General features: G+C 49.3%; 2 protein-coding genes across 4 annotated transcripts; one reads left to right on the top strand and one right to left on the bottom strand.

The window, feature by feature from the left end:
* The first annotated feature begins 63526 nt into the window (after positions 1–63526).
* CPXM2 (carboxypeptidase X, M14 family member 2) lies at positions 63527–198583 on the top strand. 2 transcript variants are annotated; one of them, XM_046026166.1, is made up of 14 exons: positions 63527–63958; positions 74019–74117; positions 95651–95760; positions 114885–115024; positions 158306–158390; positions 159324–159474; positions 170873–170961; positions 177081–177204; positions 178594–178790; positions 179788–179967; positions 185485–185782; positions 189750–189889; positions 191811–191910; positions 197257–198583. In XM_046026166.1, exons 1-14 carry the CDS (start codon positions 63652–63654, stop codon positions 197508–197510), a joined length of 2274 nt encoding a protein of 757 aa, XP_045882122.1. In that variant the 5' UTR covers positions 63527–63651; the 3' UTR covers positions 197511–198583. The 2 variants fall into 2 exon arrangements, with proteins under 2 accessions (XP_045882122.1, XP_045882123.1); XM_046026167.1 differs by having other exon boundaries at positions 177081–177209; positions 178599–178790.
* A 37110-nt stretch (positions 198584–235693) lies between these two features.
* On the bottom strand, positions 235694–274299 carry GPR26 (G protein-coupled receptor 26). 2 transcript variants are annotated; one of them, XM_046028065.1, is made up of 4 exons: positions 273593–274299; positions 264563–264676; positions 249439–249707; positions 235694–235760 (listed from the first exon to the last, which is right to left on the bottom strand). In XM_046028065.1, exons 1-3 carry the CDS (start codon positions 274258–274260, stop codon positions 249476–249478), a joined length of 1014 nt encoding a protein of 337 aa, XP_045884021.1. In that variant the 5' UTR covers positions 274261–274299; the 3' UTR covers positions 235694–235760; positions 249439–249475. The 2 variants fall into 2 exon arrangements, with proteins under 2 accessions (XP_045884021.1, XP_045884020.1); XM_046028064.1 differs by lacking the exon at positions 235694–235760 and having other exon boundaries at positions 242976–249707.
* Positions 274300–279554: the final 5255 nt, after the last annotated feature.

Here is a 279554-nt window from a genome sequence, read left to right as displayed (position 1 = left end):
GGCTGGTAAACACCCCCGGCCTTTCGAAGGAGGTCGGCGCGAATCTCGGAGATGCAGCGTGTGGAGGGCCCAGCAGCACCACGTGACCCCCGCATCTCAACCTGCGCTTCCTTCCGTCTGTTCAATCCCAGCCACGGTAGGTCCGAGAGTCTGATCGTGGGCGAGCAGCCTCCCTTAATAGCCATGGCGCAGGTGGTGCGTGTGCGCGCGCGTGCGCGTGCGCGCATTTTAGGTGGCGATGTTTCCCAGACTGGGTTTGGAGCTCGTGGGACTGTTCCAAGTTTAGAAAGCAAATGTGTGAAGGATGAAGGGGGCGCCGCCAGAAGGTGTGGGCTGGAGCCTTTCGGTGCCTCTTCTGGAAATTAAGGAAGAAGAGTTCGAGTGCAAGTCTAATGCCGCCAGCTGTGTGGTCTGGGAGAGGCGTTTCCCTCCTGGGGCTGCCACTTCCCATCTGCTATTGTTCATCATGGCCACGGCAAAGGCTCTCCCCGGGGTTTGCTTTGGGGTGAGGAGGGTCCCCCATCTTCTTGGGGGTTGGCTGGGGTTGGAAGACGGCAGGGGAGACTCGGAGCCCCGGGCTTATTCTTCCAGGAGCACAGAGTGAAGGCGCCTCGGGCTGCAGGCTCCTGCCTGCCTGTCGTCCACCCACGGTGCTCCAGAAAATTTTCATTTGACAGAAGGATTCAGCAACTCCATACCACTTGGATGTCTTTGCATCCAGAGCTCGAACATTCGATGATTCTGCAGCAAGCCCTCCTTCTAGGTTACCAGCCATGTCGGTTTGCCCAGAACTGAGGTTTTGATACTGAAACTGAGAATATTCTAGATAAGCTAGACCAGTTGGCCACCCTATCATGTCCTCACTGAAGCAGCTCATCTTTTGGGGAGGGAAAGACATACCGTTTAGAAGGCCTCCTTGATGCCCAGGTGCCAAGAAAAATGGGATCAGTAACCCAATCCAGTAGTAACACTGGATAGAAGGGGAGGGAAGCTCATCCCATCTGTTTCTGAAAAAGAAGCTTTTATTTTAACTTGCAAAACAGAACGAAGGCAACCGGAGCCAGGGTTGGTGTGACTGATGGGAGCGGAGGGGAAGAAGGGAGAACTTGAAAAAAAGGAGAAGAATTTCACACTGAATCTCTTAATCTGTTTTACAAAGAGACTCATAAAACCTTAATATAGCCACGGGACTGTCATATTTATAGGCACGGTCACATTCGCCAGCACAGCAACCGGTGCTTGGAGCGGCCCAGAGAACCTACAGCCATGCACCGGGGGTGGGGGGTGGGGGTGGGGGGGGGTGGGGGGTGGGGGGGGTGGGGGTGGTGCAGCCCAAAGCAGCAGAGCCCCCTCTGGGGAGGGCACGGAAGGACAGCAGACCCCACACGAGGAGGCTGAGCTATGACCTCCCCTGAGTTTCCGGGTCTCTTACTCCCGTCTAACAGCTTGATCATATCCCCAGCCCTGCCCCAGTTCTCAGGGAGGAAGTGGAGCCCAGGTCCCCGGAAAGCCTGGAGCACCTTCCTCTCCTAGGCGAAGGGAAGCCGCTGCATCTGTAGCAGAGCGTGAACTCATTAGCATGGGGGACACACCTGAGCCGCAATTGAGAACGGCTGGAGGTAGCTGAGAAGGAATGGGGGTGGCCAGGGGGACAGGGAGGCTCCTGTGTCTTCCTGGGGAGGGGCCCCGGGCTGGGGTCCACAGCATCTGGGAAGGCAGGAGGGAGGGCACTGCAGGGAGCAGAGGTGGGCAAGTGGCTGGGCGGGGCGGGGGGGGGGGGGATGCGGCGCGAGGTGCTGGGAGGGCAGGAAGGGGCTGGAGCTCAAAGTTAGGATGGGACATGAACTCTACTGTCGTCCTGGCCTTGGGGACAAGAAAAAGAAAACCAAAGCAAAGCCTGTCATTCCAAAGAGCTTGCCGTCTAGATTCCACCTGGGGGAGATGAGCTCAGAAGCAGGTGTGGGAGCAGTGCATGCTGGGACCACGGGCCAGTCCCAGCCAGGGGTGGCCAGATGCTCCCAACAGAACTGGGACGAGCCATGGCCCCGGGCGCACCTTCCAGATCCTGTTCTCCCCTCTTCCGTCTCTCCTCCTATCACTGTGCCAGGAATCTGGGAATTTCGATCTCTTTCACGCTTTAAAGCAGTAACTTCCCATCAGTGGTCTCTGCGGGGACAATGAAGAAAGAAACAGGTGTTTCCCGCTTGAAGGCAACATGTGAAAAACAGAGCAAATGTAATGAGTTTTTCATAAAGCTGAGTTTTTCCAACTTACAGGTGCGCCCTCTGCACGGTGAGTGTGCTGTTCCTACCTCAGCTACCATTCGATGGACATTTGTTAGTGGGCTTGTGGCAACGGGATGGTGCTCTGTGGATTCTTGCTCTGCTTTGTTTTATATATTTGTTTGTTTGTTTTAAGCTGGAAACCCAGCAATAGTCCCTGATTCAACTTAAAAGTGATTTCAGATTCCTGAAATCCTCAAGGCTGGGGACCCCTGATTAGACCCCCGACTCTCTCCCTGGCTAAAATATATATCTGTATAACTTGAAAATTTGATGTAGGGACATTAGGCGTCAAGAAGACAGAAGCGTCTGGACTGTCGGGGACCAAGACCTAACTGACTGTGCTCTAGAGTACGCTGTGTCCACGGAGAAGGGACCCATAGCAGGCAAACCTCACAGCTTCCCTCCTGCCTCCTTGGCTCTGTCCCTTGGAAGATGTGCGCTACTCTGGTCGTGGAGGGTGGGGAAAAATTGGGAGGGGGTTTGAGTGCTCCGATAAGATTAGAGCCTACACAATCTTTGCGAGGTTTGCGAGGATTTGAAGCAGGTGTGGGGAGGGCAGGCTGCGGGACAGCTATTGTCACAATGCACTGCCCGGGCAGAGCTCCAAGGAGAAGTCAGGCAGATGAGGAAGATGATAGAATCAATGTATACAATCCATAGAGGAGGTGGAAGAAATTGGAGATAAAAAGCAAAACGGAAAATAAGGGAGACAGGTAGAAAGTTAGAAAATCAAATTAGAAACTCTAATACCTACAGAAGAGAACCAGAAAGAGCACCCAAAGAGAATTATTAAAGAAATGATTATTAAATTCATCTGTGAAGGTGCCATCTTTAGCTGGGTGAAAGGTAAGCGTGTTAGAGCCAGAACAGAGCTCTGAGACCTCCCGCACCCCACTCCCTGCTTGTAACACACTTCCTGCCCCCAGACAGGCCTCCCATGTTGTCCTACGTCAGTGAAGCTCCTGGTCATGGGCTTGGGAGACGGAGCGTGGGGGAGGAGGCAACACCTGGCTTGCCATTAGGTCACCTGGGACCCTCTGTGCAAAGCAGCAAACCCCTGAAAACTTGAGTTTGACCCAGTCATGCAAAACAAGCCTGCATGAACAAAGATGCAAACGTGACCGTGGAGATGACCTGTGTGGAAGGCAAAGGGCAAGCGGGCACTTCTGAAGAGGAGAACAGAAGGAAAGGAACAGAAGAGATGCTCAAGGGAATTACCAGAAGCAACCTTTCCAGAAGAGGGACTTGAATCTTTAAGTCAACAAAGTACATTGCATCTCAGGGAAGAAAAAATGGGCAGAGTGATGAGTGCGGAGACATAACCACGTTTAGCTACTGAGTACCATGATGGAGGCAGAATGCTATACAGAACAAAGCCAAACAGGGATGCCTGGGTGTCTCAGTCGGTTAAGCATCTGCCCTTGGCTCAGGTCATGATCCCGGCGGCCTGGAATCAAGTCCCTCATCAGGCTCCCTGCTCGGCAAGGAGCCTGTTTCTCCCTCTGCCTGCTTCTCCTGCTGCTTGTGCTCTCTTTCTCTGCCAAATAAACAAAATCTTAAAAAAAAAAAAAAAAAAAGAACAAAGCCAAAGAAACTGAAACAAGACAAAAATTCCCACATGACATCCCAGGGTCTGTGGATGGTGGCCAAAGTCTACAGAGTGTGGACAGCAGGGGAGTGTGACCCAGCATCCCTGGGACTCAAAAGGCAGCATCGGCGGACAGTTCTGAAAAGCCATTTTATGAAGGAACCCCGAGAAATCAGACGGCAGATCTCCGAAACCAGGCACCCTCCTCCTAGAAGGGTTGATGGTAAACACAGAGTCTGTTCTGTTCTGGAATTAAGAGACTCTATAACTCTTGGAATGAAGGTACAGGACAGGACGTCGGTGTCGCAGAGTGTGAGTAAAGATTCCAGGAACCAAACTGGCAGGCGAGGAGGGCGAGAGACAGTATTTCCCTCATCTTCCGCAGCCGGAAGTCCAACTTGAACACACAGTCATCTCAAAATATAATAACCCCACGTTCTTACTATTTTTATACTCTTTCCCTCCCTTGACTTTGAAGAGATCTTTTGGTCCTTTTTATATTGCTTGCATTTTTTTTTTTTTTAATGAGCATGATTTTTAAAAAAAAGGTCATTATCCTGAAAACATTTCTTTTTGAGTTTTCTCTTTTCCATCTGGTTTGCTTCATTAAAAGAAAAAAAAAAGGAAGAAAAAGAAGAAAGAATTTCCGTGCCTTTGAAAGGCAGCTGTCCTGATTCGACATCCCCAGGGCAAGGAAGGAGCTGAGAGCTTCAGGCCAGAGCCTGGGAAGCGTGGGTGCGATCTCCCTGCTGCCTGCTGAGTGGCGTCAGGCTGAGAGGCTCTGGGAGTCCCTGGCTCTTGGAGAAACTGTCCGTGGCCAGTGGGGGGCTGAGGGGGTACCCTGTGTTGGGTATGGGACTTGCTTTGTAGGGCAGAACCCTGGGAGGCAGGCAAAGAATATGATTGCCCAAAGCCATTCTGGAAGGAGATTACTAGGGGCTCCCCCCGCCCCACCACCATCTCTGAATCTGGGATTTGGAGTCAGACTTTCCCAGAAGAGCAATCTTGCTTGCTGCTTTGTCTTTCTCCAGTTGTGAACTCTGCCCCCTCCCAAGCTGCAGCTCAAGCAGAGAGAAACTGGGTATGTACATGGTGGGGAGGCAGAGACCGGGGGCACCGTTCGTGCATCCCTGCATTTGTGCCCGGAGCGGCCTCTCCCTGCAGGCTCGTATGGTGTCTGGGGACACAGAGGTGGTCTGACACTCTCAGGCCTCTTGGCATCTCAGTCCAGTGTGAGGAGACCACGGCGGGGGGGGGGGGGAACCGACACAGAAGGCTCAGGGCCCTAAGGGCGTTGGTGGAGGCCGGACTGTGTGCCAGGCACCACCCAAAAAGTGGGCACCATGGTGGTTCCAGGCTGGAAGAGGGTTGCTTCTTGGAGGAAGGCCTTCTCTGCTGGGCCTCAGGGGGTGACAGCGCTGCGGCTGTACTCCTCCTGGCTCTTCTCTGGCAGAAACTCCCCTCTCCTTTGATGCCCGTGTCTTCTGGCCTCCAGGCCTTGCTGATTGATGCAGCCTGGGTGCCCCTGACTGCTTGGCCCAATCTGAACGAAACAGCCCCAGATCGCTTGCTTCAGATCCCGGCTCCTCGACTGCTGGGTTGGCCGAGCCAGCACCTGTTCTGTGCCTCTGCCTCTCAACAGGGAGTGGAGCCAAGCCCACCCGCCACACCGGGTTGTGGGATCGTCCAGTGAGAAGCGTGTGGCTCTGTGCCTGGTGCCTGGTGGGTGATGGCAGCGACACGCCCAGGAGATGGAGGTATCCCAGGTCTCTAAGAGCACAGCTGACTCTGGTTCTGGTCCTTCCAAAAGGCTGACTCTCCTCTTTCTTGGATTTCACAATCCAACCTGTGTTTTTATGATTGATTCATTCTCCTTTCTGCCAGCATGGTAGTGATGGCGGCGGTGTTGTTGTTTCCGGCAACGGCGTTCCAGAGAGGGGGACAGGGATGTGCAGATGGGACGGGCTCGCGGATGCCTTCTAGGGCTGATAGGCTCATGCCATTCACCTGGAGCACAGAGCCTTGGAAGGGACAACATCAGCGAAGCAGGAGGGTGACCTGGGACCAGGATATGAGGGATCCAGGCAGCAGCCAGGATGCTGAGGGGGTCTCGGCACGTCATGAGTACTCAATAGCAACTCGCTTTCACCTCCCCGCTGCCTGACACTGTCGAGCCACGCGCCCCTTGCCATCTCCACCCCCCACCCGGGGGGATGCGGCGGTTGAACTAGAGGCTCTCCAAGACCTCTTCCAGCCCGAGAAGCTGAGTTCTTTGGGCTACGTGATGCACTTTGTATGTGCCATGTGTGAAATGTAATCACACAGCTTTTGCCGATGCAGGCACTCCCCCAGACCCCCGCGCCGGCTTCCTCCCGTGCAACACCCTCACATCCTCGCTCTCCGTGGCTAGACAGGCACATCGAGGCTGGAGACGTGCTCACCTGCCAAACAGTAAGTGGCCGAGATGCTTGTTCTTGGCTTTTCTGACTCCAGATCCCTTGTGTTTAATCCGTACATTCTTCTGCGTATTGGTGACCTGTTTAAATAATGATGTCCCCCCCCTTCTAACTGGGAGTAACAAAATACCCAAAGGGTATTTTGGGAAGAACTAGTCAGTGTACACAGAAAGGACAGGGGGCAGGGAGGGAAGGAATAAAGGCCCGTCAGGGAAGAGTTCTGCCAGAGCCATTTTCCCTTAATTGAGAAAGTGTTTGGAAAATACTCACTTTCCTGCATAATGAAAGACTGTAGAAACCGGCTATTTTAAGGCACCCAAGCTAATGCAAATGTGTGTGAACACTGCGGCACAAGCCTGGGTTCTGTCTGCCTTCTCATTTGTTTTCTCCGGACGTGTCTGCATTCGATATACATAACAGAATGCCTCCATCGTGGTCTGTTTCTCCTCTAAAGAAAAAAAAAAGCCCAAGATTTAGAAACGCAGTATAGAACCAAAAGCTTTTAACTCATCAGCTTCATTAAAAAACAAAACGAAACAAAATAAAATAAAACAAGGCCCCTGGCTTCCTCAAAAAAAGATTTCGCGAGGGTCCCACAGGCTGCCTCCAACCCCACGGGTTGTTACTAATCATCCCACAGAGCCTCCCTGGCCTCAGCCTCCAAGTAGTATTTGCTCTGTGGACACAGAAGCGAAGCCTTCTCCCTTTAGAGAGAATCCAATTATCTGACCTTTTGTACCAAAGACCCATCTGGAGAATTTTAATCATTCCAGCAGAACGGAAGATTCCAGTGGCTCGTTGATCTCTGTGACTGCATTTTAATCTCTGTGATTATGCGGTGTTATTATCTCTTTAGGTAAACAAGGACACTCTCGGAGATGCTCACAGCCAGGGCACGTGGGCCAAGCGCCCTATGGTCTTAAGAGGGGATATCGTGCCTCCAGCTGAGATGGGTTCTGTGTCGTATTTTAAGGGGTTAAATTGCATACGTCCCCTTGGTTCCTTGGGTCCTGTCAGTATTGCCGAGTTTGTTGGCTCAGATCTTAGGCGGCGCCGTCTCCCACTGGCAGTGGTACAGCTTGCTTTGACCCCCTCCCCAGGCCATGTTCACTGCGCTGAATTAACAGGTGTTTTGCCAGCCCTGGGGTGCGCAGGGGATGGTGGCCGTGGTCCAGGAAAGGCCTGGACGGAAAGGAGAGGTCTGGTGGGGAAGGGACGTGGACGGTGAGTATTTCCAACAATGACCTGCTGTCTTTCCTCTGGTTCTCCGGTGCAGACCCTGGCTTTAGGTTTGCCTACCCCAGGACCCTCTATTTGGCCTCATTTTCCCTCTGGCTTCTCCCAGCATTTTCCTCTTGGCCCTTCTCCGTAGAACCATCTGTGACTCCACTACCGGTGCCCCCAGGGACAGCCTGGACCTAACCTCACATCTCTCGACACGATGCTGTCCTCAGGGAGCACACGGAAAAGTTACCACCCAGGTCACTCATGAGGGCCAGAGACACAACAGCAGCCTTGGCGCCCCATGGGGCACAGAGGACTGAGTGTGGAGGACAGAGGCAGTATTCCGGAGGACGTGTTGCTGAACTGAGCTTTGAAGGGACAATGGGAAATACCCGGTGAGGAAGGGGGTGGGAGGAGTTCTGGTCAGAAGGAACAGGGCACAGAATGGTTTGGAAGCACACAATCCTACAGTTGGGGATTCTAGTTAGACAGAAGGTGCCTGTCAAAGAGAGGCACAGGTGAGGCCAGAGAGATCTGGGGGCCCGAAGACCTTCAAGACCTCTCGATGTTAGACTCAAGGCCACAGGGTTCAGTTGTGTAGGCTGTGGACTGAACCATTCGAAGAGCACCCCTAAACCTGTGCAGGGCACAATCAGAATAACAGAACAGGGAGATGCTCTACTAAGGGAAATGAGCTTTATTCTAGTGGCAGTGGGAAGGTTTCAAAGGGTTGTGAGCAGGAGGGCTCGTGATGATAAATGTGGCTGTGGGGCGTGGGTTGGCAGAGAAGGGAGCGGAGGCAGGAGAGCAGCTGGAGGTGACGGGGCTGCCCTAAGGCTGTGCTGGGGAGAAAGGTGAGGGAGATGTGTTGTGTGTTGGGGGAGAGGAGGGTGCATTCTGCAGGCTTGGAGCCGGACAGCATCAGTGCGCTAAATACAGAAAATGCCCAAGCCATTAAAAACACCTTCAATGAGTAACAACAAGCTTGTAAAATTAGCTTCCGTTTGTCATTGCTTATGCCGGAGAAACTTTCCAGGATTTTTTCTCCTCCACAGTTTCAGGGATGCTTGAAAAATTATTTTGCTCGTTGCAGATAATATGCACACTCAAAGGCATTTCATTATTTCACTCTCTCTTCCATGCTGATGTTCAACACCTTTCTCTCTCTCTCTTTTTTGGAGGGGGGGGTGCATGTATGTGCATGTGTTGGGGGGGTGGGATGGGGAGGGGGAGAGGGAGAGAGAGATTCCCAAGCAGACTCCACTCTCGGTGTGGAGCCCCATGCAGGGCCCGATCCCATGATCCTGCGATCATGACCTGAGCCAAAGTCAAGAGTGGGGCCCTTAACTGACTGTGACACCCAGGCACCCCAATACCTTTTCCCTTTTATGACTTAAAGAATGAATTTGACTTGTCCAGCTCTCACACCACCTGAGTTCCAGATCAGTGGGAGAACCTGGAAGCTTGAGATGGAAAAGCAGCAGTGCGTCCTGCCCCAGGTCTGCATACGCTCCTTCCCCAGGGAGTGCTGGAGGCCATGTGGCAGTCCGACTGCTGGTCCGACGCCACGGCTCGGCCCCTTGCCCTCAACACTGAAAGGCTGCAATTCCCTCACCTCCTTTCTGCCTCCCCGCTACCCTGAAAACAATCCGTCCTGCTCGGTTATGTCCCTGCTGTGCTCGGCGACATGGAGAATCGGAGTTCCTCGGGGTAGAGGTGAGGCAGGGGGAGGAAGGGCGGAGGGGAAGAGAGGACCCAGGGACACGTGGGGAAGATGAGAGAGTTTCTGGGGGAAGAAAGAGCTCTGGTGGCGGCGTGGCAGGAGACCCAGAACCCGGCTCAGAGGGAACTCTGCACAAATTCGTGAGAGTTGGTTCTTGTAACAGCAAAATCCACCCAAGTCGCGTTCCGACCCGGCCGCTCACGTCTTGCTCTCAGAACCGCCTGGGGCGGGGGAGGGGAGCGGGTTCTCCTCCAGAGTCGCTCGGGGACCAGGGCTCCTCTGTCCCCCTCCGTCCCGGTCCGCATCGGCCAGCGGGGAGCGAGGGAACCAGAGTGGGCCCCGCGTGGGGCTCTGACAGATCAGGGCTGGAAACGGCGCCCTCACTGATCTTCCTGCGGGACACTCTATACACCAGGAAACGTGCCTGTTTCACGCGTACGGTTCAGTGCTTGTTAGTAGCGTCCGGACATCTTCCCCTCCCCTCCCCCCGCAAGACTCCGGGCGCCCCTTCACCGTTTCTGCTCCAGGGGAATTCCCAGTTTCCTTTGTGCCGAGTCTGAACACATCCTGTGCGTAAAATCACACAACACGTGGTCTCTCGAGCCTGGCTTCTTTCACCGAGCCACCGGGTTTGAGGTCGAGGTCCCGCCTGACATAGGTTGGGTCAGTCATTCGCTCCTTTTCAGTGCTGAGGAGTAGTCCCTGGTCTGTGTGACGGTGATGCGTTCCTTCCTGCTCCCCTTCCATTGGCCAGAACTCAAGTCACATGGCCAAACCCAGGCGCAAGGGGAGCTGGGAAATGTAGTCCGAGTGCCCGAAGGAAGGCAGCACTGAGCACTCACTCGCTGCCTCCAATGACCCCGTTAAAAACCTATAACACATGCAGATGCCACACATGAGTGGTGTGTGTGTGTGTAGTGTGTATGTGTGTGTGTATGTGCATTTAGAAACCGTGAAGTCCAGGTCTCCATGGGCTCCATGAGCAAGAACACATGGTATGCATGGGAGGAGGTGGGAGGGGACACAAACCATACCTTGAGGGTCAGAGGGGATCCTGGGGACGGGATCGTAATTCCTCCCCTGCTCTGCCAGACTGCGCACTTCCTCGGACCTCGGAGGAAGGGTCTTGCAGGTCTTAGCCAGCTCCGTCAAGGCAGGGACACACGTGCATCGCAATTAATGGAATCCTTTCAAATGCACTTGAAACAGTCTTGAAAGGGACCTTGGCAAGGCGGGGGGGGGGGGGTGCTTCTGAAGACATCTCTTTTGAGCTTTCCCATTTCCACGGGGGCAGCCTCTTGTTGACTCTTCTTAGCTGCCGCTGATTATACATCAGCCGCAGCCCAGAGTGCAGGCACATAATTTAGAAGGAATATCAACTCTTCTTACACTTGGAATAGTCATCAAGGGGGAAATGACTTTCAGAAGAAGCCTCATCTTTGTAGGGGAGGGAAAGAAATTGCACCCTTGGGCCCTTCCTGAAGTTGATGCTGCTGTTAGAAGCTGGGGGGGGATGGGGAGGGATGGCGGGGATGGGGGTGGGGGGGGGGGACGCGGGATGTGGGGAGAGAAGCTACTGGAAGTGCAGCCTGGGAGTTATTTCAGGACACGTCTCACCCTGGCTCTCTTTGATTCCCAGCAATGTTTTTCACTTCATAGTAATCATTTGGCCAGAACAGGGAGACTAATTCCTTCATGGGCCAGGAAAACTTTCCAGGCCAGAGAATTCCATCACCTTCCATAACAGGCCCAGCTGCCCATGCTGACCTGCAGGTGGCCGGCTTCTCCGGCCCCTGAGGCCCCGCACCTGCTCTGCGGAGCTCACATTCTGACAGGGCTGCCAGGCATCTCGATGACCGAAAGAGGTCCTGCCGTTTCTTCCCTTCCCAGGCGGGTTGTTGGAAATGTGGCAGAGATCCTGTCTGCTTTCCAGAGGGTGGGGGCTTGGGGCTTATAGAAAACCCTGCAAATCACTCTGAGGAGTCATCCGCAGATTTTCTGCCCATCCAGGAATTCTCGTCCTGCCACAAAGTGTCCCTCTGAGGACGGTCAAGAGGAAGAGAGAGTGCAGTGGCGTTTTGCCACAACTTTGCAGTCACTTCTTAGGAAAGTAGCTCCGTTTTCTCAAGTCCTGCAAAATGGCAATGTGGAATGTCTGCTTTTCATACCTGCTTCAGTCCCCTTGTTTTAAGACCAGGAGAACAGGAATGAGTGAGTCTGTGTCAAAGCTGGAAGGAAAACCCCACAGATCTTATTTCGTGCTTCGAGAACCTATATCAGAACTCCTGTTTCCACTGCGCATGAAGAAGCAGATGGGTGGCCAGTATTTGGATAGACTGCTACGTACTGGTGGCTGTTTTCAGCATGTTTCCTATGTTCTCTGGTAATCCCCCCAACCCACTAGGGGCACACTGTAGTTATCCTCCATATATGGACTTAGGAAACCAAATTGAGTACCTCTCTGGAGGTCACACAGCAGGCAAGAAGGAGAGTCTGGATTTGAACCCAGGTCTGCCTCATGCCCAAGCCTGGGTTCTTTGCACCATATCGTGGATGAAGGATTCCTGACATTCTAACCGTACAGGGCTCCCGTATCCTGTGACAAGCTGTGAAGTGTTGCAGGATGGTCCCGAGTGGAAAGAGCTGCAGGTGACCAAAATGAGGGGCTTTATTTTCTTTTTTTAAGATTTATTTATTTTAGAGAACATGTGCGAGTCTGTCCAAGCAGGGAGAGGGGCGGGGCAGAGGGAGAGAGAGAATCCTCAAGCCGACTCCCTGCTGAGCACAGAGACCAACATGGGGCCCCATCTAGGAACCTGAGACCACACCTGAGCGGAAATCAAGTGTCAGATATCCATTCACCGTCTGATTCACCCTGGCGCCCCATGATGGGCTTCTTTAATTAGAATTTCACAAATTAGAATTTCACAAAGGATCTGCTCCAGCCCCAGCTCTGGAGTCAGAAACACTTTCTTAGGGTCACTGAGGGCAGAGACCCTTCTCCTCCATGGGGCCACTGGAGCTCAGTCTCCTCCTGCTCCCTCCAGGACCCAGGCAGGCTGTGTTTGTCTGCGTGGGCGGAGTAACCACAGTGAGCAGCCCCACCTTGGCCTTGGCCCTGGACCGCCACTCGCTGGGGCTGTCAGCAATGTCTCGGCAACCTGGCCTCAGCCCATTGGCACATGCGTGCCCTGACATACAGCCGGTGGTGACGTTTTAATGATCCTGGTTGTTATTTTTCTCTGCTCTCTGTGGATCTGAGATTCAGCCCAGGGGAGCGTCAGGCTTTCCGTGCAGCCTGCCGGCCACCGGAAGATCTGCCTCTTGCTGATCGTTCTGGGAGGATGCTCGAGCCCACAGGGAGCCCTGGGGTGTCACATCCTTATACTACTGTTGTCGTCACCATCACTTGTGACCACACATCGCTCCACTTTCCAGGAACTCATGCATTCAAATGCTTTACTGTTAAAGAGATCATTTAGTAAATGTTAAATCACGAGTCTCAGAGAAATATGAAGTGAATACAGGCAAGTGTAAGTCACCACTTCATGAGGAAACCAACAGCATGTCACCATCAGTTCGAAGGAAACGTAAAAGAACACACAAATACAGAGGCAATCTGGAATGCTGAAGTGAATGTAGAAAGAGATGCAAAACCGACCAGCATTCCCAGGGCGGTAGCCAATTGCATTCTTACAGATGAAACTCATTTGCACTTCTGGGGATAGGCACCATTTGTTTTGTTCTACGTTTTCTATAACTTGCAGAGTGGTCACCTGGCTCAGACAAGGAGAGGTGCAGACCCCTAGAAAATCAGATTACCCTGGCGGGGTGCATTAGGCAGAGCACCGGTAATCCTTTCTATTTCACATTCTTGCAAGTTTCCCTGACACCCTTATAAGGGTCCACACACACGTCTGCTTGTGAGCGGTCACACCGCTGCTTCAAGGTTTGCATATTTGGGTTCCCTCATCCTTATCTCAGATGATGCTCAGAGAGGGTAAGGGGCCTGCCCAAGGAAAGGGCTCTTTCCCCCACGCACCCCCAAAGACAGAGGAGGGTGAAGGACATCTGGGGTCCTGCCTATTGTAGGTGCAAAAGTCTTCTTTATAGTGTACATGGATTTTGTGTTTTATTTTATTTTTTTTAAAGATTTTATTTGACAGATAGAGATCACAAGTAGGCAGAGAGGCAGGCAGAGAGAGAGGAGGAAGCAGGCCCCTGCTGAGCAGAGAGCCCGATGCGGGTCATGGGCCACAGGGCAGGGTCGGAAGCAGGTTTGACCCCAGCACTGGAGCCCTTGGACTTTGCCTCACAAAGTCTGTCCTGTAACCCAGCGGGTCCGCGCCCACTAGGGTGCCCACAGGGGAGACTTCCTGCCCCCGCCTGCCCTCCGCCTGCAGGGCCCTGCTCTGGGCTGCTGCATGGCTTTGGCTTGAAGACACGGGTCCTGTTTCCAACCTTACCGGAGGCAGGCCCAGGTAGGAAACATCGCCATGGTAACCCTTGTTTGGAGGGGCAGCAAGTTGCTTCTGGAAAACATGACACCCTGGTTCCCAGCACTCAGTGCTCTGCGGGTCTGCAGGGGGAGCTGAATTGGCATCGCCCACAGTTGGCTCAGTGGATACGCGTCTTAGCTCCCTGTCCACGATGCGGTATCCAGGAGACCAGGAGACGTGGTGTGTTTGCTCCTAGAGAAAAGGGAGCAGGGGAGTCGGGTGTGTCTGTGTTGGCTCCAGGCCGTCTGATGAGACGGGCTGGCAGGGCTGGTGCTCTGGCTGGGCTCTGGGGACACGGGCTGGGCCCCACCTGCGTCCCAGATGAGTGTGGCCTCCCATTGTCACCACCTGTTCCATGTTGAAACCTGGCATGACCTCCCCGCCCCCAATTTCCACTGGCCCTCGGTAGAGAAGAGAGGGGTGCTGTGGATCGCTTGAAAGACGGCTGCGGCAGACACTGCTCGTCTGTCAGCAAGCAGCGATTCCCCTTTCTTGCTTCTGGAAGCTTCTGTCATGATAACCACTTTCCCTGTTGCCAAATGCCTGTTCTCCCAGAACCCCTTGCAGCCCAGGTAGCCACGAGACAGAGGGCTGGCCCGTGAGATATGTGGGGACATCTCCTAGGAGCCTCTGAGGCAATTATTCTCTTCCTAGAAAAGAAACAGACCCTGGAAAAGAGTGCTGTTCTGCCTCCTGTCAGGGATCACTCATGCGAGGACATACCATTTGCAGCCATCGTGGGATCAGGAGGAGAGCGGACACAGCATGTGGACATGACTGGGCTGCAAACTGCCCTGCATCTTTCCATTTCAGGCCTCTTTCTTGGTGACGTAATGAGGTACTTTGAATTGTCTGAGCCCTTGCTGCTCAGAGTGTGATCCCAGAGCAGCTTTGGGACCACCTGGGGGTGTGTTAGAAATACAGACGCTCAGGCCTGGCCCCAGACCTACTGAATGGGAATGTACCTTTAAAAAAGATCTCCAGGTGATTTGTGTGTACGTGAACGTGTGAGAAACACGGACCTCAGAGTCGGGGGTGGGTGGTGGATCTCTTGTAAGAACTAAGATTTTTCTGGAGGTTAATTTTCTTGGTGATATTTTTATGTTTATGCCCCTTTCCTCTAGGAACAATGAAATCTTAACTTTCTTAAAAGGAAGGCCAGGCATCCCTGCCCCCTCAGCAGCCCCTCTCCATCCAGTTGCAGAAATACAAGAGGGTGGGCGGGGCTCCCGGGTCCATGATTGATGGAAGTGGGCAAAGGGCCCCCTTGAACTTGGCTCATTGCTCTCAGGGTTCCATCATCCCTCATCTTTTCTGAAGTCTGAGCTTTACATTTAGAAAGATTAAAATCGGCACATTTAAAACAGAGCCCTGAGAAGTAAAAAGTGTTGCCTGAGGCTTTTTCTTTTAAAAAGCTTGTTTTCCTTCTCAGACAAGCAGTCAGGATGCTTGCAGGAGAAAAACCTGGTGTGGACTTTAGCTTCAAGAAACAGTCAGGAGACTTTGTGGAAAAGTGGAGTTCTTCCGTAAGGAAGGGTATTTGGTTCCTGGAAGAACACACGGAGGGCTCAGGTCCCATGGAGATTCTCTCCACAACACCACAATTTTAATGTTTGATTTTGCCCTTGTAACAGGGCTCAATGCAGGAGAAGCGGGCTGACTAATGCGGGGCGGGGGGGAGGGGGGGATGGAGGGACCTGAAATTTGCAGAACATTAGAGGGGATGCTTGGTAACATCGTGAGAAGGGAGGCATCACCTTCCCCTGCTCCCCCTCCTTGCAGGGGGAGGTTGGAGGCCGTGAGGGAACCAGGACTTTCCAGAATGTAAAGTCAGGTCCAGAACCCAAGGCCATGTTAGCAACCCCCCCCCCCCCACCACTACCCCATGCCTGAGTTACCAGATGAGGAACTTGGGGGCCAGCTAGACTCTCCCGCAGTTCATTTGGGAGGCCAAGGCCCAGAGTGGGGGCATTGCTGGTACATCAAATAGGAAGAGGTTCCAACTCTGCTCTTTCTAGCTGCCTTTGATCTTTCAGAGTCTCCATTCCCTCCTCTGGTTGAGATGACAAGAGATGTGATGTTCATAACCTACCCCACCCGCCTCCCAGGGAGGAGCCTTGGCGTGTGGTACTTGCTGCCTGGTCTTCCGCTGGTGAATGAGGTGAAGGGTCCAGAAGCTGCAGAAGAAGCCAAGGGAAGGGAGCTGATGAATTCCTGCAGAGGAAGAGAAAAGATCACTCAAGATCGTCGTGACCCAAGAACCAGGGAGTGGGAGTATGGGGAGAAAGAGAAGGGAAACAGAACCCCTGCACCAGCCCAAGGCACCCACACTGTAGGAAGCTGGTGTTCAGCCAAGAAGAGCCACAGACGTTTCTGGAATCTTCTGAGTAATCATCAGTTTCTGACCCATCTGCTCCTGTAGTTAGTGATGGATCTTCAGATGGTGGTAAGGCATAATGGTTCAGACCATATGCTCTAGAGTCAGGCAAATATGGCTTTGAGTTCTGGATGATTCCTCACTGCCTGGTGAACTTTAGAAAAGTTGATTAGCTGCCTTTGAGCCTTAGTTTCCTCGTCTGTGAAATGGGGATGATAAAGCTGAACTCACAGTTTTGCTTTGGGGATTAAATGATATAATAGATATAAAGGACAGTGCCTTATCCTTGGTAAAATTTCAGTGGTAAAAAACGGTAAAAAATCCATAATCATTGATGAGGATGATGATGGTGGTGGTGATGATGATGATGATGATGATGATGATGATGATGATGTTTGTTTCTCTGACCAGATCTTTGCTCAGAGTCTCTTCCTGGCCCTCTTGCTCACCTTGACTCCTTTTCCTCCCAACCACCTTCCAGGCCTGGACTGCCCTCCCCAACACCAGCCTGAAAGTGTCTGGCACCTCACTTACCAGCAGCCACAGTGGGTAGATCAGTTAGGCCATGAGCTAAGGTGAGGGGATCCTTTATCTCCCTGCAAGAGCTGTTGAAGCTGTCCTTGGTCTCTCTCCTCGGTTTCTGGGTCTTTCTGACCAGGGCAGAGTTGTCTCAGCAGCCTTACCCCACCAGTGTGGGGCTTTGAGTGACCAATGCTCTTGAACCCTGAGCTGCCCAGGCTGAGCTGGAATGGGCAGATGCTGCCTGGTCCCTGGAGCCTTGCCTGATGGTTCCCTCCTGGTAAGGCTTTTTTGGGGCATAGCCCCTCCGTTTCCTGTTCCTGACCAGAGGGCTGCTGCCTCTGCTTGAGGCCCCCTGGCAACTGGAAATGGCACCTTTTCAAGTCTTTATTCATTTAGGATACAGCTTTCCCTGAGACAGGCCAGGCTGTAAGCCCGGCACGTTAAACCTTTGTGAATTCTGGCCACTGTGTTCGTTCTCACTCTGAAAGCTCACAATTTCCAGGACAGAGCTTGCTCTGTGCATCAGGCCCGGTGGCAGGCCGCTTGCCCCATTCTCTCCTGCTGTATGCGCCCCGACTTTAGAGAGAAAGAGACAGAGGACGAGAAGCAAAGTAGCTTGCTAATAGCTGCTGGAACCTGGGCCCAGACGGGAAAACATACAGAATGGAACAACCGAGAACTTTCTAGCTGGATTGTGCCTGCCGTACAGTTTTGCCTCAAGTTTGGCTGCTGCTTCTAATTTCAGGTGGTGAGGCGCTCACCTCACTGCAGCCTGGCAGAACGTGGAGCCTCAGCATTGGGATCAAGGGGAACAGGACGCCAGGCCCATGTGACCCTGGGCAGACAGGATGCACGGCTACCATCCTCGTGCACGGAGTTAGGTTTACGCGGTGGACAGCTCACGGCAGATCCAGACATGGGGAGAGCAGAGAATGGGCCCTGCCATCTTCTCACTGCACGTGGGTGGGAGCAGGCATGGAGGAGAGGACCCACACGCCATGTTCTTAGGACATACCTCCATGGGAGAAAGAAAAACGATGCCCACTTTTTGTTTTCTACAAGACGGTCCCGACAAGAAGCCAGGTAAGAGCGGACCCTGTAGCCAAATAGGGGAGAAGAGAAACGGTGGTTAGGCCCGCAGCCCACACAGCTGCTGCCCAGATTTGGGCGTGCCTCCTTCTCTATCTCTCGAAGTACAAACACGGTGACATCACTCTTTGGCTTCCTCCTGAATGCCTCTAACAGCGCGTCCGTGTTGAATTCCCCCCCACCCCCTTGCAGAATCAGAGCACCTGGGATTTATTTAAGCCAAAGGCAACCAGTCCGGGGAGCCGGACATGAGGTGGTCCGTGTGGGACTGTTGCCACTTGCTGCCACGTGCCGTTGCTGTTGGAGCCTGGCCCTGCTTGTCTGCCCCTGTGACGTCCTTGCTGTCCGCTTCCTGCACAAGGCCACAGCAAGGTGTCCATGAATTTACACCTCCTTGGTCAGCTGTTGTCCCTAATGTATGATTGCCGCACCAGGCTGGTCTGGTCTTGAGAACTTCTTGTCTCTGCCACAGGTCCCAGCTCCAGGGGACACAGGCCACTATATTTTGGGGATGCGCTCTAGGGGTCCTGTCCTTAGAGCTCACAGTGCTTTATGGACCTACCCCTCCCGTGCTGGCCCAGTGCCCTGTGCGTCGCCGGCCCAGCCGCCTCCCTCCTGTGCATTCCCTACAGGGACCCTTGGTGTGTTTTGTCCACACCATGCTAGGAAAGCATCTTCACTGACTCCAGCTCTTTTTTTCCCATGATTTTTAAAATGTATTTATTGGAGAGAGAGAGCACAAGCAGGTGGGGGTTGCAGAGGGAGAGGGAGAAGCAGAGTAGAGCCCGAAGTGGGGCTCCATCCCAGGACCCTGCGATTGTGATCTGAACCCCAGGCAGATGCTTAACCCACTGAGCCACACAAACACCCTTGATACCAACTCTTTTGGGTCCCCAGACCCAATTCCAGTGTGGGGTTCCCTCCAGAACACCAAGCTATTCTCAGACACCAGCTGGGGGTTCCAAGAATGCAGCTCAGTTTTGGGGCTGTCCACCCGGAGGCGGCATCGGAGTCCGTGGGCTAAGGGCTCAGTCCTACGCAACTGCCCCACCCCTCACTCCAGATACCAGGTGCAAGCCCCAGGCTGTTACCTGGAAGTTGGATTGGAAGATTGGAAGTTCCAACGATCTCCTTACGCTAGATTAATTTGCTAGAACGGATGAGGACTCAGGGAAACGCTTCCGCTTACCAGTCAATTAAAGGGTATCATAAAGGATATGGATCCACAGCCAGAAGAAGGAATACATAGCATGAAGTCCTGAACACAGTCGTGCGGCTCTGGGCCTGGCTTGGTGGCATGTGGAAGCCTTCCAGTTCCCCAAGCAAGGAAGCTCTTCAACAAAAAAGGGCCAAAAGCTATCGTCTTGGGTTTTGATGGCAGCTTCACTATGTGGTCATGATTGGCTAAATCATTGGCTATTGGCCGATTCACACTCCAGCCCCCCCTCCCCCGCTCCCGTCCCTGGAGGTGGGAGGCACTGTTCATTCCAAACCTTGAATCACATGGTTGGTCTCCTTCAACCAGCCCCACCCTTGGGTGGGGTCCCACAGCTGCCTTCATTAATAACAAATCATTGATTTCCCCTTTCTGACTGGGAAGCGTTTTCAGGAACTGTACATGACGACCAAATGTAGCTGAGAAATAAGTATTTGGTCATCTGAGTGATCGCCCATGAATCAGTCTTGTCTTGGCATCTCTTAGTTTACCTGCACATTCCCCACCCTTGGAGGTCTGGGTCCAGGCATCAGAGTGCTCAGCTCTCCTGCCCCAGAGGCTCTTGGGTACCTGGCCCATTGGTTCACTGTGTACCCAGAGCCTTGAATCAAGGAAGAGAAGCAAACTGAAGCAGTCTGTCTTAGTACCATGGGGAACGAGGTCACTAGGAGCAGAGTGGACGTCGGGGGAGCACCCAGGAGGATGGAGGCTCTGCACAAAGGTGCATGGTGACTTGGCCACTGCGAAAGGCAGCTAGTTACTTGCCCAGTCCTGCAGACTTTCTGGGTGTTCTAAGGAATGTGTTTTGGAACCGGCCCACTCAACAACGTGGGAGATACTCTGCTAGCTCCTGCCCCGTGGGATTTTAACCAGCAAGTTGAGGGCCAGGACTTTCAGGTTAACTGAGAGCCGTCTGGAGGGGTGGCCAAGAGCAGTGGGATACCCACCCCCCCCCACCACCACAAGAGAATGCTTGGCCCCTTGACCTTGCATGGAGTCTGGACAAAGCCCCAGACAAAGATGATGGGCTTCGCTGTGGCCACCATCTGTGCCTGTGTCCCGAATTCTCATTTTTCAACTTAACATTACAGAAATACAGAAGTATTTCTCAGCGGTGCCTGCTGTTCCCCGCATGGCCCACAATTTGGGAACGGCCGTGCTACTCCAACTCCCCACGTGGGGGCGTCCTTCTGCAGAACTTGTCTTCTCTCCCATTTAATGGGTGGACAATGACTATCCTACCCCCTTTTTTAAAATAAGATTTTATTCATTTATTAGAGAGAGAGAGAGTATGCACACACAGGCGGAGGGGCAGAGGGAGAGAGACTCTCCAGCAGACTCCCCGCTGAGCACAGGGAGCTTGATGGCACCACCCTGAGATCCTGACCTGAGCCACAATCAAGAGAGTTAGACACTTAACTGACTGAGCCCCCCAGGAGCCCCCTTTCCTACCTCTGATTGCTTCGGATGAGGGTAGCTGGAGGTTGATAAGTGTGATCATCCCTTTCTGGTGAAGCTCAGTTTACCAGTTTGGCAAGTGTTGCTTGCTGATGAGTTGGGGGGCTGCCTTCCCCCTCCCCTCACGATCCCAGAGACCCTTGGGTTGGACAGTTGCCCAGAAGAACCACAGAACACACCGAAAGCGATTACACTCACGGTCGTGGTTTATTACGGGGAAAGGACACAGATTAAAACCAGCCAAGGGAGGAGGACATGGGGCAGAGTCCAGGACTGTTCCAGGCACAAAGATTGTCCAGACGTTCTCTCCCAGTGAAGTCGTGGGCTTTTCCTGGCAGCAACGGGAATAAGGCACCAGAGTTTGCCGACCCGGGAAGCTCACCTGAGCCTCGGTGCCCGGTGCTTTTATAGGGTACGGGAAAACCAGACCTGAATGGTTGCCCACGGCTGAGCTCAGTCTACCGTCTCTCTGGAGGCCGAGCCGATCATGCAGGGCTTGAAGACGGTGCCCACCATGAATCACTGGGTCAGATTATCTGCTGTGGCCCAGGGCCTCCAGATAAACAGACACTTTTATCAGGCAGGACAGTCTAAGGGTTTGGAGGTCACTTCCCAGAAGCCGAGGGCAAAGGCCAGATCTCTCCTCCAGCAAGGTTAATTCCTAAATACACAGCACCTGAGTCCACGCACGACCACGAACATACACGTCTACACACAGACATCCAGAAATGCAAGTTCCATTAGTCTGGGGTTGTTCAAGGAGTCGCTTCCCAAAAAGTTCCCCTTGCCTCCCTTTCCCCTTTGTTAAGTAATAAACAGATACCTCGAGGCTCTCCCCTGTCAGCCCCTCCTTCCCACTGGTGGCCAGTCCCTACCCTGCATTTTGGGGGCCCTCCCTGCTGGTGCCTTAGTCTGTGTGGGCTACTAGAACAAAGTGCCACCCACGGGGTGGCCTATGTGCAGCTGACATTTATTTTGCACCGAGCTGGAGGCTGAGAGTCTGCGATCCGTCGGGTTCTGGCAAGCATCCTCTCTTCGCATCTGCACAAAGGGAGGCGGGGAGCATGGTGGGGAGCGGGCAGGCTGGTGACTCTTACAAGCGCGCTCATCCCATTCACGGAGGCTCCACCATGACCTCACCAGGCCCACTTGACCTCCAAGGCCCCACCTCCTCGGACCGTCACCCTGAGAGGGTTGGAGCTGGGTGGGGCGCAACCATTCGGCCCATAGCCACTGGGGGAGCCTCCGTGGTCCGCGCTCTCTGTTGAGGTTACCAAGGTCAAGTTGTCCTCACGGATGTGGCTGGAGACTCAAGCCTGGGCCATAAACCAGGACACCGTGGCAAACCCAGTGTGGGTAAGTTCCTCCCCCGCCTGCGCTCAGATCCGCTGCTTTGGGGATGCAGGATTTATGAGCTCATTGCCCGGTGCTGGCAACTTCCTGGGCCGCTCGTGTTCTGCAGCTGTGAAAGGGCTATGATCACCGAACATTAAACTATCCAATTAAAATTAACGCCAGGAAATGCCATTGCAAATTGTTTGGGGAGCTTTCTTTGAGTGACTTGTTGGATCCACTCTTTGGATGTCTTTTTTCCCGGCTTTTACCGTAACGGGGAAATTAAAAGCACATGGCAGCTCGCAGGCCTGTTTAGAATTTGCAGATCCCGGCTCCCCGGATGGAGGGCTGAGGGGCCGGTCAGCTCTCGGTCGTGCGCACATTGAGGCCCCGATGGCCGCGGAAGGCCAGGCTGCTGGGGAGGTGGGTCAGCCGGCCCTGAGACGTGAGCACCAGGCGGCCCGTGTGGGTCCCAGCAAGATGCGTGCTCTCACGCCTGCTCCGCCCCGCCGGTCCCTCCCTGGCTGAGGGAGGACCACGTTCCTGTGGAAGGCTTCAGGCCCAAGATAAACTAAAGTCGGAGCCACGGGGCTGCTGGAAGCCGCAGAACCAGTTTGTTCTTACTCTGTAGACAGCGGCTCTCCCTTCCAGCCCCGACAGCGCGGCCTCCCACTGGGACACTGACAGCAGGGCTGGGAGGCCAGCAAGAGGCTTCGGGGAGAGTCTGGGCTTCCCTTGCCCGTCCCCGTGTGATGCTGGGCGCAGATTTTCCCGAGCAAGGCAGTCAGGCCGTCAGGGTGTTTTGTGTTGAGCCGGCCTTTCCCTCTGTATCGTGTATGTGGGGGAGAGGGGGCCAGCACTCGTGTGTCCAGGCCACTTTTGTAGGGGGTCGAGGCAAACCCAGGAGGCCCTGGACCTAGGGAGCAGGACCCGGCGGGGGGGGGGGGGGGGATGTGTTTCTGATGCTTTGCCCCTTCTTGCAGATTATGGGCGGGGTATTGAAATGTGAGGGAGGCCGGCTGGGGGCAGGCTATGTCTAGGGGCGTGATGTATACTCGCCCCACAGGGAGGGCTGCCTGCCTCCCTGTTGTCAAAGCAGGAGCTCTTGGGTGGCAGGTCACGTGGAGGTCGCCATTTTAAGATAAGGCCTATAGAAGGCCGAGGAACGTTGCCCTGCAGGAGCAGAGGCGGGGCTGTGAGGAGCCACGGCCAGGGCTTTGGCTAGAGCACCCACTTCAGTGCGGGATCGAAAGGGAAGTGAAACATCTGGTGCAGGGGCAAAGGAGGCTTCCTCCAGGGTGGCCTCCTGGCTTTCTTCCTCCTAGACCTATGGTCTGCTTGGTCCTCAGTGTCGCTGATCTCGGCTCAGGTGCAGTTGCTATTCTGCAATTTTTCTTTTGTCAGGGACCCTGTAGACGATACCCCATAAAGCCACCAAGGGGCCCCAGCTCCGTAAGGCTCAGCCGGGCTCGTTCCCTCCAGGGGATGATCTGCTGATGCCCCAGCCCATTGCCTTCTCAGAGCCCTCTCTGTGCCCATCCCAATCACAGGCCAGCTTGCATTCTGAGCCATCACCTATCCTGGCACTGCTTGCCCCTCCCCCATCACCCGTGATGGCTCCCTTTCTCAGGTCCTCTGACAAGGACCTCAAGGTGTCTTCTGGCTTCAAGTCTGCTGGCTTCCTGAGGATTCTCTGGCCCAGCCTCCTGTCCAGCAGAGAGACCAGCTGCAGGCTGCCTGTGGGAGTGTCCCCTGTGCCACACAGAACCACCAGTGGCTTCCCAGGCACCCACAGGGGCAGCCACATATCCTAGTCACTACTGTTATGTAACCGACCAACCCGAGCTTAGTGGCCTATAGCATCTACCCTTTTATGCTTCCAGATTCTGTGGGTCAGGTGTCTGGAAAGAGTCCATGGGGATGCCTCATCTCTATTTCCGGATGTCTGAGAAGATTCAAAGTCTGTGATCCTTTGGGCAAGGTGCTTCACCTCTCTGTGCCTCAGTTCGCCCTGCCCCATCAAGTGAAGGTGGTATTAGTGCTCATGGGATCACAGAGAAGAATAAAGGAATTACTGCGTGTAAGGGCTTAGAATTGGGTGTGACATGTGGTAAGTGCTGTGTCAGCCTCTGCTGTTCTGACAATTTGTGGGAATCGGCTGATCCATTTCTCACAACTCTTCGGGCAGATACTTTTAACAGGCCCATTTTATGGATGAGGACACAGAGAGGGCGTTTTGCCCGTCTAGTATCAGTGGAGGGTAGGGCACAGGAGGCTGCCAGAGCATGATCCTCGAGGAGGCCTTAAGGGAGATAAGCAGAGAGGAAGCGCTTCTTGTTAAGGGAGCAGCATATGCAAAGGCCCTGGGGTGAGCCAGAGGTTGGAGCACAGAGGGCACCCTGTGTGCAGTGTGGAATGTGGCCAAAATTGGAAGTCAGGAGAGAGAAGTGATGACAATGAGCTGAGAAAGTTGGCAGAGGTTAGCGGGGCCCGCACTCCACACATGAGCATTTTCTGGGATCTTATTAGGTGCTCGACCCTATACTTCATCTGAGAGGCTCTATTGGTTAGGGTGCATTTGACTGGGACTCAGGAAACCAGACTGGCAATGACTGAAGGCAGTAAAGGAAGTTTCTTCACGTCACAATAAATCTGGAGCCATGCAGTATGGAACCGATCCAGCAGCTCAGAAGCCAATGGGGTCTCCATTCTCTTCCTATCTTTTTGCTATACCTTGTAGTTTTAGTCCATAAGGTTGTAGTCTTCATGGTTGCAGTATGGCTGCTGCACCTCCAGACATCTCATCATGCTCCAGACTCTCTCATGTTTGTGCGTGCCCCACCCCAAGGCAAAGAATAAAGGACAAAACCAAGAGGGAACCAGGCTACCTGAGTCTGTCTCCTTCCAGAAAGCTTTACAGTAAGCCAGGCCATGTTGTGGAACACACAGCCTACTTCCAAGAGAATCAACTGAGGAAGGGGAATAATTTTATCAAAACCTACTGCCATTTTGTCTACTGCCCTGTACAAAAATGGTGCTCTCTAAGTTCTGAAGGAGAAGAGAATGGATATTGGGGAGTTCAGGTTGAGGGAGAGAGAGGAACGTGTGAGCAGATGATTCCAATAAAACCTGGTCGGTGGACGATAGAGGTAAGCTGAGGTCCCTGGGGGCCCTTCAAGGGGCCTCCAGCCCAAGGAGGGCTTCTCAGAGAGGGTGGTGTCTGGGTTAAATCTTAGGGACAGAAGGAGGGAGCAGAGACTGTAGGACCAGTCCTTGGAAGACAGGGTTAACGTGCCCAGGTCCTCACTGCTTCCCAGTGACTTACTTCAGCCAGTGGAATGTTGCGGATGTGGCACAGGCACGGCTGACCTTGGCCTCTGGCCCTCCTGTGAGCCTCCGGGGAAGGGCAGATCCTGGACAGCTTCTAAAGTGGCAGCCTTGGGGTATATGACCTCTGGGGCTCTTCTGACCTGCAATCCTGCCATGCTTTCAAAGCATTATATGCACGTATTGGTTACTGGGATTTCATTTCTATTTCTACTTCATTTCATTTCTATTTCTCAGTAGAAATAGAGCATTTTTGCCTAACATGTAGATCTTGGAGGCTAATTTTGACTGTATTAAGTTATTGCAACTTGTTATAAGTACATCTTTAAACTCCATAAATTTTGTTCACCACCACATCTCTGCTTTCCAGAACCAAGCCTTGACACTTAGTAGGAGGTCAATAAGTATCTGATGAATGAATGAATGAATGGATGGATGAACAAATGAATCTTACAGTCTAGAGGAGGAGCTCATAGGTACACAAAAGACAAAAACCTCGTGGCAACAGTGGGGGATGGGGAAGCCCAGCATTGCGGGAGCCCAGAGCTCTACCTTGCAATATACAAGAGAGGGATTTTGGAGTTGCCAGTTTTTCTGGATGTGTACAACTTACAAATATTTTGGCATAGGCATAGATTTCCAAGAGGATGTTTACGAATTAGAATGTTTTTGAAATTTATGCATTTCAATTAAATTCACTCTATTATGTGAAATGGCTGTTGAAGCCACTATTTCTCTCGGTACACTAATTAGCAATCAAAATGCCAATGTGTTTCGCAGATTTAACAAAGCCTGGCAACGATGATCTTTGATTCACTGGAAAAAAAATTAATAAGCGTGTGGATGCTTTCTAATAATCTCCGCTACTTAATGAGCTCTGGAAACTCGCCGAAGAACTAGGCAAGCATTCGAGCCTGACTTCCTGGATTGTTTTAAAGTGATGTAGTTTTTATATATTAGTGATTACCCTGAATTGAGAGAAATAGCCAATGGGTAGGAAACCCTGCCCCCCCATCACTTGTTGCTGAAACCTTATGGGTGAATCAGTGGAAATAGCATCAGATCTGGGGCTAACTTGGTTCCATTGGCTTCATTTTCCTCCCCCTCTCTGTGGCTGATGGGCTTCTTAAGGTCAGCTGGAATTGCTGAATTATATAGAGCAGGTGCTCACTGTCATAGCTGAATGGACACATGAATAAATTGCTATGGGAACAGGAACCCCTAATCCTTAAGAAAATTTGTCAAATTCACAGAATGTACATTTCACCTAGATTCATTTGAACGTTTTGCCACATTTGATTGCTCTCTCTGTAGGACCGTATCTACATCTGTTTCCTGACTGTAGATACAACTGCACACACACCACACACACACACACACACACACACACACACACACACATCATTTGGAAGTAAGTTCTAGTATGACATCTCACACCTAAATTCTATTTCTTCAGTACGTATCTCTTGAGAACAAAGACCCTTTCTTGTACCAACCAATATTTTTGCTACGCTAAAAACAATTATTTTAACTATCTCATATTCAGTCTAAGTTCGTATTTCCTCAACCTGTCCTAAGAATGTGTTTCACGGGTATTTTTTTTTTTTTTAAAACCAGCCTCCAGTTCAGCCACACACGTTGTATTTGGTGATCTGGGCTCTCAGTCTTTTAAATTCAGAATGGTTTGTCCACTTTTTCTTTTTCCCACAACCTGACTTTTTTGGAGAATGCAGACCACTTGTCTTCTAGAATGCCCCATGTTTTCACTTTCTTATTGTCTCCTTGTGGCTTTTGCATGTTCTTCTGTCCGCCACATTTACTCTGAGTTGGGAGGGAGAGCTAGAAACTTCATTAGATTTCTTGGGTGAAATACTGTGTTGTGGGGGTGGAGGGGGGACACTGTAGGTGTTGGCAGGCCCCGCAGCGCCAGGCTGAGCCACTGCCCGGGATCCCATCACTTGGTTAAGGGAGCAACAGTGAGAGGTCTCCACGTTAAAGTGACTTTTCTCTTTGTAGTTCGTCTTCTGTGGGATGAAGAGCTGTCACCATGGGAATGTCTTGCTTCCCCCCTACTTTTCACCCATGTTTCCAGCCTGAGTTCCTTATTGCATTGGGTTTGCAGAATGTAGCTCTTTTTTCCTCTTTTGCTGGAGCGGGGGACATTCCATCGGGATTTCCCTCTTCCCCAGCCCTACTCACTGGGGAAAGTTCTCTCACTTCTCTGAGCCTCCTTCTCTTTGGGGAGGTTCATCTCTTTCTTTGGGGAGAATGATCTCAGCTTTCAGCAATATCGTGGGGCTTGTGAGGTCAAGTACAGTTTCTAAACAGCAAAGTTCTGTATTTATTTCTGCAAACCGGGGAGGTGGTCACAGAGGTGAGCCGACCCGGCCAGCCGCCGCCTGGCGAGGAGACTTGCACACGCAGCAGTAATGAGCGTGGTTTGAGTGGATGAATGAGCACCACAAATGCAGGAGGAATAGGAGGAATATTCCAGTGCAATACTACCGAATTAACGTGGAGAAAACTGTATTATCTCCAGACAACACTTTATCCTTTTTCAAATTAGAAAAACAAACCTTGAACTTGACATTTTTGGCCCTTATTCTTCTGGGCTCTGCGGGCCTCTGTGGCCGTTCTAGTAAAGACAAGTGGACCCACATCCCGCTCTTCCGAAATCACTACCCCTGAAGTTTCTAAAAGGCTCCAGTTGACTTTGCTCCCCAGGGGATATTTGGCAACATCTGGAGACATTTTTTTTTTAAGATTTATTTATTTATTTGACAGACAGAGATCACAAGGAGGCAGAGAGTCAGGCAGAGAGAGAGGAAGCAGGCTCCCCACTGAGCAGAGAGCCCGATGCGGGGCTCGATCCCAGGACCCTGTGATTATGACCTGAGCGGAAGGCAGAGGCTTAACCCACTGAGCCACCCAGGCGCCCCTGGAGACATTTTTGGTCATCAGCCCTGTGGAGGTGGGCGCTTCTGGCCTCCAGGGGCTACAGGCTAGGGGGGATGCAGGATATCCTACCGTGCAGAGGACTCCCCCCTCCAAACAATGGATAAAAGGATGCTCCAAAGCTGACAGTGTTTAGCTTGAGAAATCTCGAAATAGACAAGAGACATTCTTAGTTCAAGGGAAAGAATACAGAGGGCAGTGAAGGAAAAATGGGGTGGAGACCCCACCTTCTCTTGGCAGAAAAGCCCTGTACAAAAGGGAAGGCTTCCACCAGCCAGCACACGCTGCAAGCCTCAGACCTCAGATTCTCTTCTCGGCTCCTGGAAGAGGTGGAAGACAGGATTTGGTTTTCCTCCCCCAAGGCGGGAGCTGTAGGGAAATGGCCAACCTATGCTCTGCACGGCCACATCTCCAGGATTCTTCCCAGCTTCCTACATGCCTGTCTTTCTCTTCTTGACGCAGGCCCATCATGGCGCAGGAGGCTACCTCCCTGACCACCCTGTATTCCTCTGGGTGACTCTGGTTTTGCCTCTGAGTGTCTCAACATGTCCATGGTCTGGAGGCTGACCTCACTCCCCTCAGCAGGTTGTTTCCACCTAGTTGTCTCCGGAGGCTGGTGGCCTGCTCCTGGCTCTTCTCTCCTGTGCCAGCATCTCTTAAGCTCTTAAACCCCAGTTGGCCATTTGTGGCTAGCTGGTTTTTGTTCTTTTGGGTTTTTTGTTTTGTTATGTTTTGCTTTGGGTTTTGTTTGTTCCTTTCAATGGATGATTGGATGAATGGATGATTGGATGAATGGATGATTGGATGAATGGATGGTCACAATTGTAGAACAGTGATCACCATTAGCATCTGGACACTCTTTTCCATAAAGACAATGTTTCCCACATAAACACATAAACAGAATTCAGAATTTAGGGCAGGCTATAACTATAATGATCAACGATACTGAACTCTAGGTTTTTGCTGGTTTGTTTGTTTGTTTTGATCCCAGTTCTCTTAAATAACTGGAACCTCATGAGAATGGGTGAAAGTTAAGTTTGTCATATTCTTCATGGGGTGGGCATTCTACCACACCCCTTCTCTCTAATAAGAAACTGATATGATAAGCATGTTATTTTTTTTTATACCAAAACTGAGAGAGGGACTTTGCCTTTTTCCGGAACTAACCAGTGCTTTAGAAGGAATTATTTTAACAGTATAATGATAGTTGATCACCTACTGAAATTTTGGAGAGGGGGAGTCAAGATGGCAGGGAAGTAGGAGGAGGCACCATTTCAACCTGTACCCTAAAGTGAGCTGATTACCTACCAAAGAACTCCGATCACCCATGAAATCAGCCTGAGATCAGAGTTATACATGTCTGGATCTCTACAGGAGCAGAAGACGCCAAAAGCAGAGTGGGAACATTGGACTGATATCAGAAGATAAACAAAAGGGGGAGGGAGCCACCAGAGGTGACCGATTGGAAAGTAATACCCCAATACGAGAGTGCCCTGCATCTGGGGACCAGCATTAGCTTGGAGTCTGGTTGAAAGCACTCAAAAAAAAAAAAAAAAAAAAGCAAAGGATCACGGGGGGATATTGTGGGAATCGGGGCAGTTAGGGACAGGGGCTTAAGTCCCCAGACCCAGGACAGCCTGCCCTGGTGCTGAGCCAGAGAGAGTATGGCGGAGAAACCAGGTCTCGGTCCCTGAGCCACCAGCGCGCCCGAGAACTCGTGGGGTCCGGCTCCCGTGAGGGGCTGGGAGCCTGGCCAGATGGCAATCCTGAAACATGCGCGTCCCACACCCTCCCTGGGAGAGGTGCTCACAGGTGCTAGCCTAGAGCTCTGGCATCTGGAAAAACCAGGCATTCCCAGCCCGGGCCAGCGGGAAAATCTCAGTGTGTGATCGCTGCTTGGAACCTCTCTGGCAGTCTGGAGCTGCGCAGACAGCCACCGCTGCTCTGGTATTGGGTACAACGAGGAGCTCCTGCATCCCCAGGGACAGTGACTCAGAACCGACTCTGCCAGCAGCTCTGCAGAGCATCCTGAGGCTTCTCTCTGAGAGGGAGGTCTGGGTGCAGTTTGCTCTCCTCTAAACCTCCAAAAACCATCAAAAGCTGTCAAGGCAAGAGAAAACAGATGAAAGAACATAAAAACCTCCACAGAACAAAAGCCTGAAAAAAACAGTTTCCTCAGAGCCCACACCCTTGAGGGGGGCAGGAGGACCTAACTGAGGGAACATCATTGATTGAAAACCCATGTGGCAGGCCCCTCCCCCAGAAAACCAACCAGGAAGGAAGAAAAAAAAAAAAAAAGAAGACTACAAGAGAACAACCACCAGTACTTCATAAATACAACTTTTATTTTTAACTCTTTACCACTATTCTGGTTCTTTTTTTAAAATATATATACATATAGATAATTTTTTAACCTATTTACCATCACAGTGAGATGTCCAGTACATCAAATTCCTTAATAACCTTCTAACCTGAACTTTTTGATACATACACCCGTGTCTTTCTTTTGCTTTTCTATTTTTTTAAATTTTAATTTAGTTTAGTCTAGTATATTCTTTTTTAATTTTTATTTTCTAATATACATATAGAGTTAAACTTCAAGGTAATCCCCTTTCCCCAATCAATGCTACCCCTATAGGCAAACCAATTTTTAATCCCCCTTTATCTTAGGAAAGTTGAGTCCCTTAACAAAAACATCAAGATACATCCAGGAAGAATCAAAATAACCTTCCTCGCCCACACTGAGAATTTATAACCACTCTCCCATCTTTTCCTTCTGCCGGTGTTTCTGTGTATTTGTGTTTGTCCTGATAGTATATAAATCTTATACTTGGGGTTCTTTCTGATGAGGTTCTTCCTTTTTTTGCATATATATATATATATATATATATATGTATATATATATATATATATATATATATATATTTACTCTTGCCGTATACTTTTATCAGTCTTTTTGTTTGTCTGTTTTTGTTTGTATACTTCAGAAATCTTACCTTGGGGCCCATTTGGGCTGAGCCTTCTCTTTTATATTCCCCTTTTTTCCTGTCTCTCTCTCTCTCTCTTTTTTTCTTTTTTCTTTTCTTTTCTTTTTTTTTCTTTCTTCTCTATTTTTTTTTCTTTTCTTTTTTCTCTCATTTGGGTGGGGAATCCTGATTGCACAGAAGCATTCCAGTGTGCACCTTGACTGCACCACAATCGATACATCCAGCTACATCTGTTCAGTCATCTCTTACCAAAATGACTAGGAGGAGGAATGCCCAACAGAAGAAAAATACAGATGGACCTTCTGCAACAGAGCTAATGGCTATCGACATAGACAATATGTCGGAAAAGGAATTCAGGCTAACAATTATCCAGGCAATAGCTAGGTTGGAGAAAGCCATGGATGACCAAATGGAATTGATTAGGGAAGAACTGAAAGCCACCAGGGATGATGTTCACAATGTTAGGGCAGAACTGAAAGCCACCACGGATGATGTTCAAAATGCTCTCAATGAATTCCAATCTAATCTAAATTCTCTAAAAGCTAGGATAACTGAGACAGAAGATAGAATTAGTGATCTGGAGGAAAAACAGATAGAGAGAAAGGATCAGGAGGAAGCCTGGAACAAACAGCTCAGAAGCCATGAAAACAGAATCAGGGAAATAAATGATGCCACGAAATGTTCCAACATCAGAATTACTGGAATCCCTGAAGGGAAGGAAAAAGAAAGAAGTCTAGAAGATATAGTGGAAGAAGTTGTCTATGAAAATTTTCCCAATATCACGAATGGAAACAACGTTCATGTACTAGAGGCAGAGCAGTTTCCCCCCAAGGTTTTAGATTCTCAAAAGTCCTCGTGACACCTGATAGTTAGAATGAAGAATTATGATTCTAGACAGACCCTCTTAAAAGCAGCTAGGACAGCACCTGGGTGGCTCAGTGGGTTAAGCCGCTGCCTTCAGCCCAGGTCATGATCTCAGGGTCTTGGGATCGAGTCCCACATCGGGTTCTCTGCTCAGCAGGGAGCCTGCTTCCCCCTCTCTCTCTGCCTGCCTCTCTGCCTACTTGTGATCTCTCTCTGTCAAAAAAAAAAAAAAAATTAAAAAAAAAAAAGCAGCTAGGACAAAGAAGCTCCTTACATACAGAGGAAAGCCCATTAGAATAACGTCAGACCTGTCCACAGAGACCTGGCAAGCCGGGAAGGGCTGGCAAAATATATTCAGAGTACTAAATGAGAAGAACGTGCAGCCAAGAATACTTTATCCAGCAAGACTGACATTCAAAATGGATGGAGAGATAAAGAGTTTCCAAGAACAGCAAGGCTTAAAAGACTATGCAACCATCAAGACTATGCAGGAAATATTAAGGGGGGTCCTATAAAAGAGAAAAAATCCTAAGAATATCATTGAACAGAAATATAGAGACAATCTACAGACAGAAAGACTTCAAAGGTAACACGATGTCAATCAAAACCTATCTATCAATAATCACTCTCAATGTGAACGGCCTAAATGCGCCCATAAAATGACACAGGGTTGCAGATTGGATAAAACGACAGGACCCATCCATATGTTGTCTACAAGAGACCCATTTTGAACCTAAGGATACACACAGACTGAAAGTGAAGTGATGGAGAAGCATCTTTCATGCCAGTGGGCCTCAAAAGAAGGCCAGGGTAGCAATTCTCACATCAGATAAATTAGATTTTAAACTAAAGAGTGTAGTCAGAGATACAGAAGGACGCTACATAATTCTTAAAGGGACTATCCACCAAGATGATCTAACGATCATAAATATCTACGCCCCCAATATGGGAGCAGCCAATTACCTAAGAAAACTATTAATCAAGATAAAGAGTCATATTGATATGAATACATTAATAGTAGGAGATCTTAATATGCCTCTCTCAGTAATAGACAGATCATCGAAGCAGAAAATTAATAAAGAAATGAGAGCATTGAATGAAACATTGGACCAGATGGACCTCATAGACATATACAGAACATTCCACCCTAAAACAACAGAATACTCATTCTTCTCAAGTGCACATGGAACCTTATCCAGAATAGACCACATACTGGGTCACAAAGCAGGACTCAACTGATACCAAAAGACTGATATTATTCCCTGCATATTCTCAGATCACAATGCTTTGAAACTGGAGCTCAATCACAGGGAAAAGTTCGGAAGGAACTCAAACACCTGGAAGCTAAAGACCACCTTGCTTAAGAATGCTTGGATCAACCAGGAGATCAAAGATGAGCTTAAACAATTCATGGAAACCAATGAGAATGAAGACACTTCAGTCCAAAACCTATGGGATACAGCAAAGGCGATTCTAAGGGGGAAATACATAGCCATCCAAGCCTCCCTCAAAAAAATTGAAAAATCCAGAATACACCAGCTGTCTCTACACCTTAAAGAACTGGAGAATCAACAACAAATCAAACCAACTCCACACGCAAGAAGGGAAATAATCAAGATTAGAGCAGAGATCAATGAGGTAGAAATCAGAGATACAGTAGAATGTATCAATGAAACTAGAAGCTGGTTTTTTGAAAGAATCAATAAGATCAATAAACTATTGGCTACACTAATCCAAAAGAAAAGAGAGAAAGCCCAAATTAATAAAATTATGAATGAAAAGGGAGAGATCACAACTAACACCAAGGAAATAGAAACAATCATCAGAAATTATTACCAACAGTTATATGCCAATAAGCTAAGCAACCTAGATGAAATGGACGCATTCCTGGAAAACTATAAACTCCCAAAATTGAACCAGGAAGAAATTGACAACCTGAACAGACCAATATCTAGTAACGAGATTGAAGCAGTGATCAAAAACCTCCCAAAAAACAAGAGCCCAGGGCGCCTGGGTGGCTCAGTGGTTTGAGCCGCTGCCTTCAGCTCAGGTCATGATCTCAGGGTTCTGGGATCGAGTCCCACATCGGGCTCTCTGCTCGGCAGGGAGCCTGCTTCCCTCTCTCTCTCTGCCTGCCTCTCTGCCTACTTGTGATCTCTCTCTGTCAAAATAAATAAATAAAATCTTTAAAACAACAACAACAACAACAAAAAAAAAAAAAAAAAAAAAAAAAAAACAAGAGCCCAGGACCTGACAGATTCCCTGGGGAATTCCACCAAACTTTCAAAGAAGAAATAACACCAGTTCTCTTGAAGCTGTTCCAAAAAGGTGTAGCAGAAGGAAAACTTCCAGACTCTTTTTATGAAGCCAGCATTACCCTGATCCCCAAACCAGGCAAAGACCCTACCAAAAAGGAGAATTTCAGGCCAATATCACTGATGAATATGGATGCTAAGATTCTCAACAAGATCCTAGCAAACAGGATCCAGCAGCACATTAAAAAGATTATCCAGCATGACCAGGTGGGATTCATCCCTGGGTTACACGGATGGTTCAACATTTGCAAATCAATCAGTGTGATAGACCAAATCAATAAGAGAAGAGAGAAGAACCACATGGTCCTCTCAATTGATGCAGAAAAAGCATTTGACAAAATCCAGCATCTGTTCTTGATTAAAACGCTTCAAAGTATAGGGATAGAGGGAACATTCCTGAACTTCATAAAATCTATCTATGAAAGACCCACAGCAAATATCATCCTCAATAGGAAAAAGCTCGCAGCCAGATCAGGAACACGACAAGGATGTCCACTCTCACCACTCTTGTTCAACATAGTATTAGAAGTCCTAGCAACAGCAATCAGACAACAAAGAGAAATAAAAAGTATCCAAATTGGCGATGAAGAAGTCAAAATCTCTTCGCAGATGACATGATTCTTTATATGGAAAACCCCAAAGACTCCACCCCCAAACTACTAGAACTCATACAGCAATTCAGTAACGTGGAAAAATACAAAGTCAATGTACAGAAATCAGTGGCTTTCTTATACACTAATAATGAAAATACAGAAAGGGAAATTAGAGAATCGATTCCATTTACTATAGCACCAAGAACCATAAGATACCTGGGAATAAACCTAACCAAAGAGGTAAAGGACCTGTACTCGAGGAACTACAGAACACTCATGAAAGAAATTGAAGAAGACACAAAAAGATGGAAGACTGTTCCATGCTCTTGGATTGGAAGAATAAACATTGTTAAAATGTCTATACTGCCTAGAGCAATCTATACTTTTAATGCCATTCCGATCAAAATTCCACCAGTATTTTTCAAAGAGCTGGAGCAAATAATCCTACAATTTGTATGGAATCAGAAGAGACCCTGAATTGCTAAGGAAATATTGAAAAACAAAAACAAAACTGGTGGCATCACGTTACCTGATTTCAAGCTTTACTACAAAGCTGTGATCACCAAGACAGCGTGGTACTGGCATAAAAACAGACACATAGACCAATGGAACAGAGTGGAGAGCCCAGATACGGACTCTCAACTCTATGGTCAAATAATCTTCAACAAAACAGGAAAAAATATACAATGGAAAAAATGTGGGAGGCCACGATAAGGCTTGAGACGAGGACCAAACCAGGCCCTGACTTGTGTCTCCTTTAAAGTCCGAATAGCCTAACAAAAGGCTTATTACGATGGAAAAGTTGAGTTGCACTGAGAAAGGGTCTGTGCTCTGCATTGCAACGCTTGCCTATGTGACTTCCCACACGTTTACTAGTGAGATGAGAGCAATTTGGGTGGGGTCCTAAATTCTTAACTGGTCCTTGCTCTTCCAGCACAGCTCAAAGAACACTCAGGTTTGTTGTTACTTCTTTGTAATTATTATCTGAAGACAAAGATCACTGGCCTTGGAAGATCTGCATTTAGACCTTGAGAAGTAGTTAATGGGGAAGTCTGGAGGGTTTCATGCATAGGTAACAAATTCTTTTGTAATTAGCTAATGATAGACACTTCTTTGTATAATTAATGATGGACACTTCTTTGTAATTATTTCTGTTGGCTATATAATGCCTCGCTGCCCTGAATAAACTTGGCACTGTTGGACATCCTCCTCAGTGTTCCTCCTGCCCCCAATCTCGTTGTCTCTTTAACTTCTTTTCACCATCCTCTTACCCTCACGTTTCCTAGTTGATTTGTCATGCCGGCCGCGACAGAAAAAAGACAGTCTCTTCAATAAATGGTGCTGGAAAAACTGGACAGCTATATGTAGAAGAATGAAACTCGACCATTCTCTTACACCATACACAAAGATAAACTCGAAATGGATAAAAGACCTCAACGTGAGACAGGAACCCATCAGAATCCTAGAGGAGAACATAGGCAGTAACCTCTTCGATATCAGCCACAGCAACTTCTTTCAAGATATGTCTCTAAAGGCAAAGGAAACAAAAGTGAAAATGAACTTTTGGGACTTCCTCAAGATCAAAAGCTTCTGCACAGCAAAGGAAACAGTCAGCAAAATAAAGAGGCAACCCACAGAATGGGAGAAGATATTTGCAAATGACAGTACAGACAAAAGGTTGATATCCAGGATCTATAAAGAACTCCTCAAACTCAAACAGATAATCATATCAAAAAATGGGCAGGAGATAGGAACAGACACTTCTTCAATGAAGACATACAAATGGCTATCAGACACATGAAAAAATGCTCATATCACTAGCCATCAGGGAGATTCAAATTAAAACCACATTGAGATACCACCTTACACCAGTTAGAATGGCCAAAATTAGCAAGACAGGAAACAATGTGTGATGGAGAGGATGTGGAGAAAGGGGAACCCTCTTACACTGTTGTTGGGAATGCAAGTTGGTGTAGCCACTCTGGAGAACAGTGTGGAGATTCCTCAAGAAATTAAAAATAGAGCTTCCCTATGACCCTGCAATTGCACTGCTGGGTATTTATCCCAAAGGTACAGATGTAGTGAAAAGAAGAGCCATCTGTACCCCAGTTTTCATAGCAGCAATGGCCATGGTTGCCAAACTGTGGAAAGAACCAAGATGCCCTTCAACGGATGAATGGATAAGGAAGATGTGATACATATACACAATGGAGTATTATGCCTCCATCAGAAAGGATGAATACCCAACTTTTGTAGCAACATGGACGGGACTGGAAGAGATTATGCTGAGTGAAATAAGTCAAGCAGAGAGAGTCAAGTATCATATGGTTTCACTTATTTGTGGAGCATAACAAAGAACATGGAGGACATGGGGAGATGGAGAGGAGAAGGGAGTTGAGGGAAATTGGAAGGGGAGATGAACCATGAGAGATTATGGACTCTGAAAAACAACCTGAGGGTTTTGAAGGGGCGGGGCTGGGAGGTTGGGGAACCAGGTGGAGGGTAATAGAGAGGGCACGTATTGCCTGGAGCACTGGGTGTGGTGCAAAAACAATGAATACTGTCACGCTGAAAATAAATAAATAAATAAATAAACAAATAAATAAATAAATAGATAAATAAATAAATAAAAAATAAATAGAAATTTTGGAGACAAAAACAAATGAAGAACAAAATTACCAATAGTTCTTTTACTGAAAGAAGTCACTAGTAACACTATTTTCCTCACATCCAGCCCCTCTCTATGAAGAAGTACGTTGCAGTCATGGTGTTGGACATAACTGTAATCAGATTTTTTTTTCAGTCTGTATCATGAGGTTTTAAAACATAAGGTCATAGGAACTTTTAAAAGTTATTACCAACCCTTTGTAAAATAATTCTGTAGTGTTCTGACTTATACAGTTTATTTTGTAACATATATACTGCCGGCAATAAATTCTCTTGGTTTTATGTCTTTACTTCACTTTCATTCCTACGCAATATTTGTGCTACATGGAGGATTCTGGCTTGACAGTTCTTGCCTTTAAGAACTTTAAAAATAATTCAACTGTCCTCTGGGCTCCAAGGTTTCTGATAAAAAATCTACCATCGTTCAAATTGGTGTTTTGCTATGTGTAATGCATCATTTCTCAGACTGATTTCAGGAATTTTTCTTTATCTTTAGTTTTCAGCAGTTTCATGATGATGTATCTTAACTTGGGTTTAGTTAAACTTATTTTGCCTGAGTTTTGCTGAGTTTCTTGAATCTGTAAATTTATGCCTTTTACCAAATTTGAGAATTTAAAAACATTTTTTTGTTTCTTTCTCTCTTCCTTTCTTTCTTTTTTTTGTTTTAAATATCATGCTCTCTCTGGGCCTCCATTGTCATGCATACTAGACCTTGTGGTGTTGTCCCAAAAGATTCTGAGATGTTATTTGTTTCCCCAATCTTTTTCCTCTCTGTCATTTCATCATTTCTATTGATCTATTTTCAAATTAACCACTCATTCCTGTGTCATCTCCATTCCATTGTGCTCCTCTAGTGATTATAAAAAAATTTTTTTTAGCTATTGTATTTTTCTATTTTAAAATCTCCACTTGGTTCTTTTTTATTGGTTCTCTTTCTTTTCTGTGAACTTTTTTGACTTTTTATTTGTTTCAACAGTGTTCTCTCCTACTTCATAGAGCATGGTTGTCTTACTTATTTTAACTCTTTTGTCTGATTGTGCCACCAGCTGGGTCATCTTGCGTTTGGCTGATTGTCTTTTGCCTTGAGAGTTTGTTGGGATTTCCCTGGTTCTTAGTATGCTGAGTGATTTCAGATCGTATCTTGGATAGCTTGAATACTATGTCATGAGACTCTGTGTACTATAAAAAGCCTCTGATAAATGTTGTTTTTGGTTTGTTTGTTTTAGTGGACAACCAACCTGCTTAGGGTGGACAAGTCCCTACCTATGTTCTATGGGCTGCGGTTTCAACGTCAGCTTACTTTTCAAGGACTTTGCTGCACTATTCAGATGTGTCCCGCATATACCCTACATGGGGTCCAGCCTGGCATCTGGACTGTGCTCGTACTGCAGTTAAGTTCTTGAAAACTTGTTTTTCCTGTTTTGTGTCAATTCTGCACGCACATGTGGTTCAGAGATGATCCTGGGGCTTCATACACAGATCCAAGGGATCTCTTTCTCCGGCTTCCTCCACACATTCTGGCTCCCATGGCCCCCTCTCCTGGTTCCCTGACTGGAAAGCTGGGGCTTTTAGCTTCCTTATATTCTCACACATGCCCTGTGTCTGGTGTGCCTTGGGGACAAAGCAGCTTGAAAAAGAAAAGGAAGAGAAAGTCACAGGCATTCCTTGTGCCTTGCTTTGAGCCCTAGGGAATCTCTCTTCCAGGTTCCTCTAGTCAGAGAAAATAGTTTTCTCAGAATTTTCAGTGCTTGCATGACTGCCATGCCCATGGATGCTAATGGGGGAAGCTTCCTGACTGGGGCTCGCTCAGGGTGGGGCTGGGGAGGAAAAGGAAAAAGACTGGAAAATGGATTGGGGATTCTCCTCACACTCTGTATTGCTGGGGCCGCCTTTCTTTCTCTGGCCAGAAAGAAAGGAATCCTCTTGGAATTTATTTTGTCTACATCTGCTGCATGGTTTCGGGATTTGACTGCCTTTGTGTCTAAGCCAGAAAGCACAGGAGAGGACCCCAAGATGCTCACTACCATATTTGTATTTTTTCAAATTCCGATTTCTCTCCACTCTGCTTTTTCTTATTCATTTTTTAGGGTACTCTGATAGTCATTCCATAGGGTTTCAAGGTTTTTAGTTGTAGTCAGTGGGAATAATAGAGTGGGGTGTACCTCCCAGTCAGAATCAAAACCTGTAAAATTATTTTTCATGGCTGCATAATATTTCATTGACCACATGTTGTGTTCCTTGAAATTTTCCCCTATTGGATTTTAGGTCATTTTCATTTGTTTCCATTGTTATGAATAAGCCACAGAGAGTAACTTTTTCATGTGTTAAGAATTCTTATAACAGATATTCAGGAGTAAAATTATAGAGCCCAATAAGGTAAATATTTTTAGATCTTGTGCTTCCATCTGCCTGGAATGCTCTGCCCTATTTCTTTCTGCAAATGGGTCCTTCTTGTCATTCATCTCTCAATTTAAATCACCTCCCCAGGAGGCCCTTGACTCCTCTGTCACCCTCCATATACTCTTGATTATGACATACTGTTTTAATTTCTTCCTGACTCGTTTCTCTGTATATAAGTATCACAGTCATCATTGCCCTGGTGAGTGTCCCTACTATAATGTCATCCAGTACAGGGAACTGTCTCTCTCACTCCCTGCTACTTCCTGGCACCCAGCACAGTGTCTGGCACATAGTAGGTGCTCAGTGACTGTTTATCAAACAGATGTTGTAGCATAGTGTTTAAACCTATGTCTATGTGTTCTTAGACTCCCTGCATTTGAATCTTTGCTCAGAACTCCGGAACTGTTGGGGGTAAGGAGGGTAACATATGAGAAGCTCGGTGCCCAGGGTATGACGAGCATTCAGGGACTGTCTGCACTTCCTGTGTGCTGGCCTCAGGTTGTTCCTTCTGTAAAATGGGGCTACGAATCCTTCTCCCCTCTTCAGTGTACAAAATGGGAATGTTAGTGGGAGCACATTTGCCCATTAGGTAAGAACATGCCATTAAAATCCGAGGCATAATGGCTACTATGAGTACGAAATAGTAAGATTTCAAATGGGTTGTGAAGCCCATTACATCTGTCTGCTTAGGGTGGCGGTTGAACTGAAGGTTCTGTCGGTGGGCTCTCTCCAACTCCCCAGTGTCTTTGCAGTGTTTCATTTTGAAGGAAAACGTTGACAAAAGTCCATGCTGGGTGTAAGAAATGACTTGTAGTTTAATTTTTTTAATGACATTAAAAATGTTAGTCACTGTAACTTTCCTTCCTGTGACTCGGTACCTCAAAGTGGATCCTTAATTAGAAATGGAATGAAGGATCTTTTCTTTGGGCTTCTCTAGGGAGATGTTCCGGGGACACTCATGACATTCTGAATATTTTGGTGTCTGGTGATCATATAGATCTATTTCCATCGTCCACTCCCTGCCTCACTGCCTCAAGCTCGTTCTGTCTATCTGTGTTTCCACCCAACCTCACTCCACTTCAAGAAAAGCCAGGCTCAGCCTCCCCTCCCCACCCTCCCTCTAGTCGCTCCCTCCTGGTTTCTCTATTTCCAGCTGTCCTTCTTCCCACCCGCTTCCTCCCCTTCTCCCTCCCTGCCCCAGGGCAAGTGGGAGGCAGCTTGAGCTGGAGCTGGAAGGGGCCCTTGGGATAATGTAGGCAGATCAAACCAAGGAACGTGAATTTGATGTGCATTGTATGCGGAGGGCTCTGAGTCTGAGTCAGTGTGGTTGAGATCTGAGGTCCCTGCCCTGGAGGAGCTTCTGAGTTGATGAGATTAAACCCATGCATGCTTGTACACTTGTGCACACTTGGGCACACACACAGGAAAGCTGAACAGAGCTTAAGGCAGTTGGAGAAAAATGGCCAGCTGCAGCGACTAGGAGCTCCGGTGGGACTGTGGGACAGAGCCGTCAGTCATACCTAGCTGGTGTGGGGGCTGTTGCAGGGGCTGTTGAACTGGGTGGCTTGGTGGCTTGGCTGTCTCAGGCTCACAGACCTGGACTGAGAAGCCCAGAATATTTTGAAGCCTTGTACAGTTTGTGGCTTGTCAGGAGCCTGGCCCTTAACTCCTGGGTCCCTCCTCCTCTTCACCCTTCACCCACACACCGTGTCACACAAATCGTGGGGTTTTGCCCCACCCCCGGGATACAATTCCAGCTCCGTGGTGGCCAAAGCGTTGCTTCCAGGGCTGGAATGAGTGCTGGCTGAGATGGTCTCCCTCCTGCAGGAACTGGAACTTGCACCCACTTTCAAACCTGAGAGCAAAACAAGTCTTATGCCAAATGTCCTGAGATCCACAAGCTGCCAGAGCTGGAGGTTGGCTCCCCAGAGGGTATGGATAGGGGCTCTGGTGTGGGCACTAGAGAGGACTCCGGTTGCAGTAACAGAAAACTGTTCAACCCCAGAAGGGGGCTTGGTTGGAAGATTCCAGAGGTCTTCAGGGGAACTCCAGGCCTGGGGCTGCATACCGGCTTCCAGAGCAACCAGAATTAGAACAGGAACACCTAGAGGACACTTTCTCAGTTTCCTCAGTCTGCTCTGAAAAGCTCAGTCTGCTTAGCTTTCAGAGTAACCAGGACCCAACGTTGACTCTGGACCAATTCTGAACAGTGACAGTAAGTCAGACACAGTGCCTGTCCTCCAGGAGCTACAGACTAGCAAGGAAGATTACTGTCACGCAAGGCAACAAGCTAATAAAAAATGACCAGCATGCTAAGTGCCAGGAAGGAAGGAAGCGGCCGGTGGGGATGGAGAACAGTAGGCGGGGCTTGTTTTGGGGAGAGGGAGGGAGGAGGTGCCAATGGATGAGGAAGGGTGGGGCAAGGCCAGTCAGGCAGAGAGTGAGTGCGAGCAAAGTCCTGGAGGCAGGAAAGACCCCACATTTTGGAGAAAGTACAAAAAGCTGGTTGGAGGGAGGGGTGGGGAAGGAGCCAGGGAGGCTGTTGGCGGGAACAGGTCCAATCTCAAATGCCTGAGAAGGGAGTTAGCCTTTGATTCTCAATGTGATGCGGGTCATTGAAAGGATTTAAAGCAGAGGGATGACTGGATCCAATTCTGGTTTTAAACCGATCCCATGCAAACCGAACGGGCGGGGAGGGGGGGACACGAGAGTGGGCAGCAGGACTGGTTAGGAGGCCTTTGAGCAAACTCAGGCTGAAGACAGTGGTGGCCAGGATGGGAGTTGGGATTCTAGAGAATAAAGGGGGAAAGGGACTCAGTTCGTTTTGGAAGTTGAATGGACCGCGGTGGCGTGCTGGTGGCCGTTGTGCTGGGGATGTGGAAATGAAGCGGAGTGCCAGGTTTCTGGTTTAAGTCACCATCCGGGAATCGGATGGTGTCATCTACTGAGAGGAGAAAACAACTTTGGGGGAGCCAATCAAGAATTCACTTTGGATTTCCGTCAGGATGTTGATGCAATGTCTAAGTGGAGAGGTCCAGCAGGCTGCGGATAGACTGACCTGGAGTTTGGAGAGCTGCTGGGGCTTGGGGTCTACCTGGGACCCATCTGCATGTGGGGTGTTTAAACCCACAGGAAACTTGGAGAGCCCCCAGAGAGAGAAGTGGGAGAACAGAAGAGCAAGGGCCCCACGTGAGATACCGGGTGTGACTGTCTGAGGTCTGGGTAAAGGGTGAGGAGGCAGAGCCGGCCTGGTCAGGACAGTGGGAGGACAGCCAAGGAAGTCAGGCATTCAGCATCCAAGATGGGGGAGTGCTTGGGAAGCAAGCCATAGTCCACGGGGTCCAATGTTGCCAAGAGATCCAGGAAGAAGAGGACAAGTCGTGCTTGGCCACAGGGAGTCCACGCCAACCTTGGCAAGAGCTGCACTGACCTTCAGTTTGAGCCACCAGCCAACACAATTGCCCCCCCTCGGGTGGAACCCAGATCCCCAAGGGCGGGGGTGTGCTGCGGTCACTCCGGGGCCAGCAGGTGCACCCGGGGCCAAGGGCAGCTCCCAGCCTCCGGGGTGCAGGAGCTGCTGCCTTCTGGGCTGGAAGGAGGCCCACTGTGTGTGGTGAGACCGTGGGTCCCCAGCACCTTCCCAGAGCAGAGCATCAGAGCCTTGGTCTCCATGGTTACCATGGGAACAGAAGCTTTGTTTGAGGCTTCCCCTTCTCTCTCGTTCCTCCTCCCTCATTTCCCCTTCTTCCCTGTCCTGTACAGCCACTCCTCTCCCCTCTCCTTTTCCTTCCTCTATTTTCATTCCTCATTTTCTAATTCACCTGTCCTGATTTTCTCATTTATTATTCCATGATTCTATTATGTGAGGCTTTGCTAGTCCCCTTGAATTCCCTCTGTGGGCTTACGGCGGTGAATACACAGCTGTGTTCATTTAGACACGTGCGCATCCCCATCTACACGCAGGAGCACGTCGTGATTTGAGAACGCTGGCACCCTTTGGCCGTGTCTGTGTTAGCCTAACGATTATTAGAAAAAGGATCAAGGCGGGGAACGTGTGTTCTAGCCTTGCCATTCACCAAAGGCTACTTGGAGTACACGATCTTCTTTTAGAGTCTCCTGAGACCCCGCATTTAGATAAGACAGCTTCTTTGGCATATCCGTGAACAAGTTAAAACAGCGAGGGCTTGATTGCTCCTATCCGAACAAGCATAGCTATTAGTCATGCTCAGCTCAAAACACCCACAGTGCATCTTTTATTTTCTGTACACACACAACCAATCCAGGTTCTTCCAAGAATGCAGCTGCCAAAGTCTATCCACATTAATCAAACCAAGGCTGAGAGCCCGACAGCCAGCTCCAGGGAGAACTGTGCAGATCCAGAGCTCCCACCTCTCCAGAGCAGAGCCTGGGCGCCCTCTCTGTCAGGAGGGCGGTCCTCCCGCACGACAGGAGTTCCCGGTGGCCAGGGAGCCCTCCAGCAGGGTTGCAGCATCGGCTGTGTGGTGCCCCACTCGGAGGGGCAAGAGGACCTGTGCTCGTACTTTCTTCCAGGCCCGCAAAGCCAGTTGGCAAATGAAACAGCAACAAAACAGTTGACCCGTGAGCTGGCTTCAGAGAGACAAAAATGACTTGATGGTCAACTGAATCGGGAATTTCTTTTCTTTCCTTTTCTTCTTTTCTATTTTTTAATGGAAAGTCATGAGAGTCAAAATGGCAAGAGTGGATTGTTTACCAGGGTCCAGGACAAAAATGAGTTCATTGCCCGTCACCAGTGGGTTGGGTGGGGTTGGGTGTGTTGGAGGTCGAGCTCGTGAGCCCCAGGGCAAGTGCCTCAGAGGATGCTAAAAATGAAAACAGACTACCCATGGCCATCAGCTCACTCACTTCTTCCCCCTTGAGGACCGTCTCTGGCGGGCCAGTGTGCAGATGTGGGCCAGGGCCTGCGCTTGGCAGCAGAGTCCCGGAGTCCAGCCGTCGCTGCCCCTCACGTGAGCTGGGGAGATGGGCCTGTTTCCTCAACCGTGCGGTCGACATGAGAACCCCTCCCTGGCAGGGTTGCTGTGGGGCGCGGGTGCAGACACGGACCCGGCAGCTGGCTCCCAGGGGCGCTCTGCGGTGACTTGGACTTCACAGTGACCTGGCAGGTGCCTCATGTGACCTCTAGGCACCTCTCTGTTCCAGCGGTGCCGACTCTCCCAGGTCCTAAGAGCTCGAAACTTCTCTTTTCTGGGCTCTTGGAACTCCCTCTGCCCTGGACCTCATTGCTTGAGTAGCTCAGACTCAGCTGTGGTCCTCAGCTCCGTCACCGCCCCCTCCTGTCTGAGAGGTGCCCGGATGCTCGAAAACCAGGAGAGAAGACCCACCAGGGAGAGGGGCTGCTGTGCCCCTGAGGGCCCCAGCTCGGCATGATGTCGCAGTTGTCTGTCCACTTGTCCCCTGGCCAGTAAGGCTTTGAGGCCAGGGATCCCTACACTTAACGCAGGGGCCCAGAACACAATAGGCCCTCAATAAAGGTTTGCTGAACGACTTTGTGAGTGAGTGAGTCAGCACACTAGATACAGCAAGGGAAACATAATGCAGGTTCATTCGGGGCTGAATTGTGTCCCTACAGAAAAGACATGTTGAAGCCCTGTCCTCCAGTATCTGTGAACGTGACCTTATTTGGAAATAGGGTCTTGGCAGAAATAATCACATTAAGATGAGGTCATCAGGGTGGGCCTTAACCCAGTGCGTGGCTGTCCCTATAGGAAGCGGGAGATTCGGACAGACACTCCACATGGCAGCAGACAGGGACACTCAGAGAGAAGATGGCTGTGTGGCGCTGGTGGCAGAGACTGGGGCGATGTGGCCCCACATGGGGCCCCAGAAGCTGGAACAGGCAGAAGGGACCCTCCCTTAGAGCCTCTGGAGGGAGCAGCTCGGCGCACACCTTGGGTTGGGACTTCCAGCCCCTGCAGCACGGAGAGGACAGCTCTGTGCTCTTTGAAAGCACCAGCCTGTGGCGTCTGGTGGCAGGAGCTCTGGGAGCCTGATGCAGAGTCAGCGGGGGGTCAGAGATGGGGCGCGGTTGGCCGAGAAACCCTCGCCACCTCTATCTTCTGTTACAATCTGGCCGTCACGTTTGATTCCTGCTGCGATGGCATCGGAAGGCCTCTGCAGGGGGAGGGCACACGGTCTTGGGCATTCACTTGAAGAAGAACCCACAGCCAAGGCCATGGAGGTGCAGAGAGGGAAGGAGTGAAAGAGCCCAGCCAGGTGTCTCCTGCGTGGGACCGTCCCCGGGCGTCGTGGAAGTTCTGAGCACTCCCTGCCCTTGTCCGAAACATGACGGGAGAGAAGCGAGTATACAGTTATCCACTCCTCCCTCGCCTTCTTGGCTGATTTTAAATGAAAGCAGAACAACTTGTTGAAAGCTGTTCCTGAGGGAGCTTTTACTGGCTTTCCATTCGAGTCACGCTTTAGACGTCGAGCACTGACTACCAACCTCTGCACGCGGGGGTGTGTGTCGCAGAGACACACTGACATGCAGCGGAAAGAGAAACTCTCCAGGGCCGTCGACTAGCCCAGCAAGTCAGCACCACTGGGTACCGGCAGGCCTGGACAAGGGCATTTAGAACCAAGTGACCGGCCGGGGAAGGTAACTCATGGCAGGCACACAAGCTCGATTGGTTACACATGACTGTATAGAACATAAATTATAGGGCTGCTTTCTGGGCAGGCACCAGTGAATTACTTTATTCAACCCAGATTCGTACTTTGGCAAAAGACATTCTTATAAAAGAGTTAAGCCTGGTGTGTCCAGCAGTTGGAATTTATAGAGACAGAATCTGGGAGGTGGAGGGAACTTGCCAGGGGCAAGTCATCCCCACAGGTCTTCGCAGGTGGGATGTGGGTCAGTGCAAGCCCTCCTTAGATATAGAACCTCAAGGTAGATGGAAAGCAAGTGTCTGGTGATACAGCCAATGCATGGATCCTGCTTTCTAGTGAGTGTTTCTTTAAAAAAAATTATTTATCTATTTATTTGTTTGCTTACTTATTTGTTTATTTACTGGAGTCAGGGGAGAGCAAAGGAGGGGAGAGAGAGAGAGAGAGAGAAGCGGACACCCTGCTGAGTGGGGAGCCCAACTCAGAGCTCGATCCCAGGACCCTGGGATCATGACCTGAGCCAAATGCAGACACTTACCCAACTGAGCCACCCACGTGCCCTGTGCTCAGTGTTGTTTTTTTATTAATATTTTATTTGTTTATTTGATAGAGAGAGAGATCACAAGTAGGCAGAGAGGCAGGCAGAGAGAGAGGGAAGAAGCAGGCTCCCTGCGGAGCAGAGAGCCCAATGTGAGGCTCAATCCCAGGACCCTGAGATCATGACCTGAGCCGAAGGCAGAGGCTTTAACCCACTGAGCCACCCAGGCGCCCCTGTGCTCAGTGTTTTAAATCCTTTTTTTGTTCGTTTGTTTTTTGTTAAACAACATTAACGTTGTGTACCTTGTATACTATAACAAGGGAGACAAGGCATTTCTACGTTCGTCCAAACCCTTAGAATGCACAGATCCAGGGTGAACCCGAGTGCGAATGACAGAATGTGGGTGAGATTGAAGCGTCAGGGTTCGCTGGATTCATCGACTCTAACGAACGTTCTGTTCTGCCGAGGATTGTTGATAGCGGGGAAGGCTGAGTGTGTGTGGAGGGGCTGAGGGTATATGGGAATCCCTGTACCTTCCTCTAAGTGTTACTGGGAGCCTGAAAGTGCTCTTAAAAAAGCAAAGTCTTTCATTGAAAAAAATTAAGGCATCATGTAAGGATGGTGAATTGCACACGTAGTGAAATAAGTGTACAGTGAGCTGAGTTTCAACAAATGGAGAACCAGCACCCAAATCAGGATGTGGAGCATGTCCCTCACGGCGGGAAGCTCCTGGGCACCTCGCAGCAGTCAGCACTCCCACAGCTGATTACACTAGCAGCTTGGAGCGTGCGCACAGGTTCTCCAGCTCCAGACGCTCTGCAGGACTCCACTTGGTTGCCTGGTCCCTGTGCGGCTGTCCGCAGCACCTTGGGCAGACAGGCCAGGTGGCCCTCGAGACCTCCTCAGAGAGGGCTTCCCCACCCAACGTTTCCTCAAAGAGGAACCCCCTTTCACTTTGCCTCAGATCCTTGCCTCCCTCCCCCTGCTTCCCTGTCTCCCTACCTCCCGCCTCTCTGCCCTTTCCTCCTTCCCTCTTGTCTCCCTGCCTCCCTCCCATTGCTTTCTTGCCTCCCTGCTCCCTGCCTCCCTCAACCCCCTGTCTCCTCTCCTTCCCCCTCCCTTTGCCCCTTCCCCTTTCTCCCACCCCCCCTCCTCTATTCCTTGCCCCTCCCTGCCTACCTCTCTCACTTTCTCTCTTTCTTCCTTTTTCTTTTTAAAGTATTTATCCAAAGCTGTATGTTTTGCTGCTGCACTGGCTTATTTCCCTATCACCTCCCTCTCTCTAGAGTGTAAGCTCCATGGGGGCCGCGCAGAGGCCTCTCGTGCGCATGTGCGCATCCAGGCATCCCAGGCCCTCGGGGTCGAGTGCCTCTATTGGCACCCAGTAGACGCTCACTGTTTCTGGATGCATGGGTGAACCTAGGGGAGGGGCTCTGTGATTCTAGGACAGGAACAGTGGAAGAAACATTTAAAAATGACTCTGGGTGGGCCAGTGCCCTCAGGAACCCTTAGCTGGTTCCTAGGAGGACACTCCGCAGGGACTGCTTTGTGTCCCCTGCTGTGATCCTCTGTGGGTCAAGGTGGGCTGCAGAGTGGCGGCAGGGAGCCTGGGACAGCGGGACTCTCCTCCCTCTGCTGCACGGGGGGTGCCCTGCTCGGCTCAGCCCAGCCATGCTGCTTGCTTTGCGTGGGGTATGTTCCAAGTAGACACGTTTTCATGATAACATCTAATAAAGCACAGACATTTGAGAAAAAAAGCTCTGGCTTGAAGAATAGTCTCTCCTAATTACAGAAAGCTGTGTGGTTTGAGAGGGAAAGAGTTTTCCATTAGGAGGCCTCTAAAAATAGTCATGGTGATTTGAACCACCTTCTTCAGTTTCAGCCGGAATGTTAATTACGTTAGCAAATCATTTTGGCGGCTGGAACAGGTAGCCCCACCATCCACGGCAGCCTCGCGTGAACACACCATGCTGATGGGAGCCTTGGGAAACGCAGCTCTTTAGGATACACACACACACACACTCCCAGCCCCTTCTGGCGCTTCTCACAGGTGTCGCCCAGCGTGAAGTTCATTGTGCTGAGCTCTTAGGGGCAGAAACTTATAAATCCTCGAGGTGAGCTCCAGATGTGTAGGAGACATCCATCAGGCAGCTGCCGGGCAGCTGGAAATTTCAGTGGTAGAAGAAGACAGGGGCTGGTTATGGCAGGGGAGACAGCCGCCTGGAAAGCAGGGTAGGCATCCTCCCTAAGCTCTCCCCCTGGCACCACGTAGGGGTCACTTTCCATCATTCTGGCCCATGGTGGCTCGGGACCCTGCTTCTCTCTCCCCTTCTAGAAAATGCAGGGGAACGACGTGAATCCCGAGGAAATGGGAGAGGTTTCCTGCACCGATTTCTTATCTTTGGAAGGTCCCCAGGTCTTATGGAGCCAGGTTTGGGAAAATTCAGCGCCCGTGGGGGAAAATGTCGTATATATTTATTATTATTATTTTGGTTTGGCATTCCAGGGCAGGGAATTTGCAGTGTGGGTTTTATGAAGCGTTACAGCTTCTGGATTCAATTTCAACTTTATTCTGATATTGTGCACACATGGCCAGAGGTTCCGAGACAGCTGAGTGGGGCGGATGTGATCTATGGCAGGGGTAGCTGGGGAGCAGCAATCCAGCAGCCCCTCAAGCCCCCGTGGCTGTCTGAGGTTGGGCACATCTACTGGAACGGAGGCTGCCCATGGGCAGGAGGAGAAGCCCGCCTTGGCTTAGCATCAGCCTGACCTTTGTGAGGGGTTTCCTGTTTGTGAATCATCTTCGATCCCATCTCCTTTCTGAGCTTGGTCAACATTAGTTTCCCATTTTGTAGATGAGGACGCTGAGGCTCGATAAGGTGAAACGATGAGGTTAGCAGGTGGTCTGCCCGTATCTCCCTTTCTCACATGTTTCTAAGGAGACTTCAGGAAAGAAGTTCAGACACATGGGAGTCTGGAATGGGAGCAGGCGGAGGAGCCGGCGGGGGAGGCTTCCTGCAGCGGGTGTGGGCGAGCCGGAGTGCGCGGGAGCCACGTGATGCTGTGACTTCGTTTCCCGCCTGGCCAGCACTGGGAGGGTGGTGGGGAGGAGCGCATGGGGCGGGGAAGCTTGGCCAGTGCATGTAGACCAGGGTCTGCATGTCACCTTCCAGAGAGCAGGGCAGCACCAAAGGGTTTGACTTGTGCCCTGACAGAGGTGGAGAGGGCTGACTTTCAGGGTGAGGAGTCTCAGAGCAGGACACGGGATACAGCGGGGTGGGTTTTGCGGAGGGGCAGGCAGGGAAGCAGTGAAATGAGAGAAGTCGCTGGCAGAGGAGTCTATGACCCTGCTGACGGGGCGACCTGACCCCAGGGTACACAGAGCCAGAGAAGGGGGTGGCCGGGCGGGAAGAAGGAGGAGAGATGAACGTGATGGGCAAAGGCAAACATGACACAGGTTGGGTCCTGGGGCCACAAGGAGGCCCGCAGCCCCATGTGGTGAGTTGAGGAATTTCTGGGTCATCAGCATCCTCTGTCCTGGACCAAAAGCTTCAAGGGAGCAATCACGGTGCCTCAGAAGGTCAGGGACGGCCGGAGGAGGAGCCTCTGGGGCCACTTGCCAAACCCCTCAGTTTGCAGATGGGGCAACCAAGCCTCTGAAAGACGAAGGCACAGAGAGTGCCATCCCTAGAACCAAAGTGACTCGGGTCCAGTGCCCTCCCTCTAGACTGCTGTCTCTGGGACCGTGGCTTCGGCATCCAGGTCACACCATCTGGAAAGCGGGAGACATGGGGCGGCAACGCCCCGCTGCCAGGCTGCTGTGTCCCACATCATTTTGTCCTGCTCCCTCTTCGCCTTTGTTGGAAGACCGTGTCACTGCACGTGCCGTTAGAAGTAGCCTCACCGAGGGCAGCACAGGGCATCTGAATGCAAGCTCCTCAGAGGAAAGCTGCAAAGCCCTGCTCTGTCCTGGTCTCAGGGTCACTTCCCTGCACGGCTGTCACCTGCGTGGCCGTGAGCATGGGCACTGGACGGGCTCTCAGGGACTCCGGCTTCCCAGGGTCAGCAGGGCGGTGTCTCCCCAAGGAAGGAGGATTGGGGCTGTGCTTGGTGCCCCAGTGGGCGGGCGAGCTGGGGAAACGGGGGAGGGCTGACGGAACAGGAAGCAAGGACGGGGCAGGTGGTGGAGGAGGGGACAACCCTGTTGGGGGGTGCGGGGCAGCCCGATGTGTGGATGCAGAGCAGACACTCAGTTTGACCAGAGAAGGGCTTCATGAATAAAAGGTAGGGCTGAATTTGGAAACACAGCTTAAGGCCAGAGTCAGGGAGAGCCTGTGCCAGCCTTCATGGACCCCTGAACCCACACCAGAAATTGAGCTTGGTGTGGTCACGCCTCAGCAAAGAAGACGTATGAAGTTAACAGTGGGGATGGTGATCATTTAACTGAATCCTTCCCAGGCTCTGCCCTCAGCTCCTCACACACGTTAACTCCTTCACCAACCCCCACCAGTCCATGAGGTGCGGACTCTTATTGTCCCCATTTTCCAGAAGGGGACACCGAGGCACAGAGCGCTGAGGGACCTGCTCCGGGACACAGCTGGTGAGTGACTGAGCCACGATCTGAACTCAGGCATTGCCCCGGGCTCGCTCCCTCGGCTACTGAACCTGCTGGTCTCTTTGCTCCTCAAGCATCGGGGCGATGGGGAGAGAACGTCCAGGTGTGGCAGGTGCCGTGAAGAAAACACACAGGATGCGGAGCCGGGAAATGAGGGGAGAAGGGTGAGTCCTCTCTGAAATAGAACTTTCCAGAAAGGGATTTTTAGGAAGGGACATCTAAACTGAGCCCCGAAAGGGGCTCCTGGCTGCCTCCGTCGGCAGAGCATGCGACTCCTGATCTCGGGGCCATGAGTTCCAGGCCCACGTCGGGTGTGGAAGTGACTTTAGAAAACGAAGCCAACAGAAAACCGAGTCCTGAAGGATGAAAGGGACAGCACTATCTCAAAAGTATTATCCCGGGGAAGGCTTCGTTTGAAAAAGACAATACTGCATATTGATTTTAATGGTGGTTTGCTATTCTTACTTCATCTCATCGGCCTTTTATTTATTTATTTAAATTTATTTATTTATTTGACAGACAGAGATCACAAGTAGGCGGAGAGGCAGGCAGAGGGGTAGGGGGAAGCAGGCTCCCCGCTGAGCAGAAAGCCTGATGTGGGGCTCGATCCCAGGACCCTGGGATCATGACCTGAACCGAAGGCAGAGGCTTAACCCACTGAGCCACTCAGGCACCCCCAGCCTTTTATTTATATATATATTTGTCTCCAAAGCGGGAGCTAAGTAGTCTGCTAGCTGGAGCGGAATAGACTCAGGAAGCCCGATGGGGCAGCCGCAGGTCCTGACCAGGCTGACCCATGCCAGAGGCTGAGAACTTTCCAGAAAGGCTCCTAGTATTGTCAGGCTGCAGTTATGCTGTGTTTAATTTGGATCTCCGGGGTGTTTAAAAAATTAATTGGTTTGGCCCAGCGTTCCTCCTTTGAGAACAAGACCGTTGTAGAATTTAAGTGGTGGTGCCAACTGGGGAGTGTTCTCTGCACCTTGGGAAGAAGCTCCTCTCCCCAGCCGGGGGTGCGGGGGGTGGGGGCGTCGCCACTGGAGAAGGAAAGACTGGGCCCTGGGCTCGGGGGAGGAGGGGGCTCTTCCTCCTCACGTTGTGCACCCCCCTTGGGGTGGGGGGAGGGGACCCGAGGACGGGGCTGTGCTGCGGGTGGTGGGATGGGATGGATAGGAGGGTGTCCCAGATCTTCCGGCCGCCGCAGGGGCCACTTGGATGAGGTCGATGTGGACTCTGAAAGTCAATTTCAATGCAAGACCCTTTGTTGAACACCTACTGTGAGCCAGCCACTGGGATAGACCCTGGAGGACACACAGAAAAACCAGGCACTGGACCCTGCCCCCAAGTTCTTTTCGTGCAGCCATCCAGCCAGCATTTACTGAGCACCTTCTGCATGCAGGAAAGATGCCAACTGCATTCCAGTGTTTTCTCCCTTGGAGGAGATCCCTGGGTGGGGAGGAAATCAGTGCTGTGCCTACGTGCAATGTCCTGAGGGCTGTGAGGACCTTGTGCAGGATGCTATGGGAGCCCGGTGGGGCAGGGAAGGGGGTGGGTAGGAAGAGAGGACCTACTCCCCTTGCAGGGTGGAGGGCTTCCCCAGGAGTGGGACCTCAGAGGGTGAGCAGGAGTTTGTCAGAAAAGGAAGGGCCAGGAAGAAGCCAGGTAATGGAACAGCGTGCATAAGAGAGGGTGATGAAGAGAGACTCGTGGGCGTGATGTGGAGGTCTCTTTCCTCCATTAGGCAGCAACAAGCAGGAGCCTTGCTCTGAAAGGGCAGGAAAACAGCAAGTAACAGCCACATACTGTGTGCCCAGCTTTATGCTAAGTGGCCATGTGAATTATATTACTAGCATCTCACCACCGTTCTCTGCTAGGGCAGCACGATTTCTCCCACTTTACAGATGCACAGACTGAGGCAAGGCTGGTGTGGTCCATCCCTGCCCTGGGCTGACAGCTAGTGAAAGGTTGGATCTGGATGAGAGGTCCTTCCGCCCATGTCGGTCTGACTCGGGGGCGTGACCTGTCTCTGCTCCAGGTAGCGCTGGCCCAGATGGACCATTCCTGGTTCAGGAACTAGGGTTGCAGGCGGTTTATGTGTTAAAATAGACAATGTAAACACTTCAGTATCTTACACGCCTCACTCCCCTCTCCCCGAAGAAGAATGGAAACAAGAACAAGCCTACTTTCTCTTCTGTCCATTGAGCTGTGGAAGCTCGGGTTTAAAAAAAGATTTAAGAATTTGATCCAGATCCTTCCAGTGGCTGCCAACTTTGGTTGGAAACACAGAGCTCGGATTTTCGGCCTTGAAAGTTAACCTTCTTAGAAATAGAAATGGATTCTTAGTATAAACTTTATAACTGAATGTGACAACTTAGCTTCCTTAGCACATGGAGGGAGAAAGGGGGGGTGAGAGGGAAGGAGTATGTGCTATTCCCAAGAGCTCCCATCTTTTATGCCTGAGCCCCTCCGAAGCTGCATTTCATTATGTGATTTATGACTTGGAGAGAGTCGGCAGCGAAGCCCAGGTGTGAAGGAAAGATGCCAACACTTCTAAAAAAATGTGCTTCCTGATTGTGCCCCTAAGGGTAGATGTAATTAAGCTGAATTTTGAAAACCACTATGCCTCTGTTTTTGGTTTATGCTCAGTGTTATGATCTTAATCAGATAATTGTAGCTTGAGAGCAAGGATCTATCTTCCTCCCCATATGGGGGTATTTATATAACTTAGTCCCCAGATGGCAAAAGGGCATATTACAAATGACTTTCATATATGGTGTTTGCTTACCTGTGCCGACAGCCCTTACTCCCTAGATGGAATGAGAAAGGTAAGGAAGAATGAAAAGGTCACTCCCCGTCACCAAATAATTCATTAAATTTGGACTGACTCTAGAAGGTAGTGCCATAAAATTGATTGGTTTATTTCATTGAGTGGAAGGAAAAGAAGAACGAAAATCAGTTCAGTTTTCTGTTTTCCACCGGCAATGTAGAAATTGCCAGGTGTGCACCCTGGGTTAATGTACTGTCCTCTATGGGTACAAGCATTTTAGCAGGAAAAAAACTGCTTCTCAGCTAAATTTTTCTTTTCCGTTGGGTTCGTCCTTTTCTCTTAAGCAAATAATGGGCATTCAAGCCTGGTGGCCATGTGTACATTTGGAATGCATCAGGGCACATAAGTCTAGTCTGCCTGTCGGATTGGTGTCATCTGTCTCTGTGCCCCCCTCAGTGCTGGAGGGTTCCTGCGACCCACCTCGTCACCAACACTTGACATGACCCAGCTTTTTCATTTCTATCCAGCCGATGGTTGCCATCATTTAAATTTAGAATTTAAATTTAGAAGTTCCCCGATCACTAAGGACTATGCATTTCTTCATATATCATTAGCCTTTCTCTTCTGTCAGCAGCCTGTTCGTATTCTTGGGTGTTTTTCTACGAGTCCTTCTCTTTTTTCCTTCCTTATGTATCATGGATGTGACTTTTGGGTCCAATCGAGACATTGGGACATCGCCTCCCAACGTGTTAGCTTCCTGCGCCTTCTGTCCAACGTGTCCTTTGTGGAATAAAAATTGTGTTTCTTAATAGAAGCAAGTTCACCAATTATTCCTGTTCTTATTTTTTTCCTGATGGTTTGTACTTTTGAGGTTTTATTTAAGAAGCTTGTCCCATCTCTAGGTCCAAAGGCATTTCCATTATCTTTATGGTCTCACTTTTCACATTTAGTTCACTCATGAATTTGGTACTCACCTCTGTGAGTCATATTAGACCAAGAGCCACGCTTAGTTTTCTGCCACAGAGAACTGGATCTCCCAAGGCCGTATGGAGAAGATTCTACCTGGATTCATAATGTTCTCCTGTTCCGCGTTGTTCTTGATGTACTACACATAACTCTGCCCGTAAGCTCTCCCTTTTGCTACATGAGTCTGTGGCTTGTTTTGTGCTCATAGCGTGCATTCTATTCCTTTTTTCCCTTTTCCTTTTTTTTCAACTGTGGCTTTGAAGGTGTCTTAATACCTAGTTGAGTAAATGTAGGCTATTTTAGCTGTTTTAAGACTTCTTTCTTCCATATATATTTTAAAATAAGCTTATTGAATTTCTCAAAAAATCCAACTGGATTTTTCTTGCATATAACTTATTTATAATCATTTTATTTCTAGATTAATATGTGTGTGTGGTGGTGTGTGGGGGAGAATTGAATCTTTATAGATACTGAGTTGGCCATGAAAGAGTATGGAGTATCTTGCCATTTGCTCAGGACATTCTCCATGAACTTTACTAAATTTCAAGACTATTTCCTTGCAGAGCTCCTGTATTCTTGGATAGATGAATTCCAAAAGAGTTCCAGCCATAATAGCTAATATTGTGAATTTATCTTATCTTGTATTATGTTTTCTAGTTTGTTACTGTTGGTGTAGGGAAATGTTACTGATTTTTTTTAAAAAATTATCTCTTATCAACCTATCTTGTAAAACTACATTTTGTTTTGTCTGATGATTCTAATGGTCTTTCCTGGAGAAATGATCAGATAATTAATCTCTAATAATAAAGAATTTTTTTCTCTTTCCTTCTTAAATTTACATACTTTCTATCCTTTTCTTTTCCTGTAGCATTGCCTATAGCTTCTAGGAACTTAGGAAGCAATTACAATGGTAATGGACATCTGGCCTTGAATCCAGTCTTAAAGAGAATGCATTAAGTTGACTCCATTACTTATCACGCTTGCTGTAGATTTTTGATGTATAACCTTTATCAGGATAAGAAAGTTCCCTTTTATTTGTAGTTTGCTAAGGGTTTCTCCCTGAAATAGGTGTTGAATTTTAAGAAATGCTTTTCTGATCTAGATAATTCATTGGCAAGTCATTGATTCACATAATTATATAATTTTTGTCTTTTAGTTTGTTGATGTGATGAATTACATATTTTTTTTTCTGTTGAACTATCCTTGCATTCCTACAATGAGACAGTCTTCCTTATACCATATATAAAAATAAACTACTAGATTCAATTAGCTCACATCTGACTTAGGATTTTTTACATCTCTGTTCATCATGAAATGATCCCATTATAGTCTTATGTTGCCATTCTCTGGTTTTAGAGTCAAGATTACATTAGCCACATAAAACGATCTAAGCTTTCCCTTTTACGTTTTCCAGAATAAAGCTTTTGTAAGATGAGAATCTGGGCTTTTTAAAACATTTGGTAAATTCATTTGTAAACCCACTGGAACTACTTTATAAAGACTAGGTGACTCCTATTTTTACTTTGGGTTCTCTCTTGTTTGGGTTCTCTCTTGTGTCGACTTTGGCATTTTTAATTTTTTTCTAGGAATTTATTAAATTTTTTAATTTGTTAGGTTCACATTGCTTTCTTATAGTTTCAGTTTCTATGCTCTCAAGCTCAGGGATGTGGGGAGATGTGGGGATGTCCTCTTGCAGAAACTGCAGTGAGAGTCCTGGTTTTGGGTTTGTTTGCCTGAGAATGGGCTAAAGGTATGGGTTGACTTTTCTGTCCCTGGGACCTCCATGAGTCTGTAGACCAACTGCATTTGGTATTGGTGTTTTAGACAGCCCTGCACCCTGACAGGGGAGAGAGAGACGGGGCCTTACAAGCCCTTTCTTCTGATTTTGGGACAAAGTGTGGCAGCCCCATGAGCCTGGTGGTAGTTGGTTGTGGGATGGGGCAGCATCTTCCCAGGCTTAGTTTCTTGGCCTTTTGCATTGAGTTTCTCTTCATACAAATGAAAAGGTTGTGTTCCTTCTCTTCATGCATTAAGTGACCACAGGAGCAGCTCCAGAATTTCTGAATTTGAGGAACTTAGATCTTAAGCCATCCCATTGGAAGGAAGGGCAAGAGATTTCCCCAGACCCTCTCATGACCACCACTAGGGCTACACCCTTGCTCTGCACTTGGCCTGAGTGCATCTTGGACCATGAGATGGGCCAGAATTCCCTTTGCCCTGAGATTGTGAAGAGCATGCTGGAGGCCAAGGTTTTGGAGGTGGACAGTTGGAGCTTCAATTCCTGATTCAATCACGTGTTAAGTGGGTGACTATCAGCAAGTGATCGAACTATTTCCAGTTCCCTCTGCTACAGGATGGGGGAGAATACTGAGGCACCAGAGACTAGAGACATCAGGCTTAAGCCCGCAGGAAGTCATTACTGCTATGAATATTAATAAAGAGATCTCTCCTTAAAATGGAGTCAGGGTTCAGCAGAAGAAGTGCTCACACCCCACCACTTGTCCTCAACTGCAAATCCAAAAGGAAGAGACAGACTTTGCCAAGTGGTTACTATTTTGTTACCCAGCAGGAGGAAGAAAGTTTTTCCTTCTTCCCTGGCAACAGCCCAGCCAACGAGAGATGGCCACCAATCAGCCAATGAAATGCCACCATACTTCAAAGCTCCAACGGACATTTCATTTCTAACAGTTCTTCCAACATCCCCTTTCCTCTATAAAAGAGCATTCCTCTCCTTTGTTCTCTGGACTTGCCTGTGCTTTTGCCATAGCTTATTCCACGTTGCACTCTGCTACTCGTGAATAAACCGATGTTTTGCTGGTGACTAACTGGCAGTTTTATTTTTTAAGGTTAACCCTGCCCACTAGCCTGCAGAAACTGGAGCTGGGCAGGTGGGGGGTGGGGGGCTTCCGGGCAGCAGCAAAGACGGAGCCACCAGCAGCATCCCTGGGGCCAAAGGGAGTAATGGGGAAACGTTGGGAAAGGGTAAGAGGTGCCCAGATCTCTCTCTCTCTCCTTTCTCCTGCCAGCACCTTGCATTGACCATACCCAATCAGAAACCAGAGGGCAGGGATACTGAGCCTGTCAAGGTCAAGCTCCAGGATGCAGAGGGCTGAGAGGGATGGGGATTGGACGGAGTGCAAACAGACAAAAACCAGCATAAAGCTTAGATCAGTCATATCTGCGCGTTCTCTTGCACATAGTAGGTGACCAGGAAATGCTGACTTTCACGGCTGGCAAGCAACCTCTGGCTGTTGTGAGTTTGGTGTCTCCCCAGGTGTCCGTGAGCATGGTTTCTTAACAGTTTCACTACCGCATCTTATGTTTACAAATGGACTTGCAAGCCAGAGCCAGTTTCCCCAGGTCAAAATGAAAACGAAGGGATCTGGGTGGCAGGGGGACCCACGAACTAAGAATAAGGCTTTATCAGCCGATGCCAAATCTACAGAGCATAGGAGTAAGAACAAACATGTTGAAAATTAAATACGAAATGGGTAATTATGTCATAATGAGACTGAGGACATTACAAAGGGCACTGTCATTTAAACCACCACATCTCAACACAGTAATGAACGGGAAAAACCCTCCAGCTTCGTAATTATAATCATAGTTGCCATAACAACTTAGTATCTCTCTCTGTGAGCATCTATCTCAAGACTATATTTTTAGCAACAACTGTGCCTGAGCATGTATTTTTCTTTATATAGCAGCTAATTTTTCAAATTACTGATCTTGAAAAAACAAAAAAACCCCACATTTCCATCTTCATTCTCTCTGAGTGTAAAAGTCTCGGGGATAATTAGGGAAATGAGCAGGTGTGAAGAGTCCGTTATGAAAAATGCTATAAAAGTATTGATGTCTTGACAACATTTGTTTCAACAGAATGTTCTCTGGACCTGTACATTCTATTGTTCCTTGTCAAGCAGCTTAACATAAATCTTTGCCATGCGACTCATAAATATTGGAAAAATTATTAGCTCTGTAAGGTCTTTGAGGATTATTTGACAAGTACAGATTTATGTTGTGTAACAGAGATTGGCTTAAGGGAATCCTGAGTCTCAGGAACGAAGGAAGGAGTAAATAAACATGGACTTACCTTCCTTAACAGAAATGTCCATAACAGATTCTCAACTGAAGCAAACAATGGATTGACTTTAAAGAGCACCATTTTTTTTTTAAAGATTTTATTTATTTGACAGATAGAGATCATAAGTAGGGAGAGAGGCAGAGAGAGAGAGAGAGAGAGAGAGAGAGGAGGAAGCAGGCTTCCTGCCTAGCAGAGAGCCCTACGTGGGGCTTGATCCCAGGACCCTGGGATCATGACCTGAGCGAAAGGCAGAGGCTTTAACCCACTGAGCCACCCAGGCGCCCCTAAAGAGCACCATTTTAAAAACTCAGATAAAACAGGAGGGATTCTGAGCTGCCATTCTGGTTTCTAAGTTGTCTGCAGCTGCTAGACCCTGCTGGAAGGTTTGGTTTTATAGCATGGCAAATGTCCAGGAAACGTTAGCACTTAACCAAGCTCCACTTACACTCTCAGGAGATGCCAACAGCCTTTTGTTAGGGTCCCAGACTTTTGTTAGGATCCCAGACTTAAGCTAAGTAAGCAAATTATCAGGTTGAGAACAAAAAGGTCTCACTTCAAAAAGAAGCAGTCTTCGACAATGCTACAAAAAACGCTTAGCCAAGATTAGGCATTCAACAAGAATTTATTGAGAAGTTTCTGTCTTTCTTGTACTTTCTTATTTCTGTGGAGGATGTAAAATTAGCAGGTTAGGATGACTGCTGTTTTATAAAGAGCTAATAAACACCATGTAAGGGGAAATGAAGAGGATGCCTTATTGTTTGGGGCCATGGGTAAACCAGGAGGGCCAAGTGTGGGTGAGCAGGTGAACCTGAATCCTATGTGGCAGGACTGCGTGAGATTGGTAAGCTCTCTGGTCCCAGTAGGACAGCAGCCATACAAGTGAGTGTCTCAGGGAGCTTCTCCATAGCCTCTCCTTTGGGGGAGACAGCAAGTCAGAGAGGCCAGAGGCAAGGGGGCCTGCTAAGTGTGTGTTCCAACAATCTGGCTGGCAGCTCTGAACAATGGGAAAGTTGGAGGGACGGAGGAAGAGGTGAGTTCAAGAACACAGCGGCGAGAAGCACTAGGAGTTCCTGAGCTGTCAAATGCAGTAGAAGGTAAAGCATAAATGGGGCAAAGTCCTGATCTCGGGGTGCTGAAGGGTGAGCAGAGTCTCTGGGCTAGATAATGGTCGGGTTGAGAAGCAGGGCGAGGCTTGGGGATGAAGGATGGGAGTAAGCTTGGCCATCCTGTCTTTCTAAACTTCCTGAACGCTGCCTGTGCCCAGCCCATTTCCAGGTGATCAGCCCCAGAAGGAGAGAATCGGAGGGAGACAAAAGCAGCTCCAGGAACCCAGCAGGAGGCTGCTAATGTGTCGGGAGAATTGGCAGTCGATGAGATCAATTCTTGTTCTCTCTGTTCTGCTTGCTTTAATTATGTGTCTCTCTGTGGAAAACAAACAAGCCAGCCATCCCAGGGAGAGCAGTGATTAACGGGATCTGTTTCCTGATTTTAGGGATGTGTTGAGGCTCACGTTGGAGTGGGGGCTTTCTCTGAACATTACCCAGACACTGCAGAGTAGGTGTGTGTTATTTTATTTGGCTAAGAGGTGCCAGGAAAGTAAAATGTTTTTAGAACTTACGTGTTTGGGGTTACCAAGATTCATACTGCCTGACTTTAATTATTGGATAAAGGTTAGTCTTGGCTGTAGTTTGCTATGTGTTCCCGGGTGAGTCGGGGCTTCAGTTTCCTCCTCTGTAAAATGGGAGAGAGAAGTTCAGTCTCAGGTTTTAACAGTATCAGAATGATTGGAGGAGCTTCCTGGACACGCCCATGTTCAAGTCCACCTCTCATAACATTGGGGCGGGGCTTGGGTCCCTGCAAGGTTAGCCGGCTCTGGGGGTCTCCGATGGAGGTGGTGCGCGGTGCCGCCCTGTCTGGAGGGGCTCTGGGCCCCTTATGGAGGATTCGACATGATTCCCTTGGTTATGCTTCATAGAGCTAGCTGTAACTTCTGAGGGCCTCACCTGCTCCGGCTTGGGCTTTGCCACTGAAGCCCTGTTTTGTTGTTGGGAGGGCATGGCTTCAGAAAAAGAGTCCCACGTGGGTGAGCCCTGGGGATATATCATGGGCGAAGGTGGGCAAAGATCCACAGGGGGTCATGAACCGGGCCCAGACCAGGCCTACGTGGAGAGAGGGTAAAGGGGCCATTCTGCTCTGTCACTTTGGAGACCTCTGCTGGTTCTGGATTCCAGAATTTTCTGCAGGTGTGGAGGCTGTTGATACGTCCAAGGCTTCCTGGCCCTTGGAGACAGGGCAGGGCCCTGCCTCAATCTGTAGCCTCCTGTTCTCACTCTGGCCATTCTCTTTGGTCCACAGCCTGGGACCCCAGATCTGCACTAAGGATGGCCTGGTTAAGCGGACTGTGTGAAGACAATGAGAGAAGGCGAGGTGGCGAATGGAGAGGCGGGTTGTAGAGGATGGCAGCTGGCCTGGCCCAAGGCCAGCCCACTGTGTGGGCTCAAAAGTGAGACTCCAGGGAAATGGGGAGGCTGTGCCCGGATGCCCCGACTCAGCTCAGTGGTATCCTGGGATGTCAGGGCCCCAAGGACTGGGCAGGTGATAGCCCGACCTAGGGTCGAGAGTCAGTCTGTCCCTGCGGTAGGCAGAATGGCCCTCAAAAACCTCCCCAGCCAAATGCTAGCTAGGTTATATGGCCAAATGGATTGTACCGGTGTGACTGAAGTTCCCTAAACAGGGGATTATCCTGGGTGATCTGGGTGGGCCCGATTTATCACACGAGCCCTTCCTCCAACCGGAAGGAGGCAAATGTGGCAGAAGGGGAGGTCAGAGAGCTCTGAAGCCCTGGGGCGGGGTGGGGAACGACACTCAGACTGCCCGCGCTGGCTCTGAGGTGTCACGCCCACACACAAGGACCAGGGAGAAGCGGCTAGAACTCCTCATGGAAAGCATAAGAAGGAATACAGACAGGCAGGGGGAGTCGAGAGCAGGGTGCTGACCGCCGGCAAGTTCTCAGGACCGGGTGCTCCCCCCTGGTGGAAGGGAACTGGGCCAGCACCCAGCGGGAGCCCGGAAGCAGGTTCTGCCCCGGAGGCTCCCCTGGCAATCGCAGCCTGCTGATTTTAGCCCAGTGACATGGCTCACACTTGAAGATAATACACAGCGGTTGTGTTAAACCACTAAGTGTGCCGGACTTTGTTACAGCAGCAAGAGGAAACCAATGCAGGCTTCGTTTCCCCAATCCCAACCTGAAGGACCGAAACAAAGTGGTCCAGGAGAGGAGGTGCTTTCTCAAAAGTGGCTGAGCTCCCGGCCCCCCCAACTAGAAAACCCTCCCGCGGGAGTCTGTGCTTTGGATGTAACGGAACGACCTCGGTGACTCTGAGTTCAGCAGCCCTAGGGTAACTGCGGCTTCTCTCTCTTGTACAACAGACTCCCTGTCTCAGGGCCTGGGGCCCTCCAGGGTCACCAGGGCCCCGCTCTCACGGAAACTTTACTCCTTGGAGCCCTGCGGAACCCGGGGCTCAGGAATTCCTTATTCAGAGTTCCCGAAATAGGATCACAGTCGAGTTGAGCGAAAGGTTTGCATGGTCAGTGGAGAACCGTGTCCGGTGCGGAACCAGGTGCGGAGCCAGGGTCGGAGCTGCGGTGGGGAGAGCTGGAAGCTAGGCTTCCGTCCTTAATTGGCTTTAGAACAAGGGCAAATCCTTTCTCCTGGCGGGTCGCGCTTCTCCAACCTGGGAACCGGCTCGAGTTTCCTCCTAGATAGAAATTCCTTTGAGACTCTGCGGAAGCAAGCGCCTAGCCGGGCAGCTCAGCGACCGGCGTCGGGGCAGCAGGCCGGGACGAGGCTTGGAGACCTCTGATGGGATGAAGGGGCCTCCAACACCTGCCTCCAGGGCAGGCCTCCGCAGGGTCAGCGCCGGGAGGGAGGGCAGACGGAAGGGCGGGGCCGGCCCCCTGCGCCCGCCCCCGGCCCGGCCCAGCCCGGCCCGGCCCAGCCCCGCCGGCCGGTCACACGAGCCGCCGGCCGGCTGCCTCCCGCGCCCCGTGCGCCTCGCTGCCATCCCGGGACCCCTGCCCCGCGCCGCCACCCGCGCCCGCCGCCCACCCGGCGCTCCCGGCGCCCGTGACCCTGCCCGGGGCGCGGGGCGGAGCGGGCATGGCCCGCCGGGGGGCCGCCGCGCTGGCACTGGCCCTCGCGCTGCTGGCGGTGGTCCTGGCCGGGGTGGGCGCCCAGGGCGCAGCCCTCCAGGTCCCGGACTACTACGTGCAAGAGACCTGGAGCCGGGAGCCCTACTACGGGCGCCGGGAGCAGAAGCCCGAGCCCTTCTCGCCGCCGCTGCCCGCGGGGACCCGGGACGGGGAGCGGGAGCCGCGCCCGCCCGAGCCCAGGCCTCCCAAGAAGGCGACCAAGCTCAAGAAAGCTCCTAAGAGGGACAAGTTGGTCCCGGAGACGCCTCCACCGGGTAAGTAACTTTGTGCGCGGGGCGGCCCGAGGGGGCGCCCGTGACCGCGCGCCTCCCCCAGCGGCTGCCCGCTTGCGGGTGGGGACCGCTGCCTTCCAGGCCCGTGCGTGTCGGCGATGCCCGAGCCCGCGCACCCACCATCGCGTCGCCCCCACCCCCACCCCCCCGGACTGAGTCGCGCATCCCTCTGGCGGCGTGGAGCTTCCCGGCCCGTCCCCGGACGGCATCCGCCGCAGGTGGAGGTGGAGCTGGGCCGCAGGGAAGCTGCCCGGGGAGCTGGTGGCCCAGGTCTGAAGTGGGCTGGGCAGAGGCACTTTCCGCCGGGCGCCCCTTCAGGTCTTACTACAGGGCGTTTTCTTGGGAGTGAATTTAGGGGGTGGCCCAGTGAAGGGCCGGCTGGCTTTGGCACAACCGCCTTCTGGGGGAAAGCCCGGCAGTGGGCCTCTACCCAGCCAGCATCGCCTCTCAGCTCCCTCCCTCCCGCGTTCTGTGGGTCCCGGAGTCTCTGCCCAGTTGGGGCAGGATGGCAGAGCCTCTGCTGGGGACGCTACTGTGCCAGGTGGAGGGAAAGCCCAGCGGCGCCTGGCAGCCCGCGGCGCCCGCCTTCCATCGCTCCGCACACCCTTCTCCCAACCACGCCTCTCTGCCCGCTCTGTCTTGGCAAATGACTTCCATTCCGTTTCACTCCTTGTGAAGGGGGAACCTTTTCTCTTAATTGTTTCAGATGTTCTTTGCTCCAATCGCAGGAGGCCCTGGTCCTAGTATTTCAGGGTCGGGGAGTGAGCAGGATTGTAGCCAAATTCTCTGGCCTTGTAATGGCTTTCCTTGAAAGGAGATCCAGGGCTGGTGGCACCATTACAGGGCTCCTGGCCCGGAGGAGTTGCCTTTGTTTGGTTAAACTCTTCAGAAAGTCAGCAGGAGGCAGCGGGAGAGGGGAGGAGGTGGGGACACAGATCTCTTGAATGTGTGGACCCATGTGTGCAGGTGGGGGCGGTGTCCTGCCGTGCCCCAGTGTGCGAGCGACCCTGCCAACGGGCAGGCACTTCTGTGAGTTGTGTAACCCCAAACAGAACCATCCAGAATTTCCAGTATCTTCTGGGGGAATTATGGGAATCAAGATGTGTAAAACCATAGTGGTTGAATAGCAGGAGGGAAGAGACAGTCACGTTTGTGGGACATCTGTTGGGGACTCTGTTAGGAGCTTTATGTACAATTGTCTGGGCTGATTCTTTCAGTGGCGCGGAGGGCCGGGTGTTTTATTTTACAGATGAGGGACGGTAGGCACTGGCAGTTGAAGTAACTTAGTGTCCCTTGCCGGCTTGGGAGATTGGAAAGCCCTTTTGTGCCTATTTTTAACTCAAGGCCTTTCTTGCTTGGTAGTTTGAATCAGATTTGCGTGTGTTTTTGGTTTTTAGTATCTGCTGGGTGATTAGCGCGGTGCTGGCCGGGGTGCGGGGGAGACACGTGTGCGGGGTTCTGGTACTTGCTGGGGGGAGGGCAGGGGCAGTGTGGAAGGAGCCTCAGGCTGAGTCTGAAGATCACATGTCATACCCGGGTGTGGGGGCTCAGCACTCAGCTTCCTGGGACTTGGTGTCTTCGTCGGCAAAGGACGCCTGCGCCCGTCACCTCTCTTTACTTGGTCACTTGCTTTAGAAGCTTTTCCACAGAAGCTTCTAGTGTGTGTCAGCTTGTCCATCTCTGAGCCCTTCATTCGTTCGGCAGGTGGTTACCGAGAACCTGTTCAATGCCAGGTGCTGGATGAGGTCCTGGGGCTTGGACGCACAGGTCATCCCCTGCCCCTGCAGACCGCACAGAAGTTGGAGGGCTCTGGAAAAGGGATCGCCGTTGTGCTGAGGCCGCATCGCTAATCCCCAAATGGAAAAAGGTCCTTGGAAATTCCAGACACTCAGCTTTGAGGCTTCCTGGGAGAGCTGCCGCCCCAGGCCCGCCACTCTTTTTAATGACTTGCGTGGGCTTTTCAGAGCCCGCCAACGAAGACAAGCAAAGTGGGACATTTATCCCCACTCAAAACTCCTGACCTCTCCCCCCCCCCATGTTTTGGGGTGTTTGGCCAATGGAACCTTCTACCCTAGACTCTTAAGTGAAGGAGACTGGTTTAACAATGACTCGATCAGGGGACTCGGGGGTGGTTGTGTTCAGGGACACCATGCTGAGAAGCTCCATCTTGGCATCAGACTGTCTCCCAGGTGCCATCAGGTCGTGGGGCGGCATAGCGGGAGGAAGGAACCTTGTACAGCAGCCCGGGGTGTGTAGCGTGGGCTTCCGGACCTGGCTTCACGGGGTGGATGTGCGTGTGCCGTGCATCAGACTCTGCAGGACCAACCTGGGAGTGAGGGCTTGGATTTAAAGACAGATAAGAAGGTAAATGTGTCTGTGACTACTTTAAAATCCATCACGTGCTTTGTCAGCATAGGCTCTTGTGTTGCATCAGGACAGACTCTGGAGGCAGTGTTGTCTCAATCCCAGAGGAAGGTCTGCTTAAGGAAACGAGGACACTGGGGACTTGATCTTGGTGTGAATTTGGCCCTGACCTGTGGCTCTTCTGCAATGCCAACACATGAGAAATGTGCAGCGGAGACGGCCCATGTCGACAGTCTCCTGGAGGTGGCTCGGGCAGCTGGGTCCTTGGGTTAGTTGAGACCATTGCATTTTTCCATGAAGGGCCAGCAGATTCCTGGAGAAGTAGAGCTCTGAAACGCTCAGCAGAGTGGGATCTTTAAAGAAGTTGCTAATGCTTTCATTTTGAAATAATTATAAAGTCACAGGCAATTGCAGACATAGTACAGTGAGGTCCTGTGTACCCCAGTGATGATGCTTTCTGGAAACATAGGACAGGATTTCCGGACCTTGGCACTATGGGCATTTTGTGCCAATTGTGTGTGCTCTGGCGGTGGCAAGGAGGGGCTGTCCCGTGCACTGTAGGATGTTTGGCAGCTTCTCTGGTCTCAACCCCCTGGCCTCCCGTAGCACCCTCCTCTTAGCTGCGACAATTGAAAATGTCTCTAGATATTGGCAGGTGTCCCCAGTGGGCTGAGGATTGCTGCTCTACGCAGTCTCAAAACAGGAAGTTGACATTGGTATGACACTATTAACTGGATTACATACTAAACATTTCAGCAGGTTGTATGTGCACGTGTGTGTGTGTTCTCTGTGGTTTTATCACACGTACAGGTTTCTGGAACCACTCTTAGCGTCGGGATACAGACCTGACGACCTCTTATTTATTTATTTATTTATTTAAATTAGAGAGAGAGAGAGAGCACTAGAGAGAGTACAAGCACGAGTTGGGGGCAGAGGGAGGGGGAGAAGCAGGCTCCCCCCCCCGCTGAGCAGGGAGCCCGATGTGGGGCGCGATCCTAGGACCCTGGGAACGTGACCTGAACCAAAGACAGATGCTTAACCCACTGAGCCACTCAGACACCTCTGAGGACCTCTCGTTTTGAGGTTGAGTGGGACTCACTCTTGGACAGTTTCTGAGGTCCTCACTGTGCACATCAGTTAGTCCGAGAATTTCAGAACTTGGAGGAAACCATGTGGTCATTGCTTGCAAGTTCTTGTTCCCTGCGGGGTTCCAGCACTGGACTGCGCAGTCTCTGCTCACACACCTCCACCGATGGGCTCTTCCTGCCACGTTCATTGGATGAGCAGTACTGATTGCTAGAGTGTTCTTTCTTGTTTAGAGGCCTGACTACCTGCTTTTTTCTAATTCCCTTCATTCGGCTATTGCCGGCCAGATTCAGTAGTTTCTAGGTCTTTGTAGTTGGAATGCTTTGGGAGCCAGAGACTGAGTCCCAGGTCCCCGCTTTCCATTAGCCCAGCATGAGAAATAAGATGGGGAGCACGTTTTTGGCATGTGGGTGGATGAGGGGTGTACTTACCTTTGTATGTCATCCCCAAATTGACAAGCTTGGTTTGTGGCCATGTTCTTGGTAGAAAATAAAGTGGAACACAGAAGGAACTATAACGAGTGAAAGTCATTTTGTCTTTTTCCCCCAAGGGTAGTGAGAAACAAACAGTCCGGTGACTGACACTCTGGGTACGTGATCTAAAGACTTTTTTTCTTCCTCCTATTCCTTTTGGGTCTTGGGTTGCTTTTGGTTTCCTGCTTGTTTGTTTGTTTGTTGCTTTCTTCCAGGACGGGCAAGAATGCACCACTGTTTTGGGTATGGGCACGCCCGCGTCACACCCGCCGGCCTGGTCCACAGTCCCGAGCCGTGGAATTTGCAGAGTGGGCGGCGAGCCATGTTTGTTTGAATGTCTGTGCCCAGAAGCAGCGAGTTTGCGTTTTGTACTGCGTTGTGCCCCTGTCGCTGGGCGAAACAACCCAAGACTTGTATTTGGAGCTATGTGATTGGAAACAAAGCCCTTCTGTTGTGAGCTGCCGGCCAGTTGTGGGAAGGGGCCTCACTTTTGAGCTTTGGCTGGTCACTCTTCAGAGTGTCTTGCTGCGTGTGGCCTTCGGAGGGAAGTGTCTTCTCTCGGGCCGAGCTGGAGGGTGAAGATCCAGGGAACGTGCGTGTCAGGACTTCGCTGTGTATTTTACAGGCGGTCCCGGCGCCATCGGCACTCGTGAACAAACAGCAAGAACTCTTTACCTCGGGATATTATACGCGCGCTTGAAGAGTTAAATCCAAAGTGTTTGTCCAGATAAACTCCAGAGTCCTGGGGGGAAGGACATTTAATTAAAAAATGTTGTTTGAGGGGCACCTGCGGGGCTTAGTAGGTGAAGCATCTGCTTTTTGACTCAGGTCATGATCCTGGGGTCCTGGGATGGAGCTCCGGCATCGGGCTCCCTGCTCAGCTGGGAGTCTGCTTCTCCTTCTGCCTCTTTCCCGGCTCGTGCTCACACTGTCTCTTTCTCTTTCAAATAAATAAATAAAATCTTAAAAAAAAAAAAAAAAAGCTTGCTTGATGTGCATGGGCAAGCAGCTTTCTAAGACACCACCTCTCTTTCCAAGACGCTTTCCAAAGTCAACTATTCATGCTGGCAATCCCTGGTCTGTGCCCGTAGTTCCAGAAGCCAGCATCTGTGCGTGGGCCTGAAGACACTCCCTTGTTAGGGAAAGCTGGGCTGGATGCCGTGGTTCTTAAAACCAGCCATCATGTTCTCCAGTGGCCTCAGGTGTCCATGGCTGCCAGATCTCATGGCACAGGGGGCCCTCAGTGCCAGGACAAGGGCAGCTGGGAGTGTGGAGATGAGGCTCTCATTTGGGTATCCCCAGCGAGGTCAGGGAGCCTGAGCACTCAGGCTTGGCATCTCCAGCCGTAGCTCAGCCCGCTGTGGCCTTTCGAGGTCCCCCACCATAGCTACCACTCTGGGATCATGGAACCCATGAAATTAGGGTATCTTTGGATGGCCCGGAGGAAGGGCTAGCGTCCATACTGGCTGGCATCCAGTTGGCTACACATGCAGGCATCATAGAACGGTCGGAGGGGCACAGTACACCTCCAGAATGTTAATTTAAGACTCCGGTGTCCCAGATTTTTATGGGATGCTTGATCATGCAAACCACGTGTGGCTATTTGGCAGTTTGTTCAGGATTCAGAGAGAGCGGAGACTAGAGTCTGGCTCTGCCACTCATGGGCACGGGTGACTTCTCCAGGCCTCGGCTTCCTCACTGTGACATGGGAAGGAGGATAAAGCCATGCACCCAGAGATGTGACGGGCCAACTTCCAGTCTCCTGTGCTCAGAGACACGGTTCGGGGGCACCTTCCACTGTCTTTCCCAGAGACCCCAGCTGGGCCAAGTCCTCATGGGTCCTGCTCTGCATGTGGCCCGCATTACTGGACTTTCCTTCCTTTTCTTTCGCCTTCCATTTCTTTACTTGAACTTCACGAAATCCCTTCCCAGATACACACTAGCACCCAAGGCTGCATCTCGGGCTCTTTCCAGTTGGAAGCCAGACCGAGACGGGCCAGTGCCCATGGCGCCCTGCCCAGACCCCTGCGTGTCTGCACTTGCTGCTCTTACTGTGCTGGTTCTAGAAAAGCAAAGGGCTTCTCATTTGGTTGCAAGTCAGGAAGGTGTCTGCTGGTGCATTAGAGGTTGGGAGTGGAAGGGAAGAGAGGAAGGGCCTGGGCCCTTGAGGGAGACCCCAGTTGCACAAAAGGCTGGCCCAGAGGAGCAGAGGATGGCCAGCTAGTTTCCCAGGGAAGACACAGCTGAGCAGGGAGGGGAACGCTTTAGACTGATTGGTTGACTGGTTGATTTTGGTCTGATCCTGGTAAAAAAGTATTTACAGTGCTGCACTCGTGCCCCCCTCTCCATCCCAGACCTTCAAGGTCACTGATGAACGGAGGCAAACGTCTCATTCAACCATTCAACCTGCCTTTCAGGATCTGCCTGCTCCCTTGATTCCTGTTTCTGCCAGTCCCTTGACTTTCTCAGAACCAGATGAGACACAGGCTGTTCCCTCCTGGTGTCATGGCCCCTGGCCTGTGCACTGCCACACGGAGCACTCATTTCTAACCCCTGCTGCTGGGGCTTTCCCGTCCACCTGCGCCATCCCACTGGCCGTCTCTTGAAAGGGTTCTCTGCTGACGTGCCTGTGTTGTGGGGCTTTAGAAAGCCCTTTCTGGGCAGCCCCTGAGAACTTGCCATGTGTTCAGGAGAGGCCGTCCTTCTCTTGCAGGTTCCTTAGCAAGAGGCAGGAGAGGAGCCTCGGGCCCTGGACGGACTCCCGCACAGAAGCCGTGGGGCTGGAATTTCCTGGGGAAAATGCAAATATGCAGCAAAGAATTTTTTCAGTTCCCGGGGGGGGGGGTTTGCTACTGTAAGCTCCTTGTATAGAGAGGGGAAAAATAGTTTCCTATCAACCCAGAAGCATGATGTTTACCACCATAGACCAGAATAGAACATGTGGCCCGCATCGGCACTTTGCTGGCTACTTTTAAGGAATTCAGTTTTGTCACGCAGCCCAGATGGAGTTGTTGATCTCCTCCTTGGCAGGCTTCTTCCACTGGACGGTCTTCTCTCATCCCTGCCGACCGCCTGCAGCCTTTCTTGCGGTGAGAGAGGATGGGTCTGGGGAGGACCTCGCCCTGAAGTCCACTTCCGCTCTGTCCCCATCTGTAAAGTCACGTTCATTGCACGCTTCCTCCCCTCAGTGGCAAGTTGCTGAGGTCCTGTGTCGTAATCCCGACGAGGAGGCCGCCTTGCAGGCTGGGAATCAGGCCCCACGTGTGAGCCGGGATTCTGCAGCCGCTGGGATGGCGCTCTGTGATGCGCGGGGGCTCGATGGCGAATCCGCGACAGAAGGACAGGCAGTGGCTTCTGTTTGGTGGTTGCTGCACGCTGGACAAGGCCCCGAGCGCTTGATGCATATTGTTTGTTTCCCCCCCATAGAGCCCATAGGAAGGAGGTACTTGTCTTGTTGATGAGGGAACGTGGCTCCTCCAGAGGTGACGTAGGTCACCCGAGGACAGGTCCTTGTCCGTGCACTGGGGGAGTCCGGCAGCAGTGGGCTGGGACCAGATCTCACGGCCCTAGATGAGCTGGAAGTGCGCCCCCTAGAGGAGGTGGCAGGGCCTCTACCTGTGCTCTCTGCCCCTTTGCCACGCCTCCGGGTTTCTGTTCCCCACATGTCAGACCCCTGGGGAGTCAGACTCTCAGAGCTTTAACGTCTGCCCTGCATCTGGGCCTTTGGTGGCTGCCCAGAGCTGCATGGGGACGTGTGTCAAGGGCGTGGATCTGGCACACGGTTCGGGGGGGGGATGCAGTGAGGCTGAGGGTGTCACCATGCCATGGTCCCTGGTCTTTGACTCTTGCTCCGGTGTTGGGATGGAGGCTCCAGAGAGGTTTCTGTGGGAGACAGAAGGCTTGCAACCAATGGCCGACTTCTGTGGAGGGTTGGGATGGAACATTCTTTTCCAGAACTTTGGCTTTTTCCTCACATATTTCGTAAAACTTCATTCCCCCTTTAACATCTTATCTTTCTGCCAAATCAGACTTCACATTCTTAAAAGTGATGGCAGCAGTTTTTCTGAGCAATCAAGATCTTTACAGACCCGTAGTCAGGCCCCTTCAGAAGGGGCCATCTTTGGAGGTCACCGGCTATGACATTCGGACCCACAGAAACGGGACTGGTGCTGAGGTGACATCAGGCTGATGTCAGATGCCTCTGGGTCCTCCAGGTCTCCCTCTGGCCTTTCTGAGCGTTTTGGTGTTTTGACTTTCTGGACCTGAGGGGAACACGTACATGAAAAATGAATGATACTCCCAGCAGGCATCGCCCCAGAAGATGATGGAGAGAGCGGTACTCTTGGCTGGACCCAATGTGGCCTTTGGATTGTTTGAAGATTAAATGTTTTCTTGATAAGAATCTTTTTTGGGGGCGGGGAAGGAAGACCGTAGAACGGTCTGAAATGATTCATTAATTGGCACTCAGTCCACTAAATGTTTTTGGTATTTCGATTTGCTTCTTTAAAGTCCAAACTAAGTATCCTTCCCCTGTCCCTTCTCTAATTTTTGTCTGTTTGTCATTCAGTGACTCACTAGTATGTCCATTCACCCATTCATCATGGCTTATTCTTCACCAGACTCCAGAGACAGAGCAGGAAGCAAAACTAGACATAGTCCCTGCCCTTGCTAATAGACCAGCATATGTTACATGCTCGTGGTGCTGCACAGCACAGGTGTGTGGACCGACAGTAGGAGCTGCTGGTGCCCCGCCCAGGCCTTCTTCCTGCAGGCACACCCCTCTCCCAGCTGTGGGGTTCTTGACTGCGATGGCTCATAGCTGATGCCTTCTCTGGAACATTGCTCCTAGAAGCCTGGTTCTCACACCCCAGTTGGTCTATCTGTAGCCAGAGGCTAACCAGCAGTATAAAAGGTGGCTTCTTTTCCCAAGGTGGGGATAATGATGTGTGTAGTTCCCACTGCAGAGCTCCCCATGGGATCAGACGGAGCCAGCCTCTGGCTAAGAGGGAAGACAGCCTTACTTAGCTCCTTCCTCTGCCCTATCCTGCTTCTCCCTCCGCTTTCCCTTTAGAGCCCTTCCCCAATATATGATGTGCATCTGAACCCCTGCATCAAGCTCTGCTTAGAGGCAACTTGACCTAAGATGGGTGTTATCAGAGCCCACCAAAGGAGGCATTGATTTAGGTGGAGAGTTCAGGACAGCCGAAAGAGGAGATGCCAGAGCTGAGATTTGCAAGGTTAGTGGGAGTTAATGAGACAGAGATGAATGGAAGGGTGCTCCAGGAGGAGGGAACAGCACATGAGCTGAAGGCTGCAAAGAGGCTGGTGTTTCAGGAGTAGAGAGAGGGAGCTCAGTGTGAGAAGAAGCTGAAGGCGCCAGACGCATGAGCAGGTAGCCTTCCTAGGCCCTGGTAAGGATTTTTCCAGTTGGTGGGAGCACCACCCCTACTCTCACCCCAAGGTACCCAGCCAGGGCCCTCGGAGAGAATTGGAAGGAGGAGCCCGGCATGGTGGGAAATGCTAGCTCTGGGGTCAGGAGTCCAGAGTTCCCACTCTGTTTTATCACTTAGGGGTGCTGTCACTCTCTGGGCCCCAGAGGGGGTCAAAGTACTGCCATGGTATTTTTGCATTCTTAGAATAGTGTTGACTGACAAGTGTACCTTGTCTTTATTAAGAGGATTTCTTTCTTTCTATTTAATTTACTTTTATTTATTTTCAGTTAATTAACATATCAGGTATTATGGGTTTCAGAGGTAGAGTTCAGTAATTCAGTAATCAGTTGCATATGACACTCAATGCTCATTATGTCACGTGCCCTCCTTAGTACCCATCACCCAGCTACCCCGTCCCGCCACACGCCTCCCTTTCCCTGACCCTCAGTTTGAGTCCTATGGTTAAGAGTCTCTTAGGTTTGTCTCCCCATCTGAAGGAGATTTCATTTCGCCGGGTGTTCACAATAACATACTTCCTCTCCTGTAATCTCCAGCAAGCACTTCAGAGTGCCATCCCTGGGGACCGGGGATGCAGAGGGGGCAGATGCTACTTTGCAGAAGGTGGTTGAGCTCTCCCCATGTGACATTTGTGGAAATAAAGGCATTTCTCTCTCTCCTTCTTTTTAGGTAAAAATAGCAACAGAAAAGGCGTGAGAACTAAGAGCTCTGAGAAGGCTGCCAATGATGATCACAGCGTTCCCGTGGCCCATGACGATGTCAGAGAGAGTGAGTGAGGCTCTGCAGAGAAGCTCCTGCTGGTTCCATCACCCGCCCAGGGAGGGCGGTGGCCCCTGGAGCAGCTGGCAGCCACAGATCCCCCTTGGGGCTGCCTGGGGTGGCTGGCGGCCTCTCTGGCCTCTCTTTTGCCATTACCATTTGGGGGTGCAGACGTTCCCAGCCGCCCTGTCCTCTGCAGCCACAATCATCAACATCTTTTCCCCATTGGCTCAAATGAAGTCATTTCTGAATCTCCCGGAGCCCTGAGTTGCCTTCCTGGACCCTTCACTTCCCCCACTCCAACCCCAAAACAATCTCATTTCCTTTCTTGTGGGGCCTCAGAGCTGCCCATGTATATTGCATGTACATTTCTTATCTCCCAACCAGACCCCGGGGCCTCTGGAGTCAGAGAGTAAGTTTTCCATTTACAAGCCCCGTGATGCTGGTCTTGGGGTCTTACTCCCTTGTAAAAGTATTAGTCTTTTAGTTATTTACTTTAGGATGGTCGAAGTCATTACTCCTAGACTCCTGGGCCAACTCTGGCCCATTTGCAATAGCTCTTACTAAACTGACTACTAGCATTATGATTATTGTCTGTGACACTCTGGTATCCAGGATCACACTTCTTCAAATGCTGATAGTGTTTGTAAAATGCTTCCGCTCTCCGTAGCTTCAGGCCAAGCAAGGGGCCTCACCTTTACTATCTCCCCGTGCCTCTCTGTGTGCAGTGGACATTCCTGGTGTCATCATCAACATTGTGCATCCTTTATGGATAAGGAAGATGAGACTTGGTAGTCTGTGCCCTTTGCCTGTGGTTATGTAGCCTCTAAGTGGTGAAACGGGGATTTGAACCCAAGATTTTCTGGTTCTAGGCTTTCTGCTCAGGAGGACAGAGGCTTAAATAAACATGGCATTTCACAAATTTGCATTTCTGGAGGCAGGGTCCTTGGTCAGCTGCCATCTGAGCCCGTGCACTATGTCACAGCCTTGACTGTCGTAAAGGGAATGCTCTGTTCCCTTAAGCAGTGGTTGGGGTCTGTGTCTCTAACCAAAAGCTCACCGTCAGAGCCATCAAAGGTATGATTAAGAGTGCGTCCTAAAATAAACATGGAAATTCAGCAACAGTAACCTTCTGTAGTCACTTAACAACTGAGCATTATATTCCGTCTTAAAGTCTCAGGCCTGCAGGGTACCTGTGGCATCGGGAGGACCCAGCGTTTTGGGTGGGGTGGGGGGGGATGTTGAAGACACATGTGATGTGGGCTGTGTTTCTGCTTATTCACCTGGTGAACCCTGGTGACTTTTGGGGTCTCAACAAATGGGTGGTAATAAGACTGCCACCTCCAGTGGGCCTTGGGCATGACTTCTGTCCCCTTGTCCCAGCAGGCTGACTGGAAGACCAGCTTTTCCTCCAGGACCCCGGATGTCCCAGGGCAGGGCAGCTCCCAGTGCTGGCCTCTGTTCTCTGGGCTCTCACTCCCATCCTACTTGAGCCTCAGAGTCCCTTATTGTCTTGTTAATATTTATATGCTTTAAACATTGAAAAAATATTCTGTTTAGGTCTTTTTTTTTTTTTTTTTTTTAGCTTCAGCACAAGGGTTGGTTTGAATTATTTTAGTTATTACCAGAATTGGGATTATTAATATTTGGGGAAGCATTTTCAGAAAGAGTTTTCAAGGACCATTTCTTCACACACACACACACACACACACACAGACACACACACACACACACACACATGCTACCCCACGCAGAATTCCTCCTTGGGCCTTGGCCTCAGAGCTCTCTCTGAAGGGCCTGGGGTCCCTAGTCTCCGGGACAGCCACTGTGGCTCTCATTCACTGAGCACATGACGAGTGACTCTGGTCTACGAAATTTGTTTACGTTGCTTTTCTGTTAAAACAAGCTTGAAAAATTGGGATGACACAGAAGGGCAGAGATGCCATGGGGGGCTGAGAAATGCAGTCCGGAAGGGACAGAGAGGACTGTGGCTGTGGAGGCGGGCAGCAGTTAGGAACGCTGGCTGGGATGAGCAGTTAGGAACGCTGGCTGGGGTAAGGCAGGGGCACCTGGGGGTGGTGCTGGGTGGAACAGGACCTCAGATCCATAGCCGGGCGCTCTCAGGACCCTGTGCTCAGCCTCCTCTGTGTCTCTGCTCTGGTCTCCCTTGGGGGGCTTGCTGGAGAGGTGGCAGCATGAAGGGGTTGGGTGGCTGGTGGAATGGACATCCCCTATATTGTGCCCAAGATGGCAGATGGAGATGTGACCCGCTTCATTTTCAAGGTGGTGGGGGGGCACAGATATTAACACCCCCCCACACACACACACTGGTGACATGAGCAGATAACATCACGAGTTTGCCTCAGATGCAGACTCTCCCCTTAGGAACTTTTGCTTTGAGGGAGAGAACACGAAATGGGCTGAGGAGCACCGTCCGCTTGGGCAGGTTCCGAAATGCACCTTGGATGTTGTCCCAAAGTCACTGGCGCAGCTGGCTGAGTTATTGCTCGAGCTCTTCCCCTTTCTTTGGGTCCAGCCCTTTGCCATGTGACTCTTCCGTGCCTTCGCTAAAAGGTCAGAGCCCCTTGGCTCTGGGCCGCGTCTGCAGGAGTGAGGGGGCATGCCCAGGGGCCCGCTGGGAGCTGAGGACCTGGGAGAACTTGCTTGTTTCTATTCGCTTCTCATTTCTGGCCTCTGCTTCCGTCCCCCCCGGCCAGACAGGCTTGTTTCTTGCACTGTGTCCTGTGCCGAAGCCCATGGGTCACTTGTTTTCTCCAAAGGGAACTGGAGGAGTGTCCGAGCGGATGGCGGAGAGGCGGCTTCGGGTCAGGCTTTACTCTCACTGCCTGTGTGACTCCGGACAAGTTCCTCTGTTCTCTGGGACTCCCTTTCCTCCTCCACAAGAGTGGGGAGAGATGCCTCTAGAGGGCTATTTTGAAGACTCAGCATTGTCTGAAGGGTACAGCCCACAGCCCATAGCAAGCCCTCAGTGAGAGTTAGTGATGGCTTTTATTTGCCATCTGTGTGGTTCTTCTTTTTTTCGTGCCTCAGTTAGAGGACTTGGCAGACATTTTTAAAGGATCAGATCATAAATACATGGTTTATTGGTCAAGAAGCAAAATTGAGGCTATTATGTCATTACTTAACCATTTAAAATGTAATCATTAAAAAAATACAAAACAGGTACCTGGGTGGCTCAGTGGGTTAAAGCCTCTGCTTTCAGATTGGGTCATGACCCCAGGGTCCTGGGATTGAGCTCTGCATCGGGCTCTCTGCTCAGCGGGGAGCCTGTCCCGCCACCCCCCCCGCCTGCCTCTCTGCCTACTTGTGATCTCTGTCAAATATATAAATAATAAAAATCTTAAAAAAGAATACAAAACTATTCTTACCTCTTGGGCCATACGGACATAGGTGGTGACCTGGACCTGGCCATCCCAGGGTCCGAGGCTTGCCCACCCTGTCTCAGAACTTCACTTTTCTGCAAACGCTGCCTCCAGGAAGACTGCCCTGATCACCTCTCTTTCATTTCCCTACACCTCCTCCTCAGGGACCCAGTCCCTTCCTGTCTCACATGCTCATGATCCCTGCAGGCAGCTCTTCTCTGTGAGGCCTAGTACTCGAGAGCTTAGTCTCCCCTGCCTCTTCTCGGGAGACACCCGGACTTGGAGCGGCACTGGACGACACTGGCAGGCTCGTTTATTGAACACCTGCCCTGTGTTGCACTAGTGTTCTGGGCTCCAGAGCAGGTGTTCAACGTACGTTCCAGTGGCTTCTTCACAACCCAGAAGAGCAGGGCTGACCTTCACAGGAGAAGCTCTTGGATTTGTTGGAGAGGAACGTGGTTTCCCGCCATCGTAGAAGTAGAATAGTTTTCCCAAAGTGATGCACGTTGGTGAACGGGAGCTTCCTCATGCGTGGGCTGGGTGAGAATCGAGGTGTCAGCCAGGTAGCATGCTTGGGGATTGACCCCCCTTTGTGTGTGTGTGTGTGTGTGTGTGTGTGTGTGTCTGTGTGACACTTGAGAGTTTTTCACTGTAGCAGAGACAGTTTCATCCACGCCCATGCTGGGAGCCTTTCCCCAGTTGCATGGCCCGGTGCCTCCTGGGGGCTCAGCTCTGGTCTCCCCCATACATCTGGCACAGCTATTGAGGACAGGGGAGGGAGTCCTGGCTGACCTGGAAGACGCTATGAGACACGGTCACATCTCCTCCGGGGGTATTTCAGGCCCTTCTGGAAGTGGGAGGGGAGGCGAGGGGCCAGAACTGAGACAGGGTCACATCCCCCTTGGACCTGCCTCGCTTGGGAAGTCTGATGGACGTGGGCAGTTGGGACAGCAAGGGCTCTTCCACGCCTGCCAACTCCCCCACGTTCCACTGTGTCTCAAACATGCCTAGAAAGTTATTCTTCAGTCTCTAATGCGAAATGTGTCTTGTGAGGATTTTCCAGCCTTCCTTTGCAACGGAGAGAGATTTCTTTTGTTCTTCCAGTGGTTTTGTGGCAGGGCCTTCTCTGGGTTCAATTAGGGGTCCTGGCCTGGCTGCTGCCTGCGAGTGTAAACTGAGTTCTGTTAATCCCGTGTGGGCAGTGTGGCGAGTCTGGGCCACAGGCTGTAGAAGCTCTGGTTTGGAACCCGGGAAATGGTGGACTTTCTGGGGGTAGAAATACCTCCCAGAGAAGGGGTCAGGGGCCAGAGCTCTGATGTGCTCAGGAGCACCCTTGGGCTCCACTCATTTCCATCACCCAACTGACCCCAGGAGGGGTCTGGGCAACCAACGTCACAGGAGTCCACTTACAGAGTAGAAATTCTAACTGTACCTCTTCGGAGTCCGTGTCGCCGAGGCCGGCACACGGGCTTCTTGCTGCTGGCGGGACTTTGCTCCGGTGACAATCTGCCCGTCTTCTTTCTGTCTTCTCAGCCCTTCTGAAACGAGATCCTCTTCTTTACTTCTGGGTTGCTGACTCAGGATGTAGTTAGCAGAAAACCGAATTTGCCATGTCATACCCTAAAAAAAAAAAAAAAAAAAATTAGAAACTTAACTTGAAGTGGAAGCTATTCTAAAATAGATTTCTTTCCTGGCTTACAAAACATTTTGACTCTGAAAGTAGTGGATGCACTTTGTAGAAAATGCGGAAGAGATATAAAAACAAGGGAATAAAGCAAATCCATTGTCATCTTCCAAGGATAATCACAGTCAGCATCTGGAGTCTCTCTCTCCAATCTTGTCTCTCCGTGTGTGTGTGTGTGTGTGTGTGCGTGTGTGCACGTGCATGCATCAGGAACAAAATTCCAGGTATGTGTGTAGAGGACACGCACACTTTCTACAAAACTGAACTGGTCTTGCTTTGTAACCTTCTAGTCTCAGTTCATGTGTTACTGTTATGTTCTTAGGTCATCAAATACCCTTTTAGGGCATGATGTGAAGTGGTTTTCCATTTTATGGTGGAGTTGTAACTGACCATTCTTCCCAGGCTGTGAACATTTCCACACTCCTCCTTCTATGTCTTTGCTCGCTCGCCCCTTGCGTTCATGCTTCCTGGAAGAGGAACCACCTAGAGTCATCACTGCTCTCTCGAAAGGTTTATGCCAACTTCTACAGTCTCTTGCCCGTATTCTCCTTGTGTGTATGTGTTTTTTTTTTTAATATTTTATTTATTTTTTTGACAGAGAGATCACAAGTAGGCAGAGAGGCAGGCAGAGAGACAGGAGGAAGTAGACTCCCTGCTGAGCAGAGAGCCCGATGCGGGGCTGGATCCCAGGACCATGAGATCATGACCCGAGCTGAAGGCAGAGGCGTAACCCACTGAGCCACCCAGGCGCCCTGTATGTGTTGTTTTATAAGCACTCGTTATATGTGAAGGACAAGGGACCTTCTCTTTATATGTCGCAGGGTAGGGTGGTTAAGAACTCTGGAACTGTACTAAATGGAGCTCAAAGCCCAGCACACTGTTGACTAGCTGTGTGGTCTTGAGCGTGTTATTTAATCTCTTTGTGCCTCAATTTTCTCAAATACAAAATGGGGGTAATAATTGGACATACCTGTAAGATTGGGGTAAGTATTTAATAAGGTAACTTGAACAAACAGTGACTTGACCAATGGGTTCCATTGTGGAAACTTCGTATTGGTCATTCATTTGGGCACCTGAGCTTGACACATTTTTTAAAAACCTTTAACAGTGCAGGAACACAGACTGTTCTATTCCTTGAAAGTTTGAAAGAATGGGACTGTGAATTCATTGAAACGAGGCATTTTTCCATTCCAGAAGTTCTTTGATATATCTCTCCTTTCTTTCATGATAATTGATCTATCAGATTTTCTACTCTTTTAATTTTGATAAGGTTTATTTGGAAGACATTATCACTCTGTTGATATATTTTATTTTTGCCATTTATGTACTTATATTTTGTTAATATGTCGGCTAATTTACTTATTTATTTTAGGGAAGTTTTTGATTTTGGATTTAGAAAAAAAATAAAGGCAGAATACAGAGAGTTCCTATATCTCTGCTCCTCGTCTGGGTTCCCTTATTATTAACCTGTTGGGAATTTTGACGCCTTCTTCATAACTGAAGTCCGTGGTTTACATGCGAGTTCACTGTTTGTGTTGTACCTTCTACGGATTTTGACAAATGTATAGTGACACATAGTTCCCATTGCGATACCATCCAGAATGGTTTCACTGCCCTAGAAATCCTTAAATAAGTGGGTCCTTTGCCTACTTATTTCTGTTTCCCTTCCCAGAACCTCTGGCAAACCACTGATCTTTTTACCGTCTTCCGAGTTTTGCCTTTTCCATAATCTCATGTGGTTGGAATCATGAAGTATCCAGCTTTCTCATTTCTTTCACTCAGTCATATGCACGTCAAGTTCCTCCATGCCTTTTCATGGCTGGTAGCTCATTTCTTTTTATCACTGAATAATATTCCATTGTCTGGATATAGTGCATACGTTTGTTTATCCACTCATTCATGCAAGGACATCTTGGTTGCTTCCAACTTTTGGCAATTATGAATAAAGCTGTTATAAATATTCATGGGCAGGTTTTTCTGTGGCCACGTTTTTAACTCGTTTGGGCAAATACCAGGGAGCACAATTACTAGATCATATGGTAAGAGTATTTTAAGTTGCATAAGGAATTTTGTCTTTTATAGGACCCCCACTAACAAAAAAAATTGGTGGTACTATTTGTTCCTATTTTTTTATCCTTTCAGTATGCATGCCAAAATCTTGACAAATTTGTTACCACATCACTGATGTGATTTTCTGTGTAATATATCCACTCTTACTGCTTCATGTAGGATATTTCCTACTTTTATTTTGGAATAAAGCAGACATAGAAAAATTACACAATGATACACATGTTCTTCTAGCAAATATGTATAAAACCAGTCTCTGTGCCACCATCACAAGAAGGAGAGATTTGTCCATTTTTCTTGATCACATCTTTATCCCATCCACTGTAGAGATGACCTCTACCCCAATTTTAACAGATTTTCTTCATAATTTTACCACTTACGTTTTATCTCTAAGTTAGTTTGGGCTGATTCTGAAATTTATAGAAATAGAATTATGCTATGTATATTCAATCATATATACCTGATAATTTTCAATTAATGTTCTATATTTGTTGAATTCCTTCATTTCCTCACTGGGTGGGATTCCATCATAAGACTACACAACAATTTTTTTATCCATTTCAGTGCCGATGGATGTTTGGCTTATTTCCAGTTCCTGTATTTTATGAAAAGTGCCTCCATGAAAACTCCTGTGCATACATCCTAACCCCCACGGGCTTAAGTTTCTCTAAGTATATATACATTTAGATGTGCAATGGCTGGGTTTAGCTTCACTGTTGAACAAAAGCTCAATTGTTTCCTCCGTGGGGCAGGGGGCATGCCATTCTCACTTCTGTCAGCATTGTGTGGGCTCCAGGCTTCACATTCTAAATAACTGTTCTATGATCAGACTTTAGGATTTGCCAATCTGGTGGGTGTATGATGGTGATTCACTGTGATTTCGTTTGCATTTCCTAATTATCAATGAGGTTCAGCATCTTCTCATAGATTTGTCATTTGAATATCTTTTCTGGTGACATTTCCGTTCTATTTTTTTCCTTATAGATTTACCCATTCTGAGTTTGAATTTTGATTTCATAATATTGGTAGAAAATACTGTTTTTTGCCTTTCATTCTTGTGGGATCTTAATGAACAGAAGTTCTTAATTATCATGTAGCCAAATATATTGATTTTTTTTTCTTTTAGGTTGCTACTATTTGTGACTTGTGTAAGAAATCCCTTCTTACTCCAAAATCATGAAGATATTTTATACGGCCTTCTAATGCTTTCTGTGTTTATTTTCCACAGTTAGGTCTTCAAATACCTGGATGGACTTTGTTTATTTATGATATGAAGTCAGAATTCAATTTTATTTTTTCCTTGTTTCCATGCTGTTTTGCAAAGCTACCTCTGTCTGTTGGGGATTAAGAGTCCATATGTGTATGACTTTGTTTTCAGTCTTGCTGTTCTTTATCATTAATTCATTTGTCTACCCATACATGGGTATGGCTAGAAATACCTTACTCTTCTAACTACTACAGCATTTTAACACATCATGATATCCAGTAGAGCAGGACCTAGTTTTTCTTCAAAAGTTGTGGTTATTCTTGACTCATTGTATGGACATACATGTGCACATGTGTGTGAGCACACACGTATATTTACATCACCCAGTCAGGATCTTCGAATACCTTTCCAAAAACTTTTGGAATTTTGATGACAGTCTCATAGATTCCATAAGTCAGTTTGGGAAGAATTAATGTATTTACAACATTAAGTCTTCTAATCCATGAACATGGTATATCTCCCCACTTGCTAAATCTTTTTACGTATCTCCCAATAAATGGCTCTTGCCCATCTTTACTAGATTTATTCTTAGATATTTGCTATGTTGTGATGCTTTTAATTTCAGTTTTCTGACTCTTTGTTGCCAGTATACGGGAAGGCGGTTGATTTTTTTCTATGCTGATTTACACCCAGCAACATTGCTAAACTCTTACTAAAAACAATTATTTGCGTATTTACTTGGATTTGAGTACCAAATCATAATGTAGGCTAAATGATGGCAATTTTGTTTTTCTTTCCATTTCTTAAACTTTTTCACTTATTTTTCTTTACTTCATTGGCAGAGATCCCAGGTTAAAAATAATGGCTCTTCCATAAGTTTTAATTCGGCCTTTGGGTTTGTAGTTTTCTTAATATTTGGCCTTATTTTCTTTTAAAGATTTATTTATTTATTTTAGAGAGAGGGAAGGAGAGAGAGGAGGGGCAGAGGGAGAGGGAGAGAATCTCAAGCAGACTCCCTGCTGAGTGTGGAGCCTGATGTGTGGCTCAAGCCTACAACCCTGAGACCATGACCTAAGCCAAAATCAAGAGTTGGACACCTAACTGACTGAGTCACCCAGGCGTTCCTGGCCTTATTTTAAATATTTTGTCTATACTTAGGATGGACAATTTCTAGGAAAAATATTTTCCTCATTTTTACATGAAATCACTTTCAAAGGTACATTATTGCTTAAAGTCTTTTGGGAGCTATAGCTCATGTTCTTTTTTGTGGAATTTTGTCCTTCACAGACAGCACGTCGGTGTTTGTGCTTCACTCATCTTTCAATGAGGCAAAATGCAGCCAAATTTCCTCCACTGGGGAGGCAGTTGCAGCTCTTTCTCAGATCTACAGGTTTCGACTGGGTCGGCATACAAACGCTCAGTACAGTTTTCACTTTCAAGCAGATCTTTATCTTCTACATATTTTTGCTTCCCTGAGGTGCTGATTTCTTTCCTGGCTGCAGTTCTTAGGTCCTCTTTTCTGATGGGATACGTGGGAGAACTGTAATTACCTTCCTATGCTGTCATCAGTGTTCTTGTCTTTGCCCCACACTGTCCTTCTGTGTGACAGTTGTCCCTCCTTCCTGTCCAGTTGTTTTCTGAGAGTTTCTGATCCAAGCAGTTGTGGAAGCCTGATGGGGGTCGGGGAGGAGAGGCAAGCACCTGGCCACTGCAGAAGGCCAGATCTAAACTAGAGATGGTGTCCGATTTTCAATTTTCTCATTGCTGCAGACCCTGAACTTCAAAATGGAGGCACGCAAGAGGGATGAAGGGTATCCTTTCCCTCCTCTGTACATCTCCATTTTTTCCCCAGCTGTCTCCATCTGACTCAGCTGTGGGGAATGATCTTGCACATCTGGCACTAGGTGGAAGCATTGTTGAGAATCTTTCCTTTTGAGAGTCTTTGTAGGCTTTTAGGATGTGTTTGGAAGATGTTGCGAAAGTTTAAACTAGAATTCCCCTAAGTTTGTGATACTTCTGTACAACTGGTGATTTTATAAGATATGTTAAATAACCTGGAACATGTTGTGAGAAAGTTTTTTTTTTTAAGGGATCTTAAAAAAAGCAAAACAAAAACTTTCATTTCGAAATAATTAGAGAGCCACAGGAAGTTGCAAACAAATGGGTCCTATGTACCCTTCACTCTGCCTCCTCTGGTGCTGACATTTTGCATAACTGTGGTACAATAACAAAATTTATAAAACGTATTTAGATTTCACCCATTGTCTGTGTGTGTGTATTCATATGTGCATATAGTCTTGTGTCATTGTACCACATCTGTCATTTCATGGGAATACCATCACAGAGAGATACAGGGCTGTGCCTTCACTGTGTGGCTTCCTTGTGACATCCCTTCCTAGCCACATACCCGTCTCGCAGTGCTTAACTCCTCACAACCTCTGTAGAGATCTCCATCTCTACAATTTTGTGTTTTCAGAAATGTTAGATGAAGTAAAACCTTATGGTATGTAACTTTTGGGATTGGCTTTTTAAACTCAGCATAATTCTCTTTCCCCTTCAAAAATTGGACAAATAGACTTAGTTGGTATTAATATGATGTAGCAGTCAGGAAAAGCAAAGTCTTTTTATTATTACTATTATTATTATTATTGAAGTGTAACACACACAGAAAAGTCTGGAAATCTTAAGAGCATAACACATTGGATTGTCATATGCTCCACTTATGTGTAATGTTAATGCACTATAGTAACTATCATTTACATAAGAAACAGATGACCAGTGGCCTCCCTCCTACCCCAGTTAGTCACTTATCCCTGTTCCCTCTCAAGGATAATCACCATCAGAGATTACTTTTGCCTGTTTTTTTTTTTTTTCTTCTGCTTTTGCTTGTTTTTGAACTTAATATTCATGGAATGGTATACTGTGTCTGATCGCTGTCACTTAATGGTATGTTTATGAGATTCCTTCATGTTATTGTGTATTTTCAAGGATTTATAGTATTCTGTGGCGTGGCTATACCCCCATTTACTTATTTGTTCTCTTGTTAATGGACGTTGGGGTTGTTTTCAGTTTTCGGCTCTCATAAATATTGCTTCTGGGATCATTTCTGTGTGTAAGTCTTTTGGTGTATGTGTGAGTGAGATTCTGCTGGGTGTCAGCACAGTGGTAGAGTTGCTGGGTCACAGGGCCTGCGCATTTATATCTTGACTAGATTCTCTGGGAGAGTTTTCCACATGGGTTGTCCCCGCTAACACCTCTTTACCCGTATTGTTGCTTTGCATCCTTGCCAACATTTGATTCGTCTTTTTAATTGCATTGATACTGGTGTGTGGGTCCCAACATTTCACTGTGGTCTTGATTGGCATTTTCCTGAAGACAGATGACCAATGCTCATTCACCATCAGGATATCTTCTTTTGGGAATGCCTGCTCAGATCTTTTGGCTCATTGTTTTTCTTACTGATTTATAGGAGGGTTTTTTGTACATTTGCCTTTTTTTTTCTAAAGATTTTATTTATTTATTTGTCCAAGTGAGAGAGAGAGTGAGCACAAGCAGGGAGAGCAGCAGGCAGAGGGAGAGGGAGAAGCAGGCTCCCCGCTGAGCAGGGACCCAGACTCGGGGTTCCATCCCAGGACCCTGGGATCTTGACCTGAGCTGAAGGCAGATGCTCAACTGACTGAGCCACTCAGGCGCCCTTGTATGTTTGCTTTCCTTAAAAATACCGTGGATGGGGGCACCTGGGTGGCTCAGTCATTAAGCGTCTGCCTTCAGCTCAGGTCATGATCCCAGGGTCCTGGAGTCGAGCCCCACATTGGGCTCCCTGCTCAGTGGGAAACCTGCTTCTCCCTCTGTCCTCCCCCTGCTTGTGTTCCCGCTCTCACTGTCTCTCTCTCTCTGTCAAATAAATAAATAAAATATTTAAAAAGAAACACTGTGGCTGTGAGTCCTTTGTCAGACGTACGCACAGCAATATCTTCTTCCACTTCCTGGCTCACCCTTCACCTCCGATAACCGTGTCTTTCGAATAACAGATGTTCTTAATTTAATACAGACAAATCATCAGTATTTTCCTTTAGTGCTTTTTGTTACATGTTTAAATTTCTTTCGCCTACTGCAAGATCATGAAGACATTTCCCTCTGTTGTCTTCTAGAAAAAGACTTCCTTTTGCAGTCACTTATTTCCATTAAAATTCTTGACTTAAATAAAAATACAAAGGAAGAGTGCAGGTGGTCCTTGGATATGGAAAAAGTCACAAGGATAATCAGCAGGTGATTGAATTTTGAAACAATAATTCCTCCTGTCTCTTGATGAGGAACATAGAAAGAACAAAATATTAGTTTTCCGCAGCCTGCGGGCTAAGGATGATCAGTTCTGTTGGATCATGAGACACGTTTGCTCATTTACTTGGGAAATACTGATGGCTTTGGGGCTTCAGGGGTGGACACTCGCCATTGCTGCCCCTGGGAAGAGAACAGGAGGCTTTGTGTCTTTGTTAGCCAGGGGTGGGGTGGGTAGGATGAGAGGGGTGGGTGTCAGGGAGGAAGTCTTGGAGGCTTTTCAGTGAGCAGCCCCAGATCAGAAGTCAGAGCCGCTGTGATGCAGGTGCCCTGGGCACAGTCTGGGCAGGAGGCTTCAGCCCGAGGGTACTGCTTGCTGAGGATTTCCTGTGCCTGAGCCACAGGGCCGGCACAAGGCGAGCTCCCAGCCTCTGTAGCTTTAAGGGAAGAGACACCAGCCAGATTCTGAGGGTCTCACAATCACCTGGGAGCCGTAGAGACCAGGGCCCCTCTGCAGTCCTGTTCCTTAGAGTCTCTGGGCAGGGCTCTGAACAGCAGTGTTGTTTTTTTTTTTTTTACTATTTTATTTATTTATTTGACAGAGAGAGACAGCTGGAGAGAGAACACAAGCAGGGGGAGTGGGAGAGGGAGAAGCAGGCTTTCCGTGGAGCAGGGAGACCCGATGTGGGACTCGATCCCGGGACCCTGAGATCATGACCTGAGCTGAAGGCAGACGCTTAACGAGGAAGCCACCCAGGAGACCCAAAACCACGGTTTTTTTAGAGCTGCCCAAGAGGTTCTGATTCTGGTGTTAGGCCAGGGTGAGAATGCTGGGGGAAGGAGAACTGTAGTGAGGGAAATGCTTTCTGAGGGTGGCGGGACAGGGCTGACATGAACTCCTCCTGAGGGGGAGCCCGCCCCTCTGGGAAGCTGGGCGTGTCTGAGACCTACCAGGAGCCATCGCAGACCTGCAGACCTGCCCTCCAGCCCGGCAGGGCTGCCTCCGTGTTCTCACCCATCGAAGGGCGTGTCAGCTCCAGAAAGGTGAGGGACAGAATGTCATAGGTCAGAGCTCTTCGATTTATGGCGACAGTAGGGCTGTGCGCTTGGCCCCACCAGTGCTCTCAAGGTCTTGGAGAATTCTTCGCTCTGCTTTGAGCTCATGATCACAGAAGGCCCACTGGCCTGGGCCTCTGAGCTCCGCTTGGCCAGCTGGGGATGCCCGGCCCGGCCCCACTGCCTTTCTCCATTATGACCCCAAACACCACCACGAAACGTGCATCTGCCTCCCGCCCTTGCCTTTTCAAGTCAAGCAGGTGGCGTCCCAGCCGTGCCTGGGCTCGAACGGCATACCCGATCTTCAAATTATAACCCGCATACTTAGCTGTTTAACTCCACGGAAGCCTCCTCTAGTCTTGTTTGTGTGCGTGTAAAATGGGGATGAGGTCGTCCTTCTCTCCCTGTCGTTGGAGAGATGAAATCACAAGATGCCTTCAGAGCATCGGGCTCAGGGAGGTCGCCTGCACGTTTGTCCTATCGCTCCCCACATCATTAGTCTTTTAAAATACTTCTCGTGACTTGTCTGTCGTGACGGCTGCCCCCCAGATGGATCGGGGTTTGGGGGGTGGGATGTTGGGGTCGGTGCCCCAGACCCAGAATTCTAACTTACACTCTCCATTCAGACCTTGCCCTGTAACTCTGGGCCGCTGGGACCTCCCCTGGGAGACCAGTGCATTGTGCCTGCCCACAGCTATTTTGTGAGGCGGCTGCAACGCAGAGAATTTAAGCTCGGGTCACGCTGAATGAAGCATGTGTGTGTGCTTGTCAGAGAGGGGAGGTAGAACAGGCCCCAGGCCTGGTGGACGGTGCCTGCTCGGCACAAGGCCTTCTCATAGCCTCGCACCGCCTTTAGGAGCCTGAGGAGTCGCCTTTGATGACTGTCACCCTCTTTCCTTCCGGTTATGACACATCTCTTGTCTCTAATGTCTTCCCGAAGTCTTCTTTGTCCCGCCCATTTTCACGGTCTCCTCCTCCACCTGCTTCTGAGGATTACTCTTTGTCCGTTTAGGAACAATAAGAACTTGATCATATAGGAGTTTTTGTGGATTTGATCTGTAGGAGAAGCAGGGAGCAGTGGTGCGGGGGGCTCTGTGGCTGCCGTGGGGTCCCTGCGGGATCCCTGGCCCGCAGCTTCCATGCAGCCCAGCCGGGGCTGGGCCGGGGACCTGGGGGTGCTCAGCTTGCCTGCGGCTCCCCAGCTCTCTGTGAGCCTGGCAGTGATCTCCGCTGACATTACAGTCTTGGTTGTAACACAAGCATATTTCAGTTCTGGCTTCCGGCCTTTCGACTTTCTGGTCGTGGCCATTTACTCTGAGCTTGGAAGCACTGTTCCGTCTCTGTTTTTCTTGCACTTCCGGCCCTCCGTGAAGTGTCCCGGTGGGTGCAGACGAGCCCTCTGTGGGGGGCGGGGAGTATGGGGGCCCACAGCTCCTCGGACAGGGCAGGCTGTTTCTCTGAGAATTTAAACCAAAGGAATTCTCACTTCTTGTTCTAGCCTTGTTCTAACCTCGCAATGCTGGAGTGCTTTGGTTGGAGAGTTCTCTGGGCTTCTTTTAGAGGAAGTAAGTACCGCATAGAGTCCTCGACTCTTCGCATCTGCTGGGTGTGTCTGTGGGTCTCTGTGTCTCTGGCTCCTTATTCCAGAAGGTCTTTCAGCAAGAGTGTCTGGTTCTGGTGGGAAAGGGTACATATTCTAAGTATTAGATCTCTGAAAATGCCCTTAGTTACCTGGACTGTAGACTGGTAGCAAATTCTAGATTCTGATTTGTTTTTCCTGAGTCCTGCGGTGCACAGGTAGCCAGTGAGAAGTCTCGTGTTGGTCTGAGTATCACTATCTTGTTCCTCTCCAGCAGTCAGACAAGCCAGGGACCAGAGGTGGGCTCATAGTTTGTCTCCTTTCTACCCTCTCTGCCTCTCCCCGAGTTCCAATTTTGAAGATGCGGAGGCTGATTCATCCTGTGGATTCTGTCTGGCTGCTTTCTGCCCCTGGGGTTATAATCTTAGCAGCAGTCCCCCGTTGTGTCCAAAACCAGGGACCAGCTGAGTCACTGAAGTTCTCCACATGTCACCTCAAGGAATGGGAGGCGGTCTGGAGCTTTGGCCCGAGGTCGTGGAGCCTGGTGGCCAGATGTGTTCAGCCTGTCATTTCCGGCTCCTTTTCTTTGTGTGGCTTTCAGACTTTGATAGGCTGGAGCACAGCTGGAGGGAGGAATGGTCCCTGGGATCTTCTGTAGACCTCTGCAGCGTGGGGGACCTGAGGGAATTTTAGTGCCGTAGCAACAGGGGAGACAGGCCTCACCCGACTGGGTCTGAGGCCTCCGGACTGTTCTGTATGTTTTCGATTTCCTACCTGCACCTTTCTCCCGAGCGGCCGAGTGTACTTGGCAGCGGTTTCTTAATTGTCTTCTGCAGTTTTCTTTCCAATGCAGTATGTTCTGCTTTGCCGGTGGAGGGGCAGCTCATTTTGCTCATTGTGGACCTTAACTAGACCTGCCGAGAGCCTTAAGGATGATGTTTGCAGGATAGGAAGAAGAGGGGAAAAATGAATCAGGTGGAAATATACTGAAATTCATCCGAGTTAAGTATTTAATACGGACATTGCTGTGCTCTGTATTTTGAATTAACTTAGAATCTCTAAATCAAAAGCTATTTGAGCTGTCCTACATTGTCCCGCCCTTCAGTATAGGAAAACCCTTCATTTCCCTAAATGTGGAGATCCCTGTGTCAGACTTTCAACGTAAATCATTATGATAGGCCTAGGAACCTTTTGCCCAGAATAACGTGGTTTTGACCTGGGATTTTTGCCTTGTCGGCCCTTGCATCAGGGCAGGTGGGATAGAGAGGTTGGGCTAAGTACATTACTTTATGTGTAAACATTGTATTAATTCACAAAAAAGGTTGTAAATGTGATTCCTGGGAGGCGGGGAGCTCCCAGCTGGTGTAGCGTGTGTCTCTGTCGAGCCGAGCAGGCATGGTGGTGCCCCAGCCCTGCGGGTGATGATGCGGTAAACGTGTATTGAGTCAAAATTTGCTGATGGTCATGGGAATCGAGGCAGAGCCCACAGCAAGCAGACACGTCGTGGCAGGAAGGGAACAGAAGAACTGAGGAAGGAGAAGGTCCGGTGGGGGGGGGCAGAGGGACAGAGGGGAGTTCCACGGGTAAAGACAGCGTAAGTGCCTCTGTGACCCCTCCCCGGGCTTCTGCCTTCTGAGTGTGCAGGGAAAGTCTGCTGAGGAGGAGGAGAAAGTCACCGCAGCCTTGGAGAGCTTCTGCAGCAGTGAGCTGTCAGGCAGTGGGGACATGTCCGTGATGACAGTCCCATCTGGAGCGGGACGGCCTGCTGCTGCCAAGCAGGCCTCACATGTGGAAGGTTGTGGAACGGTCTGGTCTTCAGAGACACTCACGGGAGGGTCCTGAGTTGAAACCTCAAGTGGGTGACTTGACCGCTGCTGGCGGAGTTGGCGTCTGTCATTGTGTGGATGGAGCCGGGGCACCCACGTGACCTGCTCAGGGAGGGAAGGACGACGCTCCGGGAGCCAGAGGGTGACAACCCTGAGCTGCAGGGGAGGAAAAGGCTCCATGAACCAGGAAGAAGGAAGGGGAGAAACGGAAATATCATCGCTGGGGCCTGAATATTTGGGACCCCCCCCGACTCCCCGAATTCCTAGGTTTGAAATTCTAGCCTCTAAGGTGATGGTCTGAGGAGGCAGGGGCTTCGGCTTCTGTCCTGAGGGTGGAGCCCTCATGAGCGGGGTTAGTGCCCTCCCGAGAGGGGCCCCAGAGAGCCCCCTGCCTCTTCTTCCACATGTGGTCGGGTGACAAGGGGCGGCTGAGAACCAGGCAGCCCCCCCCCCCCCGCCCCAGCAGAGGGCAGCCGTGTTGATGCCTTCATCTTGGGCGTTCCGGCTTCCAGACAGGCGAGCACTCAACTTCTGTGTCTAAGCCTCCTGCCATGGGGCTTTGTTACAGCAGCCCGAGCCGACAGACTGACGCTGCGGCAACTCTGGGCCGGAGTAGCCAAGAGGGAGTGGACTTGGGGAGGGAGAGGAGGCCACCGAAGGAGGAGAGCCACCGTGCCTGGGGACTGGAGCCGGAGTGCAGAATGCAGAATCCAAAAGGGGGAGGAGGATGTGGGGCTGGAGAACGCATCTCACCAGGGTGGTGGGGGTGGGAGGGTGGGGGACGGGGGTGGTGTGGAACCCCCCCACCCCCCCGCAGGGCTGTGCAGGCTCCAGATGCCCCCCATGCATGCGCAGCGGGGAGCTGGAGACTGGCATCCGCCCCCTGCCTACAGCACCTGACTTTGGTGGGCAGACTGGTGATGCCGGGGGCCAGGCCCTCTCTGGGAGGAGGGGTGTGACGCTGGGCGCAGCCACTGAGGCAGGGTGGTGTGGTGGGAAGTGTTGTTGGGATATGTCTGCTCCCACAGTCCGTGGTTTCTGCGGGCTGGGTGATAGGGCTCTTGGGGCTCCCCCTGCACCTGTCCCGTGTCCCTGCCTTGGCCCCTCTAGGAGCTTCCTGCCATGCCCCCAATGATCTCCATTCCTGCTTACGTTAACCACTGTTGGTTTCTAACAGCCAGAAATGCCCCAGCGACCTCCGTGCGTCGGTGACTTTGCCGTGGCCTTTCTCAGTGTGGGGCTGTCTCTAGTGTCTTTAGTAATGGCATGGGCGACACAAGGCTTCCAAACAAAACCAAATTCTCTGAAGATGGTGTCTTCTGATAAGGAAAAAAAATCCTTATTAGGATTCAGGGAAGTCGGTGTTTGGGTGCAATCTGAGTGTGTGTGTGTGTTTATCTGGGCTCCTCACCAAAGACGTCATTAGCTGTGCTGTGGACCAAAGGAGTGACTTTTCTGGCCCACGCTGTCACATCATATCAAGAGTGGGCAAGAGTGGACGTTTGTCGGACGGGGCAGCTGACAGCGGTGTTGACTCTGGGTCCACACTTGCTTTGTGGGCCTGATGGTTGAGCCCGAAAGGGCCAGCATTGAGCTTTTGGGGTGATATTAGATGTGCAGTCGATAAACACCCACTTCCGGGCACTTTCTTCCCTTCCTTGTGTATCCTGGTGAGAGGGTGTGTGGAGCTCCCACCTACAACGTCAGAGTGATCTTGGTGACTACGCGATCTCATTCGGTTCCTTTTCGAATTAACGTATGCACGTGCATATGAGATGTTCTCTTTTCCTGGGAGAAACGCTTTGGGTAACAATTTTTCCTCCTTATTTAACTAATAAATAATATGTAATTTGTGTTGTCCAGCTGACGACCTAAATGAGTACTAGGAGGGTTCGCTCGATGGAGTACCTGCAGTTCAGCACCTGCTGTGTTTTCTAAGAGGGAGGGACCAGGGATGTGAATACGTTTGACAGAGCTGAGAGAGAGTCTCACTGAAATGGCAGTGAATCCTTTCTGAACTTCTGGTGCTCATGTGAGAAGACCGGGCTTCTGAGCGGAGCCCCGGGACATGGGAGGGACAGGCCAGTACCCTGTTCTCTGTCCGGGTCTGAAACCAAAGCTGGCGTATCTGGCAGATTCGAGATGCAGAGGCCACTCCCAGGACACAGGGAATCGTCCAGCAGAAGCACTGACCAGCCAGTGAGGTGTCAGGGCCCAGGAGATGTGGGTTTTCTTGAGGATGCTAATGTATTTGAAACAGGGTGGGCTAGGACTTGGTGACAAGGAGGAGAGGGGAGCAGTAGGAGAGTGGTAAGAACTGGGGACAGTGGGCAGCATCTCTAGCTGAGGGAGCCCTGAGCCTGGGGTCAGGGCCAGGGCTGAGAGGCAGGTTGAAGAACATTCTGGAATCTAACCTCCCAGAGAGGGTAGGGAGTGATCCTGACCCTCAGTCCTTGCCCTGAATCTCGACCAGGGCCTCAGGTGCCTACCAATGACCACTGAGGTCTGAGAGGCTGGAGGGATATGGCCCAGAGAGGTGAGCACCATGGAAAGAAGGTGCCATCCATCCTGAGGCCACTGTGGGACAGCGTGGGGGCTCAGGCTCTGGATCTCACAGCCTGAGCCCAGGGGCCGAGCTGCAGAGGGGCAGGTGTGGGTGCTGCTGGGTCAGCACGAACAGGTTCCATGACCAGGCACAGCTTGTGGAGGCAGGCCACATGGATTTCTGAGTAAGCGTGTAAGAAATATCTTTGCTCGGTGCTCTGACACTTGGTCAGTTTCCAGTAGGCATGATGGAGAATTACTCTCTTAGCATTGGGACCAAGGAAATGCTACCTGTGTGCGTCAGAGGCTGGGAAAGTGCCCAGGGCAGATCCTAGTGGGGGAAGGAGGTTATGATAACTAGAATACCCTCTGTGAGGTCAGCCTTGGGTGCTCAGGCATGCTTGCTGCCTGGATCCCCCGGGCCATATCCCACCCTGGCTGCATGCCCTCCCCATTCATTCTGTGGTCCCCACCGGATCCACACCCTCTGCCCCCATTCACTGCATGGTTCCTGCTCCCGTGGCCCCCAACTTGAGGTGCGGCCCCCTCTGGCAGAATCCAGCTGGCACACCGTTGCTCACAGTGCCACCCGAAGCCTCCTGGGGTCTCCTGCTTTGTCAGTGGACAGCAGGGGCACCGTTACTTCCCTCTTGGTGCTGCTCACCACGCTGGGCCCCGGTACCTCTGCCCCCTCCTCCCAGCAGAGGTGGCTGGTGCATGTGAACCAACCCAGGCAGCCACAGGGCAGACGTGGCAGGATCAGGAAGCAGCCTGGAGCCAAGAATCTGGAGGCCAGCATCCAAGGTCCAGCTCTGCTGTTGGAAGGGATGCCTGGGAAGGCTCACCTTGAGTCTCCCAGCCTCGCCTTCCTCCTTGAGGACTCAAGGGGAGGACTAGAAAGTGTCTCAGGGCCTGGTGGTCTGAGTCCCTCTGATGATGGCCCCCGCCCCGGCCCACTTTTGTCCCCAGTGGTCCACAGAGCACCAGTCGCACCTCCTGTCTTGCCGATCTCCCCCAGCATCCGGAGGCCAGAGGGCTTTTGTTCCCTGCCAGGGTTTGTCATGGATGGACAGATACCTGCACCGGCTCAGGTCCCCGGGGACACACCCATCTCAGCAGTGGGTTGCATGGTTTTTCAAACGTGCCTCTCACAGGATGGATTTCTCATGCTTCTAGTAGAAATAGATTTTGCTTCTCCCCCAGAGTTGGTATTTTCTTTAACCAGGGTCAAATCAGAGGAGACAGATAGCGTCACTCGGAGGCTTCCAGCCCCAAGGTGGGCTGGGTGGTAAGAACAACAGCTCAGGGGTCCGGAGGCCATGGGATCTGGCCCCGAGTTCTCACCCACAGGGACGCTGGTCTGGACGGGGAGTCTCGCCAGCGTCCTGCCCACGTGGCAGCGTCTTATTCCACGAGCAGCTTGGATCACACTGTAGCTCGTAGCTGTTCTCAAAACTGCCAGTTTTGCCAAGAATGGAAAACAATACGATTTTTTTTCCTATTTATATGGCCTTGCTCATTAGCATGCCCAATACCAAGGCCAGATTTGCCGAAGCAAAATCAACACGTTCTGATTAATCTGCAGAACTCAACCACGGGATCGCTCCAAAATTTCCGACCAATAGCGCTCCCTGGCTGAGTCGTTAATTGGAAACAGCCTCGAACAGTAGCAGGGACAGCAACAGAGAGAAGGAGTATCAGAGCACAGAGAGCCAGAGAGGAAGTGCCGACGATAAATGTGGTTGGCACACTGTTCATGGTGGAGTCGAGCGCATCTGTCTGGACACGCCGGACATGCCCCCGGGGCGGGGCGGGGGGCGTTCAGGGGCAAATGGGAAAAGGGGAGGCCAGATTTAGAAAACCAGAAACTCGCCGTTGAACATCTGTCTTTGTTTTTAACAAGCACTGTCCTTTCTAGGTTGCCCACCTCTCGGTCTGGAAACCTTAAAAATCACAGACTTCCAGCTTCACGCCTCTACCTCCAAGCGCTACGGCCTCGGGGCGCACCGAGGGAGACTCAACATCCAGGTACCAGCGGCACAGGAGGGTTCTGGTGGCTTTGGTTGTTGTTCTGGCTGGTGATGCAGCCCGTGGTTCGTTGAGCTTGGGTTGCACACCCTGCATGGTGTTGCAAATGCATTAGCCCCACGTGTCCCACCAGGAGGGGCGATGCCTCAGATACTCGTCTTAGAGAGACAGAGCCCAACAGGAGACTCAGGATACGTGTCTTCTGCAAAAAGCCCTTAGTGCAAAGGCTGCTGGTACCTGGAGCCGGGTTGGCCTGCCTCCACCTGTTGGGCTCTGTCTGGATTGGGCAGGAGGAGGGCGCTGACCTCCAGCCACATCAGCAGCCAGTGGCTTTTGTCCTCTTCCCCTCCACCACTGCTTTTCATCAGCACACACGCCCGTTCCAGGCTGTTCTGTGGCTCTCCCCAGGTCAGACCTTTAGTGGCTCTCTTGGGCCCAGCACCTCATGTCTCGGCCTCCTTCTCTGACGCTCAAGGGTCTTGTGACCTTGGCCTTCACTACTGTGAAGGTCCTGCTCCAGGCAGGCAAGCTCCTCCCTGCACAGCTGCTACACCGCACAGTTCTTGGCTTCTTGCCTTTCCTCCGGCAGGTCCCCCTGCCGGCCACCCTTGCCCTCCATCCTGCCAGGCTGCGTAAGTCCTGCGGGATCCACGAGGATGGACGCCTCCTGCTGCTGTCACACCTAATCATAAATGCAGCCACGTGGGCCACACACTCTTACCCTCTTCCGATTCTGGAGGACAGAAGCCCCCTTGGACTAAATCACAGTGTGGACAGGGCCGTGTTCCTTCTGGAGCTGGAGGGGAGGGTCTGTGTCTTCGTCATTTCCAGCTTCTAGAGGTGCCTGCATTCTTCCTAAGCCTCTGGGTCCTTCTGCTTCCCTCTTCCACTTTTAAGGAGCTCGCGATGACACTGGGCCCTCGTGGATGCTCCAGGATCATCTCCCATCTCAAGCAACCTTAATTACGTCTGCAAACTTCCTTTCCTTTTACCAGATAGCCCGAGTGTTGCCGGCTCCCAGGGTTAGTGAGTTGGCATCTCTGTTGGGGAGGGGCGCTGTAGCACCGGCCCATGCAGGGGGCCTTTTCCTCCTGCTCCTGCTCCTGCCATTCCCTCCCTTCCCAGTTCAGCATTTGGTCACGCTCTGTCCCGTGTGCGTCTTGGCATTTCTGCTGTCTCTCCCGGCTGCTCTGTAAATCCGTGCGGTCCGAACCCCGTCTGCATATGCGCCGTCTCCTCTCGCTTCCCGGGAGGGACGTGGTCCTTCATCCCGGAGACCTGGGCCGCCTGAGCGCAGCCCCAAGACCTCAAGCTCTCGGCGGTTCCCGGAAGCATGCAGCAGGCGGCTGCTGAGCCACTGGGGACCGGACAAGGGCGGGCGAGGCCCCTGGCCAGGAGCTCGCGGGCTCAGGGGTGTCTGACCCGAGCCCCGGCTCGCGGCGCCGGCTCTTCTGTCCTCCCTCCACCCTCCGCCGCACCCAAGGAGCCTGAAGCCGCTCAACCAGTCACACTTTGCGGGCCAGCATTCTGGCAGCATGTTTCTAGAACCCACATTAGTGAAGACCCAAGTTTGGTTTTTGTAAGTAGGGCTGTTTTTTAATGACAGCTGGTAAGAAACTGTGGGCTGTGTACGACCGGATGTTGTATTTCTCAAGAGGATGCACAAGAATCAAGAGGATGCACAAGAATCTCAGGTTGCACAAGAATGACCCGTAGCAGCGTGAGCGCCTGCGGCTCGGTGAACAGCGTCCGGGCTTCCCTGGAAGTCAGGTGAAGGCTCGCGGGGCTGCGTCCCGATGGCTGTGCACCTGTTTTTGTGCAGCAGTGAGAGGAGCTGTCAGCCAGCGCCTTGAACACTCTCTCCATAAGCGCAGTTGTCCTTCATTAAAGAGGAAGCGTTCACAGTTACCCGTGCTTTCAGTCCAAAATTGGAAGGCCCTGTTAGTCCTGAATTTGTTGGTTGGGGTGGGGGGGGAGTTGTGTTGTTCCAGTTGGGAATTTGACTCCTAGAGTGGGTGGATGGAGCATGGGTGGGGGTGTCATGGTGCGGGGGTCCTAGGCATGTGGAGTTCAGACCTTCGCCTTGACACTTGTGGGGCCTTGGAACTATGATCTTATGGCTCCAAGCCTTCACTGCCTCACCAGTGAAGAAGGAGTCCTAAGAACTCGTAGAATTTGTCGAGCAGTGAAATTAGGTGATTTATAATTTTAAAACATTTACTGGATCATTTCACTTTTCTGTTTATAGCTTCTGGTCCTCTTGGAAACTCCCAGCCGGACTTGTGTGACTGGCCCCTCTTAATTCTCGTGGGGCGTTGTCCCTCCCCGAATGCTGGTCTTATTTCCTTGGGTGTTATTTGCCTGCCCCTCCTTGAGCAGAATCCCCAGGTTAGAAGGGGCTTGGTCTCTCCTCTCCCACAGGGAGGACGTGCCCAGAGGGGTTCAGGTGAAGACCTGCCTTGCCTTTACTGCACCCCACAGGGGGCTTGCTGGACTGTCATCCAGCAGGGAGCAGCTGGCTGGGCTGTCCTTTGGTCCTTGTCATCTTTCCTGGCTACTTCATCCTTCACCCCAAGGAGGCACCGCCCAGGGAGAAGGCAGGCACCCTGAGCGCAAGTGTGGACAGACCCACCCTCCTGACTTCAAGGAAGAGGAAGTCAGAGAGTCATTAAAAACCTCTTTAGGGCTGTTTGTCCTTATGGGGATTTATTATTTTTCTCCAGTACCCTACCATTTCCCCAAATGCTCTGAGAACAAAATCTCTGCACGTGCTCTTACAATGTGAGGTAGCTGCTTTGATGGGCAGCCTCTGCCCCCCAGCCCTTGGGTGCCCCCACCCCTGCAGGTGAGGTGGGGTTAACCGCAGAGAGCGGAGTGTTGCCTGCAAGCTCTGTGAGGGCCTTCAGCACGGCCCCCGCGGGGACATAATGACTAGGTTGGGGCTCCTGTTGTGGTTCTAACTTCCAGAATCAGCCCCCATGAAGCCTGATTTCACCGCCAACAGGTGTTCTAAAACACACCTTCCCACACATGCCGTTTGAAGTGCGGGTAAAAATATCCTCTCATCTGGCTTCGGAGTATTTTGTAGGTGTGCCCCGCTAATGGGATTTGATGCGGGAGAAACGTCAAGGTGTCAGAATTAGAAACTGTTCAACTGCCGCGGTTCAGGATGTGAGTGGAGTGGCCCAGCCCCGCAGGCTCAGCTGTGGTCCCGGGCACACGGGGCAGGCAGGCTTTGCCGTGCGTCCTGGTTACACCCACGATCAGCCCAGCGGCTCTAGGCAGGAGGCCCCTTTGTCTGAGGCTTGATGTCTTCCTCAGCGAATCGAGGCCCCGCCACCGGGCACTGCCACCTTCTCACAACGTGAGGATCCCACAGAGTGAAAGAAGAGAATTGTCCTCAGCGATTTTCAAATGCCGTGTTTGCGTCCATCTGAACCCGAGGGGGCTTGTGTGCTCTATTTCTGGGTGCTTGTGGCTTGATTCCTTTCCCCGCTCGCCCTTGTCCCCGCAGCCTGGCTGCTTTCTCCCACACCCCTTTCCTCCCACCCCCTTCCAGCATGCTGCCTTCACGTGTAGTTTCTTCCTTTTTCTAAGCCCAGTCCTGTCACTGTGGCTTATTTCATTGTTTTAAGCAGCTCATGTTTTTTTCTTAAGTGTGCCACGGTTTTTTAGGATTGATTTTTTTTTTTTAATCTTCCGATTCCATAGATTTCGAGTATTCTGGCTCAAACTCTTATTTTTCCTGTGACCTCATTTACCAGAGTGCCCGGACGGAGCTTTTACGGAATCGTGTTTGCCACATTACAGCAGACGTTCTTTTCTTTGCCTTTGTCCTCCTGAGCCACTCTGACCATCTCCCATCTCCAGGGCTTGTAAACTGCACAGACTTCTTTCTCATGTGTCTGGAGGCTGGGAAGTCTGAGGTCAAGATGCTGGCAGACTGGGTGTCGGGAGAGGACCCTGGCTTCCTGGTCGTCGAGGGCCACCTCCTCACCTTCTGTGCTCCCAGGTGGTGGAAGGAACCAGGGGCTCCGGAGCCCTCCTTTATAAGGGCTCTAATCCCATTCACGAGTCTCCACCTTCCTGACCTCCTCAGTTCCCTGAGACCCTGCGTCCTAACACCATCGCCTTAGGGCTTGGTTTCAACATACGAACTTTGAGGGAACACACACAGTCAGTCTGTGGCATTCTTTTTTCCTCGTTTTAAGCAGAAGAGTTTGGAAGAATAAAAGCACCTTATAACTCCACTTATAACCTCTTTTTTTTTCTACAAGTGGAATTTTATTGATGTTTATTTAATAATATAAGTTTGGAGAGAAAAAAGAAAAACCCTGTTCACATGTCTTCATGTCAAGGGAAGATAGATCTTTCAGGAATTCAAGGAAGAGATCCAGTTCAGCAGGAGGGCAAAGGCTTGTCCTCTCACCTGTGACTGTCCTTCCTGCCTACCCGGAATCCTCTAACACCGACCTACCTGGGAGCACGTGTTCTCATCTGGAAACAACCGCGGACATCTGGAGCAGCCACAGGCAGAGCAGAACCGAACATCTGAAGTCTCAGAGAGAACGTTCTGGCAGCTCTACAGCCACTCTTGGATCATCGTTCGCCTCTAGTTGGTCCGAGGAGGTGGCTCTCCACCCAGATGGGTCATTTAATGGCAGTTTGTCCAATGTCTTCTCCTTGCAGAATCTTCTGAAGACCCCGCAAGATTTCCCATGGCTCATAAACTAAGCAAAGTGGAGTCCAAGACCGTGCCACTCCTCGAGTGATCGCCCCCCGCCCCGCCGGCATTAGTACGTTGGCTGCCTTCATTGCTGCAAATCCTTGAGCGAATTAGAGCGGCACTTGCCGCTTCAGAGCACCGGGTTTCGATTTCCTTCTCAAGACTCTACAGCTGTGCTGAGTAGGAGCATGACACCGATCCGAAGGGCGTGGCTGGAACTCAGGATGTCACCACGGTTCCTGCCTGGAGCCGGGACTGTGAGACAGTCGGTGCAGATCAGAGTTTTGAGGAAAGAGTTGACATTTTGAGGTCACAAGAAAAGACTTGCCACCCTACACGCACACCTCCAGATGTCTCTGTGGCGCCTGCTCACGGTCCTGTGGCATTCTGTGGCCCCTGTCTTGTCTCACTGGAGTTTGACCCCCGAGAGAAGTTCACGGCTGGTCCCTCTCTCAGGAGGAAATGTCTGGTTGTAATGAGAACATCTGTCCGAGCCATTTCTCAGTGCCACTGTGAAACCAGCCTCAGCTCCTCTTGGTAGTCCTTCCCCTCAAGGAATTCTCTGGAGCACCTGCATGCTGATACTGAGATCCACTTCCGACGTTCAGTAATCTTCTTGTACCTGAAATGAGGTGGAAGCCTGGAAGACGGCCGATGCCTGTGGCTTCAGGTGCACCCCCCCGCCTGCTCCGGGACGCCTGAAGTTGGTTATGGGACATTGAACCAGGTTTCATTCTGGTGTCAAGCTGATGTGTGCGGGCGCGTCCTGTTGTCTGTCTCTCTGTCCCCTTTGGCCCTGAGACACCTGGTGCCCTACTTTGCCCAAATGGGAGGGCCACCTGGGGTAACACTGTTTTCTCCCGTGTCTAACCCACTCCTGCTTATCACTGGAGTCCTCTGCACCCGGAGTCCTCTGACTCCACAGCCTGTCTGTCCCACCCAGTCGTCCGGCTTCTCTGGGCGCTTGGCCTCCAGGCTGTTCTTGGCTCACAAAATGCTGCTCTAACTCTCCAGGGTCTGGGTGGGGGCTGGGAGTGTACGAGGTGCACCAGAGGCAGAAGGAATCCCAGTGGGGGTGGCTTCCAAACCAAGGAATGTCCTGCTTGCTCCGATAAAGGGATTTTCTGCTCTGTGTGGCTTTAAGAAGCAGTCTGGGAGACAGTGTTTAGAGGCCAAAATGCTGGAATTTTGGATGTTTGGGTTTTTATGGGAATAACAGGACCAAACATTCTAAATCATGAGTCTCTTGGAAAATTGAAAAGGAGAATTTACCAGAATGGTGATAATGCACCGTTCTTATTCTCCAGAAGCTTGCGTCATAAACACCCGAGTGGGAGAAGGGCAAAGAGTAGAAGAACAGGGAGACAAAAGGAAGGGGCCCTTTGGGGCTCCCTGGCCTGGGAACCACAGATTATTAAGAAACCACAGGCCTTTCTGGTTCAGATGTGGATTTTGTTACTTGCTTATGTGAATTTTCTTGACTGTTTTATGAAATCTCATGAAATTGATATTTCATTTCATCTCCAATATACTCGGAGGGAAACTCTGTTTTGGAGATAAGGGAATTGAAGTCAGAGGTTAAATGGCCTGCCCCAGCACCACAGCTAATGAGAGCTGAGCGGAGACTCAACTTCAAGGTTTCTGGCCGCATTTTCGCCCTTGGTTATCTCCGGTACCCACGAGAAGGTTCAGTGTGTTCTCCTGCTTGTGACCTCAGCTGGAATCATCCTGTGACTTATTGCCCTAACCGCTGGCTTGAGCACCATTTAGTACCTTCCAGGCCCCACTGTGGCAGGGCCCAGAGGGGCCCAAGGGCCACCAGGAGTCACGGGTTGGGGACTCACATCCATTCACCTGACACAGCCAACTGGGCCTCTGCAGATACTGACTCATGGGGGGCAGACCTTCTGGGTGGTCTGTCCCTCCCCGTGTAGGCCGACTTGGCTGTCTCGGGGATGTGGATGGGGTGGGGGGCATTCGGTGTTCTGGGCCTCTAACAGTGCCCAGGTGGAGAAGCCTGCGTGAGGAGGAGATAGTAGACAGGGATGGAGAGAGGAGAAGAGACGAAAAGAAAGATCAGAGCAGACACTTTGATTGATTGGGGGATCGGTCGATTGATTGATTTCATGAACACAAAACCACCTCCGGTGGGAGCAAGAATAGAAACAGTCCTGATAGTTTAGCAAATATTTAGGGAGGACCTGCCATGAGCAGGGCCTTGTCTACGTGCTCGGGATACTTCAGAGACCCAACGGACACAGATCTTTGCCATCCGAGAGCTTCTGTTCTAGTGGGGGAGGCACACGAAAGCAGGGAATGTAATAAAACAGAGCTTTTCTAGCAGCAGGTGGTGAGTGTTATGGAGAGAAAACACAACAAATTTAGAGCTGGCAGTGGGGGTCAGGAGGGCGGGCTCTGGGGAGGGGATGGGCTGTCGTTAAAGGCATGCAGGGGTGGCTTCATCAAGGAGTTGGTACTGAGGCTGAGTTGGCTTAAAGGAGGTCATCAGGGAGTCAGGCAGCTGTGGGAGGAGCCCTCCAGGCAGTGGGAATGTCTTGAGCAAAGGTCCTGTGGTGACCGCCTGTGCTGGTGTGGCTGGAGCAGGGTGAGCCTGCAGGGGAGGAGCAGGAGAAGGACTTTGCCTTTGACTTTTGTTCTTAGGTCAGTCGGCGGAGCCCTGGCAAGTTGCTGGGTGCAGGAATGACATGCCTTGATTTCCAGGTGAGAAGGACCAACCTGGTTGCTGTGTTGACTTAGGGGAGCAGCATGGAAGCAGGGAGGCCTGTTGGGGCGTGGCTTCGGCACCCTGGATGGCGGTGGCGGTGGGAGGTTGTAGTTTGGCTGTTTTGAAAGCAGGATGAGGCCGGATGACGTCTGGATGAGGGGTGCGAGAGGTAAGAAGGGGAGTCAGGGGTGCCTCTTGTGTTTTTTGGCCTCTGATAATCGAATGGGGGAAGTGAGACTATTAAAAAGAAAGATTACCAGGGAGGGTCAGACTAGAGCCTGGGCTGAGCGCTCAGAAGGAAGCCCCGCGTATTCGTTTCCTTGGCAACTGCAAAAGCTGGTCAGACTCGGCAGCTTAAAACAACAGGGATTTATTCTGTCACGAGTCTGGAGGCTGGAAGGCCAACCTCCAAGTGGTAGCGGGGCTGCTCTCCCTCCAGAACCTCTGGGAATGAGGCCAGGCTCCTTCTGTGCCTCCTCCAGCCTCAGTGGCTGGGCTGTCCCGTTGGGGGTCCCTGGGCTGATAGCTGCACCATCCATGTCTCAGTCTCCAGGGTCACAGGGCAGTCCCCCCACCATCTTTCCTTTGTGTGTGTCTCTGTGTCCAGATTTCCCCTCCTTGTAAGGACATCTGTCATCAGATTTAGGGCCCAGCCTACTCCAGTCTGATGTCCTCTGCACTGGTTTGATCTGCCTTGACCCCTTTCCCAAAGAAGTTCACACTCTGAAGATGTAGGGGTTCGGATTTGTATATATCTTTTTGGAAGACATGATCTTTTTGGAGGCATAATACTGCGGTTCTCTATGCCCAGTGAACCTGCCTCAGACTGAGATCGAGGAGACCTCCCTGTGGGTGGGTACTTGGGCTAACACTTGAAGCAGGATGAGAAGCTAAGAGGTTATCAGACAAAGGGTTGCTGGAGGGGGAAGAAGAATCCCAGGTCGAAGGGAATGGTATGTACAAAGGCCCTGTGGTTTTAGGGAACAAGACAAGGTGTTCTCTGTCATTAGTCATCGAGAAAATACAAAATACACAATGAGATATGACACATAGGCACCAGAATGGCTTTAAGGGAAAAGGACAGTATGAAGTGTAGGCAAAGAAGGGGGGTAATAGAAACTTGTAAACGTGCTGAAAATGTAAAATAGCACAGGTTTGGGAATGTTTTTGGGATATCTATTAATGTTCAACACTCTGATACCTGTTCATCTGACAAATTCATTCTTATGCCTAAAAGAACTGCATTCATGTGCATATGATAAGTCAGGGACTGGTAGGTTCATGGCACCATTACTCATGACAGCCCAAAATGGTAACAAGACACATGCCCATCGACATACAATGAATAAGTCACTCTGTATGCACACGATGGAATATTACACACCAGCAAAAAAGAGTACATTATTGCTCCCTGTGAAAATATGGATTGATCTCACAGATCCAACACTGAGCAAAAGAAGCCAGTAGAAGAGTAGAAGGGAGTAGTTATGGTAAGATTCATTTACATAAAATTTAAAAACAGAAAAGTCAATCTGGAAGTCAGAGTAGAGGTTATCTTTGGGAGGCAGGTGATACTGGGAGGTGGCTAAAAGGGGGCTGTGGCAAGCTGGTCATGTTCTATGTCTTGATCTGGGTGTAGACAGGTGGGTGAGTGTGCAATAAAATTTATTGAGCTTAGGACTTGGGCACTTTTTTGGATATATCTTATTTTTAAAACATTTATTTTCAAGTTTTATTGAAACTTGCGATAAACAACCAAATCATGTATCTGTTCTGCTTTACCATCGTATTTCAAATTACCTTCTCTTTGGTTCTTAATAATTTTAATTCCGGTACAGGGATACCTCTTGGATATTGCAGGTTCGGTTCTAGGCCACCTCAATAAAGTGAATATTGCCATGAAGGGAGTCAAATGAACTTTTTGACTTCCCAGTGTGTATAAGTTATGTTTACACTATACCATAGTCTCTTAAGTGGGGCTCAGCATTATGTCTAAAAAGTAAAGTGTATACCTTAATTAAAAAAGACTTTTAAGCCGCTGCCTTCGGCTCAGGTCATGATCTCAGGGTCCTGGGATCGAGTCCCGCATCGGGCTCCCTGCTCTGCAGGGAGCCTGCTTCCTCCTCTCTCTCTGCCTGCCTCTCTGCCTACTTGTGATCTGTCAAATAAATAAATAAAAAAATTTAAAAAAAAAAGACTTTATTACTAAAAAATGCTAACCATCATATGAGCTTTCAGGGAGTCATAATCACTGGTCACAGACCACTGTAACTAATATGATAATAATGAAGTCTGAAATATTGTGAGAATTACCAAAATGTGACACAGAGACATGAAATAACCAAATGCTGTTGGAAAAATGGCACCAATAGACTTGTTTGATGCAGGGTTGCTACAAACCTTCCTGCCCCAAATCCTAAAAAAACACAGTATCTGTGATGTGCAGTAAAGTGAAGCAAAATGAACCAAGGTACGGCTGGGCAGGACTACTATTTAGTTACTAAAATGATTTTAATGTTTTTATATAATGTAAACATCAGACTCTTTAAAGGAATGATTTTTAAAAATTTTTTAATTGAGGTGTAATTGACATACAACATTATATTACTTTCAGGTGTACAATACTGTGATACAATGTCCGTACATGTTGTTGATATTTGTATATATATCAAGCTAATCACCGTAGTAAGTCTGGTTAATATCCATCCTTATACATAGAAACATTTTTTTCAATGAAAACTTTATTAAAATGCTGGTAAATCATGGAAGGAAGGTTTATTTGATTTAAACTTTAAAAGTGAATGTTAAGAATATGATGAATGAAATTAGGTGATGAAGGAGAAGGGCCCATAGCAGGAGGTAGAAATGAATTCATCACGGCCGATAGTAGGGAGTCAACAGGGACTTTCTAAGAAAATAGAGAATAAGCATATTGCACAAAGGTATTTTTTTTATGTTCAGTTAGCCACTGCATAATACGTAGTTAGTTTTTGATGTAGTATTCAGTGATTCATTAGTTCAGTACAACACCCAGTTCTCATCATAGCACGTGCCCTCCTCAATACCCATCACCATGTTACCCCCTCCCTCCCACCTTCCTTCCCTCTGAAACCCTCAGATTGTTTCCCAGGGTCCATAGTCTCTCATGGTTCATCTCCCTCTCTGATTTCTCCCCCTTCAGTTTTCCCTCCCTTCCCCTATGGTCCTCCATGCTATTGCTTATGCTCCACATATGAGTGAAAACATATGATAATTGTCTTTCTCTGCTTGACTTATTACTCTCAGTATAATCCCCTCCAGTTCCATCCATGTCGATGCAAATTGTAGGTATTCATTCATTTCTAATGGCTGAATAATATTCCACTGTATATGTGAAGCACATCTTCTTCATCCACTCGTCTGTTGAAGGACATCTCCGCTCCTTCCACAGTTTGGCTATTGTGGACATTGCTGCTACAGACATTGGGGTGCATGTGCCCCTTCTTTTCCCTACATCTATATCTCTGGGATAAATAATCAGTAGTGCAATTGCTTGGTCGTAGCACAAAGGTATGTTATGTAAGTTATATATAGTTACTAAATTAACCACTGAAACAAAGGCACACCTTTAAAATTTTTAGAGAATAAGAAATGAAACTGATAAACACAGGGGGGAAAAAGAGAGAGGCAAACCAGGAAACCGACTCTTAACTAGAGAGAACAAATTGAGGGTTGCTGGAGGGGAGGGGGGTGATGAAGCGGCAATGGGGATTAAGGAGGGCCCTTGGGATGAGCACAGGGGTGGGGGGAGACCCTAGGGAAGTATTGAATCACCAAATTCTACATCTGCTACTAATACCACACTGTATGTTAACTAACCAGAATTTAAAAACTTGAAACAACAACCACAGAAAAACCAAAAACAAACAACCCCCAAAAAGAGTACATAGAAAAAGAGGAAAAAGCACTTATAGTTCCAATAAAAAATAATTACTTCAGAGGAGGCGTGGCCTGAAAGCCAAGAAAACAGCTCAGTAGTCAAACATGAAACACCAACAACAGAAGCAGGAAAAATACAATATCTGAGAAAAGCTGATGACTCATGACCGCAAAGAACATGTGTCAATGGGCTAAGCTGACCACTCAGTTGTTAGTGGAAGAAAAGTTAGGTTGTATCATGGAGGGAATTCAACCACAGGTCTCAACAGATACGAACCTGAAACAAAGTGAGTTTTTTTAAAAGAAGTGGCTTATAGTATATGAGCCACTTACGTAGAGATTTTACTTTAAATGTTTACTTTTTACTTTTAATGTTTACTTTACAATATTTTATTTTTAAAAGATTTTATTTATTTATTTGACAGGCAGAGAGGCAGGCAAAGAGAGAGGAGGAAGCAGGCTCCCTGCTGAGCAGAGAGCCCGATGCGGGGCTCAATCCCAGGACCCTGAGATCATGACCTGAGCTGAAGGCAGAGGCTTAAACCACTGAGCCACCCAGGCACCCTAGTTTACAATATTTTAAAGCTCTAGGTATTGTTTTTCTTGACCAGCATAAGGAACTATTTAAGACTTTGATTTTGGGGTTTAACAATCGCTTCAAAAACAATGAATATTTCTTTTCAACCAGCAATCCTGATGACTGAGGTCAGAAGTGGGACATGATTCTCTGCTGATTTGCAGAAAGATCAGATTTGTCCCTGGGCTGTTCTGTGGGTTTATCAAAGGACTATCACAGAGGTTTCCTGAAGGAGATATTCTCTTAATTATATGGGAGATTAACTCTACTAATCATATATCACATCTAACATTTTTAGGTACCCCTCCCCATGGAGGTACCTTGTTGGTAACATGTAAGATTTCAGCCAGTGCTTCTAAGATTTTCTCCAAGAGATTTTAAAATAACTGTGACATTATTCTTTTTTTGTCCAGATAGTCCCGGGCTCTGTCTGCACAGTGGCAGCTGTAAGTCCATTATCCTGGAATTGCTAAATAGTTATATTCAGTTGAATATAACTTTTTAATTCATTCCAGATGCTTCTGTACACAGGCAGCCAATGATTATGAATTACAGTGCAGATCAGTGACTTTACAACGGCATAGTAATTTTGAGATTCATTTTTTTCCTATAGATGCCATAAGGCAGAGCACTTTACGTGGTGCCTAGAATGTAGCAGGAGCTCTGTAGACACCTGGAAAATGGAAGAGTAAATAAACCAGGCTTTATGCCACTCTCCCTCTATTCCCTTCGCGTTTTAAAATTAAAATATGTATTAATCAGTTTTGTAAGCAAGTCATTTGAGAAATCAGAGTATTAAAGCATGATTTAAAAAAAACCAAGAGAGGGGCGCCTGGGTGGCTCACAGTCGTTGGGTGTCTGCCTTCGGCTCGGGTTGTGATCCCAGGGTCCTGGGATGGAGCCCTGCATGGGCTCCCTGCTCAGCGGGAAGCCTGCTTTTCCCTCTCCCACTCCCACTTCCCTGCTTGTGTTCCTTCTCTCATTGTCTCTCTCCGTCAAATAAATAAATAAAATCTTTAAAACGAAAAAACAAAAAAACAAGAATGGTGGTTACCAGGGACTGGGGCAGGCAAAGTGGGGCACTCTAAGACAAAGGGTACTGACTTTCAATTATAAGGGGAGTAAGTCAGAGGATCTAATGCACAACAGGGTGACTGTGGTTAATAATATGGTACCGTACACTTGGAAGTTGCTGAGAGCCCATCTCAGGCAGGCTCAGCACATGAAGAGTTAACTCGGAGGTGATGGATGTGTTAATTACCCATGTTGGTAATCATTCCACAATGTATATGTACATTGTACACTTTAAGTAGAGCAAATATTTATGCCTGATATAGTCATGTAATACATTAAATATGTAATTTTATTTGTCAGTTATTCCTCAATAAAATTGGAAAAAACAAAAAACAAAGATGCCTTGCCAGTTCTCCCCCACACCCACGCACCCGCTGAAGCCATCACATGCTGTGAACGAAGCAACTACTCCAAACTACTTTTAATTCTTTCTTTGGGAATTTAAATATTTATTTCTTTTTTTTTAGGGGTAGGTGGGCATAGGGGCCGAGGCAGAGGGAGAGGGAGAATCTTAAGTAGTCTCCATGCCCAGTGTAGAGCCTAATGTGGGGTTCAATCTCATGACCCCGAGATCATGACCTGAGCTGGAACCAAGAGTTGGATGCTTAACCGACTGAGTCACCCAGGTGCCCCAAATATTTATTTCTAAATAATGTGCATATATTGATAAGTATTGGTTTGTACATTTCTGACTTTTTATTCTGAATTCGTATTATAGAGGATGAAAATTTCAGCTCATTTTTATGATCTCTTCACTTTAGCCTCTTTAATCCTTCCAGTAAAATTGTATCTCAAATTTTGGGTAAATCTACATTAAAGGTTTTCATTAGTAGGACTGTGTCAACGGTGCTTGATACTTGAGCCAAGAAATAGTGTGCAGTTTGAGCCAAGGGAGACACACTCTGTATCCTTTCTTGACAACTTTTTGTTTTCCTAGAGCTGTTTGTAGTTTTAAAAAACATTTCCCGTACCCTGTAATAGCTCTGCATCTCTAAAATAGCCTTTAATAACAATTTTCTACAAGGTCAAACCTGCTCAGTGTTGTTTCACCATTGTTGTTTATGTTTCTGTAAGACATTCCTTCAGAAACCCTTGACCTGCTGTGTTGTGAATGGCTTGCTTTCTGGGTTTTATACAGTTGCTCTTCTGGGACTATCTCCTCCTTCATTCTGGGAATTCTTTCCTATATTGGCACCCTTGATTTCTGGATCTCATATCTTCTTTTTGGTGTTCTGCCTCATTTTTGTGGAGCACGTTCATTTTACAGCTTTATGGAATTGGTGCATGAGAAATTTTTTGAGGATCTGTGAATCTGAAATGTCTTCATTTTATCATGGCTTATGGACAGTTTGGCCGAGTGTAAAATTCATGGGTTGAAAAGTCTTTTCCTTCAGAATTTTGAAGTCATTATGCCTCCAGTCTTTGAGCTTCTGATGTTGCTACCAAGAATTTTGGTACCATGCTGATTCCTTTGGCTTGGATTTACATATTTGCTTTACTTTTTGTTCTCTCTTTGGAAGCTTCTAGAATCTTCTCGTTATGTGTGATGTTTTGAAGTTTTATAAAGATATGTCTGGGTGTGGGTCTTATTCATCATAGTGGATTCTTAGCATTTTGGAGACTTTGACCTTACAGATCTGGGACATATTCACTTGTAGTATTTTTTTTTTTTTTTTTGTAATTTCCTCCTCCGCTCTTCTTATTTTTTTTGATTGCCCATTGTTTCTGGAGTTTTCACATTGCAAGAGCTCCTTTTTCCTTTCTAAGAATATCCTTCTTTTGTTTTATGCCAACAAGAGCTTCTTTGTTAAGGAATAGTCATTATAATTTCTTTGAGATTTTCTTCTGTTTCCCATTACATTTTCAGTTTATTTAATTTCTGTTTGTTGGAAGCCTGGCTGCCTTGTGTCCTGGAGCTGGAAGGAGAGGGGAGCCAGAGCGTCTTACCCTCAATCTGCCGCTAGCCCCTGACCAATTTCCCTGTTTGTAGCCATCATATCATACCTCCTTCCTGAGTCTGGAGCCCCCAAATCCAGCCTCTAGGATTGCTGGTTTTTGGTTTTTTGTTTTGTTTTTTTCTTTTAAAGAGAAGAATTTCAGGTCTTCTGTGGGGTGGGGAGATCTGTAGAAAGAGCTCTGTGGGAATCTGTTTTTTTTATACATGTTTTGAATCAATTACCTGTTTTCAGCCCTGCCTCACCTTTCCAGCTACCTAGGAGTCTAGTTTCTGAGATTTTTAAATAAAAGCCCTGGGTAGCTTGCTTCTCACAGGTGTTTCCCTTGTAAGCTTGCAACTCCTCTTCCTGAGTCATTCGGGACTCCTCCATCAGATTTCTGTCTTCATATATTGTAATTTGGAGATTATAAATGTTTTCTAGTTTTGTCAGAGACCAAGGTTGTATTTCTTTATTTTGTTTTCTTTGGAGGGAATTTTTGAGAAAACTGCACAGAAATCAACATTTACTCTATCATCTTGAAACAGAAAAATCCCATTTGTTTTTTGTTTTGTTTTAGGGAGAGAGAGATTGGGGGAGGGGCAGAGGGAGAGGAAGAGAGAATCTTAAGCAGGCTTTATACTCAGCACAGAGCCTGACTGGGGCTCAATCCCACCACCCCAAGATCTCAAACTGAGCCAAAATCAAGAGTCGGTCGCTTAACCAACTGAGCCACCCAGGAGGCTCAGAAAAATCCCATTTGATCTTAAATGGATAGTATCAGGTTTTCTGTTTGTTTTGGATATAATGATTTCCACATTTATCTTAAGCAAAATTTAGTCTGTTAGATGCATTGGTGTTTTTTTGTTTTTAAGGTAAAGAAATGATGAGTATGACTTAATTGCCTAGAGAGAATTACATTAATTCTTAATTTATTGAGCCCCATAGTCCAAAGTATCATTCCATCTTAGTGGTGTTTTCAAGACTAGTTTATACTCTAAGGAATTCCGTTTTTTATTACAACAACTTCTGATAGAAATTTCTCCAACATTTATGAAGTCTTTACTGCATTTTTTAACAGAAAGGGATGAGTGTACCCTCTTGGTCTCTCAGACGTCGTACTAACGTCACGGATTGCACTGTGCTGAAATTTGGTGGCATCTCGGGGACTGGCCCCTCCTCTTTCACTGAACCCTTCCAGGCGCTTGCTTTATACATTCATAATTGATTTTGCAGAGGTGGCTGTCACTTCCCTGTGAGTCAGCTTCGGAAAGGGCCTTCCAATCCCCTGACACCTTACTGCATTTAATTGAATGTCTGGTGTGCTCAGGAAGAGCTGAGATTGGCAGCAGAAGCAAAATACCCAGGCTGGCAAAACCAGAAGCCCAAAATGTAATTCCAAGTCTGAGTCAAGTAGACTGTGGTCGAATAGCAGGGGGGTACCTCCTCCACATTCTGTGATTCTCTCGGGGTGAAAATCCCAGGCTCTGTGGCATCTCTGTTCTTTTCTGCTTAGCATGTGACCAGATAATCTCAATCTTGGCACAGCTGACATGTTGGATGAGGCACATCTTCTTCTTTTTAAATTTTTTTAAAAAAGCTTTTATTGATTTAAGAGAGAGAGAGCGAGACAGTGCATAAGTGGAGGGGAGGGACAGAGGGAGAGGTAAAAGCAGGCTCCCTGCTGAGCAGAGAGCCCGATGAGGGGCTCGATCCCAGGATCCCAGGATCATGACCTGAGCTGAAGGCCGACACCTAACCGACTGAGCCACCCAGTCACCCCGAGGTACTTCTTTCTGATGCGGTGGGATTGTCCTGTGTGTTGCAGAACGGTGAGCAGCATCGCTGGTCTCTGTGCATCAGTTGTCAGTGGTACATGCAGCTTCCAGTTGGGACAGCCAAAGATGCCTGCAGGCACCACCACCTGCCCCTGGGGGGCAACATGGGCTCCTGTTGAGAGCTTTAGACCAGGAGTCTCCTCTGTCTTCAGACTTTGTAACTCTGTCCTGGATATTTGAAGTTGTAGAAAATGTGGCAGCAGATGCCCGGAATAGCATTGGAATTCCTTACAATTTTGTAGAATGTGGGGTAATTCATAAAGCACCCATATTTTCATAATTTGCCAGATAGTCCTTGTTCTAAATATACTGATAACTAACATTTATCCAGCACTCACTTTGGTTTTGAGCCCACACAGAGTGCCGGGACCTGTTGTAAGCACTGTCAATACTTTAAGGGAGAAATGAGCATTGCCGCCATTTTGGAAGATGGGGAAACTGAGGCACAGAGCGTTCAGGTAAATTGCCTGACTTTATACAGGGTGGACGTGGCAGGACTGGGATTCACACTGAGGCAGGAGGACTTCAGAGCACACACTCTTAACCAGCACTCTATGCCGTGGTTGGTTTTAAGGTTCCAAGACTAAAACATGAGCTGCGCGTGTGGACTTTCGCCCGTCTGCCCATTCTGAGCACCAAGAGGGCGGGACTGAACACCTTTTCCACCTTTCCATTCCTCTTATCTGGGCCAGTACCTGGCAGATCATAGAGGCATGGTGAAGGTTAACTTTAATAAATGAAGTAAATGCCAGTCTCACGGCTGTTGATGGGAAAAGAGGAGCACAACAAAAACTAAGGGTTCTGGTTCCTCAGAAGAAGCTAGATGGCGGTATTGTAGGCACTGCTGTGTGCTACAGGTCTCTGCCATCGGGAGGAGGCCTGCCGTGGGTGAGGACGTGCAGGGATGGTGCCGGTAAAGCCTCCAGCCCAGGGCAGTGGTCTTCTTGTTGGCTGGGCAGCTTGGGGACATGAGAGGTAGCATGTCAGAGAGTCACCCTCACTTGAACAAAACCCACCAAAGCACAGGTAAGGACTGGTAAGATACACTTGCATGATTTAGTCTTTCTTTGATGGTTCTAGAAGGCAGAGCCTGGTAGCACTCCCAGGTCCTGATCACAGAGGTGATCACGGAATGCCATGAGACCCCCATGGTGCTGGTTACTTGAGAGCTCAAGTTTCTGGAGAATGTTGACCATTGGGTGTTGCTAGTCACCCTCACTTGAGATAGTAGTGCTTTCAGAAGACCAAGATATGTGAGTGTTCTGACATCTGCCCTCTTTCCAGATTGTTCCAGGAGGGGGTGAGAGTCACATACTGTGGTTTGGTCCTGATACAAGGCTGATGTTAGCTGGCGCAGAGATGGTAGGGTGCCGTTCATAGAACCCTTGGCCACATTATTCGTCTGTTGTAGTGGCCTGTGAGTTTCACATCACTGTGGCTGCCCCAGAATTCGAGCTGAAAGCTACTTAGAGGGAGAAAAGATGGGCTGGCCTATCTTTCAAATACCACTTAGACTTTTTCTCTGATTCCGTATTTGTGAGATAGCTGTGGGAATAACTATTCATGCAGAAAAGGTCTTAGTAAATTAGGATGCTTCACTTAATTCAAATATCCTTCCCCCCCCCTTTTTTCCTATCCTTCCTTCCTTCAAATTCTCTCTTAAAATGGTGATAATATAGGGAAAATTCCAAAACAGAAACGTCACAACCTTGTAAAGTCAGATCAAAAGAATCTATGGTAGCAATAGTAGCCCAGACTCAACACATCAAGTACTTACATGGCAGTAAGTAAATGTGCACTAGATAGAATTACCCTTTAACACCCAGTTCAGAGCTCCTCTAGCCCGGTCTCCCCCGCAGACCAAGTTAGCCCCATCCTTAAATGCTCCTCTACCAGTTTGCTCCGGTTCCCAAAATAACACAGGCCCCATCATGTCTCTAATTCATCCGTTTTCATGTCTTTCTTCCTGCCTGGATGGTGACTTTCTGGGAGGGAACGATTCACCTTTGTATCCCCAGCACCTGGCATGTGTAGGCTGGTACGTAGGAGACGGTCTGTGCCTTCTGGATGCATGAGTAATAGGGGAGCTCATTAAATTTCATCTTCCGCACTGGGCAAGAAGAGGACATATCATATTGAAACATTTCCAACTTGTTAATAACAAGCCACTCCATTTTTTGATTTAGGATAAGGAGTTCAGGGCACAGAGGTTTTTTTTTTTCTTTGTCCCCTGCTCATTTTCTTCTACCCATCCCCTCCCCCAAGCCCTGCAAGTCTCATGAAAGTATTCATTGATTCTGGATCTTCCAAGAACACCTCTCTTTCTTTCCAGGCAGGTATTAATGAAAATGATTTCTACGATGGGGCGTGGTGTGCAGGAAGGAATGACCTCCGTCAGTGGATTGAAGTGGATGCGAGACGTCTGACCAAATTCACTGGTGTCATCACTCAAGGAAGGAACTCACTTTGGCTGTAAGTGTGGGTGGACCTGTGCTTCTCTAGCCTCCATGCCTTGGGTCTCATGTTCTAGGGTTGGAAAAGAGACAGGAAAGATACAGAAAAGTTCTGGTGATAAGCAGTGGAAGGAAGAAAATTGGAATGTGGGCAGGATGCTGAGCTTGCTGTAGACACAAGCATCTCTTGAAAGGATATTATCCCCTGTATGAGAGTAGAGAGAAGGACCCACCTGGCAGGTTGGGCTGAGTAGATACAGTCGTCAAAACAAGCAGTTTCGGCAGGTGGCTGCCATCTTGGATCTGTGGTGCGTTACTGGTACCCTGACTGGGAGACTGAACACAGCCCAAGGTGGGAACTCCAGACAAGACTGGAGGAGATGGTACGATCCTTTAGAATCTGAGGACTGGAAGCCTAGAGACATTCCCCAATAAAGGACTACTAGGGAAGTAGTAGAAGGGTGAGCCAGTGTGAGGCCCGAGAACAAGATGGAGCCCATTTCTCAGAACTGACCTTGGGCCCAGGGTCAATAACAAGACCACCCAATAGTCATCCTAAGAGCGGTAGGCTGCCCATCCTGTGGTCGTTGCGTAAACCGAATATTATTCAGCCTTCGAAGGGGAGGGCGTTGTGACACCTGCTCTACCATGGATGAGCCTTGAGGACATTTTGCTGAGTGGAATGAACTGTCACAAAGGGACAAACACTGTGTGGTCCCACTTACGTGAGAGGCCTGAGGGAGAGGGAGCAGGGGGGTATTTGTTGAATGGGTGCTGAGTTCAGTTGGGGGTGATGGAAAGTTCTGGAGGGGGAGGGAGGTGATGGTCGCACAAAGGTGTGAATGCACTGAATGCCTCTAAATTACACAGTCAAAAATGGCCAGAACGATACATTTTACGTCGTGCATCTTTACTACACTAATGACAAATTATCTGTGCTAAAACAACACGCACAGAAAAACCCCCATACGACCTCCCCACCTTAAGCCAGGGCTGGTTGTGGACATGGAAACCGGGCTGCATCTGTCGGGTCGTCCTGGGACTCCAGCCTTGTGGACAACATGCCCGTGGAGACCGGGTGCTAGGCAAGGCCTAGAAGGGTCCACAGGACCTTGGATGCTTTCTGAACTTCAGCGAGAATTTTCCAGTTCCTCTAACATCTGATGACAACTGAGAAGCCAAGGGCACAAGTGCCTCCCACGCTGACATCAGGAAAATGGCCCAGTTAGCCGAGACCCCTCCTGCCCTGCCCGCCTCCCCTTCCTGTCTGTGCCACACTCCCGAATGTTATTTCAGTATTTGCTCATTACCTCTTGGCAGTCATGCAAAATCTGTCTGTAATTTGTTGATTCGATTAATTTTTAATTCCTGGAAAGGTCAACATTAATAAATAAACCAGGATAAAGGAGGGGAACCCAACATCTGTACTCACATTGAACTGCCTGTCATTGTCACTATACAGGGGACTTTCTTACATAGTGACAATTGTCAGGCAGTGACTCATCACCTATTTTCCTCTGAGCTTTTTTTTATCATAAAAGCAATATTATAACATCTAGCAATATTTAAAAACATTACCCAGGATTCCACTGTCCTTAGGCAAACGTAGTTTTTGGGGGGGACATATTTGTAATCCTGTTACACGGGCAATCATGTTCTTTTTAACTGAAGAACATATCAAAGCGTTTGGCATGTGGTTGCTGAGACTTCCCAACGATCGTTTTTAACAGCCTGTGACTGACCCGGCCCTGGCTCTTCCATCTTCTTGGTTTTCTCGTATCACATGTCATTTTGCAAGGAAGCATTTTCACACTTTTTTCTTCCTTTGGATTATGTCCTTCAAACACCTTTCCGGAGCTGGGATGACTTGTGCGTTTTGACAGCATTTGGTTATGCATTTATGCTGTTGTGTGTAGCGCTTTTTTTGTCCCTTTACTTTTCAGCAGCCCGTGTATTTTGCTCGTCATGATGATTTTTGCTCTGCTGTGTGTGTTGGGCTCTAATCAGCTCATTCCCATGACAATGGTTTTCACTGTTTAGGTTCTGAAAGGCAAGAATTTGAGGGAAGAAAATGTTGACTTGCTCAAGGGGAAGGGAAACTTGGACAGAAAGCCTGATCTGAGATTATCCATAGGGAGGAATGGAGGGATTTTACCTTAATGCTTGGATATTAATCCGTCTAACCACAGTCATTAGAGAGCCAGTAGTCGAGTTATTATTGGATTTGAAAGACCTGGCAGGGTAGGAATAACACTCACATTCCATTTCATCTAGAACACAAGAGCATTTTAGGTGAACAAGAAATTGCAGTAAAACAGTATCTTTCTTTGACTTAGCCTAGGACAGGAACATCTTAGAAGGCAAGGGACAGAATTGCTTTTAAGAGTCAGATTGATTTTTTTTTTTCTAAATGTATTTCAAGTCAAATTATCCTTGGAGGACAATGGAAAGAAATTTGATGAGTTTCAGTTTGTCTTACCTCCTGGAATAGGACTGTCTCCACCAAAACTGAAGAGGGAATAGGACAAGGATTTTGGTATCTGAACCTTTTTTCCCCCAGAGGCATGAATAATGCTAGAAGCATTGGGATCTGTCCCAATGACCAGAACACATGTCAGCCGAAGGAACCATTAAATACTGACAGCGAAGAAGGCAGCAGGTGTCTCTCTTTCCCTTTCCCCGTGACCTTGGTTCCCATGCTGTTCCCAGGACAGATGTCTGTGGTACCGTTTTTAATATTCCTTTTTACTGGCTTCTGTATTTTCTTCCTGCTGGCCTGGGAGTACCTTTATGATAGAGCTAATGCCTGGTTGCCATGCCCTATACCAGGCATCTATTAAGATGCTCAAGTAATGATTCTTTAATGAACGAATATTGTTAGGAAGTAACAAATTGACAAAGGTTCATTCACACAGAATGGTAATGAGTTCATTAATCTGTGAGTGTCAGTGACTGAGCGCAAGCTTGTACCGGGAGTCGGGGAGCAGAGGGGCCGTGGAAGATTGAGGAGTGACGGTTTCTGGTGATGAACGGCACGGACCACAGTGTGCCTTTGGAGTCACATCATGGCTCTTGACTCTTGCTGGTTATGAGACTTCCCTTCTTGGAACTTCAGTTTGCTGCCTGAAATAAGAGAACTGTTCTCTGTGGGGTCAAGATGCGGTGGAAGTCAAATGAACAGTTATAATGTTTTAAAATTACCCAGCACATAGCAAATGCTCAGTAAATGTTAGTTTCTTCCTTCTGCCTCTCTTTGGGTTTATTTAAAACAATGGCTTGGAAGCTTTATTTTTAGCCACAGTAACCTTTGGAGGATACAGGGAAGTGAGGCTGTGCTGTGCAAATCTGGGGGGCGGAGGGGAGATTTGCCTGCCTTGTCCTCCCTTCCCCGCTCAGCAGAGCAGCTCTGCAGGGTGCCTTCGTCCAGGTGACTCTGGAGACAAGCACACTGAACAGCCTGCGGGCCCTACGTGCAGGTTACAACCCGGCCAGCTCCTCCAAAGTCCTGTGGCTGCTTTCTGAATCCTGCTGGTTAAATGGAAAAATGTGGCATTCGAACCAAGACAAGCAAAGGCAGGGCAGGAATTAGAACTTGATTTTTCTAGTTAAACAGGCAGAACGTACCCTCATGTCAGAGGGTTGCATTTTGGCTGGGAATGTTCTAGGAACAGAAGGCAAGGGGGTGCTGGCCTTTTGAGGTCAGGGCCAGATGGATATTGCTGTTTAGAAAGGTTTCTGTCCGGTTGTTAGCATTCGGGAGCACTTTGGAGTTACAATGCATGTATATTTAAGGATGTTATTAATACTTTCCATCTCTAGGACTTTCAAAGCTGGTATTTTTAAGTGAACATCCATAATCTTACTTGTTTCTGACCTTCTCTCTGTGTGTTTATGGATTCATTCACCTGTCACTGAGCACCTGTACTAAGCACCAGGGATTCGAGGTGAGCAAGGAGGGACCTGCCTGCAGTAAGCTTTCAGTCTGGTGGAAGCATCTAGTATGTTAACAGACGCGCTTATATTCACAAAGTGCCTGTCATTGAGGGATGGGGATAGACCTGTTACCAGATTTGGGATACAGGCACGAAGGACCATACAACAAGTCACAAGGCTTAGCCCAGGCCTGTGACTAGTTCATAATCCAATTGATGACAAACTATAATTCTAGTTTTAATAATTTTTCTATTTGAAAGTAATAAAGTCTAATTATTTTCATGATACTGAATAATTTGTATTTTTCACCAGGAGAAATTATCCTCCTCCACTGCGCTGCAGTTTAGTGAAATGTTGGTTTACTAATAAAAGCCGATCTTTAATTTCCTGAATTTCAGAAAGTATATTAGACATATGGGTGTTACAGTTATAACCAGTGTGATGATTGAGAAGTTAATTATTCTGCTGGAGGTAAGTAGATGCTGTAATGATGTGGGCAAGACACAGGCCATTAAAAAATAACCAAATGTTTTAAATTTTAATTGTTTAATAAACAAAACGGTCCTCAGTCTCCCAAGAGTCTGTAAATGTGAGGTAGCAGTTTGACTGATGAGTTTGTGAGGTGAGGACAGGGAGGCTTTGGCTGGCTGGCTGCATTTTTAAAAAGCAGTCAGGCTCATTAGAGCCAGATGAGTGGGGCCCCGGCTGTGAGCCAGACTCGTGACCGAGGACACAGGGATGGTGGATCTGGCTTTCTATTTGCCTGTGGAATGTTCTAGCCGAGGTTCTGAGCGTGGGCCTCCCCATACACAATTCTGATGGTGAAGGAAAGGCTTGTCTCCCCTTTGTCTCCCTGGTGACCGACAGGGCAGATCATGGAGGGGCTCAGGGTGGCTGGGAGAGTGGGACTGACCCTGGTGGAGGAGCTCACCCTGGAAAGGAGGAGGGTCTCCTTGCCCCGTGAGATGCTGAAGGTTGGGGAGAATCCCAGAGGGGGATTCACAGCCTTCGCACCAGAGGCTTGATTTTACCTTCATGCTGAAGCAGGAGGTGGGGTCTTCTGCAGACAGTGCGTGTGCCCGGTGTAGGGGGTAGACGCCTTAGAGCAAGAGGACAGGGAGAGCAGCGGAGCGCTCAGCCGGTGTCCCGAGCTCAGGGAATGGTGATGGTCCCCTTGGCACTGCTGGGACTCTCTCCACTAGGGGGCGGTAGAGTCGGCAGCCATATCCCTGGAGGAGGTCTGGGGACAAGGGCGTTTTGGAACCCGGTAGGACACAGAGCACATTTGGAAGGAAGGGTGTGAGGTTCAGCTCCAGGGCTGGTGGGGGAGGAATCAGAGGCAGAGGCTGATTCCCTGGAAGTGAAGGGCAAGTTCAAGGAGCCACTGGAGGAGATGATGCGGCTTTAGAAGTGACACAAGCTTGGTGGGGAGGACAGGGGTCATCTGAAGACTCCACAGGGCCAGCAGAGGTGATGATCTGGGGTTGCAGGGGTGGGGGATGTGAGCAGAGGGGCAGGGCAGAGCAGATGGTCTGGGAATCTTGAGGCTGCAGGGTTGGCCTTCTGTGCTGTCCCTGTGGGGAGCATCTGCAGGACACGCCGGACCCCAACTCCAGAGAGGTGAGGAGAGGGCGGCCGGAGAGACGGTGGGGTCTGGTCAGGAGGGACACTCTGGTACGAAGAGGCGGAGGCAAATAGAGACACTGCTAGGGGCTGTTCTTCCAGAGATGGGGCTGGACGGGGAACCTGCCTGTCCCAGGGTTCGGCCCAACAACTGGAGCTCCGGCTCCCCGGTGGGGAGTGTTCACCTGGGCCCTCCCTTTCTCTCCAGTTCATCTGGTTTTGTGCCTTCATGGCTCTGTCACCACCACTAGCCCCGCGCTCATCCCAGACTGCACAGCGGCAGCCCCCTGACACCCCGGGCGCAGAGGGAAGGGGCGCCAGGGCTCACGCCAGGAGCTCGGGGGACGCCCAGCGGTCCCCAGAGCAGAGCATGCAGGGAGGCGGGCTGGCCCGATGTCACTCGTCCCTGCTGAGTGTGTGTGTTTTCAGAACGTGGTGCTGCGTCTCCTCACTTACTGGCAACGGGAGATGTTTACCACCTGGGGCGGGGCTGGGGACTGGGAAGACAGAAGCTTCCAAACTCCTTTCTCACTGCTTTGAAAACTGACAGTCTTTGACTCGCTGAGTTTGGCATGAAATGGAGGGTGTTCATGAAAACCTCTGCAAGTTCAAGTAGAAGACCAGGCATGCGATCCATCCTCCATGTTGTTTCCACGGTGCGGGGAGAGTTGTTTGTTTGAGATTAGATGAAACTCTCACTTATGCCAGCGTGGCTCATACTTGCTTTCCTGGGTGCCAGTGACTAAGAAAGAAGCTCTCAGAAAGCAAAATCTTTGAAATGGAAACAACTCCAGAGCTCCTTCCTGGGGATGGAACTTTCTCCCTGCTTGATTCAAAGATCCTCATTCCCTGGCTGTGACTCCCCAGGAACCCCTCCAGAAGGTTGCTGGGTACACCCCATTTTTTTCTCTCATCTGTTTCCTGGTGGGGGAAGCTCTGCCTACCGTGGGCCCCTCCCCTGCGTAGCTCCCATTGTGCTTCCACCCCTGGACCCACGTAGCCTTTGTGGATTGGCTCCCGCTCTCTGACCCATTCCACTTGCTCACTGCACCCCTATCAGGAGCCTCCTCTTTGGTCCGCAGGTAAAACAAGCTACTCCTGCCTCAGGGCCTTTGCACTTGCCATTCTGTCTGAAGGCTCCATCCTCTTGCATTCAGAGGGTTTTTTTCTGACCACTCTTTTTTTTTAATGGATTTTCTTTTTTTTATTATTTCTTTTCAGCGTAACAATATTCATTGTTTTGCACCACACCCAGTGCTCCATGCAATATGTGCCCTCCCTATTACTCACCACCTTGTTCCCCCAACCTCCCACCCCCGCCCCTTCAAAACCCTCAGGTTGTTTTTCAGAGTCCATAGTCTCTCATGGTTCACCTCCCCTTCCAATTTCCCTCAACTCCCTTCTCCTCTCCATCTCCCCTTGTCCTCCATGTTATTTGTTATGCTCCACAAATAAGTGAAACCATATGATAATTGACCATTCTTTGGAAACCCACTCTTAGCTGCTCTGGGTCCTCACTTGGCTTTATTTGATGACCTGTATATTTGTTGGTACTTGCACTGATCTCACTCCTAGGCAGCAGGCAGGACCTAGCTCTTGTTTGCCATTGAACCCCCCAGTGCTGGATATCGCCCTCCAGAGGCAAAGTCTCAGTGACTGCTCCCCCCGCCCCCACATCATTCAAAACTGTTCAGATCATGTCCCAACTCTCTCCTATCCAGAGGCCGGAGAGCCGCCCCCTGCCCAGAATGCACCCAGAATAGGGGGGCTCTTTAGGGCGCAGACCACGGAGAGGGAACTTGTCACAGCCTCTGGGGGTGCAGCTCTCCCACGCCCTCACTGTCCTTCCCTCTCCGATGACCAGGTGCTCGGCTGGTGCGGGAGGGCCGCCAGGAGCACAGATTCCAGGGTGAAACGGGGATTTCAGACTTCCTTGTTGGCGTGGCCCTGGCTATGTTTCTGAGCCTTTCTCTGCCTCAGTTTCTTTACCTATAAAATGACAACAAGAGTACCTGTCACAAAGGATGGCCGAGGGCACTGAATGAGCTAATGCACAGGCAGTTAGGACAGTCCTTGGCACTCAGTGAGCGCCCTGTGGCTGCTCATCTCTTGGTATTTCTTCGGGTCTTTGGTGGAGGGTCCTGCTCACGCACCAGCCCCTGTGCCAAGCCCTCCTCCTCCCCCGCCAGCCCTCTTCGGGCCCTTGGACCATGTCCTCTCCCCTTTCTGGCAGCCCTTGTTCCCTCTGTATGGTCTTCGAGCCTTAACCCTGGGGGCAGCTGCCACCAGCCCACATTAGGCGGGTGGTCCGGCCCTTCCCAGCCTCTGTTTCCTGGTGTGCAGGGAGAAGTGACGACTCCGTCTCCCCACATGTTGACCCAGATAGATAGAAGCCGTGACACACTCGGGACACAGCAGAGACTCCGTGTGAACCATGGCTGCTGGGATTTTCAAAGCCCTCGCTCTCCCACGACGCCCCCTCCCCTAGCCATTCACAGCTTGAACCTCCAGTACCCCCTCGCCCCCAGAGGGTGCCCGGGAAAGACTAGCACTGGGTCAGTCCCATTGCAGTGAAGACGTAGAGGCTGACGTTTTGTGAAAACGTTGCTGTGACCTGTCTGTATTTTGCTGGCATGAATTTGGCCCGCGGAAATTCCTGTAAATTAAATCACATTGGTTCCCTCTTTCAGGGGGCTGAGCACTGTGCCTGACCGTACAAGGTGCTCTTGGTAACTCTGCCAGGAAGAGCCCTTTCTTGTCCCCACTGTGTGGAAGAAACTGAGGCTCGGGGAACACAAGTAACTTGGTTCTCTTTCTCTGCCTCAGAGTGAATGTACACGGGCTTTCTCGGCCCCCACCTTGTCTCCCACTATTGCTCGCCATTTTCTCCTCCGCCTTGAGGCCTCAGCCCCGCAAGTGGACTCGTGTGGGCTTCTGCTTGCAGAATCTGGGGCCGAAGGGCATTTCTGGCTGCACCCCAGGCCCCCTTACCCAGCGGACCCAGCAGGCACGGAGCCAGGGGCCTTGTGACCTTTAGGGCTCATGACTATGTTTAACCTCTTTGACAACCTGAATAAAATAAATGAGCTTTTATGGTAGGAAAGGTTTTAATAGATAATATCCATAAAGTCATCTTTATACTCATGTGGTCAAAAAAATGCTTCAAAAAATTTTTTTAGGGGGGAAAAATTTTTCATGGCAGAGGGCCTCCAGGTTGCCCATAAGGACAGCTGGTGGGATGGCAGCCGTTGCTGGCTTTGAGGCTGGAGGAAGGGGCCCTGAGCAGGGAATGTGGGAAGCCTCTAGAAGCTTCCAGAAGATGCATAGCACTGCTGACACCTTGATTTCAGGAACTCTCATCTCCAGAACTGTAAGATCATACATGTGCACTATTTAAATCAGTAAGTCTATAGTGATTTTCACCCACAAAGGCAGAAGTTTCTAGAGCCCTCAAAAGTCCTCATGTGGCCTGGCTGTCCTGCAGCGTTGCTCTGTGATGCAAGGTCATGCCATGCCGGAGACATCCAGCTGCAGCTGGGGCCTGCCAGGTAGCTCCATGCTTGACAGGCATTTTAACTGAATGGAATCGGGGCCAATTCTCTTCTATTTTTGGGGATTCTTGTGAGCCATTTCTTTGGTTCCTTTTGTCCTGGTCTCTTGAGTGATTCTTCCAGATTTAAAGGGCTTTAAATATCTTCTTTTTACTTTAAGTTCTCTGCAGTGGAGCTCATTAACTAGGAGCTGCCTCATCTTTTACCCAAATTTATTGGGCTTGGCCCCCAAAGTGTTTTTTTCCCCCTCTTTCCCTGGTAGGCATTTTTTACTGGAGGTAATGGAAACTGGATAATATTTCTAAGTTTATAACATTCCCTCCTATGGTCTGCATTTTCAAAAGGCCATGGTACCTCGTCCAAAGTGAAAAATCTAATAAATCAGTGGGCTGAGTTTTCAGTGCCCAACGTTTGTCTGTACCAAGAATATAGCAGTCCCATTTACTGCGTGACCGATTCCAGCAGAGAGAGGAAGCAGCACGGAGGGAGAGAATAAGGAGGATGCGTTTTGTGTTCTTGAGTGCTGGGGTACCATGCCTATTGTAGACAAAAGGCAGCCCCCCTCCACCATGTTGTTTCAAGATGCTACAAAAGGCAAGTTTAGACTTCTGGGGAGCAGTGGTCTTGCCAGTACGCTTGGCCACAGCAGGGAGGCGATAGACAGGAAGAGGAAGCTGCCGGCCTCCTCATGGTTCTAGCAGAAAATTGGCCTAAACGCTGGGAGAGATTGTCGGGCCCTTCCTTCTCTGACTGAAAAGGGGTTGACTAGTGCTTTCCCTGCATGTACGAGAAAGTGGACAACACTCGGTGCTGCTTACAGCTGGGCTTGTGGCTTATTCATGGTCCTTTTAGTTGACGGACTTTGTTCATAGCTGGTGGTATTTGCCGGATGGTGGTTGTTGGCGAGGATTTGGGGAGATTCTCTCCTGTGAGGAGGAAGGAGAGAAGAATCTGACCAGCACGACCAAGTGGCATGAAATTCCACTGTCATCGAACCCACTGGGCACCTCGGATCTTACCCTGTGTCCACCCAAAATTACTTTTTTGTGATTTGAGCTATTCTTGTTTTCCCCATTTATTCCCTTTCTTGTCACTTTGCCTCTTGCTGGACAAAAACTTTGAATTTTTGGGGCACCTGGGTGGCTCAGTGGGTTAAAGCCTCTGCCTTCAGCTCAGGTCGTGATCCCAGGGTCCTGGGATCGAGCCCCGCATTGGGCTCTCTGCTTAGCTGGGAGCCTGCTTCCTCCTCTCTCTCTCTCTGCCTGCCTTTCTGCCTACTTGTGGTCTCTATCTGTCAAATAAACAAATCTTTAAAAAAAAAAACTTTGAATTTTTACATGGCTAATATAATCAGTCTCTGAAGGACTCTGCCGTGGTTGGAAAGACGTTGTCCCTTCTGAGGATGTAAATAGTTTCCCCCACATTTTCTTCAAGCACTTTTATGATTTCAACTTCTACATTGAAATCTTTTGAACAGCAGTATTTTGGAACATGTGTTCGCGTAGCTGTGATAGATCAAAGTCATTCTCCAATGGCCACTAGGATGTCCCAACATTATTTTTTTTCTCCATATTTTCTCCAACTGCTATGACCTGAAGTTCACGTCCTCTCAAAGTTTGTATGTTAAATCCTAATACCTGATGTGGTAGTGTTTGTGGGTGGAGCCCTTGGGAAGCGATTAGGTCATGAGAGTGAAGCCCCCCATGATTGGGGTGATAAAAGAGGCCCCACCAAGCTCCCTCATGCCTTCTGCCATGGGAGGTTGCAAGGAGAGTCTGTGACCGTCTGGCACCCTGTGACTGTCTTGGACTTCCCAGCCTCCAGAACTGTGAGAAATGAGTTGCTTTTATGACCCACCCAATCTGTGGTGTTTGGTTACAGCAGCCCCTGGGGACTCAGACTCCAACTGAAGGGCCTCCTGCTTGATTTTCTGAATTCCTGTCTGTCACGGGGTTTACAAATTCTAGATATGTCTCTTGTCAGATTTATGATTTAGAAATATTTTCTCCCAGTCTGTGGCTTATTTTTTAATCTTTTCCACACTGACTTCACATGTTAACCTCTCAGAGAAAAAGGTTTTAATTTCAGTCAAGTCTGCTTTGTTGATTTTTTTTCCCCTTTATGGGTTGTGTTTTGGGGGGCAGGTCTAAGAATTCCTTACTAAGCTCTAGATCCCAAAGACTTTCTTGTGTATTATCTTCTAAGGTTTTATAGTTTTACATTTTATATTTAAATGTATGATCCATTTTGAGTTGATTTCTATATAAACTGTTAGGTTTAATGGGATTTAATGATGTATCATTAAACCTAATACTGTATAAAATATATAGATATATATTTACTTCCCCACCAAAGTTGAACAGACTATCTCTCCACCATAAAATTGATTTTGCATCTTGTCGGTTGGCCAAGGCACCCAAGCGGGCTCAGGCAGTAAAGCATGCGATTCTTGATCTCGCGGTTGTGGGTTTGAGCCCCACGCTGGGCGTAGAGATAAACATAAAATCTTTTTTTTTTTAATATTTTATTTATTTAACAGACAGAAATCACGACTAGGCAGAGAGACAGGCAGAGAGAGAGGAGGAAGCAGGCTCCCTGCAGGGCAGAGAGCCCGATGTGGGGCTCGATCCCAGGACCCCGGGATCATGACCTGAGCTGAAGGCAGCGGCTTAACCCACTGAGCCACCCAGGCGCCCCTAGATAAACATAAAATCTTAAAAAAAAGAAAAAGTTGGCCATACTTGGGCGGGTTTATTTCTGGGTTCCCTGCTCTGTTCCACAGATCTGTGTGTCTGTCCCTCCCTCTGTACCGCCTTGTCTTTATTAGTGTAGCTGTGTAATGTCTTAGAACACGGTAGATGGATGTTTCTCACTTTATCCCCTTTCAGAATTGTTTTACTGATTCTAGTTTCCTTGCCTCCCTTTATTAATTTTAGAATAATATTGTTTATATCTATAACAAATCTTAGGATTTAGCAGGAATTGCATTAAACCTGTCTATCAACTGAGGGAGCATTGACAGCTTCACCATCCTGCATCTGCTAATCCACACACAGGGAATGGTTTCTCATTTATTTAGAATTCTTTGGGCTCCCCCGCCCCCGGGTTTTAGGGTTTTGAGTATACAAATCCAGTACATGTCTTGCCAGATTTACACCAGAGAATTTCCTCTCTTTTGATTACATGGGCATGGTATCGTTGGCTAATATTTTATTGAGGAGTTTTGCATCAATATTCATATGTGACATTAAGTTATAGTTTCCTTTCTCTGAGCAAGCTGTTGATTTTTGGTATGGGATCCTCCAAGCGAGGGACGGACGGAAGATCTTGCTTTTCTGTGCTTTGAGTGTGTCCAGCCCCAAGCTTTTAGTGGGGTGGGGGTGGGGCAGGGGAGCTCTTGTCTAAGTGCTTCGGCTCTGGGGCTCAGGTTTAGATTTTCGGTCTGTTTAGTCGGTTTTGATAAATTCTGTTGTCCTGCACAATTTGCGTTTTGAAATACATTCATATTTGATTCCGTGATTGTTTAAGGTTTCTTCTGGTCAGTGGTTATTTTCTCATGATTCTGAAGTATTTGTACATTTCCTTCTTTCACCTCCCTAGAATATCTAATGCATTGTCTATCTTACCATTTTTCCCTCTTATATTTATTGAGTTTGAATTTATTTTTTAAAAGATTTTATTTATTTGACAGTGGGAGAGACAGAGCGCGAGCTAGCAAGCAAGCACACAAGCAGGGGGAGCAGCAGAGGGAGAGGGAGAAGCAGGTTCCCCGCTGAGCAGGGAGCCCAGTGTGGGGCTTCATCCCAGAACCCAAGATCATGACCCGAGCTGAAGGTAGATGCTTGACTGAGCCACCCAGGCGCCCCTGCCTTTAAAAAAATATTTATTTATTTTAGAAAGCGCACATGAGTGGGAGGAGGGGCAGAGGGAGAGAATCTTCAAGCAGACTTCCCTTGGAGCATGGACCCCAGGAGGGGCTCAATCCCATGGCCATGAGGTCACGACCTGAGCAGAAACCCAAAAGTTGGAGGCTCAGCCAACTGAGCCACCCAGGCACCCCTTTCCCTTTGTCTTTTAAGAACAGCATTCCTTGGAATTATTTATTGGTTCTGCTATTTTTTCGTTTTTGAATTCATTAATTTCTTTAGATCGATGCTTTCCTTTTTTTTTTTTTGTTTAGATTAATTATTCCACTAACTTTTTGAGTTGGACTCTTCGTTCATTCCTGTATTTTTCTCCCTCTTATTATAGTGATGTCTGTTTTTGTAAGACTGAGACACCTCTGCTAAGTGCTGCTTCCCTCTGTCCTGGTGGTGCCGACGTGTGATGTTTTATTTATTTATTTATTTATTTATTTATTTATTTATTTATTTTTAATTTGACAGAGAGAGATCGCAAGTAGGCAGAGAGGCAGGCAGAGAGAGTGAGAGGGAAGCAGGCTCCTCGCCGAGCAGAGAGCCCGATGCGGGACTCAATCCCAGGACACCGAGATCATGACCCGAGCCAAAGGCAGAGACCTAAACCACTGAGCCTGTTTTCTAGATGCTCTTAAGTTTCAGTTTGGGTTTTCTCTTGGATCAAACATTGTTTAGGAGACTAATTTACATTTCCTGGGGCTAGAGTGTTTTGGAGTTTTAATTTCATACAGGGCTCACTGTATCAGAGAACATTGTCTCTACTTTCTAATTTCTTGGTGTTTGGGAAGTTTCTTTTGAGATCTAAAAGAGAAAGACTGTTTGCTTTTGGACAACAGAACACATGTGTGCCATTACATTTACTTTATTAATTATGGGGTTTAATCTCCTTTGTGCTGATCCATCATGGTCCAAGGAGACTGTCTTTCTCTGTCCTGTGTCTCCTGTAATTTGTGTCATTAATGTTGGTGCTGTTTTAGTGCATAGAGATTCATAATTGTTTAATGCCTTATTGTGAGCTCTATCCTTTGGAATCACATAGTGCCATTCTTGGGCTTAATGCTTCCCCCCTCCCCAAATTCAGCATGCAGCCTTTACAATTGCAGCCTTGGCTTTCTCTGTGTTTGTATTTGCTGATACCCATGCACCCCTACTTCTGTTTCATCGTTTCTGACTCACTCTGTGTGTTTCTTGTGCATATCCATAGAGCTGTGCTTCCTCTGATGATTAGGAAGGTCTGTAATGTAGTTCTTGTGGGTTCTTTTCCTGACTGCAAATTTCTATAATTCCCCTAATGCAGTATTTCATCAGACTCTACTGATGAAACCCTATTATGAACGAATGATTAAATTGTGTAATTCTCCTTCGTATCCTCCCCTCTCCCTCTGCTCCCTCCGATTTCAGGTGACTTGTTACCTTGCTTACTGTTTACCTCTGCATGGTAAATGTTCCTAAAACCCCACGACCTAATTTATTGCTTTTAATATCTTTTCATTGCTCTTCTCCTTCTTTAGCTAATTGAGGCAGGTTAAAAAACACCAGGATACCTGGGTTTGGGGTTGGTTCCACCTCTGAGTGAACTGGGAAAGCCTCTTGAACTTTCTATGCCCAGTAGCACCATCTCCCCGAGGAGGCAATCATCCCACCAGGTGCCGCCTTCTGTGCGCAGGACAGTGGTGAACTGTCCATCCTGGGTGTGATCCTGAGCGAGCGACTGGACTTCATTGCTTCTGTTTCCTTCTGCAAAATGGGAACAATGACAGTACTGACCCCACAGTCTTGATTAAATGAAATAAAATGAGTAGCAGAGCTAGGACTATGGCTGGCACATAGTTCCTGGCCAGTAGTGTTCCTGCTTATACCCGATGATCCTGGTTCCTGGAACCAGGTGAAGCTGCACTAGAAAGAGGGCATCCCAGGAGATATCTACATGAGATACGCTTGAGGGCTGTAAGGAAAACCGTGGGGCCTCCCTCCTCCAGAGAGCCCTTTCTGCGGCAGAGACGGTGCACTAGAATAATGGAGCTTGTATGGGCAAACTTCACAAAACCCAAGCAACAGGGAACCAGAACACAACGAAAACTGACAACAGTCTTGATACAAACACTGGCATCAGCATGATCAGCACGTCCCATCCTGTGTTCAAGTGCATGAAGGGTGCTGCTCTGAATAGAGGCTGAAGTTAGCTTGGAAAAACTGAGGCTGCTGGGTGGTGCCTGGGAGACAGGGGTAGACTGGACATCGTCATCAGAAGGTGGGGTGGAGGTTGGCTGCGGCAGACCCTGGCCAGCCGGATGTTGTGGGAACAGAGAGGAAAACTCTGGCTCATTACCTTTTGCTTGTTTTTTTTGTGTGTGTGTGTGTTTTGTTTTTTTTTTTTTTTTTTGGCATAAAGATAGTCTATAACCGTGTGATGAATCCTTCCAAGCTAGAGCTCATGGCCAAACTGAGCAGAGCAGAAAAAGGAGGATGGGAATTATGTTGGGATCCTCAGTGGCCTCTTACCAGCTGAGTTAGGATGGCTTGTGTTCGGCTCCTGTGACTCAGTGGTACAGCATTAACATGCTGGGAAACCATCATGTACGGACCACAGTGAATTCTGCCTTCTACTGGCGTTGTTCCCCTCTTCGCTGACGAGCACACACACACGCTCACACACGTTCACATTCACCCTGAGCATCTGTGTCTGACACGTGGTGTGAGAGCCTCTCTGAAACTAGCCCGTGGATTCTTTATTATGAAGTCCATTCTGAACCGTAGTCTCAACCCACAGCTGAGGTCCAGAAAATGAGTGCTTTCCCCTCACAGTCCTCAACCCAGAAGCTTCTGGTCTTTCTGGAATTTCTGGTGGGTGTCCAACCATCTCAGCAGAAATTTCCAAACCATGTTTGGCGATTCTGCTCTGGGAGAAAGGAGACTTTCAAACTGGAAACAACACGACTCGCCGGGGTCCGGGTCCTCCCGCCTGGGCTTGGCCTCCTCCATCTGTGCTGGCAAAATGGCAGTCCGGGCCATGCCTGGGCATCAGTCAGTGCTCGGAGCTGTCCTGTCTCATTACAGAACAGTCGCGATGAAAATAACTACCACATGGTGAGCTACTTCAGTAGTAAGGACGTTGTGTGTTCTCACTTTGTGCCTTACCACGGCCCCTGGGAGTCAGAATTCACCAATTCACTCCTACAGAGAACTGCAGGCGGTTAGTACAAGGCACAGTGGCTCCCAGATCACCATCTGCCACAAGAGACACTCCTCCACCTGGGCCTGGGACCGTCCATCTCTCCTGGGGGGTGTGGATTTTGCTCCCTTGATACCATCTTTCATGCCTGGTAGAAAGGTCCCAGTTTCTTGTTAGAAGGAGAGACTTTGAGGGGGGTGACTTGCCTGCGGTTCTAGCTTCTGTCCAGGTGGAGGGAGTGGTTGAGCCCATGTTTTTTTCTAAGCATTTTTAAAAGTTAGTATCTTAGCTAAGTTTCAGAAAGCCACTATTCGTCTTCTTTTTAAATAACTTTCTGATCTCCCATGTTTCTTTAAAATCTATTTAAAAAAATAACATCAGCGCAGCCAACAGACCAGTCAGTTGGCAATACATTTAGAACACAAGGCAGGCAATAGGAAGTGAAAAGCAAAATGCTTTCCAGTTTTACTCATATAAAATTCCGCTGACTTTCTCTCCAGAGTCACATAGTAAAATGTGAACTCTTAAAAGAAAAATGAAAAAGAATCCTTGTTTTTTAATCCTGCTTTGGATTTACAACTGGGATGTGAATTGGCCTCCGTTCTTGCATGCGTCGGTGAAAATGATCCTGACCTGGGTAGGGAAATTGAGAAAGTGCCAGAGCACAGCAGACCCGAGAAAGAGATATGGGCATTAATTTTTTAATTAAAAAGTCATGGGTGTAGTTTTAAAAGTCTAATAGCCCTACTTACAACTAAAAATAGTAGTGTCCAGGGGCACCTCCGTGGCTCAGTCGGTGAAGTGTCCAATTCTTGATCTCGGCTCAGGTCTTGATCTCAGGGTCATGAATTCAAGCCCTGAGTTGGGCTCCACGCTGAGTATGGTGCCTACTTGAAAAAAAAAAAGGTAGCCTCTGTTCCATACCCTGTCTCAATTCTTGCCCAAGGCAACTACTACTGTAAACCCTTCTCTTCTTTTTTAATTTTCTATTATATATTCTATTATTATATTCTATGTTCTATTTTGTTTATCTTAATACTTGTATTTCTGGGGCACCTGGGGCTCTCTGCTCAGCAGGGGGCCTGCTTCCCCCTCCCCCTCTGCCTGCTTGTGATCTCTCTCTCTGTCAAATAAATAAATAAAATCTTTTTTAAAACCCTGTATTTCTGAACAAATGCTTTCAGTACTCTTGCATGATTGTTTTATTTTATTTTTTAATTTTTAAAAAGATTTTATATATCTATTTTAGAGATCAAGAGAGTGAGCAGGAGGAGGAGCAGAGAGGGAAGGGGAGGGGTGGGGGAAACAACCTCAAGCAGTGGCCCTGCTGAGCTCAGAGCTGGACACGGGGCTCGACCTCATGACCCTGAGAGCATGACCTGAGCCAAAATCAAGAGTCAGGTACTTCACCAGCTGAGCCCCAAGAATGTGTTTTATTGACCTACCTCCAGCATGCATGTACACACAGACACACACGGACACACACACACACACACACACACACTCATTCCCTCTCTCTCCGTCTCTGTGTCTCCTCCCATCCTCCCAGAGGAGTTCCGTTATCAGCTTTAGCTAAATCAGTATTTAATGTTTGCCTCACGGTCGCTGTTGAACTGTTAGTTATAGCTGGGTCATAGGATAACAGTCTAACTATACTAACTTTCCTCCATAGTTTTTTTGCTTTTCCTGGAGGTAATAATCACTTCTTTTTAATGGTTCCTTGGTTTTCGGTGCCTATTGCCAGCCCATTCTAAAGCTCCCTGAGAGACCTGAAAATCTCCCCTGACTACATCTATAATATCAGCAATCGGGTCTTTTCTTTTCTCCCCCAAGATCCTCCCCCTGGAGTCATGGGGCCTCTGCTGGCATCTGGTCTGCAGGCCCGTGGCCGAGCTCTGGCCCGCCAGTGTTCCTGCTGGAATTCTCTTCACCTGTCTCCTGAGTTGTATTCCGTGCTTCTTAGATCCCATGTCTTGGTTTTTCCATCTATTTTGGTGGCATCTGTCTTCCGGTAATATTCTGGATTCCTTGAATGTCAGCATAAGCATTCTTGTTGCCCTTGCCCTCAATGGGTAGTTTGGAGATAATTTTCCCTAACAGTTTTCTGCAGCTTTATTGAGATAATAGTTCCCATACCATGTAATTCACCCATTTCACATGTACAGTTCACTCTTTTTTTTTTTAAAGACTTTATTTATTTGATAGAGATCACAAGTAGGCAGAGAGGCAGACAGAGAGAGAGGAGGAAGCAGGCTCCCTGCTGAGCAGAGAGCCTGATGTGGGGCTCGATCCCAGGACCCTGGGATCATGACCTGAGCCGAAGACAGAGGTTTTAACCCACTGAGCCACCCAGGCGCCCCCAGTTCACTCTTTAATATATTCATGGGGTTGTGGTATCATCACGATCACCATTTTGAGAGCATTCTCATCATCTTGAAAAGAAAGCCCTTACTTGTTACCTCTCAAAACTTGGGAACGTTTTCCATTGCCTCTTTACCTTCAGAGTTAAAATATAGGCATCTGAAGATATTCATACTTGTAAATTTTAAAATCATTTTTCCAATAAAGTTTTAGGGATTTTTTTCTATGTTCCTCGTGCTAAAAACTACCCAGTGTGTGTCGTGTAACTGGCAATTGACATGACCAGGAAATAAGGAAAATTGTATTTTTCGGCTTGGGAGATTCTAATTTTTTTCCTCCTCCTCCTCTGCCTACTCTTCTTCTTCTCCTCCTCCTGCTCTCCATTCCTCCTGCCAATTTTTTTGAAATTACTATTATTTCCATGTTGAATCTCTTGCATTAATTTTTTCTTTCTGCCTTAAAATGCTAACCGATCTTCACCTTGTTACCTCCTTTTCATCCTCCGTGTTTCAGCTCACACACTGCCTCCCAGAAACCTCCTGGCGCAGCCCCAGACTAAGTCAGCCCGGCCCCACCGTCCACACCCACCACGTATAAGCTCTCACTGTTTCCCCTCTGAATAATGTCACAGTGGCAGTTCAGTAATTTACTGTAAAATAGTTATGCGATCCCTGTCTTCCCCACTAGACAAAGGTCCCTGAAGCCAGGAGCCAGGTCTGCGTTGGGATTCCCTCTGCCCCGGCGCCGGGCACACACTCCCTCGACCTGCTGCTGACCCATACTCGGTGCACGAGGGAGCAAAGGTGGCGTCCGTGCGGGGAGGGACAAGGTTGGAGCTGAGGTTGACACAATTTAGAAAGACGAGTCTCAGCAAGCAGAAAAACAGCGTTCACCCTGTCCAGGGGCTGTTCAGAACGTTTGGGAGAAAGCCAGTTTCTGTTCACTGCACAGCTTGTTATCCCACGAGGCTGTCAGGCGGCTGAGCGGTGTTCCCTGAGGTCGCTGCAATCCCCACCTTCTCCATGGGTCGTGTGTTTGTTTCCGAGTCCTTCCCGTTATTTAGGCAAATCAACTGGAGCAGGTGGAGGAAGCTTGTATCCCGTGATACCCATCCCGACAGGTAAACTGTCATAAGCCCCTGAAAACTCCGTGCCTCAGTTTCCTCACTAATTAATCGCCAGTGACGCTTATCCCTTCCTTAAAATGGGTTTGAACAAAGAAAGCAGAGAATTACCGTGTTGGTTTTGAATTGTCAGGTTGGGGTTTCTACACTTCGGTACTGATGGCACCTTGGGCAGGAGCTCTCTTAGCTAGGGAGTCAGTCCTGTGAATTTCAGGACAGTCTGCGACCTTCCTGGCTTCTGCCCTCTAGAGGACCCCCTGGTAGCACCCTGCTTGGCACCGTAACCCCCCAGTCATAACAGTCAGAAACGTCTCTAAAGGTTGCCACATGTCCCCTGGGGGCCAAAATCACCCCTAGTTGAGAAACATTGTTATACGCAAGGACATGGGGTCTTTCTCCAGTCAGGTATGATAGTGCCCAGGGCCAGTAGCACTCCCCAGTGCAGGGGAGACACACTCCTATGGTTGCTGGAGTGTTCAAAAGAACATATTGAACATTGGGCTCGATTTGGAGGAGTTCTCAGAAGTCTCCCGTGGCCAGCACAATGACCCACTTGTTCTAGCCTGTTGGACTCATGATGGTTACAAAACAGAGTGAACCTCTTTCTGGAAGTGTTTCTGACATTGTGTTGGAGGGGCCAAATGCTTTAAGAAACTTAAACTGTGGCAAGGGGACTGACATCAAACATTGATTTGCCAGATCGGAAGGAATTTCCTTAGTGTATGTTTGAACTCTACGGCCCACTCTGGGAGAGAGACTGGTGTGTTGGGGTGGGCAGTGACTTCGATTTCCGTGTCTGCCATTTTCTGGCCAAGTCCTAAGCTTCCCATTCACTGCCTAGAATTAGGTAACCATTGTTTAATCTTGCTGGAACCAAAATAGTAGGACATGTCGGGACCCACAAGCCTAGGGAAGGTTCTGGAAGGAGTCTAAGGATGGAGCTAGAATTAGAGTGGGGTTCTTGTGGTAGACAGATGTTCCTCCCCCAAGATGTCCACATTCTAATCCCTGGAACATGAGAATATGCTACCTTAGATGGCAAAGGGGACTTTGTAATTGGGATTAAGTGAAGGACTTTGAGATGGAGAGAGGATCCTGGACCAAGTGGTTTGCCTCTAGAAGCTGGACAAGGCAAAGAAACAAATTCTCTCCAAGAGCCTCCAGAAGGGAGCCAGCCTTGCTGACTCCTTGACCCTAGCCCAGTGAGATTTCTATCCTACAGAACTGTGAGATGGTAAATGGGTGTTGTTTTAGGCCACTGCATTTGTGGTAGTTTGTTACATCAGCCATAGAAAATTCAGTAGCTCTTAGAGTCTTTGGAAGTCAAAACAAGAGTCCGTAAAGCCCAAAGCAGGGCACTTAGGAGCAGACATTCTGGAGTGAGTATTGATCCTTGTTTCACATGGTAACTTTTGGCCTGCTAGAGGGGTGTGTGTTTGTGTGTGTGCGTGCATTTGCATGCATGTGTGTGCGTGTGTTTGCACTGCCTGGAATACAGAGACCTGCAGGATGGAGACATGGCTTACCCTGAGCAGAAACCCAAATCCCAGCCTTCCTGGAAGGGCTTCTGTCCTATTACGTAGAGTATGACACCCACACACCTCTGTTCCGCTTCTGAGCGTACATATTCTTTGTCTGGTCCTATTATTATTTATTGTTTTGGGGGGGAACATCGGGAGGGCAGAGGGAGAGGGATATAATCTTTTTTTTTAAAGATTTTATTTATTTATTTGACAGACAGAGATCACAAGTAGGCAGAGAGGCAGGCAGAGAGAGAGGGGAAGGAAAGCAGGCTCCCTGCTGAGCAGAGAGCCAGACTCCGGTCTCCATCCCAGGACCCTGGGATCATGACCTGAGCTGAAGGCAGAGGCTTTAACCTACTGAGCCACAGAGGCACCCAGAGGGAGAGAATCTTAAGCAGGCTCCATGCCCAGTGTAGAGCCTGATGTGGTACTCGATCTCACAACCCTGAGATCATGACCTGACCTGAAATCAAGAGTTGGGCACTTAACCGAATGAGCCACCCAGGCGCCCCATGGTCCCGTTATTTTTATCAGGACATGTGAAAGAAGATGAGATTATATTTATATTTTGTGTGTGTGTGTGTGTGTGTGTGTGTGTGTGTGTGTGTGTGTGTATGGGCTCATTTAATCTTCATAAATGGCAGACATACAGTCTAATAATAATGCTGATCTGCCATTTCTCTGCACTCAGTTTTGCTGGAAAGCACAATGAAAAGTGTAGGATTCGGGAGACCAGGCTGCCCTGTTTCTTTCGGCTTTTCTCAAGTATCCCTACAGTAAGGATGACGATCTCTGTTTCCCGGTCCACCTGCTTCCCTCGAGCTGCAGTGGGGACTTCGGTTCCTGGGGGCTGGGCACTTGATTATCTGCCCCCAGCAGGCTTCGGTTGCCTGGAGGGGCTTTCTGAGAACACCTGCTCTTGCCTTTCTCTTCCTTGCCTGTTTCAGACACATCAGTCTGGACTGGAGGTTGTCTCCCCTTATGACACATACTTTATTGAAGTCAAAAGATGTAGCCAGCCCAGTCCAGTGTCCTAATCGTGGCTATGTTGTCCCAGCCTCACTGGTCCTGCAGGCTGAGTCACAAAACCTGGCTGGCCTCAGTTTCCCTGCTTTGCTCCTTCAGAACAGTTGTCAGCTTCCCAGCCTGGGCTTACCCCCTCTGCCTCCCTCAAACGTCGCACATTGCACATTTGAGGGTCACGGAACCCTCAGGTCGTTTCTGAATAGGACTTCCTTGGGAGACAATTACCAAATCCTACCTTGAGACACGGAGCTTGAGAACAGGAGTGGAGGTTGTGAATTCCGACAGGAACCTGGGGTCCAAGCACTGTGGGACTCTCTCTCTCTGGGGGGTCTTGATTTCGAGCTTCTCCGTGCTTCTGGGTCACTATTCTCTCTGTGTAGACTGGCCTCTGCTTCTCCAGCTCCCCGATGGGGAATGAGACGGCCATCGGTACCCAAGGTTTACAACTTAGAATTGCAGCTCCGTCTTGGCTTCACATCCAGAATCCCAGGGAGGAATGTATCAGCCCTACTTGGGTCAAGTGTCAAGTGTAGGCAAATCCACTGACTGGTCTAGTACCACCATTAGGCCGTTCAGCTGTGGCCAGCACGCAGAGTCCTGCTGCCCAAAACATCTGCTCCAAAGGTATTCATGTAGAAGGATATTGGCGAAAAGGTAAGTCCCGAAAATGATAGGGCTGAACACGCAAAATCATATTTAGACCGATACAATTGTATCTGTTAGGCCACTACTATTTTTGGAACACCTTCAAATAGTTGAGGTTCTCCTCTCCTTATTTATTGAAAACAATTGATGTTACATAATATTCATTAGAAAAATTCAAGGTATCGATTTCAGGTTTAATTCATGTCCTCAATGTCCAATTTCTTAAGTTTTGAAAGTTGTTTTAGTGACCATACATCACCCTGTGTTTGTATTTGCAGAAAGCAAGATTATTTGCTAGTATTGAGAAATGTTGATTGTAAGGTTAAGATGTAAGCATTTTTTTAAAAAGGTTTTACTTGTTTATTCATGAGAGAGACAGAGAGAGAGAGAGATCAGAGGGAGAAGCAGGCTCTCCGAGGAGCAGGGAGCCTGATGCGGGACTCGATCCCAGGACCCTGAGATCATGACCTGAGCCGAAGGTAGACACTTAACTAACTGAGCCACCCAAGGGCCCCAAGATGCAAACATTAACTGAGAACAATTACTATGTACCAATGTACAGCTCCAGAGAACTTGTGTAAATATCGCAAGCGTTTGGGGATTGATCTGGGGATACCGAAATCCTGTGGGCAGAGCCCAGGGAAAAGAGGAGGATGATGAAGGCCCGAGGATGGGAGGTGGGAACATCCAGGTTCAGAGAAACAGGAATACGTGTGACCTGACCCTTTCCTCCCAACCAGCCTCGTTCGCAGCCACATCCTGCATGAGAAACTTGGCTGGATCTCAGATGGCGTAAGACCCTGCGCACAGAAGCGTTTTGTAAACTGAAGTGCCATAAGAACTCTGAATGGAAAATGCTAGTACAGTTGCTCTCTCAAGAAAGGAAAAATTGGGTATTTACATGAAATCACAAGGACAAAGATTTTACTTTTTTTTTCTTAAAATCTGTCTCTTAAGAGATGAATGTGACATCTTCACACACCCCCCTTCACGGAGATGCTTGTGACATTTCCCTGCACAGAAGCCTGTTACACAGCATGAAATAAATGGTTTAGCTTTCTCAGGATGTGATATTGGAGAGATACAAAAGAACTGACGTAATAGGGGCGCCTGGGTGGCTCAGTGGGTTAAGCCGCTGTCTTCGGCTCAGGTCATGATCTCAGGGTCCTGGGATCGAGTCCCGCATCGGGCTCTCTGCTCAGCAGGGAGCCTGCTTCCCCCCCCCCCCTCTGCCTGCCTCTCTATCTACTTGTGATCTCTCTCTGTCAAATAAATAAATAAAATCTTAAAAAAAAAAAGAACTGACGTAATATAGGTGAATGGAAGGTATTGGCATTACAGTGAAACCCACACTCCTGAACCCCTTTACACCCATAACGCAGGAATTAACTCTGTGCTCTTTCCTGATCCCGGATATGCTCCAGGATCAGTGAGTCCCGTCCGGGAACGGGAGTGGTCCCATTCTCCTCCCGAGGGGTTCACCGTTCCCCTGCCTCTTAACAACAGTCTTATCGCTGTGTGTCCCACAGGCCAAAAAATTCCCTTTCTTGTTCTGACCTTTACAAAAATTATTTTATACTTAGGTGGCTTTCAGAACTTCACTTTTTTTTTACCCAGTCTTATGCTTCAAAGCTTTGCCATGTTGCCCATGGTTGTGATTCATCCATTCGTATTATTCAACCCTGGGACTCTGCCATTTATCCATTCTTCCTTGATGGAGACTGGATTTCTCCCTTTTCAACTTTCCATTATTTTATTGTTTTATTTTATTTTAAATTTTTTGCTCTTAAAAATAGTGTTGCTCCTTCCATTCTTGTATCTGTCTCCTGGAGCACATGTACAAGGAGAGCTCCATGACCCGTATTTAGGAGTAGAATGTCTGAATTGGAAAGTATGCAGATGTGGAGTTTAACAGGAAAACGACAAATTGTCTTCCAGAGTGGCTGTCCAAGTATCCTTGCTTTCTCGAGTGTTTTAGAGTTGCTCGGCATCCTCACCAACATTTGGTACCGCCGCCCTCCTCCATTATCGATATAAAGAGTATAAAGCCATGTCTTTCATCATAGACCTAACTGGCATTTTCCTACCACTAATAGCGATGAACTTCTTTTCCTCTGTTTACTTGTATGTGCGTTGCCTTTACCATGAAATACCTGTCATGTTTCTCCCCATTTATATTGTGTTTTTTTTTTCTTTGTCTCATTGATTTATGGAAGTTACAAAACAGATTCTGAGTATTCATCCTTACGTTAGCTAAATGAGGTCTAAATATTTTCTCCCAGGTTCAAGTTTCTCTCACTGGTTTCTTTATGATGTCTTTTGAAAAGTAAAAGTTTTTAATTTTTTTTTTGGTTTGATTTTAATTTAACTTTAGTTTTTTAGAGAGAGAAAGAAAGAGTGTGGTGCATGTGAGCTTGCAAGTGGTGGGGAGGGGCAGAGGGAGAGGGAGAAAGAGAATCTTAAGCAGGCCCAGAACCCCCCACAGGGCTCCATCTGGGATCATGACCTGAGCCAAAATCAAGAGTTGGAAGCTTAACTGACTGAACTGCCCAGGTATCCCGAGAAGTTTTTAATTTTAACGCAGCTCAACTTATTTATATTTCATGGCTAGACGGATTGTGTTTTACATACGAGATCCTTCCATACCTCATGGTTCTGAGGTAATTCTCCTATATAACCCTTAGTTTTTTAAAGTTTTTAAAATAACTTATCAGTTCAGTAATGATTTTTATGAAGATGTGAAACACAAGGTCCAATTTCAGTTTCTTTTAATATAGATAACCAGTTGTCTTGAGACCTTCTAGTTAATAGTTCATTTATTTTCTGCTGATATGCGAGACATCTCTATCAAGTTTATATATGGGCATGGGTCCATTTCAGGGCTCTCAGTTTTGTTCACTTTATAAATATATGTCCATCATTATCACGATATCTTAATTACTAAATCTCTTTAAAATAAGTTCTAATATCTTGATAGGACAGTTCCCTCCACTGTTTCCTCTTTTCATAAAGTATCTTGATTATTTTCCTCATATAAATTTTAGGATCAGTTTGCCAAATTTCTTTAATATGCTCTTGGGATTTTTGGTGAGAATTGATGTGTTTACAATATTTTTCTATCCACAAACATGGTATAGATCTCCAGTTCTTTATAGCCTTTAAAATGTCTTTTAATGAAGTTTTCTCCATAAATGTCTTACATGTCTTTTGTTCATTTTATCTCTGAGTGCCTCATTTTTGGCTGCTGGTGTCTAGAACTGTAAAGAGTTTTGTATAGTAGCCCTATATCTAGTCACCTTGCTGAACTATCTTAGCAAATATAATAATTTTTCTGGTTTCTTTTGAGTTTTCCTTATAGACAGTTAAGTTCTTCAGGATTTAAATTTGTTGCTGTTTCTTTCTCATGGAGAATGCTCATGTGTTTCATGGTTTTTTAAAAACTGTGAGCCACCATGGGGCTGAATTTAGCAAAACCTCTGAGAGCTTAAACTGAAGACTCTTCTTGAGAAGGGATTTGTGTTTGGTTCTTTGGGGAGCCAAGCAGATGCTACGATTCTGATGCCATTTCAGTCCCATTTGAGGGTTCAGGGAAAAGTCCCTGGTTCAATGTCTCTAACTTTTGTTGTCTGAGGCTTTGTGGTTTGATCCCAGCACTGTTCTGCGCCTGTGCATTTTCCCCTAAGGCAACCCCCCCTCTCCTCAGCTCTTTTCTTTCCCTTGGAGATTTCCTTTACTTGCTTGCAAGCCCACTGATGGCTTAAAACATTCCTTTGTTCTGTGCGTAACCAGGATCCAGCTGCATTGTAGCAGAGTAACCAGGATCCAGCTGCATTGTAGCAGACGTCTTGGCAAGCATTTAGTCCGCCATTTTGTTGGTGGCAGGCATTCTCGGTTTTTATTTTAACCAAAGCAATGTCAAGTAGTGAAATATCTGGATGTGGATGTGTCCCAATTTTTTTTTTTTTATAGCAACCCCCCCCCCCCCCGCCCCATCTATTTTCCTGATCTGAAAGTGGGCTGAATTGGTAGGGAGTGTAATAATCTCATACAAGATTAGGATTTTTGCTTTTTGTTTTGTTTTGGTATTTATTTGTTTATATGTTTGTTTGTTTGTTTGTTTGTTTGAAGTGAGGGAGCTGGCTGGCTCCCAGAGGAGCGTCCCCTCCCTCTTTCTGCAGTCAGGAAGCCTTTGACACAAACGCTTCTTTACTTGGGCTGCATTGCTTTGAGTTGAAATCTCCAGTCACAGAGAATTAAATGTCAAGGTGGTTTGTGAGGTGGAAAAATCTCTCTGAGGCAAGTGGGGAAAAGCCACAAAGTGCTGCGAATTTCAAACCTTCCCCAAGGGTTAAGAGGCCAGGAAACATGGCCATTACAGCTCCAAGAGCTTCGAAGAGGGCTCTGTAATAACAGTGGATGCGGTTGTAACAAAAGAATAAAATACGCAGCTTTGTGTCAGTGGGGGCGTCCGTGACACTCCCTAGCCTGCCCCCCACCCTTCATTCCTCTGGGCCGCACACGCTTCCGCTCTACCCCCCGCCAGTGGCCTCATCATCATGCTTCATCATATTCTCTTCGAAATTTGCAGCTTACCCCCCGTCTCCTCATTAACCTCTACAGCTCTTGAGTAAAGAGATCATATATAATTTACCTTTGTTTTTTCCCGAGGCTGGCGTGCTATCTGTCCTACAGGAGCTGCGGGGCGAGGAGCAGGACTTAACACATTCCATGTTTTCGCGTGGATAGAACTTTCCGGCAAAACTCAGTCCTCCTACAGCAGCCAGATTGGCGCAAACACCTCTTCTGTCATCCTGGATTATCAACCTTCTTAATTTTAATTAAGATATGGTTAATTCTTAATTCCTTTACAGCTGTGTCAGATGGTTACCATTACTGACTGGGGGACAAAGGGTTAAGCTGGAGGCGTGGTCACTTCCTGGAAGTGTCTGGAGGAGCACCTGAATTCGTTCACAGTTCAGCTGCAGTCCTGTACGTTGTATAGCGCTGGACGCTGTCTTCACTGGGATAGTGTCATTCTTCTTAGGCGTGTAGGTGTGCGGATCGATTCCTGTGTTCCAGCACTCTGCTCAGACCGCGCATGCGCTACCTCATTCACGTCTGGGTTCACTGTACAAAGACATAAAGTCGGTGCCTTGTCCCACAGCTGGAGCTCGGGGTCACGCAGCCCTCATACAGGTCACAGGTAGTAAGTGGAAGAGCTAGGGTTTTACTTTGGGCTTCTTGCCCTCAAAGCCTGGGGTTCTAACCACTGTACGAGTACAACTCTCAATCTGTACATTAACATGTAACCTCCTTGTAGGTATCCTTATTATTTTCAGAAGGTTTGGCAGTTTGTCAGTTGTTTTCTTGTTTTTTTTTTTTTCTCATTTTATTTATTTTTTCAGCGTAACAGTATTCATTCTTTTTGCACAACACCCAGTGCTCCATGCAAAACGTGCCCTCCCCATTACCCACCACCTGTTCCCCCAACCTCCCACCCCTGATCCTTCAAAACCCTCAGGTTGCCCCAACCTCCCACCCCTGACCCTTCAAAACCCTCAGGTTGTTTTTCAGAGTCCATAGTCTCTTATGGTTCGCTTCCCCTCCCCAATGTCCATAGCCCGCTCCCCCTCCCCCAATCCCACCTCCCCGCAGCAACCCCCAGTTTGTTTTGTGAGATTAAGAGTCATTTATGGTTTGTCTCCCTCCCAATCCCATCTTGTTTCATTTATTCTTCTCCTATCTCCTACCCCCCCATGTTGCTTCTCCATGTCCTCATATCAGGGAGATCATATGATAGTTGTCTTTCTCCGATTGACTTATTTCACTAAGCATGATACGCTCTAGTTCCATCCACGTCGTCGCAAATGGCAAGATTTCATTTCTTTTGATGGCTGCATAGTATTCCATTGTGTATATATACCACATCTTCTTTATCCATTCATCTGTTGATGGACATCTAGGTTCTTTCCATAGTCTGGCTATTGTAGACATTGCTGCTATAAACATTCGGGTACACATGCCCCTTCGGATCACTATGTTTGTATCTTTAGGGTAAATACCCAGTAGTGCAATTGCTGGGTCATAGGGTAGTTCTATTTTCAACATTTTGAGGAACCTCCATGCTGTTTTCCAGAGTGGTTGCACCAGCTTGCATTCCCACCAACAGTGGAGGAGGGTTCCCCTTTCTCCACATCCTCTCCAGCATCTGTCATTTCCTGACTTGTTCATTTTAGCCATTCTGACTGGTGTGAGGTGATATCTCATTGTGGTTTTGATTTGTATTTCCCTGATGGCAAGTGACGTGGAGCACTTTTTCATGTGTCTGTTGGCCATCTGGATGTCTTCTTTGCAGAAATGTCTGTTCATGTCCTCTGCCCATTTCTTGATTGGATTGTTTGTTCTTTGGGTGTTGAGTGTGCTAAGTTCCTTATAGATTTTGGACACTAGCCCTTTATCTGATATGTCGTTTGCAAATATCTTCTCCCATTCTGTCAGTTGTCTTTTGGTTTTGTTAACTGTTTCCTTTGCTGTGCAAAAGCTTTTGATCTTGATGAAATCCCAACAGTTCATTTTTGCCCTTGCTTCCCTTGCCTTTGCCGTTGTTCCTAGGAAGATGTTGCTACGGCTGAGGTCGAAGAGGTTGCTGCCTGCATTCTCCTCAAGGATTTTGATGGATTCCTTTCTCACATTGAGGTCCTTCATCCATTTGGAGTCTATTTTCGTGTGTGGTGTAAGGAAGTGGTCCAATTTCATTTTTCTGCATGTGGCTGTCCAATTTTCCCAGCACCATTTATTGAAGAGGCTGTCTTTTTTCCATTGGACATTCTTTCCTGCTTTGTCGAAGATTAGTTGACCATAGAGTTGAGGGTCGATTTCTGGGCTCTCTATTCTGTTCCACTGATCTATGTGTCTGTTTTTGTGCCAGTACCATGCTATCTTGATGATGACAGCTTTGTAATAGAGCTTGAAGTCCGGAATTGTGATGCCACCAACTTTGGCTTTGTTCTTCAATATTCCTTTGGCTATTCGAGGTCTTTTCTGGTTCCATATAAATTTTAGGATTATTTGTTCCATTTCTTTGAAAAAAATGGATGGTATTTTGATAGGGATTGCATTAAATGTGTAGATTGCTTTAGGTAGCATAGACATTTTCACAATATTTATTCTTCCAATCCAGGAGCATGGAACATTTTTCCATTTTTTTGTGTCTTCCTCAATTTCTTTCATGAGTACTTTATAATTTTCTGTGTATAGATTCTTAGTCTCTTTGGTTAGGTTTATTCCTAGGTATCTTATAGTTTTGGGTACAATTGTAAATGGGATTGACTCCTTAATTTCTCTTTCTTCAGTCTTGTTGTTGGTGTACAGAAATGCAACTGATTTCTGTGCATTGATTTTATATCCTGACACTTTACTGAATTCCTGAACAAGTTCTAGCAGTTTTGGAGTGGAGTCTTTTGGGTTTTCCACATATAGTATCATATCATCTGCGAAGAGTGATAGTTTGACTTCTTCTTTACCAATTTGGATGCCTTTAATTTCTTTTTGTTGTCTGATTGCTGAGGCTAGGACTTCTAGTACTATGTTGAATAGCAGTGGTGATAATGGACATCCCTGCCGTGTTCCTGACCTTAACGGAAAAGCTTTCAGTTTTTCTCCATTGAGAATGATATTTGCGGTGGGTTTTTCATAGATGGCTTTGATAATATTGAGGTATGTGCCCTCTATCCCTACACTTTGAAGAGTTTTGATCAGGAAGGGATGCTGTACTTTGTCAAATGCTTTTTCAGCATCTATTGAGAGTATCATATGGTTCTTGTTCTTTCTTTTATTAATGTGTTCTATCACATTGATTGATTTGCGGATGTTGAACCAACCCTGCAGCCCTGGAATAAATCCCACTTGATCGTGGTGAATAATCCTTTTAATGTACTGTTGAATCCTATTGGCTAGTATTTTGGCGAGAATTTTTGCGTCTGTGTTCATCAAGGATATTGGTCTGTAGTTCTCTTTTTTGGTGGGATCCTTGTCTGGTTTTGGGATCAAGGTGATGCTGGCCTCATAAAATGAGTTTGGAAGTTTTCCTTCCATTTCTATTTTTTGGAACAGTTTCAGGAGAATAGGAATGAGTTCTTCTTTAAATGTTTGGTAGAATTCCCCTGGGAAGCCGTCTGGCCCTGGGCTTTTGTTTGTTTGGAGATTTTTGATGACTGTTTCAATCTCCTTACTGGTTATGGGCCTGTTCAGGTTTTCTATTTCTTCCTGGTTCAGTTGTGGTAGTTTATATGTCTCTAGGAATGCATCCATTTCTTCCAGATTGTCCAATTTGTTGGCGTAAAGTTGCTCATAGTATGTTCTTATAATTGTCTGTATTTCTTTGGTGTTAGTTGTGATCTCTCCTCTTTCATTCATGATTTTATTGATTTGGGTCCTTTCTCTTTTCTTTTTGATGAGTCTGGCCAGGGGTTTATCAATCTTATTGATTCTTTCAAAGAACCAGCTCCTAGTTTCATTGATTTTTTCTATTGTTTTTTTGGTTTCTATTTCATTGATTTCTGCTCTGATCTTTATGATTTCTCTTCTCCTGCTGGGTTTAGGGTTTCTTTCTTGTTCTTTCTCCAGCTCCTTTACGTGTAGGGTTAGGTTGTGTACTTGAGACCTTTCTTGTTTCTTGAGAAAGGCTTGTACCGCTATATATTTTCCTCTCAGGACTGCCTTTGCTGTGTCCCACAGATTTTGAACTGTTGTGTTTTCATTATCATTTGTTTCCATGAATTTTTTCAATTCTTCTTTAATTTCCTGGTTAACCCATTCATTCTTTAGAAGGATGCTGTTTAGTCTCCATGTATTTGGGTTCTTTCCAGCTTTCCTCTTGTGATTGAGTTCTAGCTTCAGAGCATTGTGGTCTGAAAATATGCAGGGAATGATCCTAATCTTTTGATACCGGTTGAGACCTGATTTGTGACCCAGGATGTGATCTATTCTGGAGAAGGTTCCATGTGCACTAGAGAAGAATGTGTATTCTGTTGCTTTGGGATGAAATGTTCTGAATATATCTGTGATGTCCATCTGGTCCAGTGTGTCATTTAAGGCCTTTATTTCCTTGTTGATCTTTTGCTTGGATGATCTGTCCATTTCAGTGAGGGGAGTGTTCAAGTCCCCTACTATTATTGTATTATTATTGATGTGTTTCTTTGATTTTGTTATTAATTGGTTGATATAGTTGGCTGCTCCCACGTTAGGGGCATAGATATTTAAAATGGTTAGATCTTCTTGTTGGACAGACCCTTTGAGTAGGATATAGTGTCCTTCCTCATCTCTTATTATAGTCTTTGGCTTAAAATCTAATTGATCTGATATAAGGATTGCCACTCCAGCTTTCTTCTGATGCCCATTAGCATGGTAAATTGTTTTCCACCCCCTCACTTTAAATCTGGAGGTGTCTTCGCGTCTAAAATGAGTTTCTTGTAGGCAACATACTGATGGGTTTTGTTTTTTTATCCATTCTGATACCCTGTGTCTTTTGATTGGGGCATTTAGCCCATTAACATTCAGGGTAACTATTGAGAGATATGAATTTAGTGCCATTATTAGCCTGTAAGGTGACTGTTACTGTATATTGTCTCTGTACCTTTCTGATCTACTACTTTTAGGCTCTCTCTTTGCTTAGAGGACCCCTTTCAATATTTCCTGTAGAGCTGGTTTGGTGTTTGCAAATTCTTTCAGTTTTTGTTTGTCCTGGAAGCTTTTTATCTCTCCTTCTATTTTCAATGATAGCCTAGCTGGATAGAGTATTCTTGGCTGCATGTTTTTCTCGTTGAGTGCTCTGAATATATCATGCCAGCTCTTTCTGGCCTGCCAGGTCTCTGTGGATAAGTCTGCCGCCAATCTAATATTTTTACCATTGTATGTTACAGACTTCTTTTCTCGGGCTGCTTTCAGGATTTTCTCTTTGTCACTAAGACTTGTAAATTTTACTATTAGGTGACGGGGTGTGGACCTATTCTTGTTGACTTTGAGGGGGGTTCTCTGCATCTCCTGGATTTTGATGCTTGTTCCCTTTGCCATATTAGGGAAATTCTCTCCAATGATTCTCTCCAATAGACCTTCTGCTCCCCTCTCTGTTTCTTCTTCTTCTGGAATCCCAATTATTCTAATGTTGTTTCGTCTTATGGTGTCACTTATCTCTCGAATTCTCCCCTCATGGTCCAGTAGCTGTTTGTCCCTCTTGTGCTCGGCTTCCTTATTCTCTGTCATTTGGTCTTCTATATCACTAATTCTTTCTTCTGCCTCATTTATCCTAGCAGTGAGAGCCTCCATTTTTGATTGCACCTCATTAATAGCTTTTTTGATTTCAACTTGGTTAGATTTTAGTTCTTTAATTTCTCCAGAAAGGGCTTTAATATCTCCAGAGAGGGTTTCTCTAATATCTTCCATGCCTTTTTCGAGCCCGGCTAGAATGTTCAGAATCGTCATTCTGAACTCTTGATCTGACATATTACCCATGTCTGTGTTGATTAGGTCCCTAGCCTTCGGTACTGTCTCTTGTTCTTTTGTTTGTGGTGATTTTTTCCGCCTTGTCATTTTGTCCAGATAAGAGGATATGAAGGAGCAAATAAACTACTAAAAGGGTGGCAAAGACCCCGGAAAAATGCGCTGTAACCAAATGAGAAGAGACCCCAAATTGTGGGGGGGAGAAAGGGGATAAAACAGCTTCTGAAAAAAAAAAAAAGGAAAAAAATTTAAAAAATAAAACAAATAAAAAAAATACAAAAAAGAAAGAAAAAATATATATATTTAGATGAACTAGTCAAAAAATGTTAAAAAAGAAAAGGGTAAAAGTTTTAAAAAATTTAGCAGAAGAAGAAAAAAGAAAAAAGAAAAAAAATTTGAAAAAAGAAAAAAAAAATTGAAAAAAGAAAAAAAAATTGAAGTAGCCGCAAGACTAAAGAATCATGGGGAGAAAGCCATGAGTTCTGTGCTTTGCTTTCTCCTCCTCTGGAATTGCTCTGCTGTCTTAGGAATTGAATCTGCTTTCTCCTTGATAGATGAAATTCGTTCTGGCTGGATATTTTGTTGATCTTCTGGGGGAGGGGCCTGTTGTAGTGACTCTCAAGTGTCTTTGCCCGAGGCGGGATTGCACCGCCCTTACAGGCGGCCGGACTAAGTAATCGGCTCGGGTTCGCTTTTGGGAGCTTCTGTTCCCTGAACGCGTTCCGTAGATTTCCGGAGGACGGGAATGAAAATGGCGGCCTCCCAGTCTCCAGCCCGGAGGAGCCGAGAGCCTGGGGCCCCACTCCTCAGTGCGCCCCCAGAGGACAGCACCCAATCACTCCCGTATCCCCAGCCTCTAGCCGCGCTCCGAGCTCACCCAGCCCGCGACCAGTTCAAGGTAACCCCGAGCTGAGAGTTCAGTCCTCGGCTCTGTCTTTGCAGCCGGCTTCTCCGTTCTAATAGCTGCGAGCTCTCCGACACTCCGACACCCCCGATCGTTCTGTGACCCTGCGGGGCCTGGGGCCACGCTGGCCCCGCGTGGGCTTCACCCCGGTTTAGCCCCTGGAGCAATGTCCCTCAGTGGAACAGACTTTTAAAAGTCCTGATTTTGTGCTCCGTTCCTCCGCCGCTTGCCGGGAGCCGGCCCCTCCCCCCGCGGTCTATCTTCCCGTCGTTTTAGATTCACTTCTCCGCCAGTCCTACCTTTCAGAAAGTGGTTGATTTTCCGTTTCTAGAGTTGCTGTTCTTCTTCTCTTCGCTCTCCCGTTGGATTTGTAGGTGTTTGCAATGTTTAGATAAGCTATCGAGCTGATCTCCTGCTACCTGATGTAGTCTCAGGCTGCTACTTCTCCGCCATCTTGACTCCTCCCCCTGTTTTCTTGTTTTTTTGTTTAAGATTTTATTTATCTATTTGACAGAGAGAGAGAGAGAGTTTGCCAGTAGGCAGAGAGGCAGGCAGAGAGAGGGGGAAGCAGGCTCCCCGCTGAGCAGAGAGCCCGATGCGAGGCTTGATCCCAGGACCCTGAGATCATGACCTGAGCAGAAGGCAGAGGCTTAACCCACTGAGCCACCAAGGCATCCCCTACTATTAACATTTTAAGTGAGTACAGTCTGGTTACTCTTATGAATAAAATAATTTTGAAACATGATTATTAACTAAAATGCCTGGTTCACTTATTATTAACTAGCGCCTGGTTATTAACCAGCACTCACTAAAGTGCCAGATTTCCCTAATGTCTTTTTTTCTTTTCCAAAACTCCATCCAGGACAACACATTTTTTTTTTTAAAGATTTTATTTATTTATTTGAGAGAGAGAGAGAGAGATTGAGCACAAGCAGGGGGAGCAGCAGGCATAGGGAGAAGCAGTCTCCCTGCTGAGCAGAGAGCCCAATGCAGGGCTCAATGTCAGGACTCTGAGATCATGACCTGAGCTGAAGGCAGAGGCTTAACCCACTGAGCCTCCCATGCACCCCAGTTTGTCAGTTTTATAGAGTTAGTAAGCGACAAAGTGGGATTTGAGCTACAATGCTTAGCACCCATGTCTCTGATCTTACTCATATTGTACATTTACCAAGTGCATGACAGTAGCTTCCAGGTGTGTGTGTAAATGAAACAATGCCTCAGAAGCCTGTCTAGTCAAATGTTTCAAGTTCTGGAAGAAAAGAAAAGTCAACCTAGAATTGCCAGCAAGAATATCATTCAGAAATGAGGATGAAATAAGCCATGTTCAGACAGGAAGGACTGCAAACATTTATTGCCAACATTCCTGATTTAAAATAAATATCTAAGGGAGTTCTTCCAGCAGAAAGAAAATGATCCAGATGGAAATATGGAAATGTAAAAATAAATGAGGAATACCAGAAAGGGTGGGGTGCCCGTGTGGCTCAGTCAGTTAAACTTCAGACGGTCGGTTTCAGCTCAGGTCATGGTCTCAGGGTTGTAGGTTTGAGCCCCACACTGGGCTCCATGCATGGCATGGATTCTGCTCCAGATTCTTTCTCCCTTTCCCTCCTCCCAGATAAATAAGATCTTAAAATAAAGAATACCAGAAATGGTAAATAAGTAGACTATATGAAACAATAGTAATTTTTTGAAGACTTTATTTATTGGAGCTAGAGAGAGCATGAGAGAACACGAGCTGGAGGTAGGGTGGAGAAGGAGAAGCAGACCCCCCACTGAGCAGGGAGCCCGATCCGGGGCTCGATCCCAGGACCCTGGAATCATGACCTAAGTCGAAGGCAGACTCTTAGCTGACTGCGCCACCTAGGCTCTCTTGAAACAATAGTAATTTGTTACAAAATTTTACAAATATATAGAATAAAAATCAATTAAATATTAACTATAAATATACTTTATATAAAAATTAACATTAAGTTATATAGAGAATTAAAAATTAAAATTGAGTTCCAAAATAACGCAAAAGATAGAGAGATAAATGGACTTAAAGTGTTAGATGCTTCTAATATTACCATGGAAGTGGTAGAATTATAATTTGAGTAAGACTAGTAACTTAAGGATGCATATTGAAATATTAAAGTAATTATGAAAAGAATAATGTGAGTGTATAACCATTAAGTTAATAAAGAGAAAATAGAATAATAAGGATATTTGATTATCAAATAAAAATGCAAAAAAAAGAAAGGGAAATGTAGCAGATGGGTCTAATAGAAAACAAATGGTAAGATCATAGATATAAATCCAAATATAACATTGCCTTTAAATGATCTACAATCTCCAGGAGAAGAATAATATGATCACACTGTACTTAAAGAAGAAACCTCATAAAACTGAGCTACATGCTGTTTACAGGAGACATAGTTTAAATTTAAGGAGACAGAAGGTTAAATGTAAAGGAATGGAAAGAAATACATATACTCTCACCAAAATAAAACAGGTTAGCTATCCTAATATCAGACAAAGTTGACTTTAAGGCAAGAAACACTGGTAGAAATTAAAAAGGGAAATTTTTTTAATCATAAAAGAGTCAATCTAGGGGCGCCTGAGTGGCTCAGTGGTTTAAGCCGCTGCCTTTGGCTCAGGTCATGATCTCAGGGTCCTGGGATTGAGTCCCACGTCCGGCTCTCTGCTCTGAAGGGAGCCTGTTTCCCTCTCACTCTCTCTGCCTGCCTCTCTGCCTACTTGTGATCTCTCTCTGTCAAATAAATAAATAAAATCTTTAAAAAAAAAAAAAGAGTCAATCTATTAGTACTACGTGACAGTCTTAAATCTGTAGGCACTCAATAGCATAGCTTCATTTTTATATATTTATGGGAAAGGTTTAGAGAACTAGAAGGAGAAACAGATAAATTCACAGTAAGATTGATATTCTTTTACACACCTCTTTCCATAACCAATAGAATAAGCAGATACAGACACATTAAATATACAGAAGATGTGAATAACACAATTAGTACATCTGATCAAAATTTTATATGTGGAACACTGTGCACCATAATTACAGAAGTGACATTGGTTTCAAGTGCACATGGGACATTAGCCCAAACTGACCATATGCTGAGCCATAAGGATGTCTCAGCAAATGTCAAAGGATTGACATGATTCAAAGTTTGTTCTCTGTCTGTGAAGGAGTTAAACTAGAAATCAGTAATTAAAAGATAACTGGAAAAGCCCCCACACCTGGAAATCAAATTATACTCCTAAATAGTCCATGGTTAAAGGAGAAATCACAACTGGAATTAATATTTTGAACTAAATGATAATGAAGATATGACATATAAAAAATATGCATGTAGCTAAAGCAGTGGTCAGAAAGAACTTTAACCATAAATACATATATTAGGATTTAAGATGGAAAATTAATGGTCTCAAGGAACTATACAAAGTGAACAGCAAATCAAACCTAAAGAATGTGCCAAGAAGAAAACAGTAAAGAGTAGAAATTAATAAAATACTAGTTTATGCCTTAGGAAATTGCTGGTAGTCAACCATTTTGATTTGTAAAAATGAGAGTTTCATATGGGTCGTATGGTTCCTAGCAGGAGACACATATGGTTTTGTATGGTTCCTATAGGAAACAAATAATAGAAAGGGTAAACAAAGCCAAAAGTTGATTCTTTGAAAAGATTAATAAAATGAAAAACTCTTGGCTGATTAGGAGAAGAGAAAAAAAAATCAACTATCAGCATCAAAATTGTAAAAGGGAACATCACTAAAAATGCTGCAGACATTAGCAAGACAATAAAGTAATACTGAGAATAGATTTATGTCAGTAACATTGAAAATAGCTGAAATGTGATAATTCTTCAAAAAGCTCAAGTTACTAAAACTGACAGAAGAAGAAATAGAGTATCAGAGTAGTCTAATATCTACTAAAAATATCAGTTCATTCACAAATATTGTCCCCCCAAAACCTGAATTTCAAAAAGTTTGATTGAATTCTTCCAAACATTTAAGAAAGAAATGGCACTTAAAAAAAAAAAAGAGGATGGAAACAGGGAGTCATTTCCCAACTATGAGGTTGCATAACCTTGATATCAAAATCTGATGAAAACATTACAAAAAGCAAAATTATGGAAAATTTTTTTCATGAGCATAGATATAAGAAATGCTAAGCAATCTATCTCTAAACTGAGTCCAGAAGTATATAAGAAGGATCATGTCTCACCACAAAATGGGATTTATTCCAGGAATAGAAGGGTGGTTTAGCCACGATTGTAACTAACTGCTGTAATTCACAGCTTAAACAGGACCAAAGAGAAAAATCGCAAGAACACTCTGATACATGCAGAAAAGGCATCTCAAAAAATTCTATAGTCATTTGTGTTTAAAAGAAAAAAACTCCTTTTAAACTAGGAATAAATAATACCTTCCTTAATCTGAAAAATAATCTGTAAAAGAAAAAACCAAAAATATGGTATAGTATAGTCAGGCCCCTTGCAGTGAGGGGCCCCAGGGCATATGCTGTAGCATCCGCTTGGAGCTTCTGCAGTGGGTCCAAAGTTTGTGTGTACAGACTCATTTCAAGAACTGTAAGTTTTTATAATGTGAAAAAAAAAAAGCCCAAACAACAGGAATTGCACATTGTCATTATATCATTAGAAGGTAGTTTGATAGAAACCAAAAGACTTTATCCAGTGATTTCTGAACATGGACATGATAATGGGGCTGCAACAACTATATCACAACCCAAAGACAATAAGTGTGAAAATTGAGTAGATCTTCATGTTTTCTTAGAACTCTGAGACAAGTATAAGGATGTCTTCTTAGAACTCTGAAACAATGACTATGGAAAAATGAATGTACACTGAGCCCTCTTGCAACAGCAATGAGAATGAAATAAATTGGGGTGCCTGGGTGGCTCAGTCATTAAGCGTCTGCCTTTGGCTCAGGTCATGATCCCGGTGTCCTGGGATCGAGTCCTGTGTTGGACTCCCTCCTCTGCGGGAAGTCTGCTTCTCCCTCTCCCACTCCCCCTGCTTGTATTCCCTCTGTGGCTGTCTCTCTCCCTCCGTCAAATAAACAAATAAAATCGCTTCTAAAAAAAAAGTGAAAAAAATCATAATATGGGCAATAGTATGAATTATTAAAGACAAACTAAGCCTGAGTCAACATGAACAAAGGCTGTTTATCCCTAAGCCTGGGGCACAGGAACCTCTGCCCTTACTTTCATTTCAGCGGGAGCAGTAGAAAGGTGGTAGAAAGGAGAGTCAGATTCATACAGCTAATGGGAAACACTAAGGTCATCTCTGGTTTCCAAATGTTCTGTTAAGGTAGAAATTTTGGAAATGGAGGAGACAGTGACAAAATTTGATGATGGTCTCAATGGAGACATGGGGGTGCAGGGAAAGTGGGAAGCCATAGAAGACCCTGGGGTTTTTGTTTCCCTGGAGGGATGCCAGTAGTTCTTTTGAGGCAGGAGCTCGGCCTGGCCCAGGTCAGGGTGCAGAGCAGGAGCCGTGCACCCATCCGCTGGGGTGGGGTAAATCTGAGATGTTGCTGGGACCTGAGGAGTGGCGAGAGGCCAGGCAGGCAGAGCAAGGGACAGGGGTCTGCAGTCCAGAGGGGAGGTCAGAACCACATAAACAATTAATTGCCCTTCAAACCTAAGTAGTGGGTTTGCCCACATTTTTTTTTAAATTTTTTATTTATTTCTTATTTTTTTTATAAACATATAATGTATTTTTAGCCCCAGGGGTACAGGTCTGTGAATCACCAGGTTTACACACTTCACAGCACTCACCATAGCACATACCCTCCCCAATGTCCATAACCCCCCTCCCCCTCTTCAACCCCCCCCCCTCCCCAGCAACCCTCAGTTTGTTTTGTGAAATTAAGAGTCACTTATGGTTTGTCTCCCTCCCAATCCCATCTTGTTTCATTTATTCTTCTCCTATCCCCTAACCCCCCATGTTGCATCTCCATGTCCTCATATCAGGGAGATCATATGATAGTTGTCTTTCTCCGACTGACTTATTTCACTAAGCATGATACCCTCTAGTTCCATCCACGTTGTCACAAATGGCAAGATTTCATTTCTTTTGATGGCTGCATAGTATTCCATTGTGTATATATACCACATCTTCTTTATCCATTCATCTGTTGATGGACATCTAGGTTCTTTCCATAGTTTAGCTATTGTAGACATTGCTGCTATAAACATTCGGGTGCACGTGCCCCTTCGGATCACTATGTTTGTATCTTTAGGGTAAATACCCAGTAGTGCAATTGCTGGGTCATAGGGTAGATCTATTTTCAACATTTTGAGGGACCTCCATGCTGTTTTCCAGAGTGGTTGCACCAGCTTGCATTCCCACCAACAGTGGAGGAGGGTTCCCTTTTCTCCACATCCTCTCCAGCATCTGTCATTTCCTGACTGGTTAATTTTAGCCATTCTGACTGGTGTGAGGTGGTATCTCATTGTGGTTTTGATTTGTATTTCCCTGATGCCGAGTGACGTAGAGCACTTTTTCATGTGTCTGTTGGCCATCTGGATGTCTTCTTTGCAGAAATGTCTGTTCATGTCCTCTGTCCATTTCTTGATTGGATTATTTGTTCTTTGGGTGTTGAGTTTGCTAAGTTCCTTATAGATTTTGGACACTAACCCTTTATCTGATATGTCGTTTGCAAATATCTTCTCCCATTCTGTCAGTTGTCTTTTGGTTTTGTTAACTGTTTCCTTTGCTGTGCAAAAGCTTTTGATCTTGATGAAATCCCAATAGTTCATTTTTGCCCTTCCTTCCCTTGCCTTTGCCGATGTTCCTAGGAAGATGTTGCTGCGGCTGAGGTCGAAGAGGTTGCTGCCTGCGTTCTCCTCAAGGATTTTGATGGATTTCTTACATTGAGGTCCTTCATCCATTTGAGTCTATTTTAGTGTGTGGTTTAAGGAAGTGGTCCAGTTTCATTTTTCTGCAGCCCACATTTGTTTTAAGTTTGAGAAATTATTTGGTTTTCATTTCTTTGGACTGCTTATTTTATTTTTCCTTTCTGCCCCTCTCTTATTGTGTGTGCGTTTCTCTTGACGGAGAGGCTTCTCAAGGCCATCGCCTCCATCTCTGTAGGTGGGATGTGCCTCTCACCTCGGCAGTCTTCCCAGAGCACTCTGGGGTGTTAGCAGCAGACAGACCACAAAAGGGACTGCATTTGCAAGGTCTTTAGAGATTATTTGAATGTGGGACCCAGGTGGGTATTTGGGGTGAGGATATTCGCCATGCAGAGGACATGCGCTATGTCTGGGTCCCTTGCACAAGACACGCCTGCTGCCTGTTGGTCTGCAGGCATGGGCTCCGCTTTTGCCCTCCCCCAGGGAGCCCACTGTCCCACTGCTTCCAGCATCTGGAGGGTCTTCAGACAGAGCTGGCGGGGAGGAGAGAAGGGAGAAGCCTCGAGGGGAGGGTTTGTTTCCAAGCTCCTATAAAAGCACCTAGAAGGAATTTTCACAAGCCAGTCAGATGAGCCAGCGTGAAGACAAGCAGCTCATCTTCCTAAATGAACCTTACTGGGCCGTGCTGATTCGGAAACCCAGAACCGCAGGGGGTTAGATCTGCATCCAGAACCCAAGGAAATGTCACAGTAGGAGAAGGACTCCAAGTGCTTCAGCTGGCAGAATGTCCTAAGGATTGCTGAATTGGTGTTTCGTTCCAGTGTTTTAAAAATTTTTAAAAAAATGACGCTCTGAGAAAATCTTCTATATTTGCTACCAGTTAATGTTATACACAGCGAGTCTGAGGGACAAAAATATGTCTTCCGCAGGAAGGTGGTTTTGGGGCGTGGCCTAGCAGATTGACCCCCGCCCTGGGAAGCCCACTCTGGCTGTTGTCACCTCGGATTTCAGTGCAGCGGGGCTTGATGGCGGGTCTGGCGTTGGGCCCAGTGAGCACCGGCTTATCGCCCGGGGTGGGGGGATTGTCTGCCCGGCTGTGACAGCCGAGGAGAAGCCCAGTGTCTCTCAGACAGTCAAGCTGTTATTTTTGTGGTTGGTGCCATCGAGTTTGTTATGTTCCCAGATCATTTTCCCAAGGAAATTTCTAGACCGACTTGCAATTTTCACCGAGGTTAGTTTTCCACGTGGAACTCTTGTACCGCGTGAGAGGTAGATGCTCAGTAGAAAGAAATACGCCAACATCTGTGGGTCTTTGTGTGTGACCAGCATGCAGGGCTGGCTTGGGACCACGCACTGCCCGAGGTGTTTAGGAGTATTGAACCATCAAGGGCTCACGTTAGTCTTCTGAGCTTGGTGCTTTTAGGGTCCTCAACTTACTGGTGAGTCCGCGGTGGCATAGCTGGGTCAGTCCGGTGGCCGAGGCCACGGGGAGGCTGAGCAGCGGGGCCAGGCTGTGACCCAGTGTTTTCCACTGCTGGGGTGACTGTTGACCTTGAACAATGCAGGGGTTGGGGTGCCAACACCCCGTACGGTTGGAAATCTGTGTCTAACTTTTGACTCTCCAAAAACGGTTACCGATAGCCTCCTGTGGGCCAGAGGGGAGCCTTACTGTTAGCACAACGGTCCATTAATACACATTTTACATGTGTGTTCTGCACTGTGTTCTTACAGCAAAGTAAGGAGAGAAAAGAAAATGTGAGAAAATGTTAAGGAGAGAAAATACGCAGACAGTACTGGCCTGTATTTATCAAAGAAAATCCACGTACGCCTGGACCCGCGTGGTTCAAACCCGCGTCGTTCAGGGTTCCACTGGATCTTCCTTACTGCTGCACGTCTACGTACAAGAGGGGAACATTGTAAAGATTTATTTATTTTTTTATATTTTTGAGGGGGGGCTGGGGGGAGGGTGGGTGGGAGAGAGAAAGTCTTAAGCAGATTCCGCACTGAGCGTAGCTCGATCCCACCACCCCAAGATCCTGACCTGAACCAAAACCAAGAGTCAGATCCTCCACTGACGGCCCCACCCAGGCTCCCCAGAGCTGAATATTTTAAAATATGTAGTTCCAGTGATGTTTTATTTTCTCCTAGGAGTGACTGGGTGACCTCCTTCAAGGTCATGGTGAGCAATGACAGCCATACGTGGGTCACTGTTAAGAACGGATCTGGAGACATGGTGAGTTTCATGTTCCCTCTGTCCATGCCCTTGGGGTCGGGCTGCACAGGTCTCTGCAAAGAGAGGCGACGTGTGCCCCGCTCCGCTGATACTGTGTCAACTCCGACCTGTGACGGATAATGTGCTCATCCCCCTGCCCACCCCCCCCCGGCTTCCGTGCCCTGAAGCTCAGTGCCCAAGTGGCCCATGTAGAGCTCACGTGAAATTCTGAGCTGCTGGGATGCAGCTTCTTCCACAATCCACAGGTCATGTGGGGGACATGCGGCACAGCCAGTGTGCCTGCGCCCCTCATAGCTGCTCGGTTGCAAGAGTTTTCCAGCTTTCTTTAATAATCCATCTTTCCGCTCCATGATTTGCTCCAGATTAGCCGGTTCTGATCATGTCAGCCTCTGGCTCAGGTTCTCAAGCGCATCCTTCCTCCCATGGCATCCAGAGTCTTCCCCAATCTGATGGCATCTTCGGTTTCAACCTGCTTTCTCTCTTACCCCCTGCACACACTCCTCCTGTGTTCCAGGAAGAGTGAGTCAGCTTCTCTGCTCCTTCTGAAGCCCACCTCTGGGCTTCTCCAGCCATTCCCTCTGCTTTTCTCTAGAATCCTCCACCCCACAGGCCAGTTCACATGCCACCTGCTCCCTGAAGCTCTGCCTGGTCCTTTCCTTCTTCTGAAATCCCAAAACTCTGTGGCTGTCCCATGACACTCATAGATTTCACCCAGATTATCAAAATATTCCCTCCTCCTTCTCTCTCCACTACCCCAGAAGATGGGGGCTTCCTGAGGGCAGGGTCATGCCTGATCCATTTCTCTTAACCCCCCATGCCCCCCACACTGGGGGTTCCTTAGTGAAATCTTATGGAATGAGTAAATTACCCTTTTGTCCCTTGATAATCGAGCTCTAAGAGATTTGGCTTCCTCCCCTCCTTGTGCGTAAGTAGATATTTGAAGGCAACAGTGAGAAGGAGATCCCTGTCCTCAACGAGCTGCCCGTCCCCATGGTGGCCCGCTACATCCGCGTCAATCCACAGTCCTGGTTCGACAACGGGAGCATCTGTATGAGGCTGGAGATCCTCGGCTGCCCCCTGCCGGGTGAGCCTGCCCTTCCCGACTTGCTGCTGGGGGGTTGCTGATGGAGAACAGGCGCCTAGCCAAGGTGACTGCAAACAAACCAAGCAATATTATTCTCATGTTAAAAAAAAAAATACTACATCTATTGCAGAATATTTTGAAAACCTAGCTAAGCAGAAAGAAAATAAATAAAAATCTCCCCTCATCCCCCCCAGAAACGCCATGCTTATTTGGGGAGTACAAAGTGATGTGCCGGCTGTGGTTGTGTCTGCCGGGAATGGTGCACGTCTCAGGGCTAAAAATTCACTCAACACTACCACTCCGAAGCAAGCAAAGAAAAAAAATTAGAGAAAATTTTTCATAGCATATTTAATTGTCCCTGAGTGCTCCTACTACTTAGAGTAAAGGAGGGAGCCAAAATTAATTTTAAATGTGACCATGTACACAGTCTCTCTCTAAGTCGCTTTGCTTGGGTGCCTGTGTCTTTTCGTAAATGCCTCATTATCTCCCATGGCCTGTTTTCACTTGATGATATCTGGGTGTGACCTCAGGGTGCCAGGAAGAAGGGGACTTGAAGTCACAGGTGTGTCCTCTGGAGCCCTGCTGGTGTCTGCTCTGGACAGGCTGATCTGGCCTGGTTCATGGCTGGCTGGGTCTAGCCTTTCAGAGGTTGGGAGTTTGTGCCCATACGGAGCCTGTAGATGACCCCCGCCATCTGCAGGGCAGGAAGCTAGTTCCTAGCACATTCCCAAGGCTCTTCATTAAGGCCTATAGGAATTCCTACATCCCTGTGCACTTGCGGTCTGTCCCTAGGGAGCAAGCAACACGACTTTGGGTTATATAGTTTTCCATACTGCCCTTGTCTAGTGGGAGAGGGAGGCCTTGCTAGGGGGTCGTCCAGCCTGGGGGAGGGGATCATCGGCTCTGATGCTCTCAGGAGCCAAGATCAGCCATCAGTGGGGGAGGGAGGCCACCCTCCCCCACTGTGAACTTACATTTATTGCTTTTCAAAGCACGTTTAATGTCATTTATTGCTTTTCTCTCAAGCCCGTAATATCCAAGTTGTTGCTTTGCCAAGTACGAATTTTGAGAACGCAAACTCTGTATTGGTGAGAAAGACGGGTCTATCTGCCTACCTACTCACACTCACACAAGACAGATTCTTTGTTATATATTTGGACTTACTAGCTTGCAAAACTTTTTTTTAATGTCATTAAAACTATTAGAGACCATCTGTCTTATGGATGCCTTTATCTAGTCTATAGACAAAAATCCTGTTTGTAATTGCCTTACCGTGGGAAGTTCTGTTGTTTCCAATATTTTGGTTCCATAAAGAACCACATAAGGAACGTCTCTGTTTCCGTGTCAGCGTGTGAGTCCATAATTACTGTGTGAATTGTAGGATTATTCAATTACGGGATGAGTACGTACGTGAGATTATGATAAATAGGGTCACTGGTGCAAAGGGCATGTGCTTTTCAAGGCCGAGCCCTAGAGGATGTTGTAAGCCAGCCTGATCTAGGACCTGGGCCTCCTTTTGTGGCTGGTTGGTCCTGGAGTGGTCACTCAGGTCCCGCCTGCTGCCACCCAGGGCCCGCTGGGCTTTCCAGAGCTCGGAGAGTCTGCAGACTGAGATGCAGGTCGGTGTCTGAGAAGCCCTCTTTGTGCCAGGCCAGGAGGCCTGGGCTCCTGTGTCACTCATCACAGCCTCCGTCTGCTTGCTTGAAAGAGCAGGACTGTGGCTTCTCTCTGCAGCAGGAACTCATCCATTGTTGGTAAAGGGCAGAGGGCAGCCTGTGACAGTCTCATGAAACAAATATCTCCCTGTGAAGTTATTCTCGGTTGTGTGTATGTGTTTGAAGGTGGGTCCTTGGGGGTAATTAAACACAAAGGCAGAGTTACAGCATTAATTCTGGGTGAGTTGCAAGGACAGACTTGGACTGGTTTTATTTCCAACCCCAAACATTTAGGGCCATCTCTCTTCTAGAAGTTACATAGCAGTCTGCCCAAAGGGAACTGGCCTTTGTCCGTGCCCCTGGTGACAGTCACATCTGAGGGACTGGGGCAACCCAGAGACCCCCACGTCCATGTGGGTAAGTGAACCTTGCTCATCGCCCTGCTGTGGGCACGGGCCCTTTGTGGGAGGTAATGAGGCCAAAGACAGAGATGACCCAGCCAACTCAGCCGCTCAATCCCAAGGTGACCTCGTGGTCTAAATGCAATCGGCCAGAGTCTGTTTTTCCGGGAACTCTTGTTTATGAAAAATTCATTTACCTTTGCTTCTGCTCTCTTTGTTCCGTGCTTTCCATCTTCCTGAGAACTCTCCGGTCAGGGCAGAGGAAGGTGGTGAGTCTTTTCAAGCTTTCGTGAGTAATGTGTCCAGAAATGTTTGAACTGGAAAACGAATTACCGCATGCCATTGTCTATTAATAGGATTTTTAAAGCTCAAAAAGAAAAGAAAATGGAGTGTTGTTTATGGTTACAGTTTCAGTTTTGCAAGACGAGAAGGTTCTAGAGATCTGTCTCACAACAATGTGGATACACTTAACAGTACTCAACTCTACTCATAAAGATAAAGTTAGGATGGTAAATCAGACATGTATTGGACCACAATTAAATTTTTTTTAATTCAAAAAATACTTTATTCTTCTTTTTCTCCCCCCCAATTTGTCTATTGGAGCATAGTTGATACACAACGTTACATGAGTTTCAGGCATGCAGCACGGTGACTACACTGTGCTCACCGCGAATGTAGCTCCCGTCTGTCACTGTAAATGCAGTTGCAGGATCAGACACTGCCTTCCCTGTGCTGTGCCTTTCATTCCCGTGACTTAGTCATTCCATAACCGTAAGTTGGATCTCCCGCTCCCCTTCGTCCATATTTGCCCCACCCCCACCCCACCGTCCCCCCAACTCGGGCAACCCCCAGTTTGTTCTCTGTACTTACAGATCTGATTCTGCTTTTCATTTACTTGTTTATATATTTGTTTTTTTGAGATTCCACATGGGAGTGAAATCATATAGTACTTGTCTTTCTCAGTCTGACTTACTTCACTTAACATAATATCCTCTTGGTTGTTCATTATTTAAAAGGTGAAAAAAAAAAAGAAGAAGAAAGAAAGAAAAATCAGGCCGACTCTTAATTTCAGCTCCGGTCATGATCTCAGGGTCCTGGGATCAAGCCCCAGGTCGAGCTTCACACTCAGCACGGAGTCTGCTTGAGACTCTCTCTCTCTCTATCCCTGCCCCCCTGCACTTGTGCTCTCTCTCTCTTTCTCTAAAATAAATAAGTAAAAGTAAAAAGAAGTCCTTTCCCCCACATTTGAATGGACTTGCCCATTTTGGATGAGCATGCATTAAAGATCTATGCATATCAGAAACTGGGGAGGGCTTCCTAACATACATTTTTTTAATAATGAATAGTTCAGGTTAAGGTGCATGCTGGCCGACTTCAAGGTCAGAGAGCTGGTGGTTCTCAGCTCTGCTGCTGTTGTAAACAATACTGCGTGTGTGCTATCTGTTTCTGGAAAGGGCCCTGTTGCTCTGCATACGATTTCCCCACAGGGCGACAGGAGCACACCCAGGGGCCCGGGAAATGACTTTCAGGGCCGGGGATGGCCGTGTGTGAGCCCTGGTGCTGTGAAGGTGTGATTCCAAACTCCCAGGGATAAGTGCCACTCCTCACACCTCGTCTTCCCTGCCACCGGATCCGAGCGACTGCCCCCCGATCTGCACAGGGCTGGGGTTCTTGGATTCAGCTCAAGAACTTGGGAAGAGCTGTGAGGAGGTCGGGGTACAGGAGCTCTTTTCCCTCCCAGCACAGAGGAACTGCTAAGGGCAGATGTCCCACCATCTTTCCCGTGGGTGGGCCAGGACCGCTGGACACGCTGCCGCTCCTTCCCTCTCCCTCGTGCCCATGCCCTCCCAGGCATAAGTCCCTGAGCACATATTCCAATCGTGAGACCACCACCCGTCTTGCTGACCTGGTTCAGCCAGCCCCCCCCCCATCATTACAGAGAAAACGGGGGGACGGATGGGCTCCGCTGGGTCAGCAGAGCTGCAGGAGACGTCGTCAGTCTAATTGCTTTGCTGCTTTTCTTCACGAAAGCCACAGGCCGAGTACCTCCTCGTCCTGGCATTGGTCATTATTTTGGGCCGCGGCCTGGATTTTGAAAAGACAGGTGTGGGAACATGAAGTTGCTGTGGCCCTTTTTTTGTCTTGCTTTGCTAAGGGCGACGTGTTCAACCTCTTCAGGATGAAGCTAGAAGCGGTCCCGGGAAGGGCGGTGTCCCAGCCAGCCATGGGCTGCCTTCCTTGTTACTGCTTGCCTGGGCCTTGTGTGACCTGAAAAAAAAGAGAGAGAGAGAGAGAGAGAAGAATTCACGCCCCGTTCAGGGAAGCCGGGTGGACAGAAAGGGCATGCGTTCCTGGTGAGATCATCCCCCAGCACCTGTGGTCTGTGCAACTTGTGGGAGAACTCCACGCCTTGCTTTTCCCACATCTGAAGTAGAGACACGAGCTTCCCTGTAGAACTGGGTCTACGTCCTCCCACTCCTGCATCACCCTTTCCTAAAGCATCCCCCTGAGATGACCCAAGCCCTCCCCATGTACCTATGGAAGGACCTGAGTCTCCCTTCCTCTCCGACCCCCGGTACTTCTGGGGCTAGCTGGAGTGCTCGCCTGCCCCTGCCAGGGGTTGCATTCTGCCTCCTGCTTCCCGTGCCTTCTCTCAGTGCTGCTCCTGGTCAGCTCACGCCATCATCCCCCTTCCCTCTGGATTTGAGAGCAACAGCCTCCGAGGATGCTGAGTCACGTGAGGGCTCACTTCTGAGGTTTGGGGATAAAAATGGGGCTTTGCTGCATGTAACATAGAACCACACAGACCTGATAGTCAGCATTTCTGTCCCTAAGGCTCCCGGTCATCCCAGCAAAGGGGATCCGTGGACTGCTGTCATGCTGCTGAGATCGTGCCCTCTCAGCCTAGACCTCTCCTCTGCTTCCCACTTCCTGTCCGGCTCAGTGTTCCTCTGACTTCCTGTCTCTTGGGCTTCCGGGTTGGGGGAGGGGAACGGATGATATTGAAACACCTGTTTCTTTTTTCTTTTTCTTTTTCTGTTTATTTATTTATTTATGTTAATCACCACACAGTACATCATTAGTTTTTGATGTAGTGTTCCATGATTCGTTGTTTGCGTTTAATACCCAGTTCTCCTTGCAATACATGCCCTCCTTAATACCCATCACTGGGCTCACCTCCCTCTGCTCCAAAACCCTCAGTTTGTTTCCTGGAGTCCACAGTCTCTCATGGTTTGTCTCCCCCTCTGATTGCCCCCCTTCATTTTTCCCTTCCTTTTCCTAATGTCCTCCGTGCTATTCTTTATGTTCCACAAATAAGTGAAACCATATGATAATTGTCTTTCTCTGCTTGACTTATTTCACTTTTAACATAATCTCCTCCAGTCCCAGTGGGTATTCATCCTTTCTGCTGGCTGAGTAATACTCCATTGTGTATATGGACCACATCTTCTTTATCCATTCATCTGCTGAAGGGCATCTCAGCTCCTTCCACAGTTCGGCTATTGTGGATGTTGCTGCTATGAACATTGGGGTGCATGTGCCCCATCTTTTCACTACATCTGTATCTCTGGGGTAAATACCCAGTAGTTCAATTCCTGGGTCATAGGGTAGCTCTGTTTTTAACTTTTTGAGGAATCTCTGCCCTATTTTCCAAAGTGGCTGCACCAGCTTGCATTCCCACCAACAGTGTAAGAGGGTTCCCCTTTCTCCACATCCTCTCCAACACTTGTTTCTTGCCTTGTCAATTTTTTCCATTCTAACTGGTGTAAGGTGTTATCTCAATGTGCTTTTGATTTGAATTTCCCTGATGATTAATGATGGTGAACATTTTTTCATGTGTCTGTTAGCCATTTGTATGTCTTCTTTGGAGAAGTGTCTGTTCATGTGTTCTGCCCATTCTTTGCTTTGAACACCTGTTTCTTTTTTACAGACCAGGATCTCTCTGCCCTTCTCCCATCCTGGCTAGATGGAGCCTTGCCTTTCAAAGCCATGAGTTCCATGAGAAGGACTCTGTTGCTCCGCTGGAATGCAGGCCGGCTTCCTGATGCACAGACCCCTCCCCCACCGAAGGCTCAGCAGGAGCCATTTGCAGTGTGTCCCCGCACAATGTGGAACGAATGTTGTTTCTCCCACTTTCCCCTCCTTTCTTCTTCTACTGCCTTTGCTTAGACCGTTTGGTTTGTTTCTAAGGTCAGCAGCCCCCATGGATGGTGGGAAGTTGAGAGAGAAGATGTCTCCTTTTTTGTCCTGGTTTTGTTCTGTCCTCTGTGCCCTCTGTGTGTGTTGCTCTTAGGACCTGTTGATGGGGATAAACCTCTACTTTTCGAGAAACCAGAATGCCTCCCTTGATTGGGCTGTCTGTCCATCCATCCACCCATTCATTCATTCATTCATTCCTCACTCGTGCATTCCTGCATCAAACACATAGGATATGCCTGTTCTGAGGCAGGGCCCAGGGATTTGGGGAGAGGACAGATGCCTTCACTGCCCCAGGAGCTCTCACAGTGCCACTAGGGAAGCGTATTGGGCATCCTTACCCCAGGGAACCCCACTCACTTCAGGGGGATCCAGCCTTGCTGGCGGCCACTGTCCTCCCTGCAACTGAGGGCAGTGTGGCCCTTACTGAGTTTAAATAAGCCTCGGTTTCTCTTCTTGGTCCAAGTGCCCCATGTTGATTGCTGGGGAACTGTAGAAACATCAGCACTCTGGACAAACGTCTCTTCTGAGGGTTCCTCCCGTCACTCAGGCTGCACGTTGGCCCCAGGACTGTCTGGCATCAGACATCAGAAGTGGCATCAGCCAAGCTATCAGAGGGCTTGCGGGCTTCTGCGTGCAGAGCGGTGATGCGGGGGGATTATAGAAAATGGGGGTGAAAGGAAAACAAGCCCGAGTGATGTGCTGCTCCCCCCTCGGAAACACCTATAGCCCTGGGTTTGATGGTTCCATGGACAGTAATGACCCGACAGCAACACGGGCTCTGCTGGGGCTTCCTGGCCCTCCCCTGGCTCCTCTTGGCATGACCTTGTCATAAGAGCAGTCAGGTGGGCTGTGGGCAGAGGTGACTTGCTTTCATCGGGGGGGCCAGCTCGTTGGTGCTCGGGCTGCATTTGGTCCCAGGCCGCCTGCACTCAGGCGTGTGTGCTGGGGGTGTCGGGGCCGGAGGTCGCAGGGACACAGTGGCGGGCACTTCCTTGGGGCGAGGCTGGCCTCGAGGCAGGTACAGGAAGATCTGCTGTGGCTAGGAGCCTCCGGTGGCCTCCTCGTCCTCAGAGAGCGCCCTGAGGCGGGCAGCCCTTTTTTTCCAAAAATGAGGTGAATCTCTTGTAATGTCCACTGAGCCATTTTAAAGATACGGGGCCGTGGTATTTAGCATACTCAACAAGCACCGGCTCTGTCCATTTCTGAATTTCCTCGTGGACCCATAAACCCACCCCGGGCCCATCGAGTCGTCACTTCCAGATCCCCTCCGCCATCCCTGTGACCTCTAGTCTCTGCCTCTACAGATCGCCTGCCCTGGAGAGGAGTGTCAAAGGCATCGTGAGCCCAGCGATTTGGGATTGCACGGGATTCTCCTTTCCATCAAAGATAGCCTCTCCGCTCCCTACTGAGCACCCGCTCCTGTCGGGCAAGGTCCCCAACGCAAGCAAACAGCAAAGCCTTGATCCCCCGACCCTGGATTTCCAGGAACGCGTTTTGGCCTGGAATTATCACTGTTGTCGTGAAAAGAGCCCCGTGGACTGAGCTGGCGTGTGTGTGGGGATGGGAAGAGCAGGTGTCCACGGCGGTGAGGAAGTAGGAATGTCCTGGTTATTAGCAGTCTGCTCGGGATGCCGTAAAGACTGCCCAGACCTGGGTGGTTTGGAACAATAGAGAGTTACTGTCTCGGATCTGGAGGCCAGAAGTCCTACCTAGATCAAGGCGTCAACAGGGTTGGTCCTTCGGAGGCTGGGAGGGTGACCTGCCCCTGTCTCTGCCCCAGCTTCTGGGGAGTCATCTGGCAAGGGTTCCCTATCTTGTAGACGCCTCACCCCATCTGTGCTCTCAGTTCCACAGAACCTTCTCCCCACGTGCCTACCTCTGTGTCTGCATCCGTCCCCCTTGCTAGAGACACCAGGCAAATGGGTCAGGGTCCACTTGAATCACCCATTTTAACTTGCTGACCTCTGTAAAAACCCTCTGTCCAAATAAGGCCCCATCTGGAAGGGCTATGGGTTAGCACTTCAACATACCTTTTGTGGGGGGGGGGGATCGTTCAACCTCCAAAAGGCATAATCCATAGGCAAGTTCAGGCCAAGCAGGATTTTAAGTAGCTGAATAAGAGAAGAAAAGTCAGGGGGATGGTTTTAGGCTCTACACGCCCTGTCGGGAGTTCGTCCGCATAGCTGAGGTGTTCCGGAAGGAATGAGCTGGTGTTTAGCCCATATGATGTGTGAAATCACACACTCAAAGGAAAGCAGGAGATTGATTCTCCCAAGCTCCATCTGTGAGGATAAAGGCCTCACAGACTGAATCAGGACTTATGTTTCCAATGCCAGAAGCCCTACTCTGATTAGCTGACGGGGGGAGGGATTGGGGCTCACGTACATGAAAATTCCCGGGGTGGCTTGGACTCTGACTCTGGCTTCAGGCAAGAATAGGTCTCCTGTGTCGGGATCTTCCCAGGGGGTCAGGGCTCCCCTCGTGTCCGTCTCACGGACAGAGAGATCAATACCCCAGATTCATCCCACCATCTGAGCAACTCCAGTAGGAGACTCTCCCCCTACAGCTCTGGGAGGAAAGTCTTCTGATTCCCAGCTTGGATCCTAGGATTTTCAGATCACCTCTGAGCCAGTGACAGTGGATAGAGGACATGTGTTTTATGGCCCGACCTTGGTCACATACTCAAAACAGTGCATGCTGGGCACGGCAATTTTATCTGAAACATCTGGAATAGATTCCCCACAGGAAAGGGGGATCTTTTGCCCACAGAAAGAAGAAGGTGCCAGCAGTTTGACTAACTGGCTGGGATTGCAGCCTCGGGGTCCTGAGAGGGCCAGACTTGGGTCTTACTCCTCTCTTTACCTATTCTCTTCACCTGTAGTACTGAGCTCTTAATAGGTCCTCAGTAAAACTTTATCCATTGACAAACAACTACTTGCTCAAAATGTGGGACAATGGGAAGTTGTGAGGAGAACTGATCGGTGGTTTTGAGACCGCCCGGGAACTTGTACCCTCGTCGTGAGGCAAACTGACTAGTCTTTAGGAAGGCAGAACGTTGCCAAACGTGGAGCTCCTCTGTACTTACAGTTCTGAGTTCTACTTCAATCCTTTTTGAGAACCTTGAAGGCATAACTTGTGTTTGAAGACGAAAGGGCTTTACAGAGTTTTGGAAAGAGGCCACTGGGGCTTGGGGAGTGTTGCATAGCTCTTAGAAAACATCATATGGGTAAATGAAGTATAAGTTAATGGGAAAACTATGCTTTACCTTTGCTTTGAAACATACAGGTTTGGGAAATGCAGGGGACTGCGGCTTGCGTGTGGTCAGCCTGCACTCCCAGAAGGAAAGTGCTGGAAACGTGTTGGGGGGGCCTGGGCGAAACCTGATCAGCTTCTGTTCTTTCCTGGGCCAAATGGCAGCCTGCCTCACATTCACTCCCTTCAGGCCCGGTCCTTGTCTCTCGTGGCATTATTGGCAGATAATACTTTTGTGGATATGAAAATCTGGTTTTTGGTGTCTGGGTGTCTGTGTGATTTTGACCTCATTACACAGAGCCTCGGTTCTCAAGGTGAGAACGGGTGGATCCTGGCAAGGCACGGCCCGGGGCTTGGTTGGTGGCCTCACGTGCAGGGTGTGTCCGGGGCCTGCTCCTGCTACAGCGTGCTCGGCACTTTAACATGGTGCCCCTCGGACTCCCAGCCTGGGGACTCTGCAGGGATTGTTTCTGCTGTGGATTTGGGTTCAGGAGGTCTGCGCTGGTCTCACAGGCAGCCGGAGTGCTGGTCTGAGGAGCACTTTTGGTGGCAGAAATTGGGACCCGCGGCTCCTGATACCACTCGGACCACATGCTCGTCGCTGAGCCACCGGCGCGCTGCCACTGCCTCTGGACCCCACCCCCCTTTGAGCGTCTTGAACCAAACCCACAGCTGCTGTGGCTCCAGCCTCGCCTACAGGATGCCTGGGTGAGGAGAGCCCCCTGTGTCTAAAGCAGCATATTCTCGGGCCAGGATTTCTGGCTTCATCGTCCAGATGGAGATGCCACGGGGCTGGCTGCGGGTCGGGTTTGGGGAAAGACCTCCGGATCCACTGCGGGCTCCTCCCCTTTATCCTCCTCCTCCCTCCTCTTCCCTAGCCTGTCCTTTCTTCTGAGCATCCTTTGTTCTCGTAATTGTATAAACAACAGGGCTTACTTACATGTATTAAAGGAAAAGGTCAATTTATATGGGGGAGAGAATCAAGAGCAGACCTCTCATCCTAGACCCCCGAATCCCAGTCTGCGTAGGTGACCCGTGTTTCAGAGTCTGATCATGCCCGTTGGGATCTCCGACTCCAACAATAGAAACCACACCCCCCCCCCAGCTTAGTGAGTAAGGGAATTCGACAAGTCACGTGATTGGAAGTAGGTCCTGATGCTGGCGGGGTTCACTCTGTCCTCTTCTCCGGAGAGATTCTCAGTCGCTCCTCTGTGCCACTGAAGTCCTCCCCTTCCATATGGACCAGGAAGAGTCGCCAGGATGTGCTGGGCTCTGCTTGGTTGACATGAGTCGTGCAGGCTCCCCGAGCTGGGATGCAAGGTCTGTCTCCTGCAAGCACTGGGGTGATTCCCAAACCACACAGGGTTGCTGCTGGGAAAGATGGAAGTGGACTGAATGCTGGATGAGTAACTAGTAGTGAGCACCATACTTCCAGAAGTTTCCGCTTATGTATACAATTGTGATATTTGTTCACTGATTCAGTCATTCGTTCATTCATTCATCCATTCATTCAGGGCCAACAGTTTGCCAGGCAAATAGATTATTCCAGCTAATACCAACCATGGAACTAATGAACCAATGAGGGAGGTACCTTTCTTCCCTGTTTCTGGTAAAGAAACTGAGGCAGAGACTGCTCTAGGGACTTACCCAAGGTCATACAGCACTTCATAGAAAAAGAGATTTGAACCAGGCATTCTGGCTCCAGGTCCAGCTCCACCACTGGCTAATTCTGAGTCCTGAGATGTTTCTTGAAAGTTGACTCTCTCACCTCGGTGCACGTGTTAGAAGCTAGAGATTGGGTCGTGTCTCCATGCGAATCAGGCAACTAACAGAGCCACTGCAAGCAACCGAATTACCCGAGTGAATTCCAAACCACATTTCTGTCCCCAGATCCAAATAACTATTATCACCGAAGGAATGAAATGACCACCACCGACGACCTGGATTTTAAGCACCACAGCCACAAGGAAATGCGCCAGGTAAGCTCTGGATTTCTCAGGGCCGTTATATCCTGTACCCAGAAGAGCAGCGTTGTTTGTTGTTTGTTTTTCTGCTAGAGATTAGGATGGCGTGTTTGGGATAGAGGAATCTGAATGATCGTTTTGGTTCTCTGAAGCCACCCTGAATGCTTATAGTCTCTACGTTGAGAATGCCTCAGGGGGATTCCGGTGACCAGACGAGGGCTCCCTCTCCAGCAAGTGGTTGGAACAGAATCTGGACCCAGACTTTTCTGATTTGATAATAGTTCTTACGACTCACTGTCTGTTCGAGTGATAACTGACTTGAGGATATTAGTCATAGGCAGAGTTAAAGAAGAAAAAGGATCTAGAACACCACTGATAAAAGTAACAGCCGGAAGCCTTCACGTAGGACCCACGTTAATTTACTGTGTTAGCAGTTGACCTGCAACAACGTGGTCAGCCCTCCGGACCGGCCCCGGAGGGCAGGGACTGTTTCCTGACCTTACTGATGGGGAAGCCTGGTCACCAAGGAAAGCTAGAGTTCTGCCCCCTTGTTATTCTCTCTCTGATTCTCCATCTTGGTTCTTTCACAGAATCACCTGGGGAAATTTGGAAAAATATCTGTGCTTGAACTCCACCTCAAGCCACTTTTTAAAAAGAATCCTTCGGAGAAGGACCCAGTGGTCTAAATATTTAACAGGTCTCCTTGTGTTTCTAACGTATGGCCAGTCTTCAGAACTACTGCCCCGTACCTTTACAGAGCTCAGTGCCTTCGTGCCATTCGGAGCAGAAGTCTGTCCCAGCTGAGCTTATCCCCAGATTTAGTTACAGAAACCAAGTAATTCCGAGCTGTGGACAGTGTTTGCATGCTGAGCCCAGAAGGGAGAAGGGACCAGCCGTTAATTATGACAAGGAGAAAGAGCAGGGCCCTTGCTGAGTGTTTTGCCTGTGGAACCGCATCTGGCCTTTGCCCCCGGCATGGTGCTAGGAAAGATCAAGGAGGCCTGACGAATGAAAAATCCTTGGATACCTGAGGATCTGTTTGAAGAGACAGAACAGCGACGTATCCTCATGAATCCATTCACAGAACAGGGATTCACCAATGGCAAATTAGCGAGGCTCAAAGCAAGGGCTGGTGGGTGCCGAGAGAAGGAGCCTGCCGCCCAGTCCAAGTCCCACCATCCTGAGGTCGGAGCAGTGAGCCCGGAGGCCTCTCTGCCTCATCCCAGGGAATCGACAAACCTAGTTTGTCTCAATGGCATTGAATTTGATACACTCACCCAGAGCTCCCAGACACCTGCCAGCCTAGACTTAGAGGTGGGACCCGTGAAAGAAATGGTCTCGCTGTCTCACTCTCCAGAAGTTGGGACGCTGTGTGTGGGCCAAGGTCTGTGAATCACCGGCATTCACAAGATCCTGCCTACCCTGCCATGGCACGGGGCACCTGCGGGTTAACACAGCTTTGCTCACTGCACGTCTCAGGGTTTCTTTGCGAGCCCAGAAACTAGGCAAATATCCCCTCAGCTGGTGCAATTAATGTCAGAAGCAATGACTCTAAATGCATTTAAAACGAGCTACTGCACCGAGACTCTGGGTAGTCGGTATCTGTAAAGAGTTGCTCCGGGAAGAAAATTGGGATCCTTCCGGAAGAGGAGGGCTAGTGGAGTGCACTTCGTGCCTGTGGGCAGCTGTGCTCACCGTCACCTGGCCATGGAGAGCCCAGGGGACACTTGGAATGGTCAGTGCGGCTCCTGCAGGTGATGGGTGGTGGGTGAGCCCAGGGCTCCACAGCCCTCAGCTGGAAACCGCTCTGGGGAGCCGCTCTCAGTCCTGAAGGGTGTTCAAGCCGGAAGTGATTTGCCATTTGGATTCCTGGCTCCTGGGGATGAAAAAGAAGCCAGCATTTTTAGCAATTCCCCGTGTGGAGTCTGCTGGGTTACTATAGAAATCTTTCTACTGCAGAAAAAAAAAAAAATGTTAGTTTATCCTAGTATTGAGAGAGACATTTCCAACAAACAAAAAAAAAAAAAAAAAAAGGAGAGAGAGAGAGAGAGAGAAACAGCAGCGAGGCAGGAAGAGAAGAGAGAAAATAGAAAAACATATTGCATGGGAAGTGCTGAGAATACGTGCAGGACATATTTCCAGAGCACTGACTTTGAAGGCGCCGGGAAGGGAAGGGGAGGGGAGGGCAACGAGCAGGTTGCACAACGCTGGTGTCGCAGGCGAGTGAGGCCACCCCTCGAGGAGTGCTCCAGCCTCCGTGGCAAGTGTCACCGTTTCTCAGTGCCGTGTCACCTCTTTGTCTATCTACATCTCCTTCCTTTGGGACCCTGAAGACAGAGGCTCTGTCGCTCTGTACTGTGTACTAGACTCATGTGTTCTTTGGAGGAACTTCCAGGGAGGTAGCTGGGGGATAGGAAGGAGGAGTGACCGACCCAGTTGGCTGGCTGGGGAAGGGCTTTGGTTGCAGATGGGGTCGGCTATGGTCCGGGGCCTTTGGCCAGCCTTGGGCAGGCGGAGACAGAAGGGAGGGCACCCCAGGCAGCCAGAGCGAAGGGCTGGAGGCAGGCGCAGAGTGGCATGCTTCTGCACCAGTCTGCTAGGAGAGGAGGCTTGCCTGAGTGCTGGGAGAGGCTTTTGTGTAGCATCTGAGAACCAAAGGAGGATTTTATGTGGCAGAGCAGTGTTTTGGGGCGATCCACCTGGAAGGCATGTGGGGAGCAGACTGGTGGGGATGGACGTGGTCCCCAAGAAAGGGGCCAGCAGGCCTGCAGAAGGATGAGAGAGAGGCAGCTCTGAGGAGGACTGGCTAGTCCTAGGTCTCCTGTTGGAATGAGTTTGGAGAGAGAGAGGGGTCTGGCAGGCTTCTGAGGAGGGTGGGGTACTGTCCACAAAGGGAGGAAAATAAGTGGTTTTGAGGAAAAGGTTCATGATTTGACCTTGGTGTTGGGCACGTGCCTTCAGGGCACAATGCTCAGGCAGTCTGGTTGGCTGGCCACGAAGCGGGCTGTGATGCAGACATGGGTCGAAGGCAGCCAGCGAGGGCCATTGATTTCCAGGGCAGTGACGGTGGGTCAGGGACTGCGGCTGAGCCTGCCCGGGAGCGAGGGAGATAGTAGCAAGAAGCCAGGGCAGGGCAGCCCGCCGGTGGACCTGGACAAGCCCACCTCCTCCCCCCTCCGGGAATGCCCCTTACCACCATTCTCCCTCCTGCCCTCTGGGACTCCTCTTCCACAGGACCAGGTACAGTGCCTGTTTCCCAAGCAAATGACTAAAGCTGGTGGAAGGGGACTTTTTCTCTTCTCCCCGCCCTTTTTAAAAACCTCTTAATTCATTGGAGAAACAATATTATGCCAACATCAAATGCAAACCCAAAATCTAAGGTCTGTCTTCCCTGACAGTCTTCCCTGTCTTCCCTGAGCCCACCGCCCTCAAGAATCAGCCATTTGCATTTTCCCCCATTCCTGTCCAGGGTTTGTCTCGGCATTCGCAGAATTCATTCAGTTTCGATGAGAGCATGGGGATAATTTTGCCCTGCGTTCCTCAGTTAATATAGGATCACGAGCCATTTCCCATGCTGTCCCCATAGTTGTAATCGTGATGCTGCAGAATGTTCCAGGGAGGGGACGGAGCATGCTCTTCCCCGCTGCCTTCTTGCCCTGGAGCGCTGGGACATCTCGGGGCTCGGCGCTCCCGAGGAGAGGGTGAAGCACCTCAGCAAGTGCCATCACACACACAGTGCCTGTCATCCCAGCATCCTTTACAGGGTGTGTATTACTGGAAACGGAACTGCTCGAGAAGAGGGCTCTGTTTCTTTCTCCTGCAGAGGGGCAGGGAAACAGCAGACCCGAGGGTTCAGTAGACACGAGGTTGGCAAAGTGTATTCCCGTCTCCGGGATGGGAAAACTGAGTCTTGATAGGGCTCAGACCCTGCAAGCCCAGGCGCTCTCTGGATGATCATTCTCATCTGGTTTCATCATCACCCCCTCCCACCAGGAGGCTTTTTAGACACTTTCTTAATTCTTATTTATTCTTATAATTTCTTAACCCATTATATTAAATATTAACGATTAATTAATTAATAATTGTTAATTATTTATTAATAAATTAATAAATTCTTATAATTTCTTAACCCATTATATTAAATATTAACGAGTAAGATTTTGTTGGGTAGGGCTGAGATTTGGAGGGCCACAAAGCATTGTGATGTGTGAGACCTTTAGCCCCAGACAACCAGTTTTCACCTCTGAGGGGGTGATGTTGCCTCCCTCCCTCTCCCAGCTGAGAAACATGCTCTGAGGCCAGGAAGAAGTTCTAGCCCTTACTGTCACTTTAACCATCAAGACTGCAACTCCAATAAGACATATTAGGTTCTTTTCAGGAATAAGCAAGGTGGATCACCAGCCAGGTCTTTGACGGGGCTGGTGGTCATTGGGGAAACCCTTCCTGGCATTTCAGAGAGGATTTCTCTCTGTGCAGAGAGAACTGTAAAGAACCTTCATAAAGGAGACCCCTCAAATGCTTGTGTCATTCTCATGTGTAAAGGTGCTCGTGACACCACAGCACAAAGAGGTCATGTGGCCAGGAGGGAAATGCTAGGATGGCTGGGGTATGAGGAGGTGACTGGTGTGTCATGGCTGAGACCATCCCATACAGAGAGATGTCTCCATGGCTCAGTGTGCATCCGACAGAAGGCAGAGCTTGTTCTCCAGTGTTAGCGTCCTGATCTCGAAGAACACAGGTTGCTCCTGCAGCTGACTGGAGGGAGGAGGGGGTGGGCATCAAGGGACAGTCAGGCTGCGTGCGGGACAGTTGTGTTTGTTGCCTAGTTAAAGATGACTCGAGCAACGATGTCTACAGAACTGGTCATTGATCCCAGTCAAGGCAGTGGGCCCTCTGCTGAGGTTGATGCTGGGAGGTGAGGATGGCTGCAGTCCGTAGGGACTAGTATGCGGGACCCCAAGGCAGAGGGTGAGTGCACTGTGGCCATCTTCAGAATGATCATGGCATGCCACTGACGAAACGGGCGGCCAAGATGGACTGGTGTTCATTGCTTTGCTGCACCTGCAGGGATGGAGAAGAGCCCTGAGTCCAAAGCACCTGGTACCCACTGGGTGACCCTGGGCAAATCCCTCAGTGGTTCTCTGAGCCTCCGTCTCCATATCTGTAGAATGGGGGTAATCACTCTGCCTTACCTACTTCACCTGGCAGTCATGACAGGGAAAGTCAAGGAAGAAATGGACTGTGTGGCTAATGCGATTGTTGACATTATTAGTGACATTGTCACTGTGTCCCTTGGGAAGTTGTGGTGCAGGGCACGAGGTCCCACTTCAACCATGCAGCATGTGCGTGTCCCCCTCGGTGATGGGCACATTTCCCTCGCATGCTGTCTCCCCGGTGATGGCGGGTTTCTGCTTGTGCCCTGTTGTGGATGGCCGGCCCTTGTAGTCAGCTGCTCCTTCCTCTCAAGGGCAGTCTGTGCTCCTGTGACTAGCAGTGCCCCCCTTCCCTCCTCTGGCAGCTCGTCTCACCCCCTCAGACTGAAGCTGTCTGTCTAGCAAGCTCAACTTTAAACGCAAAATTCAGGAAATGGCACACATCTAATTTTTCTTCCTCATCAAAGCCTGCTTTCTCCGCCTTTTCACCACACGACCCGCTGTTATCATGGCTTCTCTGCACCCCATTACTTAGCGTCCGTGGATTGGGCCTTCCAGTGACTCCCCTTTGTTGCTGCTCTGTGAGCTCCGGGAGGATGGGAGCCGTGTCTTCCCTCTGCCTGACACATCAAAGATGCTCACCAAATGATGAGAAAAAATGGATATTCAGTAATAAATGTTTATTTAGGCAGGGTTGTAGGGATCAAAGGCTCAGTGTGTCCTTTAAAGGATCCGTAGCCTAGTGAGGAGACAAAAAGAAAACAGGAAACCACAGTACAAAGGCGAGACCACAGGCAAGGGAGGTGAGAGTTACAACCTGAGGAGAACATTCCAGGCAGAGGGGATGGCGCTGGTGTTTGGGGAGGGTGAGGGCATGCGGGGGGCTATGGGAAGGCAACAGCAGGTGGCGGTCTGGGGAGCTCGGCTCCTTTAGCGTTTAGCCACCACTGCTCAGAGCCTTAACTCTGTTCTGTTTTTCAGCTGATGAAGGTCGTGAACGAAATGTGCCCCAACATCACCAGAATTTACAACATCGGCAAGAGCCACCAGGGGCTGAAGCTGTATGCCGTGGAGATCTCAGATCATCCTGGCGAGCACGAAGTTGGTGAGGTTGCCCCTCTGTGACGCACCTGTCCCTCCATGTCTGTTTTCTACTTAAAGGGCCAGGAGATGGCTCACCTCCGTGAGAACATTCATGAAACAGGCTGGGAGCTGTCGACACACCACTCTCACACAAAGAGTCTGCAAATTTGGGTTCTGTGTTAGAGGCTGTTGACTTATTTAAGGGAGTCATACCTTCCTTTTCTCCGAATGAACCATGTTTCATTCTGTTCTCCAGCTCTGAGGTTGGTCACACTGACCAAAGAAAAAAGTGGCCAGAGGTGGTTAGGACTGAATCCTTTTATAGAAGAAAATTCTGTACTTAAGTTATTAGTAACTTAAGTTATTAATGACTTAAGTTAGACGGAGTTCCCCTAAATTTTTTTTAATTTAATTCCATTTAAAAAAAAATATTTTATTTATTTATTTGACAGAGAGAGAGAGATCACAAGTAGGCATAGAGGCAGGCAGAGAGGGAGAGGGAGAAGCAGGCTCCCTGCTGGGCAGAGAGCCCAATGTGGGGCTCGATCCCAGGACCCTGAGATCATGACCCGAGCCAAAGGCAGAGGCCTAACCCACTGAGCCACCCAGGCGCCCCAATTTAATTCCATTTTTGAGCATTTCCTGTCTTTAGCCATTTCTCCTTCAGTCACTCTGGAACCTGGATTCTCTGGGTCAGAGGGGCTTCTCCAGCTTTCTCTTTGGTAAATCTGCGAGTCCTTTAGAAATCCCCTATATTTAAGTCTGAGGTTTGTCTGCTTCATTCAACTCTAAATTCATCAGTATTTCAAGAGTTCCTTCGAAAGGGTAAGGGCTTGATCTGCAGATAAAATCACGTTTCCTTAAAAGTAGTTGCTTTGCCAATGAGAGAACAAGTATTGTCAGCCTGTGCCAGGCTCTCATAAGCCCCAACACTGGAGAAACTGAGCTGAGAAGAGGAAGAATTCAAAGGCAGCCCCCTTACAACATTGTGTCAGTGCTGATGTCCCCTGCTGGTCTGTCTTCTGCTTCTGTTTATCCATCTCTTATCTCCTTGTAAGATTTAATAGGACCTTCTTTGGAGAAGAACGATTGCCTCTGCAAAGAGAAAAATAATCACCCTGGCTTGTGTTTAATTTGTGAATTTTCAACCTTACGTACTCTATCACTTTCTCCGTTCTCGCTAAATAAGAATAAAGATGATTACCCAGGGGCTGGTATCATCTCTGAGTTTTCTATACATTTTCTTATGTGCCTTATGTGTAGTGATAGAACTTGGGGGGCCCATTTGTAAGACGAGATGGGGTAAAACTGTAAGTTGCTATCACTCAGAGATCTTTTTAATCCTAAATGGTTAGGGCTGTTCTGCTAGAAACATCGTTATGGACTGTATTTTTCCCGTCCTCGAGTAAAGGCGAGCCGGAGTTCCACTACATCGCAGGGGCCCACGGCAACGAGGTGCTGGGCCGGGAGCTGACGCTTCTGCTCATGCAGTTCCTGTGCCAAGAGTACTTGGCCGGCAACGCACGCATCGTCCGCCTGGTGGAGGAGACCCGGATTCACATCCTCCCGTCCCTCAACCCCGACGGCTATGAGAAGGCCTACGAAGGGGTAATGACGCTGCCCTGGGTTGGCCAGGGCAGCCGCTAGGTCCCCACCACAGAGCCCGCTGGGCCACGAGTCGATTTCCCTTCCGTGTCCTGGCTTCCCTTTCAATGACTCTCCGTGGGGGTAGGGAGACCCCCAGGGTGCCGGAAAGGTGCAAAGCAGGAATTGGGAATCGTGGCACCTGAGAGGTAGACAGGCCAACACACTGGAAAAAGTGAATGTGAGGGAATAATCCAGTAGAAGAGGATAAAAAGAATTCTGAACCTGGAGGAGGTGTGCATCAAGGCAGGTCCTCAGTTCATCTGTGGCCTGTCATGCTCTCAGTGCTCCAAGGAGAGCTGTTTTTGTTATTCTAAGAAATCCTTTACATTTCATGTTCTAATTATGATGTAGGCTTTACGCGGGTTACGTTGTGGATAGACTATTATTAGTATTATCTGGGAATAAAGTGGAAAATTGTACTTGGTACTTGTCACACATACGCCTGATAATACGGAACTGGGGTGGTGTAATTTATGGGTACCGAGTTGGTAAGGATTTTTGGTGCCCGATTTGTAAGGTCCTCTGGTCAGGGGCTTGCAAGCCAAACTCGTGGGCACGGCCGGGAGACTGTGTTAACGTGGTGGTGGTTGATTTTGCAATGTTGGACTCTTGGATTCATTCCTACTCAAGAGTTTTATTTGACCAGTCTAGAAGGTCTTGGGTGGGGGGGTGAGAGGGTTGGGGGAAGGGATGTAATAATACTTCTTGAACACTGCCATGTGACTGGGGTGAGGCTCTGCCTTCCTTCTTGGGGTGATTTGGCAGTATTACCCCCCGGCCCACCAAGTAGTACTAGAGGGCGCTTCAGTGTTCTCTCTTGGGTGCCATGTATGGGCCAGAAGAACTGTAAGGCTTAGAGATACACCCAGTTGGGGATGGTGGGCCTGGAGACAGGGACGTCTTGTATGAGAGAAGTCTGGAAGCCTGCGGGTTCCTCACGTTTGGCATTGTCTCCCAGGGCTCGGAGCTGGGTGGCTGGTCCCTGGGGCGCTGGACCCATGACGGCATCGACATCAACAACAACTTCCCCGATTTAAACACACTGCTCTGGGAGGCAGAGGACCGACAGAACATTCCAAGGAAAGTTCCCAATCACTATATTGCAATCCCTGAGTGGTTTCTGTCTGAAAATGCCACGGTGAGTAAAAATACCCCATCATTTGCAGAGCAGTGGAAGGCCAAAGTTAACACCCGCTGGTATTTGCGGAAGATCTGACATTTAAGAACAAGACAAAACCATTTTTTTTCCCTTTCATGTTTTCTCCCAAAGCGGGGAAGTGTGCTAGATAATAACTACCTTTAAAGTTGATATTTGCAGATATTCTTCATAAAAGAGAAATCATTGAATTAGGTTTCTTTACAACCACACAGGGCTTTGAAAACAACAACAACGAAAAGCCAAAAACCCTGCCATATTACTGTCCATATTACTCTCAGCTTCGGCCATGCTATGGAATTGCTATGAAATTGGCCTTAGACCTTACTGATTGCTTGAGAGACCTTAATTTTATTTCAGTAAGTCCTCATGGATCATTACATGTCATGCTTCTTTGGAAAGAAAAGAAATACATTGAGTGAGAAATGCTTCCCTCAAATTTTCCAGTCTTCTTTTCCAAAGAGTGTGTTGTGGAAGAAAGAATTTTCACAAAATTTTGCATGCCTTTTATGGCCTCCTCTGACCACTGTCATCTACCTCTTTACCCCTGACCTCTGATCGTATATGTCCTTCAGGAGGGCTGCCTTGATTGCTTCTATGAGTTAGGGTTAGATTCAGTGGGAACAATGGAAAAAACCAAAATGACAGCAGCTTAATGAGGGACAAGTTTGTTTATTTATTTATTTTCACATAGAAGTACCCTAAAGTCAGAGGATAGAAACCTGGCCAGACAGAAGCCCTGTGAGTATCAGGAACCAAAGACTCGTCTATCTTTCTGCTTCCACCATGTTAGTGTATGACTTCCACTCTCAAGATCAAAATCCAAGATGGCGGCGGGTGCTCCAACTGTCATGGCTGTGAAGGAAGAGGGGAGCAAGAGTTAAGAAACAAACAAACAAACAAAAGGAGTTAAGAAACAACAAAAAAGAGAAAAGAATATAGAAGATCCTCCTCTTAGACAATTCAGTTAATTTTAAGAATCATTCCTTGATTTCCTCCATCATACTAGGCTTCAATCTCATTGGCCAGAATTTCATCAAAACATGCTGTCAACCCATTGTGGCTTCCCGAAAGTTGGAAAATCCTATATTTTAGGCAAGCACATTGCAAGCTCAAGAAAACAAAAATAAAAATAACTGGCTTCTGTCCCTGAGGAACCAAGGGAGAAATGATGAATGGATAGAAGGCAACTCCCCTGCTCTGCTCTCGGGCTCCAGCATACCCCATGGGTGGCACTACTTACTGGAGGAAGGCCAGCATGGTTGCCTCATTAGGGAGGCATAGGATGGTGTTATCCAGGCCCTCAGGAAGCAACCAGTCAAGTGACATAGACAGACAGTGGCAGTGTCTGTGGTGTGGCTAGGGAACCCATGGGTAGCTTATGGGGGATAGATAAAGCGTTCAGGGCCTCTGAGTCTTCTGTATTCTCTTCATTTCCCAATTCCATCCTATACAATCCTCCCCACCCCCATACACACTTTTCTTTCAAACAAACGTATTGATGACATCTGGTAAGGCTGAGAATTCAAGTGATATTATCATTTGGGAACTCTTGGACCAGAATTGGAATATGGTTGCCAACGTTCTTGGCCCCGTGGCTAGGAGAAATAAGGAATTCTTCAGCTTAGTCAGAGAAAGTCCTTGGATATCAGTCTTTGCTTTAAGACTAGAATTTAGCTTTCTGAGCTTGTGGTCTTTGGGAAACACATGGGGAATTACACAGATCCTCTACCACCAACATTTTTTTCAGTTGTGGTTACATTAGATAAGAAGTCAGCAAAGATAAAGACTTGAAAAGCAGTCAACAGCTTGACATAGGGATCTATAAGAAGTCTACAACACTAGGTAGATAATATATTTTCCTGAGTATTCCCTGGAACATTTTCTTTTTTTTTTTTTTAAGATTTATTTATTTATTTGACAGACAGAGACCACAAGCAGGCAGAGAGGCAGGCAGAGAGAGAGGGGGAAGCAGGCTCCCTGCTGAGCAGAGAGCCCGATGCGGGGCTCGATTCCAAGACCCTGGGATCATGACCTGAGCCGAAGGCAGAGGCTTTAACCCACTGAGCCACCCAGGCGCCCCACCCTGGAGCATTTTCAAAAATTGACATGCTCTGGGCTCTAAGGGAAATCTCAGCCAGTTCCAGAGAATAGGAGTCAGACCATGATGCTCTCACCACCATACAATTCAATCAGAAGACAGGAAATAAGCTAATGAAAATATCACCACCTCTTTAGAAAATTAAAGAAAAATACTTCTAAATAATAAATCAAAGAAAAAGACTACTAGCAACTGAAAAATAATTAGAACCCAACAGTAATGAAAACATTATGTATCAAAATTGATAGAGTGCCACAAAAACTCCTGTACTTTTAGGAATTTTATACCTTTCAATGATTATATTCCAAAGAAGAAAGGCTAAAAATTAGCTAAAGAAACAAGCAAATGAATAACAGAAGAACCCACCAAAATGTATAAAGATTGTGATCAAAAAGTAAGAGCAGAAATAAGAGAAAAACCAAGAAATAATATGAAGGGATTTGTCTGTAGAAAGAATCATTTGAAGATTTAATCATCACTCCCAGGAAAATCTCTTAGTGAAACTTTATAATACAGATAACTAGTTTCAGGGAAAAGGCTATTTTAAATGACATTAATCATAAAATAAAAGATTAATAAACTCAACTACATAACCGACATAAGAAAGCTTGCTCATCAAAATTTTAAAAACCATAAAAGAGAAGCTAAAAACCAAGAGAAATTATTTACAAATGAGGAAATTGGAAAAGAGTTAAAACGTTCAAGTACATAAAGAATAACAAATAAGTTATTAACAAAAATATAAACAGCTCAATAGAAAAATGGGTAAAAGAATATGAAGAGGCAATTCGTGGAAGAGGAAACATGGTTAATAAACATGAAAATATGTTCAGCCTTACTAGTACCAAAGAATGCAAATAAGAGAACATTTTACACCCACTGGTTGGCAAATTAAGAAGTCTGACAGTGGCTGAGCTGGAGAGGATATGGGGCCAGTGGCTCTCTAATGCATTGTGGGTGCGAGTGTAAATTAGCACCGCGACTTCAGAGAATAATTTGATTATCTTGTAAAGTGGAATATGTGTATTTCTTATGACTCTGCAGTCCCACTTCTGGCAATTTACGCAGGATAAATTTCAGCACATGTACACCCAAAGAAAGCTCAAAAAACAAACAAACAAGCAAACAAACACTGTTCAGTACAGTAAAAAATTGAGAATTACCTCTCTGCCCCTATCACGAGGACAGTTAAACGATGACATCCTCGTACTAAAGTGGAAAGGACTGAGCTACAGCTTTTATGCAACAATACAGATACGCCTTGGAAACATGAATTGAGGGGGAAAAATTGGAGAAAACAATCACTATGGTTACCCCCCTCCTTTTTAAGAGCAAAAACAAGTAAAACCAAATAATATATTTTTAAGCATGCACATCTAGGATAAAACAAAAAGAATGTGAATCGTATCGTTGAGGATACAGTGCTTACCTCTGAGTGCAAAACAGGAGGATGGGACAGAGGGAATCACGTATTACACAGAAATTGTCCTTAAGATCTGGTTTTGGGCACAGACGGCGGGTTAATGGGTGTTTATTTTATCAACATAGAGCAGAGTACAAGCAGGGACCAGCGACGATACTGCGGAATGAGCCAAGTTCTACGAGCAGTCCCATCCAGGGCCCCTGATGTGTTTAGGAAGAAAAACACAACTTAATGAACCCTAAGTCAATTTCGTTCCTCAATCAACTTTCTGTACTGCGCAGCCAAGCCATTTCCAGTCTTTATTTCTTTCCCATTATCAAATTTTATTCTGCTGGAATTCTCTTCGTAGGAATCAGTAACTTAGGATAAATAATTGAATTCATATCAATATTGACCATATCAGGCTTTCTAATTGTGGCTTCGAACATTGTGAGTTCCTTCCTTCCCCCTCCCTCCTTTCCTCCCTCCCTCCCTTTCCCTCTTTCTCTTTTCCTTCTTTCCTTCCTTTGTTCATTTGTTCCTTCCTTTCTTTCTTTCTTTCAACTTTTTATCATAAAAAAATGACAACCCTACGGAACTGAAGCGAAAGCTTTCAGGGCCCTGGTGTGCCCATCTCAGCTTCAATATCTGTCCTTCTCATCCATCTACATCTGCACCCGCTTCCTCCTCCTCCCCAGAATTACTGAGGCAAATCCCGGGAGTGGTGTCATTTCATGTGCAGATATTTTGGTAAGTATCTCTAAAAGCTCAGAGTCTTTTTGAAAACCATAAACAATTACCATTATCCTATCAAAATCAATGATTTCTAGTATTATGAAATATCCAGGCAGGGTTCACATTTGCCCTATTATCTCTCTCAGATTTGATTTTTAAGGTTTATTTACTTGTTTTGCGGGGACAGAGGGAATGAGAAAATCTCAAGCAGATTCCCCCACTGAACATGGAGCCCTATGCGGGGCTCGAGCTCACGACCCATGAGATGAGGACCTGAGACCAAATCAGGAGTAGGCCTCCTACCCTACCGAGACACCCGGGCGCCCCTCTTAATAGCTGAAGTCAGGAGCCAGCGAAGCTCCCTCATGTGGTCAGGAGCACTGGCTTTCCTGTCTCCTTTAACCTTAACTTCCTCCTGCTTCACTTCCTGCCTTTTTTTCCTCGCAATTTTGCTGTCGTTCAGTTCGTTGCTTATCTTGTAACAACTAAGGTGCCAGCAACCGGATTAGATCGTCCTGACACATTTTCCATGGTCTGGGTGCTGCCGGCTATATCCTGTCTGTGTCATGGAACCTACGCTCTGTCTTTCCTGTAAGCTGGCCGTGGGCTGTCCACCAGACTAGGCTCTGTGGAGCAGGGGCTGGCCAGCTGCAGTCTGTAGGTGGGCTACTTTCCTCCCAGGCTCGTTGGTGTACACAGTGTCTTATCGGAACCCAGCCCTGTTCATCTGCGTGTTGTCTCTGGTGCTTCCCCTGCTACAAGGATAGAGCTGGATAGTTGGGACAGAGACCACATGGCCATCAAAACCTAAAGTATTTCCCATCTGGTCCTTTGCAGAAAGAGGCTACCAGCCCCTGGATTAGAGGCTGGTCATATTCTGGGTTGATGTTTTCCTTGGGTGTGTATGTTCTTCCCTGGGGAGATGCATTCTGTTGATTTTCTCTCTTTCTCTGCTCTTTGGAGCTGGAGATAGACATGCCTGGCCCTTCGATTCATTGGAGTTGCCGAGTGTTGATGCGCTAACTCTGTCTTTTCCCCGTGGGCACGACCTGGAATATTCCTACAGAAAATATTCCTATCCACGATTTGCAAAATACCCAGCTTGCTTCAGCCTGATTTTGAAATTCTGCATTTTTTGCTACAAGTATTCCACAAAATGGTGGTTCTTTCAACCATGTCCCTGTTTGGAAAGTAGGGAGAGGAAGCAGTTTCCTTCCGATCTTTATTTCTCAAAGCCCGTTTAAATGTGCCGCGTTCACAGGTGGCGGTGGAGACCAGGGCTGTCATAGCCTGGATGGAGAAAATCCCCTTTGTCCTGGGCGGCAACCTGCAGGGGGGCGAGCTGGTGGTGGTTTACCCCTACGACATGGTGCGGTCCCTGTGGAAGACGCAGGAGCCCAGCCCCACGCCTGACGACCACGTGTTCCGCTGGCTGGCCTACTCCTACGCCTCCACGCACCGCCTCATGACCGACGCCAGGCGGAGGGTGTGCCACACAGAGGACTTCCAGAAAGAGGACGGGACCGTCAATGGGGCCTCCTGGCACACTGTCGCCGGAAGTAAGTCTCAGGTGGCCTTGCTGTCATTGTGGAGCCAAACGGTAACGGACATCTGGGACAGGGAGGGACCTAGCCGCCACTTACCATTTGGCATGGGGGTTGTCGTGACTGTAGTCTGAGAGGGTGCCAATGCTCTATACAGAGTCCTCCTTTGTCCTTCTGATAGTCTTGGGGGGTGTGGCCCCTCCCCGTTTTATGAACGCGTTCACCGGGGCTTGGAATCTGAAGGGATCTCTCCAAGCGAGAAAGGGGGCAGAGCCGCACCTGTTTGGCTCTGTGGTCTGCCCTTAGCCCTGAGCTATTCGGGTTCTGCAGGGTCAGAGACAGGTAGATGTAGACTTGGAAGGAAGTATCAGATCGAAAAGTGAACCCAGCAGAGGGGCAGAGAGCATGCGTGTGCTGGTGCTGGGGCCAGGGTGTTTTTACCCAGAACTGTGCCCATCATGGGCGTGTCCCGTGCTGTGGGTCCCCAGAAGGGCCAGGCATCGACCCCATGCTCAGGTGTGAAGTGACTTCAAGCTACAGGTGTGTCCTGAGGCCCAGTGTGTGACGAACACCGTTTCACACACCTCCCATCTGCTGGAGGTCAGACCAGGGCATTCGGTCGAAGCCTGCCTGTGTGTGATGGGGGGAGTGTGCGGTTTTGTTCCTGGCATCCACACGGGACCAGACGGGCCTCCAGCGGGGACTTCGGGAATTCCTTTGCAACAGCCACAGAGGACCCTGGGCTCCCATTTCTGGATAAGCTTTCCCTGCCGAATCCAAGCTGAGCTGGTCCAGGGCTCTCAGCCGAGGAGGGAAGAGGATGTCCCTTTCCCTAAGGTGCCTCAGCTTTGGGATGGCAAGACCCCACGCATAATGCTGTTGCTCATTTTCTTGACTTTGTGGGGGTTGTTGAACCGCGGATGAACTTGAGAAATGTTCCATGTCAATGAGACCTAGACTCACATTCCAGTTCATCCCCCAGGTGCTGTGGGACCCCAGGGGAATTCCTTGATCTCTCTGAACCCCATATTTTCCATCTGTGAAATGGGCATGACAGTAACAATGAAGATGGTGGGCCTTTGGGACTGTCATGAGGCTCACGTGGGTGACGGGTGTGGGGTGTCCTCTGTCTAGCTTACCAGAGAAGCATGCCGCCGGGGACCTGCTCCCCTGTCTGCCTCCCCCCTCTTCCATGGTATCTGCTCACCATCACACCTCCTGCTCTCTGTTTCCCTAATTCACCATCATTTTATTTCCCTTTGCTAGACTAAGCTTTCACGTGCTTTTCAGGTGTGTGTCCGTGCTTGGGAAAAGAAAACTAAAAAGCGAGTATCTTTGTTCCCATGACCATGTTTTAATATGTACGGAAAGCTCGCCGATTTCTTCTGGGTTCCCTACCCCGCAGCGGTGTTTTATTTATTCACCATCATAGTTTGGCCCTGCACAAAATTTAAAAAAAGAAATGGCAAATCCCTGTTCGCTAAGAGAATTTTCGAATGGCCCCAAATCATTCCCGCTTCTCCATTTCAGCCCTGAGAACCGGCAACAGCCTTAACGTGAACCATCTGTTTACTTTTCCCAGCTGCTGCGACCACGTCGGGTGTGGACCCAGACAGAGTCGCCGGCACCGGGTCCGTCGCCACGTTTGGCAAAGCTGGCTGCCACAGAGTCCCACACGCAGCATTTGATTTTTTCCTATCAATTATATTTTCCATTATCGCGGGGGCTTTTGTGGCAGAGCCGTGCGGCAGCTCAGGCCGTCTTAATCATTCTCCCTCCCGGCAGCGTGAGGAAGTGCGCGGACGCCTCTCTTTGTGGATTAATGAGATGTGACTTCTCATTTCCTCCCCTCCCCCGCCCCCTCTGCTCCCTGTTCTTGTTCGGTTCTTGCTCATTAGCCGTGACCGACAGGCCGCGGTGAGCTTCGGGAGAGCTCAAAACACACGTTGTTCGTAGCATGTGTGTGTCACCTCCAAAGTGACGCCAGGTCCCCTTGGTTCCCGGGCTGCCACCCAACATCTTCTGGCCCCACGACAAAGTGCACGTTGAGCTGGCAATGGGCGCCCAGGCCTCGAGGAAGGTGCAGCTCCGTGCTCCTTGCGGAAGCCACGGCAGTGGGATTCTAGGCCAAGAGAGCTCAGGAACATCTGGCCGGTCCCGCTAGGACCCAGGGTGTGTGGGGGTCTGTCTGGGTCACGCCGCAGGTCCTTTGCCCGCACATCATGCTTTCAAGGCCATTCTTTTTTTTTTTTTTTTTTTTTAAGATTTTATTTATTTATTTGACAGAGAGAGAGATCACAAGTAGGCAGAGAGGCAGGCAGAGAGAGGAGGAAGCAGGCTCCCTGCGGAGCAGAGAGCCCAATGCAGGGCTCGATCCCAGGACCCTGAGATCATGACCTGAGCCGAAGGCAGCAGCTTAATCCACTAGCCACCCAGGTGCCCCTTTCAAGGCCATTCTTGAGCCTGCTCCTTTGATCAGTCACCACAGAGAAACCCGGCACATCCCGCTCTGCTCTCTTAGCCCTGACCCTCAGAACCCAAGGGCGGCTCATGGAGGGGCCTCCTGGGTCCTGTGGATGCTTCCTGTGGTCACGCACAGCATAGCTGCCCTGTGTTCTTGCTGATCTGATCACCCTGTGGCTCAAAACCCAAAATGTCTGGAAGAACTTCATGCCACCTACCATTCCCTTCTTCGCTTCGCAAATACTGGGTGCCGTACTGGGTTGAATGGTGCCGTCCCCTGAAAAAATATCTCTGCAACCTGTGAAGGTGACCTTATTTAACAAATGGGTCTTGCAGGTGTAATTAGGCAAGATCAGGCACGCTAAGGGTGGTGTGGTGGTAGGCATGGCAGGTGTAATTAAATTAAGAGTCTCAAGATGTGGTCCTCCTGGGTTACAGGGATGGGTCCTAAAATCATTGACAAATGTCCTTATAAGGGACAGAGGAGAAGCCACGTGAAGACAGAGGCAGAGGTAAGAGTAATGTAGCCACAAGCCAAGGGATGCGGGGGGCGACCCGATACCGGAAGCAGAAAGAGACGAGAAAGTTTCCTCCCCGAGAGCCTCTGCAGCAAGCACAGCCCTGCCAACACGTCGATCTCAGACTCTGAGCCTCTAGAACTACGGGAGGATACATTTCTGCTGTTTTAAGCCCCCCGGTTTGTGGCCATTTGTAACAGCAGCCCTGGAATGTTAACACAGGGCCCAGCTCCAGGCCAGGCTGGGCGTTTCATGTCCCGTTGCAACAGTGTCAGGATGTTCGAGATCGGTCTGCTGTCAGATGTGGCGGGTGAGTGCGTTCGCCCAGCGGACCCCAGCAGCCAAGCCCTGGAGAGAGGAGCAAGGCCTTGGCGTCACACATGCTGAGGTTCAAACCCTGACTCTGGCTCTTTCCAGACATGTGGTTCTGGATACATTTCTTAGCTGTTCTCTACCTCCATTGTCTAACTTGTGACACTGGGCTCTGCTGCCTAACTCTCTGTTGAATTTGTGGTCAGCGGAAGCAGAGCGCTAAGGACGGGTCCTGGCTCATGGGTGGCACTCAGCGGAGGGCAGCAGGGACTGGAGCCCTGTTCCAGAACTGTTGCTGGGAGAGCGTGACCTCAGAGAAAAACTCTATCCAACACTTTGAGTCCATACTGCTTATGCATGGTGGCTTTATTTTTTAAAAAATATTGTGTTAAACGGGGTTTACTGAGCAGAATTTTATCTGAAAAGCACTTCAGTCTTCCTTTTGCCAGAGATGTTCCCAGACGCACCTGTCTTCCCCAGAAACCCTTCTGGCTGCATCCCCGTTCTCTCCATCCCCGTTCTCTCCCCCACCCCCATCTTTGCTGTCATTCCTTCGCAGTCTGCAGCAGGTACGGGACACCTCCTTGTTCAAATGAGGTCCTCTGAATCCCGTTCTTGAACGTTCTTGCGGTCTCCCTCCTGCCCTTGGAGCACGGTTTGGTGACAACGTTGTCTGGTTGGCTTGGCAGGTCTCAACGATTTCAGCTACCTTCACACAAACTGCTTCGAGCTGTCCATCTACGTGGGCTGTGACAAGTTTCCACATGAGAGCGAGCTTCCTGAGGAGTGGGAGAATAATCGAGAATCCTTAATCGTGTTCATGGAGCAGGTACGGCACGAGGACATGCCGGGGTGGGGGTGGGAAGGGAAGGGGCCGGTTAGGGGACTGAAAGCCCGAGACTGAGTCGAGTTAGTGCTTCAGATCTGGCTGTCGTGCTGGGCCGGCCCCAGACGGTGCAGGAAGAGCCAGCATCTGTCCGCACCTGATTCGGCCCCTGGAGTGGGCTGTAAAGTCTCGTTGATCGCTCACACTGGGTCATGGTGAGTGTGACCGGATGCTGTCCTGTGGGGAGGGGGTGACATGAGTCTGAGCCAGCATGCCCAGGCCCCTTGTGCTAGTCTGCTAGGGTTGCATAAAAACATAGGCCCCGGGGGTGGGGTGGGGGGCTCAAGCAACAAATTAAGTTCTGGAGGCTGAAGTCCAAGATCAAGGTGTTGGCAGGTTGGTTTCATTTGGAAGAGCTTCCTTGGCTGGCAGATGTCTGTCTCCTCCCCGTGTCCTCACATGGTCTTTCCTCTGTGCACACATGCTTCTGATGTCTCTGTGGGTCCACAGTCCTCTTATAAGGGAGTCAGACTGGATCGGAGCCCACCTGAATGACCTCATTTTAATGTCATCACCGCTTTGAAGACACGGGCTCCAGATACAGTCACGTTCTAAGGTCCCGAGAACAAGGACTTCACCGTGGGGATTGTTGGAGGATACTGGGGTGCCCATCATGGCTGTGAGGCTGAGAGGCCCTGCCGCAGGTGTGGGAGGCTCCTGGGAGAGGGTCTTCTGAGCCCCTCCCAGGGTTCTGCTTACAGTTGGTGAGGAAGCCTTGCTGGGTCCCCCAGGACCCTCCCTTACCTTCCCTTCCTCCTGCTGGCAAGGACCTGCCCATCCTGTAGCATCCAGTAAACCAGTCTAGTTCAGTGCTACAATGAATCCAATAATATCCACGCCCCACTAAGGAACAAACAAACCGGAAACCAGAGGAATAAAAAAACGGCCTCAATTATGTGACTGCCGTGACTCCCATCCATTAGGAAGCGTGGTCCTGAGGCTCCCAGGATCGGGCACAGAGGCCGCTCCTTCCATGAGCTGTTGTAGATGAAGCACAAGACAATTTCAGGCAGTGGCTCGGCTGCCAGCTTCCTGGTTCCTGCACCTCCCACTGCACTGACCTTGGCAGACGTCAGCCCTAGCACCTAGTGTCCCATTCTGCCCCACAAGGGTCCCCAGAGGCTCTGTGCAGTCCCCAGCCCGGCACAGCGAGTGGGAAACTTTTCTTCCCCCTTGGGCAGATGCAAGCATGCTGTCTGTCCGCACCCTGGAATTTTGCGAGGGAAGGCTCTTTTTCATTTTCTCTATGAAAAGAGAGAAGGCTCTGATCATCCTAAAGGAATCCTGTGTCCCGTGCTATGGGTAAAGGGCCCGGGCACAGTAATACGTACAGTGTCATTGGAAGTGATGGCTCACCACCTGGGATTGTCACATTGTTCTACAGATAGGGAAACCGAGGCACAAGGTTGCAAGTGATGTGTGTCTTGTGACACAACTGATTAGCGGAAGGGTCTTATGGACTGAGTTGTCGTTTTTAAGAACGCCTTTGACTCTTTTCTCTCTGATTCTTAAATCATTGGGTGGACATGTTAGGTCCGTGGAGTTCAGGAAAATCAAATGCACCTAGAAAAAATTAAATTCCATTTTTACTGGGTGTGCTTGACATACACCATCTCAGATCCCAATATTTTTTAAGCCTCTGGAATAGCTGAACTCCAGCGGAAGACGTCCCAGGACACGGACCCAAGGGGAACACAGAAATTTACACACCAAATCCGGGTATGGCCAGGGAGCTTTCGAGCTAGGTAAGGGTTTGAGAGGGTTCTTGGTGGCCCTGGGGCGGCATTCGGCTTACAGCCGTCACTGTGCCCTGGGTCGGGTGCATTGTGAGCTCACCCTGTTCCTTGTCACGTGTGCTGAGCAGGTCCATCGCGGCATCAAAGGCGTGGTGAGGGACTCCCATGGAAAAGGAATTCCGAATGCCATTATCTCCGTGGAAGGCATTAACCATGACATCCGAACAGGTAACTGCGAGCCTAGACGAACTGTCTCTCAGGAGGGAATGTCTGTTTTCTCGAAGTGTTTTATTTGGGTTAAAATCACACGTCAAGCGCCGGAAACTTCTTATGGAGAGCCGTATTCTTGTCTCCTTCCTCGGACTGCCCGTGGAGACCCTGGAAAGCAAGGTTTTCAGCCTGTGCTTTCTGGTTTCTCCCTTTTTCAGGGAAAACCAGACGTGCAGGGAGGGGAAAGGAGCCGCTGGTGGCTTAAGAGGCAGCTGGGAGGGGGTTCGGATGTCTGACTCCCAGCCCCACCATGCCCCGCCACTCAGGGCTTCCCCGCTGCTGGGAAACGCCTTGTAGTTTTCCCTTGTGCCCAGGACCGTTGTCACCACGATGGCGCTCAGTGTGTATGGTGTGCATGAGGAAACAGTGACCTTGACTGTGACAGGGACGTGTGCAGCCTGATGTGATGACAGGTGCACAGGGAAGAGAACTGTCTAGAAGCCCACAGCAGGGTGTCTGCAGGGGATCTGTCCGGGGGCCTGTACACCCGCGCACAGAGGTTTTGGGCCACCGGGAGACGGCGGAGCGCCACGTCATCGCCGTGGGCAGGCAGATTCGCTTTGGTGTCAGCTGAAGGGAGCGGGGTGTTGGGTCTTGTGGTGGTTTCCAGTGGGTGTCGCGACAAATGACCACGGACTTAAAAAGTCAGAAATGCATTCTCTCACAGTTATGGAGGCCAGAGGCGTGAAATCCCGGTGTCGGCAGGGCGGTGCTGCCTCCAGAGCCCCCGGGAAGGACCTTCCTCAGCTTTGGCAACTTCCTTGGCCCCGTCACTCCACTTCTGCCTCCATCTCTGTGGCCTCCTCCTCTCTGCCTCTTACAAAGACACCCGTCATTGGATTTAAGGTCCACCCGGGTCATACAGGATGATCTCATCGGAGGATCCTTAATTATACCTGCAAAGATCCTTTTCCCAAATAAGGTCCCAATCATAGATTCTGGGTAGTAGGATGTGGGCTTCTGGGGGGCTGTGATTCACCCTAGTCCAGGTCCCCCCCGGGCACCGAGCACAGACTCAGCAGCAGGAGAAGGGAAATGGTGATTGCCACGGAAGACCTGTCCAGCCCTCGGGTGCACTCAAACAACTGGGAGATATAGGAGATGAGGCCACTTGGCAGTGTTGAATGCAACCTGAACTTGACCTGTTGGTTCAAGAGCTGACACTGGGTGGAGCGGCCAGTGGCCCAGGATGGAGAGGGTTGCCGGAATATGTGACTGTCAGATTTAAAACAAGAGCGGTCCCAGGGAAATGAGGCCAAGTCCATCCTCCTCCTGTGTTCGTCATGTACACAGGCCTGTACGGCCTGTGATGGCTGGAAGGATCCCCAAGATCTCGACGAGGAACAGCAGCTCAGCCTCGGTTTGGCCCTGCCCCCACCCCAGGTCAGGCAGCCCGTGGTTGCAGAATCGATGCCTGCTCAGCAGCTCCTCGGCTGCTGGCTGGTCTCAGCCCCGGCCCCTGCAGGGTCCCTGTGGTACCCCACAAAGGCCATGCGGGATTGGGCTCCGGGGTACCTCCCGAAGCTCTTCTGGGGCGACCAGCTCTGTCGGTTTGCCCAGGACTGGCCCCATATGAAAACTGAAAATCACGAGCCCCGGTTTTGGTCAAACAGGAACAATCGCTCCCCTGTGCTTTCTGCCCCCTCGCCCGGTGCCCCTGCAGGCTCCCTCCTGGAGGACTGAGGCCATGTGTCGGGGTCCTCGCTCTAGCAGGACCGCCTTCCCTCTGCCGCCTGAACCTCCTTCCCTCGAGAATCCCTCAGTCCCTTCCTTGCCCTTTTCAGGTCTTTGTTCAGATGTCACTATGTCAATAAAGCCAACCACTGTGACCACCTTTTCTAACACCGCACATCTGCCCCACCACCCACTGATTCCTCTCGGCCCCTCGCCTTCTCCTCCCATAGCCCCTCCACACCTGACGTCTGACATCCAGCAGGAGAAGCTGGGACCTGCCGTCCTTCTGGTGTTTCTGCCCCTCCCCCGCTGGCTCACAGAGCAGGGGTCCTTGACCCTTTTGTGCCTCAATGCAGTATAAGCACACTGCCTGGCATTCAGTAGGTGCTTCATAAATGTTGAATGAATGAATGGGTTTGGATGAATGAATGGACATGACATGATGTTTTTGGGAGTACACAGAGGGGCTGAGCCGGGATCTGAGCCAGGGGCTAGGGACTGTGAATGCCATGCCCCAGCCCTTGTCCCCATGCTGTCCCTCCTGAGGGGACAGGAGCCTCTTCTCCAGACTGTTCACATGCAGCAGCATTCATAGGTTCTGAACTTGAGATGGGTGGGATCATCGTGGGGTGCCGGCGATCCTTACCATAGAAGGATCTGCTGCATCTGGGCCCACATAGGACTTATATTTTAAACATTGCTAATAAGCTCCTGTAAAAGAAGAATTCATAAAAATTCCTAGAACATTCTTGGGACAATTAGTGCTTTGTATGCATGTGAGAAAACAAGAGGGTTTTAAATGGGGTGGGAAAGAGTCCGCGGAGCTCCACAGGCCAGAAGACAGTGCTGTGCCCAGCGAGCTTGGAACCTCAAAGCTCCTGTGATCACGGAGGTGGTTTGGATGAGCCGATGGGAGCCGCCTCCCCCTCTCCCTTTATTTCCTTCCTGAAATAATTTCCCAGCGTATTCTCATGACAGATGAGCTCCGCACTTTGCATGTGGTTCCTTATTGTATTTATTTCAGCGTCTCAGTGCTCAACATTTGCCCTGAATTCTCCTTGATCTCTCTCCGAGGCGTCTGTGATCTGACAAGTTTTCTTTCAGGAGGGATTTTGCAGAAAATCAACAGGGAGGTTGAAGTCCAAGGAGAGAGAAGCTAGTCAGAGTGTTTCTAAATGCATGCAAGTATGTTGGCCAAACGTCTGGCTCAGAATGCCCCTGGACTGTCCTCTGTGTGGCGGACACTAACCTGATCTGCTACTGAGTGGACATGTGTCAGTATCTGGGTTGTCCCTTTGTCCATCATGCTGCGTGACACCAGCCGAGTTCCCATCCCGCCCTCCCACAGCTCCTAGAACGTTCACCCTTGAACACAGATCTGGTCACCCATGGGCTAGCAACCTACCATGCTGACCCCTGAATTCCATGAAGTGGATGATTATAGACTTTACTGGTCGTCGGAGGAAGAAGAAGAGCTTATAAGAGCCTTGGGGAGAATTGCGGGGAAAGCCTAACCAAGAATATTGGGGGGGGGGGCACCTGGGTGGCTCAGTGGGTTAAAGCCTCTGCCTTCGGCTCAGGTCATGATCCCAGGGTCCTGGGATCCCCGCATCGGGTTCTCTGCTCAGCAGGGAGCCTGCTTCCTCCTCTCTCTCTGCCTGCCTCTCTGCCTACTTGAAATCTCTGTCAGTCAAATAAATAAATAAAATCTAGGAAAAAAAAAAAAGAATATTTGGGGGAAAGGGTGCCGTACGGGCAGAGGAGAGCGTCCGTGTTTCAGAAGCGGAAACTTGCAGGTTACAGAGCTGATGCCCCTCGTTCTGATTCTGCGACCCTAAACACACTCCTGATAGTTTTTCTCATTCTTTGAACGTATCTACGGAGCCCGTCCCGTGCGCCGGCCTGGAGGTCCTGTGGTAGAGGAGACGGATGCGGCCGCTCATCTCAGTGCACATTCTAGCGGGGGAGAGCTACGAACAGTTATAGGGGAAAACTTCAAAGGTAACTGCAGACTATGGTACGCGCCGTGGAGGAGACAGTTTGGATGATCTACAGGAACCGGGGGTCGGCCAGGGAAGTTTCCGTCTCCGAAAGCTGAATTGCATCGTGAGGCCCAGGCCGGCTGACTCTGAGACAAGCAAGACTCGGCAGGCTCCTGCCTTCTGGGAAGCATGAGGTGACACTTTATTTCATTGAGAAGCTCGCATTTTTACCGAAGGAAGATGCAGGGCACGGTGCTGAGGACCGGGGAGCAGCCGCCGGCACCGTGTGGACCCCGAGCCCCACACTGAGGCGTGTTCGCCAGTGAGCGGCCGTCGGCTGCCCGTGGGGTTCCTTCCTCACGTGTGCTCGTGAGCGGGCAGGGGTGTCTCAGGCGAATAAAGATGGTAACTTGGACCTGATGCTTCAGGGTCCTTCGTGTGTTTGGGGGAGACGGTCACACACACAGCGCTGCTCCCGTCCCTTAGAAGACCTCAGCCTTGTGGTCGACAAGGGAGCCTGGCCCGGGGCCTCCTTACCCCTTTGCTCTGTCTTTTCGGGCACCAAAGCCTCAGACCAGGTGGGACACCCAGGTGGACACAAAAGAGAGAGAGAGAGAGACAGAGGGAGCGCACACAAGCGCTGAGTGAGCCTGGCACTGGGAGGCCTGCTGGACACTGGCCGTGCGACCTCGTGCTGTCCTCTCACATGGAAAGGGGACTCGTCATACAACCCACCTCAGACGCTTGCTGGAGATTCAGCAGATCAGTGTCCACCTCGACCTTCTGGTCGCCACGTTCTCCACGGGAGGGTTGGGGCATCGCCAGTGACCCCGTCTTTGCCTCAAAGCCTCTTTTCAGGTCAGGGGCCTAAGTGTCCTCAGCAGGTTGTAGGCTCCTGGGAGGAGAGTCTTGGCCTGGAAGCCTCTGCCACAGAGACGGGGCCCAGCGCTAAGGGTGGCTCAGGGCCTCTGGTGGGTTTGTTGGGTGACTGAGCAGCCTGTCGCCGGGGAGGTGGGAGACCTGCCCGGCAGCACCGGCGTGTGTCCCTGCTCCTGCAACTTCGCATTTCTCTTGCCCACCCCACCCCCAACCCCTGGGGCCGGGGAATGCAGATTCCAGGCCTCCTCCCGGATCATCTGGCCCTGGTCCTCTGGAGTCTTTTATTTCTTTTTTCAGAAGTAAGAGCCCCACCTCTTAAAAGAATTACTATTCTGTATTTATCACCAGGCCAAGGGAGGCCAGGAAGCCAGGCGCTGATGGCTTTTCAAGGTGGCATTTTGTGGCGAGGGCTCAGCATTTGGAGGCTCAGGTTCATAATGAGTGTGTGTGTGTGTTGTCACGGGGGAGGGAGTATGAGTGATCATTCCTCCAACTCCACTCATGTATATGAACACGGCGGGGAGCCTACACCCCAGCCCTCTGCCTGCTAAAACCATTAAGGTGGCTTCCAAGGAAGAAAACATTCAAAATGCCATAAGAATTTGCAAAAAAAAAAAAAAAAAAAAATTTTTGCTTCTGCAGAGGCTCGAATTCCACGAGGCCAGTCTCTGAGTCTCTCTCTGGCTGGGAGGCTGGTTCTGGAACAGTAGGGCTGGTGGTATCTGCCTTAGAAGAGAACGGCTCTGAATCCCCTCCTTTCTCTTCGCAGCCACCGATGGAGATTACTGGCGCCTCCTGAACCCCGGCGAGTACGTGGTCACGGCCAAGGCGGAAGGATTCGCCTCGTCCACCAAGAACTGCATGGTCGGCTATGACATGGGTGCCACGAAGTGCGACTTCACCCTCAGCAAAACCAACCTGGCCAGGATCAGGGAGATCATGGAAAAGTTCGGGAAGCAGCCCATCAGCCTGCCAGCCAGGCGGCTGAAGCTTCGGGGGCGGAAGAGACGGCAGCGCGGGTGATCTCCCAACACTTGAGACCAGTCCCGGACCCCTGCAAATTAAACCACCCCCAGTTGTAGCTCTGTAGAGGACTCGCTCCCTATTGTTTTCTCTGTAATTCAAGAAGGCCTGGGAGAATGTGTGTATTGCAAGGCTGGTCCCAAGGGGGACGGCTGAAAGTTGTCTCTGTTCCATTTATCCAGATAACTCTGACAGATCAGCAGAGAAAGGCTGGTAGGAGTGAGAATTCAGCAACTCAACCTGGGAATTCGAGACAGGGAGAGGGTTTGCCAGCTCAGAGCCTCCTGGTTGTACAGGAAGGGAAGCCAGTGCCCCCATCCCTTGCCCACACCCCCCCACCCTCTGGCCTGGCCCATTTGCTTGCCTGACAGCAAGAGTTCCTCGTGCATTTGCATTTTGTGAGGCTCCAATTGCAGCACTCCTGGGGCCCTGCTGTCCCAGAAGTTACCATTTGAGATGCTCAGGGGCCTTCTGAGAGAATCCACCGCTCTGGCCCCAGGGACATTTCCCAGCTGCTACAAATTTATCCTGAGCTCTGTTGACAATAGAGACATTACCAAGTGAGCGTCAGTCAGCCTCTTGAATCAGTGTAGTTCCTCTTTCCACGAAGGGCTCTGTTCATACAAGGAGAAAAGTGCTGAGCTAGTTTACCAGGGATTGGAGGGCAGCAGGAGCGCAGGGCCCACAGAGAACCCCCCAGGCTCCCTGCCGGTCCAGCAACCCTGGGTGCTGCCTGGACAGGGAAAAGCAGGAGGAGCCGCCCTTCCAAGGGAAGTTGATCGCTCAGCCTGGCTCTCCTCTTTGACCTGCAGGAACTTGAGAAGGGCCAGAAGGAGGCTGACTTGCAACCCTCTCTCTGCTCAGGCTGTCCCTCCTTTCATAGAAAGGATGTCCCTAACATCACCAAGGGAGTTATTTTTGATGTGTGGGTTGCCAGACCTTCCACTTAGACTGAATGTGATGAAAAGCTCTTAGAATTATCTGTGGAATACTGGTTTGGGAGGGGAGATACCAGAAAACTGTTCAACTTCTTTTTATTAAAGTTGCTGCCTCAGTGACCTGGGGAGAGTGAGAAAAATAAAGCAAGTTCATGGTGAGATCCTTCCAGCGTGTTATTTTCCTGGGCAGACTCGCAGTCACCCAAATGTCGTGCCCCACTGCCTCTTCCTGAGGTCAGTCCCTCCAGAAGAAGGGCCGGCCTGGGGAGGGGTATCCTGAGCCCCCACCCAGCTTGGCGCTCCTGCTGATAGCTGTGTGTCCCCTGCCTCCTTCCCGGGAGAGACATGTGCCCCGGTAAAATCATCCTGACGCTGGGGGTCCGCCAGTGACTGCTGGGGATGCCAGCCAGCATCTTCCCAGAAAAGATTCTCATGCAGCTTTCTGACTCATTACACCAGAGATGGCAAACTTGCCTTATAAAGGATCAGATGGTAAAGATGGCAGCTTTGAGCAAGCGTGGCTGTGTTTCCATAAAACTTTATTTACAAAAACACATGGTAGTTGGATTTGAAGCCCCCACTGGGATGCAGCTCACTGACCCCTGCTTCAAATCAGCACTGTGCAATAGAACTTCCCATGATGATGGAAGTGTTCATTTCCGTGCCATCTAGGGCTGCTGTCGCTGGCTGCACGTGGCTGGTGAATGCTGGAAACATGGCTCGTGCACCTGGGGCCAGCATCTCTGGTGTTACATAGTTTCCATTAATTTAAGTTTCGATTGTAAGAGCCGTATCAGCCCATACAGCTCTCCACGCAGCCCACACGGTGGGAAGAACCTGGTGGTGTCGCAGCGGGTAGGTGGGGTTGTCCCTAGGTAGGTGGGGTTGTCCCTAACGCCCTCGCGGTGATGACCTCGCACTCTGTTCAGAAACACTGTAGCTGTTCCAAGTGCCTCAGCAGACCGGAGTGGTCAGGGCCCCGCCCTTGGTGCCAGGGTGACTCAGCCTTACTGCTGGTGAGTAGCGCGAGCCCCTTCAGGCGACGGTACACAGTCCGGGTGTCCGTGCCGTGCTCTGCCGTGGGCAGGCCTGCCGCGGCCCCAGCTCACCGACCGGCATCCTGGGCTTACAGCCTGGGTCTGTGGGCTCTGGGCCCGTGCCCCTCCCAGTGCGTGACCTTGGACCCAGCAGCCTCTCTATTCTCCTGTCTGTTCCCACAAAGGAAAGCCATGGCCTTGATGGGCCCCAGAGGCCAGGCTGGCTGTGCTGTCCCCTGATTTCTGGTGGAGGACGGACCCCGGTTTCCTCACGCTCTGCTCTGTCGGAGCAGTTTCCCTACCGAGCCCTTCCAGTGGGTACACCGCAGCTCCGTGGTACAGCAGCTCTTCCTCGCCAGGCCCGTGAGCCCCCAACACCTTCCCCGACTTCGCTCCTGGAGCTTCTCTGCTATGTGACTTCTACCTGCTTTCAGCCAGAATTACCCCTCGGCGTGGGCCTCTCTGCCTGTCTCTCCCCAGAATGAAAACCCTTCCGTAGCTCCCCCAAGACCCATCTGAAATGCCACCTCCTACAGGAAGTCTTCCCCCAGGTCTGCAGAGCCCACAGAGCCTCAGAGGGACAGCTCCCCATGCCTTTCCACCAGAACTTTTCTTGCTTTCTGGTTCTTTCTGCCTTTGGACCAGAAGCTCCCAATGGGCAAGAAAGATGCCCCGGGTACCTCCTCCCCTGGGTCTGGCTTGGCTCCGTCCTCCCAGCAGGTGCTCCACAAACACGTATGGAATTGAACTGGCCTTGTGCCATGTAGTGCTTTGCTTTTAGGATTCCCTCATAAGCTCAGAAAGTGTGACTTCGGAAACTGAAAACTCACCACTTGAGTTTCGTGTCTTCACCTTGTCAGTGAAGTCTGGTGTTTGGCTGAGCAGAACAGCATGTCTAAAAAAACGTGGGGGCTTTGCTTTCTATCTGGATGTTTTTCAACAGCATAAAATCAACTCAAAACCTCTGTTCCTGGCAGAGACTCCTCCGTCTGTTTCCCTGTCCTCCTCCTCAAGGCCGAGGAGGTCGCAGCAGCAGCGCTCCTTCTAACGCGGGCTGTGCTCTGTGTTGAAGGGCACTTAAGGAGCTGCCCCGAGTCTTCTCCGCCATCACAGCTCACTCGCTATGCCTGTAACAGGAAAACTCAAGATTTCTTCAGTCTTTGTGTCGCGAAGACCTTAGGAACCACTTGAAAATGACACCATGTGCTTTTCACAGAGAAACCAGCCATGCAGTAGCAGGACGCTGTATTGACATGGGGTTCCAGGTGGCCGGGCCAGAAGAGTGTCTCAAGTGTGTAGGTTCTGGCTTGGCCCTAGCGGTCACCCCCCTGCCTGGAGGCGCTCACTTTTCCACGCCTCTCTGTGTCGGCATCTTTCTACCAGTGCTTCGCGTAGCCACCACCTGCAAAGCTGTCTGCGAGACAGCCCCGAAAGCTGCAGAGACAAGACTCCCCAGGGCCCGCTTCTGCAGCTGAGATCTGAGTACCAGCACAACCTCTCCCAAGGCCCTGGGAGCTCTTCCTCCTGCCGCGTAAACGCAGCCCCAACTTCCCAGCCAAGGCACAAGGAGTCCAGGGAAACCTAGACAAAAGGGACGAGGGGACACAACTCAGATGAGAATGACAGGTCTTTAGACCTGAGGGATGCCTCGAGATGAATGTGTCCAAGGACGGCAACCAGGTTCCTTCCCTCTTGTAAGGAAAGAAAAACTCTGACTTATCGGCCGTAGTTGCTTGGAGCCCTGTGTTAAGAAGGATTCTGAGGCAGAGTCCTGGTTCAGTGGGATCAAATGAGGCAATGTCTCTGGGCGTGGGAAGGGCTGACAGTCCTGTGTGTTTTCATCCCCAGACTAGTTCCGGTCCTCCTGGGATTAGATGGAGGAAACTGAGGCCCGGGGGGAGGCCCCAAGTGTCCGGAACCATGTCTTAGTCTGTGGCAGAGGTGGGACTCAGGGCAGTGTTCCTTCCTGTGTCCCAGGAGAAAACCCAAGTTTGTTTCTGGAGCAGCCAGCCTTAAGGCTGTGCCTCTTGGCTGACTTTCTTAGGAGCAGATCAAGCTCCCGGCAGTGATGGAAGCCTCGGGACCCGCAGGTGCCTTTGAGAGATCAGAGGACAAAAGCTCAGAATCCTTGCTTGATCATCTTAACACGGAGACGGTTAGCAAGGAGCTCAGGACCGGTGTGCTGAGGTCCTGAGCGCACCCACAGGCCCAATTCTGAAGGCTTTTTTTTTTTTTTTAACCTCATAGCACCCTGTCCACTTCAGATGACCTAACAGCTAGGCAATGTCCTGACTCCTCACCCGAGTTCGGTTTTGGGTTGGACAGGCTCATCGGGGTGCAGCTTCTGTGTCCTTGGCAGTCTGGCCAGTGTTCTGAGCAGCAGGAGACCAGCACCACGCTGTTTCCAGTTATCTCTCAGGACAGCAAACCGCACAAAGAGGAAGGGGACGGACCTCCACCCATGCTCATGAGTGGCGCCGTTAATGGGCTCTGTCCTCGCCTCATCTGTTGGTCGACCCTGCAGGAGGACCTCTGGGCACCCCCAGGCTGTCTCTGGAGCCTGACCGGGGGTGAGGGTGAGCTGAGCTGAGCCGTCCGTCCGTCCATCCTCAGCCAGCGGTCAGCCCCGCCTGACTCAGCTCCGGGCTAGTACACAGCCACGTGGGCAAGAGCCTCGTCTTTGGAGTCAGGAAGGTTGAGTCATAGTCCCAGTCCTGCGTCTGACTCCCTGTGCAGCCTTCTCACCTCCGAGTCTCAGTCTTCTCCTCTGCAGAGTGGGTATAACAGCAGCGCCGCCCGCACGTCGCGGCGAGGGTCCCGTCGTGGGCGCTTAGACCCGCAGCGGGCACGCAGCCGGTGCCGAGATGCAGAGAAGAGACCAAACGTTCCGGGTACTGTGCTCCCGGTGCGAGCAGTACGACTCTTCATGCCCCCAGCTGCTTTAGAGGTAAATATTATTTATTTTTCAAATGGAGAAACTGAGGCCTAGAGCACTGCTTTTGAGTTAATCGCTCTGATGGAAGCTGCCGTGTGGATCGACTCCTTTTCCTGCCCTGGAGACCTGCAGCAGCTGAGCTGTGAGGGAGGGAGAGGGGAGCCGAGGAGACCGGTGAGCCCGGTGCTGCAGGAGAGACCTCTCGGCCGTGCGGCGCACTTACACTCTTGTGTCGGGCTCCCTAGATGGGTGGGGGGGTCATGGCAAAGGCCGCTGTCCTCTGGACATCAGCCCCTTCCAGCTCTGGCAAGTCCAGAGCCTCTAAGACGCCAGGATCCGGCTCTGCATCTCTGCGGCTTCATATAGAAAACACCGCACAGCATCTGGGGGATTTGCTGGGGCAAGAAGAGGAAGGAGGGGAAGTTTCCATGGAAGCCCTAGGCCTGTGGAGGAGGGGAGAGCACACCAATCACTCACATCCTGGGGGGTCAGTGGGAGCCAGAAGGAACAGACAGAGCTTTGGGATTGAATGGACTTAAGTCTGTCCCAGGGCTGCCTCTTACCCTCTGAGTGACATTCATTGAACAAGTAGCCTCATCTCTAAAGTGGGTTTAGTAATCCCTGCCTCGCTGGGTTGTTGTGGAGATTCAACCAACACTAACACATTTCCAGTGCTTGGAACCTTATGCATGGAAAAGATCTAGAAATAAAAATGGGCAGTCTTTAGAGAAAAGTACAGACACTTCCAAAAAGAGTCTGGCAGTTTCTCAAAACATTCAACATGCAGTTACCCCACCATCCAGTCTTTCTACTCTGAGGTCCCCAACCACGAGAAGTAAAAACTTAGGTCCGCAGAGAACTGGTCCGGGACTGTTCACAGCAGTAACCCTCACAGTAGCCAAAAGGTCAAGATAATCCAGATGTCCATCCCCTTACCAACATGTCAATGAGACATAACAGAGCCACACAATGGAATATTATTCAGCCAGAAAAAGGAATGAGGACATTACAACATGGATGAGCTTGGAAAACATGGTGCCAAGTGAAAAAAGCTGGTCCCCAAAGACCACATGTTGCGTGATTCCGTTTATGCAAACTGTCCAGAGGAGGCAGATCCAAAGAGACAGACCGTGGTTGCCCAGGGCTGGGGGGATTGGGAGACTGGGGTGGGGTAGTGGCCAAAGGGTATGGGGTTTCTTTTTGGGGTGATAAGATGTTCTAAAACTGATTGGTGCACAACTCTGAAGAGCTACTGAGTTGTAGACTTTGAATGAGTGACCTGTCTGCTGTGGATTGTATCTCATTAAAGCTCTTTTTTTCAGAAAGCATGGCCATACTGAATCAATAAGCATCATTCTCAAATATGACATTCTAGGCAAGACCTTCGTTGCATAACCAACTTTTCCAGTTATATCCTAGTAACAAGGAAGACGGGTTCCTATCGAGCCTGTACAAGGCACACAAAGTTAGGGTACTCCGTCAGCATTTCTGAATTCAGGTATTAAAAACCAAACCAGATAAAAATTCCAAGTTTGTCTTTCCGTAGTGCCTTCGTGTTCTGGAATTCATGGACACGTTACTTGAGGACAGCCATCAGGGCTCTTCAAGGCAGGACTGGCTTATTAATGCTAAGAGGTTACTAACATGCAACACATTCTCTGTTCTCTTCAATTATATCTGTAAACAAGCATTTAAGAAGTCTCCGTTTCCGTTTCCCATACAGAAAACATCATGGTTCTAACCATAAAGTCAAGCGCTCTTTGGGATCTTTCGTAATTGTGAGGTAAAGGTACCTGGAGACAAAAAAAAAAAAAGTCTGAGAAATGTTGCTTCAGGACAAGACTGTTTTCCCTGAAAAACAGAAGCATACAATTATACAAATTAGAAGTATACAATTGCTTTTCTCCATCACTGGTGCCAAAGGAACTTCCTTTTCATAGAGCAAACTGGAGGACGGTTGTCTGAGACTTGCTACCACACACCGTATCTTAGCAAACAGGCAGAACTCACGAATCCCCAGAAAATTCTGTTCTAGCCACATCTCTCTCTTAAAGAATCTCTGAAAGTAGCAAAAATGTCCATGTTCAATAATATGCCTTGATGTATTTAAAAGTATGAAGCAAAGGTCTATAAATTTAAAATTATGCTTAGTAATCGATGTTTCGCTCTTTACCTTGGCTTAGAAATCATTCCGGCATCCAAAGATTATCCACTGATTAATGCCATATCGGTCCGAAGGTTTTAGATCTTGGAAATTTTCTTCAAGCTGACACCCTACAAAACATAATTACTGTTGAAATGGAGTTTTTCAGAATGATTCAATTTAGCGGAACGCAAATCTCAGGGTCATGAGTTCAAGCCCCGGATTGGGCTCCACGCTATGCATGGGCCCTACTTAAATATTCTGGAAAGCAGTATGGAGGTTCCTCAAAAAGTTTTAAAAAAGGGCCACTTTGTAACGCAGCAATTGCACTACTAGGTGTTTACCCAAAGGATACAAATGTAGTGAGCCAAAGGGACACCTACACCCAAATGTCTATAGCAGCAAGGTCCACAATAGCCAAACTGTGGATAGAGCCCCGATGTCCATCAACAGGTGAATGGATAAAGAAGATGTGGCACAAGTATACAATGGAATATTACTCAGTCATCAAAAGGGTGAAATCTTACTGTTTGTAACAATGTGGATGGAACTGGAGGGTATTGGGCTGAGTAAAATAACTCAATCAGAGAAAGACAATTATCATATGGTTTCACTCATATGTGGAAGTTAAGAAACAAAACAGAGGATCACAGGGGAACAAAGGGAAAAATAAAAGAAAACGAAATAAGAGAGGGAGGCAAACCATAAGAGACTCTTAGCCACAGGAAACAAATAAGGGTTGCTGGAGGGGAGGGGGGAGGGGATAGGGTGGCTGGGGGATGGGCATGAAGGAGGGCGCATGATGGAATGAGCACTGGGTGTTTTATGCAACTGGTGAGCCCTTGGCCTCTGTATCTGGAACTAGTGATTCGCTGTACATTAACTAATTGAATTTAAATAAAACAAGTTAAAAATAAATAAATGAATAAGAAAAGACATTGCTTTTTTAGTAAATCAAAATGATTAAACCAGTCTCATTTGCCAAAGAGTTACCTTAATTACATGGGTTCCTCAAATGCTTTCAAGTTGGTTTGAGTAACATAGTAGAAGTATTAGAAGTTTAATGTTCTTGTTTTCTAACAACTACAGGAAATAATCTCTGTAAGTGTTTATCTCTGTAAGACGACCAGATCCTCACTCCTTTAATTTAAGAGACTTTGCGATTTAATTTATGAATACCGTCTGGAGATAGGAAAACATCAAATATGCAAGGAACTGTAGAGTTCTTTCTGCACTACAGACACACAGACACCGATGTCCCTAGAGGAGGACCTATAGCTCCAACTCTGCCATTTTAACCATCATTTATAAAAACTCACAGATCCAAATATCAAAGATATTTTGGTTTTCTTTCCCGGTTCTTAGTTGTTATGACCTGAAAATAGCCAAATAGAGAAAGAAAAGACTGCTTATAGGTGAGCTCCTACTTTCAACTGGCAGCAATGGCCTTTCTAGGTGCGGGGCTGCCCTCAAATTTTGGGGTTCTCTTTGCTTGTCCTTGTGGAGCCAGAGCGTCTGGGAACACATCTCCCTTGGAGCATCCCCTCCTCACTGAGTGAGGGGTGTGAGCACATAAATACTCCGGTTCCTTTGATTCTGATCAGGACTTTTCTGAGTGGACCCTACACTGTCCCAGAGCTCTCGGTGGGACTGGTCAAGGTTTCCCTTGGTGGGAAACAGCTTAACCTCACAGCCTACCTTAGATTCTTTCCCTGATCCAAGGTCTCCACGCCCCTGCCAGGATTTCCTGGACTCATTTCCCAATAAACCTCGGTTCTATACAAATTCTCTTCTCGGAAGCGACAACTGGAGAGCCCACCCTCAAGGTGTACCTAATATGTGCCTCATGTTTAGTAGCTGAACCCTGGGTATATGCAGGGGTTAATTTACATGGAAAAGAGGAAGCCTCCATTTCTAAACTGTCCTTGTGGGAAGCGGTAGCACCATGCTAGAAAAAAGTTCTGGATAATGAGGTGTGAAAAGTCTAAGAAGTGAGAAGAAAAGGAAGGCATGCCTTTTTTGCTCCTTTCTCCTTCCGTCAGGCTGGAACAGAGGCATGAAGGCTGGCACCCCAGCAGCCATCTTTGATGCTGACTTTGAAGACAAGAGACCAAGAACTGAGGATAGCAGAGCCCAGAGCTGGAGCTGGAGGTACCCAAGTGCCACCCTATCAGTCCCCAGCTATCTCCCTCTAGATGTTTCCAACCTAATTTCAGCCAGATGCAGCAGGTCTCCATCCTAACTGACGCAAGGCTCAAATTCAGGTCCCTCTGATGCAAAAGTTAGCATCTCCAACCCAGAAGCAATGCGGAACTCAGGAACATTTTTGCATATATTTTTCTAATTTAGTCTGTCTCAGAACTTTAGAAACCAAAAGCCAAAATGCTAAACTGTGACTAAAACGAAGAACCGTGTTGCTGGGGTATTTTCGGCTTGTGTTCAGATGTTCCGTTGTGCAGGGACGTCTCTTATGGATATCCCCACTGAGTCGCCTGCTATTTCTAATGTTCCTCAAGCTGTCGCTGGGCACCACCTCCTAACGCAGCACGACTGTTACGGATCAGAAAGTGAGAATGTGACGCTTCGGCACGCTGACCTCGGTGGAGAATGCCGCTGCGTTCACACATTTGAGTGGGAACTTGCAGCACGGGGAATCCTTAGTCCTGGCCCTCGGGTCATTTGGCACACACACAGAATATAAGTGCAATGTTTCAAAACTTTGCTTCACACCTCCTAGCTGATCAATAAATAAAGAACTTTTCAAGATATTTCTTCAAGATTTTATTTATTTATTTGGCAAAGAGAGAAAGCACATATAAGCAGGGGTTGCTGCAGAGGGAGAGGGGGAAGCAGGCTCCCCACTGAGCAGAGAGCCCAATACGGGGCTCGGTCCCAGGACCCCGGGATCATGACCTGAGCAGAAGGCAGATGCTTAACTGACTGAGCCACCCAGGGCCCCCTCGAGGTACTTGTTTTGGTTATCAGAAAGTCGTGAGCTGCCAAGGGCGTTTGCTTGAGTGTTCACTTACTTTATTGGGGATCAAATTGCCTGTGTTCTCTTAAAACCCCAGTAAAGAAATGTGTCCCTTTTGTAGGGCATAACTTTTGACTCAGGTGGTGGAGGGGCATGAGACAGTGAATGTACACATGGACAACAGCCAGACCAGATATAAAAGTAGAATTCTGACCCACGATCTTCAGAATCCAGCCCAGGAAACCAGACTGCTGTCTGCGAGTCAGACTTGTAGGAAGCTAGACTTCCATCTCTTGTCGTCACACAGGAAGTCAAATATTAACCCCCAAAGCCATCACCGTAAAGTGGCCGGGACGTGATCAATAACCCACGCCTTCCCGAGTTTCTGTCCCTTTTCCCAAATTAGGACCTGCCAGAGACGGGTCCCCCAGTATGCTCCCCCAGCCACCCACACAGGTCACCCTCCTCCTTGTTAGCCAGCCTCCAGCTGCCCTGGGCCACCAGCCTCCAATCCGAGTTCACTGGAAACCTTCCCTTTTCCTGCCATGCAGCTTTCCCGCTCTTCTGCTTACGTCTGAGTCTCTGCCAAAATGTAAGAGATGGTAGCTGACTGCCTCCTACAATGGCTCTGAATAGATAGATAGCCCTCGCTTTGGGGGAGAAATGGATTTGACTTCAGACTGCCCCTCACTGCCCGTATGACTCCTGGCGAGGCACTTGACCTTGTTCACACTAGGAGTCCTCACCTGCGAAATGGGCCAGCAAAGGTGACCACGCAGCATCTCCTTAATGATCTGTAAGGAGGCCGTGCCACAGATCGTCCTGCCTGGTGACGACACAGAACTGGCGTGCAGGCAGTGAGGGATCCTTCTGCATTGCTAAAGTCACTTCCTACAGATCAATTCTGTTACTTTCAGACTTTCTCCCTTTCCTTTCTTTTCTTTTCTTTCTTTCTTTTTAAGGAACACTGGGTAAATAATTATGTTCCCCCATTTACACGGCAGTTTGCAGTTTACCAAGGATTTGCATGTCCGTTGTTTTATCTGTCCCTCCCTCCCAGCTGATTCTGATCAGCCGTGACATAGCTGGGGACACGAGGCTGGAGCAGACACTGGTTGACCAGTTGCCCCACTAGTAAGGGCTGTGAAGGCAGAGTCAGGCAAAGGTGGGGGCTCTTACCTACCTACTCCCTGTTAGCACAAAGACGCAAATCAAAGATGTTTGCTTAGCACCGGAGAGTACGTGTCTAGGATTTGCAGCCTTCCAGTACGGAATATGGATTTTGATTCAGAGTAGACCTTCCTTCCATGATGCTGCCAATTTCTGGGCGTTCCCCAAGTGCAGCTTCGGGTTGGTTCTCAGGGCCAGTTTCTAGTTCTAGAAAGGTCTGTTGTGCTAACACTCTGTTATCAATGCAACAGGGACCATTCGAGATGGAAATGGGATGTCGGGCCTCTTGAGGATCTTAGACCAGAGGGACAGAGATGTCCGGGTCCTTCTCTGTCAGTCACCTCTTCCCTGTCCTTAGAGGCTGCATGCAAGCGAGTGCCATAGTGCCATAGAAGTCAGGGCCACTTTTTCAGGATCTGAGCTCCTGTGGTCACAAACCAAGCCCTACCCCAGCCCAGTGGCAGTGGCGGACCAGTGATTTCAGCAGGGCTCAGCGCCCTGTTCAATGAATGGGGAACCCAAGTGAGGGCCTGCCTAGGTCTGGGTAGGGGCTCAAGAGGGAAAGAGAATAGAGGTTTGTGAGTTTAAACGTGTAACCGTACCCAGTGCAAAAACACAGACCCAAGATTATCATGGGTTCTGGCCAACCAGCTCAGCCCTCAGGAGCGACCAGGGAACAAGGAAAGGGGAAGTTTGGGGCACACTTTGAGCTGGAAGAGACCAAAATATCTGCTGTACCTTTGGGGATGCGTTACAGCTAAGATGTAAAGGCATCCTACGCAGAAATGCAACCCAGCCACTCTAACCACCCCCTGGATTACCTCACCTTCTTCTCCGAAAAAACTCTGTGTCCTGCCCGAAGCAATATATTGTGGATTCCCTTGAAATGAAGGTTTGTCATAAGATGAACTTTGTCATCAAAAGCCTTTATTGAGTGTCTGCCGTGGGCCCATTGTGAGAGGCCCTATGGCCTTGGGATGGAAAAGCCCCAGGCTTGCTGCTGGAACGCAGACAAACACAGGGCTGCCAATACCCTTCGATCACCATCCTAGAGACTGGCCAGTTCTCTCTGATGACTTGGGTGGTGCTGGGCAGGGAAGGTTGACCTTCAGCTGCATTTGGAAGATAAACTACAGATCTCCTGGCAGACCAGGAGAGGAAGAGCAGGTGTCTCTGAGGAGAGGGGGCAGTCTGCAGTGGCATAAAGACACACAAATTATATTGTATTTGAGGCATTGTGAGAGGACCCACGTTAGAGAGGGAGAAAAATTAGGTAAGGGAAGGCGGATCCTGACCAAGAGGGGAACAGGGGCAGAGGATGGTGCCAGGCTCAGGTGCTGGATTAGGTCTTAGGCAGGGCACTGTGGGTGCCCAGGGAGGACTCACCAAAGGGCACACCCTCAATTCCAAGATATACAAGACAGCAGGAACACAGCTTCTCGCTGAGAAGTAATGGGGCCATTTCTGTGAGTGGTTACTTCAGTCTAAAAATACCCCCGTTAAAAATCTTTCTTTTGGGGCGCCTGGGTGGCTCAGTTCGTTGAGCTACTGCCTTCGGCTCAGGTCATGATCCTGGAGTCCCAGGATGGAGTCCCACATCGGGCTCCCAGCTCAACAGGGAATCTGCTTCTCCCACTGACCTTTCTCCACTCATTCTCTCTCTCTCTCTCATTCTCTTTCAAATAAATAAATAAAATCTTTAAAAAACAAAAACCTTTCTTTTAATAAATGGAATGGAAAAAATTGTTCAGTTCTTAAGAAAGAAGGATTGACTTTTTTTTTTTTTTTAATCAAGAAACCACAAGATTTCATCGCAGACCTGAGTTCGGCAAACCTGGTAACTTTGCACCCACTTCTCACATAGTAGCCTGCCCTGCGCCAGGGTGAGGGGGTAATTGGGAAAGATGGGTGTGATTATTGTCATTTTATCGATGGGGAAATGAGGCCCAGGCATGGTCAGGATCTTGCCTCAGCTCCTTTCAGTTTATCAAAAAGCAGAAATTTGGAGATGACAGATTTTGGTAGAAAGACGGATACTTGAAAGTTTTGTACAATGGGAACATGGGGCAGAAAACATCCACAATGGGGTATTTTGTCTAACCGTATGCCATGGTTTGGGGTTCTGTGGAGGTGAAGTCTGGGATGAACATTTGGGCGCAGGAAGTTTATTTGGGGGGTGGCCCCAGGAACCAGGAGTGAAGGAGGCAGGAAAGGGTCTCCAGGAAGAAGCCAAGATGAGGCCACCGCTGTAGGAAATGGTGGCCGGCGCCGCCAGGGACTCCCGCTCCTGGGTGCCTGCGGGACAGGAAGCTGGAGCTGGTGTGAAGTCCGGTGGGCTCCTGGGTGTCCGAGGAGTGCCTGGGTGTGAGAAGCAAGCGGTGCAGAGCCTGATGGGGGCGCTCCCAGCAGGAGGCGCATGTGAAGCTCCCCAGCCAGTAGACCTGGGGGCTTGGGCACCAGCTGCCAAATGCGTCTGTGACCCCAGAAAGGCACGTGAGACAAGCAGGTCCAAGAAACTGACCCAAGCACGTGATGACTGAATGGAAGTTGCCCTGAGTTCACACCTCAGTGCCTGGACTAGGGAAGACCTGGGTGACCTCTCTCCTCATTTCCCTGACACACTGTTGGTTTTAAGGAGTCGAAACAACTGGTAACTGGAGGGCAGGAAATGCAGAGGAAGCGTGGCTGAACACTTCTCTTCGTTGCCTCGCTCACATAACCGGGGTTCACCGAAGCCTACTGTCTACCAGGCACGGTGCTGGGGCTCAGGGGTACAGCAGAAGGAAGGATCTTTCCTCAAAGATCCCCTTTCCCATGGTGTCCTGGTGTTTCAACTCCTGTGGGCTCGCTGTGGATATGGAGAAGACAGGACATGAATTCCGGGGGGAGGGAATCAGGTGAGGGGCTCCTTGTCAAGTGCAGTGATGTTCCTGGCTACTTGGCAGGTAGAAGTCATCCAGGGAAAAGGTCTGCAGGATGTGGATTTCTGGAGGGAGATATGAGGCTGGAGTAAATCTCAAGGCTTCCTGATGGGGTCAGGAGGTGGAGGGATTAGGAAACGGGGACCCTTTCTCTTAGGGGAATAAGATGTTCTGGGGGAAAAAATAGACCCTCCAGCCCTATGAGGTCCAGCTAAGTTGACAGATCAGGGGTCCAGTCTTCCCACGTGTGACTGAGCGACACTGAAGGCTGCTGTAGATCGAGATGAATGGCCTTTCTCCGATGCTCTTGTTCCGTATTTTAGGAAGAAAGTTTTGATGGCAGCTGGAAGGATGGCATTGGCGAGGGCAGTGGGGGAAAGACCGGGAGGAGGAGCCAATTGGAAGCTTCTCTACCAGTCCTCCTGAGAGGTGACAAAGGCCTGGAGCAGGGCAGCTGTCACGGCAGGAAGTGACATCACATTTCAGACATTCCAGGGCTTTCCCAGAGGGATTCTCTGCTTTAGGTTCCAGTGGAAATGCCAAGCTTTGAGTCCACCATGTCTAACTCTCCCTATCAGTGCTTCAAGATGTTGAAGCTCGGCGTGGCCTCTGGTGTTTCCAAGCCAATCCCTCTTTCCCCCCATCAGATAGGACTGATGGCAAAGCCGTGACTCCCCAAGGGCTTGGGACCAGCCAGGCTGCCATCGGTCATCCCCATCCATCCCACTCATGTCCAGGCCACGCAGTCCTTTGAGTTGAGCTGATGAAATCCACTGGCTTTAGCCAAAAACAAACTAACAAACAAACAACAACACAAAACCAGGAGGCTGTTACCACATTTTAAAAGCTGTCTTCAGGCAGATTCTCTTCCACTCTTAAAGATCTTGAGCAAAACCCACTCTCCCTCCCCTTTGTGTTAACGGGAAGAAAACGTGAATCATTTTCTCAGAAGAGGAGCGTATGCTACCGTTTTATTAATTGGCTGTACTTTCTGGCGATGAAAGCATGGTATTCCTCTATACGTTGGGGACGGATTAAAAAGTGTACCAGTTTTTCCAGCTTCGGTACACTAGATTGGTCCCATGTGGTGAAGCCAACAAGAGGCTCTAATGAGCGTTATAGTCCTTGCCTGTTCGAATATCCCTCCATCCCGTGCGTTATGCAGTGTTCCCCACACAGAACAACTAATATCCTTCTGAAAAGGAAATATGCCTTCTGTGGGAAGGAGAACGCTGTTGACAATAGCTGTGTCCTAAAAGAACTGATGTGTTCTCCCGGGGATATGTCAAGCTCCTGAAAAATTAGCGGTATCAGCGCACACATTTCAGTCACGAACTACCAATCATCCCACTCAGCACAAATGCCAGAGGCTGATTTACATTCTTGTTCCTGACATGCGTTCTGGTCTTAACATTTAATGAGGCGATTGAAAAATGATGGTAGGCGAGAGAAATGTGAGTTTCTTTCGAGGACTGGCCTTCTGTGGGCACACTTGCCAATTCCCAGCCGCCACACCATGAGCGGTGGCCTTCCCAAAGCCCAAAACTCCTGGAGGAACAGGTGTTCGTGGGAGTGGTTTCCACATATCCCCATGACCTCCCCAAAAGGCAAGTTACCATTTTCCCAGAGGCTCCTGGGCCAGGCAATGGTTGTGAGAGGAGGCCTCAAGGTGCTTTCATTCACGCTGAGACTCGGGACAGAGGAGGCAGTCCAGTGAGCCCGGCCAAAAGAGTTGGGTCCGTCGCGGGGTGCCCAGACTAGAATCACTGAGCACCCCGTACAAAGGCAGCTCAGCGTGGCCTGATCTGCTGACTTCTTGAGAAAAGCTGGAAATCAGGATTATTGTGGAATGCATCTGTTGGTCACAACTTCACATAAAAGTAATGTCTGGGGCCAGATTTGGTTTGTGGGCATGAGTTTGTGACTTTGAATTAGAAACAACTCTGTTAATATTTCCATTTCTTTTTCCTCCTCCCTGCCCTACACCCGGAGAACAGAGCATGTGAACTTTATAACCCTAGGAAACAAGGGCATCTTTGTTTGAGCTTTTAGGGTCTGATTTAATCTTTACAAAGCATTTAACTCAATTGCGACTTAAGCCAGTCCCCAAAACATCATCGCTAGAGATGAACGCTAAGAGGACATGAGGTTACCAAGATTATTTGGGAGCTTTTTAAAAATTAACTTTTAGGGGAACAAGTCACCTTTGTCTCCAAGCAGTTCAAATAAAGGATCTTCCGTGTTCAAACCTGTTTGTTACCTCTACTACCTGCTGATCCTTAATAGGAAGAGCTGTATTCTGCATTTCGTGGAACTTTTTTTTTTCTTTTTCTGACCTAGAAAAGCTCAATAAAACACTACATATTACTTTTGTCTGATTTCTCCTGCTGGGGAGGTAAGGAAGCAGGCAGGAAAGGGGGTTCCCTGGGGGCAGGAAAGGAAGTTGGAGAGAGGCCTCTCCCAGAACTGTGGTTCTTGGCACCAAAAATGATTCTGAGGGAAAGGGATGGGGGTGGGGATGCCTACCCCAAATAGGCTGGCAATCGAGAAAGATCTGGGATATTGGGAGTGGAGGTGGGTACAAGTGGAGTAGGGGAAAGAGAGAACTACCCCCTGAGAGTGGTCTGAGTGTAAGTGGAAGACAAGTACAGTGAGGGGAAGGGATCTGATTTGTTCCTTGACTTTGCTTGTCAAGAATGGTTCTTCTTGAAATGAGTACAGAGGGTCATCTTTATTATAGAGGTTAGGGCTCTTTCAGTTGCCAGAGACAGAAAAGCACCCAAAATAAGGTTCAGATACAAAAGAATTCATTAACTATAGCAAATGAAACTTTAGAAGTATGTGGACATCAGGCATGGCTGTATCTGGGCACAGATGAGATCATGGGTTACCTCTGCCCAACTCTTGTGTCTGGTTTCTTCTGAAGTTGTTTCCTGGTGAGGGGATTCTCAATTCTTAGAGATAAATCTTAGTAGTGCCAGACTTCTAATCTACCAGCTTAACAACACCAGGAGGGGAGAACACTTCTTCACTAATAATTCCTGGAAAGTCTTCAGATTGACTGGGATTCTCCAAACTTAGGTAGTGTCTAGGAAAAAAAAAATGCAGTTTTCTTTTAGCCTCACACTAAATATTTCTGAAACCAGATATATGGTTTTTTTTTTTTTTTCCCACACCAACCAATTCTCCAACACCAGCTGGGGGTCCTATAATCCAATTCCGTTCTAACACTGTCTACCTAGAATTAGACCAATGGGCTATAAATTGAGGTTCCCATGACTTCCTCCTTGGGTGTGATATTTTGCTAGAATGGCTGACAGAATGCAGAGAAACACTTACTGACATTTAGTGGCTTATGACATGATAAAGGATGAAGATCAACAGCCAGATGAAGAGATACATGGTTGGGGGGGCATCCAGGAGGGTCCTGAGTGCAGGAACTTCTGTCCCCATAGAGCTGGGGTACAGTACCCTCCCAGTACTTGAACACCATCACCTACCTAGAAGTCCCCCAAAACCTGTGCTGCTGGGACTTTTGTAGTTTCATCAAAAAGACGTGACCCATTATTTACTCCATTTCCAGCCCCACCCCCACTCGCAAGAATGGCTGGTAGGGCTGGAAATTCCCAGCTTCTAATCACAGTGGATGTGGCCTTTTTGTCAAAGCCATATCCTGGAGCCCCTCCAGAGCCGCCCCATCAGAACAAAAGACACGCTATCACCCAACAAACTCAGGGATTTAGGACCCCTGTGTCAGGATCTGGGGTTAAAAACCAAATACCAGTAGGAACTGAGGGCAGAGACCAAAATAGATGGTTTTTTTTTTTTTTTTTTTTTTTTTTTTTTTTCCCTTTTTATTTATTTATTTTTTTTTCAGCGTAACAGTATTCATTCTTTTTGCACAACACCCAGTGCTCCATGCAAAACGTGCCCTCCCCATCACCCACCACCTGTTCCCCCAACCTCCCACCCCTGATCCTTCAAAACCCTCAGGTTGTTTTTCAGAGTCCATAGTCTCTTATGGTTCGCCTCCCCTCCCCAATGTCCATAGCCCGCACCCCCTCTCCCAATCCCACCTCCCCCCAGCAACCCCCAGTTTGTTTTGTGAGATTAAGAGTCATTTATGGTTTGTCTCCCTCCCAATCCCATCTTGTTTCATTTATTCTTCTCCTATCCCCCTACCCCCCCATGTTGCTTCTCCATGTCCTCATATCAGGGAGATCATATGATAGTTGTCTTTCTCCGATTGACTTATTTCACTAAGCATGATACGCTCTAGTTCCATCCACGTCGTCGCAAATGGCAAGATTTCATTTCTTTTGATGGCTGCATAGTATTCCATTGTGTATATATACCACATCTTCTTGATCCATTCATCTGTTGATGGACATCTAGGTTCTTTCCATAGTCTGGCTATTGTAGACATTGCTGCTATAAACATTCGGGTACACGTGCCCCTTCGGATCACTATGTTTGTATCTTTAGGGTAAATACCCAGTAGTGCAATTGCTGGGTCATAGGGTAGTTCTATTTTCAACATTTTGAGGAACCTCCATGCTGTTTTCCAGAGTGGTTGCACCAGCTTGCATTCCCACCAACAGTGGAGGAGGGTTCCCCTTTCTCCACATCCTCTCCAGCATCTGTCATTTCCTGACTTGTTAATTTTAGCCATTCTGACTGGTGTGAGGTGATATCTCATTGTGGTTTTGATTTGTATTTCCCTGATGCCGAGTGACGTGGAGCACTTTTTCATGTGTCTGTTGGCCATCTGGATGTCTTCTTTGCAGAAATGTCTGTTCATGTCCTCTGCCCATTTCTTGATTGGATTGTTTGTTCTTTGGGTGTTGAGTTTGCTAAGTTCCTTATAGATTTTGGATACTAGCCCTTTATCTGATATGTCGTTTGCAAATATCTTCTCCCATTCTGTCAGCTGTCTTTTGGTTTTGTTAACTGTTTCCTTTGCTGTGCAAAAGCTTTTGATCTTGATGAAATCCCAATAGTTCATTTTCGCCCTTGCTTCCCTTGCCTTTGCCGTTGTTCCTAGGAAGATGTTGCTGCGGCTGAGGTCGAAGAGGTTGCTGCCTGCGTTCTCCTCAAGGATTTTGATGGATTCCTTTCTCACATTGAGGTCCTTCATCCATTTGGAGTCTATTTTCGTGTGTGGTGTAAGGAAGTAGTCCAATTTCATTTTTCTGCATGTGGCTGTCCAATTTTCCCAGCACCATTTATTGAAGAGGCTGTCTTTTTTCCATTGGACATTCTTTCCTGCTTTGTCGAAGATTAGTTGACCATAGAGTTGAGGGTCGATTTCTGGGCTCTCTATTCTGTTCCACTGGTCTATGTGTCTGTTTTTGTGCCAGTACCATGCTGTCTTGATGATGACAGCTTTGTAATAGAGCTTGAAGTCCGGAATTGTGATGCCACCAACTTTGGCTTTGTTCTTCAATATTCCTTTGGCTATTCGAGGTCTTTTCTGGTTCCATATAAATTTTAGGATTATTTGTTCCATTTCTTTGAAAAAAATGGATGGTATTTTGATAGGGATTGCATTAAATGTGTAGATTGCTTTAGGTAGCATAGACATTTTCACAATATTTATTCTTCCAATCCAGGAGCATGGAACATTTTTCCATTTTTTTGTGTCTTCCTCAATTTCTTTCATGAGTACTTTATAATTTTCTGTGTATAGATTCTTAGTCTCTTTGGTTAGGTTTATTCCTAGGTATCTTATAGTTTTGGGTACAATTGTGAATGGGATTGACTCCTTAATTTCTCTTTCTTCAGTCTTGTTGTTGGTGTACAGAAATGCAACTGATTTCTGTGCATTGATTTTATATCCTGACACTTTACTGAATTCCTGTACAAGTTCTAGCAGTTTTGGAGTGGAATCTTTTGGGTTTTCCACATATAGTATCATATCATCTGCGAAGAGTGATAGTTTGACTTCTTCTTTACCAATTTGGATGCCTTTAATTTCTTTTTGTTGTCTGATTGCTGAGGCTAGGACTTCTAATACTATGTTGAATAGCAGTGGTGATAATGGACATCCCTGCCGTGTTCCTGACCTTAATGGAAAAGCTTTCAGTTTTTCTCCATTGAGAATGATATTTGCGGTGGGTTTTTCATAGATGGCTTTGATAATATTGAGGTATGTGCCCTCTATCCCTACACTTTGAAGAGTTTTGATCAGGAAGGGATGCTGTACTTTGTCAAATGCTTTTTCAGCATCTATTGAGAGTATCATATGGTTCTTGTTCTTTCTTTTATTAATGTGTTCTATCACATTGATTGATTTGCGGATGTTGAACCAACCCTGCAGCCCTGGAATAAATCCCACTTGATCGTGGTGAATAATCCTTTTAATGTACTGTTGAATCCTATTGGCTAGTATTTTGGCGAGAATTTTTGCGTCTGTGTTCATCAAGGATATTGGTCTGTAGTTCTCTTTTTTGGTGGGATCCTTGTCTGGTTTTGGGATCAAGGTGATGCTGGCCTCATAGAATGAGTTTGGAAGTTTTCCTTCCATTTCTATTTTTTGGAACAGTTTCAGGAGAATAGGAATGAGTTCTTCTTTAAATGTTTGGTAGAATTCCCCTGGGAAGCCGTCTGGCCCTGGGCTTTTGTTTGTTTGGAGATTTTTGATGACTGTTTCAATCTCCTTACTGGTTATGGGCCTGTTCAGGTTTTCTATTTCTTCCTGGTTCAGTTGTGGTAGTTTATATGTCTCTAGGAATGCATCCATTTCTTCCAGATTGGCCAATTTGTTGGCGTAGAGTTGCTCATAGTATGTTCTTATAATTGTCTGTATTTCTTTGGTGTTAGTTGTGATCTCTCCTCTTTCATTCATGATTTTATTGATTTGGGTCCTTTCTCTTTTCTTTTTGATGAGTCTGGCCAGGGGTTTATCAATCCTATTGATTCTTTCAAAGAACCAGCTCCTAGTTTCATTGATTTTTTCTATTGTTTTTTTGGTTTCTATTTCATTGATTTCTGCTCTGATCTTTATGATTTCTCTTCTCCTGCTGGGTTTAGGGTTTCTTTCTTGTTCTTTCTCCAGCTCCTTTACACGTAGGGTTAGGTTGTGTACTTGAGACCTTTCTTGTTTCTTGAGAAAGGCTTGTACCGCTATATATTTTCCTCTCAGGACTGCCTTTGCTGTGTCCCACAGATTTTGAACTGTTGTGTTTTCATTATCATTTGTTTCCATGAATTTTTTCAATTCTTCTTTAATTTCCTGGTTGACCCATTCATTCTTTAGAAGGATGCTGTTTAGTCTCCATGTATTTGGGTTCTTTCCAGCTTTCCTCTTGTGATTGAGTTCTAGCTTCAGAGCATTGTGGTCTGAAAATATGCAGGGAATAATCCTAATCTTTTGATACCGGTTGAGACCTGATTTGTGACCCAGGATGTGATCTATTCTGGAGAAGGTTCCATGTGCACTAGAGAAGAATGTGTATTCTGTTGCTTTGGGATGAAATGTTCTGAATATATCTGTGATGTCCATCTGGTCCAGTGTGTCATTTAAGGCCTTTATTTCCTTGTTGATCTTTTGCTTGGATGATCTGTCCATTTCAGTGAGGGGCGTGTTAAAGTCCCCTACTATTATTGTATTATTATTGATGTGTTTCTTTGATTTTGTTATTAATTGGTTGATATAGTTGGCTGCTCCCACGTTAGGGGCATAGATATTTAAAATGGTTAGATCTTCTTGTTGGACAGACCCTTTGAGTAGGATATAGTGTCCTTCCTCATCTCTTATTATAGTCTTTGGCTTAAAATCTAATTGATCTGATATAAGGATTGCCACCCCAGCTTTCTTCTGATGCCCATTAGCATGGTAAATTGTTTTCCACCCCCTCACTTTAAATCTGGAGGTGTCTTCGCGTCTAAAATGAGTTTCTTGTAGGCAACATACTGATGGGTTTTGTTTTTTTATCCATTCTGATACCCTGTGTCTTTTGATTGGGGCATTTAGCCCATTAACATTCAGGGTAACTATTGAGAGATATGAATTTAGTGCCATTAGTAGCCTGTAAGGTGACTGTTACTGTATATTGTCTCTGTACCTTTCTGATCTACTACTTTTAGGCTCTCTCTTTGCTTAGAGGACCCCTTTCAATATTTCCTGGAGAGCTGGTTTGGTGCTTGCAAATTCTTTCAGTTTTTGTTTGTCCTGGAAGCTTTTGATCTCTCCTTCTATTTTCAATGATAGCCTAGCTGGATAGAGTATTCTTGGCTGCATGTTTTTCTCGTTGAGAGCTCTGAATATATCATGCCAGCTCTTTCTGGCCTGCCAGGTCTCTGTGGATAAGTCTGCCGCCAATCTAATATTTTTACCATTGTATGTTACTGATTTCTTTTCTCGGGCTGCTTTCAGGATTTTCTCTTTGTCACTAAGACTTGTAAATTTTACTATTAGGTGACGGGGTGTGGACCTATTCTTGTTGACTTTGAGGGGGGTTCTCTGCATCTCCTGGATTTTAATGCTTGTTCCCTTTGCCATATTAGGGAAATTCTCTCCAATGATTCTCTCCAATAGACCCTCTGCTCCCCTCTCTGTTTCTTCTTCTTCTGGAATCCCAATTATTCTAATGTTGTTTCGTCTTATGGTGTCACTTATCTCTCGAATTCTCCCCTCATGGTCCAGTAGCTGTTTGTCCCTCTTTTGCTCGGCTTCTTTATTCTCTGTCATTTGGTCTTCTATATCACTAATTCTTTCTTCTGCCTCATTGATCCTAGCAGTGAGAGCCTCCATTTTTGATTGCACCTCATTAATAGCTTTTTTGATTTCAACTTGGTTAGACTTTAGTTCTTTAATTTCTCCAGAAAGGGCTTTAATATCTCCAGAGAGGGTTTCTCTAATATCTTCCATGCCTTTTTCGAGCCCGGCTAGAATGTTCAGAATCGTCATTCTGAACTCTTGATCTGACATAGTACCAATGTCTGTGTTGATTAGGTCCCTAGCCTTCGGTACTGTCTCTTGTTCTTTTGTTTGTGGTGATTTTTTCCGCCTTGTCATTTTGTCCAGATAAGAGGATATGAAGGAGCAAATAAACTACTAATAGGGTGGCAAAGACCCCAGAAAAATGCGCTGTAACCAAATCAGAAGAGACCCCAAATTGTGGGGGGGGGGGGGGAGGGGATAAAAAACAGGTTCTGAAAAAAAAGAAAAAAAAAAGAAAAAGAAAAAAATTTAAAAAATAAAACAAATAAAAAAATATAAAAAAGAATGAAAAAATATATATATTTAGATGAACTAGTCAAAAAACGTTAAAAAAGAAAAGGGTAAAAGTTTTTAAAAAAAATTTAGCAGAAGAAGAAAAAAGAAAAAAGAAAAAAAAATTGAAAAAAGAAAAAAAAAATAAAAAATTGAAAAAAGAAAAAAAAATTGAAGTAGCCGCAAGACTAAAGAATCATGGGGAGAAAGCCATGAGTTCCGTGCTTTGCTTTCTCCTCCTCTGGAATTGCTCTGCTGTCTTAGGAATTGAATCTGCTTTCTCCTTGATAGATGAACTTCGTCCTGGCTGGATATTTTGTTGATCTTCTGGGGGAGGGGCCTGTTGTAGTGACTCTCAAGTGTCTTTGCCCGAGGCGGGATTGCACCGCCCTTACCGGCGGCCGGACTAAGTAATCGGCTCGGGTTCGCTTTTGGGAGCTTCTGTTCCCTGAACGCTTTCCGTAGAGTTCCGGAGGACGGGAATGAAAATGGCGGCCTCCCAGTCTCCGGCCCGGAGGAGCCGAGAGCCTGGGGCCCCACTCCTCAGTGCGCCCCCAGAGGACAGCACCCAATCACTCCCGTATCCCCAGCCTCTAGCCGCGCTCCGAGCTCACCCAGCCCGCGACCAGTTCAAGGTAACCCCGAGCTGAGAGTTCAGTCCTCGGCTCTGTCTTGGCAGCCGGCTTCTCCGTTCTAATACCTGCGAGCTCTCCGACACTCCGACACCCCCGATCCTTCTGTGACCCTGCGGGGCCTGGAGCCACGCTGGCCCCGCGTGGGCTTCACCCCGGTTTAGCCCCTGGAGCAATGTCCCTCAGTGGAACAGACTTTTAAAAATCCTGATTTTGTGCTCCGTTCCTCCGCCGCTTGCCGGGAGCCGGCCCCTCCCCCCGCGGTCTATCTTCCCGTCGGTTTAGATTCACTTCTCCGCCAGTCCTACCTTTCAGAAAGTGGTTGATTTTCTGTTTCTAGAGTTGCTGTTCTTCTTCTCTTCGCTCTCCCGTTGGATTTGTAGGTGTTTGCAATGTTTAGATAAGCTATCGAGCTGATCTCCTGCTACCTGATGTAGTCTCAGGCTGCTACTTCTCCGCCATCTTGACTCCTCCTCCAAAATAGATGGTTTTTAAAAGATGTTTGATCTTTTTTCATTGAAGTTTAATTACCAGTCAGTGTTATATTTGTTTCAGGTGTGCAACAGAATAACACAACAGTTCTCAGCATTCCTTCGCTCACCTGCTAAGCGTGCTCACCATCTGTCACTGGACAATGTTCTTATAATTATTGACTACGTTCCTTATGCAGTACTTCGCATTTCGTGACTTCCTTATTTTGTAACTGGAAGTTTGTACTTCTATTTCTCCCAACCCCCGCTCTGGCAACCCCCGTTTGTCTTCCGTCCGTAAGAGTCTGCGTTTTTGTTTCTTTGTTCGTTGGTTTTGGTTTTTCAGATTCCACATTGTAAGTGAAATCGTGTGGGGTCTTTCTCTGTCTGACTTCTTTCACTTAGCGTAATACCCTCTAGGTCCAACCACATTGTTCGTTTCTTATGATTTCGCAGATCACATGCCCGTCTCTGACCCAGTTTCTTGGGGACTGGGGATGCGGTGCTCCCGGGGCCACACCTGGGTCACATGTCCACCACCCGGGCTGGGAAGGGGGATCACGCCTATCCTAAGAGCATGATGGGACAATGGGTGAGAGGGTGGTTCTAGAAAGGAAAACAGGGGTGATCTTCTCAGAAAAGGGGGATTGCCCGGCTGCAAAAGCAACATATTAGCTCCGTGAAGACAGGAACTCTCACTGTTTTCTTGACCAATGTGTCATGGGTGCCGTCTGTCCACTCTGTCCTAGACACTTGACTGGGAGCGGGAACTTGGTGATCTGGTCCCTGCTGCAAGTTCTTCTAAGTGATCTTACATAACCAGGCCTCTCTGCTCCCTTCAAGCCCTAAGTCTGATTAACAAGATTCCATAAATCTCCTAGGGAAATGTGTCTCCCTCCGTGCTGGGTGTACCCCATATGTGTGTGGGGTACATTACTGAGCCCCAAGTTAACTACACTCTCTAAAGTAGCCTAGCCCCCATGTGGGGTGTACAGATGGCGCCCACCCTGTCGTTTGCTCTCTGCTTGCCCTCCTGTGACCTGGAGGGGCACTTTCCCTTTGACATTTAATGGCCCTAAAGGATTTACCATATTGTGGGAGAGGCAGCAGGAACATGGGTTTCCTGGGTGTGGCTGGAGCAAGGACAGAGGACACATTCCGTTGGTTCTGGTCGTGCTTGCAAGCTCAATTCACAGATGCATTTATTTAGTTGTATTTTCCACATCCCATCAATCTGTTCCTGTGCCTTTGCGTCACGGGTTGAATGTCCTTCCTGAGTCTGTCTGAGAAAGTGAGAAGAAACCCTTGAACCTGTAATAGTACATTTCTGCCAGCCAAACTCAGGCTGTGGGCTTTCTTTTTTAACTAAGAATTTCTCTCTAAAACTGCACTTTGTGCTGTCAAGATGACTCTAACTTTGAGGTGGGGTGTAGAAGGGCCTGAACAAGGGCTTTATTTGATGCTCTAGTAAAGGATAAAAGCACAGTTGTGAGTGGAAATGTAGGTCATTCTGTCCTCCTGGATCTACCTGCTGATTTCTCATCTCACGGCTGTGAACCTGACCCAGGGCAGAGTCAGGCTTAGGAACTGGGAACATGACTTTGCCCAACCCCTGTGGAAATGTCTGGGCAGTATTAAGGAACACCTGGAGTCAGATAATCTGGGGCAGGGAAATCAGGTGTTGCCTTTGCTTTAGAACTAGCGGATCCCCAGGAGAGCCTGGAGCTCAGGCAGATTTGGGTTCCTGAGGACAGTCTGGGAGCCATCTTGTTTTCAACAAAAAGCCACGGTCCAGGAAGACTGGAGAGAGGACACCTGCAGTGACAGCGGGCTGGGCCAGAGCTCCCAGGAGCACAGAAGCCTAACTTGAGGTCCCTGTGTAGACTCCGACTGCTGCTGAGCACCCAGAGGTCACCTGCCCCTTGCTCTGTCCTTGACTGGCTTGAAATGGCTGTCACGCCCCACACCTGCTCCCTCAACTCCTGCCTTCCTGCCTAGGCACCCACCCAACCCTGCTATAGTGCTAATTAGGGCTGTGTTGGCATGACCCTCAGGGGCACTTGGTTTATACCAGTGTCTTTTCTTCCACTGATGACACAGACCTCCCTGAGGTACAGTGGAACGGTCGCATTTGAATCCAAATTCACCACTTCGTAAGTCTGAGACCCTAACCTGTCCAGGCTGCTTTCATCTTTTAAATGAGGATCCATTATAATACCAACATTCCTGGGCTATAAAAGATTGAATATGATAATGTTTATCAAGTGCTTGGCACATGCAAAATAGTTCTTAATATCCATGTGTTCTTCCCTAAGAAACATTTACCTACAAAAATCCATCAATGTTGGTGTCGTACTGACCAAAATGTTGGTGTCTATAAAGGCAGCCGGCCTCGTAGCTGATGGCCCCCTCACCCCTCACTGTGTTTATGCACAATATGCCTCCTGACACTCCTGGACGAAGGGATCTGCTCACTCTTCCCGTCCCTTCTATGAGCACCTTCCGGGAGTGCTCCGCCGGAGCCCTCCTTGTCCTCTCAGAATGGCCTTGATGCTCATTCTTGGATGTTCTTGTGTGTAGGAGCCATGCGGAGAGGGCTTCGGTGGGCACGATGCCATCACGGGTCCCAGCCAAGTCCTACCGGGCAGCTCTCGTGGCCCCGACTTAGAGATCGTTCTTCTCCACCGGCTGACGTGTGAGGACGCTAAGCACCGGCAAAGGATGGACCAACTTTGGAGTCTTCGCTGGAAACCACTTTTCTAACACGAAGTTCACCCTCTCCTCCTAAGAGGCTGAAAGTGTTATCATTTGACAGGTTCTGGAGGACAGAATGTTGAAGCTGTTGATGGAATTCTGAAGTTTTGTTTTTTGTTTATTTTTTCATCTTCTTTCCCCCAAACATGTGTGTCTCCTTTTTTCTTCTCTTTTTGGACTTTGAAAATGTTTCAGAGAGTTTCGCCCTCTCTGAGTTACTGAAAAGTGCTTCAAAGGGTTCATCCCATTTTCTGAAGAGGAAATTGAAGCGCAGTACTTTCCAAGGAAACACTAGAGGGAAACTGTTTAACAGTACGCAGTTTGGAGGGGCACCTGGGTGGCTCAGTAGGTTGTCTGGCTTCGGCTCAAGTCATGATCTCAGAGTCCTGGGATCAAGCCCCGTGTTGGGATCCCTGCTTAGCAGGGAGTCTGCTTCCCCTTTTCCCCCTGCCCTTCCCCCTGCTCATACTCTCTCTCCCTCTGTTCCTCAAATAAATAAATAAAATCTTTAAAAGGAAAAAAGAATATGCATTTGGAATGCCCCACACTCAGGTTCGGGTCTGGATCCTCACGTCCTGGAAGAGTAACCTTACTTACCATACCAACCTTTAAAAGCTAATACAGGTAGCTTCAACCTTTTCATTCTCTTTGACGTGTCTTTTGAAGAGCAGTTTTTCATTTTATGAATTCTGGCTTGTCCATTTGCTGTTTGATGGATCATGCCTTTGATTTTGTATTTTAAAAAAGTATGTGCCCAACCCGAGCTCACAAATACTTTCTCCTCTGTCTTTTTCTGCAAGTCTTACAGTTTTAGATTTTAAGTTTAGGTCTGTGACCCATTCCTGGGAGAAAAATCTTTGCAGAGTTTTTATCCAACAAAGAATATGTATTCCAAATATATTTAAAAAGCCCCTCAAAACTCAATAAGAAATAGACCTAAATAGCCCAATTAAAGAAATAGGTAAAAAAGTTGAACAAAAGAATGGCCAAAATTAGCAAGACAGGAAACAACATGTGTTGGAGAGGATGTGGAAAAAGGGGAACCCTTTTACCCTATTGGTGGGAATGCAAGTTGGTGCAGCCACTTTGGAGAACAGTGTGGAGATTCCTCAAGAAATTAAAAATAGAGCTTCCCTATGACCCTGCAATTGCACTACTGGGCATATACCCCAAAGATACAGATGTAGTGAAAAGAAGGGCCAATTTTTATAGCAGCAATGGCCACGGTCGCCAAACTGAGGAAAGAAGCAAGCCCTTCAATGGACGAATGGATAAGGAAGATGTGGTCCATATACACGATGGAGTATTATGCCTCCATCAGAAAGGATGAATACCCAACTTTTGTAGCAACATGGATGGGACTGGAAGAGATTATGTTGAGTGAAATAAGTCAAGCAGAGAGAGTCAATTACCATATGGTTTCACTTATTTGTGGAGCATAACAAAGAACATGGAGGACATGGGGAGATGGAGAGGAGAAGGGAGTTGAGGGAAATTGGAAGGGGAGATGAACCATGAGAGACTATGGACTCTGACTAGGGGCTGAGGGTTTTGAAGGAGTGGGGGGTGGGAGATTGGGGGAACCAGGTGGTGGGTAATGGGAGGGCACGTATTGCATGGAGCACTGGGTGTGGTGCAAAAACAATGAATACTGTTACGCTGAAAAGAAATTAAAAACAAGTTGAACAAGCTTTATCAAAGAATATATAGGGAGGGCAAATCAACATCATTAGCCATCAGGGAAATTCAAATCAAAACCATATATAATGAACAGCATAGGCGTTAGAGAAATGCAAATTATAACCACAATAAGAAACCATGACACACCTATGAGAATGATCAAAATAAAAAACTAACCATACTAAGTATTAGTGAGAATGTGGTGGACCTAGAATTCTCATACGCTGCTCAGGTGAACATAAAATGATACAATTACTTTGGAAATAGTTTGGTCATTTATTTTATTTTGTTATGTTACGTTACGTTACGTTACGTTATGTCACTGTACAATACATCATCAGTTTTTGATGCAGTGTTCCATGATTCATTTTTGTGTATAATACCCAGTGCTCCATGTGATCTGTGCCTTCCTTAATACCCACCACCAGGCTCATCCTTTCCCCCAACTCCCTCACCTTTGAAACCCTCAGTTTGTTTCTTGAGTCCATAGTCTCTCATGGTTTGTCTCCCTCTCTCACTACCCCCCTTCATTTTTCCTTTCCTTCTACTAATGTCCTCCATGCTATTCCTTATGTTCTACAAATACGTGGAGACATATGATAATTGTCTTTCTCTGCTTGATTTATTTCACTTAGCATAATCGCCTCCCTGGGGATTGCAAAAGTTGGGTATTCATCCTTTCTGATGGCTGAATAATATTCCATTGTATATATGGACCACATCTTTTTTTTAATTTTTTTTAAGATTTTATTTATTTGACAGAAAGACAGAGATCACAAGTAGGCAGAAAGAGAGAGAGGAAGGAAGCAGGCTCCCTGCTGAGCAGAATGCCTGATGCAGGGCTCTGTCCCAGGGCCCTGGAATCATGACCTGAGCCGAAGGCAGAGGCTTAACCCACTGAGCCACCCAGGCACCCCTGGACCACATCTTCTTTATCCATTCGTCTGCTGAAGGGCATCTCAGCTCCTTCCACAGTTTGGCTATTGTGGACATAGCTACTATGAACATTGGGGTACAGATGGCCCTTCTTTTCACTATATCTGTATCTCTGAGGTGAATATCCAGTAGTGTAGTTTCTGGGTCATAAGGTAGCACTATTTTTAACTTTTGAGGAACCTCTACACTGTTTTCCAAAGGGGCGTCACCAACTTGCATTCCCACCAACAGTGTAAGAGGGCTCCTCTTTCTCTGTATTCTCTCCAACATTTGTTGTTTCCTGTCTTGTCAATTTTGGCCATTCTAACTGATGTAAGGTGGTATCTCCATGTCGTTTTGATTTGAATTTCCCCGATGGCTAATGATGATGAACATTTTTTCATGTGTCTTTTAGCTATTTGTATGTCTTCTTTGGAAAAGTGTCTGTTCAGGTCTTCCTCCCATTTTTTGGCTTGATTTTTTGTTTTTTAGGTGTTGAGTTTGAGAAGTTCTTTGTAGATCTTGCATACCAGCTATTTGTCAATAGTGTCATTTGCAAACCCATTCTGTGTGTTGCCTCTTTGTTTTGTTGACTGTTTCCTTTGCTGTGCAGAAACTTTTTATCTTGATGAAGTCCCAAAAGTTCATTTTTCCTTTTGTTTCCCTTGTTTTGGAGATGTGTCTTGAAAAAAGTTGCTGTGGCCAATGTCAGAGAGGTTACTGCCTATATTCTCCACTAGGATTTTGATGGATTCCTGTCTTACATTGAGGTCTTTCATTCATTTAGAGTTTATCTTTATGTATGGTGTAAGGGAATGGTCAATGCTTCTGTATATTGCTGTCCAATTTTCCCAGCACCATTTATTGAAGAGAATGATCTATACTCTAGAACTACAGAACACTTATTAAAGAAATTGAAGAAGACACAAAAAGGTGGAAAAACATTCCATGTTCATGAATCAGAAGAATAAACATTGTTAAAATGTCTGTGGTGCCCAGAGCAGTCTATACTTTCAACACCATCCTGATCAAAACACCAATGACATTTTTCGAAGTGCTGGAACAAACAATCCTAAAATTTGTATGGAAACAGAAAAGATCCCCAAACTGCCAAGGAAATGTTGAAAAAGAAAAACAAAGCTGGGGGCATCACATTGCCTGACTTCAAGCTGTATTACAAAGCTGTGATCACCAAGACAGCATGGTACAGGCACAAAAACAGACACGTGGACCAATGGAACAGAATAGAGAACCCAGATATGGACCCTCAACTCTATGATCAGCTAAAATTTGACAAAGCAGGAAAAAATATCCAATGGAGGGGGGAAGTGTTGGTTGTTTCTTGAGAAGTTACACTTAGTCTTACTAATGAATCCAGCAATTCCACTCATAGTTATTCACCCAGGAGAAATGAAAGCATATGTTCGTACAAAAATGCATAGATAAATGTTCATCGCAGCTTTGTTTGTAATAGCTCCAAAGTGGAAACAACCTAAATGCCCATCAACAAGTGAATGGATAAAAAAGACTATGGTACATCCATGTGTGGAATACTACTCAGTAATAAAAAGGAACAAACTATTGGTAATACACAATGAACTTGGAGAACCTCGAGGTCTTTATGTAAGTGGAAAAAAACCAAGCTCAAAAGTTACATGCTGTATGATCTTGCTTATATGCCAACCATAAAATGATAAGCAGAGACGTGATAGACACTTGCCCACTAGAGCTTGGAACACTTGCTCTTGGAGCTGGTTCACCACGCTGTGAAGCCCAGACCACATGAAGCAGCCACATAGAGGATAACAGAGACCCTCCACTCAGCAGACCCAGGGGAGATCCCGGCCAACAACCAGCATCACCTGCCATCTTGGATGTTCCAGCCCAATAGAACCCCTGGAAGACTGCAACCCAACTATCATCACAGACAGAGAAGAACTTCCCCTTTGATCCCAAGCAAATCACCAAATTGAAGAGATAATGAATGATATGGTTGGTCCCTTAAGCCACTAAGTTTTGGGATGGTTTGTTGTATAGCAATAGATGACCTAAATGGGGCCCTACATCCTATTAGCTTAGTGACTCTGCTCTCAAACCTGTTTTTTAAGCATTTCTTGTGAATGTCCTGGAGTCACCCTTCATAGGATTGGCTTGAGCCAGTGTCTGTCCATGAACGAGTATGACCACAGCCAAGGAAAGTGCAGGTCAGCTAGACCCAGGTCATGCATCCAGCCCTGGATCTGGGGTGGCACAGCATTCAGTGTCACCCAGGCAGAGAGAGAGGAAGACCCTTTCTCCAGGGACAACAAAGTATGGTTCCCAGAAGAAGGGCATTGGGCATGGGCAGAGCGGACCAAAGCAGACCACAGAGGACTCCCAGGAGAGGGAAGACACGAATGAATTTGAGAATCCAAGAAAGTTGACATAACCACAGAAAGATTCATCTTTGTGCGGATCACAGGAGGTAATTTTAGGCAAAGTGTTTCACCCAATATCTGGCACAGAGTAAGTGCTCAGCTCTTTTTTTTTTTTAAAGATTTTATTTATTTATTTATTTTTCAGAGAGAGAGAGAGAGAGAGAGAGAAAGAGCAAGAGCACAAGCAGGCAGAGAGGAAGGCAGAGGCAGAGAGAGAAGCGGGCTCCCTGCTGAGCAAGGAGCCCTATGTGGGACTTGATCCCAGGACCCTGGGATCATGGCCTGAGCAGAAGGCAGCGGCTTAACCCACTGAGCTACGCAGACGTCCCAGTGCTCAACTCTTGATAGCTTTTTAAAAAATATCTGTTATTACCACTCCACAGTAGCTGTAAATTATTAAGATACCCCTTCCTCTGCAGACATTAGCCCATATTTGGTCCCAGCACTGGCCATATTTACACAGAAGTACATTTGGTTTTATTTGAAGGACTGTCCCCAGACTACGAGGCCCCAGTAATCAGAGGCGGAGAAGTGTTGTGCTTGTCTATTTGAAAAGCTGTTGTCTTATTAACTCTTAGCCCCAGGGACTGGACTCGGTGGTAGCTCCTCATTTAGGAGACAGATAACTCAGGCTGGCCTAGTCCTGTCTGGTATCGAGGTTTCCATGGAGACTGGGATGGAGACAGAAGTAGCTTCGGAGGCTCAGACACCTTCTCGTGCCGCCAAGAGCCCAGCAGTCCTGGGGGCTCTTTGGTGAGATCAGAGAAGGGTCACAGGGTGTGTGTGTGTGCATGTGTGTGTGGATGTTAGAGCCGTGGCCTATGTACCCACATGTGCACAGGGGGTCCTCGCTTATGAGAGGCAAAGTAGTCCTGGAAAACGCAGCGGACAGCTGCCACCCGTGTCCGGGACAAGGCAAGAGAACTCTCCAGGCCAGCTGCCCCCAGATCTTCCCATGAAGGAGCCTCACTACTAAAGACTAGCCAGCTCCTTGGTCCCCAGCATTTGTTAACCTTTAAGATCAGAGGTTGGACGGCATCCTCGTTCCAGCTATTTGAGTCTCTCTGGCTCGGGAGCCCGCCCTTGGTCTGCTGCAGAGGTGACGGTGAGAGCTGTGACCTCCATCTCTCGGAGCCTGGACTTCTTGCTGTCACAGGCAGCACGTGGTTTGGGAGAGGAGATGAAGAGGAGGAGGAACCCGAGTGTCTGTGGCTTACATGCCCCGTGTAGGAATCGGTGTCTCTGGTTCCACGGCAAAACTTGTACCGAGCGCCTACTGCTCACCTGGCCCTGTTCCGCTCGCCTGTTCCGCCCGCTGCTGAACCAGGTGCAGCCCTTTTCCTTAAGAAGCATGGTCCGTGTGGGGAGGTGGACACGCAAACCAGGTGCTGGAGCCCATGGGCTGCGGACTGCTGGGCGCCCAAGAACGGAGCCACCACTGTACCCCCCGGGGAACCACCACTTCCAGAGACCTGCTTAGCTCCTTTCTGCTGAGATGGGTGCCCTCTAAGAACCCAGGGAATGGTATAGGCACCTTCTTACAGACCCCACCAGCTGTCGGAGGTGATGACCATGTGATCCACTAGGCTCGGCTGACACCTCCCCCCCACTTACGGTTTGCTGACTCAAGACAGTAACCCCCCAACAGCGCACGCTTTACCTAACCTAGACTGAGTTTGTTTCCTGATACTTTGCAGCACCCCCAAATTCAACTAACCCAGAACACGACCTGTGACCTGGTTCCTAAATAAGGCGACCCTTGTCATTTGGTGAGACGGGGAAGAGCTCTTCAAAGAGGAGAGCGGAGAGGAGGAGGACAGGATGGAGGCATCTGTCCAGGGTGACCAGGGTGAGATGTCAGGGCGGGCTGGGGGGTGGGTTAGTGCTAGACTGTGGAGCCTCGTAATCAGCCAGAAAATAAGGGTTCACAGGTGTCTGCCAAGACGACATCTGTAGAAGCTCTCAGAATTATTTTATTTTATAAGATTTTATTTACTTATTTGACAGACAGAGAGGGAGGGAGACAGAGAGAACACAGGCAGGGGGAGGGGCAGGCAGAGGGAGAAGCAGGCTTCCTGTTGAGCAGAAAGCCCAACACAGGGCTTGATCCCAGCACCCTGGGATCATGAGCTGAGCTGAAGGCAGATGCTTAACCGACAGAGTGACCCAGGCGCCCCTCTGAATTGTTGCATCACATGCTTATTGTTGTGAATGTGTCGGAGGCAGGACTCAGATCTCATACCCCTTCTCTTCTCGAAGCAGACCCAGACTCACAACACTGGGGAGTCCAAACTCACCCAACACCCCACTGAGATGCTGCTTCGTCATCTCACGCTCAGCAAGCCGAGCCCCGACCTCGCCCCACCCAACCTCTTCTCCCTGTCACACAAAGTTGGTGGGAATTCCATCCTTCCATCCATCCAGGGAACACCCTGGAGTCCTTCAACTTGACTCCCTCCTTCTCGCACACCCCCAGCCAACTCCTCAGTCCGTCGCATTGGAGCTACTCTCCAATACTTCCAGACCGGTCTAGTAAACGTCACTTTGCTTCTAACAGTGACGCTGTTCCCGTTGGCTCTCTTCTGCCGGGACGAAGAGCTTCTTTCCAGGGTGGCCACGTGGGTGTCCCAGAGCGAATCACTTCTATTGTGAAAATAGAAGGGCAGACCTCAAGAGGGATCTGCCGGAGCTGATGATCGCTGACATTAAAGGGAGGGAGGGAAAAACCAGCAAGCGGGCGCGCTGGACCGATTTAGTCTTGTTAAATGCACCATAAGAACGGAGTGTGGGAGGGAGCATTTCATCAGCTCCCCGACTGTTTGTCATTGAAAAGGCGCCTGCTTGCTAACACGTCGTGGAGAAAGTCACTTTGGGAGTACAACTGTTGGATAAATAAGAAGATGTTTCCTTGAATCTTATAGGCCACGTGGGGGGAGTTCTGAAGAAGCCAAAAATCATCTAAAATAGTGGAATTGCAGCTTTTTCTGTGTTTTTTTTTTTTTCGTGGCTTATTGAGGGGCCTTCAGAGGTCCCCAAGTCCTCCTTCCATTCCCCAATGTTTTATTAAAGGGAAATGATATAGATCGGGAGCGGTCACTGTGGGCATCCCTGCAGCTGGGCCGGCACAGTCAGCAACTTAACCCAAAGCTCGTCTACAGCTGGTGGTCGAGGTGTTTTGTGGCCGCACTAACATCTCAATCAACTGACCGCCAGTAAAGGAGATCATTGCCCTCAGTTACGCGGGGCTCGGGGTGGGGTGGGGGGCTGATCCAGTCAGTTGAAGACCTTGAGAGCCAAAACTGAGGTCTCCAGAAAAGAAACGCTGTCTGAAGACAGCCTGAGTCTCCAGCCTGCCAGCCCTATGAATTTCAGACCCTCTAGCCCTCTAATCATGTGAGCTAATCGCTTAAAATAAGTCCCTTACTATAGTTAGTCCTACTTCCCTAGAGAATCCTGACCGACATGCTTCCAATTTTTTTTTTTCCTTTTAAGTAGTTCTAAGACAAGAATCTGAAAACGAAGTGACTTACACTCAACCTGCACCACACCCTCCCCAATGTGTGAGGGTTGGAAGACGAGGTCTCCCGTGAGTGAGGCCTGGGAAACTGGGGCCTTAATCTTTCTTTGTTCACTGCCAAGCTTAGTTCCAGTGCGGAGGGAGGAGCCTCTTCTCTCACTCTGCCCCAGCTCCCATTCCCGGCCCCGTCTTCTATGCTCTGGCTTTCGCCTCCAGCCTGAGCCCCAAACCACACCGGCCCCGTTTCCACAGACCCCTCCCGCCTCTGGTCAAGGTTATAGAGATGGCCAGGTCTTTCTGGCCCTTTCTGCCACATTTCTCCCTTTCTCGAAACTTCTCCCAGCTTGGTCTCTGTGGCACCAGCTACCTTCCTCCTCTCCCCTGTCTCCCCTGGGTCCCACGGCCTGTGGCTCCACCGGGGGCTTCTCTTGAAGACCCAGCTCTCTCTCACTGGGCGCATAGTTGCTGAGTGAGCCCTGTGTACGTACGGTGTCAACCACCACCTGGATCTGCTGTTTCCCGATTCTCGTCCCCGACCGAGAACCCTCTCTGCTTCTTCCAAGCCATCTGGCCGGCTTTGCCCTGGACGTGCCCACTGGGGCTACCCCCAGCACCTCGGACTCAACGTTTCGCCAGCAGACCCATCGTCCCACCCTGTATTCCTGATCTCGGTGGGCAGAATTTCCCTCCATCAGCTCCCAAGCCAGACTCTGTCTCCCTGATCACACGTCAGCCACTTTTGTTCATGTCCGATCTCCTTATGAGCAATACAGAGGCTTTTACATTATTTGCGCAAGTGAAATTGGATTACCCCGAGGCCCGAGGTATCTGATTTCTGTAATGGCATAATTGGCTGCCTCTGCCCCCAGATAACACTTGAAGGAAGCAGGGGTGCACCTGTGTTTTTAATCAAAGAGCAAAATAATAACCAGGGGCAGTCGAGAAGCACAGTACTTCTGCTCAGTCCCCAGCCGTAGGCAGCTGGAACGCGTCCTGGTGAGCGCGAGGGGCAGGACGAGTTTGGGGAAGGCGGCAGAGGACAAAACTCAGGGGGACTTCAGGCCTTGAGGAGGACAGTCTGTGTCCTGCGTACAATGAGAGGGGTTGGGGGATGCTCCGGTGATGTTTTTGACAGTCGCTCCAAGCTGCAGATGGGGCAGGACTAGAAGGGTCGGCCTGGAGCCCGGATTCCTTCTGGGGGTTCAGCTGGTCTGTGGCGGAGCTCCCAGAGAAAGAGTCGCAGCCTCTGCTGTGGCAGCCCCGCAGCTGGACATATGCTCTCCTCGCATGGGCACCTGGCTGTCCTTCGGGCGGCTCTGATGGCGGGAGCGCAGCCCGGTGGGGAGATTCCCGGAAGTCACCCCTACTCGTTGGGCTCCAAAGCCACCACACTTGGTGCTCCAGCAGCCCTGCTAATGCCATGCGTCCCGCGCACACAGCGTCTGCGACAGAAGTCCTTGTAACGCATTTCCTCCGTGGGTTTCCAGAGCTGCCTGTTCCCCTAAACTACGGATTTGAGTCCGAAGGAGCCTTCCTGTCGAGCAGCTTAGAGAGTCTGTTCCCAGAGCTCACAGCGGCCTCATGAGCTGAACTGGGCAAGCCCGGGGCAGAGGCTCCGAATCCTCGTCAGCCCCCTGGGGAGACCCAGAGAATGGGGGATGGGGGCCACGGCCAAGGTCGCAGGAGACTCAAACCCATAGGGCTCCTCCCAGAGAGGCTGCCTTGGAGGGCTAGAAATTTCGGATACCCCGAAGAGTCTGCCCTTTGCTCCAGAAAATGCGCTGAGTTTCTCAGACATTGGAGACGAAGGGCATTAACTTAAGTGACGCACCCACTGTGCTCTAACACTTCCCAGCGGGAGTGCGCTCTGTCCTCCTGACGCTTCAGGTACCACGATCACTGTTTTACTGGTGGTGTCTCTGCAGTTCGTGGCTTCTGTACCAGGTCATTCTGATTCTGAAACCCATGATTTTTTCTCCCATGCATGCTGGAGGAGAAGCGAAGCAGGATTCCGGGTTACAAAAACGATCTACACCCGCTCTGTGACAGTCCAGTGTTAGGGGACCCCCAGTGCCCTGGTTAGGTCTGCAGTTGGCCGGATTATAGTGGGTACAGCTGGCGGGAGAGGCAGGGAGGGAATGTGCAAGCCAGCTGTCCCTGGCTGGCGTCCAGGGACCTGCAGCCCTGAGGGCAGGTGCCAGAACCCTGCCCTGACCGAGGAGAGAGAGGAGGTCCACTCAGGGGAGTCAGGAGTCAGGGAAGGATGCCAGCGTCAGCACCAGGTAAGGTCAGCAACCAAAGAGCTGGAGACTTGTCCGGAAATGCTCCTTGCCCTGCTTGGATCACCATTTGCCTGAGCTGGTCCTCGTTTCCATGTTTCCTCCCATTTCGACCCCATCTGCTGCTCTGTTTGCCTGAGCCCATCGCTAGAGACACACACGCAATTATCCAACTCCCACGCACTTTTCTTGTTCCGTTCTCTTTGGATTTAATTTCCATGCAAGGCTCTGCCTTGAGCTGACTCAGAAACCTGCAATTAGGAGGAGGCACCTAATAAGACCAGGAGCAGATTTTGCACTGGACAGTAAAGAATGAGATAAATAGAGGAAAATGTCAAAGGGGATCTCCACGCTGCTCCAGTGACAATTAGTGCATGTTTGGGGATTGTGCCCCTGGGTGCTTAGGCTTTTTTACTTGCTTGCTTTTTTTTTTTTTTCTTTTCAGCGTAACAGTATTCATTGTTTTTTCACCACACCCAGTGCTCCATGCAATATGTGCCCTCCCTAATACTTGCTTGCTTTTTAAAATTTATTTGAGAGAGAGAGAGAGAGCAGGGGGGAGGGGCAGAGGGAGAGGGAGAGAGAGAGAGAGTTCCAATCAGACTCCCCTCTAAGTGCAGAGCCTGACGTGGGGTTAGATCTCATGACCCTGTGATCATAACCTCAGCTGAAAACAAGAATCAGTCGTTTAACTGACTGAGCCACCCAAGGGCTCCGGTCCTTGGGCTTTCTGACCTTGCCGGAGATGTGTGACTCGATCTGGTCCAGCTGGAGACCCACTGGCCAATGCTCCCAGGCCTACAGTCCCTCCTGGTCATGGTCAACAGACAAGTACCGAAAAGGCCACCAGGTGTCGCGGCAGGACTCTGACCCGGCTAGGACTTGGCTGCCTTACCAGGAGAGCTTTGCTCCTCCGCCCAAGCACGTGACGGGGTGGTGACTGGGATTGTAGAAATGTCGAGCAGCAGGTGTCCTGATGACTCGTCTGACTTGAAATCCAGAATTCTCAGCAAGTCCTAACGTCTGCAGAAGTCAAGAGGCAGCAGAAGAATGTCATGAAAGTGCCCCTCACACAGTTTGGCTAATAATGGAAATTCAATACAGAGATATTTATTTAGTACCTTCTGTGTACCTGGCTCTGTGCTGAGCACCTGGGATATAGACATGAGTAAGATCTGGTCTCTTCCTTTAAATCTCATGGAGAGAATCGGAGAATAGAATAATGGTAGATACAGTGAACACCCCTCACCATTCTCCTGAGGTTTAGATTAAACCAACAAAATAAAGAGGGGGTAGATCAAGGCTGCGATTTTTCTTGAACAAACACGTATTTCCAGTCCATTTTTCCTCCCCGGGGGTGATGCCTTTCAGGCCCTGCGCTGGGCTCCGCGCTCAGTGGGGAGTCTGCTCAAGATTCTCTCTCTCCCTCTTCTTCTGCCCTTTCCCCCCACAAATAAATAAATCTTAAAAAAAAAAAAGAAAAAGAAAGAAAGAAAACTGCATCTTCTTTTTCACTAACCTCCAGCTGAAATTCAGCAGCACCTTCAATTACAAATGTGGACAGGGTGTTTGCTGCCTGTGACTTTATCACCAGCAAACCACAGGCATCTTCCTATCACTTTTCAGTTGTTGCTGGTACTCGAAACATTGTTGAGGTTCATCTTTTAAGATGATAGTAATTCCTAGACTGTCATTAGATCTTATCATTCAATCTATTAGCGAGAAAGCACACACATTACTATAGTGCAAAGCATATATTTGAAAACCAGTTTGGAAACGATGCTTTAATAAGAATTTGTTTACTTTGAAGTCTTCTGGATCTTCCTTCCTTCTTTTAAAAAACTGTTAGGATTTGTAGGAGAGGCACACAAAGTTCACAGACTGCCAATAAGTCCGTGGCATATGAAGGCATATAAAGGAAGACTTAGTAGGGATGAATTTCCTCTTAATCGGAGAATTTGGGGCAGTGTGCAGAAGCAAAGAATTTTTGATAATAGTAAAAGCAGACATTTTGTGTATTGATCAAGATTTCTAGGAGCTGGGGGTGCCTCGGTGCCCGAGTTGGTGAAGTGTCCACCTTCGGCTCCTGTCGTAATCCCAGGGTCCTGGGATCGAACAGCACACCAGGCTCCCTGTCCAGCAGGGAGTCTGCTTCTCCCTCTCCCTCTGCCCTCCCCCTGCTCATGCTTTCTCTCTCTCTCTCTCATATAAATAGAATCTTCAAAAAATAATATTTACAGGAGCTGGAGGGAAACTTAGAGATTTACAGCTTTCCTGGTTGTTGAATTAACTTTATTCAGCTTAAATGGATACCTGATAAAACGCACCCATTTTTTTCAGTGTGCTTATTTTTATAAAATTGTGGCCAAAAAAACGTCAATTTTACCATTTAACCAATTTTTTTTTGAGAGAGAGAATGCAAGCCTGTGAGCAAGGCTGGGGGGTGGGGCAGAGGGAGAGGGAGAGAGAGAGAGAGAGAATCCTACGCAGGCTTCAGGCACAGTGCAGAGCCCAATGCGGGGCTCATCTCACAACCCTCACAACATGAGGTCATGACCTGAGTCGAACCAACAGTCGGACATCCAACCAGCTGAGCCACCACTGAACCATTTTCAAGGGTACGCGGTTCAACTGTGCTAAGGATGTTCACGCCGTCGTCAAACGCGTCCTTCCCAGACGCGGCAGTTGCGGGAGTTTTGACAACTGAGACCACTCACGGAGCCATCAGCACAGCGAAGTACACAGTATTTCTATCACTCCCAAATGTGCCTTCGTGCCTCTTCAAAAGCCCCGCTACCCCAAACCCAGCTCACCCAGTCACTGTAGGCTAGTTTTGTCTTTTTGTGTGTGGGGGGGGGGGGGCATTTCACACCGGTGGAATCCTACAGAATATTCCAGTGTTTTACTCATGTGTTGATGGATGTTCGAGTGTTTCCAGTGTGGAGGTTGTGACGAAAGAAGTTTCTACGAGCACGTGGGCACAGGTCTTTCTGCAGACACGGGTTTTCTTTTCTCCTGGGCAGTCGGAGGGGTGGAGTGGTGGCTCCTGTCCTAAGCGTTAAGTCCACCTTTATAAGAAAGTACCAGACTGTTCTCCAAAGTGGTCGTGTCATGGTGCATTCCTGCCAACAGTGGAGGCGACTACCTGCTGCTCCAGTCCTCCCAACACTCAGCATGGTTAAGCTTTAATTTCAGCCATCCCCTGGGTGGTGGGATCTCACGCGGTTTTAATTTGCACTTTCTGTGTGCTCGTTGGCTCTTCTCTGGAAGCGTCTATCTGAAACTGCCCCCCCTTGTTATTGGGTTGTCTTCTTATATATTCTAGATACAATTCTTTTGCTAGACACATGTGTTGCAAATATTCTCCCCATTCTGTGGCTTGTCTTTTCACTTTCTTACCATTTACCATGATGAGATCAAATTCATCAACTTTTTGCCATCCTGCTTCTTGCATCAAAGACACCTTGGCCTGCCCCAAAGCTGCAAGGCTCTTCTCCTGTGTTTTCTTCCGGAAGCTGCATGGTCTTAGTCTTCACAACATTTGGGTCTAGGATACATGTCAAGGCAAGCCTAGAGCACGGGCTGAGGGGTGGGTCAGCTTTATTATTTCTTCCTGCATGTGAATATCTGACACGCCAGTATTATCTGGCTGCAAAGATTATCCCTTGTCCTACTGAATTGCTTTAGCAATTTTGTCAGAACCGATCGACCATATCTATGTGGGTCTATTTCCAGACTCCCTATTCTTCTCCATTGATTTATATGCCTGATTTACACCACAACTTTATTTCTGAAGATGAGAAATCTGGATCCGAGAGAGGGAAGAGATTTGCATGATCCAACCAAGTAATGGGGCACCTGGGTGGCTCAGTGGGTTAAAGCATCTGCCTTCGGCTCAGGTCATGATCCCAGGGTCCTGGGATCAAGCCCCACATCAGGCTCTCTGCTCAGCAGGGAACCTGCTTCCTCCTCTCTCTCTCTGCCTGCCTCTCTGCCTACTTGTGATCTCTGTCTATCAAATAAATAAATAAAATCTTTAAAAAAAAAAACAAGTAACATGCCTCTTGTTCATATTCATTGCTGACTCTTGCTGGAAGCCAGCAAAGAAGGAAATAGTAAATAGTCGCGTGGATATTGATGCTGAAGGATAATGCTTGCCTGAGGGCCCACCAGCCGGACTTGGGGACCCAGTGTGGGGAGGGGGCTCCCCACACGGCAGCCATGGGACCTTCCATGGGCTGTTCCAACCCTGTATGTTCCTCATTGCAAGCAGGTGACCCAGGAGAGCCAGCAGTGTGATTCACTCCAAGTCCAAGAGCTGGAGATCCAGAGAAGCCAAGGGCAGGAGCAGACAAATATCCTGGATCAAACAGTCTGGACAGAAGGGGCAGATTCTTCCTTGCTCCTCCTTTTTGTTCTATGAGGGCCTTGAGGGACAGAGTGGAACCCACCCTTTCTGGGAAGATCCATTGTTTTACGGAGCCCCACTGACTCAAGTGCTAATTTCGGCTGGAAACGCCCTCACAGACACACCCAGAAATAAGGTTCAGCACCCCAGGATCCGGTCAAGCTGACCAATGAAATTACCCAAAGCAATTCCTCAACTGGAAAATGGTTATGAGAAAGAAAATGGACCCCGCGGGAGTATTAGGGCTTTGAAGAAGGCGATGCTCTGGTAGGGTTTAGCACAGCACCGGAAACACAGAAGTTCACGAGAGTCTCAGGACCTGAAACTCTTCCTACCCTTACTCAGCATAAGGGTGTCCTGCAGCCAACCCCGGAGATGTCCCCTGGTGGTGACGAGGCTCCTGTCGGCTGGGACATTCCAATTCGCTCCTCTTTCTTCCTTGTTCCGCCGAACAAGGGGGCCTGGGACTCACATGCCCCTCCCCTGAGGCCACCGCATCCCTCCTCGAGGCTGCTGGGTGCTCAGCTCCGCTCTGCAGGGCCCAAAGAGGCCCAGTCCAAGCAGTGGCCTTGACACCACACCCTGCAAGGCTGTCTGTGGGACTCACCCTAAGCTCACCCTAGGGAAAGTATGCCTCCTGCATTGTGGCCATTCTGGAGGCATCTGTGGGCCCAGAGAGGTCAGGGCAGGGACTGTGGGTCCTTGAGGGGGTGTTGGGGATACCTAACACCGGACCATGCCTGGTCACTGTCAGCCAAGCCTAAGGAATCGGGCCCAAAGTGGCAAAGCTGCATAGTGTCTGGTGTCCTGGGGTCAGGCAGTCAGCCGCCGGGCAAGTGTGTTTGGAAAGGTGTGACTGCTGTGGGCTTGGGTGAGTCAAGAGATGATCCCAAAGGATGCAGACCTACCCCAGAAGGCTGTGTGAGGGCCCAGGCATCTGCAGAGTGGAGATGGGAGAGAAAATAGAACATGATGCAGGAAGATAGGCGAGAAAAGATGTATGCACTTACGTCCCACCGGGAAGCAACGTAAAGCGAACATTTCTGACAATTAACTCTTACATGATAAAAATGTGCTCACACCAGGACATCAAAGTGTGGACAAGAGTTTATAACAGGAGGCTTTATTGGACAGAATCACAATATATACTTCCTCCCTCCCCTCCCCTCCCCCCGTATTAACTATTGATTCTATCATAAAAATATATTACAACATTTGATATGTTTTCACAAAACACAAGCCATTGTAAACAGAGCAGGCAACATTGGCCTTGGATTCAAAATTCTTGAGTCCTGTTGCAACAGAAAAACAGTGTTGGCAAGTGTATTACATGAAAGGTAATATTGTCACATTGGGGGGCTTCTAATAATATGTGTGTGTGTGCACGTGTATAATGGAGCTATATTTCTGTTTAACAAATTAGGAGAAAATAAAGTTAAAGTTACAATACAATGTTAAACATTAGAGGCTGCTAAAATTGTTTCCTTTTTTTTTTTTTTACTCCGTATGCGGCTGTTTGAGTCTGTGAACACTGACCCATACGCATATACTCATGGGCACACGGAAGCAGACACACGTGTTCATGGGCACATTTGCTCCAACAGAAACATCTCCATTTTCCTATGGGTCTGACGTTAGGGATAGAACATGGTACAGGAGCCAGATCACTGTGTCTCCGGGAATTAAATCTCTTTTATTTTTCTAAATCCTGGTTTCTGAAAGTATTTTTCAAGTGTCCACATACAACGTACATTTCCTTGTGGAATGCTAAACGAGGAGGCGCATACTTCGGTTTCTTTAAGGTGGGCTCCCTTTTGTCATCCATTGGCCTGTTCTCTGGATGCCCCAAGCTATGGACAGTGTAAGTCCCCCTCCCCACTTTGCACAGACACCAACAAATAATGAAACCTACGAAAACTCAAGGTCAGCTGAGAATTTGACTTTGGTGCTCTCAAGCTGGGCACTGGGCAGGGTAAAGTCTCTGGGTGGGAGACAGGCGTGCTCCATGAGGGAAGATGAATAGGGAGGTTGGCCTCCACGGGACACCTCAACAGAGTGACAGATTCATGTCCTCCTAGGAGCTGTCTCACCAAAATGGTAACACACATCCAAGCGGCAAGGGTTTCAATCTCTTCTCCCAAATGAGCCTACAAATGTAAAGACAGGCCTATTCCAATATCTAGAAAAATGCCCTGTGTGGTAATGAGGGGAAGACAAGGCACCTTTAATGATGTGTCCCTGGGCTGCCAATACTGTGTGTGACTTGCAATTAACCGGGTTTCCCCTGGGGACACCCTGATGGGCTTGGCGAGACACCATCCTCATTAAATGTCCCTGGAATGTTCCGGAAGAGGTTCTAGTTACATGCTTGTTGTAAAACAGGATTGTTGAGGTTTGGAATGATTTCAGTTTTCAAGGGAACTTGGCATTTAAAGGTTTTTAGAGCATAGGGTTTGGTTACAAGTAATTCAAGCAAGAATTTGGTATTAAAACTCTTGGAGGCAAGGCGATGGCAGGATGAGCCTTTAGGGGCTGGGGGTTTGGTATCTGGTCACCAGAAAATGGACTGGCTCAGATGAAGCTATCCAGGGTGTGCCATCGTGATGGCATCTGATTCTCCCCCAAACACATTCCCTCTAGACAGGATGGGGGGATATCGAGGCCAGGGCCTTGATGGGGATGATCAGAGTGGGTTTCTATGTCCAAATACAGATCTTGGGTTCTTTGAAACTATCGAAACATGGACTTGAGGTTCTCTTGAATACGTGCAACAGCCCTTTGCAAAGGGGAGAAATAAGATCCCGACTCTAGAGTCACCGGCCCGTGGGAGAAAGGACTCAGGAAATGCCACAACAGTCTTCCTAGGAGCACACACATTCCCAAAGGTGCACACAGTCCTTTGAGTCCACAATCTAAATTATTTTAGGGGCTCCTGGGTGGCTCAGTGGGTTACCTTCGGCTCAGGTCATGATCCCAGGGTCCTGGGATCGAGCCCCGCATCAGGCTCTCTGCTCAGCAGGGAGCCTGCTTTCTCCTCTCTCTCTCCCCCTGCCTCTCTGCCAACTTGTGATCTCTGTCTGTCAAATAAATAAATAAATAAATCTTTAAATTGTTTTAAAAATCCTTAAATATGGGCATACACGATAAAGTCAAGCCCTGCTAAGACTGAGTGGATAATGACTGACCTTGAAATGCTAGAGACATTTTCGCGTGGCACTGTGCGGGCCAACGGTACAAGCCCGGTGACGGTGTGGGTGTGAATGGAGTGTGGCTGAACCTCCACGTGGCACGAGGACAGCTTTCGCAAACGTGGCTGCTCCCGGTGTGCACATTCCTCCAGTCGTCCCCGGGAGTGCGTGGCAGTGGCCGTTAGGACCCTGCGGTGACAGTGCCTATGTACCCTCGCTCCTGAAGACACACCTCTGTGCCCCTCGTGCATGTTGTCAGGGAGGTGCCCTGGTCAATGAAGTTGGTTTGTGAAGAATGAAATATGCCCTCCTCCCACGCACTGTTAAATGTAGATGTCCCTTAAAATAAATGCAATTAGTTTTGGCCCTTCCTTCCTTCTTTCCATTCTTCCTTCCTCCCGTCCATCCGTCCTTCTGTCCATCCTTCCTTCCTTCCCTCTTGCCTTCCTTCATTCATTCTTCTGTTCCTTTTCTTTTTTTAGTAGCTAAATGCATGTAGATTTCCCTCCACGTTCTCCCTGAGATCTCATTTCAGTACTCCTAACTTCGAAACTTGGGTCATCTCTCATGGACCACGGATCAGTCCCTCACTCTCCCAGGAGGCACTTCCTCTCCTCTGGACTCACCTGACACCAGTCCTGGACACGCACCAAGCTCTGAGCCCATGAGCCTCCTTCCCAGGCACTTTCACCTCTCCTCTGTGTCTTGTCTCAACTTTTCCCTACTACATGTTCTGGGCCACTGTCCTCGCCTCTAAAAAGCCTTCCAGAACCGACCTTCCCCACTGGTCCAGTGCTTCAGCCCCCACTCCGCACCCCAACAGTGTGCTCACCCCTCCTGGGCAGCTCCGTCTTACACTGTAATTTCCTGTCTGCCCCAGAGGCCGATACAGCGCGGGGCCGGGCACACAGAAGGTGCTCAGGAAACATCCAAGGAGGGACAGGCACGTGTGTCTCTGCATTTCTGGGCCAGAGCCTGCAGCTGCCCCATGTCGCTCCCTCCCTGGCTCCAGGACTCTGCTTTCCTGCCCCCCCCGCCCCCCCCCAACCAATACCACGGCATGTGCCATGCTGCCCAGGCCAGGCTGCCCAAAGCCACGTGCCCCAGCCACTACCCTGTCCCAACCCAGATTCCCCAGGAAGATAAGCAAGTCCATGGCCCATTTTTATGGAGGGAGGCACGAGGAGGCCTTTGACATCACGGCTCTGTCCAAATTGGAGATGCAACAGCAAGCCTGAGGTTCCTGCTTCTCCTCCCTCCCCCGGGGCCAAGGCTTCGGCCAGCAGCAGGGCGACGGCAGCTGGCCAAGGGTCGGACTAGCCCTTTGGGGGCTCAAAGGCCAGTTGGTCTTGAGAGAAAGTGGGAGGCTGTTGGGAACGTGGAGAGGCTTATAAGCCACGCCGCCTCAGCCGCGTTTCTCCTCTGAACCCCAAAAAGCAAACGGGGGAGGACACCTCCATCCAACCTCTCCTCATGGCCAGCACAGCCTGGGGTCCGAAGCCAACACCAGGGTCTTCCACGGGAACCTGTCCGGCTTCAGGACACTGCTGTGTTGTTCTGATGTCCTAAGAGCAACTGGCCCAGAGTTTCAGGAAAATCCAGGTTGACAGTGAATCCTCAAACACCTAAGACATCTCGTCAGATAGATTTCTTGGAGGTGAAAAGGGCCTGGGAAGCATAAATCCCGGGTACAGAGGTGGCTGCTCAACCCCCCACCCCGAATTCCCTAGAGAAAGAGAAGTCTAGAGGGGTCCTTCCCAAGCAAGGGGCGGCCATGTGTTGGGAGGGTCCCCCGGCCGTGGCTGGAGGGTGAGGTCATTAGCACAGAAGCTGGGAGCAAGGGGTTCTCTGCTGGGGATGGAAAGACACCCGCTGTGCCTCCAGCTGCCCCGAGCTGGGTGCGGCTGGGGACTTCCTATGGACACTAGCCTGCCCTTCTGGAGCCCATGGCCCTGTTTTGTGTTTCCCCTCACACATCTCTAACTGTCTCCCCAGGACTTACAGACCTTCCCAGCGGTCTGAAAAGGAGACGCCAGTCCCCACGTCCTAGAGTCATGGTGAGGACCCATGGAAACATGACCCGAAAGCACTCAGCACAGTACTGGCTTGTAAGTTTCACTCAGTACCCATGAGCTGTTAGGGCTACAGACCACGGTCACTATGAGGAGCTGCTCCCGGGGGGACCAGGCTGGGTCAGCCTTGCTGGATGAAGTGGGGAACCAAAAACAGACCCACACCCGGGGGTCGGCATCCAGCACTGTCTCCCTCTGGCCTCACCTTGGCCTGGCTCCACTCCCGGGGAGGCTGGGTGGGGAGGGCATTGGCTAGCTGCGGTTGGCGGCAGAGGACCCAGAGGCCATCGGCTCCCACAGCTGGGCTGCCCGGGCAGAGGTGGAGAGGAGACCCAAGCACGTGTCCCCGTGGGACCCTCTGAGAGCCAGCTCCCTGCTCTCTAACAAAGTGTCCCGGCCCCCAGCCAGCCGGTGCTGCTATGTTCTTCCGACCCCCCGCGGACACCCACACTTCTGACCGGGGAGCCCCTGGGAACGGAAGGAGGCTGCTTTGCAAATACCTCTGGAGGGGAGGGTGGCGGCTCTTCCACCAGAGTCTCTGAAGATGGGTTTTTAGAATTTCAGAATTTCTCGGAGTGAACGTTTTGTCACTCTGAGAGCAAAATGACTCAGCCCTTAAGTGAGGCTGAAGATTGACCTGTCTGGAGATTTGGGGAAAGCTACAGGACAAACAGATATTTAGAAAGGCCCAGCTTTCCACGGAGTTTGTCCACGTGTCCCAGATCCCCTTCTCAGGGGAGAGCTGGGAGGCCACCGGCCGCAGTCGCCGGGGCACAGAGGTTTGACAATGCAGAATCCCAGGCCCTGCCCAGACTGCCTTGGGCCAATCTCTCAGGAGCGGGTACAGGAATCTGCATTTTAAACACGCTCCTTTGGTGTTTCTTGTGGATAATGAAGTTCACAAGCCAAAAGCTGTTCCAGGTGCTTTAGACCTTCCAGAAAGGAGGCGGTGGGAGCCGCAAATATATCCAGGACCTCACTCTCCCCTGGGGCGCTCAAGAAAGGAGCCGATGCAAGGAATTTCTGGCACCCAATAAAATATCCTCATTAAGACCATGAGCCATTTGAGTTATCCTGCATTTGGGTTACATTCTAGAAATGCACAGCCATAGCCCACACCCCAGGCATCGTGTCCCTGCCTGCGCGTGGGCATGGCCTGTCCTGTCTGTCTTCTCTCAGAGAGAAAAGCACCATGAGAAAGAAAACTAATTTCAGAGACAGAAGAGAGGTTTATTGCTCAGGGTGACAGGAGACTGAGCTGAACCCCAGAAGGCATGCATGGGCCGTTGGTATCAGGGGGCTTGAGTCAACTTCCCTCATGACCTAGCCGCTTTCTAAGTAAAAACAGGCTGGCCCTTAGCGGCATCACTCCCGGAGGTCAGCTGACCATGAGACACACAAACCCCAGATACCAGGACCCTCACCTGAGCTGGCGGTCCCTCAGGCGGGGTCCTAGGGCTCTGGTGTCCTCTCCTTCTAGAGGAAGCGCAAGAAAAAGCTAGAGTGGTTGCAGGGTGACTGAAAAAGCCTCCCAGGGCAGGAATTAAATCTACATTTCTGCTTGTGTAGGGCTAGAGACAGAGTCCTGGGTAGGGGGAAGAGGCAGGAATCAGACCCCCGCCTCTCACCCAGGCCAGGCTTCAGTTCCAAGCTTCCTGAAGCTCTTTCCCACCTGATCCAGCCTCCACCAGAGTCTGGGCCTTACACATCGAGCCCGACGTTAGACTGAAGTCAAGTAAGTATTCCCAGACCCGCTGATCTTGCTGTTTCTGAGTGTTTTACCTGAGAAACCCATGTTGCGTTTGAGAAATTAAATTAGCAAATGAGGTAGATAATTCACCTGGGAATTACGAAGCCAGGGGAGAATTTTATAGACTGGGTATCGATGAACACCAACACTCATCTAAAGGTAATTACAGCAGAGCCGGTTGGTGCTGACCGCTCATGTTTTCTCCTTGCTTCTTCTTGCCTTTTAATGCCTGTCTGAACAATAGTGAAAACATCCCTTCGGCTGACGTCTTTGGTCTTTTGTCTACATGATGCCAACACAACTGGTTTTACGGTGTGTGTTTTTACTTTAGCAGTCCTAGGGGCTTGGCAAAAATTATGATATGTATCTTTCTAAGATGCATGGTATTGTGGGTGAGAGATCTTTTGGGTTTTTTTTTTGTTTTTTAGCTCAGAAGGAGGTAAAAGAGATCCATTTGCCTCTGGGAGTGTAACAGGTCGCAAACATAAAACAAGCAGAAAGAGAATTTGACATAGTCATTCCCCAACTCGGATGAAAACAAGGTTGCTGCTTGAACTTGACTGTCTACTGGCCTCATCTACGAGGTCACTCCTCTGTCGCCCAATCTGGAGAATATTTGCATGGAAAGGGAGACTGTAGGATTCAATTGTGCCTACCTTCTTGGCTCCATTCTTGTTTGCAACCTCATTGGTACTTTTGGGGTTGGGACCGTGGGGTGGGCGTGAACAGCTGCTTGTCACTAGGAAAAGTTCCACTAAAATGAATGTCTGCTGTGATTCAAACCTGACTCAAACGAACGTGCTGTGAATCAGAGCACAAAGTCATGTCTGGACAGTGGTGTGCTGGGGGATGCTGAACCACCGGCTCTCAGGGCGGAAGTCCTGGTTTTAGACTTTGCCGATTTTCTTGGCATAAGTATTCCCATCATGGCTGATTTCAAGCTACCAACGTGATGTCCCTCAACACGGAACTGGGGAGGGACGTGCCCCACGGGCTCCTCCAGGCAGGTGTGAGCACACCTCCAACTATAACTGACAGGTGCCAGGGCCTGGGAGGCTATGTCTTCCCATGAAAATCTGGAAAGTAGGCAGGACTAGGCTGGGCTCAGCTATCTCTTCTCTAAATGGGGAGCTAAGGTAAGTTCCACAATATCTTTACAAGTAAACGTGCACAACACTTCTCTGTCTTTCCATACTGGGGCCCTCGGCAGTAAAACATGTCAGCCTCTTGCCACTTGGTCTGTGCTGGACAGTGTCCTCCCCCTGTACTTCCAAAGCCAGGACACAGAGAGCTGGAAAGAGAGACTAGCCATCAGAGTCCGTAGCTCCCCATCCTTTCTACCCTGGAGGCATCAGAACGGAGGACCGAGAAATAACCCTCTTGGCATTCACACATCATCCGAAATGATAAACAAAGACAGATGGGCAGGGAGCACGGCCCACTCACCTTGGCTTTCCGTAAACCAAGATGGAGCTGCATGGTTTGGCAAAGGTACTGAAGCTATCATTTTCCATAAAAATGTCACCCTCCCTTCACTAGCACAGGGCACATTCTTGATCACCTGGAACAGTCTCGACTTTCTGCTGATAGACTCGCAGAGACCAGATGTGTAGCCACTGGGATCACGGAGCCCAGGGCCTTAGAACAAATATCAAACCCATCAAACCCCTGCTCAGGTCAGTTCTTGTACGTGCCTCTCATAGGACGGGCTGGACGAGATGCGTGAGAGGAGGTGAAGGGTCTCCTGCAAATTCAGGTCCCAACCAGGGGTGGTGGCACGAGGCAGCCTCCTTCCTCCTGCCTCTCCTTGGCTCCAGCGGTTAGGACGGGTGAATCAGAAGACAGTGACTGCCTATTTAAACCATTTTAGGCTACGATTGTCTACACACATAAATGTTAGCTCTTGTGGGCACGTGGGGGACCAGAGTTCAACCCAACAGAACCATTTCTAAGACCACTGCTCTGCCACAATGGGGCAGCTGTGAGTCGTTCAACATTTTCCCCTGGGGCTCAGGGTCCCGAGTCCCAGCTGAGCACAATTTGGGGACTACCAGCTGGATCGTATTTGGGTTAAAGCCGCCACCACGACCACGTGGAGAAGAGCAGCCATGCTGGAGGTAAGGCCGAAAGGCCGCTGCCGACCTCACTTTCAGCATGACTCATGTCCATGGACACCACCAGCACTCTTCAGCATGGAGCCCAACGCCCAGCGGTTAGGAAGCAGGTGGACGCCGTGCTTCCCCACCTGCCACCAGCGCCGCGTGTCCTCGATCATGACCAGACTTGGTGTCACTCCTGGGGAGTCTCTGGTGAGTCCAGGAGCTCAAAGGAGCTCCTCTGAAAGGAAAGCCCAGAGCGAGTAACCATGGTCATCCTTTGGTGCAAAACAGGGACGGTCCAACCTCTGCCCTTGAGGAGCCAGGGAGCAGGTATCGCTGGGCCGGCCAGGGGGGTGGCAGCTGGGGACGTCCACCCAGGACCCCGAGCCCTCCCTCCCCGCTTCTCACCAACCGTCTCATTGCTCCGTCTCCAGCAAGAGCGGCGTCCTTCACTCGGAGACCGGCAGAATGTTCTGGCTGTGGGCGTCGCCCGTGAGGCCCGAGGAGTGGAGGGAGCGTCTGTGGAGGATCCTGTTCAGGATCTCTTTGCAGCTTTTGCGGTACTGGTGTCGCAGTAAGGAGTACACGAAGGGGTCTGACGCGGCCTTGCTGTAGGCCAAGCACTTGGAGAGCACCCCCCAGTGGGAGCCGATGGGCACCGCGGAGGACAGCTCCACCAGCCTGCGGGGACACGGGAGCCCGTTACGGAGAGCACAGCTCTTGGCCAAGCCGCAGGCTCTCTGCTGTCCTTACCTCCTCCACGGCAACTTACGGCAGCAGCAGGAAGGGGCTGTGGACCTCCACGGGTCCTGAGTTCATTCCAGCCAGAGTAACGACACACTGTACGTGTGACCCCGTGGGACCCGGGAAGATGTGACTAGCTCCAAGTAAGGCAACAGATGTCCAAGGAGGTTAAGGAATTTGCCTAAGGTCACGCGGCCTGTAAACTGTAAAGGCAGGATTTGAACCCCGGTCTGTCTGACTCTGGAACCCAGGCACACCTAAGAAATAGACTAGTGGCTAATAGTGACCTGGCCCCGGCTCCAACTTCACTGCTGTCCTGCTAGGGCAAGTCATTTCCCCTCCTTGGGGCTGTTGGTTTGCTATGGAAAAGGAGGCAGCTGAATAAGGTCACCTCTCCAACTGGAAGACACTGATGCTTTGCTTCAAATCCAGCTCTGCCCTCCTAAGAGGATTGTCTGGGATGGGGCTGAGAATACCTTTGCAGCCGAACCGTTCTGCAAAGCTCAACGTACGTCCCACATCGGGAAGAATCCACAGGTGACAAAGGCCGCTTCCCAGGGTGGTGATTCCGGTGGCCCTGGGCCATGGTCATAGTCAGGGTACCCTCAAGTGACCTCATGATACAGGGGAGATACAGCCCATGACTCAAAGGGGCCTTTTTCTGGAAGTTCTCTGGTGCCCACCAAACAACTCCACTCTGAGGTCCTAGTGCCAGGTTGTGAGGAGGTGAAAGCCTTCCTCTGTGTAAGTGAAATCCCCCCCAATCCCCGATCAAGCCACTTACTCTCAAGTGTCCCCAGCACCAGTGGCCCTATTTGGACCTTAGCCAGCATGGATATAAGGTAGAAAAGGCCATGGCTTGGAGATCCTAAGTTACCCTCTCCCGACCCACTGCGAAATGAGGAAACTGAGGCCCAGAGAAGAAAAGGGGTTGCCCAGGGTCACACAGCAGGGAGTGAGAAAGGAAGGTCCGATGCCTATGTGATCACCTGGATCTGGCTCCTGTCCTCCCCCCGGAGCAGAGGTGTGTACGCAACGGCAGGCAGCCGTGGTTCTCAGGGTGGGGGGCTGCCCGGGGGAGGCCCCAAAAGAGACTGAGCTTGGGCCATCACTCTATGTGGCCACCTTGAGTGCTTTCCCTGGCTTTCTTTGGGCCGAGGTGGTGAGGACAAGCTCATGAAGGGAAGGAGGGGAAAAGTGGTAGAGTTCAAGCCTCCATTATCATAACTCCCCCCCTTTTTAAAAGATTTTATTTGTTTGCCACAGAGAGAAAGAGAGAGAGAGTGCATGCACAAACAGGGGGAGCAGCAGACAGAGGGAGAAGGAGACTCCCCGCTGAGCCCAGAGCCTGAAGCAGGACTCGATCCCAGGACCCCAGGATCATGACCTGAGCTAAAGGTAGATGAGCCACCCAGGGGTCCCACAATGCCCCTTTTTTGAACAGACCTTTAATGAACGCCCCTATTTGGCTTCCTATTTCCAGGAACATAGGCCACCCTTGCCCTTTGACCTCGTGGGAAAATGTGGCCTCGTTTCTGCTCTTGTCCTCATTAGGCCGAATGGGGGAATGGAGCTGTTAGCATCTGGGAAAGCTGCACTTTTAAGAAACCTATTTTGGGAAGTGATGACTTTAAGAGGACAAAAACCCTGAATTTAGAATTCACACCTAATAATAACAATGAAATAGCTGAACGCCAGCGCATGGTTGCTATGTGATGCCAAATGGCTCTACCAAAATGTCTGCTCTCCTCTGTCGCTAAATTCAGTCTTAGCATTCTTGGCTTTCCCAAGAGGACTTATTAGAGAGCCAAATATCATTAAACCATCCGGCAAGATCAACATTACTATTTTCAGGTTCACTATTTTCAGATTTCACAGAATACAATGATTCGGGGCAATGTAAAATTTTACCACTAGATAATTAGTAGATAACATCTATTTTGTTTGCTTCTCAGAGATTTAATATAAAGTCTCAATTCTCCGCCAGGTTCAGTAATAATTCCTGGTTAGTTGCATGTCTCCCTTGGGCAAACTACTTGACGTACAACTACCCTGGAGAGCCGGTGTCCACACCAGCGGCTCCTCCACAGAAACCCGGTTCCACCGACTGCAGCCCGAGTGCCGGGACTCAGATCCCACACCGCAGAAGGGACGAGATTAGTCCTACATCTCTCCCAGCCTGAGAAGCCCTCCTCCACGGTCCCGTGCTGCCTGGGACTTGGCATCGCCGCCGGCCACAGTACACACGAGGACTCCTGCTCTGAAAAGCTGGTGTGTGGCCTCCATCAGGGCCTCAGGCAAAGACAGACTCTGGGTCAGCACACGCCTGGACGCTGCTCTGTGGGGGCTGCTGGGCCGGGCTGCTGGGGCGCCGCCCCCTTTTGTGCTCAGACGTGACTGGCAAACCCAGTTCCTGCACCTCCTGAGCGCGTGGACCCCTGCCCCACGCTGTGCACCTGTTGCAACTGACTTTGCGCCTACCTAGCTCTTCCGGTTCAAGGGGACCGAGAAGGCGCTGGGATTTCCACATTGCCACAACTGCTTCTTTCTCATTCTAGATCTGGGCAGGGATACCACATGGCCCCTTCCAGATGACCCTGTAAGGAGGGAACCTCCAGCCCCTCTTACACCAGGTCTAGCTCTGCTCAGGCCCCGAGAGCCCTCCCCTCCAGGAAAGGGCCATTTCTGTTCTGATCAGTCTTATTCTCCGTGTGGGCAAGGTCACTGCGTGCCGAAAGCTTTCTGCCACACTGGGCCTCTTCTGTCTTTACTGAAAGAGAAAAGCACGTGGTGGACAATTGAAGTCCCCCCTCCTACCCCGGAAGGCTGACCCAAGTGGCCCAGGTTTAGGGATTCTTGGGCTTAGGTGTTCAGAAGGTGGTACTTTGTTTCCTTTCGGTGTGTCACCTGCTGGGGGTTGAATAGTCTCCCCGAAATTCATATGTGGAAGTCCTAACCCCCAGGACCTCAGAACGTGATCTTACTTGGAAATAGGGTTGTTACAAACATCATCAGTTAGGATGGACTCAGCCTGGAGTTGTGTGGCGCCAAGCCAACACGACCAGTGTCCCTGTAAAAGGGGTAATTTGGCCGCAGAGGCACGCGGAGAGAAGGCCACGCGGAGCTGAAGGCAGAGAGACTGGGGGATGCTGCCATAAGCCAAGGAATGCCGAAGGCTGACAGCAGACCCCAGAAGCCAGGGGAGGGACCTGGAACAAAATCTCCCTCATCCCCAGCCTCAGAAGGAGCCGACCTTGCAGTCACCTCGATCTTGGACTTGCAGCCTCCGGAACTGAGACAATACACTTCTGTGGCTTCAGCCGCTCAGTTAGTGGTAGCTGGCTGCCACAGCTCTGGGACACTAACACACACCCAGTGAGGAAGCCGCTAGGGAGGCAGGGCTTGGTTAGGCAGGGCCGGTTGTCTGTGGCCATAACAACACAGCAGGGCACCAAGTCCCCGCCCGGTTCCTACAGCCCTGTGCCCAGCGAGCCGGAGCCCAGGGTCTGAAGCAGCAGCACTGTGTGCCGAGTCGTCCTCGACCTCTGAAAAGCAGAGCTCCCTGCCCCCCATCCCTGACCTTCCACCAGGCACCAAAGTGACTCCCCGTGTATTTTTACTGCCTGGGATACGATCCAGGGAAACCTCTGCCAGCAGGATCTACTCCGGGGAAAACATTTATGCTTCTGCACGGGCCTGCCCCCGCCCCCGACCGCCCTGACACAGCACCCTGCTCAAACACCCTGCACTGAGAGCCCGCACTCTCGGTCCGCAGGGCAGCCTGGGGAGAGGGGAAAAGGGGCAGGAGCCGGCTTTCCAGCATTCCAGATGCTTCTGCAGCAGGTCCTTCAGGCAGGCGCTGCAAGTACCTGGGGGGCGGGGCGGGGGCCTGGGTCCGACCACTGCCAGCGTGGGGGGAGCTGTGAAATGCTGCTGGCTGGGGGGTCTGCTCCCTGTGTGTGAGCAGAGCCCAGAACCGGATTCCTGTTCCCCAGGATGACGCACAGCAGATGCCCGCAGATGCCCTCCCTGCATCTCACTCCACCCATCCGAGGTGCCTGGCCCACCTCTCCTCCCCTGTGCCCTGTATTTGTTGGGGCGAGGAGAGCCACGCTCCTCTCTCTCGGCAGGAAGCCCTCAGATCAGGGTCACTGGCAGGTCCCTGTGCTGGCTGTCACCGCAGAGGGCTGATGAGGCCGGGAAGCCCCCACCCCCTCGCCCCTCACCCCTAGGTCTCACCCTCGCCCCGCAGCCTGGCAGTCCTGGCCCCCGGAGGGAGGATGGGGTACCTTTGCCAGAACTGCAAGACATTCTCTGAACCTCCAGAGAGACCCGTGTCTCCATTCTGCTCGACAGCAGGAATCTCGAAGGAAACGAAATTCGGGGGTGAAGACAGGACCAGTAAGAGCAGTGGCTGTACACCCAGTTCCCCTTCCGGGTCCCCCGCAGCTCAAGGGTTTGACGGCGGCTTCACAAATATTGTTTCAAGCCCCTGATAGAGGCCCCCGTACAGAGGAGAAACCATGGCGTGGTCACGTGCCATGCCCACACGGCCTGGAAGACCCAGGATCGGAAGCGGGGGCTGTGGGCACCGGCGACCATGAGCCTGCCTGGCACCAGGATGCCCGTCCCAGCTCCTCGGCCCCGGTCCAGGGTACAAAGACCTTCACCTCTCCTCCCCACGCTGCCGTGCACACACACACGCACACACACACGCTGTATACCCAAGGCAACGTGGGCCACAGTTGGGAAGTCTTTGGGAAGCCAGCCTGATGTCTTTCCAAGACTCCTGGAGAATTGTGTCTATTTGAAGACCTGTAAGTAACAAGCTGACACTTTACCTTCTCATGAGACATTAGCATGGAAGGCATTTTATTAAAAGAATACTAATGCCGGACAACCTCCTGCCGATTAAACCCCTCTGCCATCTACATAATTCCGTGACTCCGAAAAGCCACAACAATGGTGCTGTCAGACCCAGTAGCGCTTCCAAGCCGCACTGCGGTGATTTGGGACAACCGTAATTGTTCGGGAGCATATGTCGCTGCAGAGATAATAGCCTTACGAATGCTTCTAGACATGTGAAGTTTAATTCAGAAAAAATTTAATTAGAGCTTTAGGATGAGAATCTGTTGCGGATTTTCAGACCCTGCTCAAACACTCGGAAAAAGTCAAATGTGACCCATCAGGGCTTTAACATGGCAGCCAGTGTGAATGTGATAGAAGGTAGCGACTCCCAGTAAGAGGGAAGGTAGAAGTTAGAATGGCCAAAATTAGCAAGACAGGAAACAACGTGTGTTGGAGAGGTTGTGGAGAAAGGGGAACCCTCTTACACTGTTGGTGGGAATGCAAGTTGGTGCAGCCACTTTGGAGAACAGTGTGGAGATTCCTGAAGAAATTAAGAATAGAGCTTCCCTATGACCCTGCAATTGCACTGCTGTGTATTTACCCCAAAGATACAGATGTAGTGAAAAGAAGGGCCATCTGTACCCCAATGTTTATTGCAGCAATGGCTATGGTCGCCAAACTGTGGAAAGAACCAAGATGCCCTTCAACGGATGAATGGATAAGGAAGATGTGGTCCATATACACAATGGAGTATTATGCCTCCATCAGAAAGGATGAATACCCAACTTTTGTAGCAACATGGATGGGACTGGAAGAGATTATGCTGAGCAAAATAAGTCAAGCAGAGAGAGTCAAGTATCATATGGTTTCACTTATTTGTGGAGCATAACAAAGAACATGGAGGACATGGGGAGATGGAGAGGAGAAGGGAGTTGAGGGAAACTGGAAGGGGAGATGAACCATGAGAGACTATGGACTCTGACTAGGGGCTGAGGGTTTTGAAGGGGCGGGGGTGGGAGGTTGGGGGAACCAGGTGGTGGGTAATAGGGAGGGCATGTATTGCATGGAGCACTGGGTGTGGTGCAAAAACAATGAATACTGTTACTCTGAAAATAAATAAATTAATTAAAAAAAAAAAAAGAAGTAGCAATGCCGTGGAGTACTGAGACCATGCATTTTGTTGTCAGGATAGACCAGGATTAACACCTGCCCCTTGAACTTGAACCTGTTTCTTAATTCTTGAAGCAGTCAATATCCTGCCTGCAGAATGGGTTCATAATCTCTACTACATGGAATGTGTCCAATAAATAGTGGTTATTATTGTTATTGAAAAAAAAAAAGAGTGAAGGTAGAGATTTCCGAATGCTTTCCTGGGTCACCTGACATGCCCCAAGGGGCAGCGCTCCGAATGCTTTCCTGGGTCACCTGACATGCCCCAAGGGGCAGCGCAAGTGGCTCCTTGGTTGGGACAGTCAGTGGAACCATCTTTCTGAAAGGTATTTGCTGCACCGTCCGCACTGTGCCAACCAACTCTACTGATGGCTCCAGCTGCCAGAGCTGATGGCCTCCGGGCCCTACTCCAGGTCTACTCACGCTGCTATCCGCCAAGTGGTCAGAGATGACCCCACAAAAACCCACTACTGCTACCTGCCTTTATCCATAGGCATCGGGGTGCTATGTTGGGGTCACACTGAGATGCTTGGGCATAGGGATTAGGCTGGGCCTCCACCCTGTAGATGGGCATCTCTATGTTTCCAGTTGCCTGGTTCCTAGGCTTTGGAGATACAGCGTGGCTGCAAGGTTAAATTATGGCCAACAGGCTTGACACTGACCCTTAACCCTTAATTCTGCCAGTTGTTACTGCTGTGACCTTAGGTAACTCATCTCCCCTCTGAAGCTCTGTGAGACCAGAGCTCTCTACCTTGCAGGAGAGCTGTACTGGGGGCAGTCGGCGTGTGCCGTACTGGGGGCAGTCGGCGTGTGCCGTACTGGGGGCAGTCGGCGTGTACTGGTAACTCCTAGGTACATTACAGGTGTCCAGTGATAGGTGACAGGTGCAGTTATCAAGACTTCATGTTCTCTAAGAAGGGGAGCTAGAGGACCTATCTGAAGACCTGAATGGTTCTTGACCCAAGAATGATGCTTTCCCAATCTAAGAAAGTTATCAGGCAGATAGGAAGATTTAGGGACCCCCCTTCCCAGCCAACCAGATCTTCCCAATCAACTCAAAAATGTGGCAGAGGTCACAGCAGAAGCCGGTTCTCCTCCAAAGTTCCAGTTCTGCCAGCTCTCAGCGTTCACCGAGGCAGTCCCAACTCAGACCCGGCCTCTTGCACGCGTTCCTGTTTATAAGGCTGGAAGGGAGCAAGTGGCAAAACAGGCCACGTGGATGCTCAGCCACTGCAGAGTGGGAGCAAAGATTAGCATCCCAGCTGGCAGCTCAGTGATGGGTTTGAGTGACACCTGGACAGCTGGTTCCCGGTTATACCCCAAACAGCAGCTTTCTGGTTCTGAGTGGGTCACGGCACCCACCTCCTTCCAGGAGGAGAGCAGGAACCCCTGTGCTCTCGGGGAAGAAGCAGAGCAGGGCAGTGCAGGGGGCCCCGTGCACGGGCTTTGGTTCCGGGCAGACCTGAGCTGGAGCCCCGGCTGGGTCAGCGACTGGATGGGACAAGGCTAGAGCCTGTCTGAGCCTCAGTATCCACATCTTGAAACGAGGATGTCACGTAGGCATGGAGGGTGGCATGGTCCGGGCACAGAGGCGGGGCTCAACAGGTTCGTTTCGGAGCCGGAGCTGCTTCTTAGCTTTTCCTCTCTGAATTCCGCAGCTTCGGCCCGTTGCTGCTGAGGTGGTCTTGACCGTCATTGCCGTGCACAGGAGCGAGGCCGGGAACAAGGAGCTGGTGCTTCATCCGGAGAGTCCCCGGGGCCGCTCCGTGGCTGTCCGAGGTTGGGCTCAGGTGCCCTGCTCCCTGTGCCTTGTGAGCCAAATGACCTTTGCAGTTCCTTCCTTCTCTGTGCCTCAGTTCCCGGGTCTGCAGAGTGCAGCGCCCACGGTTTGCCCCGCCCACCCCCTGGGAGCACTGCAGGGTCCGGGACGATAACACGAAAGTGCCCAGAAGTCACAGCCATGTCAGGTCCCGGCAACCCGGTGCCAGAACAGAACTCCTAGCTCCCACAGGCCAACCTCTGCCCAACACGCTGCCTCCTGACGGCTGGTCACCCTGGTGAAGCCGGGAGCCCTCCAAGCCTCAGGAACCTCACCTCTGGCACAGGCCACACCTGTCTCATATTCTGGTTGCTTCTTTAGGGCCCAGACAGTCACTGAGCTCAGTTCACTTAACCATCATCAACCAAGCAGGCTGGAGAGACACAGATGCCTACTGCCCCCAGGAGAGCATGTGTTGTGTGACCAAGAAGGTGTCGTCCTTCATTGTGAGCTCTGGAACTCTCCAGGGCCTACCCCTGTCCTCTTCCCAGGGTTTCTGCTTGTCCCAGGGCAGGGCGGCTCTCCACAAGGGCTGCTGAGGGCCTCTCCACAAGGCAGCTGGCTGGCCTGAGCCCAGGAGTACCTGTGTGATGGTTAAGGTCACGTGTCAGCTTCACTGGCCACAGGAGCCTAGATTAAACATTCTGGGTGAATCTGTGGGGGCGTTTCCAAATGTGCTCAGCCTTTGAATCAGTGACTCAGCAAAGCAGACTGCCCTCCCCAGCTGGGTGGGCGTTAGCCAATCCGCTGAGGCCCCTAATAGCCACCAGAGTTAGAGGAAAGAGGATTCGCCCCTTTCCTTCTTGCCTGCCTGATGGGACATGTCGTCTCAGCTTCTCCAGCCCTTGGGCCATGACTTACACCTTCTGCTCTCCCAGGTGGCTGGACCTTTGGATTCAAGCTGAGTCCCACACCGGCTTTCCAGAGTTTCCAGCTTCCAGAGGACAGACTGGGGGACTTCTCATGCTCTCTCTACTATCTCTCAATCTATTGACCTGTGTATCTGTCCTGCTTGTCTGTTTCTATGGAGAATCCCAGTGCAACATGGTCATTGGATGAGGTGATCTACCTCCGTGGGTAAGAGAGTCCTGGGGAAGGGAGTCAGGGAGCCATCTCTGCACGCCAGACGCTTGAATGCCACAACCACAGACGTGAGTGAGAAAGCAGGGAAGGGGCGGCCTCTGCAAAGACCCCTGGAGTGTTCTGAGAGTCTGAAGAGCGGGTAGACAGCCCGCTGAGGTTGGAAGCTCAGCTCCCACGGACTCAGTGTGAGACTCTAGGCAACTCAATGGCCAGGCTTCTTTCTTCATCAGTGAAGTGTGTGTGTGTGTGTGTGTGTGTGTGTGTGTCTGTTCTCAAGACCACTCAGGATTCGAATCCCCTGGGAGATTTTAAAACCACCAATGCCAGGTGTCCCGCCTGGGGCTGCGAATTTAACTGGTCCCTGGTGGGGTCTGGGTATGGTTTGGGGATTTGAGCTCTCCAAGCAGAGCTAATCCGAAGCCAAGACGACCACCAACAGCCGCCGATCAGGACGTGAAAACCACACAGCCTGTGCCTCCTCCCCTCAGGCAGGGGAGCCCTAGACCACTGCCCTTCACCCCTGCTCCCGGCCTGGCTGCTTGGTGCCTCCAACAGGTGCTCAGCCGGACCCTGGCTGTGGCTTCGGCTTGGGCCACGAAGCCTAATAAGCTCGTGCTCCCTGGATGAGATGCCCACAAAGGGACCTTCCGCTTCCATCCCAGGGCTCCGGGGTCTCTGTAAGAGTCACTTCCCGCAAGAGGTCAAATCCTCAGCTATGCTTCCGGAGCGGGGTCTGTCCTCAGCTTTTTCTGAGGTGGGAGCCCGAGAGTGCCCATGGAAACCAAGTCGAGAAGAGCAGGAGAATCAGTCACCCCAGACGCAACCTGCCTTCCAGGTTGGTGGCAACGGCTGGAGCCGAGCGCCGCGCCTGGCTTACCCGATGGGCTGCCGCACTCGGTGGGAGGTACCGGGCCGGGAATCTAAGCAGGACAGGAGAGGTGGCAGCAGAATCTCTGGGGGTGAGTGTGAGAGCAAATCCTGCCCCACCCCACCCTGTCTGGCGGTGTGGACGCCCCGGCCGTAGAAGTGCAGTTCTTCCGGGACCCGGGCTATGCCCAGCACACGGCCAGAGCCCACAGAACTCCCGTCTCCCTGGGGTGGGCCTGGGGCCACCCATCACCATAAGCATGGTGCACCTCCTCAGCATCTCTTCTCCCCCAGTTGTAGGAAGGGTGTGGATGGAGCAGGTGGTTCCAAGAGGGATCTAATTTCAGTCTGATTTCACTCTACGTTCACTAACTAGGTGTCAGCCACAAACTTCCCTCCTTGCCACCCTCGTTGGGGCCTCTGTCCCCCCATTCAGGCTGTCCAAGAGCCCCTGCCTGGTGCACCTGACGTGGGGGAGGGAGATAGTGAGTTGGCCACTCCGTGTGCGCTCCCCCGTAAACTCTGACGTTGAGCAGGACACCGGACAGGGAAGGAAGCGAGGCGAAGAGTCCTCATCACTCTTGCAACTCAGCAGGAATGGGGGTCCCAGGGGAGTGAAGGACAGGCCATATGAGCAGCTAGAGGTCAAGGGCAAGAGGGTGCTTGCAGGAAGGGCATCAGCACACCTCATACCCCAGACCTCTCTGACTACAGACCAGCACTGTTCAATAGGAAGAACAGGGAAGCCACGAGTGTAGCAAGACTCAGGTGAAATTAATTTTAATCGTATAGTTTATTTAATCCAAGATATCACCATTCCCTATGGAATCAATATAAAAAGTGTGTGTGTATGTGTGTGTGTGTATACACACACACACAGATATAGTCATGCTAAGCCACAGAACCCAGTGTGCATTTTATCCCTACAGTGTGTCTCAAATCAGACAGGCCATGTTCAAGGGCTCTAAAGGAACCCGTGACTGGGTTGCTCCAAATCTGGCTCATGCTGTCCCTTCTGCTTGGATCATCCCTCTGGCATAGTCAAACCCACTTCACAAGGCTGATCCAGGAAGCTTCAGGCAGGAGAGCTTGCTCCTGCCTCAGAACCATTGGACCCTGTCGCTATCGGATGACAGGACACAGTGTTCTCTCTGGGAGCGAGGGCCATATCTATGAGGTCAGTGTCCCCGCAGAGTGGGTCTCCTGCAGGACCTCACCAACCCAGGCCTCCTCTGCAGGGTCTTTTTCATGCTTTGCCAGAGACAGTAATGGAGAAATGTGTGCTGAAATGAAACGAGGGTACGTTTGCATATTTTGTGAGGTTTGCTTAGGATGGTTCCTTTGTTCACACAAGAAACCCAAGACAGGAGCCTGATGGCTGATGGCAGTCAGAGAAGGAAAATCTCTTCAATAAATGGTGTTGGGAAAACTGGATGGTCATATGCAAAAGAATGAAACTGGACCACTTTCTTACACCACCCACAAAAATAAACTCAAAATGGATTACAGACCTAAATGTCAGACCTGAAGCCATGAACATTCTAAAAGAAAACACAGGCAGTAATTCCTCTGACATCAGCCGTAAAAACACTTTTCTAGATCTGTCTCCTCAGGCAAGGGAAACAAAAGCAAAATTAAACTATTGGAACTACACCAAAATAAAAAGCTTCTGCACAGCGAAGGAAACCATCAACAAAGTGACAAGGCAACCTACGGAACGGGAGAAGATATTCGTAAATGACACATCCGAAAAGGGGTTCATCTTCAAAATATGTAAAGAACTTATGCAACTCAACACAAAAAGAACAAATAGTCCAATTGAAAGATGGGCAGAGGACCTGAATAGGCATTTCTCCAAAGAAGACGGATAGATGGGCCAGACACACCAGAAGACACTCGACAACACTCATCACCAGAGAAATACAAATCAAAACCCCAATGAGATACCACCTCACACCAGTCAGAATGACCAGAATTAAAACCATAGGAAGTAACGAGTGCCGGTGAGGATGGGACGAGTAACGGGACCCCTCGTGCCCCATCAGTGGGAATGCAAATTGGTACAGCTGGTATGGAAAACAGTGTGGAGGTTCCTCAAAAAATTAAAAATAGAATTACCGCACCATCCAGTAATTGCTCTACTGGGGATATAGCCCAAAGAAAATGAAAACACTAATTTGGAAAGCTATATGAACACTTCTGTTTATAGCAGCATTATTTATAATAGCGAAATACGGAAGCAGCCCAAGGGTCCACTGACGGATGATGAATGGATACAGATGTGGTCTCTCTCTATACACACACACAGCAGAATATTACTGAGCAGAATGGAATCTCGTCATTGGCAACAACATGGTTGGAGCCAGAGGGTGTAATGCTAAGTGAAACAAGTCAGTGAGAGGAAGACAAATACCATATGATTTCACTTGTATCTGGAATTGAAGAAACAAAACAAAAGAAGACACAAAGAAAGAAACACAACAACAACAAAACCAGACTCTTAAATACAGAGAACAAAGTGGTGGTCGTGAGTCGGGAGCAATGGGTGGGGGATGGGTGAAATAAAGGGGATCAAGAGTACATTTGTCGCCATGAGCCCTGAGTAATACATAGAATTGTTCAGTCACTACATTATACACCTGAAACTAATATCACACTGTAATTAATTATACTTTAATTAAAAAAAATAAAATTAAAATTTACCACCACCACCGCTCCCCCCCAAAAAGAAAGTCAAGACAGGAGCTGGGTCAGCAGTGGCGGTGGGGCTTCACCAGAGCCGTATGTTGTGTGTATGAGGTTTGTTGGGCATAGCTTTTTCTCCCTAGTAAGTTGCCATTCATCCCCATAACAGAGGAACAGTTCAGTGAGTATTTTTAAAAACCCCAAATGCATCAAATCCATTTTGAGGGAACATATTGCATTGTGAATCTACCATCAATTTTACTGAAACGTTATTTTCTGGGCACCATTAGAGGAACCAAGCTATAATCAGGAAAAAAGGAAAATTTTGTTGGGAAATGAGATTAAGCCAGAGAAAAATCCAATAGTTTAAATCTGGAGCCACATTACCTATTCTCCTCTGAGGGTTCAAGTTCCCATCATCAGCCCACAGGTCCCCTTTCTGGTGGGATCTAAGAGGACAGCCATCTGCCTGCCCTCCCCAGCCATTGTCTCTTTCCTTGCTAGATTTATTCCCCTCACTGCACACACCAGCCTGTCCAAGTACGAGGAAGGGAGAGCCAACCACAGACGTCATCCACGCCAGGCCTGTGCTGCCCATGATCTCCATGCTCAAAGCCTTTTGGTCCTCAAAACAAGCCTAAGTGGCAGGCACTGCTCACTTTGATGGGAGACTGGAGGCTCAGAGAGGTGGTATCACTGGCCCAGGATCACACAGCAGGAACAAGTGTTGCTGTGGTTTGAACCCACTGTGGGCACGTTCCAGAGCCCATGCTGGTCACTACCCTGCGGCCCTGCCCTTGGACAGCAACAGGAACCCACTTGCCTCTGCCTAGGCTTTGTGTCCCCTGGAAAACCTGATCTCTGCGAGCTCCGGTGTCCTGGCTGGATGTGGCACATCTAGACCAAGGGACCAAGGGTTCTCCCCCGGGTGATGCTGATTCCCAGGGCAGTGTCTGAAGACATTTCTAGCTGTGAACACTGGGGTGCAGGAGGGAAGTAGTGGTGAGGCATAGGTAGAAGAAACAGGGCTGCCCCACCACAAAGGCGATCCCATACAAAATGTCAGTCGTGGGGAGATCTAGTCAACAGTTCGAGAAGGAGGAGCCAATGGCTGTGTTATGCCCACCTCAGACCTACCCAGAGACCAGCAGACTGTCCCAGGTCCTACGTGCAAAGTGAGATTTCCACCAGAGGAAGCAGCTGTGAAGACACAGTAGAAGTCACTCCAAGAGGAGCCATGGGGTGCCATGGGGGAGCACGGCCCTAGAGGAAGGGGACAGATGTTCTCCTGGGCCAAAGAAAGCGGATGGAACTACAGGAACCAGATGTCAGCTCAAGATGAAGATGAATGGGAGGAACAGGGAGTTCTGGCTACGGTGGGCTCCTCCTCCCAGAGCATGCAAGCCGACCCAAGGGGACAGGGAGGCAGGGGGTCCCTTTCCCCTGCCAGCTGCAGATGCTGCGGGATGCTGGGATGCTGGGCTCTGTCCGCGTCCAATCCCTCTCTCTCTCACGCACACACACATCGCACACTTGCACACCCTACACATATCCTACTTCCCAGGCTCAACATCCCTTTCCTAATCAAACATCAAAGTCCCTTTTTATTGTCCACTTCCCAAATAGTGAAGCCATTCTGGAAACAGGGTTGTGGTTTTTCTTCCCCTCCAGTGTGCAAAACTAATGGGATGATACTTTTTTGTCTGGTTAAAACACAAGAGAGAAATCCTGCACCTAGAGCAGGCTGGCTTTTGGAATGCAGGGCCCCATGGCCAGCAAGCTGTGCCTCGGAGCACGGAGCACGGGGCTGGGGAGGGAGGTGGTGGATGGGAGCGAAGGGGACCAGCTCACAGAGCCTGTACTGTGGGAGGAGCGCCTGGATAAGCAGCCCCCCCACCAGCTGCGCTGGGACCGTGCTCCCTGCCCCCTGAGCCGATGACATGTGCTGCCTGCTGTTGACAGGGGTGTCCGGGTGGCGGATGGGGGCGGGGCCACACTGTGCTCAGGGGAAGGTAGGAACCAAGGCAAGAAGTTTTCCTCTGTCCATTCTCCCCTTTCCTTTCCTTTTGGGGCTCTTGGGGCTACAGGGTGAGATGATGTGATCTGGGAATCAAGGGGAGAGTCTTTCCCATCCCCTCTGGTTCTGAAGGCTGAAAAGAAAAGGCACGTGTCCTCCTTCTCACCAAACCTGCCGCACTCACTGTTGCTTCCTACACACCACCCTCTGGAAACATGTGTCCACGAGAGAGGCCGGTGACTGCTCCGGGTCACATGGGTCCTGCTTCGTCCCCCAAAGCCCCAGTCCCGCCGTCAGGCTCACCTGGTGATCACGTAGGGCGCGAAGCATACGAGGAAGGTCCCTATGAAGGTGCTGATCTTCTTGGTGGCACGCTGCCGCCTCCTTTTCTGCTCCTCCAGACAGCGCTCCCGCACACTGCGCATGAGAGAGGGGAAGATGACTTCTTATTAATGAACAAAGGCAGGGCCTTGAGTGCAGGGGCTCAGGGAGGGGCCAGAGAGACCTGAGGTCAAGTCCCGGCCATAAGTGTGTGACCTTGGACACGTCATGACCTTGGACACATGCGTGACATCGCTAAGCCTCAGGGTCATCATCTGTGAAATGTGCATTGTAATATAATAAAATGCCATCAAGGGCTCTTTGGAGAATTAAATGCAAAAAGCACACAGACACACGAAATTCGTTCAATGCATAAAACACATAAAGCAATTAACACAATGCCCAAGTGCCAGTAAATATGACTACTCGTGAAATTCACTGATCACCTGCTGTAAGCCAGCGCCAGAGTCTACGTTCTCTGAATAGTGTCTCTCATTCTTGTCTTTATTGATATTTACTGATATTCAGGTGTGTTCGACCTGCCTCGTGGGTTTTACTGGCCCTATTTTACAGTGAAGATTATGAGCTCAGGTTTGCTCAGCTGATAAATGGAGACAGGACTGGAACCCTTGTCCGGGTTTCTCAAAGCTGGTCCTTTCTATCTGGACTGGCCTGGACCCTTCCTTTCCTCCATGCCTTCAGTCCTGGGTCTTCCATCCCAAAGCCTCAGCCCTGCCTGGAGTTATAGACACTAGCTTAGGGGGTCACAGGGAGAAGTCACTTGTTTCCTTCAGGGACCAAGCTCAGTGAAGCTAAGAGACTAAGACTCTGGGAAATCAGGGACACAACTTTGAGAATGGAATCAGGAGCTTGCTGCCTAAGCTTCTAACCACACCCTGGTCCTGTCCCCACTGGCTCCAGGGACATCTGAGAACAGACATCTCATGCCAACTGAGAGAAGTGGTCTGTGCAACCCGTTTCCTATAGCCACAGAGTAGTTCATGAGCACCAGTGATCTGTCCGTTACCGCCATCAGAGAGCCCGATGGCCAGTCCAGCCGTCAGGTCACACTTGCTCTATTCCACGGGGTTCCATGTGAGCAAGCGTTTCTACTCTTTATTTATTTTAATTTTTTAAAATATTTTATTTATTTATTTGACAGAGAGAGTGAGAGAGCATAAGCAGGGGGAACAGCAGAGCGAGAGGGAGAAACAGGCTTCCCCCTGAGCAGGGAGGCTGATATGGGACTCAATCCCAGGACTCTGAGATCATGACCTGCGTGGAGCTAGGGACGCTGCCTTAGGGGGTCACAGGGGAAGTTTGAAGGCAGACGCTTAACCAATGAGGCCACCCAGACACCTTATCTACTGTTTATCTGCACTTGTATTTATTTAATTTAATTTAAATTTTTTAATGTCCCCCCTTGAAAAAAAAATTTTTTTATTATGTTATGTTAGTCACCCCACAGCACGTCATTCGTTTTTGATGCCGTGTTCTATGATTCATTGTCTGCGTAGAACACCCAGGGCTCCACGCAACCCGTGCCCTCCTCAACACCCATCACCGGGCTCACCCCCCCACCCCTCCCCTCTGAAACCCTCAGTTTGTTTCCCGGAGTCCAGAGACTACTGTTGGTTTTTTAAATATATCACATCACTCCAAAAATGAACAAGGAGGAAGACCGCAGACAGAGCTGCCCAGGAAGTGGAGATGATCTGGCTGAATTGGGCCCTGGCTGTAGAGTCCTGGCTCCAGCGTTAAGCCAGTCTGTGCAGGGACAGCAAGGAGCAGAGGGAAGCGCTTAAGCCAGGACCACAAGCAGCACAAATACCAGCGCGACCTCCCTTCCTTCCACAAGGACCATTGTTTTAACACTGAGTCGAAACTCTCCATCACCATATTTCCAATCACCGATGGACAATTCCACGTTAGACTGGACGGAAGGCCCCTGAAATTCCTGCAGGACTTTCCCCTCTGCCTTGGAATGTAGAGTCGGGAACTGGAGTTTGGTTTGGTACAAATAGGCTTCACAATGGCTGAAGAAGTATTAATATTAAGTCACTAATTAATTTCTAATAACTTATTTTAATAACAATCCACATTTCTTGAGTAACCTGTCCCATTTTAGATGCCTTGATGGAGGTTCATGTGCATTGGTTATCTGATGCTCACAACGTCTCTATACACTGAAGACTGATACAACTATTATCTCTTTTTCTTTTTTTCAGATAAGCAGATGAGGCACAGAGGGGTTAAGTAACTTGCTCAAGATCACACAGCTGGTGAGTAGTGGTGATAGGATGACCAGCTTGCCCTGGGGAACCAGGACTGTCCTGGTTTTAGCATGGAAAGTCTTGCATCCTGGATGCTTTGCATGGGACTGGCCCGTTTTAAAATGGAAAACCCCCTCTACCCAGAGCAAATGAGGACAGTCGGTCTCCCCAGGTGATGGCAGGATCTGAACCCAGGCCATCTGACTCTGGAGGCTTGAGTGTCATCTTCCAACTGATGGACATCTACACCAACCCCGTGGGAGGCACCAGGGTGTCATTTTATCCAGAAAACCTGAAGAGTACAGCCACTGGGGCAGGAGGACTGGGGGACTTCAGCTAAGGTCACCCAGCAAGAGTCAGTCTTAATCTCACGGCTCCCCATTACACTTGGGTCTCTGCAGGGTCTTCTACCAACCTCCTCTGGCTCTTCTAACATGTATGCAATACGGGTGGGTGTGGAGAGAAGGCACAGGACCCCACCCAGGAGGTCTGGGTGCCGTGAGGAAACCGATTCATCTTGGTCTGCCTGAGACTGCCCTGGTTTTAAAACCCAAAGTCCTGCATTCTCGGAGAGCCCCGTCAGTACTTGGCAAACCAGGACAATGGTCACCCTAAGGCACAGTGGGTTTGGTATCTTCCCCATAACACAGGCACTTTTGTCTTAATGTTGAAATATTTCCCCCAAACTTTCATGCAATTGACTTGAGAATCGTTGGAGATTTGGGACACGAGCTGGGTGTCCTGAGCCATCACGTGCACTCACCCCATGAAGGCGTACAGCATTCCAGGCATCCCCTAAAGAGGAGGTCTGAGCACCAAAACTGATGTCGGCAGTGGGGCTGGGCCCTCCTCCCATCGGTGACCTTCACGATGTTGTCCATTTCTCAGATGCTTCAGAATAACGCCAGTGAACGAAAGAGCTCTGAGAGAGATGTCCTAGTCCCAGCTCTGCCCTCATTGTTGTGTGACCTTGGAGAAATCACTAAACCTCTCTGAATCTGGTTCCTCATTTATCCAAGGGGAATTTCATGATAGCTGTAACTAGAGCTACCATTTAGCAGGCACAGAAATGACTGAACAGCTAACAAGCTCTTGAGGAGTGAGAAGCTCCCTCTGGCACCCCCAGGAGGGACTATACTCACTGCTGAGGGGCTGAGGACCCAGTTGGCTCCCCTCTCCCTGGTGCACCCAACAGTCCTTCCTTAACGACACGAGGAACACTTAAAAACAAAAGTTTTCTTTCTGCCCTGTGCATGTAGGAGAGAGAGACAGACAGAGAGACAGAAAGAGCTGCAACCAGAGGCCGTGCCAGAAGAGGTCCAAGCTGATTCCTGACTCCAATGCTAACCCCATGACACTCTCTGGCCTCCAGGAACCCAGTGGAAACTGTCTTAATGGCCCCTGGTCTGCCACAGGGGTCCAAGGTGGATGCCATGTCTGGGTCACATCCACATGGGTCTAGTCACGCCTCTTCTCTGAGACACACTGCCTAGACCCCACTGCCTAAACCTCACATAGTCATGCACAGTACGGGAAACCCCCTCATCTACCCGACCCAGCTCACAGATGGAGAAAATGAGGCTCCAAGAAGAGAGGAACTCGCCGCTCTCCCCTAGAGAGTGAGATGCTGGCAGAGCTAGCCCCCAGTTACTGAGTCCCGGTCTGGCGCTCCTGGTCAGGAAGCACATGGATGCTTCCCTGAACTCCTGCAAGAGGAGGAATTCATCTTCCCTGCCCAGAGCTCCCCGGATTTCCAGGCAAGGCCAGAGGGATGGCAGGAGAAGGAGGCCAATGCAGCCGTGCAACCCTCTTGCTTATCATTATTGTGAAGCACAGTATGAGAGCAGCCTGCCTGTACCCAGAACAACAGAATAAAACCATCCTCCACTTGCTCTCATTTTTCCCCCCACCATAGCTCTGCAAAACGGAGCTCCTTGAAGTCTTGTAGCCCTGGGAGCTGCTGTTTTATTTATTTACAGATGAGGACACAGGGGGCCAGCTGGGTTTGTGCTATGCCCAGGGTCCCACAGTGAGCTTAGGACAGAACCAGGACTCCTGGCTCCAGGATCTGGGGTGTTTCCCCCAAATCCCACTGCCCTCACTAGGACCACAGAGAAATAAGCAAGCTGCGTCCAGCCGCACAGATGCATTCTCCAGATATTGCACAGGGGTAGCAGCTGGAGTCCTCAGGCTTATAGGCTGACTCTGTAGTGCAGGGATGAGGGTCCCTCAATTTCCCTGGCCAGCAACATCTTCCCAGAGTACAAACTGATGCATTGGCATGGCGCTTCCCGAGAACTGCCACAGGACACAGCTTCCTTGTGATAAAGAGATGGGCTTTTGGGGCGCCTGGGTGGCTCAGTGGGTTAAGCCGCTGCCTTCAGCTCAGGTCATGATCTCGGGGTCCTGGGATCGAGTCCCGCATCGGGCTCTCTGCTCAGCGGAGAGCCTGCTTCCCTTCCTCTCTCTCTGCCTGCCTCTCTTGTGATTTCTCTCTGTCAAATAAATAAATCTTAAAAAAAAAAAAAAAAAAAAAAAAAAGAGATGGGCTTTCCGGCACCATGACATGTGGGGCCAAAGAGATGAACCCCAGTAGACGCCAATAAATGACAGAATGAACAGAGAAGTCCAGAAATATCTGAAGTGAATAAATGAGGCAATCACAGCCAAAATCTTCCAGTCCCAGACACTGCCATGCCCAGCACAATGGTCTGGGCCCTGAATGGTCCCCAGATGACCGCAATCGGTCTTGAGCGCATGCTCCAAGTACTCCCAGGGTAATCCAGATTGTTTTCTGGCTTTTAAAATAACAAAACAAAAGGCAAGGGAACAGGCTGACGGACGGTAGAGCAGACCTTGAGTCTGGAGTCAGGAAGGTAGTGTGAAAAGTCGTGTCCTCAGATCTCACAAGAGGGGGCCCTGTCCTGGGTCCTGAACATTGAGGGCACTACGTCCCTCTCCATGAAATGAAGACATCGTGTGCCCACCCAGAGCCCACACCATCCACTCTAGATCAAGCTCCAAGTATCTGGAACACTGAATTCCCTGCCCAGGTGCCATGATCCTGCTTCCAGGACGTGAGCAGGAGTCCCCCGGGGGGTGACAATGCCACAGGTGTGCTCAGCTTGGAGCCTGAGGGGTGGAGGCTCCTCGGAGTGCTGGGGAGAGCTGGCGTGGAGAGCAGAGGCAGGGGCTGTGTGCTTGGAGCCGGCTCAGCGCTCCCTATCATGGACGAGGCTGAACTCCAAGGAGCCCGAGAATTCTAAATTTGAACCCAGCCTTGCAGAGTGTTATAAATGTATGCTTGTCAAGGAGGATAGAACATATTTCATTTAACAGTTTGTAAGCTTAATTTAGAACTTCTAAATATTTATATAAATGGTTTGTGAGCTCTATTTGCACTTTTGTCCCATCTAGAAATCTCAGGGGCAGAACTGGGCACACGTTTTGGCTCAAGCCACATCCTGGGTCTGTTAAATTAGGCAAATGACCTCGGCCTCCTTCCCTCGGTCTCCCAATTTCCTCACCTGTAGAATCAAGGGCAAAGTGAGTGTATCTCGTGGGTCCTTCCATCTCCTAAAACCAAAGCCTGGATGCCCTCCAGGGTCGGCCCTTTAGCCAGCACTCTGTAGACGGCAATCACAGGGATGCGTGTGCTTCATTGTCCCGTGGGGAAGCCCCTGACCCAACCTGGGTGAGTAGTGACCCTCAGCTGGACTGGGGGAGCAGGGATGCCACGTTGGAGCCCTGGCACCCCACTTATGTCCCACCTCAGGTGAAAGCCCACGTCTCGGGCAACAGCAGGGAAAGACCAGCCATCATTTGTCCAGAGCTGTGGTTTGGAAAGAAAGAGCCGAGCAAACTGAGCGATTGGAGGGCCAGGTGGGTAATAAATATTAGGAATTCCTAATTGCTTTACGAATGTCAACTTGAAAAACCAGCACAAGAAGGCAGGAGTGGGGAACGTCTCTCAGGACAGATTAAATTGAAAACACAGAGTCTTTTGGCAGCGTCGCAACAAAGCGGTCCAGCCTGCCACTCACAGCGTTAAACACTCTGTGGGAAGAGCAGGCCCCAGCAGGGAGCTTTCTGACAAACGTCACCCTGGGCCTCAGGGAACTCAAAACGGGTCCCTCCTAATTAAGTCCCTGGAGGCCATAGTGTGGTGGCTGTCAACGAAAACTTCCAGCGAGCCAAGACTCCCCCCGCTGCCCTGACTATCTGCATAAGGAAGCCTGGCTTCTGCTCATCCCTAGGGGCCCCTGGCTGTCAGCACCAAACCCGCCCAGGAGGCTTGGCTGATCTTTCCGGAACCTTCGTGCCTAGAGCTTAAATGTTCGAGGGGCAGCCCTTCTCCATCAGACAGTGCTAGCTCTGTGGTTTCTCCTTTGTGCAGAGGAAGAGTTTGGAGCAGCCAGGGAAGAAGCTGTGGATCAGCTGCGAGGAAGCTGGAGCCCTCCTGCATGGCCCGTCTGCCACCTCTCGCTCTCTGGACCCGTCTCCGCACAGACGGCATGTGGGGTTCACTGAAGTGACAGTGCTGTCCCATCTGCCTGCTATACCATAACCTCAGGCCGGCCCTTGGCCAGTGGGGCCTGTCTGAACTGGCCGAGGGCCATCCTTGCCCCAGAAGCCCTTCCTCTTCCCTGCACAGACTAGTGCTATCCCTTGGCCCTGCAGGACCCCATGGCACTGGGAGTCGGGGCTCCAGAAAGCATCCCAGGCCTTTGAAGAGGTCAAGCCTTCCCCAGAGGGGAAAAGAAGGAGCATGCTGTCTGGAATCAGATTCGCAAGAGTGGAGATGGGCCCTGCTCCCAAATGGGCTAAAAAGGAGCCATGGCTCCTCCTGTTCTGGAACTTGGAAGGGCAGCAGGGATGGGATTTGTACTGGTTTGAATAAGAATGGATTCCTTTCCTGGCTCAATGCCTTCTCTGCTTAGACTCACGGTGGGAGGGCCCAGGAGAGGAATCGTTCTAGTGTCAGTTGTTCAACAATTCTCCCTCCGCTTCTGAAACAGCCCCAGTCAGGTCCTAGGGATGCACCTTCTGGAGTGAGGTCCTCCCGCCCCGGGAGAGGGCAAGGGGACGAGCTCTGCAATTGCGGTTGTGGGAGATTTCCCGGAGCGACACTGAACCATGACCCGTGCCGTGAGTCAGCCCAGGTCACTGGGGTCAGGGTGCAAGCATGTCACCGGTGACAGGCACACGTGCGGCCACACATCTGTTAGACATGCGGTTTACACACGAGCATATGCGACTGTGTGCGTGTAGCTCACATATTCACAGGCACAGATTCACAGGCCCTGGGGTCTTTATGCTCTCGGTCATTCGGGTGTGAATACTGCACACGATTCCGTTGAGAAGACTCTGGCTGGAAGCTTTGGCCCAGCCCGGAAGGAGGAAGGGCCATTCTGAGGTGAAACAATGCCCACGCACATGCACGCCTTTGCCTGTGCAGACACAGTGGAGTTTAAGGGCTCTTCTCTCTATTGCTCGTGGGCAGAAACAGCTCACATTGAAGGAGCCCTTGCTCCGACTGATGCCTGCGGTCTGCCCCCTTCCCCCAGCCACGAGCTTGCATCTCCTTCGGTGGGGAGGGGCATTCATACCCCAAAGACCCAGCTCCCTCCCTGCCCCCAGCTGCCCCCCTTAGGAGCGCTCTGTCTACCTCACTTTCTGCGCCATCTGGAAGCCAAAGCCCCCTGATTTAGGGTCCTGGGCGACAGAAGGGAAGCCTGCCCTTCCCTGGGGATGAAGAGATATAAAACAGTAAAGTCCTCAGAAACACCACCGGCTGTTTCCTTCCTTGGGGTCCTATTCTCACAAGGGAAGCCAAGTGAGCTCAGGACATCTCAGCTAAGAGTTTCCTCTTTCCTTCCTGAGATGCTCCAGGGGATGGCAGGACTTCCTAACGGGTAGCTGTCCCTGAACTGCCCCCATCACCCGACCTGCCTTTCTGAGACAGTGGCCAGTTGAGGGTGAAGGCGGTGTGGGCAGGTTTTTTCCAGGAGCCTTGTGGGTGACACTCTCCCTCCGCAGGGGTCTCTGGTCTCCAAGTCTGGGAGACACAGGGCAGTGCTGTTTGCAAGAGCAGGAGGAGCCCCCCTCCAGTTCCCTCAGAGCCCTTCAGATGCTCCTTTAAGGATCCACGCAGGAAGGTGCAGCCCAAGAACTCACATGCGTACACACACACACACAGAATCTGGAGACAGAGGCAGCACCAGACACCAGAGGAAGGAAAGACCCAGAAGAGCAGCACGTTCCCACCTGAAGAGCTCTCAAGGGGCTCCCCCAGCATCTGAGCCACAGTCTCAGGGCCTGATTAGAACCTCTTAAGGAACTCAAGCAGTGAACACAGATCCCTGCCTCCCCGCCGGGCTGTTGAAAGTGAAATCCACAAACACCTCGAAGAAGAATCAGTCCAACAAAGTTCTGACTCTCTGTACCCAGAGACTTCAAAACTCGTACATACTGTGTCACCCACGTTTTTGGTGGCCCTGCTTTGTGGTTCTCTAAGCACCTGCCTCGAGATGGAGACAGGCAGCCCTGATCCCTCTCCCCAACCTGAGTTTTCCAAAGAAAAGAATGGAGGCTCCGGGGCAAAGGGGCCTGCCCGAGGCCGCATGCTGGGGGTCGCGGGGGTGGGAGGAGGACACAAGGACCCCCTTCCTCCCACCAAGAGCCCTCCCTGAACCGAGTCCCCCCTCCCCGCCCCGGCCCTCCCCCTGCACCCCCTCACCTGGGGTGGATGTCCACGAGCAGCACGAGCGTCTGCATGGTGATCACGTCGATGCGCTTGCAGTGGAAGCGAGCCACCTTGAGCACCTTGAGGTACGTGCAGCAGAGCACGACGAAGGACAGCAGGAAGCTGAGCGCGTGGAAGGCGCCGGTGAAGACGGCGAAGCGCAGGCGCTCGTCTGGCCGCCGGCTGCACAGCGTGCACGACGCGTACAGCTGGTGGAAGCCGAGCCAGGACAGGGCGAGCGCGGCGGCGGGGAAGGCGAGCGCGTGCAGCCACGTGTAGGCCACCATGAGCGCGGCGTCGCGGAGGCGCATCTTGGCGCGGTAGCTCAGCGGGAAGACCACGGCCACCCAGCGGTCGATGCTGAGCGCGGCCATGCTGAGCATGGAGTTGGTGGCCAGGAAGGTGTCGAGGAAGGCGGCCAGGCGGCACAGGCGGTCCCCGGCGGGCTGCCGCTGCGCCACGACGCCGGCCAGCGTGAGCGGCATGTTGAGCACGGTGCACAGCAGGTTGCCGCACGTGAGGTTGAGGGTGAAGAGCGCCGGCGCCTGGCGGCGGATGTCGGCGCTGTGCAGCAGGCACAGCAGCACCAGCGCGTTGGACAGCAGCGAGACGCCCATCGTGCCCACCAGCAGCCCCGCCAGGCCCGCGTCCCACGAGTTCATGGTGCGCGCCGGCCGCGGCGCTCAGGGCCCGCCACCCGGCGCCGCCATGGCGCCCCCGCCGCCGCCGCCGCCCCCCGCCGCCGCCGCCGCCGCCGCCCCGCGCCCCCCCCGGCCCCCGCCGCCATGGGCCCCCCGCGCCCGCGCCCCGGAGCTGGCTGCCCGGCGCCCGTCCGCGGCCGCCTCGGCCTCCGCTCCCCGCGGCCCTCACCCCATCCCTCCGGCCGCGCTCTGCCTCCGCTGCCGCCGCGCCCGCCGGCTCCCCGGCTCGCTCGCTCGCTCTCTCTCGTCCTGCCCGCTCCCCGCGCGCTCTCCCTTCCTGCTCTCCCCTCCACTTTCTCGCTCGCTCCCGCTGCCTCTCCCTCCCTCTCTCTGCTGGCTGCGCTTCTCTTCCCTCTCTCCCACTGCTGTTCTCTCCGTCTGTCTCTCCCACCCCCAATTTTCTCCTCCCCTCCGCTTCTTCCCCCTCCTCTTCTCCCCCTCTCTGGAATCCGGCTGCTTCTATCGCAGAAATCCCGCCGGGGCGCGCACACTCTCTCACATGCCGAGAGAACCGGCCTGAAGGCTCCGGTGCGGGGTGATTGGCTCCTTGCAGCTCCCCCGCCCCTCCGGCCCTCCCCTGTGTGCGCCCCAGACAGGCTGAGTCCAGGACGTCTGTCTGAGAGAAGGGACGGATGCCTGGGCACCTCCACGCCTCAGGGCCACCTGCCCCAGCCTGCGCCCCAGCCCCGTCAGACCTGGACAAGGAGGTCCTGCCCACCAGCGCCTGAGATGCTGCCCCGGGGCAGTGTGCTCCTCCCTCTGCAGGCTGAGCTGGGGGCGCTCAGGAAGGCTCCTTTGGCTGAGAGCCAGAGCAACCTACATTTCTCTGCCCTGCGTGACCAATGCACCTGCCGTGCTCCTGGGGGTGCTCAGTTTGCCAGGTCCCCTCCCCATCTCCTTTCAGCCAGAGCTTCTCAAGTCTGCTGAGGGGATGCTGCAACTCACTGTAACAACCTCCGGGCATCCCCCTTCAGCCAGGAGAGGCCTTTATCTGACCCTGAGCCCTCGCAGTGGGCCAGCTTGTCTGTCCACAGGCAGGCCCAGTAGAGCCGTGGTGTGGCTCAGCATCTCTGGCCTGAGATCCAGCTGCTGCCATCTGTCAGCCACACACACCATCTGCCCTGGGTCTGGTGAGACAGCAAGTTCCAGCTCATGAAGGACCTGGATGGCATAATATGCCGAAGCTCTTCAGAGAAGGGGGAGGGTGGTGGGTGGCCTGGCTTGGTGGCAGCCTCAGGGACCCTGGGCATGCATGGTATAACCCTACCCTCAGGACGGTGGCCCTTCTGTCCTTTTACCAAGGCCCTGCTGGGCAGGTGTGTGGATCTGAGCTCCCCGCCCCAACCCCCACCCTGAGAGGCTAACTGAACACTTACCAGCACACCACTGCCATCCCAGGACCCTGTGCAAGTCGCTGAACTTTGTCAAGCCTCAGTTTCCTTCTTTACCTTTCAGAGCTCTGGTGAGCATTAACTACCGTGGTGCGTGTGCAGAGCCTTGCCTCCCTGGGAAAGAGACCCACCGAGTGGCAGCAGTCTCCACATCGCTTGGCCCCCTCGCGGAGCCCACAGAATTCAGGGTTGGATACGTGACCTCATTAGGTTCTTGATGTGGGACATCAGAATGAGATGTTCACCTGTGCGTCTCCCCTGCTCCCAAAGACCGTCCCCACACACAGCCCCTGGCATGAGATGGGTGTGTGCGCACTGCTGGAGAGTAAATGTGCCAAGGAATACATTTCTGGGAGGCACCATTGGGTCCATGATTCTCACACATTAGTGATTCTCAGACTCACCTGATAAACTTGGGGTACTGGTTAAAAATTGAGATTCCTGGCTTATACTTGAGGTTTCCAAATCAGCAGGTCTGGGCTCTGCATGGTCCGCGGGCTCCTTAGGTAACTCCAATGAGGGTGATCTGGGAGGATGCCCTAGGAGCACGCTCAATGAGAAGTGGGCTAGAGGCCGGCTCGAGGTTCGCCTGGAGGTCCGCTCAGCATCCTGGACACAGCCTCCAACAACGGCTTGACATTCTGGCCTGGAGGCACACGCTGAAGGATCACCAGTGGGTTGGGAGCACAAGGTCAAGGGCTAACTAAACCCTCATAGCACTCCGGCATTTACAAAACACATCCACACATTATCACACTGTATTTAATCCCTGCAACAATGACAGGAAAAGGACCCTGAAGCTCAAAGGGCATGCAGGGGCGAGTTGGTAAGGGAGGAAGCAGGTGTCAGTAGCTCCTGAGACTGGCCCTTTCTGCACACTCCAAAAGGCTTCCGTCACCTTCTCAAGCGGAGTCCTTGGTTGGGAACTTGAAAGTATCTCAACTTAGCAACATTAAAATGATGTCAATGACCATGTAACCAGGTCTAAGAGCAATAAGCCAGTGAACGTGCACACATGTGTACATGCATGCACACACACATGTGTACACACATCATTTTGAAGACCATTTGCCTTCTGAATTTGAAAAAGCAACACTGCAAGGTTAGAATGCCAGAAAGACACTCAGAATACTTTATCTCAGTTTCCTAAAGAACAAAGTTCATTTTCTTCTGGTTGCGAATGATATTTCCTGCTCCTAGTGGGGCCAGAGGAGGACTGATCTCCCTGGTGACCAGGTCCCCAGCCTCTGTGGCTTCAGCCAAGCTGAGCCTCCCTGCATGTAGGTCCCAAGAGAGCCCCGGACATCAAGAGTAAGGTCATAGTCACCAAGGAAGGGAGATACCTGTTTCTGTCCAGCCCTGGATTCTGGGTCCCCACTGTCTCTTGTAAGTGAACTCAAGCAGCTGGCACATCTGATTGGGAGACATGAGCGGTCAGTGCTTGGAGCCTGTCCTCAGGGGTATGCACTGTGACCAGATCTGTATGTCTGCATATTTCTCTGAGCTGGAGAGAAGTGATGGGATGTTCATGACAGTGTTAACACGAGTCATTAAATACTGTAACTGGGCCCCATTGGCAGCTCAAAAACAGAACTGAGTCTCATCCCTTCAGATCATTGAATACAGTTCCACATAGAGGCAGGCACATGTGCCCATGGATAGGAATCATGGCCACACCCCACCAGTGTAAATACCATGAATCTGTCTTGACAAATGCGGGAGCTAAGACCAAGAAAGACCCACAATGTGTTCGAGGTCACTCCATGTGGGCATCAATAGGTAGGGCAGAATCAATTGGGATGGCAGAGCCAGGATTAGAATCCTTACTTATTAGACATTAAAACCCGTGTTCTTTCCATTTGTGATACTTTATTTATCACTCACAATCTGTCCCATGTGAAAAAAAAATTTTAAATATGTCACATGTGTGCTTGAATACACACAAATACACACCATATATACTCATAATCAGAGGTGGTCCTTTCCATGGTTATCTTTAAAAAGAGATGAAAGATTTATATAAGCTGAACAGAAACTAGGATGTCACCAGTGCTTGGAGAGAGGTCTCACTGAAGTCCATGGCCACAGAGAACACTTCCCTTTAGGGAACCAGAAGATTCTGGATTTTTGCAAGTGGAGGAGGGCCCAGAAGCTTAGAGGAGAATGTTACTTGAGCAAACGCCCAGAGGCCAAAGTCTGGTGCATATTTATGGCTCGGAAGAGAAGATGGGCCTATAGAATGGATGGAAAGAAAGGTGGTGGCAAACACTGGATGTCAGCCCAATGCCAGGCTGAGGACAGAAAGGTCAGTCCCTTTCAGATAATGACTTCCAGGACCTGGATCATCCAGCCATCCTGGGGATACTTCCCTGCCAGCTTTCCACCTGAGCCCACCAGCAGGTCTCCATCTTCAAACCAGTTACATACCTGCTAATTCACGTGACCTGATAGAACCTTGGGGATTCTGAGTGACACAGAGACACTCTTGTTGCACATATAAGGAAATAAATCCTAGAGATGACATTCCTTGCCTAGGAACATGTGGCTGGTAAGTGGCAGACCAGGGCTTGGAACCCCAGATCCTGACTGACTACCTAGAGCCCTTTCTGCTTCTGGTTTCTGCCCAGTCCCAGAGTGGTACCTCTGTGGTCATACCTCTCCAGGCAGGCTGCTTATGCATACTCCTTGGCCCAGGCCTTTAAGCTGGGTAAGCAGAAACAATTGAACAGTTTTTCCAACAGGACCCTCAGGGCTCTGGCTTACTTGCCTGTTAACTGGCAGGAAAGGAACTGGCTGTTTGGACAGGGTCTTTGCCGCTCCTGAGTCTCCATGGCTGTCCCAGGCCCCACAGATCAGGCATAGAAGGAAGTGGGCTCAGCAGATAGAAGAGGAAGCTTACTGCCTGGCAGTCTTAGCTGGTGATCTCCTGGGAGAGATAGGCTATCTCTGTCTGATGGGACTCATGATACTAAGAACATTTATCAAAGTTGGTGATGTTCCAGACATTCTGTCTACCTAATCTCATTTGATCTTCACAGCAACCCTATCTGAGAGAAGCCATAGTTACCACCATTATACAGATGAGGAAACTGAGGCTTAAAAAGCTTATCAATGTACCCAAGGTGTCAGTTAACTAGAAAGGGATGTGGACCCTGTTCATATCATCATTGAGACTCTGCTATGCTGCCCAGATTTTGTCTTTTCTGATGATGTCCATCAACCATCACTCCCATCCTGCCTGCCTCTGCCTTCCTTCCCAAGCTGGAACATCAGCTGGGTAGCATAAGAATTCAGTGTGTGACACATGTAAGCTTGAAAGCTCCTTGTTGATCAGGCCTTCTGCTGAGTCCTTTACATTCATTTCCCAGCTTAGAGCTCATAGGATAAAAATTGCCATCCCACTTGTGGGTGAGATGATAGGGTCTTGCAGCTACGCAGCTTGCCCAAGGTCTCACAGATAGCCGTGGTAAGTCTGAGATTGCAATTCTGATCCCCTCCCTGTCCCCCAGCCCAGAGCTCTGCCACCTACACCAGAGTTGCCCCCACAGCTAGGCAGGCAGAAGGAGCTACTGTCCAGATAGAGTCTGCCTGGCCAAAATATAGGGCCATCCCTCTGCACTGGAACTTACTATGCCCACACAGCCAGCCAATGAGGTTTGCACTTTGCCTTGAAAATCCATTAAACCTGCTCACAGAAGTAGCAGCTTCTTTATTTGCAACCCTTACTGGCTCCAGGAGGACAAAAGTGTGTGTTTGATCTTCCTGAATGTTAGACTGTGAGGCACTGAACCAACCCATGAACAATGGCTTTTCTGAGTTTGGACTGACTTCTAAGGATGTCTGGCTTCTGTTCATTTCCTCTCT

The sequence above is a fragment of the Meles meles genome, chromosome 13 (genome assembly GCF_922984935.1).
Source record: "Meles meles chromosome 13, mMelMel3.1 paternal haplotype, whole genome shotgun sequence".
In the NCBI taxonomy this organism is placed as follows: Eukaryota; Metazoa; Chordata; class Mammalia; order Carnivora; family Mustelidae; genus Meles; species Meles meles.
The sequence above is the reverse complement of the archived record's forward strand: the minus strand, read 5'-3'. Positions and strand labels throughout refer to the sequence as shown.

Bases quoted from the DNA above. Each gene is read 5' to 3' on its own strand.
- CPXM2 (XM_046026166.1), top strand. From the start codon at position 63,652: ATGGCCCGCCGGGGGGCCGCCGCGCTGGCACTGGCCCTCGCGCTGCTG. The intron at 158,391-159,323 runs GTGAGTTTCATG...GTGCGTAAGTAG, and splicing joins AGAACGGATCTGGAGACATG to ATATTTGAAGGCAACAGTGA. The intron at 177,205-178,593 runs GTGAGGTTGCCC...CCTCGAGTAAAG, and splicing joins TCCTGGCGAGCACGAAGTTG to GCGAGCCGGAGTTCCACTAC.
- GPR26 (XM_046028065.1), bottom strand. From the start codon at position 274,260: ATGAACTCGTGGGACGCGGGCCTGGCGGGGCTGCTGGTGGGCACGATG. The intron at 264,677-273,592 runs GTGAGGGGGTGC...TCTCATGCGCAG, and splicing joins CTCGTGGACATCCACCCCAG to TGTGCGGGAGCGCTGTCTGG. The intron at 249,708-264,562 runs GTGAGCCTGACG...GTGTCCCCGCAG, and splicing joins GCGCCCTACGTGATCACCAG to GCTGGTGGAGCTGTCCTCCG.